This window comes from Trachypithecus francoisi, unplaced genomic scaffold (genome assembly GCF_009764315.1).
Source record: "Trachypithecus francoisi isolate TF-2019V2 unplaced genomic scaffold, Tfra_2.0 Lachesis_group21, whole genome shotgun sequence".
Classification (NCBI taxonomy): domain Eukaryota; kingdom Metazoa; phylum Chordata; class Mammalia; order Primates; family Cercopithecidae; genus Trachypithecus; species Trachypithecus francoisi.
Window position 1 is genome coordinate 23,720,189 of NW_022681467.1, and position 287,031 is coordinate 24,007,219.

Genomic DNA, 287,031 nt, shown 5'->3' on the forward strand with positions numbered 1-287,031 from the left:
AATGCGTCTATATACTGTTTAGATTCATTGTATCTTCAAAATTATCAGTTATTGGCCCACCAGATCTTGCTATCTAAAGGTTAATAAAGAAGCACATTTATGACACCACCAAAATGTGTTTTGGCTGGGCACCATAACTAATGCCTGCAATCCCAATACTTTGGGAGTCTGAGGTGGGCAGATTGTTTGAGCCCAGAAGTTCAAGACCAGCCTAGGCAACATAGTGAGAACCCCCAGCTCTACAAAACGTACAAAAATTAGCTGGGTGTGGTGGTGAGCTCCTATAGTCGCAGCTACTTGGGAGGCTGAGGCAGGAGTACCGCCTAAACCTGGGAATTCAAGACTGCAGTGAGTATGATTGTACCACTGCACTCCAGCCAGAGTGACAGAGCGAGAGCAAGACTCTGTCTTTAAAAAAAAAAAAAAAGTTTTAACATTTTGATATCTGAATATAAATATATATATATATGTATTTTTTCTTGAGATGGAGTCTCGCTCTGTCGCCCAGGCTGAAGTGCAATGGTGGGCACCATCTTGGCTCACTGCAACCTCCGCCTCCTGGTTTCAAGTGATTCTTCTGCCTCAGCCTCCCAAGTAGCTGGGATTACAGACATACACCACCATGCCTGTCTAATTTGTGTATTTTTAGTAGAGAAAGGGGTTTCACCATGTTGACCAGGCTGGTCTCGAACTCCTGACCTCAGGTGATCTGCCCGCCTCGGCCTCCCAAAGTGCTAGGATTACAGGCGTGAGCTGCCGCACCTGGCCCTATAATTGTTTTTTTTTTTTTTGTAATCACATTTCTTTCGTTTTCTACATCAAAATTTTTTTGGCCGGGCGTGGTAGTTGACCAACCTGGCCAACATGGTGAAACCCCATCTCTACTAAAAATACAAAAATACAAAAATACAAAATACAAAAATTAGCCAGGTGTGAGGCAGGCACCTGTAATCCCAGCCATTCAGGAGGCTGAGGCAGGAGAATCACTTGAACCCAGGAGGCAGAAGTTGCAGTGAACCAAGATCATGCCACTGCACTCCAGCTTAGGTGACAGAGCGAGACTCCGTCTCAAAAACAAAAAAAAATTTTTTTTGTATTTTTAATATATCTCAAAAGGAAAATAATTAAAAGAAAAGATGGATTACCCCAGTGGGAGAGGTATCACTAGATATCATGAATAAGGAAGGAAAGGCACTGCTCAACTCTCCCTTTGTGAAAGCACCTGCCACCCAGCTGCTGGGAGTGCGGTCTGCAGGTGGCCCTCAGGGGTAGCTCCTCTAGGGCCTGCTTCAGCTGCAGAGAGCCGCCTGGCCCAGGGTCACACCCTTCCCAGGTGGCCCACATGCAATGACTGGTCCATTTTGGCCCAAATGCAGGATAACTCTGAAGGAGCATTTTGGCTCCAGAGCTCCCTATGGGGTCAGCTGAGGTCTGCATAGCAGTTCTCCCTCTGCCCACTCCTATTTTTGTCCCCTCCCTCCCAAAGGTGTCGGTCCCCAGGGCCTTCTGTAATAAAAACCCTCTTTGTGAAGCCACCTCCATCTGTTCCCTAGGGAATCCAGCCTGAGGCAGAATGGAAGAAATGAGAAGCACTGTGAGAGACCAGCCTCAGTGGTGGGCCAGTCCCCGACCCCTGGGAAAGGAGAATGGGACAGTTCCAGACTCTCCTGCCCTCTTGTGGAGGAAGGTGAAGAGACTGATAAGGCCAAGCAGGTCACAGCCCATCTGACCCTAGTCACTGGCATGAGTCACTGGCATGAGCTGTCTGGCACCCAGGAGCTGGTCAGGCTGACCCGCATTACAAATCAGCAGTCAGTCCTCTCTCACCCAGATTAACTTATTGGCATTCCAGGCCTAGCCATGGTCCAGAGAGGCCTCCCACCTGCTCTGTGGGCACGATGACCTCACTTAAGCTAACACATGTGCATAAATTACCGTAGTATTATGTCCCCCAAATGGACCACATCCCTTCACCTGTTCAACAACTCCTCTTCTGAAGATGCTCTGGGTCCCATTACAAATGCCTGGAAACAGCAGCAACAAAATACAAAATACAAAAATTAGCCAGGTGTGAGGCAGGCACCTGTAATCCCAGCCATTCAGGAGGCTGAGGCAGGAGAATCACTTGAACCCAGGAGGCAGAAGTTGCAGTGAACCAAGATCATGCCACTGCACTCCAGCTTAGGCGACAGAGCGAGACTCCGTCTCAAAAACAAAAAAAAATTTTTTTTGTATTTTTAATATATCTCAAAAGGAAAATAATTAAAAGAAAAGATGGATTACCCCAGTGGGAGAGGTATCACTAGATATCATGAATAAGGAAGGAAAGGCACTGCTCAACTCTCCCTTGTGAAAGCACCTGCCACCCAGCTGCTGGGAGTGCGGTCTGCAGGTGGCCCTCAGGGGTAGCTCCTCTAGGGCCTGCTTCAGCTGCAGAGAGCCGCCTGGCCCAGGGTCACACCCTTCCCAGGGGCCCACATGCAATGACTGGTCCATTTTGGCCCAAATGCAGGATAACTCTGAAGGAGCATTTTGGCTCCAGAGCTCCCTATGGGGTCAGCTGAGGTCTGCATAGCAGTTCTCCCTCTGCCCACTCCTATTTTTGTCCCCTCCCTCCCAAAGGTGTCGGTCCCCAGGGCCTTCTGTAATAAAAACCCTCTTTGTGAAGCCACCTCCATCTGTTCCCTAGGGAATCCAGCCTGAGGCAGAATGGAAGAAATGAGAAGCACTGTGAGAGACCAGCCTCAGTGGTGGGCCAGTCCCCGACCCCTGGGAAAGGAGAATGGGACAGTTCCAGACTCTCCTGCCCTCTTGTGGAGGAAGGTGAAGAGACTGATAAGGCCAAGCAGGTCACAGCCCATCTGACCCTAGTCACTGGCATGAGTCACTGGCATGAGCTGTCTGGCACCCAGGAGCTGGTCAGGCTGACCCGCATTACAAATCAGCAGTCAGTCCTCTCTCACCCAGATTAACTTATTGGCATTCCAGGCCTAGCCATGGTCCAGAGAGGCCTCCCACCTGCTCTGTGGGCACGATGACCTCACTTAAGCTAACACATGTGCATAAATTACCGTAGTATTATGTCCCCCAAATGGACCACATCCCTTCACCTGTTCAACAACTCCTCTTCTGAAGATGCTCTGGGTCCCATTACAAATGCCTGGAAACAGCAGCAACAAAATACAAAAACCTCTGCCCTCATGGGGCTTATATTCTAGTGGAGGAAGAGAAATGTTAAACAATAAACACATTTCAGTTAGTTAGGAAACAAATATAAACAATAAACAGACTTTAGTAACAACACACATATTGCAGTAGATTAGTAAGTGCTACAGAGATAAAAGGGAGGCCTGTTGCAATTTCACCAAGGGTAGTCAGTGTAGACTTCTTTGTGAAGAAGAGAAAAGAAGCCATGCAGATGTCTGAGGGGACATTAGCTTTCTATTGCTGCATAACAAATTACCACAGGCCAGGCACAGTGGCTCATGCCTGTAATCCCAGCACTTTGGGAGGCTGAAGTGGGAGGATCACTTAAGTCCAGGAATTAGAGACCAGCCTGGGCAACATAGGGAGACCCAGACTCTATAAAATGTTTTTTAAAAATTATCTGGGTTTGTTGGCATGCACCTGCAGTCCCAGCTACTTGGGAGGCTGAGACAGGGGGATCACTTGAGCCCAGGAGTTCAAGGCTACAGTGAACTAGGATGGTGCCACTGCACTCCAGCCTGGGCGACGGAGGTTGATTCTGTCTCAGAACAAAAACAAAAAAGCTACCACAAGTTTGGCAGCTTAAAACAACATTTGCTTATTACATTGGGCCAGGCATGGCTTAGCTGGGTCTTCTACTCTGGGGCTGCGATCAGGGTGTCAGCCAGGCTGCATTCCTTTCCGGAGCCCAGGTAATTGTTAGCAGAATTCATTTCCTTGCAGCTGTAAAACTCGTGGTGACCTGCTTCTTCAAGGTCAGGAACAGAGACAGTCTCTGTTTCTTCAGGTCTAAGCATACAGGTAGTCCTTTTCTAAGGGGCACCTGACCTGATTAGGTCAGACCCACCTGGATCAAATTGATAAGGTGTCTTCATTACATCTGCAAAATCCCCTCACCTTTGCCATATAATGTAGTATAGTCATGGTTGTCACTTTTGTCATATTTTTCTAATGTTTAGAAGAAAGTTGGCTGGGCACAGTGGCTCACGCCTGTTTTTGTTTTTGTTTTTGTTTTGAGACTGAGTCACACTCCATTGCCCAGGCTGGAGTGCGGTTGGCTGGGCACGGTGGCTCCCAGCACTTTGGGAGGCCAAGGTGGACCTCAAGGCCATCACTTGAGGTCAGGAGTTCGAGACCAGTGTGGTCAAAAGGGTGAAATTCTGTCTCTACTAAAAAAAAAATACAAAAAAATTTAGCCAGGCGCGGTGGTGGAAGCCTGTAGTCCCATCTACTCGGGAGGTGGAGGAACCCAGGAGGTGGAGGTTGCAGTGAGCCAAGATCACACCACTGCACTTCAGCCTGGGTGACAGAGTGAGACTCTGTCCATCTCAAAACAACAACAACAACAACAACAAAAACAGTTATGAGTTCTACCCACATGAAGCCGGAAAAGATTACACAAGGGTAATCATTGTATAATCCACAGAAAGATACCGGGGGGCAGGGGGAGGAGAATTTCAGGGATCCACTTTAGCATTCTGCCTACAATGCAGGGGTGGAAACAGCAAGTGCCAAGATCCTGAGGCAGGAATGCACCTGGCATGTTCAAAGAGCAAGGAGGCCAGTAGGGCTAGAGCAGAGTAACTGAACTCCTGAGATCAGAAAGGTAACATGTGACTGCACCTCACAGGCTTTTTCTCCAAATGAAATGGGGGAATAAGAGGGAGTTCTGAGCCAGCTCACGATAACTTTGGATATAGTGCTGTGAACAGACTGGGGGAGCCGGGCGCAGTGGCTCACGCCTGTTATCCCCGCACTTTGGGAGGCCGAGGCGGGCGGATCACGAGGTCAGGAGATCAAGAGCATCCTGGCTAACATGGTGAAACTCCGTCTCTACTAAAAATGCAAAAAATCAGCCGGGCATGGTGGTCCGCGCCTGTAGTCCCAGCTACTCGGGAGGCTGAGGCAGGAGAATCGCTTGAACCTGGGAGGCAGAGGTTGTGGTGAGCCAAGATCGTGCCACTGCACTCCAGTCTGGGCGACAGAGCAAGACACCTTCTAAAAAAACCAAAAAACAAACAAACAAACAAAAAGGACAGTGGGGCAACTAGGGAGGAGGCTATGCAACAATCCTCGTGAGTAATGTGAGTGCGATGTGCGCGTCGAGAAGTGACCTGATTCTTGGTGCATTTTAAAGGAGGTACCAACTGCAGTTTGCTGATGGATTGGATGTGAGTGGGAGAGAAAAAGAGGAATCGAAGATGACTTCAATATTTCTGGGCCGGGCTGGGCGCAGTGGCTCATGCCTGTATTCCCAGCTACTCGGGAGGCTGAGACAGGAGAATCACTTGAACCCCGGGGGTGGAGGTTGCAGTGAACTGAGATAGCACCATTGCACTCCAGCCTGGGTGACACAGTGACTCTGTCTCAAAAAAAAAGAAAAAAAAAGATTTCTGGGCCGGGTGTGCTGGCTCATGCCCGTAATCCCAGCACTTTGGGAGGCCAAGGTTGGGGTCAGGAGTATGAGACCAGCCTGGCCAACATGGCGAAACCTTGTCTCCACTAAAAAATACAAAAATTAGCCAGGCGTGATGGCATGTGTCTGTAGTCCCAGCTACTAAGGAGGCTGAGGCAGGAGAATCACTTGAACCGGGGAGGCAGAGGTTGCAGTGAGCCGAGATAGTGCCACTGCACTCCAGCCTGGGCAACAGAGTGAGACTCTGTCTCACAAACAAAAACAAAAACAGAAACAAAACAAGATTTCTGACTTGAGCAATGGGGAGGATGAAGGTGCCATCAGCTAGCATGGGAACCTGAGGGTGGCACTGATTTGAGTTGGGAAGAGCAGGGGCTCAGTGTGGACCTGTCATGTTTGGGATGTCCACTACACATCCAAGAAGAACCTGAGCAGGCATTTGGAGGTGTGTCTGGAGTTCAGGAGAGAGGTCCAGGCTGAAGCAATGGGCAGTACCAATATTTATTTATTTATTTATGTATTGAGACAGAGTTTCGCTCTTGTCGCCCAGGCTGGAGTGCGATGGCACAACCTCGGCTCACTGCAGTCGCCGCCTCCTGGGTTCTAGCGATTCTCCTGCCTCAGCCTCCCCAGTAGCTGGGATTACAAGGCATGCATCACCACGCCCAGCTAATTTTGTATTTATTGTAGAGACAGGGTTTCTCCATGTTGATCAGGCTGGTCTCAAACTCCCGACCTCAGGTGGTCTGCCTACCTTGGCCTCCCAAAGTGCTGGGATTACAGGCATGAGCCACCGCACCCGGCCAGTACCAATATTTAAAGGCCCTACCAGAGTGGCATCACCCTGGGGGAGGACAGATGGAGAAGAGGACTAAGGATCCCACTCTAAGCGAGGTAGGAGGAAACAAGCAAGGGTCTGAGGACAGGGTTTCACGGAGGAGGAAGTGTGCCAGATGCCAAAGGATGTGTAAAGGAGGGACTGAAACTTGAACTTATTTTTTTTTTTATTTTTATTTTTTTGAGACGGAGTCTCGCTCTGCCGCCCAGGCTGGAGTGCAGTGGCCGGATCTCAGCTCACTGCAAGCTCCGCCTCCCGGGTTTACGCCATTCTCCTGCCTCAGCCTCCCGAGTAGCTGGGACTACAGGCGCCCGCCACCTCGCCCGGCTAGTTTTTTGTATTTTTTAGTAGTGACGGGTTTTCACCGTGTTAGCCAGGATGGTCTCGATCTCCTGACCTCGTGATCCGCCCGTCTCGGCCTCCCAAAGTGCTGGGATTACAGGCTTGAGCCACTGCACCCGGCCGAACTTTTTTATTTAAAAAGTTCCAGTGAAGTGCAATTTACAGATCATAATTTGTACCCACTGTAAGTGTACTGTTTGGTGATTTTTGATAAATTCAAACAGTTATCCAGCCACTCCCACAATCCAGTTTTAGAATACTCTATCCCCGTGTAAAGTTCCCCCATGCCCATTTGCCTCACTGCTGGCTCCCAGCCCAGCCCCAGGAAACCACTGCTAGAGATTTGCCTTTTCTAGAAATGTCACCTAAATAGAACAATACAGTACTTGATAATTTATGTCTGGTGTTCTGAGGTTCATCCCAGTTATTTTGTGTATCAGTAGTGAAACTACCAATGTAAAATTATAACTGAGACAGTGAAAGAGATCTGACCTAGCCAATTCCATCTTGTTTCTAACCTCCAAGCTGTCCTTGTTCATTCCTGGGCATAGGCCGAACTTACTTTGGGACGAACTTAGTATATAGTTTATAGTTTAAAACAAAAGCAATAACAGCCCTTTCCCAAACCAAACCTCCTTCTTGCCTGGGGACTAGACTGCCTTGGTAGAGCTAACATATTAGCCACAACATTAGAAATTATGGTTTAGGGGTCATGTAGCTAGAGGCTACAAGATTCTGACCCTCTCCAAATTGCTCCTGGGGATAGCATCACTATTGAAAAACCTAAGATCAGTGCTTCGAGAGATTCTGCAGACCCTGCACTCTTTGGATCAGCCGGCACCACCCAGATCAATAAACTGGCTCATCTGATATTGTGGCCCCCACCCAGGAACTGACTCAATGCAAGAGGACAGCTTCTTCTCCACCCCAGCCAATAAACACTCCTGACTCAATGGCTGTCCCACCACCCAGCACATTATTCTTAAAAACTCTGATTCCTGAATGCTCAGGGAGATTGATTTGAGTAACAATGAAATTTCTGTCTCCTGCCCAGCTGGTTCTGTGTGAATTACTCTTTCTCTATTGCAATTCCCCTGTCCTGATAAATTGGCTGTCTAGGCAGTGGGTAAAGTGAACCTGTTGGGCAGTTACAGTAGTTCATTCCTGTTTATTGTTTTTCTTTTTTTTTCTTTTCACTTTGTTGCCTAGGCTGGAGCGCAATGGTGCAATCTCACTCAGCTCACTGCAACCTTGACCACCCAGGCTCAAGTGATCCTCCCCTTTCAGCCTCCAGAGTAGCTGGAACTACATGTGCGCACCACCACACCTGGCTAATTTTTGTATTTTTTGTAGAGGGTCTCACTTTGTCATCCAGGCTGTAGTGCAGTGTCAGGATCTCAGCTCACTGCAACCTCTGCCTCCGGGGTTCAAGTGATTCTCGTGCCTCAGCCCCCAAAGTAGCTGTGATCACAGGTATGAGCCACCATGCCTGGCTAATTTTTGCATTTTTTGTAGAGATGGGGTTTCATTGTGTTGCCTAGGCTGGTCTTGAACTCCTGAGCTCAAGCAGTCCACTTGCCTTGGCCTCCCAAAGTGCTAGGATTACAGGCATGAGCCACTATGCCTGGCCTCATTGTCATTTTGATTTGCATTTTTCTGATGATTAGTAATGTTGAGCATTTTTTTTTCATATACCTGTTGGCCATTTGTATGTCTTTTTTTTTTCTTATTTTATTTTACTTTTTAGAGACAGAGTCTCACTTTGTTGCCCAGGCTGGAGTACAGTGGTGTGATCATAGCTCACTATAACCTCCAACTCCTAGACTCAAGCATGTCTTCTTTTGAGATATCTATTCAGATCCTTTGCCCATTTTTGTTTTTGTTTTTGTTTTTATTTTTGTTTTTGAGACAGAGTCTCACTCTGTCACCCAGGCTGGAGTGCAATGGCGTGATCTTGGCTCACTGCAACCTCTGCCTCCCAGGTTCAAGCAATTCTCCTGCCTCAGCCTCCCGAGTAGCTGGGATTACAAGCGCACACCACCATGCCCGGCTAATTTTTTGTGTTTTTAGTAGAGACGGGGTTTCACCCTATTGGCCAGACCGGTCTCAAACTCCTGACCTTATGATCTGCCCACCTCGGCCTCCCAAAGTGCTGTGATTACAGGTGTGAGCCACCTCACCCAGCCCTTTGCCCACTTTTTATTGGGATTGTTTATTTTTTTGCTGCTGAGTTGTTTGAATTCCTTGTATATTCTGAATATTAGCCCCTTGTCAGATGAATGGTTTATAAAGAGTTTCTCCCATTCTACAGGTTGTTTCTGTTGATTGCTTCCTTTGCTGTGCGGAAGCTTTTTAGTTTAGTGTATTCCTATTTGTCTATTTTTGTTGTTGTTGTTGACTGTGCTTTTGAGGTCTCAGCCATAAAATCCTTACCTGGACCAATATCCTGAAGTGTTTTCCCCATGCTTTCTTCTAGTAGATTTATAGTTTCAGGTCTTATGTTTGTCTTTAAGCCATTTTGAGTTGAGTTTTGTACACTATGAGAGATAGGGGTCTAGTTTTATTCTTCTACCTATGGATATCCTGTTTTCCCAGCATCATTTATTGAAGAGGATGTTCTTTCCCCAATGTTTGTTCATGATGCCTTTTGTCAAAAATCAGTTGACTGTAAATACATGGATTTATTTCTGGATTCTCCAGTCTATTCTTTTGGTCTGTGTCTATTTTTATACCAGTAACCTGCTGTTTTGATTACTATACCTTTGTAGTAAATTTTGAAGTCAGGTGGCGTGATGCCTCTAAGTTTTGTTCTTTTTGCTCATTATTGCTTTGGCTATTAAGTATCTTTTGTGGTTCCATACAAATTTTAGGATTGTGTTTTCTATTTCTGTGAAGAATGTCGTTGGTATTTTGATAGGGATTGCACCGAATCTGTGGATTGCTTTGAGTACCGTCATTTGAACAATATTAAGTCTTCCAATCCATGAGCATGGGATGCCTTTCTGTTTTTTTGTATCCTTTTCAATTTTTTTTTTATCAGTGTGTTATAGTTTGCATTGTAAAGGCCTTTCACTTAACTATTAGTAATTAAGTTTTGGGGGAGTAAAAAGTTATATGTGAATTTCTAGTGTGCAGGGTTTTGGCATCCGTAACCTCCACATTCTTCAAGGATCAACTGTATTTTGTTGAGGATTTTTGCATCTATGTTTATCAGGTATATTGGCCTGTAGTTTTCTTTTGTTGTGTGTGTCCTAGTCTGGTTTTGGTATCTGGGTAATGCTGGCCTCATAGAATGAGTTAGAAAAAATTTCTCTTCTATTTTTGGGACTAGTTTGAGAAGAATCAGTGTTAGTTCTTTATAAATTTGGTAGAATTCCGCAGTAAAGCCATCTGGTCCTGAGCTTTTCTCTGTTGAGAGACTTTTAGTTATTGATTCAATGTGGTTACTCATTATTGATCTCTGCGGGTTTTCTATGTTTTTTTCCTGGTTCAATCGTAGTAGGTTGTTTGTGTCCAGGAATTCACAGATATCCTCTAGGGTTTCCAGTTTGTCAGTGTATAGTTGTTCATAATAGTCTCTAATGATCCCTTATATTTCTCTGATATCAGTTGTATGTCTCCTTTTTCATTTCTAATTTTATTTGGGTCTTCTCTCTTTTTTTCTTGGTTAGTCCTGGCAGTGGCTTATTGATTTTTTTTTTCTCACACACCAAACACGGGTTTATGGATTTTCTTTTTTTTTTTTGAGACGGAGTCTCACTCTGTCGCCCAAGCTGGAGTGCAGTGGTGCAATCTCGGCTCACTGCAAGCTCCGCCTCCCGGGTTCACGCTATTCTCCTGCCTCAGTCTCCCGAGTAGCTGGGACTACAGGCTCCTGCCACCACGCCCGGCTAATTTTTTGTATTTTTGGTAGAGATGGGATTTCACTGTATTAGCCAGGATGGTCTCGATCTCCTGACCTCATGATCCGCCCGTCTCGGCCTCCCAAAGTGCTGGGATTACAGGCGTGAGCCACCGCACCTGGCCAGATTTTGTTTATCTTTTTTAAAAAACAACTTTTTATTTCATTGACCCTTTGTGTCCCTTTTTTAGTCTCTATTCTAATATTTAGTTCTACTCTGATCTTTTATTTCTTTCCTTTGGGTTTGGTTTATTCTTGCTTTTCTAGCTCCGTGAGGAGCATCATGAGGTTGTTTACTTGAAGTCTTCCTACTTTTTTTGATGTAGGCATTTGTTGTTATATAGTAGGGTATAAATGACTGTTCTAATCATTTTGGCTTCCAAATGATTGGAAACTGAAAGCATGCAAGGCCAGTGCGGTGACTCACACCTGTAATCCCAGCACTTTGGGAGGCCGAGGCAGGCGGATCACCTGAGGTCAGGAGTTCAAGACCAGCCTGGCCAACATGGCGAAACCCTGTCTCTACTAAAAATACAAAAATTAGCTGGATGCAGTGGTAGGTGCCTGTAATCCTGGGAGGCAGAGTTTGCAGTAAGCCAAGATCGCACCATTGCACTCCAGCCTGGGCAACAAGAACGAAACTCTGTCTCAAAAAATAAATAAATAAATAAAAGCATGCAGGAGTATCAGTCACTTAAAAAAACAGTCACTTTTTTCCCCAATTGTATGGAATTGCATGGAATATTTTTTTCCATCCATTCACTTTTCGGTCTATGTCTTTACAGGTGAAGTGAATTTCTGATAAGCAGAATACAGTTGAGTCTTTTTTTTTGGACAGGGTGGTGGTGACAGCAATCTATTTGGGCTGGTCCCCAGGCCCCTGGGTGGCGTGCTGGTACTGGCAGCAGCAGGCTGGGTGGGCCAGCGCCTGGGCCTCTGGGAGATGCACACAGGAAGCAGTGGTAGGCAGGGTGGACCTGTTCTTGGGCTTCTGGACAGTGTGCATGTGTGGCATGCACACCAGTGGCAGTGAAGGGAATAGATCAACCCCTAGGTCTCTGGACGGTGCACATGGATGGCAGCAGTAGGTGGGGTGAGTCTGCCCTCAGGTCCCTGGAAGGCATGCATGAGTGCTGACAGAGCAGGTCAACCCCCAGACCCCTGGATGACATGCATGGGTACCAGCATTGACATCAGTAGGTAGGGTGGGACCCTTAGGCCCCTGGATGGTGCACATGGGTGGTGAGTGTGGTGGGCTGGGCAGATTGAATCTCACGCCCCTGGATGATGTGCACAGGTGCTAGAAGCAATCGTGGTGGTGAGGGGCAGGGCAGGCCTGTTTTCAGCCCCCCAGATGGTGTGCATGGGCACTGGCAGTGGCAGGCAGGATGGATTGATCCCCAGGCCCCAGAAGGCATGCTCGGGCACCAGTGGCAATGGTGGTGGGCAGGGCGAGCCTGTCCTCAGATGTCCTCTGCACCTGCAACCAGTGTGTGGGCTGTCTCCACACAGTCAGTGGAGTGGGAGAGAATGGTAGCCCCAACAAAGAAAAATAATTCATGAACAGTATTTTTTCAGTTCTTTTTTTCCCCAGCTTTATTGAGGTATAATTGACAAATAAAAAATAGAGCATATTTAGCTGGGCACGGTGGCCCACACCTGTAATCCCAGCACTTTGGGAGGCCAAGGTGGGCAGATCACTTGAGGTCAGGAGTTCAAGACTAGTCTGGCCAACATGGTGAAACCGTGTCTCCACTAAAAATACAAAAATTAGCTGCATGTGGTGGTGGGCACCTATAATCCCAGCTACTCGGGAGGCTGAGGTAGGAGAATTGCTTGAACCTAGGAGATGGAGGTTGCAGTGAGCCGAGATCATGTCACATATCACTGCACTCTAACCTAGGTGACAAGAGCAACACTCTGTCTCAAAAAAAAAAAAAAAAAAAAAGGAAATATATATTTTCTCACACTTATAATCCTAACACTTTGGGAGGCTGAGGTGGGAGGATCACCTGAGGTCTGAGGTCAGGTGTTTGAGAGCAGCCTGACCAACATGGAGAAACTCCATTTCTACTAAAAATACAAAAATTAGCCGGGTGTGGTGGCGCACACCTGTAGTCCCAGCTACTCACGAGGCTGAGGCAGGAGAATTGCTTGAGCCTGGGAAGGAGGCAGAGGTTACAGTGAGCCGAGATCACCCCACTGCACTCCAGCCTGGGTGACAGAATGAGACTCCATCTCAACATATAAAAGGAAAACAAACAAAAAACAAACCCAGGGGCTTCTGATGCTAGTATCCACTGAAGCTTACCACAGGTCCACATGGCATTCTGATTAACTGTGGACATCTTAAGTACCAGTTCTACTGGGTCTACTGAATCATAAGGCCCAAAGTACAGAGTTGCCTGCCTTGCAACTGGATCTCTTAAGCTGTCCTCTCTTGCCCTAGATGCCCCTCAAAGCTGGCAGCACTTCTAGTCTTGATGAGCAGAACATTCAAATGTGGCCAATGTTGACTCCAAAATTCAGAGGTTCACTATGCAACATGTCTCCTTTTTAGAGATAAAGAGTGCAAGGTACAGCAACTTGTCCATCTTTTTTTTTGGTGAAAAGACAATCTGCCAGGCTTAGTGGCTCATGCCTATAATCCCAGCACTTTGGGAGGCCAAGGTGGGCAGATCATTTGAGCCCAGGTGTTTAAGACCTGCCTGGGCAATATGGTGAAACCCTGTCTCTACAAAAAAATATAAAATTAGCCAGGAGTGGTGGCATGCACCTGTGGTCCCAGCTACTTAAGAGGCTGAGGTGGGAGGATTGCTTGAGCCTGGGAGGTCTTGGCTGCAGTGAGCTGAGATTGTACCACTGTACTCCAGCCTGGGTGACAGAGCAAGACTCAGTCTCAAAAAAAAAAAAAAAAAGAAAAGACAAACTGTTCTGGTATTACTATAAGAACAACACACGTCGGCTGGGCGCGGTGGCTCAAGCCTGTAATCCCAGCACTTTGGGAGGCCGAGACGGGCGGATCACGAGGTCAGGAGATTGAGACCATCCTGGCTAACACGGTGAAACCCCGTCTCTACTAAAAAAATACAAAAAACTAGCTGGGCGAGGTGGCGGGCGCCTGTAGTCCCAGCTACTCGGGAGGCTGAGGCAGGAGAATGGCGTGAACCCGGGAGGCGGAGCTTGCAGTGAGCTGAGATCCGGCCACTGCACTCCAGCCTGGGCGACAGAGTGAGACTCCGTCTCAAAAAAAAAAAAAAAGAACAACACACGTATTTACATAAGACCAGGCATTCATATGATGCCCTTTCTACCTTCGTGGCCAAGAAATTTATGCAGTCACACTTCACCGTGTCATCTTCTCCTTGGGAAATATTTCTCCTTCACTTTTCTTGAGTAAAATTTCCATAATGTGTACAAATCTTTTTTTTTTTTTTTTTTTTTTTTTAACCCCCGAGACAGAGTCTTGCTCATTGCCCAGGCTAGAGTGCAGTGGCGTGATCTTGGCTCACTGCAACCTGCACCTCCTGGGTTCAAACAATTCTCCTGCCTCAGCCTCTCAAGTAGCTGGGATTACAGGCACACACCACCACACCCAGCTTTTTATTTTTATTTTTTTTGAGAAGAAGTCTCACTCTGTCACCAGGCTGGAGTGCAGTGGCTCAATCTTGGCTTACTGCAACCTCTGCCTCCAGGGTTCAAGCGATTCTCCTGCCTCAATCCAGAGTAACTGGGATTACAAGTGCGCGCCACCATGCCCGGCTAATTTTTGTATTTTTTGAGATGGGGTTTCACCACATTGGCCAGAATGGTCTCCTCAATCTCTTGACCTCCGGATCCGCCCGCCTCGGCCTCCCAAAGTGCTGGGATTACAGGCATGAGCCACCACACCTGGTCTTTTTTGGGTACTTTTAGTAGAGTCGGGGGTTTCACCATGTTGGCCAGGCTGGTCTGGAACCCCTGATCTCATGATCTGCCAGCCTCAGCCTCCCAAAGTGCTGGGATTACAGGCGTGAGCCATCGCCTGGCCAAAGTGTACAAATCTTCAGCTTGATAGATTTTTACCCATTTGCATGTGTGGTGTAAAACACCACAGTGAGCAAGACACAGATCTTCCTCTAGCATCCCAGAAGGCTCCTTCCTGCTCTCTCCTAGTCAATGTCCTATCAGAGCTAGACTCTAGTGTGTATTACAATAGCTTAGTGTCACCTGTTTTTGAACTTCATATAGATGTATAACCACAGAGTATGTACTCTTTTCATGTATGGCATTTTTTGGCTCTGCATAATCCCATTGAGATTAATCCATGTTGTTGCATACAGCAGTGGTTCATTTCTTTTTCATTGCTGAGTAGTATTTGATTATTAGGATATACCATAATGTGGCCGGGCGCGGTGGCTCACGCCTGTAATCCCAGCACTTTGGGAGGCCAAGGCGGGTGGATCACGAGGTCAAGAGATCGAGACCATCCTGGCTAACAAGGTGAAACCCCGTCTCTACTAAAAACACAAAAAAATTAGCCGGGCGTGTTGGCAGGCACCTGTAGTCCCAGCTACTCAGGAGGCTGAGGCAGGAGAATGGCGTGAACCCAGGAGGCAGAGCTTGCAGTGAGCCGAGATTGCACCACTGCACTCCAGCCTGTGCAACAGAGTGAGACTCCATCTCAAAAAAAAAAAAAAAAAGATACCATAATGTGTTTATCCACCATTCCGCTGATGGACTTTCAGGTTGTTTCTAGGTGTTGTGTTTTGTTTTGTTTGAGAGAAAGTCTCACTCTGTCACCCAAGATGGAGTGCAGTGGTGCAATCTCAGCTCACTGCAACCTCCACTTCCCAGGTTCTAGCAGTTCTCCTACCTCAGCCACCCCAGTAACTGGGATTACAGGTGTGTGCCACCATACTTGGATAATTTTTTTTTGTTTTCTTTTTTTTTTTTGAGACAGAGTTTTGCTCTCGTTGCCCAGGCTGGAGTGCAGTGGTGCAATCTTAGCTCACTGCAACTGCCACCTCCTGGGTTCCAGCAATTCTCCTGCTTCAGCCTCCTGAGTAGCTGGGATTACAGGCACCCGCCACCACGCCCAGCTAATTTTTGTATTTTTAGTAGAGATGGGGTTTCTTCATGTTGGCCAGGCTAGTCTTGAACTCCTGACCTCAGGTGATCTGCCTGCCTCAGCCTCCCAAAGTGCTAAGATTACATGCGTGAGCCACAGACCGTGCGTGGCCAATTTTTTTTGTATTTTTAGTAGAGACGGGGTTTTGCAATGTTGGCCAAGCTGGTCTCGAACTTCTAAGCTCTAGCATTCCGCCTGCCTTGGCCTCTCAAAGTGCTGGGATTATAGGTGTGATCCACCACAATGGGCCATGAAGATAGTCTATTTGAAAATACACAATGAGAAGAGTAAAAGGAATGAAAAAGAATGACGATCACCTACAAGACGTAGAAAACTACCTCAATAGACCAAATCTAAGAATTACTGGTGTTCAAGAGGGAGTTGAGCAAGGGCAAGGGGTAGAAGAAAGCTTATTCAAAGAAGTAATAACAGGCTGGTATGGTAGCTCATGCCAGTAGTTCCAATGCTTTGGGAGGCCGAGGCAGGAGGGTTGCTTGAGGCCAGGAGTTCAAGACCAGCCTGGGCAACATAGTGAGACCTTGTCTCTACAAAAAATAAGATAAAAAAATTAGCCAGGCATTACAGGTGGTGCACACCTGTAATCCCAACTACTTGGGGGCTGAGGCAGGGAGGATCACTTGAGTTCAAGAGTTTACAGCTACAGTGAGCTGTTATTGTGCTACTGCACGACAGCGTGGGCAACAGAGTGAGACTTTGTCTCCAAAAAATTAATAATAATAACAGAAAACTTTCCCAAACTTGAGAAAGATACAAATATCCAATTACAAGAAGACCAAAGAACAGATTTGACCCTCTCCTCTCCCCAAAAAACACTTGAAAGTATAAAACTACAAGCATGCCGGCTCATGTCTGTAATCTCAACACTTTGGGAGGCCACAGTGGGAGGATCATTTGAACCTAGGAGTTTGAGACCAGCCTGGGCAACAGAGCAAGACCCGACCCCTATTTCTAAAAAAACAAAATAGAAAGTAGAGTGGTAGCTGCCAAGAGCTGGGGAGGGGCAGGGGAAACGGAGAGTTTTTGTTTGATTTCTTGGGTAGATATTAGCACTATGCTTATGTTGAAAATGACTTTGTTCTGAAGAAATATATGCTTAAGTATTTAGAGACGAAGTGTCTTGATGTCTGCAACTTACCTTTTTTTTTTTTCTTTTTTGAGATGGAGTCTCACTCTGTTGCCCAGGCTGGAGTGTAAAGGCACGATCTTGGCTCACCACAACCTCCACCTCCTGGGTTCAAGCGATTCTCCTGCCTCAGCCTCCCAAGTGGCTGGGATTACAGGTGCGTGCCACCACACCCAGCTAATTTTTTTGTATTTTTAGTAGAGACATGGTTTCGCCATGTTGGCAAGGCTGGTCTCGAACTCCTGAACTCAGGTGATCTGCCTGCCTCGGCCTCCCAAAGTGCTGGGATTACAGGCATGAGCCATTGCACCTGGCCTGTTTAGTTTATTTCTTAAATAATGTAGTCGGGCTGGGTGTGGTGGCTCACGCCTGTAATCCTAGCGCTTTGGGAAGCCTAGGCGGGTGGATCACCTGAGGTCGGGAGTTTGAGACCAGCCTGACCAACATGGAGAAAACCCATCTCTACTAAAAATACAAAATTAGCCAGGCATGGTGGTGCATGCCTGTAATCCCAGCTACTAGGGAGGCTGAGGCAGGAGAATCGCTTGAACCCAGGAGGCAGAGGTTGGGGTGAGCCGAGATCGAGCCATTGCACTCCAGCCTGGGCAACAACAGTAAGTCTCTGTCTCAAAAAAAAAAAGTCAAATTTACCAATCTTATCCTTTCCGTTTTTGAGGGCCCTGTCACTATCTTGATGCGTCTGCCCTCTGCTGGAGATAAGGGGAGCTGCAGGGCAGGTCTTGAACTCCTCCAGCAATTCATTCCCCCTGTGTGACTGTATTATTTGGCAGTTAATTCTTCTCAGTCTATGATATGAGTTTAAGACTATTCTCTGGTTTCCCTAAAATAATCGTAATAATAATAACAACATGTGACTGGGCGCGGTGGCTCACGCCTGTAATCCCAGCACTTTGGGAGGCCAAGATGGGCAGATCACCTGAGGTTGGGAGTTCGAGATCAGCCTGACCAACATGGTGAAACCCCATTTCTACTAAAAATACAAAAATATTAGCCAGCACATGCCTGTAATCTCAGCTATTTGGGAGGCTGAGGCAGGAGAATCGCTTGAACCCGGGAGGCGGAGGTTGTGGTGAGCTGAGATTGCGCCATTGCACTCCAGCCTGGGCAGCAAGAGAGAAACTCCATCTCAAAATAAGTAAATAAATAAGTAAAATAATAATAATAACATGTAACATCTATTGAGCACAAACGGTGTTGCAGGCAGTGAGCTTAGCATTACATCAGTTTCTCATTTAATTGCCACAATACCCTTATAGTAGATACTAGTATTGTTTATCCCTATTTTACTTTTGAGGAAACTGAGGCACAGAAGGACTAAGAAATATTCTCAAAGATATGAAGTAGTAAGAGGGAGAAGCTAGGATTCAAATTCAAACCCAAGCAGGTTGCACCAGGCTTGTTACTATAAATCTATTTTTTTGATTTATTTCTATGGATTTCTGGGTAGAAGTAGTAAATGGGGCAACCATTTAAATACTCTCCCATCTCTCTTGGGGATTTTTTAATAAGGTCTTATTTTGTTTCTATTATAAACTCACAAAAGGGCCCAGAGAGCCCAGAAGTGTGACTCCGTCAGCTGAAGTCGCCAAAGCAGCTTTTCCCCTCAACAGTAGTTAATATATTTGCAAAGATCATCCAAAAACAAACACACACTTAAATATCACCAGGTCAGGAAGTAACTGAAATACGGAACATTTGTTAACTCTTTTTTTCTTTTCCTCTTTTTTTTTGAAGATAGGGTCTCGCTCTGTTGCCTAGGCTGGAGTCCAGTGGTGTGATCATGGCTCACTGCAGTCTCAACCTACCAGGCACAAGCCAACCTCCCACCTCAGCCTACCAAGTAGCTAGGACCACAGGTTTACACCACCATGCCCAGCTAATTTTTATTTTTATCTTTTTAAAATAGAGATGGGTTTCCCTGTGTTTCTCAGACTGGTCTCAAACTCCTGGGCTCAAGTGATCCTCCCACCTCAGCCTCCCAAAGTGTTGGGATTACAGGTGTGAGCCACTGCACGTGGCCTAACATTTTTTTTTCTAAGGGTTAAATGTCACAATAGTAACGTATTCAGAGGGAAAAAACCCAATGTCTCACACAAGAAAATGACAGTCCTGATAAACAATGCTAAAAGGGATGTAGAATACCTGTTTATAAACTGCTGTTTTCTTTCTTTCTTTCTTTCTTTCTTTCTTTCTTTCTTTCTCTCTCTCTCTCTCTCTTCTTTCTTCTTTCTTTCTTTCTTTCCTTTCCTTCCTTCCTTCCTTCTTTCTTTCTTTCCTTTCCTTCCTTCCTTCCTTCCTTCTTTCTTTCTTTCTTTCTTCTTTCTTTCTTCTCTTTCTTTCTTTCTTTTTCTTCTTTCTTTCTTCTTTCTTTCTTTCTTTCTTTCTTTCTTTCTTTCTTTCTTTCTTTCTTCTTCTTCTTTCTTTCTTTCTTTCTTTCTTTCTTTCTTTCTTTCTTTCTTTCTTTCTTTCTTTCTTCTTTCTTTCTTTCTTTCTTTCTTTCTTTCTTTCTTTCTTTCTTTCTTCTTTCTTCTTTCTTTCTTTCTTTCTTTTTCTTTCTTCTTTCTTTCTTTCTTTCGTTCTTTCTTTCTTTCTTTCTTTCTCTTCTTTCTTTCTTTCTTCTTTCTTCTTCTTCTTCCTTCCTTCCTTTCTTCTTTCTTTTTTCTTTCTTTCTTCTTTCTTCTTTCTTCTTCTTCTTTCTTTCTTCTTTCTTTCTTTCTTTCCTTTCTTTCTTCTTTCTTTCTTTCTTTCTTTCTTTCTTTCTTTCTTCTCTTTCTTTCTTTCTTTCTCTTCTTTCTTTCTTTCTGTCTTTCTCTGTTGCCCAGGCTGAAGTGCACCTCCACCTCCCAGGTTCAAGCGATTCTTCTGCCTCAGCCTCCGAAGTAACTGGGATTACAGGCACCCGCCATCACACCTGGCTAATTCTTGTATTTTTGTTGAGATGGGTTTCACCATGTTGGCCAGGCTGATCTTGAACTCCTGATCTCAGGTGCTCCACCCACCTCAGCCTCCCTAAGTGCTGGGATTACAGACATGAGACACCGTGCCTGGCCTGGGGAAAGATTTTTAAGGCCAGAGGAAGGGCAAATTCACTTTTCCCGCTTCTGGGGCATTTCTGGCAGCTGCAGTGGTCACCTGCGTTCCTGCAGTTCCAATAGCAGCAGCAGCAGGGGTGCCAGCAACAGTGCCTGTGAGCACTGACTCTGGTAGTGCCAGAAGGCTGTGTAGTAGGCATGGTTGATGTTTGTTTCTGTTTCAGATTTCCCAGCCACACAACCTCACTCCCAGACCATTTCTCTCCCTCAGCAGCCAGCATTAAAAAAAAAAAGAAAAGAAAAAAATGTGAACTGTAACACAACTTCCCAGAGAACTTAAACCTCACACCTGTGTTTTTACTCTCAGTGAGGGTAAATGCATTTGGAGAGGATTACTGTGACCCACAGAGCAGTACTGCGTAAGACTGGGGCTTATGCAGCTCTTTTTTTTTTTTTTTTTTGGTGACAGTCTCATACTGTCGCCTGGGCTGGAGTGCAGTGGTGCGATCTCGGCTCACTGCAATCTCCGCCTCCTGGGTTCAAGTGATTCTCCTGCCTCAGCCTCCCAGCTGGGATTACAGGTGCCTGCCACCACACCCAGCTAATTTTTTGTATTTTTAGTAGAGATGCAGTTTCACCATGTTGGCCAGGCTGGTCTCGACCTCCTGACGTGATTCACCCGCCTCAGCCTCCCAAAGTGTTGGGATTACAGGTGTGAGCCACCGTGTCAGGCCACAGCTCTGACCTTTTAATGTCACTTTCCTGGGCCCTTTTTGTGGCACTATGGTGGGATTCTTCAAGTTCTTGACTTTGGGGTCCTGTAAACTGAACCATGATGCTGGCTCTGGCAGTATTACTTTTATAAAAACTCATTATACATCACATAAATTGTTTATGCACTTACCTGAGCTAAGGAAATATTCACTAAAGCACATGACAGGGGAAATGACAGCATCATGGCTAGGCCTGCCTGTTTCGGGTTTTTGGGACTGCAATATTACTTTTGGCTTCCTATTTGGGAAGGAAAAATAATTCCAAACTTAACCCTTTCTGCCAAAGTTGCTCTTATTTCAGGAGTCAACTGACCTTCCTAGTTGTCCATTTCAACTGTACTTGTCAGAACTGGGGAAATAACCACAGGGTAAGTGCAGGAGGTAACATTTCCCAAAGATCTCAGGGAATACTGGATAACTGTGACTGTTCCATATGGAAAATTTGGAGTATGCTGGGAAAATATGAGGAATGACTTTAGGTGTAATGATGTCTAGGGTGGTCTCCTTGATGGAACAGGTTAATTGGGCAAATGCATTCTTCTCTTGTCCTACCCACCTGGACCACTATAAGCAGCTTGCCTTCACCTGGTAGCAGCACACCTTCACGATTCAGGCTGAGAGATGAACGACTGTACAGTTTTGCATAACCAGATCCTCAAGACCTACCTATACCATCCATCCCCAGGACAGCATGGGGGGCCACTCATTGACATCATGCTTATTCTAGACAACTGGAAGGGGCAAAAATCCCAAGTTTCGTGATAAAACATCTATACTTGATTGGGTCCTTCAGGAAAAACTTGCCACTCACAAATTGCTGGTCCATCCTGCCTATCCCACAAAGCCTGGTGGGCCTCCTCCCATCTTGGTGAAAGCACTTACTTTTGGGTGTTCTGCTCCAAATGCATTTACCAGGTAGACCCCAAATCTACCACCCACAAGTGGAGTCTTGAACAAGATATTCTCTGGGTGGTCCAGGCTGCAGCATGATTCTGGCAACTCTGCCCCTTGAAACCCTGCAGAGTTCATTGTCTGTAGCAGATCCAAGCCCTACTAGGAACTTGAGGCAAGGATCTGAAGAGACTCTGGTGTTTTGAGCAAGGCCATGTCCATCAGGTTAACCATCCAGGGTTCTGTGGAGATCAGGCATTCTACCCTGGGGCATCACATGACTCTGCAACCTGGACTGGATGGGATCTGAGAGGCTACCGGTGCACCAGGCTGCACTCTGTATTCCATTAGAAGCAGGTGCAGTGGCACTGGGTTTGAGTTAACCCTGAAGGTACCAAAAAGCTGCCTAGTGGTGCCTACACCAGCAAGGTGGCTGTGGGTAGAGAATAAAAACGTGACACTTGGTTTCCAGGTGGTTCTGCATGACATAACGGCATCAGCAGTGAATGCTGAGTTCCAGCCCCATGCTGGACAGCAGTGGAATTAGCCCAAAGACAGAGCTTCGAGGTCAGCGTGTCCTCTGTCTGAACAGATGGCTTATGTGTGGATCCCGGTACAGAGGCCTTGGAAAGAATGAAACTGGGAGATGGAGACAAGGAGGTCCAGAGAGGGAGTATGTTACATAAAACCGGACTTCCTAACATGGGCCTATGTGCCACATCACCAAAGGCTTCTTCCAGTGCAGGGGGCCAGATGGTCCATGACGAAGCCGGAGGCCATGGAAGACATCATCAAACCATGTGTGCCCATCAGGTTTCACTCCAGATGCCTCGCACCTAAAAGCAGGGATGCCACTGTGCTCTGGCTAAAGTTGTTGCCAGGGGAGAAGAGCTACTACCGGCCTGAGGAGGGAGGCCAAGCTTCTCAGGAGTGCAGTGCTCTGAGGAGGGCTGGGTGCCAGGCACCACCTCTGCTTGCACCTTATTACCTGCTTTCTCACCTGCAATAAGAGTTGCCCATATACCCTAAAAGGTTTTCATTTCTTGGGGGTCCCTAGGCCTTCCCTGCAAGGTGGGAGTCATGGAGAGAAGCTGGAGTTCATGTGCATAGCAGCAAATGGAAGCTGCTCTGGTTGAGAAACATTCCTCCAGCTCATCCCAGACACTGCTTGAGGGCCTGCATCTGAACCGGGACTACAGATCTATATACTCTCTTCATCATCACAGGCAGTCCTGGTACCCACAGAGTTTGGTTCAAGTGCTTGCTAAGCCACACTAACCTTATAAAATCTTGGTCAACCAGGTCTCCCCTGCCAGCAGCAATCTGCTGGGTGGCCCAAGTGCGCTGGCAATGCCAGGGCAAATGTAGTCACTGAGGCCATGGGTGGAGAGATCCATTCCTAATGGTCTCCCTGCTTTTAAGTCACACACCTGCCAATCCTAGCCTGGAATATTTAACTCTTCATGGCTTCATCACCTGTAAGGGAAAATACAACCTCTTTGTGGAACCCAGAAGAAATGCGGTCTCCTGTTTGCCTTCTGGGTCTTGGATACACCAGACTCTGGCCAGCAAAGCCCAGTATAGAGCAGAGACAGGCCCCTGGCCAATGGTTAGCTTGTGGCTCAGGTCCTGGGTGACATCTGCTCCAGGCTAGAGCCCTAAAGCTCCAGATGAGAGATCACTACACTTTTCCTGTGAAAAGTGAAATATTTTAGGCTTTGCGATTCATATGGTCTTTGTTGCAACTACTTGTCTTTGCCACTGTAGGAAAAAGAAGTCAATGAATGGGTATGGCTGTGTTCCAACAAAACTTTATTTACAAAAACAGGAAGCAGGCACGTTTGGCCCTCAGACTGTAATTTGCCCATCACTACTCTTGATGATACTCGGATGACCTGGCAGGCTGAGGGGGCTGTGGCCCTGTCTGACCCTCTGTGAGATGGAAACCACTCTAGGGTCTCCTGGTGTGCTGAGGCTGTACACAGGGGCAGAACAGGGCACTGTGTTTGGAAGTTTCTGACCAAGTGTTGACAGCAGAGGGCAAAACATGAAGGCTGTGCTGGATAAGGCTGAACCGTCCTCATAAGCAGCACCAACTGCTTTATTCCAGGTCAGGGCCAACTCTTCCACCACAATACCAACATGGTCCCTCGGCGGGCACTGTCTTTACTGGGCCCCTAGGAGTCCCTGCGTTGTGACCTGACCACCAGCCCCTCTCTGGTGATGGCCCAGTTGTAGCTCTTCGGAGAGTCCAATGCTGCTTCCACCCGTGCCTCCAGGTTCTCTCGGGTGATGAAATTTTTCACCTCTTCCTATCGGGAGAGAAAAGCCCAGCTGAACAGGAGCCCCGGGCACATGCCAGCCAGCCAGCCCACCCAGCCTGCTGGCCTCTCACCCCACTGAGAAAGCAGCTCCCACTCCCTGGGGAAGCATGCCTGGAGCCCAGGTTCTCTTTGAGAGCCCCTCTGGCCTCCCAGTGGAGTGATATCAGGTTGCTTTGCCACATTGCTCTTTTCTCAGACACTTCAGCCATAGCCCAGAGTGCCAGCTATGAAAATCTCACGTCCTGGTAGGTGAAATCTGTCCCTCAGTGGTCCCCTCTGAATCACTCTAACTCGTCCTTCCCCCTATTACTTTATTTATTTGAGACGTAGTCTCACTGTCGCCCAGGATGGAATGCAGTGGCTCCATCTCGGCTCACTGCAACCGCCGCCTCCTGGGTTCAAGCGATTCTCCTGCCTCAGCCTCCCGAGTAGCTGGGATTACAGGCGCACACCACGACGCCCGGCTAATTTTTCTATTTTTAGGAGAGACGGGGCTTCACTATGTTGGCCAGGCTGGACTCGAACTCTTGAACTCAAGTGATACGCTCGCTTAGGCCTCCCATAGTACTGAGATTACAGGTGTGAAGCACCGCTCCTAGCCACCCTTATATTACTTTAAATCAAGCCTCATCCATTCTCACTGCATTACTCCTAAGTGGTCTCCCTGCTTTTAAGTCACACACTTGCTAATCCCAGCCTGAAATATTTAACCCTTCATGGCTTCATCACCTGTTATGCAAAATACAACCTCTTTGTGGAACGCAGGGTCCCTCCCACAGACCTGCTAGGCACCTGAACACTGTCCAATTACTCTGCTCACCTCTGGGTCTTTGCGCCTGACTGGCACTCTCTCTCTTCTCCCAAAGCCTGACCTGCCAACTCTAAGTCTCTGCACACAGCCAGCGCCGGCGTCGCAGTACCCAGAATTCCCAGTCCCCCGCAAGCCGCGAACCGACTGGAGTCCCACCCTCCGGAGGCGTTGCCCACCTGCAGCTGCAGCACTTCCCGTTCCTTGCGCTGCACCCAGGCCTGCACCTCTTCGGCCTTGCGGGCCTGCTCCGACGCCTGCCGCTGCTCCTGCTCCCGTTCCTCCTGCCGCAGCCTCGCTATCCTGTGAGGGTCAAGGGGCCGAGGCTGAGCGAGGCCCGGGCTTCTCCCAGGCCGGCCAGGCCGCCCGGTCCCGCCTCCCGCCCCACGCACCGCAGGTCGTGCAGCCGCCGGTTCTCCTCCTGGTTCCAGGCCATCAGCTCGCGGTGCTCGGTGGCGTACTTCAGGGCCTTGCGCTCCGCCACAACCCCGGCTCGGGCCTCGTACGCCTTCCTCCGCACCTCGGACACGAACTCCATCCTGCGTGCAGAGGCGGCAGGAATCGGCACCCTCTTCGCCCGCCCCCACCGTCCCCAGCGCGCGCGGACGGCCACCTCCCCCCGGCCGCATACCTGAGGGCGCGCACGGTCTGGCGGTAGTGCTGGTAACGCTCCATCAGCACGAAGAACTCCGCAGGGTCCACTGGGGGCGGCATGTTCACGCGCCCGATCTTGGATTTGGCCGGCGGGTCGTAGCGGGTCTTGCGGCCGCGCGCTGGCAGCACCAGCGGGGCCCGGGGCCCGCACGGGGTCCCCGCGCCCAGGCGGCTCAGCGCGCGTAGCATGGCCGCGTCTCCTCACTGCGGCCGCGCTGCCGGGGCTCCACCGTGCCCCGGAAGCGGCGCCGGGGCACCTTGGGACCTGTAGTCCTCGGGCTGTCCCTCACACCTCGCCCGGCCTTGTGGCCTCTGGAACCCAAGCGGCGACCCTGCGGACGTCCGCACCCAGCCCCCAGGCTCTGGCCCAGCCCTCCAGCCAGGGTCCTGGGCCATCCCTTCGTTCCTGCCGCCCGCGGGGCGGGACTCGCCTCCCTCCAGCCCCCACGCAGGGAAAGGTCTCAGCGGGGAAGAGAGGGAGGGGACGAAGGACAGAATTCGAGGCAACAACTTCGGAGAACCTCACAGTTTATTGGAGGACGGCGGGGCGGGGCTCTCGGGCTGCGTTCTGCGGAGGGAGAGGTGGCGGTCAGGCCTCAAGACACTAGTCTCGTGACCGCCGAGCTGCCACCTTCCCGGTCCTCTCCCCTCTCGTCCCCCCGTCCCCACCTGGCCTACCAGAGCTGGACGCGGCCCCGCCTCCCCTAGAAGCCTGAGGATCCAGCGGGTGTGGGGATCTCCAGCTCCCTTGGGCATGCCCTCTCTGTCTACCCTAAACAAGCCTGACGCATAGAAACCTGAGCCCGTACACATAAATCAGGCGGTAAGACTTGGCCTCATAGGAACTTACCACTTTCTTCTTTAGTTATCTTGCTCTCCTGATGCACTTTAAATATGTTTGATTTGCAAAATAGTCATCATTTCCCCACGCCTGCCTTCTGCTATGTCTTGGGGAGCTCTGCAGTCCCTGAGATGTTCCTGGTGCACATGTCAGTGACCACCTGGTCGTCTTAGCCCTGTTGTCTGTTTGTGTGAGGCTGCATCCCTCACCTCTTTCCACTGGCCCAGGGTCTGTCCATTTCAAGACAGTCATTGGCTCAATTATCTCCTACTCTACTAGTGACTTCAGTCTTTAACCTAAGTGTTTTATAAATTGTCTAGAATCCTCCTGGGAAATAGGGAAGGATAGCAGACAGCACCCTGCTGTGTGCAGTAGCGGCACTGAGAAATGATTGGTGGTGCTGTGGCAGGGGGCATTCTCAGTGGTGTTTCATTCTCCCCACCCTCCCAGCATCCAACCCTAAGCCACAATGGCCACGGATGACCAGTGGCTGGTCTTGATGCTGGGGACCTTTCATCCCACTCACCAGTAGTGTCTGTGCCAGATGTCGCTTCCTGCGAAGGGACCACCACGCCATGGTCCTGCCCTCCCAGGGCATGCTGTCTTCCAGGCGAGCCAGGGCATCACTTGGGAGGCCATAGGTAGCCTGGGCTGGGCTGCCTGCTGCAGTGCCCAGGGCCCTTCCTTAGAAGGGAACTGATGCTGTCCTCCCTACCCCGACCTCAGGCTCCAGGTGGGTGGGGGAGCCCCCGGCCATCACTTTCTTCCAATCAGGCTGGGAGACACCCACCTGGGGGCCTAAGGGCATTCTGGGGATCCTGGGCTGAGCTGAGGGCTCGCTTTCCTCCAGGGTACCAGCCATGGGACCAGTGCTGAGCCTCTGAGGGTCCAGGGTGAGCAGTCAGCAGCAGCAGGAGCAGGAGGAGGCCTTGCCTGGAACTGGCCATGGCTGCTCTAATGGACAGGGTACAGCATTCAAGGAGCCTTACCTCACCCCCACATCCCACCCCCCTTCCTAGAGGGCCACCTTGGAAAACTGGCATCCCGGGGCAGCTTTGGTATCTCCTTACGCCCTTCCCTCTCTGCCACGGCTCTTCATCCCAAGCACACAGGGGTCCAGATCCTGGGGGATCCTGGCCCAGCAGGGGACGATGCTCCAGGGGACCAGCCTTCTCCCTGAGCCCGGGGCACAGAGGCTACCTGCTTTGCCAACTCTGAGGGCCCTCCCACTTGTCCAAGCCCATCCATCCTTCCTTCAAGGAGTTTCCAGAAGTGGAAGAAAGTTGGAGGGGAACAGAGATCTGAATTCAGGCCAATGGATGGGAGGATAGATGGATGGTCAGGGGAGTTCTCAATATAGGGGCGTCTGGAGCACCAGTGCTAGGGAACCAGAGTGGCAGGCCTTCTGCCCTTTTCTCTGTGGCCTGCTCTATCTCTTTCATAGTAGTTGTGGATGTGGAATGGATGTGTGGTGTTGATGGGGGCAAAAGCTTCTACCCCTTATCCCTCCCATGCCAGGGACAGCAAGCACAATAGATGGTAGAGCTGTTGCGGAGAAGAGAGGAAAAGGGGACTTTTCTGGCATGGTTCAGGGGTGGAGGTGCTTGGGAATGGGGAAGAGGAGCAGCACACCATGGACCCAGGAAAAAGCTCGATCCAGGTGTCCCAGCCCTTAGGGAAGGCTCCCCACTCACCGAGGAAGAGCTGTGGATGAGATGGCTCCTTCAGGCGGCTGCAGGACCTTAGCCTGATGGCCCCAGGATTTATAGACCAGGCAGCTCCACCCCCAGACTCCAGTGACGTCTTGAGAGGGGAGGGGGAGAAGCTTACTACCCATCCCCCTTTCCAGAGCATCCACTCCACGAGCATTCACCAGGCAGCTGCTCCCCTGAGGCCACCAACAGATGCTCTCTCCCCACCACCTTCCCAGGAGCCTCCAGGCCTGGGACTCCTGCTTCTGGCTGGCCCATGTCCTGGTCTCACCTTCTTACTTCCCAGGCTGCATCTTCAAGCTCCTCATCTTGAGACCTAGAAAGCCCTCACAGCCCTCCTTGATGCCAAAAGAGAATTGCCTCCTGGGCAGGAGAAATGAGGTTCCCCAACTCTCAGCTCAGGGCTTTCCCTGGTGGACAGTGGAGGCCCAAGAGTAGGGAGCCTGGCAGGCTGTTCAGAGGTACAGGGGAGGCTGTGACCACTGTCCCAGAGGGCTTGTTTGCTCACTATAGAGTGGGTTGGGTGGGACAATCCACATCCACATACCTGGGAACCAGGGCTGGGTCACTACAGATGGCTGGGTTTGGGTGGGGCAGTACCTACCCAGGAGTGGCTTCTCTCCTGGCGAAGAAGCGGGCCCATGAGATGGGGCCCAGCTGTTGGGCCAGTGCAGTCTCCCAGGGCCATCAGCAGCCGGTAGAATAATTTTGTTCCTCAAGGCTCTAACCCCTCCCCAGTCATGGATTTAGACACAACTAGCCTGGCTGCTGGAAGTGGGCTCTTGCCTCCCAGTCTGCGTCAGCAGCTCAGCTTTCCCTGGCCAGCCATCAGCCTCCGGGGGTCAGAGGCCTATTTACAGGGTTAATAGCCAATCTCCGCGCTTGGGCTGAACAGCATATGGGAGGGCCAGGGTCAGGCTTGGCATTGTGGTGGACAGAGTCATTAAGAGAGCTGGTGCGTCAAATCCTGTGACAAAGATGGGGAAGGGGAGGCATAATGGGCATCAGTCAGCCCTAGACACCTGGACTTCAGCAGCCAAGGCAGGATGGGCACACCTGTGAATTTCCAGACTGACTTATTAGCAGGGACCTGAAACGAATGTGTGGCCCGTATGTTCAGTTAAATTATTTTGGCTTAAATACACAGACTTTGTTAACCGGGTGATTTTTAGGAAAACATTTGCTTTGTGGTTTAGTGAAAATGAATCTAAGTTCAGTGTACTAGTTTAGTTCTGCTTGGGGTTTACAGAACGTTTTATTCAAAGCTGGTGTTCATTTAAAAGGGGGATGGGTGCCTTTATTTATTCTGTAATTTGATTGTTTTTTCCTGAAAAATCTAAACGAGAGCTAAGCTTCCTGGGGAAAGCTCTGCTTTCCTTTTTTTTCTGGCAACATACTTAGCTTTTTAGAAATGTTTGATGTCCTTTCTAGACTAGAACTCTAGAACTCTTGTATCCCTCTCATTAGAACACAGAAAGCCATCTGTTCACCATGGGGCTCCAGTCCTCAGGATATGAAATCACTGCAGCCCGGAGCTGCGCGTACTCAGGTGGGAAAGCAGAGGTTCAGAGGTGAATAAACACTCAGGTGCTGCAGGAGCACAGAGGGGCACAAACTGAGCAGGCGACCTGGGTGAAGGAGAGACAAGTGAGCTGGAGTCATGGACGCAGGGAGTGGCAGCGGAGGGGTGCAGCGTAAGAAACAAAATGGAAAAGGGCCAGCAGGAACTGCTGCAGATCCATGGGGCCAGAGAATGTGGGAGGGTTAGAGGAAAGGAGGGTGGGCCCCTGGGTGTGGGCAGTGGGAGGCAGGCATCTCTGAAACCCTGACATGCGACCAGGATGTGGGGGACTTGGGATTGGAGGAGAGCTGAGGGTCCACAGAGACAGACCCAGAATCCTGACCTCTGAGAGAAGAGACAGTGGAGGAGCAGCTAAAGGGTGAGGATAAGAGGCAGAGGACAGCCAGTGACACAAAGGGGAAGAGACCATGGATCCCTGGAGTTTAGCACCAAGGTGACCTTGGTGAGCAGGGATGAAAAAGAAACGTATGGGAATGAAATGAGGAAGAGGGAAGAGACAGAGTACGGGCTTTTTCACGCAGTCTCTCATAAACAGGGAAGAACTTAGGCCTGGGGTGGGAGACATGCTGTTTATGTAATTAATTAACTATTTTTATTTTTATTTTTTTTGAGATGGAGTCTCGCTGTCACCCAGGTTGGAGTGCAGTGGTGTGATCTCGGCTCATTGCAGTTTCTGCCTCTCAGGTTCCAGCGATTCTCTTGCCTCAGCCTCCCTGGTAGCTGGCATGTGCCACCACACCTGGCTAATTTTTGTATTTTTAGTAGAGATGGTTTCACCATGTTGACCAGGCTGATCCTGAACTCCAGACCTCAGGTGATCTGTCCACCTTGGCCTCCCAAAGTGCTAGGATTATAGGCATTAGCCATTGTGCCCAGCCTATTTTTTTGAGGGTCTCTTTGACCCAGGCTGAAGTGCAGTGGCATAATCACGGCTCACTGTAGCCTCCACCTCATGGGCTCAGGTGATCCTTCTACCTCAGCCTCCCAAGTAGCTGGGACTACAGGTGTGTGCCACCATGCCCGGCTGATTTGTTATTTTTTTGTAGAGACAGGGTCTTGTCATGTTGCCCAGGTTGGTCTCGAATCCTGGGCTCAAGTGATCCACCTGCCTTGGTCTCCCAAAGTGTGGGATTATAGGTGTGAGCCACTGCACCTGGCCTGTTCTTTATTTTTAATGAAAGAGACTTGAGTATTTGGGACAGGGGAACAATGAAGGAAACTGCAACCCAGGAGGGACCTGCCCAAATGAAGTGAGGTCTGAGTGTGGCAGGATGTAGAGCTTTGGGTGTGTGGTGGGTGCAGGCTGTTACTCTTCCCCTATGGAGAAACACTCCTACCCTAGGCCCCTTGGGTCACAACTGACTGGCTGTGGGAAGGGCACCGGATGAAGCGGTCACCCCTGCCCTTTCCACATGACTGTGCTGTGTGAGCCTCAGCACATTTTCCTTTAGGCCTACACTAGTTTCTGTTGGGTTCACCTCTCTTGTCAACATGCAAGCCCCAAGTAGAAAGCAAAAGAGGAGTGAAGAGGGAGGCATGAAGGGATGAGGGACACATCTACAGCCTGAGCAAGACAGGGAGCAAACAGCTGAGGTCATTCCTACCTGGAGACACCGGTTTTGCACCCAGGTGATGCCTATCCACTGGCCAAATCAGCATGGACTTCAGCAGAAAACCACTCAGGCCACGGTGGCACACCCTGCTGAAGGCCAGCCTTGACAATAAGAGGCAGCCTGCTGGGAGGCACAAAAGTGCCTGTGAATGGCCTCACCTGCACCTTCACTGAGTGGCTTGCTGACCCAGTGCCTGCCCTCCTGCATCGACTTGGACTTGGCCACACAGAGCACTGAAGGGTAGCCTGCAAGGAGCCAGGGGCTGCTCCCCAAACTTGGCACCCCTCACCAGAAATTCCTCAGATTCTGTCTTTGCCTAATTTATCCATACTTCTCTTGAGACTACTGAGTTTTAAGTTTACTGCCTCTTGGGAGTTCCTTAGTTCCTACAGAACTGAATGTCTCTAATGACTCACACTCACCTCCTGTAAACTTCCAGAGGGGTCTGTTGCAGCCCTTGCCTCCTGGGTCCCTTCTGCATATCTCCTTCCTTCCCACAAATCATCCTGGATATGTGGAGCACAGACAGGCTTCCCTCCTGGAGCCACTACATGTTAACTGCTTTATCTGGACTCTGAGGCCCTCTGTAATGTGGCTCCACTTCGCCTTTCCTCCTTTTCACTCATCTAAATTTCCAGCATCCCATGAGTCTGGTTCAAGTCCCACCTCCTCCAAGAAGCTCAGTAGTGCTGACCCCTAAGCATGCCTCCATGGACCAGGCTGGGGTGCCACCTCTCCAGAAGCCTCTGCGGAGCCTAGGCCTGTGCTGGCTCTTCAAGAAAGGCCCTGCCTGACAGCCACAGCCACCAGTTCGCTCTCCTGCTTCTGTAGTAAGCTGCTCATGAGGCTGGGAGGCAGTGGACAGACCCATTCTCCCAACACAACAAAAGATCACACTTCCCCAGCACCCCCTGTAGTTAGGCATAGCTATGACCAGGTGAAAACCTTGTGAAGCCAATGAGTGGAATATGGGGTGGGGTATGAGTGGACATGAAAAGTGCAGATTTGGCTTCCTGTCCTTAGAAATGAAGCTGCTGGCTCTCCATGCTCTTTCCTCAGGGTGGAATACGGACATGGCAGTGACCCAGCTTCAACCGTGAGGATAAGAACAATATCCTAAGGATACTGGGTCTCTGGACAGGGCAGACTGTTATAGGAGACATCAATGAACATCCAGCTTCTTTAAGAAAAAAGTTCAACACTTTTCTCTAACATGTCACTCAAAACCAAGTTGGGATCTAAGATTCCCACCATCCTGACTTCTAGATCCGAGAAACATTCACATTCCCAGAAATAAGGACCCGTATGAAAGAAAATGGAAGCAATTCAACACAATACATGTGGATATAAAGACTTATCCTGGACAGGGTGACACAATCCAGACAGCTTTGTAGCAAAGCACCACAGACTGGAGAGGTCAGACTGGCCTCAGCCCAAAGCTGAGTCAGCTCCACTCTCCCCTGTCCCCCTGTCCTTAAGGAGACTCAGTGAGGACCTGGCCACCTTCCATAGGGAGGGAGGCTGGCCAGGACCACTAAACCAAAGATGTGCTGGCAATGAAAGGAGGGTCCTGGAGATCACCTAAGAACTGGAGAGGCTGTGTTTGGTGGATAGGAGGAGTTGGGGGACTGTGGCCTCTCTCAGATTGCTCAAGAGAACAGCAACAGCAGGGCCATGAACAGCCGAGGAAAGCCCCAGCCTGTATGGCTGCCCTACCCCCAGACAAAGGGAGAGACATTTCCTCAGGGAGTCAAAGCTTTTATTACCTGATAGTCCCTAGTGTGGTGCCAGAGATACCGCTCTGGTCCTATTACTCCCATGATATAGGTGGTGGGGACGGGGGAGGGGACCAGGGAGAGAGGGGAGGGATATTTACAGTGCATGGTGGTATGGGGACAACCACTTTCCTCTAGAGCTCTGAGTACTTTGTGCTTTTTTTCTTAGTTGGTGCTGAGCTACCTGGAATGGATTTTGTTTTTATCTTCTTTAGGGAAAGATGTATTAACCAAAGCACAATCCAGCCCAATTTCCCGGCTGAGGATTTCACGGTATCAGTCCAAACATCACACTATTTAATTCCCCAATAAAACATTGGAAAAAGGACTATCAGTGCTAACACATTTACATATAAAATTTCCACCTAATAGGTAATAGAAGCCTATGTACCAATTTCTAAAACAGTTATAAGATATATACACAATTTGGGGTATATTAACAAAACAGAATATTACAAAATATTAAAGGCAATCCTCCTGGTCCACGGACGCTTGTTGCCGCTTACTTGAAGTTGGCATAATCTGAGAATGCATCAATATATTCCTGCACCACCTTGTAGCAGAACTCATACTGTTCCTGGAGAGTGAAAGATAGGGAAAAAGCCAGGGTTACTGAAGAACACACAGTACCTGTAATTCCTAACAGACTCATTTTTTTTTTTTTTCGAAGATGGAAAATCAAGAGGAACTGAATGTTTTTGAACTTTCACCTGAGCTCTGATCTGCCTGCCAGAGTTCTGACAGCATTCCCCTTCTGGGCTGAATGCAGCAGACCTTCTACAAGCAGAGCTGACCAGAGCTGACCCAGGCCCTACAGAGGTCAGACATGCATGTGCTGGGCTGGGAGACGGTGCAGCTGTGCATGGCCCACACTTACCATGGCTGCCAGGCTAGCATGCACCCTGGCTCTCAGAACCTTGTCTCCCAAACCTACTAACATTCACTTTTCTTTACTCCTCAAACATTTCTAGCTCCATGGGATTCAGGAAAACCTCTGTGGATGTGTGGCTTGTTAAAAGCCAGACCTCTTAACAGGGAGCCCAAGCCCAAAGGCAGGTACTCCTCCTGGATCTTCCTTACCCACAGAGAAGTGCAGATGAGCCCTGTGGGGCACCCAGACACCTCCTTCTAACCTGGCCCATCCTCTGGCAACAGGGGCTATGTTCCCATTGCTGCCATCCTGCCTCCCAACGTGCTTCCTGTGTATTTGGGGCACCTTGGGAGGGGAAGGGCAGGTCTGTGTTTAGACAGTCTTCTGACTCCTGGGTGGGCCCCTCTGAAGAGCCTCCTCCCTGAGCTGGCCTTGACAGAGAAGGGCTGCAGGTGGTGTGGTGGCAGGGACAAATATGTGGGCAGCATACCAGTGTCTGGACCATGTGTGGCCTCTGTAGCCGTAGGCTCTTGACAGTCTGGAAGACATCCAAAATCCCCTCTGCTTTCACACGCTCCAGGACGGTGCTCAGGGCACAGAAGGTCCCCGTCCTTCCTGCTCCAGCACTGCAACAGAGCAGACACATTTACCACACCTGCCATGGCCCTCTGTGCAAGGGGGTGAGTGACAGTGGTAAGTGGTAGACAAAGAGGTGGGGGCAGGCAGCCGGTGCTCGCCTTTGCCCTGTGGGCCTCCACCCAGCCTGGACGGGTTCTGGGTCGGGAGGCAGTGTACCCTGTGCCCTTCCTGCATGGCCCCATGTATTGTGGAGGGACTCACCTGTTGGACCGTGGGGGATGACCTTCACTCATACCCCACCAGCACGGAGCCATTGCTGTCCACCTGCACATGCTGGCCTGAGTTGTCCTGACCTGCCGTTCGCTCAGGTTAGAACTAGCTCTAGTCCTGTCTTTCCCTTTCCCTGACAAACCCCACTCCCTACACTGGTGTGTACCTGCTGATTCCTTTCCATGTCTCTCACTTTCTTCCTAAATCCCAGGAATCCAGACTCTGACCTTGACGCTATCCCCCTATTCAATGTCATCAGTTGATTACTCACCAGACACTGAGTGCCTACTCTGAGGCAGGGACTGTGGGGTTTAGCAATGTCCCTAGACAAGATGTGTGTTAAGAGAAGGGAAAAGAGGAGTGGGAGTTCTAGGCAGGGTACTCAGAGAAGGCTTGGACAAAGCCCTGTGGCTGCCTGGGAAACTGGCATCTCAGGCCCACGGCAGGTGTGTGCCCAGGGTGCTGAAGGCCATGAAGTTCATGAAAGAAGAAAGGAGAGTGGTGGGGGTGGGGTCAGAGCCAGCCCGTGGTACACACTATCCTATGCCGGCCCTGGCCAGGGAGCCCTCAGAACATGTTGGGCCTTGTAAGCTGTTGTTAGGATTCTAAGTAAAGGAGTGCATTTTTTCTAAAATGCAATCTCCAGCAACTTGCCCCAAACAAAATTCAACTTTTCCCCTCAAACAAGCCTCTTTACTGTCTTTCTTCTGCTGGTCACACCAATCCAGGCTCAAACCTGGGAGACACCCTTGACTCTTCTTCTTTCACCCTCTGTTCTTAGTCTTGTTCATTTTTCCTCAATGTACAGACAGGGCAAGCCATACCTACAGTCCACTGTTTTTAAAATAATTGCCCTGTTCTTTTTTCCTGTGTTTCTTTTTTTTTTTTTTTTTTTTTGAGACGGAGTCTCGCTCTGTTGCCCAGGCTGGAGTGCAGTGGCCGGATCTCAGCTCACTGCAAGCTCCGCCTCCCGGGTTTACGCCATTCTCTTGCCTCAGCCTCCCGAGTAGCTGGGACTACAGGCGCCCGCCACCTCACCCGGCTAGTTTTTTTTGTATTTTTTAGTAAAGACGGGGTTTCACTGTGTTAGCCAGGATGGTCTCGATCTCCTGACCTCGTGATCTGCCCGTCTCGGCCTCCCAAAGTGCTGGGATTATAGGCTTGAGCCACCGCGCCCGGCCTTCCTGTGCTTCTTAAGGAGGCCAGGCCCTTACCTCACATAGCACAACTGGGGTCTCCACTGCCAGTCTCCCTTGCTGCTCTCCTGCCCACTATCCGAACATTAGTCCTCTAGCACTTATTGTGCCAAGTTCAAGCTCCAAGGTCCTCTCTTAGCATCCAATCCTGTCTTGGCATCAATCTCGACTACCATGTGCTCACCCATATCTTGCTCTTGTGTGGCTTTCTTCAGTCTGACCCATGGTCACCAGCTTCCCCTGTTTGCCCCTCCTTGCTTTCTCTCTCCCCCTGAGGGCAAGGGTGAGCCATACCTGCAGTGCACGGTGATGGGGTGGTTCCCTGACTGCTGCTGCTGCTTCTGCACGGCAGCGATGATGCTGATCATGCCCTTTCCGTCACTGGGGATGCCTACTTCAGGCCAGCCGTGGAAGTGGAACTGCCGGATCTGCCGGCTCTTATTCTCCTTTGGAAGAAAGGGGATCAGGGAGGCAGGGGTAACCCCGCTTTTCCTGGGGGGCAGAGTCTACCCACCACCCATCTTACCCTGGTGTTGGTGACCAGGAGGTCTCGGACGGTGTAGCTCTCACATTCCTCCTCCTTCTTCAGTTCCACTGTAATATCTCCATAGGACACCAGTCCATCGGATGGCCAGTACTGGGCACACTTCTCCTGGAGGGACAAGTTGGAGAGGTGAGGGGCTCAGAGTACCACATGTATAGAAGCAGCACTGCCCACGAGCAGCCTGACCCCTCTCAGTACAGCCACCTCTTACGCTGACACACTTCGTCCCCAAGGTATTGAAAACTTGCAGGATCATTATATCACATCATTCCAATTATCTTCCGATCCTCACCAGAGACTCAACAGACACTGACAGGGTCTGCAAAGAACTCTGACTACAGGCTCACAGGGTATGCAATACTTGGTGGCTGGAGGGAGAGAAGGAGTGAAAATCTTTGTTCCAATTCCTTTCTTTTTCTCCCATGGGGTGTTTTCATAGTTAACGCTGCTTACATCTGCCAGACTGCTAATTCAGAAAATCAGAACCAATTCACATTCCCAGACAGCCACGGGCTTCACCACCGCCCAGGCCACAGTATCCTTTCTCCCTTTTACCTTTATCTCTTTGATCTGCAAGGTACCTTCAAGTTGCTAGCACTCGCCTTTCTGTCCTTGCTAGTGAGCAGGAGGTGGTCTACTGTCTGTCTTTGCTTGCACCTGGCTCACTTCCCTCTATAGCTCCTTGTGGGAGTGGCTGCATCTCTTTTCATTTCTGTATTCCCCACACCTTGCACAATGCCTGGCACATGGTAGGCTCTCAGTATCTGGTAAATGAATTTGTTCAATGTCTGCAGAACAAGCCAAGGCATAAATACATAAAATAAACATCACAGTTATGCTGCCCATCTTTTTTTTTTTTTTTTTTTTTGAGGCGGAGTCTCGCTCTGTCGCCCGCTGGAGTGCAGTGGCCGATCTCAGCTCCTGCAGCTCCGCCTCCTGGGTTCCGCCATTCTCCTGCCTCAGCCTCCCAAGTAGCTGGGACTACAGGCGCCCGCCACCTCGCCCGGCTAGTTTTTGTATTTTGTAGAGACGGGGTTTCAACGTATTAGCCAATGGTCTCGATCTCCTGACCTCGTGATCATCGGCTCCCAAAGTGCTGGGATTACAGCTTGAGCCACCGCGCCCGGCCATGCTGCCCATTTCTTTAGAGAATTTTGGGGTAAGATCTGAGATTCTTCACTACTGGCAATTGAAAATTCTCAACCATACATATAATGTCATTGAAAGATATGGAAAAAAATTAAGTAGAAAAAGAAGTTGTGAATAGTCTCACAGTCCAAATAAAATCATGATTATTAAAGTGGTGAATCAAGGACATGCCCTGGACTAGTGCTCTTCTACCCATGCTCTCTAGGAGCCCTGGGGATGCCTCAGGGATCGGTGCTCTGGGCCGCTCTTCAACCAGAACAGCCAAAAAAAAAATCTCATTAAGGCTCACTTCATCAGGCATTATAATTAGTTTTTATGGCACTGGTGGGTGGAATGGTTTTTGCTACCATAGTGCCTTCTCAACAATGATTTACACAATGTCTCAGCTGGGATGAAGACTTGGCCTTTAAAACCATCAGAACCATGAGGTCCCGATGGGTGTGAGAGTCACAGAGTATGTGTGCTGGAGGAATTAAGCGTGATCTCTATCTCTAAGACAGAAATACATATCAAGTCTAGGGACTAGGTATCAACACTAAAAGTCTCTAATTTTTTTTTCTTTTTTGAGAGTCTTGCTCTGTTGCCCAGGCTGGAGTGCAGTGGCATGATCTTGGCTTACTGCAACCTCCGCCTCCCAGTTTCAAGTGATTCTCCCACCCCAGACTCCCCAGTAGCTGGGACTACGGGTGTGCGCCACCATGCCTAGCTAATTTTTGTATTTTTAGTAGAGACAGGGTTTCGCCATGTTGGCCAGGCTGGTCTCAAACTCTTGACCTCAGGTGATCCACCTGCCTCAGCCTCCCAAAGTGGGAGGATTACAGGTGTGAGCCACCATATCTGACCAAAAGTCTCTAAATTTTGTATACATGGGTAGATTTTCTCTCAAGATCTCTGGAAGACCAAAGAGGATTTTTTTTTTTTTGAGACAGAGTTTCGCTCTTGTTGCCCAAGCTGGAGTGCAATGGCGCGATCTTGGCTCACTGCAACCTCCGCCTCCCAGGTTCAAGCGATTCTCCTGCCTCAGCCTCCCAAGTAGCTGGGATGAGAGGGATGTGCCACCATGCCCGCTAATTTTGTATTTTTAGTAGAGGTGGGGTTTCTCCATGTTGGTCAGGCTGGTCTTGAACTTCTGACCTCACGTGATCCACCCGCCTTGGCCTCCCAAAATGCTGGGATTACAGGCATGAGCTGCTGCACCTGGCCTCAAAGAGGATTTTTAAGACAAGGAGTGACAATGATTTATATTTTCAAAAGGACCAGCAGCTGCCATCTGAAGAACTAAAGGTGGGTTAGAATGAGAGCAGGAGGACCAGTTGCCAGGCCACTGCAGACGAGGCTGTGCATATGAGTCATCCCCAGAGTCCCACGGGCAAGCAGTGAGAGACGAGGGCTTGTTTGGATGACAGCAGTTATGCTGGAGAAAAGTGGGGAGGCTCTGCCTGTATCAGGACTCAGTGGCAGACTGGATGTGAGGGGTGAGGAGAGGGGAGTAAGGAAGGTAACTCTCGGATTTTAGACATGAGCAACTGGGCAGAAGGTGGCTATTTATTTAGAAGGCTAAGAGTGGGGTGGACTAGTGTCGGGGGAAGGAGGAAATCAGGAGCCCACATTGGGAAGGGGGACAGGTGACTGGGCTGGAGACGTAGATTCAGGATCCCTGGCATACGGGTTGTACTTAAAGCCACAGGACTGGCTGAGATCCTGAAGGGCTAGTGCCTGAATCTAGTACACTCCAATGTTTTAGAGGAGGAAGTCACAAATAAATAACAAAGGAACTGCCAGGTTAGTGAGTGGGGTGATGCTGTGGAAGTAAGTGTTCTGAGGAGGAGAAGGGAGGCACTGACTCTATCAAATGCTGCTGTAAGGACAAAAAAAAAAAAAATCAGAAAAGAGAAATGACCTGTGGATTTGGCAAGAGGTCAGTCACTGGTGATCTTGACTAAAGCAGTCCCAGGGGGGCCAAGCCTGAAAGGAACAGAGCGAAGAAAGAACTTGGGGGGAGAAAGCCAACTCTTTTTTTTTTTTTGGAGATGGAGTCTCACTCTGTCACCAGGCTGGAGTGCAGTGGCGCGATCTTGGCTCACTGCAACCTCCAACTCCCTGGTTAAAGCGATTCTCCTGCCTCAGCTCCCAAGTAGCTGGGATGAGAGGGATGCGCCACCATGCCCGCTAATTTTGTATTTTTAGTAGAGGTGGGGTTTCTCCATGTTGGTCAGGCTGGTCTTGAACTTCTGACCTCACGTGATCCACCCGCCTTGGCCTCCCAAAATGCTGGGATTACAGGCATGAGCTGCTGCACCTGGCCTCAAAGAGGATTTTTAAGACAAGGAGTGACAATGATTTATATTTTCAAAAGGACCAGCAGCTGCCATCTGAAGAACTAAAGGTGGGTTAGAATGAGAGCAGGAGGACCAGTTGCCAGGCCACTGCAGACGAGGCTGTGCATATGAGTCATCCCCAGAGTCCCACGGGCAAGCAGTGAGAGACGAGGGCTTGTTTGGATGACAGCAGTTATGCTGGAGAAAAGTGGGGAGGCTCTGCCTGTATCAGGACTCAGTGGCAGACTGGATGTGAGGGGTGAGGAGAGGGGAGTAAGGAAGGTAACTCTCGGATTTTAGACATGAGCAACTGGGCAGAAGGTGGCTATTTATTTAGAAGGCTGAGTGGGGTGGACTAGTGTCGGGGGAAGGAGGAAATCAGGAGCCCACATTGGGAAGGGGGACAGGTGACTGGGCTGGAGACGTAGATTCAGGATCCCTGGCATACGGGTTGTACTTAAAGCCACAGGACTGGCTGAGATCCTGAAGGCTAGTGCCTGAATCTAGTACACTCCAATGTTTTAGAGGAGGAAGTCACAAATAAATAACAAAGGAACTGCCAGGTTAGTGAGTGGGGTGATGCTGTGGAAGTAAGTGTTCTGAGGAGGAGAAGGGAGGCACTGACTCTATCAAATGCTGCTGTAAGGACAAAAAAAAAAAAAAATCAGAAAAGAGAAATGACCTGTGGATTTGGCAAGAGGTCAGTCACTGGTGATCTTGACTAAAGCAGTCCCAGGGGGGCCAAGCCTGAAAGGAACAGAGCGAAGAAAGAACTTGGGGGGAGAAAGCCAACTCTTTTTTTTTTTTGGAGATGGAGTCTCACTCTGTCACCAGGCTGGAGTGCAGTGGCGCGATCTTGGCTCACTGCAACCTCCAACTCCCTGGTTAAAGCGATTCTCCTGCCTCAGCCTCCCGAGTAGCTAGGATCACAGGCATGCACCACCACGCCCAGCTAATTTTTGTATTTTTAGTAGAGATGGGGTTTTGCCATGTTGGCCAGCATGGTGTCGATCTTTTGACCTTGTGATCCGCTCACCTTGGCCTCCCAAAGTGCTAGGATTATAGGCTTGAGCCACTGCGCCCGGCCAAAAGCCAACTCTTTAAAGGAGTTTTGCTGGGAAGGGGTGCAGAAAAACAGGATAGTAGCTGGAAGGGAAAGTGGGATCAGCAGATTTTTTTGTTTTTAAAAGACAGGAAATGTAACATGTATAGGCTGATGAAAGTAGTGGTTAGAGAGGGGAACTGCTGATGGAGGTGGGAGAGAAGATGGTTATAGCAGCAACATCCCTGAGCAGGCAGGAGAGAATGGGGCCAAAGGCACAGTGGACAGCTGGACTGAGAGATGCAGAAACCCTTTTCCACTGTAACAAGAGAGAAGAGAGTTGGTACAGATTTGAAGAGGCTGGTTGTTTGGGGGTGGGAGGATGACAGTGTTCTTGTCTGATTTCTTGGAGAAGAATGAGGCCAGGTCACAAGCTAAGGTGTGAGTATGATGGGACAGGCAAGAGCAGATGCTGGAGGTTTCAGGAAGAAAAGGAAGAGCAATAGCATTGCTAGGTGGCACCAATTACCCCTATGAGATTTGTGGTCATGAGTTCAATGTGAGAGCATTTGGCACTGTTTCGTGTTTTTGCCCAGTGATGTTTGCTATATCAGATAGAGGCATATATCTGGGTTTTACTAGAGAGCTTGCCATGAAAGTAAGAAAGCATGAGGGATGCTGGGCGCGGTGGCTCATGCCTGTAATCCCAGCACTTTGGGAGGCCGAGGCGGGCAGATCATGAGGTCAGGAGGTTGACACGATACTAGCTAACATGGTGAAACCTCGTCTTTACTAAAAATACAAAAAATTAGCCGGGCGTGGTGGCGGGCGCCTGTAGTCCCAGCTACTTGGGCGGCTGAGGCAGGAGAATGGCGTGAACCTGGGAGGCGGAGCTTGCAGTGAGCAGAGATCACGCCACTGCACTCCAGCCTGCGCAACAGAGCGAGACTGTCTCAAAAAAAAAAAAAAAAAAAAAAGCATGAGGGAATAAGGAAAGGTAATAATGATAATGACATACCACAAAAACTCAAATCAGAAAACTCAGACGCTCAAAAACAAAACTCAAAACACAAAAACAGCGTAAGAAGGAAGGTGAGGACATGTTCGGGGTGGCTGATGTTGAGAAAGTGGAGGCATTAATGGCTCTAAGGACTTGAGGAAGACAAAAATGACTGGAGTAAAAGAGAATACTGAGGTGGGAGGAAGAAGGGAGTAACTAGGGCGGATGCCTTGTTGAGATTCTAAAGGTAGTGCAGGTACAGGGCAGATCGTGATTTGACCACAGGATGAGGTGGCTGAGGAAGCTGAGAAATAGAAAGACTAAGGATAGATGGATCATCCACATGGTGACTGATGCCTCCAAAACCAGAGTCAGGAACAGGGGCTCAAAAGGAGCAGTAAGCCTGGTGTTAAAGTCATCAGTGGGTAAGGGACAGAAGATAGGGAATGGGTGTTCAAGACCAGTAGAAGAAAAGCTGGGTACTGGAGTTACATCTCAGATTTGTGTATTCAGGTTACGGCCTCTAGATAACAGCATCTTAAAGAAGTGAAACGGAAGCTTTTCTGTCTTTTCTCCTACTTTGTCTTTCCACCAGACAGCATGAAGTCTCTTATGCGATCTAAGGCTGACACTGGTGATGGGGACACACAGCTTTGTGGAGACTAATGCTATCATGTTTCACTATGCTTTAGAGAAGCAGGATGAGGCCTAGGGTTGGGCTAACCTAGCATGGGAGTTCCTGGCACTGCTCTGTCTGCCCAGGCTGATGGTCCAAGCTGCAGCTGCTGAGGGAACCTAAGGCTTACCAGGCATCCTGGTGAACCCTTTTGGGTAAAACAGAGCAGAAGGTGGCCAGGGGCAATGGCTCATGCCTGTAATCCTAGCACTCTAGGAGGCTACGGCGGGCGGATCACTTGGGGTCAGGAGTTTGAGACCAGCATGGCCAACATGATGAAACCCTGTCTCTACTAAAAATATGAAAATTAGCTGGGCATGGTAGTGCATGCCTGTAATCCCAGCTACTCGGGAGGCTGAGGTGGGAGAATCGCTTGAATCCTGGAGGCGGAGGTTGCAGTGAGCTGAGACTGTGCCACTGCACTCCAGTCTGGCGGACAGAGTGAGATTCCATCTCAAAAGAAAAAAAAAAGCAGAAGGAGATAATTTAAAATTTTTAATTCCTTTGGGATTTTAATTTATATAGGTATAGAATTTACATTTTGGGATCGGATTTTTTTTCTCTGGGAACTTAACACTGTGAGGATGGTAGTGTCACTGTATAAATGTAGGCACCTTTCATTGCATCATTTAGGCTTACTACGTTAATGATCTCTGGAACCTGCACTTAACAACATGAATGGAACAGAAAGTGAGCTTGGGGTCCAGTGAGGCCTTGTAAAGAACATCACTAATATCCTGTTCTGATCCACTCAGAAGCTTCTGAGGGCAAGCACCATTGTCTGCTTCACTGGCCCTAAGAAGATAGAGCCTAAGGTACAGTGGAAGGTAGAGGGAGAGGCCTCACTCAGTGGGTAGGAGAATTTGTGTGTGCATGACTCTTCTCCCCACTGCCACACACATGAAATGCTTCCTGCCCCCCTGCCCTTTATTCTTACTAGGTCCTTTTCAAGGATGGAAGAGCCTGCATCTGATGGGACAAAGGTGGAGATGTTCACTGGGCCACATTTTATCACAGGGCAGTGGGCTGAGATGGTCCTTGTGTTCGCGGTTCCAGTTGTTTGGCCTGCTCTTTGGTCCTGCCCATCACAGATCTGGAGGGCAGGGGTGCAGGAGGAACCACATGTAGGGCCCCGGTCTGATCTGCAGGTTCCAACACGGTTGATCAGGGAGGGCTGGGAATAGGCACCTAGCTCCTGAGAACATGGTGGCTCATTTCCTAAATGGCCTTTGTTACTCAGGTGTGTGCTTCCTTGGGTGCAAAGCCAAGCACCTTAACCAAACCTCCCACCTCATCAGTATTGTTATTAATGATGATGAAGATGCTGGGCGCGGTGGCTCACGCCTATAGTACCAGCACTTTGGGAGGCCGAGTCAGGCAGATCACCTGCAGTCAGGAGTTTGAGACCAGCCTGGCCAACATGGTGAAACCCCATGCCTACAAAAATACAAAAATTAGCTGGGCATGAATGGTGGGTATCTTTGATCCCAGCTACTAGGGAGGCTGTGGCAGGAGAATTGCTAGAACCTGGGAGGCAGAGGCTGCAATAAGCCCATATTGTGCCATTGCACTCCAGCCTGGGTGACACAGTGAGACTCCGTCTCAAAAAAAAAAAGATGATAGAGACCTACAAAGTATGTCTGTTGATTAGGTACATCATACAAGTCTAAGAAGAATAGCTAATGAGTTAAATGGCTGATTAAAATTCAAAAAAATGCCGGGCACTATGGCTCAAACCTGTAATCCTAACACTTTGGGTCAATAGGTGGGTGGATCAATTGAGCCCAGGAGTTCAAGACCAGCCTGGGCAACATGGTGAAACCCTGTCTCTACAAAAAAACACAAAAACTAGCTGGGTGTGGTGGCACGTGCCTTTAGTCCTAGCTACTTGGAGGGCTACGTGGGAGGATCACTTGAACCTGGGAGGTTGAGGCTGCAGTGAGTCGAGATCGTGCCACTGCACTCCAGCCTGGGTGACAAAGTGAGACCCTGTCTCAAAAACAAACAAACAAACAAACAAACAAAACAACCTGATGTAATGAAACATCAGGGTGAGCAAATATTGTAAAGCCTTGTACCAAAGTTAACGTAAGTACAGATGGGGAACAAGTAGTGACTTGGGACAACTAATGTAAAACATACTTTGTATTTTAAATGTTTGACTATAAATTCAATGAGTCATGAGTGGGTGCCATATTTAATTCCTCCTCACTTCACCCTCTCTGGGATAGCACCCTCTCACTACCCGAGTCCAGGCCACCAGCATTACTGCAACAGCTTCCGCATTTCTAAAGCGTCCTCCTCACTGCTGCCAGAGGGATTTTTTAAAAATCACAAACTGGATGTTGTCAAGGGCTCTTCAACTCCTTTGTGAAGATCAAACTCTTCACTGTGGCTTAAAGGAATTTTCTCACCAGGCCTTGCTAGCTTCTCTCCAGGCCCATTCTCTGGATTCTGATCCCTGCTAAGTGACACTCCAGACATAATGAATCACTCATTTGCTGCAATGTGCAACTTCAACAGAAATAATTTTTAAAAGAATAAGCATTATCAAAACACAGACTGGGTTCCCCTGTAATGTGGGGGGTGAGGGAGATATCCCTGGATTGAATGTGCTTAGTAGAGGCTGTATGATTCTGACTCAGGAACAATATTAGGAGGTTTCCTATACTGAGAGGAAGTTGACCTAGGGGACTGCTAGGGTCCCTTTTTAGTATGAGTTTCCATACAACTCTGCTTTTTAATTGACCTGAGGGCTTTTTTCTTTAAAAGATTTCCTTATTATTGAATATTAGACTGTTAGTTCCTTGTTTGCACAATTTCTTAAATTCTACTGCTTTATTTTATGTAGTCAGCAATGAGGAAATCCCTTCTTAGGGACACTCATACTGGGTCTACCTCAGAACCTTGATCTAGCTGCCCTGCCTGGGGCACTGGGAAGGAGAGGGTGCCCTGCCTGGGGCACTGTGCAAAGGCTAGGCTAGGGGGACTGTATTCAGGAGAAAGTGAAAGGGTGTGAGCTGTCTGGGAATAACATGGAGGCTCAGATCACACTGCTTTTCTAGTCTTGGGAGAAGCTAATGACTGCTTAGACACCAACTGGCTGGGCAAGCCTGGAAATGCATATGTATTTATATACCTTTTAAGTATGTACTTATACTATGCAAATGTACTCTTTGGACCGTATAAGTCAAAGACAAGGTCCAAACACCTTCTTGCCTTCCCAGCCTCCCCATTTACACACACACCTTTTCATGCTGTCTCTCACCGCCCAGGACCTTGAAGCTCACCTGGCCTCTCTCCTCCAGTTCTGTTAGCATCACGATAGAGCAGGATTTCCACTCCCAGATCATTCGCCAGAAGTCCTCAATTGTGTGGAGAAGAGGGCCCTGGCTGGCAATATAGGAGTCCTTCTGCCGGTAGCCCTGCACAGGCCAGGTTAATTGCAAGGGTGAGATGGTTTAATCAGAGAGGGACTAGTGGAGAAGACAGGCCACTAGAAGGGATGGGGACTGCTTGGAGGCAAACTCAGCCCATAAAGAGCTCCCCTGTGGCCAAGGACTAAATCCTATCTGACAAGCTGGTTGCTTTCTGTAAGAGACAGGGAAGTGGAAACAGGGATTAGAGCTAGGATGAAGAGGACAGGAATGGGAAAGATCAGAGGGCAGCCAGGTTCCTCTTGGCTGTGGTCTGCACTGTGAACTTTTTCTTCCAGGTATTATACTGCTGCATGCCATCTGTTTTTCCCCACCTTCTGCTCTACGGAGCTGGACAGACCTAATGTACAGGGTGAGTGGGTGGGTGAGTATCAGTTCACTATTTGTTGACTGATTCAAACATGATCCTCCCCAGCAGGTATGGGAGGGAGGCACTGCAAATCCTGGCTGAATCTCCATGGGGTGTTGGGGGCTTAGGGGTCACACCCACCACTTACATCAATAAAGGATGCGTTCACATAGTCTGTATTCTCTTCGCCCCGCTTAACTGGAATGATCACTCTGTTGAATTCATCTGTAAGAAGGACAGCGGCTCACAGCTAGCCAATATCATTTGTCTTCTCCCTCTCCTTGCATTGCTCCCACCTCAGGCCCTGGGCAGACAGAATCCCAGCTGGGCAAGGACATGTCTGTTCCTAGCTCATTAGGGAGAAAGCCTTTGGCTTTTACATTCTTTTATTTCCAGCAGCCACTAAGGTGCAACAAGAGGCAACGCCATGTTGTTAACTGGATGCAACAAGAGGCAACGCCATGGTTTTTGTCTACAAGCCAATCATTAACTAGTACCTGAGAAGTGGAAGGGGTGGAGGGAATTGAGGGATGGGGCAATAAGGCTCTGGAGTGGAGGGAGGGCTCTTACATGGAATGATCTGTAAAACACGGTTCTTCTTCATGTTGGCTGGAAGGTTTCCAGTCCGCATCTTGTCATTCTGGATTTTGATTGATGTTAACTTCTGAATTGGGAAGGGGAGGGGAAACATTACTAATCCCAGTAACTGAACTTGACAAGATTATACCTCTCACTTGGTCTGCACCTTCAAGCCACTCTGGCTCCATACTGCTCTTCTCACCAGGGCCCTGACCTCTGTTCCCATATGTTCTTGTTGGAACCCTGAAGCCAAGAGCCTGTTTGGGAAATGCTACCTTCCAGGCTCCTGTGGACTCTCTTGATCCTGGCCTGCAATTTTGTGATCCTGGAGCAAGGGATCCCAGCATCGTAGGAGGGAGTGTGTCCACTCTGCAGTTCCACCCCCAGAGGCTGCCTTAGGCTCTTCAAAAAAACTTATTCAGAATCGCATCCTCCCTTCCCCTGATTCTGAGGCTCCTTCTTGACATTTGCTATTCAAAGTGTAGCCCATACACCAGCAGCGTTGGCTCCATCTTATTAGAAATGCAGAATCTCAAGCTGGGCATGGTGGCTCATGCCTGTCATCCCAGCACTTTGGGAGGCCAAGGTGGGCGATCAACTGAGGTTAGGAGTTTGAGACTCGCATAACCAACATGGTGAAACCCTGTCTCTACTAAAAATTAGCCAGGGGTAGTGGCACGTGCCTGTAGACCCAGCTACTCATGAGGCTGAGACAGAAGAATCCCTTGAACCCGGAGGCAGAGGTTGCAGTGAACTGAGATCGCTCCATTGCACACCCCAGCCCCAGCCCAGGTGACAAGAGTGAAACTCCATCTCAAAAAAAAAAAAAAAAAAAGAGAAAGAAATGCAGAATCTCAAGCTCTAACTCATACCTGCTGAATCAGAACCTACATCTTTTTTTTTTTTTTGAGACAGAGTCTTGCTCTGTCACCCAGGCTGGAATGCAGTGGTGCAATCAGCTTACTGCAATCTCTGCCTCCTGAGTTCAAGTGATTCTCCTGCCTCAGCCTTCCAAGTAGCTGGGATTACAGGCATGTGCCACCATGCCCGGCTAATTTTTGTACTTTTAGAAGTGATGGGGTTTCACCATGTTAGCCAGGCTGGTCTTGAACTCCTGACCTCAGGTGATCTGCCTGACTCGGCCTCCCAAAGTGCTGGGATTACAGGCATGAGCCACCACGCCTGGCAGAAGAACCCACATCTTGACAGGATCCCAAGGAAATCTGTGCACGTGCTATATTTGAGAAGAACTTCTCTAAGGAAAGTGGTCCTCCCCACCCCAACCCAGAATCTCCTGCTTCTGAGAGAGCACTTTTTTTTTTGAGATGGAGTCTCGCTCTGTTGCCCAGGCTGGAGTGCAGTGGCACAATTTTGGCTCACTGCAACCTCTGCCTTCCAGGTTCAAGCGATTATCTCGCCTCAGCCTCCCAAGTAGCTGGGACTATAGGCATGTGCCATCATGCCCGGCTCCTTTTTGTATTTTTAGTAGAGATGGGGTTTCACCATATTGGCCACGGTGGTCTCGAACTCCTGACCTCGTGATCCATCTGTCTTAGCCTCCCAAAGTGCTGGGATTACAGGGGTGAGCCACTGTGCCCGGCCTGGGAGAGCACTTTTACTGATGACAGTGTGACATATGCCTTAGGTGTGTTGGGAACCATTGTCTAGTGGCATATAGGAGCTATCAGTGATCTAAGGTCCAGAGGCCAAATGTGGTCTGCTGCTTGCAAATAAAGTTTTATAAAACAGCTACACTCATTATGTTTACCTATTGGTTATGGCTGCCTTTGTGTTACAAAGACAGCACTAACTAGCTGGACAGAAACCACGTGGCCTGCAAAGCCAAAATATTTATTATCTGGCCCTTACAGAAAAAACTGCTCTTGCTGTATATCATAATCACCTCGGAGGATTGGGGGCCTTAAAATACTGTTGCCTGCTTCTCCCTTCTCAAACACAAATGAAGTGATTCCAACGTGCAGGATGAGCTGAGAATTACTAGATTATGAGGAAAGGACCACCTCCTTAACCACTGGCATGCCTCACAAGGGGATTCACTGTTGGCAAATGCACAGTCAGACATCCCATGTTCCACAGATTACAAGGATCTTTCAATCTGAAGGAGGTTATCCAGCTCCAATTCACCTTAAATTCCTCCTCTAATCCATTGTTGCTGGTTCCTGGGATTTTGTTGTAAATTTTCTGCAGGTGGGTTTCTAGAGAGGTCACTTCCAGTTCTGTATCTCCATAGAGATAATGCTCCAGAAGGGCTTGGTATATGAAGACATACTGCATCTGAAACACGAATGACACACAAGTTCTTGCTTACATACAACATAGTTCTCATGCCAGATCACCCGCTCCCACCCCTACTTCACTCCAGTCCATTTCTCCTTTGATCCTAGCAGGAATAAAATGACTTCCTCTTATTATCCCAATTTAGTGAAGTGGGACTTGAAATGCAGGAGTCCCTGTGGGTCTGCTTAACTTGGGAAGAAGGGTCCAGGTCTACCTTGGGGGTGGTGGACCCCTGGAGAGAAGGACAAACTCAATTCCTCCTCATTCTGAGAGTGCAGATTTAATAGTCTGAAGGGGCTGTCAGAAACTGGAGACACCCAAAGTCTCCGATAGTCTGGTCCCTGCCTCCCTCCTGGTGCTATGTCCCAACTGCAGAGGCAGTCTCACTGCTACTCCCAGATGTGGCTGAGCTTCATCACGTCTCTGGGCACTGGCTCTTTCAGCTGTCTGTTCCCTAATCCTTTAAGTCCAGTAACCTGTCATCTGCCTTCCTGACTCTCCCAGGCATGAAACCACAACCTCCTCTGTGCTCAGTTTCTTTGAATACATAATTTATAAGAGCCCTTCATCACTTCAAGGGGCCCAGCCCCTCCACACCTGTGGGTGTTTCTTGTCAGGTGGGACAAGAGATTGAGAAAAGAAATAAGACACAGAGATAAAGTGTAGAGAAAGAACAGTGGGCCAGGGGACCCGCGCTGGCACTGGTCTCCGAGTTCCCTCAGTATTTAGTGATCACTACCTCTACCATCTCAGTGAAGAGGATGTGGCAGGACTATAGGGTAATGGTGGGCAGAGGGTCAGCAGAAAAACATGTGAGCAAAGGACTCTGTGTCATAAATAAGTTTAAGGAAAGGTGTTGTGCCTCAATGTGCACGTAGGCCAGATTTATGTCTGACTTTACACAAACATCTCAGTGCAGTAAAGAGCAGTATTGCCGCCAGCATGTCTCACTTCCAGCCATAAGGCGGTTTTCTCCTATCCCAGTAAATAGAATGTATGATCGGGTTTTACACCAAGACATTCCATTCCCACGGAGGAGCAGGAGACAGATGCCTTCCTCTTATCTCAACTGCAAAGAGGCCTTCCTCTTTCACTAATCCTCCTCAGCACAGACCCTTTATGGGTGTCGGGCTGGGGGACGTTCAGGTCTTTCCCTTCCCATGGGGCCATATCTCAGGCTGTCTCAGTGGGAAGAAACCTTGGACAATACCCAGGCTTTCTTGGGCAGAGGTCCCTGCGGCCTTCCATAGTGCATCAAGACTGGGTACTCGAGACTGGAGAATGGCGATGACTTTTACCAAGCATACTGCCTGCAAACACATTTTTAACAAAGCACATCCTGCACCGCCCTAAATCCATTAAACCTTGAGTCAATATAGCATGTGTTTCTGTGAGCACAGGGTTGGGGCTAGGGTTACAGATTAACAGCATTTCAAGGCAGAAGAATTTTTCTTAGTACAGAATAAAATGGAGTATCTTATGTCTTCCTTTTTCTACACAGACACAGTAACAGTCTGATCTATCTTTCCCCCACAATCACACTGTATTGTAATCATTTATAATAACCTGTGAGTCTGAGTGAATCCTCAATGTGGGCAGATGTTTTAGTCCTGGAACCCCCCACCCTCACCTGACCCACAGATCACTCACATCCGTTTGCACCATCTGGCAGCGCTGTGCCCGGATCCGGCTCACAAAGCCATACACGTCCACCTTCCGTTCTGTATGCATCATGTCCAGCATGGCATCAATGACGACAAAGGTACCTGTACGCCCTACACCTGCACTGTAGCCAGAAAGCAGGGGGTTATAGGGATGGCTGCTCTGCCTTGTGGGAGCAGATAAGGGAGGGGCAACACAGGCGGGGGCTCTTCCTTCAGGGTCTAAATCCTAATTCTGAATGGGGTAGAGCTGGGACTCTCCAGGAGCCAACAACTCCAGTATGTCCTGAATCCTGACCTCCAGCTATTAGGACGAAGCATTTTGATACGTAGAAGGGTCCGAAGGCTGCAAATATACATGGCCAGCACTTGACCTAGCCTTTTGGCTTCATAGCAGGGTCTCCCAACTCCTAATCTTGGAGGACTGCCCTACCCTCCTTCCTCAAGTCATATTCTCCACCCTGCACTAGAACTTGGAGTCTCTGGCTGTTGCGCTGGTGCCCCAGTAGTAGGTCATCTACTCCGTGTCAGCCTCCTTAGCCAGGGCCCTTGTGCTATTCCCCTGCTCTGGCCATGGGGGCAAAATGTAGGGGTGGGGGGACAAGGGTCAGGCCACACTGACCTGCAGTGGACCACGATGGCCCCTGCATACTGAGGGTTACAGGCCTTCACCTTCTTGAGGAACTTGAGCATGCCGATCGGGGTAAAAGGCACCCCAAAGTCTGGCCAGCTGGTAAAGTGGAACTGAGTGATGAGGCGCTGTGGCTTTCTGTTGGTCATGTCGCCCACCTGTGAAGTGAGGAGATCCTGTGTGTTGGCTCTGATACCCAAGGGTGGGCAGTACCAGGGGAGGGAAGGTGACAGCTGTGGTTGTCAGTGACAATGGAAAAGTGAGTGTACCCAGGGGAGTTAGTTAACCACGGACACAAGATCCCACAACTAGTCAGTGGCAGGGTCAGAACTAAAATGCAGTGCTCCCAGCTAAGCCCTCTTTTTGCAGTACCACACTGCCCCTTGGCTGAAGGTGACCTTTGCTCAGGTCTCCAGGGTCGCCTGGAGGGCCGGGGCAGGCCCATCACATCCTTGACATCAGGAGTCTTTGGAGTAGGAAAGGAGGAGAAAGGTGAGTCAAGCACCTAGGAGACTGCACTGCCTCCTCGTACTCCCTTTGCAGTGCTTGGTCATATTTAAATGATCAGACTTCATCTCAACAGGTAATTTTTCATCAGTCGTGAAAATACTGCTCCTTTAGCTTTGACAGAGAAGTTCCCCTGAGCCCAGATCTCTGGTTTCAGAATTCACATACTGCATACTCAGCAACTCCTGACCACCCTGAGTAAGGGGGGATGACCCAGCCTGTTCCCTCTGTCTTAGTGGTCAGCAGATCCAACATAAGAACTGAGAAAGGACAGAGGAGACAGTACCTGCTGGATGCAGAACTTCCGTACTGTGTAGTCTACCAGGACAGTCACATCCTCTACAGACACCCGAATATTCCCATAGGTCCAGCAGCCTTGGTCTGGCCAGTACTGGGCGCACTTGCACTGGGAAGAAAAAGACATGCATTCCCTGACCTTAGAACTCCTGCCCATGGCAGATGTAAAGGGCCTGGAAGGAAGAGCCCACAAAGCCCAGATTAAAGTCCCCCAGAGGGCCCTTTGACCTCTTCTCTACCTCAGTCAGCTGCAAACTTACTTATTCAGATATGCCCTTTTCTCAAGTTCCTTAGCCGCCATCTATTGAGCACAGTTTCCTAATTTACACACAGCCCTAGTCCCATACTTCTCAATGTTTCCCACCCACACTCCCTTGGTTCAGGGCGAATCTGAAGCCATTTTACCTACAAGATCTGCACTTCCACAACATTTCAGGTCATGTTCTAGGAGAAAGTCTGTTTGAACCCCTCGAACCAGCAGCCTGCTATGAGGGAGCCACAAGGGTGGACTGATGCAGACTGCAAACCTGCCATGAGAGGCCTAGAGCGTTTACTGTTGCCTGGGCTTTGGATAGCTTCCAAGAGCCAGAGGTTTGGTTGGAAGAAACTAACCTAAAGCCCAGCCCTAGCAATGTCTTCCCACGCTACTGTGGAGCTGTTGATCATAACACCCGATACCCTAAGATCAAGGTGACTCAAGGGCCATCCTTGAGAAAGACTGTAACGAATAGGTATTCCTCTCTGGGGCTCGACGCCAGGACCCAGGATTGGCTCTGGTTGTGGCCCAGTGACAGAGCTGGTTAGGCCAGGCATGCACTTGGTAGCCACAAAAGGAAAAGGACCAGTTAGGAGGCTGCTTCCAGGATCAGGCCAAGGCCTCAAATTCCCTTTGGCTTGCAGGGTCTCAGTTCATAAAGCTTCCTCTGCTGATCCAGGATAAACCAAGGGCCTCAGCAGGTGGGGCAGAAAACCAGGGAAATAAGGGACTAGAGAAGCCAGGGGAAAAAAGCCCCTCTGTGGGCCGGGCACGGCGGCTCACGCCTATAATCTCAGCACTTTGGGAGGCTGAGATGAGTGGATCATGAGGTCAGGAGATCGAGACCATCTTGCCTAACACGGTGAAACCTCATCTCTACTAAAAAAATACAAAAAACTAGTTGGGCGTGGTGGCGGACGCCTGTAGTCCCAGGTACTTGGGAGGCTGAGGCAGGAGAATGGTGTGAACCCAGGAGGTGGAGCTTGCAGTGAGCCGAGATGGCACCACCGCCCTTCAGCCTAGGCGACAGAGCGAGACTCCGTCTCAAAAAAAAAAAAGCCCTTCTGTGGCTTTTCCTTAGCTGATGGCCCAAGTCAGTCTCTTTCAGGCTGTTTTGGAATTAGGGTGACTTGTTTGACTACCAAATACAGGGAATGTGCTCTAGGCACACACCTGAGGTTCATCTGAGGCTTCTAGGCCACAGCAAAGTCTGGTAGACTTCAGCCTGTGTCTTTCTGGATGAACCACTGGTACAGCACAGCACCCACAAAGGGTAGACAGCCACGCTTAAACTCAGAGCTTATATGCAGAGTGATCCCTCCACTGTTCACACCCAATTTCTCCACTTACCTCCTTTCTCTCCTTCAGGTTGGTAACCATAACGATGGTGGCTGTGTTTTGTTCCCAGATCATCCTCCAGAAATCATTCACCGTTTCTTCTTTTGGTCCTAAAGTAGCCAAGAGCAAAAATGAAGAGAACATACACCAAGAAGAAAGATGCTGGGAGGCTGGGAACATCCATTCCTGACTTTTGGAAGCTTGTGCCCAAATGTCTCCAGCTAAATATCCAACTCATGTATCCATCCACCCCATTACTAATTGAGTATTTTCCATGTTTCTACCATGTATGTGCCAGACATTTCACTAAGATGGGGGTAGGGGGAAGGCTGTCTAAATATAAACAGAACACGAATGATGTCTCCCAAGGATATTACAGTTGGGAATTAGAAATAATGACTGCTGACAGAATACCTACATTATGGACCTCACAGTGAGCTAAGTGCTTCATATGGCATTTACTCCTTCCTATTATGCTCTGAGGTGGGTGTCATCAGCCCCAGAAAGGTTGGATGACTTGTTCAGGCTAGAATTCAAAATTTACCTCCCATATAACCTTTTTCAGAAAGTCACCAGAAAATTCTAAACAAAAATGAGGAAACAAACAGAGGAAAATAAATGAGATCCAACACAGCAGAGAAGCTAACGGAATTCCCAGGGTACTGGTCTCAGAATGATAACTCTACCAGAGGATAGAGAGCAACCAATCCACAGTGCAACTGAAGAAAGAAGATTCTAGAAGGATCCCAAGATAAAAAAATTAAACCTCATGTATCTAAAGGTACTGAGAGAAGATATATATACCTGGTAAAGAGTTTGGGAGGCCGGGCGCGGTGGCTCAAGCCTGTAATCCCAGCACTTTGGGAGGCCGAGACGGGCGGATCACGAGGTCAGGAGATCGAGACCATCCTGGCTAACATGGTGAAACCCCGTCTCTACTAAAAAAATACAAAAAAAAATAGCCGGGCGAGGTGGTGGGCGCCTGTAGTCCCAGCTACTCGGGAGGCTGAGGCAGGAGAATGGCGTAAACCCGGGAGGCGGAGCTTGCAGTGAGCTGAGATCCGGCCACTGCACTCCAGCCCGGGTGACAGAGCGAGACTCCGTCTCAAAAAAAAAAAAAAAAAAAAAGAGTTTGGGAGGAAAATCAGTGGTAGTTATATAAAAAATACAATGACTTTAAAAAAAGGGGGAAAAGACCTATACAAAAATAACATAATACTGTTTTGGCTATGAATATTTGTAAACTCATAATAATAATAAATATCACCTTAACCCCAAATTGTGATTTGACTCTTCTGGGAGAATGGGAGGATATGTGGGTACACGTCTGTCTGACTAAGGGGGAGGTGCTCTGTAAGGGGATCAGATGATGTCATCTACCATAAGAAGCCAACAGATAAAAATGGTTGCCCCAGGGGCATTAGACTAAAAAAGTGAAAAGGGAGGAGAACTTTGTTTTTATAAATCTTGTAGTCCCTAATCACTCTTTCTCTTGAGACAAAGTCTCGCTCTGTCACCCAGGCTGCAGTGCAGTAATGCAATCTCAGCTCACTGCAACCTCCGGCTCCCGGGTTCAAGTGATTCTTGTGCCTCAGCCTCCCAAGTAGCTGGGATCACAGGTGTGTGTCACAACGCCTGGCTAATTTTTAGTAGAGATGGGGTTTCACTATGTTGCCCACGCTGATCTTGAACTCCTGGGTGCAAACGATCCTCCTATCTTGGCCTCCCAAAGTGTTAGGATTACAGGCATGAGCCACCTTGCCTGGCCTCAGTTACTTTTTAATGCTGCAAACATCCACATATTTTTGCTAGGGTTCCAAGAGTGAAGACACTTGTTAGAACAGCAGGCCTGGAGATGTGTGTAGAACACGTAAGGGACATGGTGCTAGGTCCCTGCTCTGAGGGTTCCTAGACCATCTATCTGTGAATAATGGTGAAGCTTAGGCCCATGAGCTGGGGGAGAACCAGCCTGGACCCTGTGAGGTGGTTGATCCTCTCTGGAAACTGATTTCTAATTCGAACTCTGAGCAGCCTGGCTGGAACCTAAGGTTAACTAGCACCAAGGACAGAGGGCCTCATTAGACTGTGTTTTGTGTATACGGCCTTTTCCAGTCTTTTAAATACACATATACAAAAAGACTTATTTTAATGGATTCCAGGATACTAAGTCATCAAGATGAAGGCTGTTAGTTGTAAACATGTATGACAGATTATAATTATTTCAGGTGGTAAAAATTACAGAAAAGCTACAGTATTCTGGTTAATCCATTCAGCAGTTGGGAGTAAAAACCCAAACCCATTATGAGATCATGGTTAAATCTAAGAGTAAAAAGTTGTCATTACTTTACCTTGTGCAGCAATGAATTTGTTCTTTTCTTGGTAGCCCTGGGGTGCGGGGAAGGAAAGAAAAAGAAAGAGAAAACCAAAAATGAATAGAAATGAAATTCTCCAGTCTGACTCCAACCAGTTAACAAAACCTGAAAAGGTTCAGGTACTTAACAAGGATAGCCAAGTCTAGATATTCCCAAGGGATTAGCTTTGGAGCTAGGAATTAGAGATTACAAGACTCAAATAGTCTAGGTAGTCTTCTCAAATCGAATTATAACATGTGGCAGCACTGCTTAACTAATTCAGAGTAATGAGAATGAGGCAAAGCCATTGATCTTATGTTATGTTCAAGGCAAAGATGAAATGTGGCTCTCTGGCTCCTGAGATGTCTCTAGATTCTGAAAGCTGAATCTCAGTGGGCTGTAGGTGGTAGCTACATTCCTACCAGTAAAAAGAAACATGTCTAAAGATCCTATATATTCTAGGCTGGGCGTGGTGGCTCATGCCTGTAATCCCAACACTTTGGGAGGCTGAGGTGGCAGATCACCTGAGGTTGGGAGTTTGAGACCAGCATGACCAACATGGAGAAACCCCATCTCTACTAAAAATACAAAATTAGCAGGGTATGATGGTGCATGCCTGTAATCTCAGCTACTCAGGAAGCTGAGGCAGGAGAATTGCTTGAACCCTGGATGCAGAGGTTGCAGTGAGATCGCACCATTGCACTCCAGCCTGGGCAACAAGAGTGAAATTCCGTCTCAAAAAAAAAAAATCCTATATATTCTTAGACATCTAAAAATGAGTAAGGAAACTGGTTTCTCCTAAGGCTCTAGGCTGGAAGCCCACCTGCCAACTGTGCCACTGTCTCTTTTTCATCTCCTCCTGTGACCAGTGTTAGGTTAGCTGACCTATGTGTTTCCCAAACTACAAACCCCACTTTCCTCTGCCTTTCACCACTACTCCATGGTGCCTAGTTCCCTTCAAGATCCATGTGTGTGGTCTTAGTTCTCTATGCAAAAAGTTAAGTGGTTGCCAGGGGGGTGAGAATGGAGATTAATTGTATTTAGACACTGAAGTTCTTTTTGGGGTGAGCAATGTGCTCTAAAACTAAGGGGACAACAGCTGGAGTACAAGGTTCTTCTTTTGAGGGGATGACAATGTTCTGAAATTGACTGGTGATGGGCTGCATTTATCTGTGAATATACTAAAAAAACACTGAATTGTAAACTCTGGGTGAAATATATGGTATGTGAATTACATCTCAATAAAGTTGTTAGAAAATGTTCTAAAACATTTATGGTGATGGCTGCATAACTTGGTAAACTTACCAAAAATCACTGAATTCTCACTTAAAATGGATGAATTTTATGTTTTATATATTATACCTCAATAAAGTTAGGGGGAAAAAAGGGTTTGATAAGTGTTAACTAGCAGCCCACAAAAAGGATGCAACAACGGCCTCTGAATTTGCTTCAGCAAAGGATGCTGTCCTACACACTAAGCCCAAAGAAAATTTGTTCCTCTTTCCCACTGGATCTCTATCTGTACATAACACTGTTGGCTGCCAAACCCTTCCTGAGCCATGCTTTACTCTTTGCCTTCTCAGATGCTCTCTTCTCTTAGTCTCCTTCCATCTCACCCATGGGCACCTGTTCAATGTGCCTGGCAGGGGCTATGGGTGCAAGGGCTCTTTTCTTGCCCCACTCCTTTCTTTAATGACTTCCAAGGCCACAGCTCTAGAGTATTTCCTCTGAGCTCCATTTCAATATGACCAACTGTATGCTGGATACATCTACATGGATATATCACCCTCCAGTCTCTCATATATAAATCAACCACCAATTCTTGCTAAATTCTACCTCCACGTAGTTTTCACTTCATTGCCACTTCCTCATCAATCCTCATCATTTGTGACCTGCTATTGCAATCGCCCCCAATCGGCCTCTCCTAAATCCATGTTGTACATGATAGCCCCAGTGATCAATATGTAAATGTGGCTACACTACTCCTTGCCTTGAACACTTTTCAATGGTACCCCATGGCCTAGATAAATTCATCAAAACCCCTCAGCTGTACTGAAAACTGGCAGACACTATAAGGTGGTTCACTTAGCACCCACTCCTGCTCCCTTCTAGCCTGACTATCTTACAGCTAAATTTCCCAGACTCCCTAGCAACTCCTAGTCCACGAGATCTAGCTTCTTCCTAGCAGATGCTCCCACACAGACTTTGGGTAGAAATGAGCAACATGAGATAATGACTGTGCTAGAAATCTGGTCTTTGGGCAAGCATAGTAGTAGAAGGATTCAGTTCTTCTGCAGCACTGTGCAGAGGTTTCACTAAGACAGTCACATGTTGCATACATCTATAGCTGCTCTGCTCTTTGCTAAGCAGCATCTAAGCTTGGCTCACTGGCCCTTCCACAGGTTTTGTAAGACACCTAGTATCTTATAATAAACCCCTTTCTGCTTAAAAGAGTGGACGAAAGGTACACTCTGTAGTCTGCAAGTAAGAACCCCAATGGACACACTTGACATCCACTACCTTTCAAGATCAAGTCTCATCTCCCACCACTTCCCATCTTATACCTTATAACCTAAGACTGCTATTTCTAGTCTCTGTGACTTTGCTCATGTTTCTCCTTTGCTTTGAAGTTTCTGCCCAACTTTCTTCTCCTGAACTCTGACTCACTCTTCTTCAATAATGAGCTCTACTGGGTTACCAGGTTGGGCTGAATGTTTTTTCTCTGAACTCCACAGAACCTGGCAATACCTCCTTTGCACACGTAGCACATTACAGGAAACGACCTAACTACCTGTATAGTATATGAGGGATTACATCTTACCTGTGTAACCTTTAAGCCTACCCACAGTGCTTGGCACACAGCAGGTGCTCAAAAAATGTTGACTGAGTTTAATAAACTGTGAAATCCAAATCTGTAATCCCTGCTCCCCACTTATGGTTAACGACAGGTTTTTCCCTGCTTTTGTTCCCTCACTGAGTTCATAAGGTCCCCCATTTAGCTCTCTTCATCTAAACTCTGTCTACTAATAACTAATAACTGTCTAATAACCATCAACGCATTATGGGATGCCCTAGTGTAAGCTCTAACTAAACATGGTCAAGGGATAAGCCTATTTCTTTCTACTGTGCCATTACCATGAAGAGATCCCCATCTCAGCTGCTTAACAGCCTTAACATACAATTAACTTTTGTCAGTTTTCACCTTCAATGTGGGAAGGGACCAAACTGGTTACGGTGGCAGATGCTGCTGGTTACTAACTCAAAGCCATTCCTCCCTTTATTCTTTGCCATTAGAGCCACAATTTTGTTTGAACATTAACCTTTCACTGGCTTGAAAGGTGCCCATTCCCCAGGCTCAGAGGGGTAAATAATGATCATTCTCAAGGTCCTAGCCAGTGATTAGAGAGGGATGTGAACATATGATCCAATCCTGGCCTGCTGGTCCTGAGGATAGGGTGGTGGGGAGGATTCTGTGAAAAGCCTTCCTCCCTAACAGATAGAAAATCATAGGCAGATATGTTCCTCTTCTGTGCTGGAGGCTGTGTTTATAAATAATGCTTGGGACTACTGCAGCCATCTTGTGACCACAAGACTGTTGACAGGGCTAAGGATAACTGAGTAGAAAGATGGAAGCACCTGGGTTTGTAAGGAAGTCACTGACCCATGGAATCAGCCAACTCAAGAACTTGTCTGCATTTGCTTTCATATTATGAGACAAATATATGTTCCCAGCTGGGCACGGTGGCTCACACCTGTAATCCCAGCACTTTGGGAGGCAGAGGCAGGTGGATCACTTGAGGCCCGGAGTTCAAGACCAGCCTGGCCAACATAGCGAAACACTGTCTCTACTAAAAACACAAAAAATTAGCTGGGCATGGTGGCACATGTCTGTAATCCCGGCTACTCGGGAGGCTAAGGCATGAGAATCACTTGAGCCCAGGAGGCAGAGGTCGTAGTAAGCCAAGATCGCACCACTGCAATCCAGACTTGGTGTTGGGGTGAGACTGTCTCCAAAAAAAAAAAAAAAAAATGTTCCCATCTAGACAACTTTTAGTTGAGTATTCTCTTACCTGCAGCTGGACACACTAACTGATTTTGCGCTACTCTTCTGCGTAACATTAAAGTCCACCTATTCTACCTAATCTCTTCATCATGATCTTTGAAGTAAGTTCTAGGAATTCCTGCTGATTAATAGCCTTTCTCCATTTTCCTTATTGACTGCAGCAATTATTTGTCTAGTCAGGGTCCCTTTCCTTAAAACCACAAACATGTAAATATTAACGTTAAACATACATACAGTAACTTCAGCAAATTCACTCCAGTGAGAATGCCTGGACTGCCCCATTTTTGAAGTCCATCTAATAGCCTATTTTTTGGATACAACCTCCTGTTCTTTCATCTTTCTCCCTTTCTTATGCTGTTCTTTCGCTTTCTCAAGATCTCCAGTTCCTCAATCCTACCAGCTTTTCCTAGAATATTAGTTTATTCCTAACAACTTCCTGATGCTTTTCTTTTCTACTGAAACTGAAACCCTTGGCTGACTACTTGAACCAGCAACTGACCTTCCCTTTTGTCTGAGTACCACATGTTCTCTGTATTTACCACCAATCCCAGGGTGCAGATGAAGAAAAAAAAAAAGAAAAAACAAATCATACAACTCAGCACCCCCCAACCCCCATCAATGACATCCCACTGTAGGTAGGCAGGCCCTCAGTGCAGCTAGACATGCCCTTCGCTTTCTCTCTTCAGTATCCTTTTCTCATGGACCTTAGAAGCTGTTCCAAACTTTCGCTGCTCTCATGTCACAGTCCCATCCCATTTGTTCAGTAGACAACCATGAAAACACAGGTGAGTTGCCTCAACTTGCTTTATCCACACCTACGAGTCATCTCTATCCATTCTGTCCTCTCCTTTAACACTCTCAGAGGAAGAACACTCTTAGAGCCACAATTTTGTTTGAACATTAACCTTTCACTGGCTTGAAAGGTGCCCATTCCTCAGGCTCAGACGGGTAAATCATGATCATTCTCAAGAAACAGCCCTTCTTATGTTCACACTAATCTCTCCATCAGTGTTCTTTTTTTTCTTGTGGTAAAATACAACATAAAATTTACGATTTTAGCCATTTTGACTCTTTTTTTTTTTTTTTTTTTTTTGAGAAAGAGTCTCGCCCTGTCGCCCAGGCTGGAGTGCAGTGGCGCCATCTGGGCTCACTGCAACCTCCGCATTCCGGGTTAAAGCAATTCTCTGCCTCCGCCTCCCTAGTAGCTGGGATTACAGGTGCCTGCCACCATGCCCGACTAATTTTTGTATATAAGTATTTTTTTTAGTAGAGACAGGGTTTCAACATCTTGGCCAGGTTGACCTCAAACTTCTGACCTCAAGTGATCCACCTGCCTTGGCCTCCCAAAGTGCTGGGATTACAGGTGTGAGCCACCATGCCTGGCCAATTTTAGCCATTTTAAGTGTACAGTTCTGTAGCATTAAGTATATTCACACTGTCGTGCAACCATCACCATCATCTATCTACAGAACTTTTTCATCTTCCCCAGCTGAAACTCTGTACCCACTCCTCATTCCTCCCTCCCCCAGCAACCACTATTCTACTTTCTGTCCCTATGAATTTGACTACTCTACATATGTATATATAGTCTATATTCTATATGTACAATCATACAATATTTGTCCTTTTGTGACTGGCTTATTTCACTTAGCATGATGTCTTCCAGGTTCATCCATGTAGTAGTATGTATTAGAATTTCCTTCCTTTTAAAGGCTGAATAACATTCCACTGTATGCATGTACCACATTTAATTTATTCACTCATCCGTCAGTGGACACTTGGAGTGCTTCCACCTTCTGGCTTTTATGACTAATGCTGCTATAAACATGCAAACGGAAATTTTATCCAGTCTTCTCACGCATCTTGCATCAAGAGTCAGATTTGCTTTTGCCAGCTTTCCCTCTCTCTTTTTTCTGTTCAAATTCACTCTCTCTACAGGATCCTTCCCCAAAACCTATAAAACCTATTCTTATCTCTTTATGTGTTTTTTCAGGCTACTGGCAAAGACAAAACCAACCAAACAAAAACCTCAAATATCTCACACAGAATGTTCTATAAACACTCTCTAAATCATCTTTAAAAACCTCCTCTTAGTATCAACTCTTCCCTCAGGCCTTGGTTCATATATGACTGACCAGATAGTCATATATATATACACACACATATATAATATATAACATAGCTGGTGTCATGTCAGGTATTCTTGTCCTATTCTCCCTTATTTTTACTGTTGAGGGCAAGGCCTGCTTTTATTTGTAATTAGAATCAGCTCAATAAAGGATTCACAGACTCTTACCATAAAATACATATTTAGATACAGATTTCTACATGGGAAACCTTAGGGAATGACAAGAGGGTAAATTTAAGAAAATGATCAAAACTATTTGACTGACCATAAAAAAAAATTCAGTCACTTAAAAGAACCAGATTTGTCACGGAAAACATGAAATGACAAATATTTCTTCTAACACACAGCTGTGGAGGAGCCAAGAGATGGTGGCAATGGTCAGGCAGGGAAGTGAGGGGGAAAGCACCCACTCCTTACGTTGATGAATGAAGCATTGATGTAATCAGAATCTGGAACCCCTTCGACTGGTGTCAGGTGGACTCTAGAGTGGTCATCTAGGAAACAAACCACAATATTTCAGTAAAATCAAAATTTATTTTTCACAGAACCTGATGCAACCAGGACAGCTGAGACATCTGTGCCTATGTGCACTGACTCACACTTGTATAAAGATGCCACTCCAACAATATAACACTGCAAAAAACTGGGAATACCTTAACTACCATTAGGGGACTAGTTAAATAAACTAAGATACATCTACAATGTGGAATACTAGTAGCTGAGAAAAAGGAAAGTTTCTTGACAGATGAACTGACAATATATACTGTTAAAAGAGAAATGTGTACAGTATACCAATCATATTAAAAAATACGTATTATATACACACATACCCACACCCACACACATACACACATCCCCCTCCTCCCACATATGCACATAAATAAGAAGACAAAGCCGAGTACAGTGGGTCACGCCCATAATTCCAGCATGTCGGGAGGCAGAGGCAGGTGGATCACTTGAGGTCAGGAGTTCCAGACCAGCCTGGCCAACATGATGAAACTCCGTCTCTACTAAAAATACAAAATTAGCTGGGTGTGGTGTCTGGCATGTGCCTGTAGGTAGTCCCAGCTACTTGGGAGGCTGAGGCAGGAAAATGGCTTGAACCCAAGAGGTGGAGCCTGCAGTGAGCTGAGATCGTGCCACTGCACTCCAGCCTGGGTGACAGAGTGAGAAAGAAAAAAGAAAAAGACAAAACTATCTGTAAATGCATAGTGTAGTGGTCCTAATTTTTTGGTTCCATACTTGACTTATAAAAATGTGAGCAGGCATCTCTAATATATGCTCATTTATTGTCAAATTATGCACATATGCTAATGTATTATGTACCCTGAAATATAAAATTTTTAGGGTCTGGGTGTCATGGCTCATGCATGTAATCCCAATTCTTTGGGAGGTCAAAAGTGGGAGGACTGCTTGACGCCAAGAGTGTGAGACCAGGCTGGGCAACACAGCAAGACCCCGTGTCTAAAAAAAAAAATTAGCCAGGCATGGTGGCATGCACCTGCAGTTCTAGTTACTCAGCAGGCTGTGGCTGGGGGATTACTTGAGCCCAGAAATTCGAGGATACGTATCTACGATCACATCACTGAACCCCAGCTTGGGTGGCCCTGTCTCTAAAAAAATAAATGAAATAAAAAATTTAAAAGGATGAATTTTTAAAAAGCAAATATACTGGCTGGGCTCACTGGCTCATGCTTGTAATCCCAACACTTTGGGAGACTGAAGCAGGAGGACTGTTTGAGGCCAGGAGTTTCAGACCAGCCAAGGCAACACAGCAAGACCATCTCTATAAAAAGTAAAAAAATAAAACATTCACAGGTTCTGAGGATTAGGAAATTTTTTTTTTGAAAAGCAAATATAAAAATCAAGTGAGGTTCAAACATCTTCCCCTCATATCTCATTAAATTATGCATATCTCATTCTGGATACCAAAGGCCTAGAAAAATGTCTGTTGTCTTATGGATCAACTGATTAGCAATGGCTAACTCTGGGAAAGGTTTATACAAAGAACTCTGCATTAGAATTTCTTTCAACGAATACCACAAAAAACCATCTCTACCACCACCATTACTCGCTGCTTCCTGTCTGATCCTAGTGAAGCTGGCTCTCCAGAACCTCCTAGAAACTTGAGGCCTGACACAAAAATCCTCCTGGATCATCCTAACTGACTCTGAGTATGCAGGATCCATAAAGGCTCTTTCAGACCAAAGTCTTCAACCTACTCTATTTATTTCAATTAATTAATTTACTTATTATTACTTATTTTATTTATTTTACTTTATTTTTTTGAGACAGGGTCTTGCCCTGTCACCCAGGCTAGAATGTAGTGACACAATCTTGAGTCACTGTAACCTCCACCTCCCTGGGCTCAAGCGATCCTCCTACCTTAGCCTCCTGAGTAGCTGGAATGACAGACACATGACACTATACCTGGCTAAATTTTTAAGGTTTTTGTAGAGATGAGGTCTCACTATATTGCCCAGGCTAGTTTCAAACTCCTGGGCTCAAGTGATTCTCCCACCTTGGCCTTCCAAAGTTCTGGGATTACAGGTATGAGCGACTGAGTCCTGCCATGAATCCACTCTTGTTATCCACCCTGCTGTGCCCAACTGGAAGATTCTTTCCATCTTCAGAAAATCCCTCTAGAGATGTAATTTCAGGTTACATCCCAAGAAACACTAAAGGCACTCACAAGGCAAGATGTTTACATATCGATTTTTTTCCTTGTTTTCCTCCTTGGAAGCAGCCTCACAGGTGGCCTGGATAGGACATGCAGGGAGAGCCTGAAAGGTTAAGATAAATTAGAGGAATTATTAGCAGGGATAAACATCAAACATGCAAACTGCTGCACCAAACCCTGACCCAGCAGCACATTCTACCTTTTTCCTGGGGGGAAAAACACGGGCCCAGGTTATGCAGCCTAACATAGAGAATGCACCTCTCCCCCTAAACAGCCATAAGCTCCTTAGAGTTCAATAACACAAGAATCCTCGGGGGGGCAGAATGCCCTTTCTGTTATGTAATATAGCATGCTCTTTACATGATTACTACGTGGTTAGGAGCCTGTCATTATGATGTTAGGCCAAAATGGCCTACCCTTGTAAATAGGAATGGGGACATAACTGAAGGAATGGGCCATTTATCCTCATGCTAATTACCACCACGCAAAGATGATATGCATCTCAGAGTGGACCATACAGGAGGGTTCTGGATGGCCAGCTGATTTAATATCTTTCTAGGGATCTAAGGGGGCATGGTACCCCAGCCTCTAGCATCATGTGGCAAGGAAGCAAGGACTGGTGGGTGAGTGGGAGGGCATTCATATGGATGCAGCAGTTAAGAAGCAGAAGATTTGGGTGAGGTGACATTTAAATTTGCAGCAGTTTTGGAGCAAATGTAAATTAGTTAGTGCAGGGAGGTTATCACAATGATTTGACATGAGATAGTCTGGGTTTGTATGAACTTGAGCACATCTGTTTTCTAGGTCCAGTTTCCTCATCTGTAAAATTGGGGCCGGGTGAAGTGGCTCACGCCTGTAATCCCAGCACTTTGGGAGGCTGAGGAGGGTGGATCTGAGGTCAGGAGTTCAAGACCAGCCTGGTTAACAAGGAGAAACCCTGTCTCTACTAAAAAGACAACAATTAGCCGGGCATGGTGGTGCACACCTGTAACCCCAGCTACTCAGGAGGCTGAGGCAGGAAATCGCTTGAATCCGGGAGGCAGAGGTTGCAGTGAGGCGAGATCACACCATTGCACTCCAGTCTAGGTGACAGAGCGAGACTCCGTCTCAAAAATAAATAATAAACAAACACATAAAATTGGAACAACAATATCTGCCGCACAAGGAGATAATCTCACGTGTGGCAAAGAATACGTATTCAAATAAATGAGCTTTATGAGAGTGAGGAGCTAAATTTTATTATTTGATCTGTTCTCCTCTTGTATGTTTCATATATTCAAAATTAAGGATGAAAAAAGGAGCTGGGTGTGGTAGCTCACACCTGTAATCCCAGCACTTTGGGAGGTAGAGGTGGGAGGACTACTTGAGGCCAGAAGTTTGAGATCAGCCTGGGCAACACAGCAAGACCTCGTCTCTACATTAAAAAAAAAAAATTAGCCAGGTATGGTGGTGCATGCCTGTAGTCCCAACTACTCAGGAGGCTGTAGTCCCAACTACTGGGAGGACACTTCAGCCCAGGAGTTCAAGGCCACGATCACACCACTGCACTCCAGCCTGAGTGACACATACAGTGAGACTCTGACACTATAAAAACAAGTAAGAAAGCAAAAAGGGAGGTAGTTTAAAATTCCAACCCTAATTCTGAGCAAGTGACTTGGAAATACATTTTATGAGCCTTAAGAAAACTTTTTGAAAATACTTTTTGACCCAGCAACTTCATTTCTGAGGACATACCCTAAGGAAATAAAAATCTTTATGTCCTTATTATTTACTTCATCATTATTTAGAATGACCCAAAACTGAGAACAACCGTAGTATTCAGCAGTGGAGGAACAATTCATGCATTACTTTTCATTCATTCTTTCAACAGATATATATTTTGTACCTACCAGGCACTGGGCTACGTACAGAGCAAAGAGTGGGGAATCAAATATAAGTGCAGTTCTCACCCTCAAGGACAATATAAACTTGTGGGTGAAAAGCAGACATTAAACAAATAAAACAAATACATATATAATTATATACCAGCATGAATGCAATCAAAGAATAGAATGCTACTAGAGATGAAGTATCAGAAAGCGCCAAATTTGGATTACAGGTAGGTCTCTCTGAGGAAGGATGAGTGTAGAAAATAGTATTCCAGGCACAGAGAACAGCATCTGTGGTAACCCAGAGGTGGGAGAAGGCTTGGTTGTGTGAGGAACTGAAAATCAGTGCAGGTGTCACGCACAAGGTGAGGCTGGTGGGGATGGCAGGAGGAAGTAGGAAGAGATGAGCCTGGCAGTCAGATCATCCATTTCCAGGTAGGTCCTTAATAGGGAGTTCAAATTTTATGCTAAGTGCATGAGGAAATCATTGAAGGTTTTTAAAGTGTGATCCATTTTCCATGTTAAAGAATTACTTGTTATTACATGCAAAAATGGACTACAGAGAAGAACTGAAGCATGGAAAAATGATGATACATGGAAATGGATGCATTTGAGACATATTCTGGAATTAGAATTACTACATTTGGGCCAGGCGTGGTGGCTCACGCCTGTAATCCCAGCACTTTGGGAGGCCGAGGTGGGTGGATCACCTGAGGTCTGGTATTCGAGAGCAGCCAATCAACATGGTGAAACCCCATCTCTACTAAAAATACAAAAAATTAGCCGGGTGTGGTGGCACATGCCTGTAACACCAGCTACTTGGGAGGCTGAGGTAGGAGAATCGTTTCAATCTGGGAGGCGGAGGTTGCAGTGAGCCAAGACTGCGCCATTGCACTCCAGCCTGGGCAGAAAGAGCAAAACACCATCTCAAAAAAAAAAAAAAATTACTACATTTGGAGATGGAATGAAGGCAAAGTGGATTGGGAACAGCAAGAGGCAGAAATGAATAATGAAGGTTTCTATCTTTGATAATAATAATAATAATAATAAAAAGATTGAATAAAGGAAATGCCAGCCCAAAGGGAACCAATTTTTGTCAGATAGAAGCAAGAGTTTTTTTGTTTTTATTTTTGGAGACATGGTCTCACTCTGTCGCCCAGGCTGGAGTGCAGTGGCACCATCATAGCTCACTGCAGCCTTGAACTCTCGGGCTGGAAGTATCCTACTGCCTCAGCCTCCTGAGTAACTGGGACTACAGGCATAGCACCACCATGCTTGGCTAATATTTTAATTTTTTTTTTTGTGGAGGCGGATCTTGCTATGTTGACCAGGCTGGGAAGCAAGAGCTTTAAGAAAGGAGCACATATATTTACTGGAAACCAGCATAACAGTGATAGGATAAATTAAAGTGAAAGACCCAAAGATAGGAAAATTAGGATCTCATAATCCATCTGCCCTCATCTACTCAAGAGATTTCCTTTCAGAATTAAAACCCGGGAGGTTCTGCATGTTAGTTTACTAACAGAGGCAATTACCTCTGAACCTATGCTGTGAATACATAAAAGGAAGAAAAGAGTTTCCTGGGCTGGACTCTTACGCATACAGTAGAGACCATTATTTTAGATCAGAATTTCCCAATCACCCACAGTTTGCATTCTCTTTCTTCACATAGATTTCCACAGGTTTCCACCCAAGTACAGGGCAGGATGAGATGTCAGTTTTTTAAGCCCTGATGGCTAATCCAGAGGAACTATTTTTCCTGCACATCTCTTCTCTAAATGTAGAACAGAAGTAGGGACAGCAAGACTCTTGAAAACAGTCTTCAATACAAAAATGTCAGGAGTAACAAAGACTACATCTCACAGCCCTATCAGCATCCCTAGCTCCTCCAGTCATGATAAAGAAAAACTAGGTCTCCAGGTGGACTAAGGCTCCTAAAAAGAGTCAGGACGAAACAGGAGCTATTGTTTAACAAGAGAGAAGAAAGGGCTTGCCCTGGAGAACACAGCGCTAGATGCAAAGGTTCGGAATGAAGAGCCTACGTCAGAGATGAAAACAAGGTGAATCCTACTCCTTTTGGTTTCTACTCTGAAACACTTAGCTCACAGAGTTAGGAAGGAGCAGCTAGAGCAGAAGCCTATAAAATGTTAAACTCTCTAGAAACACTAGGTGGCATCGAAGACCGTTTCATCTCTTGCTCAAGCCTTAATTGGAACCAAGGCTAAGTACTCACTCATTAGCCTTTTTTAAAAGACATGTCAGTTAAAAAAAAATTTTTTTTTTCAAATTTGTTTTTTATTTTTTAAAAAGTACCCATCACATAATTTAACTTAGAAGTACTCTTTGGGCTCCTCTTCTTATATCCTCTTCCTTCCCCTCTCACTGGTAAACCTGAACTTTTATATTTATCATTACATCGCTTTATTTGTATCTCATATTTTTTGCATCCAAAACAATATATTATTATTGCTAGTTTTTGAGGAAAATGGAATCATGATTAAGTGGTGGTTGCTTTTTTTTTTTTTTTTTTGGCTCAACATTACGTTCCTAAGATTCATCCTGGATGTTTGCTTTACTTCAGCTACTTTGTAGTGCTCCATTTGAGATCGTGTCAAAATTTACTTATCCATTCTACTACTGATGAATATTTGGGTTGTTTACAGTTAATGGTCCTGCTTTGAGACAAATTTTTATATCTTTTTTGTGCATATGTGCAAGAATTTCAGGTATAGGTATCTTTAATCTTACCAGACAAAGCCAAATTGTTTTTCAAAGTAGTTGTATTTATACTCCCACCAGCAATGTACATGTTCCAGTTCTGTATCCTTATCAACATTTGCTACTGTCACACTTTGTATTAAATGTAGTTCTGATTTACATTTCTCTGATTATTAATGAGATTCATCATCTTTCCACTGCATACTGGTCAAAACAGTTTCCTCTTCCGTGAAGTACCTAGTCAAGTGTTTTCCCCGTTGTCCTACTGGATTATTATTATTTTCCAAATGGGGTCTTTTCTGTCACCAAGGCTGGAGTGCAGTGGTGTGATCTTGGCTCACTGCAGCCTCTGCCTCCTTGTGTTCAAGCAATTCTCCTTCCTCAGCCTCCCCAGTAGCTGTGATTACAGGTGCCGGCCACCACACCTGGCTAATTTTTTTTGTATTTTTTGTAGAGATGGGGTTTCACCATGTTGGCCAGGCTGGTCTCGAACTCCTGACCTTGTGATCCACCTACCTCAGCCTTCCAAAGTGCTGGGATTACAGGCATGAACCACTGCTCCCAGCCTACTTATTTTCTTAACAATTTGTAGGAGTTCTTTATATATTCTGGACACTTTTCCTTTATCAGTTACCTGTGTTATCTTTTACCAAGGTTGTGGCCTTCCCTTTCATTTTCTTTATGGTATCTATCTATGAACAGAGGTTTTGCATTTTCATGTAAATTCATCAATCTTCCCTTTTATACACTTTAAGTCTTAAAAAATGCTTTCCTATTATGAGATCAGAAGTATATTTTACTACATTATGATCTCTACATTTTATCATTTTTGTCCTTTAAATTTCAGTATTTATAGCAACTGGAATTGGTTTTTGTGTTTGGTATGTGACAAGCATTCAATTTCATTTATTCCCACAGGGTTACCAATGGTCCCAGACACTACTTATTGTGAAGACCATCTTTTCCCCACCCAAGCTGCAAGAGCATTTTTGTCATAAATAGGTTTCCACTTACACATGGATCTGCTTCTGGGCTCTTTATTTCATTCCATTGGTCGATCTGTCTATCCCAGTGCCAATACAGAACTGTCTTAATTACTAAAATTTTATAATCTCTTTATATCTGGTAAGGCAGGTCTCCTCACCTTGTTCTTCTTCTTCAGGAATGTCTTGGCTATTCTTGAATCTTTTCTCCTCCATATAAATTTTAGAATCAGCTTGTCAAGTTCCACAAAAAACCTGTTGGGATTTTTATTGGAATTGCATTGAATCTATATATATTGGGGGAGAATTGATATCTTTACAAAATTTAGCTTCCTAATCCATTGATCCTATCTCTTCACTAATTTAAGCTATTTTCCTTTAATGTCTTCAAACATTTTAATAATTTTCTCTAAATTGTTAAACTCATTCCTGGGTACTTTACATTTGGATGCTATTGTAATTGGCACCTTTTAAAAGGTACTATCAGGTTTTTTGTTTGTGGCCTATGTATAGAAATGCATTAAATTTTTATGCTGCTTCTGTATCTAGCAACCTTGCAAAAATAACTTATTTATTCTATAATATGATGAATCTCTGGGTTTTTCTGAAGACAATATTTGGTCTGTGAAAAATTTATATTTTGTCCCTTCCTTTGCAATCCTTATACCTTTCTTTTCTTGCCTAGATCTCCAGTACAGGTCTGAATCTCATTCACTTTTAAGTTTGAATCTCCTTTTAATACTCTCACCCAACAGTCACCAGTGCCTGAACACTGCAGTGACGGGAAATTTACTACCTTCCAAGGTAGGTCTTGGAACAGTTCTGTTTAAAACGACCCAATACCCAGATACACAATTTCTTCTGCATTTCCCTTATAGTAAGCAATGTAAAACCCAGATGTCAGCAGGCATCTTCTTTGCCCCTTGCAAAGCCCAAACTCCCAACTCTCTGGACAGTGGAATTCCAAAGCCCTTGTCACAGTTCCTGCTAATTCCTACAGGACTTTGGCTCTGATTCACTTATTTTGGGACAACTCACCAATGTAGAAGCGATTTCACCCATCTTAACTCAGATGCCACACTCAGTCCCATCACTAGATGACACACACATGCCTTCTTCATCTGGCAGTCTAAGAGATGTGGGGTCCTGAGGAAGGTCACATCTCACATTGCACAGATTCTGACTATTTCACTGGCTTCACCTCTTTCCCTCTTTTCTTTCTCTCCTATCCCATATCCCATTCCTCTCAGGAGCTAAGCCTTTTTTTTTTTTTTCTTTTGAGACAGAGTCTCCCTCTGGTAGCCAGGAGGCTGGAGTGCAGTGCTGTGATCACTGTAGCTCACTGTAGCTCCCGTAGATCTAGAGTGAGCACTATAGCTCACACTGTAGCCTCCAAATGCTGGGCTCCAAGTGTTGGGCTCAAATGATTCTCCCACCTCAGCCCCCTGAGTGGCTAGAACTACAGGCATGTGCCATCACACCTCGCTAATTAAAAAAATTTTTTTTGTAGAGATAAGGTCTTGCTATATTGCCTAGGCTGGTCTTAAACTCCTAGCCTCAATCAATCTTCCCGCATCGGCTTCCCAAAGTGCTAGGAGATTACAAGCATGAACAACTGCACCCACCCAGGAGTTAACCCAATTTTATCTTTTTGTTTCTTTTTAAACCTTGATAATGCCTTAAGGATCTCAATTTTCCCTGAAAATGGGGGCTTCTGAGTGGTTTTTCAAAGTATTTCTTTTAAATAAATTCAAATATTCCTAGAAAGACAAATGCTGGTGAATAAAAAAGCTCCAGCTTGTAATTAGGATGAAAGCCAAAGCCTAGAACTTCTAAGCAGGTGGGCATTCACAGAAATGCTACAGTCTCCTTTCAGCCTGTCACATATCTGAAAACAGTTGTCATGTCCTATGTGTGTTGTTCCTTTAGTTATTCACCCCCATGGTCGAGTTTCTCTCCAGAATAACATCCCATTTGGTGATATCCCTTTTTACAGCGACCTGACCACAAGACCCCTGACACAGTTCAAACTAGGCATAGCAACTTCTTTATTCTAGATGTTATATATCCATTGAAGCAAACTAAGTCCATTATATTTCCCATATTAAAAAAAAATCTGCTTTAAAAATATTATAAAAAGAATATGCTTGTTTTAAGTCAAATAATTTAGTAGAAAACAAAGTTCCCTATTATGTCTCTCCTCTCTTCCAGTCTCCTTGTAGGCAGCCACTGTTGACAATTTGTAGTCTTTCAGACTTAAAAAAAAAAAAAAAGCATTAACATACCCAAACATACACAGATATACATATTTTTGAAAACAAAAACGAAATTATCCCACATATGTTTTCTCACATAACAATACGACTTAGAGATCTATGTGAACACATTTATTTTAATGATAGTACAGAATATCATAATGAGTATAAGAAATCATCTGGCCATTCTATTTGACAGATACTTGCTTTATCTTCTTTGCTATCATAAATAATGCTGTCATAAACATCCTTGTACAAATATATATTTGTACAATAAGGGTTTTTAAGAATCTCAGAAGCTTGGTCAGACAACTCAAACATTAAGATACTGATTGGTACTGCCAAAATCATCCCTCCAATGCAATAACAATTTAAACTCCCCCACCTGTGTGTTAGTCTCTGCAGCCCCATACTTTTGTTCACAATTGATATAAATCTTTTTAAATTTTCAAATCTGATAGGTCCAAAATAATGGTTGGCTTTAATCTGTATTTCCCTGATTACCAGATATAGTAGATCTTCTTTTCATATCTTTATAGACCATTTGTATTTCTTCTGTAAATTGCCAATTTCTTGACTGGATTGTTTACCTTTTACTTACAGGTTTGTATATTCTGCAGCATTCTTTGTCTACCTATGGCAAACAAATTCTCCCAGTTGGCCACTTTTTTATGGTATCATTTGTCACAAAGATGTTTCAAATTTTAATATATTTACTATCTTTCAAACTTTTCCATTCTGGCATCTAAATCTTACTGTAAGTAGCTTAGAAAGGCCTTCCCCATCTGATGGTTATTAAAAATATTATTCTATGACAGTAGACACAAATTGGTTTGTTTGCCCTATGTGCTATTTCTCCTCTTCCCTCCCAGGGCTGACTGATCCAAGCACAGTCATACCTGACTCATACTGGGCCAATCAGATTCTCTCCCAGGATTCTGAAAACTAGGAAGAAGCAGGGGCTTTCCTAGAAGGACCCTAAAGCCACCAAGGTAGGGTCGGGCTCTACCTGAGGCTTGGTACTCCAACTTATCTTCTGATTCTGCCAGCTCTGCCAGTGTCTTCCCAAATCAATAGTTCTGTTTGTTTTTTGCTTAATTTAGTTGAGTTGACTTCTCTTGCTTTTAACTAGGGAGCTTAACTGATTTAGCAATTACTATCAGAGTGGGTTGTAGTTGAGAGACTGCTGGGGGAAATGTGGGTGATGTTACTGGGTTCAGATGGAAGGAAAGAAACTGTCAACCAATTGCCAGGATGGGAAAGAGCAAGCTGCTCATAGTTCATAGCTGCACAACTACTATTTTAGTTATTGCCTGCAATTACCTGTGATGTGTTCAAGCTGGTGGTAAAGGAGTAGGGGTGTCCCAATTAAAAGGAGAGAGGAAATGTTGAAACCAAGGAGTAGGATTACTTTTGACAATATCAGAGAACAAAACAAGAAACATCCCAGCTCCAATATCAAATGCTCACCTCGAAATGAAAACCCAAGACTCAAGGCCTTTACATTACTATGTATGTATTTTGCTAAATGAAATGTTAAGATTTCCAAATTGTGCTAGTAGCTGAATTTTAATGCCACAGAATTCACATCTTTCCTGGGTTGCTCATGAGAAAGATAAGGCTTTAAGTGAGACAACAGAAATGATGATAAAAGAGAGGACCCGAAGAAAGGTAATTTCGAAAAATCTCTATTATGCTCTCTACTGCATCTTGCTGTCATGATGAAAACTGCCCCACAACCCAGCCTGCATTGCTCACACATTACCAGAATGCAACCATAACATGACCTGAGGGTAAAATATATAAATAAGCAGAAAAGTAAAATGCTGGCCAGGCACAGTAGCTCATGCCTGTAATCCCAGCACTCTGGGAGACCAAGGCGGGATGATTGCTTGAGATCAGGAGTTTAAGACCAGCCTGGGCAATACAGCAAGACTCCCGACTCTACAGGAGAGAAAAAAAAATAAAGAGCTAACAAATTCCCAGAAGAAACTATAGGAATTTCACTGAGCTGGATCATTAAAAATGATAGGAACAACTGTTGATACAGATTTTGGAGATGTTATAACAAAGAAGGGAGAGTATGACTTTTGGTTAAAGACAAATCTTTTTCTTTTCTTTTTTGAGATGGAGTCTCGTTCTGTCCCCCAGGTTGGAGAGCAATGGTGCAATCTTGGCTCACTGCAATCTCCGCCTCCCGGGTTCACGCCATTCTCCTGCCTCAGCCTCCCGAGTAGCTGGGATTACTGGCACTCGCCACCACGCCTGGCTAATTTTTGCATTTTTAGTAGAGACGTGGTTTCAGCATGTTGGTCAGGATGGTCTCAAACTCCTGACCTCAAGTGATCTGCCTGCCTCGGCCTTCCAAAGTTCTGGGATTACAGGCATGAACCACTGTGCCCGGCCTGGATAAAACCAAATTTCTGATTATGGTATGGTCAAAAGAACTTCTGCAGGTAGTGTAACAGCTCAGGTAACTGGCCATGGTTTTAATGTTGAGCTAGGCTGGCCAGTGGAAACCTGGACTGAACACTAGATTTAGTGAGGTGATAATGAAAAGCCAGAAAATCCTTGGCACAAAGTAGAGGAGACCAGAGTGGCATATGGACTCTAAAGGCTCAGCTTTCTACTGACACCTTCAGTATGCACTTGATGGGATCCATAACACATGCCTTGCTGAGGCTGTACACTGGTGAAGAAAGCACTGGAATCTTTCAGAAGTACTTTCCTGGCTGTCCTCAGCAGAGTGAGATGCTAGTGGAAGGGACTGCTTCTAAATGGGATTCTTGATCTAAGTGGGCTAGAAAGACTGTTGGAGACCATGATCAGATGTTTACGGCTGTGAATAATTCATTGTGAAGCTCCCGGTAATGGAAATGGAAAGTAACTTTCCAGGTCAGTTTAGGCAGACTACTAGACAACCATGCTAGAGAGAGGGCCCCTTCATCCAACTTGTAGGCCTGGGTCATTTCAGACCCAGAACTCTTCAGTAACAGGGAGGACAGGCATCTGTAAAGAGGAACCCTGCCACAGTGCATTAACACACATATATTATAAACCTCCCTCCTCATCTTTTCCTAATAATCTGCAGATATTTGCCATGGTAACTGTACTAGGCAAGGGGAAATGCATCTTTTGGGGTCTGCTAGGTTCTGGCCTTGAGGTAACTAATTCCTAGGAACTCAGAACAGTGCTAAGATATGCTGATTAGAAGGGAGCCTTTGCAGGCCAGGTGATGGAAGGAGTTTTGGCCCGAGGTGGCTTCACATTAGGACCTATTATCTACCTAATCTATCTTATCTATCTGTCTGTCTGTCAGGGCCTCCAAAAGGGAGGGAAAGAAACTAGTTGCTCCTGGCTCTGTGAAGTTGGCTAGATCTCCCTCTCTGCCACCTTGATTTTCAATAACATTGGCCATTAGGTGATGCCCAAAGACACATAGATTCCCTAGCCCACTGGATAAGAACTATCACAGAAAGAGCAAATGGAAGCTCCCAGAGCAGTGATCTCTTTACCAAAAGGCAAAGTCTCCATGTGAACCACAGGATCTTAAGTGCTACAGAAGACTTTGCAGATTTGCAGTTACTTTTCCAGACATACTCTACTTCCTGCAGATTAACCTATAACTCCTGGTACCTATACTACTGCTAGGGGTAAGTGTATGTTCTTTTTAAGTTGTGTGGACTACTTGAAGCAGTTTTTCTTGCTCATGGCAAGAAAGCCTCAGTGATAAATCATCTTGACCTTTCTGTGTTGTGATCTGGTTCACTGAGATTTTGTCTGTTTCACAGGACATTACCTTGACAACTATGCTAATGACTTCAATGTGAGACACGGAAGAGTGGGAAGTTATGTATCTTAGATGTACATGTTAGACATAAAAATACAGTGGCCTGCCACCTCAGCCGAATTTTCTGAAGGTAAAAGGCCTGCAGCACGTCAGGGTACCTCCTCCAACATAAAGGACAACTTGCTGCCCCTTGCCCCATCACCCCTCTCCTGCTAACGAAGAGAAGCAATGCTTGCTGGGCCATTTTGAGTTTAGTTTTGGAGACAGCAAATACGTTATGCTTGCATCCAACTCTGATCTCTCAATTTAATCCATCTAATCCATCTAATCAATCTACCTACCTACCTACCTACCTAGAGACAAGGTCTCACTCTGTCACACAGGCTGCAGTGCAGTAGTGCAATCACAGCTCACTGCAGCCTCAAACTCCTAGGCTCAAGCAATACTCCCACCTCAGCCTCCCAAGTAGCTGGAACTATGGGTGCACACCACCATGCCCAGCTAATTTTTTGAAGAGGCAGGCTTTCGCCATGTTGCCCAGGCTGGTCTTGAGCTCCTGGACTCAAAGTGACCTGCCTGCCTCATCTCCCAAAGTGCTAGGATTAAAGGCATGAGCCACTGTGCCCAGCCTCTGACCAATTTATTGAGTGATCTGAAAAGAGACGGTACTCCTGCTGATCCAGGCCACAGAGAAATAAGCTCTGGTAGATTGTATGGAGTTCTAAAGTGTTTGTAGTAAGGTAAACAGAAAAATCGTAATGAAAAACCCTAAAATATGGAAATAAGACCATGATCCTATTGGCAAGACCATGCTCCTAGCCTAGTACTGGACTCTAAGGTAGAAACTGTAAGCCTGATCACAGATACAGGTATCCAAATGACTTCAACTCCCCATCATAAACTAGGTTTTTTTTTTTTTTTTTTTTTGAGGCGGAGTTTTGCTCTTGTCATCCAGGCTAGAGTGCAATGGCGTGGTCTTGGCTCACTGCAACCTCTGTCTCCCGGGTTCAAGTGATTCTCCTGCCCCAGCCCCCCAAGTAGCTGCGATTACAGGCATTTGCCACTACGCCTGGCTAATTTTTGTATTTTTAGTAGAGACAGGGGTTTCACCATGTTGGCCAGGCTGGTCTTGAACTTCTGACCTCAGCCTCCCAAAGTGCAGGGATTACAGGCGTGAGCCACCGGGCCAGTCTCGTAAACTAGGTATTATGTGATCCAATCAGCCATAGATTTGAACATGCCCAGCAGAATCCCATTATCAGCTGGAAGTGATTGCTATAAAATGCCTACCACACAACCCACTGCTGCAATAGATACTTCTGACTTCCTATTGATATCAACAGTTAACTGAAGAAGAAAAAGTCTGGCCTGGTATATAAATTGCTTGGTGAGACATGCTGGCCCATGCTGGAAGTAGACTGCTATGGGGTATATTACTTAAGTGATGGCTTTCAATGTGTATAAAAAGGAAATCCTCCTAATGAAGAGAACTTCAAGCAAATTATCACACTACTTATTTCACTGGAGGTCAGGATCTAAACCAATCGCTGGGTAGTAGATAACAAGAACAAGAAAGGAAATATTTATGTTCCATGTGAATGCTCACCAGATGGCACTCATTGCTAGAAACCCAGGTGATGATGGTCAGTCCTTTCCCTCACTACCCTAGTGCTGGCCCAGTGAGCTCCTGAACACGGTTGCCATGGTAGCACAGCAAATGGCTCTCACCACAATATCTATCTGAATTTACCTATCATGCCTCCAGGAATACCATCACCATCCAGGGATTTACTGAAATATCTTATCATGGGGTCTCAGGGAATATTACCTCCAAACAAATAATTTGTTTCATGCTTACGTAAATTTAATGTTATGGAAAAAGAAAAGAACTAATTTGACAGAAAAAAGTATAGTAATGGGATCACATACCTCATCACCCAGAAGCAGTTGGTATTATAGATTACAAAACAGTATAATGCCTAGCACAGATCCAGCTATGGTACTGAGGCTGGAGGGCTGTCTTGTGAGATGTGGTAAATTTTTTTTTTTTTTGAGACGGAGTTTCACTCGTCACCCAGACTGGTGTGCAATGGTGCTCACTGCAACCTCTGCCTCCCGAGTTCAAGCAATTCTCCTGCCTCAGCCTTCCAAGCAGCTGGGACTACAGGTGTGTGCCACCACACCTGGCTAATTTTTGTATTTTAAGTAGAGATGGGATTGCGCCATGTTAGCCAGGCTGGTCTTGAACTCCTGGCTTCAGATGATCTGCCTGCCTTGGCCTCCCAAAGTGCTGGGATTACAGGTATGAGCTACTGTGCCCGGCAGGATGTGATAAATTTTATCAATCAACAATGAACATTAAATGGTGCTATTTTTCCAATAGCCCCCCAAAAAGGTCCAAGCTATTCTGTTAACTCTTGCTTGGTAAATGGTCTCCCACTTCAACTCTTGCCTCTCCCTTTTATCTATTCTCTATATTGTAGTCAGTGATTTTCTCAAAATGCAAATCTGACATCACCCACCACTCCCCTTAAGCCCTTCCGTTGTGGAGCAGATATGAATGGTGACTCATTGACCCAATAACCATTCCTCCTTTACTAGACCTCCTATTCTGTGAGGTTATCTATCCATATCCCACATGAATATCTAAAAAAATATTTTTTTTTGAGATAGGGTCTGGCTCTGTTGTCCAGGCTGGGGTGCAGTAGAGTGAATCTGACTCACTGCAACCTCCACCCCTGGGCTCAAGAGATACTCCCACCTCATCTCCCATGTAGCTAAGACTGCAGGAGTGTACCATTATGCTCAGTTAATTTTTGTTATTTTTGTTGTTGTCGTTGTTGTAGAGACAGGGTTTCACCGTGTTGCCCAGGCTGGTTTTGAACTCCTGTGCTCAAGGCAATCTGCCTGCCTCTGTCTCTCAAAGTGTTGGGATTATAGTTGTGAGCCAGCGTGCCTGGCCTTGACCCAGGAATAATCTGGACTAGTCTCAGCCAGCCACAGTAATCTTATTTTCTCCCTTGCTCACGATAGGTTTACGAAGGAGCATGTGACAAGAGAAGTCTCCAGAAGCTTTTGGGAAAATTTTTCCCACTGATAAAAAAAGAGTCAGCCTATAAGGCAAAGCTGATACATGGCTTAGTGGAAAGGTATGAAGGAAACTGACGGTTTAGCAATGCCTCAGCTGATGTATTTACCAACTCTGGAACTGCTCCTCTGTGTCCTTAAATCCATCTCCCACTTCCTAGTCATGACCACTTTAGGTCAATCTATTAGCACTTCTGATATTAACACCTGTAACCCCTAACTGTATTCCCTGCAACTATTCTGGTCTGCCCATGGGCTATTCTCCTTACAGAAGCCAGAGTCATATATATATATATATATTTTTTTTTTTTTTTTTTTTTTTGAGACAAAGTCTCACTCTATCGCCCAGGCTGGAGTATAGTGGCACGATCTCAGCTCACTGCAAACTTCGCCTCCCGGGTTCACGCCATTCTCCTGCCTCAGCCTCCCGAGTAGCTGGGACTACAGGCACCCGCCACCACGCCCGGTTAATTTTTTGTATTTTTAGTAGAGATGGGGTTTCAACGTGTTAGCCAGGACGGTCTCAATCTCCTGACCTTGTGATCCACCCGCCTTGGCCTCCCAAAGTGCTAAGGATTACAGATGTGAGCCACCGTGCCTGGCTGAGTCATTTTTTCAAGATGTAAATCTAGCTGCTCTATGGCTTGCCACTTCTCTCATGACAATCTGCAAGGTCTGTGGTCTGGAGTTTCACCTCTAATCCTCCTTTGAAGCTCGGCTCTTCAGCTGCACACAGTCCTGTTGTGTTCTGGATGTGCCCTCCCTCAGCACACTCACTCCTGACAATTTGCTCCTGCTATTTCCAGTGCCCAGAAGGCTCCCTACTGCCTTTTCCCCACACCCCTTGCCTATGATTAGGTATCAGTTAAAATATCATTTATTCGAGGAAGCTCTTCTTTTGTTTTTTTGAGACGGAGTCTTGCCGTGTCTCCAGGCCAGAGTGCAGTGGTGCAACCTTGGCTCACTGCAACTTCCGTCTCCCGGGTCCAAGCAATTCTCCTGCCTCAGCCTCCTGAGTAGCTGGGACTACAGGTGCATGCCACCACGCCCAGCTAATTTTTGTATTTTTAGTAGAGACAGGGTTTCACCAAGTTGGCCAGGATGGTCTCGATCTCTTGACCTTGTGATCCGCCCACCTCGGCCTCCCAAAGTGCTGGGACTACAGGCGTTGAGTCACCGTGCCGGCCAGAAGCTCTTCTGATCTGGGATCAGAACTGGTAGGCTAGGATCGCCAACTGGTAGTTTACAAACGTATTCTGCTTCCTTGTGGGAATTATAAAAAAATACTAATCTAAATATTCAAGATGAGAACTGTGCTCTGTAGTCTCCCATGGTTCTCATTTCCCACACTGATCTATCCTACTGTCTACTTTAAACACTGACACCCCTGCTCTAGACTCAAAAAGGCAACCTCTTAATATGGATGCCTACAAATATGCACCAGTCCTTCACATGCTACTGCTGTTTGAACTTACAGTTATTTTTGTTCTTGTTTGTGGGGTTTCCCTCCTGGACAGTGAGTTAATTGAGAGTAGGGACTGGACCTGTTTCTGCTCCTCATCATATCACTGGCAACTAGAATACTACCTGACACATATTAGATGCTTGCTACGTATTTATTAAACAAAAGAAGTAAGAGATGTGATGAGGAATGAATGGATGGGTAGATTAGGAGGTGAGGCAAATCTTACTTCATTTCCAATCGATGATCACACAGGGAGTCAGATAAACTTGGTAAAACATTTCTCACCTCTTAAACATTAAAAGCCCATTTTTTACTTCATGACTCAAAAGGTCTGAAAGGTCTGACCTTAGGTCTGTCTTCTTCCCTGCTGATACACCAGTCTCAACAAAATACTCACGTTGAATTCCTCCCTGAAGAGCTTATTGTCGTCTGCCATTCTCCGGTTAATTTCCTCTTCCAGCTTGTCCACGGGCAGGGGTGGGTACTTCCTGTTGGTGCTTGGGGATCTGGCCAGAAGTGGTACACTCTGGGGCTCTGCAGTACACAAGGGAGAAGGTCAGTCAGGTGCCCTGAAGACCTAGCCCCTTTTCTGCAGGCTAAACTGGGGGTTCTACCTCATGGACCAGGCCTGTAAAAAGTAGGACTTTCTCTTCAAAAATCTTTTTTTTTCCTCTTTTTATTGTCTTGTTCTTTTAAAAGGATGGAGAAACTCCTAATTTCTTGATTTCCTTCCTTGTGAAGGTTCCCCATGACATTAAGGAATGCCTTACCCACATCCTCAGTGCGGCCGTTGGATAAGCGGAAAGAATTGGAATGGCTCCCAGCTTGCTTGTATTTCTTAAATCTAATGAGAAAATGATTACAGTGAAGAACGAAGCACAGAGGCAGGAGAGGCAAATCACAGCTCTGTATTCCTGCTCATCAATTCGGCCTTTCTAAATCTCCTTTAAAAATAATCGGGCTTTTTTAGAGACAGTTAATGCACACTCTGAGGCAGCAGCATGCTGGGGCGACCAAGTACCTCGGGATACTCCTGTTTACCCTCAGCACACTGGGACCCAACCAGGGAACCCCAACAGTATATTCAGGCTCATGTGGCTCACTGGAGAGCACAGCCACACCAGGTGGAGAGAGAGTGAGTGGATAGAATACAGTTGGGGGAGACAGACAATATGTATCAAACAAAAATATTGGTATTTCCTCAGTGTAGCCTGGGAGACCCAGGGAGAAGCCCAGAGCTTTGGACTGGGTGGACACAGTTCTGGCCACAAGTCTCCTGCAGAATGATGGAGACATATGACAAATTATAGGGGCACATGATTCCCCTCTCTTTATCCCTGCAGAAGAACAGAGGGAGCACAGAATAGGATAGGCCAAAGATAAGGAAGGGCTAAACCCAATTAGTCAGGGCAGTAGCTTTAGCAGGAAGAGAATAAATGCACCACCCTCTTCTCTCCCTTGGATTCCCCTTCCTTGTTTCTGCTTGAGTGGTAATGTCTAGAGGATCCTGAAAGAAGGTTAGAAAGAGGGATCCTGTAACTTACAACTCACATGGCTCAGCTCAGCATGCCAGGGCCAGGGGTCCCAGAAGGGTTTGGGGACAAACCCCCAACTAGAAATAAAGTAGGCTTTTGTTGAGCATATAATCTTACTGGGGCCCTTTTAGGGGCTGCTTCAACAGGGCTAGACCTAAAGATCCTGTAACATCTGTCCCTAATAACAAACTGTGGTTTCTTACTTCAACCTCCAAACTACCATTCTGGGTTTTAGCTTGCACTGGAGTTGGGGGACTGGGCTTGGACAGATGGAAGAAAGAGGAAGGGTTTAGGACTTAAGGAAGACTACGTAGAGCTTTTAAATCATTTCTAAGTAGAACTTCAATTTTAGCACTATCATGTGCCATTCCCCCTCTAACCTATTCATTGTGTATATCCTACTGTCTACTGGACTGTGTGGGTTCACTGGGACACTGGGGTATTGAAACAGAGTCTAAGAGAACGTGAAGTGTTAGTAGGCTCACCTTAACATGTACAAAACTATGATAATAAACACGATCACTAGCAGAGAGGACAGGGCCACCATCACCGCAATAATTGGTGTCTCATCTGAAATCAAGAGAACAGAACAAGTCAATACTGTGTGGTACAATGGAGGGCTTAAGTCAGCCATTCAAGGGAACACCCTGAAGAGGAAGAGCTCATTCAGTCCTTCTGCAGATGCCAGGATATGGAAACAGAGAAGAAAGTATGAGTGTGCACCTCCCACTGTCATGCCAGGGCTATTGAGGTGAGGCGGGGAGAGAGCATGGGGCCCAGGATGACATGCTCACCCCATCTCTGACTATCATACATTTATTTACTCTGTCTCCCTGCATTAGAATAAAAGCTCTTTAAAGGCAGACAGTTTGTTTTACTCACTGCTATATCCTTTGAGCCTAAAACAGTACTTAGCACGTAAAAAGTATTGGAATATTTGGAGGCATGAACACATCCAATTCTGATGGCAAGCTAGGTATGCAGGGCCAACACTGTACACTCTCTCAGCCTCAGTGGGCTCCATCTAGAGGAAGATGGGAGAGGAAGGGAAAAAGACGGTATTCCTATCATAAACCCAAATGGTTTCCTGGCACAGAGAATATTGTTCCTAATTAAAACAAGGAGACAGGTAGGGCACAATGGCTCACGCCTGTAATCCTAGCATTTTAGGAGGACAAAAGAGGTGGACTGCTTGAGCCAAGGTATTTGACACCAGCCTGGACAACAGGGTAAAACTCTATCTCTACTAAAAATTAAAAAAATAGCCGGTGTGGTGATGTGTGCCTATAGTCCCAGCTACTTAGGAGGCTGAGGTAGGAGGATCACTTGAGCCCAGGAGATGGAGGTTACAGTGAGCTGGGACTGTGACACTGCACTCCAGCCTGGGCAACAGAGCAAGACTGTGTCTCAAAACAAACAAATAAACAAGGACAGTTGGGTGTGGCAGCTCATGCCTATCCCAGCACTTTGGGAGGCTGAGGTGGAAGGACTGCTTGAGGCCAGGAATTCAAGACCAGCCAAATAAAAATAAAACAAAACAAGGAGACATTATTAGATCCTGAGCCACCATGTAACAAAACTGCTGGGTGCTTTTTTTTCCCCCTCTTTCCACACCCTGCTCCCTTAGTCACCTTTTGCCAGGACCCCAACCATGGCAACATCTGGCTTGAAGACATGGCAATCCCACCTCATTTCACAGGGTCTGGCTCCCTTTCACCCAATACCTAGCCTTGTTTCTCATGCAGCTGGCCAGGCACTGACCCATCCGCCTCCACTCTCACCCCCCACCTCACTCCATGAACTACACCATCAGAGTGGCTTGGTAACTATCTTCACCATCTTCCTACCTGCTAAAATGGAAGACAAGTCCCTCCCATCCTGTCACGTATGCTCTGGATTACATCCACTGCTGTCACCTCAAAGACTTGTCTTCTTGACCTCATTACCCTCCCCCAGCCACCACCAGCCTCGCGTCTCTCTTCTCACCTGACTTTCCACACAGTTGTCTAATTCGTCTTGTCTAACTCCTTACCTCCAGGTTCTCCTTAATCTATTTGCTCTGACTCCCACCCTCAGTGCTCTGTTTAAACTGCTCAGCCAGAATACCAACAAATGTCATATTGCCAAATCCAGCAGGAACATTCCCATCCTCATCTGATTCAACCTTTTAGCAGCATTCATTCAAATATTTGTGGACCAGCAATTGCATGCCATTGTTTGAGACACTAGGAGCAGACAAGTGTCCAAGCAGACAAGTGACAGAAAGCTTACATTCTGTGGGGAGGAAGGAGGACACTGTTTATAAACAAGTCAATACTTAATTTTAGACAGAGACAAGTGCTATGAGGAATAAAAAGCAGGGTGGGGAGAGAGAAAGTGACAGGTTGGGGAGCAGTGATGAGTGGTCTGGGAAGGTCTCTCTGAGGAAGTAATATACGAGCAGAGCTCTAAATAACGTGAAGTGAACCATGCAAAGATCTGGATGAAGAGCTTTCTAGACACAGGGAACAGCAAGCATAGTAGCTCTTAGGAGTTTGGCAGGTTCAAGAAACAGCACAAAGGCCAGTTCAATATAAGATGACAGAGAGGTGGGCAAAAGCCAGCAGACTTAGGACTTGGGAGTCCATTGTAATGATCGTGGATTTAATTCTGAGTGTGATGAGAAACACTATGCCATCGGAGGGCTTTGAACAGAGGAGATATATAACTGGATTTACATTCTCTTAAGAGCTAAACTGACCCATAAGCAACAGCCATGAGGTGAGAGGTTAATCTAAGAATGCAGTGTCATAGAAGCCAAGAGCAGAGATTTTCAAGGAGGGAGCAATCAATTCAATCAAATATTGCCTACAGACTTAAGAAGGATGAGACAGAGAAGTGAAACCAGATTTGACAAGACGGTGGCTACTGGTGACCTTTCCAAGAGTGTTTTCAGTTGAATATGGGTGAGAAAGCCTAAATGGAGTGAAATAAAGATAGAAAAAGGACAAAGTGAGACACCGGGTCCTTTCCGGGGGACTTTTAACATTAAGGGATACAGTGGAAAGGAGTGACAGATGGAGGGAGATGTGAGGTGGACAGATGGGTTTTTTTTTGTTTGTTTTAAGAGAGACGGAAGACATTACATGACGCTTCTTTGTTAATGGTAAGTTTCAAACATACTGTGGTATGTGGCTCTCGTCTTAAAATGAGCGTTTGGACTGGCTGATCACTCCTTCCTCTCTGACGCACTTTCCTCTCTTAGCTTTCCACAATGAAGCACTCCTCTGATTTTCCTTCTATCCCATCTGCTCCATCTCAGTTTCCCTCACTATCTGTTCCTCTTCCAACACCAGATCTCTAAATGTGGGAATTCCTCAGGGCTCTGTCCTTGGCACTTTTCTCTATATCTAGTTAATCTGATCAGAGAGATGACTGTAAATACAAATGCCATGCTAGCAATTCCCACAGTTGCTTTGCTTGGTCAGACCTCTTTTCTGAGTTCCAGATTCTCAACTGCCTATTTTCCACCTCCACTTCAAATTTCATAGGCAACACAGGCTTTCTGTGTTTAAAACCTTTCCCTCACCATTCAGTAGCTAGTACTCTAATCCACCTTGTTGCTCAAGAAAGAAATGTGGAAACCCCCTTGATCTCTTCCTCACACTTATCTTCTATATCTACCACAGCTGCAAGTAATATATTTTAGAGATATATCTAAAACTTCAAATCTGCCTTTTTTTTTTTTTTCATTTTTTTTTTTTTTTTATTGCCACCAGTGTAGTCCCAACCTCCATCCTCTCTCACCTGGATCACAGTAAGCCTCTGCCCCTGCCAATCCATTCTCCACAAAGCAGAGGGATCTCTAGGAAAGCAACTTAGGGTGTATACCAATCTTAGGTAAAACCCTCCAACAGTTTCTCATGCCTTAGAATGAAATCTAGTCTCTTTATCCTGGACTCTAACAACCCCCTTGATCTAGCCCCTACTTGCCCTACCTCTTGCACGCTTTCCTTACTCACTCAATTTCAGCCACTGGTTGTCCTTCCACGCTTTCTTTCATTCATTCATCCTCAGGCCTTTGAACATGTTATTCCTTCTGCTTTACACAGCCTCCCTCTGTTCTTTGCCTGGCTATCTCCTATTTGTCTGGTTCTCTGTGTGTCACTTTTCCCACACAGGTCTTCTCTGACTTCCTAATACTAAATTAGGATCGTAAGTTTCAGTTTCCTTATTTCTGAAATAAGTTATTCTGCATATTAAATTAGATCATTCATGTAAAGTTGTTGGCACAGTAAGTAGCACACAATACGTACTTAATTTTAGCTGTTATGGCCGGGCACGGTGGCTCATGCCTGCAATCCCAGCACTTTGGGGGGCTGAGGTGGGCAGATCATTAGGTCAAGAGTTCGAGACCAGCTTGGCCAACATGGTGGAACTCCATCTCTATTAAAAACACACAAAAAAGCTGGGCGCGGTGGCTCAAGCCTGTAATCCCAGCACTTTGGGAGGCCAAGACGGGCAGATCACGAGGTCAGGAGATCGAGACCATCTTGGCTAACATGGTGAAACCCCGTCTCTACTAAAAAATACAAAAAACTAGCTGGGCGAGGTGGCGGGCGCCTGTAGTCCCAGCTACTCGGGAGGCTGAGGCAGGAGAATGGCGTAAACCCGGAGGTGGAGCTTGCAGTGAGCTGAGATCCGGCCACTGACTCCAGTCTGGGCGACAGACCGAGACTCCGTCTCAAAAAAAAAAAAAAAAATTACAAAAAAAATTAGCCAGGCGTGGTGGCACGTGCCTGTAATCTCAGCTACTTAGGAGGCTGAGGCAGGAGAATTGCTTGAACCTGGGGGCGGAGGTTGTAGTAAGTCGAGATTGCACCACTGCACTCCACCCTGGGCGACAGAGCAAGACTTGGTCTCAAAAAAAAAAAAAATGCTGTTATTTCTTATACTATTTTTGTAAGGCAAGGACCTTATTATTTTCCTTGATAATACCTCTCACACTTTATAATTACATATTGACTGTTGATTAATCAATATCCCTCCTTTATTGCATAAATTCCACAAGAGCAAGAATTACATGTCTGCTTCATTCTCACTGTACACCTAAAGCCTAGCACAGGGTCTCACACATAACAGGCACAAAACAAACAATGAATTACATTGAGCCAAAGAACAAAAAAAATAGTAATTTATCACTAAATATGTCTTTGTTAAATTCTAACTACAGGAGGCAGTATATCAGGTATTATAATAAAGTAATTAGGCACATTCCAGCACTTTGGGAAGCTGAGGCAGGCGGATCACAAGGTCAGGAGTTCAAGACCAGCCTAGCCAATATGGTGAAACCCCATCTCTACTAAAAATACAAAATTAGCCGGGTGTAGTGGCACACACCTGTAGTCCCAGCTACTCAGGAGGCTGAGGCAGGAGAATCGCTTGTACCTGGGAGGCGGAGCTTGCAGTGAGCCGAGATCGTGCCACTGCACTCCAGCCTGGGTGAAGGAGCGAGACTCCGTCTCAAAAAAAAAAAAAAGAAAGAAACTAACTAATTAGGCACATTTGGCTTAAGACACTGGACTAAATCTATACATTTACTTCTTCATCTTCCCCTAAAGCACACTGACATGGTAGAAGAAATATAAAAATACTAATGAATCAACAGCATATCTGAAAGGCAGCAAAAGGTGGCATATGTAGATCAGAAACTTTGAGATATTTCTGGAAGACAAAAGAGATGAGACTCAACTGCCCAAGAGATCAAACAGAGCCAAAGAGCTTCCAGCTGAAAACTAAGTCCTAGTTCTACCAGTTTGGGCCTGGAAACACCTCAAGCTCAGAGGGAACTGGGACTGGGGTTGAAAGTGGACCTTGAGGTACCAGGATGGTACTTAAGCAAAGGCCTGCCAACCCAGCACCAGTACACCCACAGCCCAAATGATAAGTGGGGCTTCCCATCTAGACTCAGCTGGAAAAATAGTGCTCTACACAGAGTAGAGAGTTTGTCACAGAGACTGGTAAGGGCTTCTTTTTTTACAAAATAAATGCTGCATATGTATCTTCTCAATGTCACACTAATGACATTTTGGGCTAGATAATTCTCTGTTATGTGTGTCTGTCGTGTGCACTGTAGGACATTTAACAATATCCCTGGCCTCTAATTATTAGATGTCAGTAGCAAATTCCCAATTTTGATGACCAAAAGTATCTCCAAGCATTGCTAAATGCCTTTGTGGGGGAAATCGCCCCCAGTAAGGAACCACTGGTCTATACCCACCCCATTCTAACTGAATTCTTTTAAAGCAAATCTGAGACCTATCATTTCAAATGTTAATTACTTAGGTATGTATCACTAAGAGATAAAGATTCTTAACATAAACATAATACTATTATCCAATTTAAAAAGTAACACTAATTCCTTAGTATCATCTAATATTATTCAGTTACTGCTTGAATTTCCCTGAGTGTCTGATAAATGCTTTTTTTTTGGTTTGGTTAGAATTGGCACCACAGCAGGTCTATACTGTATGTGATTGTTAAGTATATTGGGTCCACAGAAAGTTTCCTGGGGACTGAAGACAGAAAAAAACCATAGTAGTGCCCAAGCTAACTCTAGGCAACCACAAGAGAGGAAAGGAAAAAGAAAACGGCAGCTCACCTAGAGGGTAACTGCACCCTGTCCCGATTTTCCTGAGCCATCACTGAACCCTCCCTGGTTTAGGATATATGTCCCTGTTTGTCTTCTGAAGGGATGAAGGGACACCTATTGTGAGCACAGTCTAGGCCACTCAATGGTCCAGGGCATAGCTCAAACAGAGCAATGGTAACCCTGGGAAATGGAGGTGACAACAGAAGAATAAACCTTTAAAAATACACTGCAATTTGTGCAACAGGATGCCATATTGATTAAAAAAATTTTTTTTCTTAAACTTTTTGTAGAGATGGGGGGGGGGTCTTGTTGTTGCCCAGGCTGGTCTTGAACTCTTGGTCTCAAGTGATCCTCTTGTCTTGGCCTCCCAAAATGCTACAAGTACAGGTGTGAGCCACTGCTACATTGCCTTTTTTTTTTTTTTTCTTGAGACAGAGTCTCACTCCGTCACCCAGGCTGAAGTGCAGTGGCGTGATCTCGGTTCACTGCAACGGCCTCCCGGTTCAAGCGATCCTTCCACCTTAGCCTCCCTAGTAGGTGGGACTGCAGGCGCATGCCACCATGCCTGGCTAAGTTTTGTATTTTCAGTAGAGACAGGGTTTCACTATGTTGGCCAGCCTGGTCTTGAACTCCTGACTTCAGGTGATCAGCCTGCCTCAGCCTCCCAAAATGCTGGGATTATAGGTTTGAGCCACTGTGCCCAGCCTACACTGATATTTTGTAAAGGCCACTATTTAAAAAGGAGTAATCTGAGTAGTAAGAAAGAGTTCTTAAAAACTGGCTGGACGCGGTGGCTCACCCTGTAATCCCAGCACTTTGGGAGGCCGAGGTGGGCAGATCAACTGAGGTCAGGAGTTTGAGACCAGCCCGACCAACATGGAGAAAACCCATCTATACTAAAAATACAAAATTAGTCAGGCGTGGTGGCGCATGCTTGTAATCCCAGCAACTTGGGCGACGAAGGCAGGAGAATCGCTTGAACCCAGGAGGCGGAGGTTGTGGTGAGCCGAGATCGCGCCATTGCACACCAGCTTGGGCAACAAGAGCGAAACTCGTCTCAAAACAAAACAAAAACGGCCGGGCGCGGTGGCTCAAGCCTGTAATCCCAGCACTTTGGGAGGCCGAGATGGGCAGATCACGAGGTCAGGAGATCGAGACCATCCTGACTAACACGGTGAAACCCTGGCTCTACTAAAAAAATACAAAAAACTAGCCAGGCGTGGTGACGGGCGCCTGTAGTCCTAGCTAGTCGGGAGGCTGAGGCAGGAGAATGGCGTGAACCCGGGAGGCAGAGCTTGCAGTGAGCTGAGATCCGGCCACTGCACTCCAGCCTGGGTAACAGAGCGAGACTCCGTCTCAAAAAACAAAACAAAAACAAAAACAAACAAACAAAAAAATGCCAACATGATTAGGAAGAAAAAAATCTAGATAGAAAGGCTGAACAGGGCCAGGCATGGTGGCTCATGCCTGTAAACCCAACACTTAGGGAGGCCAAGGTGGGAGGATTGCTTGAGGCCAGAGTTTGAGACCAGCCTGGGCAACTTAGCAAGACTCTGGTAGAGTCTGTCTCTACCAAACAAACAAACACCTGATTAGCTGGGCATGGTGGCGTATGCCTATATAGTCCCAGCTACTTGGGAGGCTGAAGCTGGAGGATTGCTGGAGTCCCAGAGGTCAAGGCTGCAATGAGCTGTGATCAGGCCACTGCAGTTCAGCCTGGGCAACAGAGCACGAGTCTGCCCCAGCCCTGCCTCTAAAAAAAGAAAGGCTAAATAGGAGAACTGATATAACTGAAAACCAAATTAGTTGTATGAAAGAGCAACTGTCCTGGAAGCTCCCAGAACACAGAGCAATCAGACATGAAAAATATGACAGCACAGAAAAGAAAGGAGCTGGATAGGTCCAGGAGATCCAATACCTATGCAACAGGGGAGTCCAAAGAAGAAACCAGTAAGAAGGGAGAGAAATAATACAAGAAAGTTCCTGAGTTATCAGGCCAAAATAAATAATCTAGTTTGTGGAGTAATATTGACAAAAAAATCCTTACATCTAGATGTATTCTCAAAACATTCTTAAATTCTGGGTTGAAATCAACCAGCGAACCACAGGCCAGCCTTAGAAAACCATTTCCAGGGCATGGGGTTTCAGGGTGCGACAGACCTGAAGTTCAAATTCCTACTACCCTAACTTACTAGTAGTGTGATAATCTCTTAGAATGATGTATGAAATGGCAGAATAGCACCCTCCACCTTTTAGAGGTAATGGGAGATTTAAAACAGGTAACATTTGCAAAGTGTCTGACATGAAGGGAAGAGATTGGCTTTGGCATCCACAAGTTCACACACTAGTAGAGAACCTCAGTCCAGCTTCCTACGCTCAGGCAGTTCTTTGTCTAGAACAGGGGTTGACAAACTATAGCCCAAATTTAGCCCGCTGCCTGTTTTTGTAAATAAAATGCTATTGGAACATGGCCATGTTCATTCATTTACATACCATCTATGGCTGTTTTTACATTACAAAAGCAGGGCTGAGTAGATGAGACAGAGACAGTATGGTTACAAACCGAAATTGTTTCAACCCCAACTTCATTCTAGCAAAGTTTTACTTTCTAGATTCAGGCCAGGGAACAAGCATAAAATGATAAAACACTAAAATGGTGTTCTGGGACAACAGATATCTACTTGCTATCACTTCTTTCCAAGAAAACAAAGGGCCATATTAATTGAAGGGCTCACAAGTAAACAGGTGAGTGACTTAACGACTTCAGACACATGCTGGTCAACTACGAACTCGTCAGTGAAGGAATAGCCATAGTCCTATAACCCCAGTTCCTATGGCCCATTTACCTATTGCCACACTTTTTGGTACAAAGTATTTATCAGCTCTCAAAGGCAAGGTTGTAATGTTGTTTTAAATGTTTCCTATTGCTCTAAAAACAGCAATATTCATTGGATTGCCTCTAGAATCTAACAACTGGGCTGAGCCCAATCACTGTTGTTTTGAGCTAAATTATTCAGAAACCTAAATTTCTCTTGTCCATCTACCTCTCCTAAGTCCTCTGGAATATCTTTCTAAAACCAGCATCTGACTATGTGACTTCCTTACTCACCATCATCTTCAGGAGATGCTCCAACTCCTGAACTCAGTGGACCACCACACCCATTCTGTTGAGGCCACCTCCGACCACTCCCCACACCTCACACATGTCAACTGTGCACAGATGCTCAAACATATGACTTTGCTCTTTCATGTCTCTTTGCTTGTGCTCTGTCTAGTGTGTCTTCATTTTCCCCATTTGCTATTTTAATTTAAATTTCCCAAAGCTCATCTCTGTGCCTCCTTTCCACTCCCTAGATATAATGAGTCTTCTGAGTTCCCTCAGCACTTTGTGTGATATATCCAATGGCATGTAACTGAGTAGCTTTCGGTTCCTGATGTTCATGTATTTCCTCCCTGAGACAGGGAAGCATACGCATATATATATATATTTTTTTTTAATATATTTTTTTTTCTGGAATCCTTGATGCCTAAAAGGCACTGAATGTAAAAGGTACTTAGAGAAAGCCATCATAAACTCATAATAATAATGGCACTATGATAATCCCCACCCTTTTTTTTTTTCTTTTGAGACAGAGTCTCACTCTGTTGCCCAGGCTAGAGTACAGTCACGCAATCTTGGCTCACTGCAACCTCCATTTCCTGGGCTCAGGTGATCCTCCCACCTCAGCGTCCCAAGTGGCTGGGATTACAGGTACATACCACCATGCCTGGCTAATTTTTGTATTTTCAGTAGAGACAAGGTTTCCTCATATTGCTCAGGCTGGTCTGGAATTCCTGGGCTCAAACAATCCACCTGCCTCAGCCTCCCAAACTGCCCTAACACTCTTTTTTTTTTTTTTGAGGCGGAGTCTCGCTCTGTCGCCCGGACTGGAGTGCAGTGGCCAGATCTCAGCTCACTGCAAGCTCCGCCTCCCGGGTTCACGCCATTCTCCTGCCTCAGCCTCCCGAGTAGCTGGGACTACAGGTGCCCGCCACCTCGCCCGGCTAGTTTTTGTATTTTTAGTACAGACGGGGTTTCACCGTGTTAGCCAGGATGGTCTCGATCTCCTGACCTCGTGATCCGCCCATCTCGGCCTCCCAAAGTGCTGGGATTACAGGCTTGAGCCACCGCGCCCGGCCCCTAACACTCTTAAAACAAGAATGTCAACTCTTTCTAGACTTAAGTAGTAGCTCGAGGACTACTTGTTTACAAATATTAAGATGCTGAATTTTTTTTTTTTTTTTGAGACAGAGTCTTGCTCTGTCACCCAGGCTGGAGTGCAGTGGCGCAATCTTGGCTCACTGCAACCTCCGCCTCCCAGGTTCAAGCAATTCTCCTGCCTCAGCCTCCCAGGTAGCTGGGATTACAGGCACACACCACCATGCCCGGCTAATTTTTGTATTTTTAGTAGAGACGGAGTTTCACCATATTGGTCAGGCTGGTCTTTAACTCCTGACCTTGTGATCCACCCACCCGCCTCGGCCTCCCAAAGTGCTGGGATTACAGGCGTGAGCCACTGCACCTGGCTGGAATACATTTTAAAAATAATATGCATGAGAAAACAACCAGTTTCCTGGACTTCAGAAGAGGAAGAAAAGTTGCCCTTCCTCTCATTTCTTTTTGTTTTGACAATTAAAACATCAGACCCTACTGTTCAAAAGCACCCCAAAGACCAGTGCATAAAAACATGTAGCCCCTAATTAATCTGCATAAGACATAACTGCTTATCAAACCCATTGTAACACAAATATTTCCAAACAGCTGGCTTATTTATCAAAAAGCATTTGGCTTAAAATTAGAATGTGATATCCAAATTTATAGCAATACTTCTAAAGATCTGTTCTGGTAAAATTATCATTAGATTTTGGGACTTTAGAGACTGCTGAGAATACCGATGCATTTTCAGTTACCTGATTGGAATTATACAAAATTATTTTTTGACTTAAGAAAGGAGATTTATTACATTAATAGTCTTTACATATGTCACAATTAGCAACAATCTAGGTAACTAACGTAATTTTATTTTTTTAATCACAACATGGAAACTACTTAATTAGGTAGGTAAAGTAGGTATGATATCTGGGGCAAGAAAAGGCTGAATATTATGAAAATATATACTAAATAGAGGAAGGAGTCAACAGATCTTATGTTTCATCTTGAAGCCTACCACTTTGACTTCTGACTTTATTGTAAGGCTGGTTAAAAGAGCAGTTTTAGGGAGCATATAAATATCTACCACAAAAAAACCTATTTAAGTCTACATTTGATAGAATCTGGCAAGTGAATCTGAAGAGCAAAGACACTGTATTAATCCAATATTTAGTTCTCAAGTTTAGGAAAGTGAGATCTGGAAAAGTGAGGGAAATCTATACACAGTATGGTAACACTTCACTACGTATAAATAGTGAAGTGTTATACAATGGCAGATGGACATCACATAAAGGATCAGAGTACCCACTTTTCTGACTCAAATGCTCCCTACTTAGTGGGACTTCATACGCCTCCCAGTGTTCCATTACTTAATTACACAGGGAAAATTGTGTATGGTTAAATAATGGAATCAGACAAAAACTCGTCTGATTTGATAAAATAGAAAATTATGATAAAAATACTGCTTCAAACAGTAACATTTTAAAAATTCAAATGTAATAATCACTTCTTAGAATGTTACATGATCTCTTTCTCTTTCGCTCATGCTCTTTGATAGCAGCCTTACTGTCATTCTAGGCAAAATGTGCCACACTTCTGCAGACAAACACCTACTCTCTAGTGACCAGGGACTCAGTAGTCCAGCTTAAATCACAGATACAACATCTCAGGCCACAGAGACTTTACATTAAAGGGCTGAAAATCCTTAAAATCCATATAAAGCCACAAAGGGTTGACATTTTATAGACCGGGGAAAAACAACACAAAGAATGTTTAAAGGGAACTGTGGCCTAGAAATCAGAAGTAACTCATGGTATAGAAATTATGACCTAGTATCACCAAAAAGTAATGTTAACAAGGTGACATGACAAAGTAAGATATATTTTGTTACTTGTTAAAACATATCATAGCTGTTAGAATCCATAGTCTATATTAAAAAGCATACTGAATACAGTACTTGTTTCCATTTCTCTTCTCTAGAGATTAACACGGAAATAACTTAAGGGAAAGTAAACAAACAACACAGCCACAGATGCACACGGTTACTACAGACTATGAGCAGAGGAAATAGATGAATACTGTACACTGTGTAAAAGCAACAACAGATACAAGGTGAGCAGCTCACCTCTTCTGTCCTTCGAGTCAGAATTACCTGTGTAATAAGTAAAAAATAGAAACATTCATTCAGGTTAAAGAAACACATTACAATTCAATTTAGAGTACAACAAAACAAGTTCCAGGATTAGGAATGCTTTTCTCCATAAGGCATCCTCCAACAACTGGGAAACAAGACTGCCTAGATTCACTAAACTTCAGACAGTGGTCTGGCCTTCTCCCTGGGTACATAAATAGTGCAGCATCAATATTCATAAAAAGTACAAGAATGCAAAGAGAACACATGTTATTAGAGGACTTTATGTCTTTTTCTATATTAAAATTCAAGAGGGCAAAATTAAGTAAGGATATAAAAGACCAAAATGATAAGTAATAAAATCTAACTGGTATATACCAAACTCTACACACTAACAGAGAAAACCTTCTTTTCAAAGGCTAGTGAAATATCCACAGCCCTTATAAACTCCATCAATAGAAACAGTACAATATTCTTTTGTCCCAATGCAATAAAATTAGAAATTGACAAAGTAAGAAAACACTTGAAAATAAAAATCAAAACCAAAATGAGGCCTGGTGTGGTGGATCACCTGAGGTCAGGAGTTAGAGACCAGCCTGGCCAACATGGTGAAACCCCGTCTCTACTAAAAATACAAAACAAATTAGCTGGGCGTGGTGGCGGGTGCCTATAATCCCAGCTACTTGGGAGGCTGAGGCACGAGAATCACTTGAACCCAGGAGGGGGAGATTGCAGTGAGCTGAGATCATGCCACTGCACTCCAGCCTAGATGACAGAGCAAGACTCTATTTCAAAGAAAAAAAAAAAAATCAAAACCAAAATGGGTCAGGCACAGTGGCTCACGTCTTTAATCCCAGCAGTTTGGGAGGCTGAGGCATGAGAATTGCTTAAACCTGGGAGGTAGAGGTTGCAGTGACCCGAGATTGCACCACTGCACTACAGAATGGGTGACACAGTGAGACTCCATCTCAAAAATCAAACAGATGGCTGGGTGCGGAGGCTCACACCTGTAATCCCAGCTCTCCTGCCAGAGACTATATTTGAGACTCCTTTGTGCTAGATGTAGTAATGTGATGAATTCTAGCCAACGGGATGTGAGCTAAAGCAATGTAACTTCCAGGTCACATCTTTTGGAAAAGAAATGCCCTCTATTCCCTTTGTTCTTCCTTCGCAGTGGTTGGAACAAGAATCCAATGGTGAGAACTATCGCTAACCAAACAGATAAGGGCAATACTGTTAGGATGGCAGTTCCACAAGAGGAAAGGAATTTGGTCCCTACTGAAACGAAGGCCCTGCCCACCTCTGGAATGTAACTAGGGAGAGAAAGACACTTGGGTCTTATTTAAGTCACTGAATTTTGGTATCTTTGTCAGAGCAACTTATAACACATCCTAAAACAACTACCTATAGAAATACCTATGGGATGTGGCTAAAGCTGTGCTTGTGCAAAATTAACAGGAAAGAATGAAATTAAATAAAGCACATTCAATTCAAGAAGATAGAAAAAGCACGAAATAAATCTAAAGAAGGTAGAAAGAAAGTAAAAATCAATGAAATAGAAAACTTAAAAATAAAAGGACTATAAATGCACAATAGCAAGTTCTTCGGAAGAAAAAAGGTAACAAACCTATGAAATAAATGGTTATTCAGCCTAAACAAAAAAAAAGGAGACATAAAATAAACAAAATTTAAAAATGAATAGCTCTGTAGGCTATTATAATAAATAACCACAAGGGAGAACTTTTCCTCATTCAAATATATTTGAAAACATGAATGAAATGGCCAGATGTAGTGGCTCACACCTGTAATCCTAGCATTTTGAGAGACTAAGACAGGAGGATCACGTGAGCCCAGGAGTTCGAGACCAGCCTGGGCAACATGGCAAAACCCCATCTCTACAAAAAAATACCAAAAATTAGCTGGGCATGGTGGAACACGCCTGTAATCCCAGCTACTCGGGAGGCTGAGGTGAAAGGATCACCTGAGCCCAGGAGGTGGAGGCCGCAATGAGCCGAGATCATGCCACTGCACTCCAGCACTGGGCAACAGTGAGACCCTGTCTTAAAAAAAAAAAAAAAAAAGTATTTTTTAGTGTAAACTTAAATCCTTTCCATGTAGCAAAGCAAAACACTAAAAATTAAAACCTATCAAAAAGAATACACACACAAAGGAAAAATATAGACCAATCGCATTTGGAGATAATTTGTGAATATTTAGACAGAAAATTCTAAATGAAAGAAAAGGAAAACAGAAATAATATCAAACAGACTGCAACAGCTTGTTACAGGAATGATACAATATGGTTGGGCAGCCTTGGCTCACGCCTATAATCCCAGTGCTTTGAGAGGCTGAGGCTGAGGACTGTTTGAGGCCAGGAGTTTATGACCAGTCGGGGCATCACAGTGAGTCCCTGTCTCTGAGAAAATTTAAAAACTAGCTGGACGTGGTGACATGTGCCTATAGTCCTTAGCTACTCAGAAGTCTGAGGTGGGGTCTGCTTAAGTCTGGGAGTTCAAGGTTACAGTGAGCCATGATCGTGCCACTGTACTCCAGCCTGGATGACTCAAAGGAAAAGACTTAAAGCAAAGCAAAGGTCAACAGGAAAGAAAAATTAAGAAGATTAAATAATTAATTCAGAGCAAGACTCTGTCTCTAAAAAATAAATAAATAAAAACCGGCCAGGTGTGGAGGCTCACGCCTATAATCCCAGCACTTTGGGAGGCCGAGGCAGGTGGATTACGGGGTCAGGAGTTCGAGACCAGGTTGGCCAACACAGTGAAACCTCGTCTCTATTAACATACAAAAAATTAGCCAGGCGTGGTGGTGTAAGCCTGTAGTCCCAGCTACTCAGGAGGCTGAGGCAAGGGAATCACTTGAAACCGCAAGGTGGAGGTTGCAGTGAGCTGAGATTGCACCACTGCACTCCAGCCTGGTGACAGACTCCATCTCAAAACCAACCAACCAACCAACCAACCAAGGAACAGAATCCGCTACAGAAACAGACCAAAAGAGAAAAACATCATTCAGATCTTGCTCATTGATCCTGAACAGGCAACTGGCAAAATTTAACATCCATTCCTGACATAAATGCTCATTAAATCCTGAACACAATAAAATATGTTTATCTCAACTCAAGAGTCAGTACCATGCATAATGAAGAACCACTGAAAGTGTCCTCCTTAGTGTCAGATACAAGAGAATGCTGTCTGCATTTACCAGCTGCTTAACTTTGTTCTGGAGGTATTCATCAATGCAATTAAACAGAAGAAAAAGAAAGTTCTACAAATTTGGAAGATATATGCAGATGAGATGACCTGAAGCCCTAATAATTAATGAAGAAAATTACTTCCAACACTAACAGGGTTTAAGGTGGCCAGCACAAAATGTCTCTACAAAAATCAGTAGCCTTCGTATCCCCAACAGCAGCCAGTCAGAAGATATGATGGAAGAAAATGCTCCATTTATAATAACAAAAACAGAAGATTTAAAAAAAAAACACAGACTTCAGAAAATGGAATATATTGCATTCTTGGATAGTTAGACTCAACATCTTTAAGATGCCATTTTCTCTGTTAATCTACATATTTAACATGATCAATACAAACTTTTTTTCCTGCTGGACAAGTTGATTCTAATGTTTATAGTAACAATTGCTAACAAAATTCTGAAAAATAAAATTAACAAGGAATGACTCATTCTACCAGATATTAAATACTTTACAAAGTTACAATTATTGAGACAGCGGGGCTTTGCACATGGACAGGGGAAAAGATTAATAGAAAATAAGATGAATGTTCCCAAATACTCAAATAAATATGAAGAGGTAAATAAATATCTGAATTCAATATATAAAATGGGTGGCATTTCAAATCAATGAGGAAAAATAAATTATTAAGGGGTATTGGGACAAGTTAGATATTTGGGGAAAAACAGATCCATAGCTCACACTCTGCATCAGAATAAATTCGAGATAGACCTAAGTGCGTGTACACACACACATACACACACACACACGTGCGCGCGTGAAACCACAGAAGTCCAGAAGAAAATTATTTTTATAATCTTGGAGTAAGGAAAACCTTCCTAAATATGACCCAACTCCTAGAAAACTTAAAATAAACTGAGAAATATTTAAATTAAAAAAATTAAAAATAGCTAACAGTATCTTCTGCAATGCAGAAAATCTAGATGACCACCTAGGGAACAATATTTGCAGTTTTACCATAGACAAAGGACTCATTTCCCAAATGTACAAAGAACATCTACAAACGAGTCAGGAAAATCTTGACACCCTAACAAAAATGGGTAAAGAATATCAACAAAGAATGCTCAGAAAAATATATTTAAATGATCTTTTAAATTACACAAAGTTGCTCAATCTCAGAAAAATGCAAATTAAAGTTATATTGAGATGTTATTTTTCACCTGTCAGATTGGCAGAGATCCAGAAGTTTAATAATTCACCACACTGAAGAGAATTTAGAAAAACAGGCACTTCGACATACTGTTAATAGGAATAGACTTCCTAGCAGAGGGAATTGTGGCTTTATCCATACATTTATAAATGCACACTTAAAATAATTTATTCTACTAATATTCTTATATGTGTCTGAAATGACAAACTGTATTGTTTATAAGAATACTCTGAAAACAATCTTAATGTCCATTTATAGGGGAAACTGGATAAATATATTAAGGTATATCCTTCAATACAGCAGCTCTTTACCAAAACAAAGAACAAGTATGACAGGCTACCTGAAAAAGCAATATGCAGAAATCAACTCAGCATATTTATTACTTATATTATAAATGGAAAAAATGAATATATATGCCTTTTTTTTAAAGGATTTTATTATTGATTTATTTTCAAAAGGTATTCTAGGCTGGGCGCAGCAGCTCACACCTGTAATACCAGCACTTTGGGAGGCTGAGGCGGGCGGATCATAAGGTCAGGAGTTCGAGACCAGCGTGGCCAACATGGTGAAACACTGTCTCTAATAAAAATACAAAAAATAGCTGGGTGTGGTGGTGGGCATCTGTAATCCCAGCTACCCAGGAGGCTGAGGCAGGAGAATCGTTTGAACCCAGGAGGCAGAGTTTGCAGTGTGCCGAGATTGCGCCATTGCACTCCAGCCTGGGTGACACGGTGAGACTGTCTCAAAAAAATAAAAAAAATGTAAAAAAAGGTATTCTACTTTTTTACTTGTCACTGATTTTTTTTTTTTTTTTTGAGATAAGAGTCTCCAGTCTCACTCTGTTCCCCAGGCTGTAGTGCAGGGACTTGACACTACAACCTCCACCTCGCAGGTTAAAGCAATTCTCATGTCAGCCTCCCAAATAGCTGGGATTACAAGTATGTGCCAATAAGTTTGACTAATTTTTTTTATTTTTAGTAGGTAGAGGGTTTTGCCATATTGGCTAGGCTGGTCTTGAGCTCCTGGCCTCAAGTGATCCATCCACCTTGGACTCCTAAAGTGCTGGGATTACAGGAGTGAGCCACCCGGCCTACTTATTTTTGAGATGAGGTCTTCCTCTGTTACCCAGACTGGAGTACAGTGGTGCAATCACAGCTCACTGCAGCCTCAACTGCCAGGACTCAAGTAATCCTCCTGCCTCAGCCCTAAGTAGCTGGGACCACAGGCATGAGTCATTAGGCCCTGCTAATTTCTTTTTTTTTTTTTTGAGGCGGAGTCTCGCTCTGTCTCCCGGACTGGAGTGCAGTGGCCGGATCTCAGCTCACTGCAAGCTCCGCCTCCCGGGTTTACGCCATTCTCCTGCCTCAGCCTCCCGAGTAGCTGGGACTACAGGCGCCCGCCACCTCGCCCAGCTAGTTTTTGTATTTTTAGTAGAGACGGGGTTTCACCGTGTTAGCCAGGATAGTCTCGATCTCCTGACCTCGTGATCCACCCGTCTCGGCCTCCCAAAGTGCTGGGATTACAGGCTTGAGCCACCGCGCCCGGCCGGCCCTGCTAATTTCTAAATCATTTGTAGAGATGAGGTTTTGCTATGATGCTTAGCCTGGTCTCAAACTCCTGGGCTCAAGTGATCCTCCTGCCTCAGCCTCCCAACATGCTGGAATTACAGGTGTAAGCCACTGTGCCTATCTGGCCTTTATTTTTAAAAGGAGAAAAAGACTCAAAGCAAAGATCAACAGGAAGGAAAAATTTTAAAGATTAAAGAATTAGGCTGGGCGCGGTGGCTCACGCCTGTAATCCCACCGCTTTGGGAGGCCGAGGCGGGCGGATCACAAGGTCAGGAGATCGAGACCACAGTGAAACCCCATCTCTACTAAAAATACAAAAAATCAGCCGGGCGCGGTGGCGGGCGCCTGTAGTCCCAGCTACTCAGGAGGCTGAGGCAGGAGAATGGCGTGATCCCAGGAAGTGGAGCCTGCAGTGAACCGAGACCGCGCCACTGCACTCCAACTGGGGGACAGAGCGAGACTCCGTCTCAAAAAAAAAAAAAAAAAGAATTAATTCAGGATACATCCAATATCCAAATAATAAGAATTTGAGAAAAGAAAAAAAAGGAAGAGGGGGAGAAGGTTTCAAAGAAATGGGAGAAAATTTTCAGAAATGCAAGATCAAGGCTCCAAAGGGCCTATTAAGTATCTATAATAACGAAAAAGACCCACACCAAGATACATCTCTGTGAAATTTCAGGATACCAATGATAAAGAGAAGATCCTAGAAAGCATACAAATAATTAGGAATTAAGATAGCAGTAAAATCCTCCAAACCTAGTAAGCAGGTGTCAGGGCAATACTTTAAAAATTCTGGGGGAAAAATAGTCCTCAAATTCTATGCACAGCCCTAAAGATATTTTTAGACACGTAAGGTCTCATGCAATTTGCCTCCCATGGACCCCTTTTCTCAAGAATCTACCGAATGATGAGAGGAGACAAGAAAGAAGACAATATGGAAGTCAGGAAGCAGCAGCAAGAGGAATTCCCAGAATGACAGAGAAGGGAAATCCCAGGCTGATATATCTGTGCAGTAGCCCTAGAGATCAACAAGCCTAGACTGGAATAAGACAATGGAGGGCTCAGGAGGAATTTCTAGAGGTAAAAAAGAAATAGATTATCTAATAAATCTCACTTTGTAAGAAAGCTGTTTTGAGAGGCTCTGGAGAGCATGGTAAGAATTGAGTAGCAACAACTTGTTGAGACATGGTCTCACTTTGTCACCCAGGCTGGAGTGCGGTGATATGAACACAGCTCACTGAAACCTCAACCTCCTGGGCTTAAGCAATCCTCCCACCTCAGCCTCCTGAGTAGCTGGGACTACAAGCACATGTACCCATGCCCAGCTAATTTTTGTATTTTTTGTAGAGATGGAGTTTCACGATGTTCCCCAGGCTGGTCTCAAACTCTTCAGCTCAAGTGATCTGTCCACCTGGGCCTCCCAAAGTACTGGGATTACAGGTGTTAGCCAGTGTGCCTGGCCTGACTAAACAGAAAACTAAATAAACAAAAAATAAGGCAATTATTAAATCCAGAAAAAAAAACTGTACAAGAAAGAAAAACAATCCATTTATATTTATAGCTCAGCAATGAATATTTCATAATTACAATATACATCAAATACTGATTTAATAAAAAACTGTAACTGTTACAGGAGGACTGGTAAAATCGTGGTGATAAGTGGGATATGGGGTTTAAGACCATGAAATTCCCATGTGCAATAATGGTTTGTTGTGTTTTACTCATCTTGAATGAATGCCACTAGAGAAATGTAGTCTCAGTCTCCTATGACATGAAATGTGCTAAATGTACAATAACTAGACTCTTAGCTGTGGCACAATTTGGACCTAAGTCAGTTTACGGAAAACTAAGTTCCCTACAAGCAGAGTGGAAAGACTGTAAAAGTGAGAAATAGTCCTAACTTGTCAGCCTTGAGATCTAAAGCAAATCACTTAACCTCTATATATAGTCTGAAATTAAGCATCTCTTAAAAGGAGATGATTATCCATGGTCATGTCACAGAACTGTTAAATGAAAGACAGTACAGAATAGAACATGGGCTGTCCAGTCAGTCAGGCCTGTGTTAGTCTCTACCTTTTCCATTCACTCATTCAGTTTGTACAAGTTATTCTGCTTTTCTCCCTAAGCAATGGCCACAACCCAACATTTTATGTTGTTACTAAAATTTCAAAAAATTGTATGTAACATTAAAAGAATAAACATGGAACTGGATCATCCATTAAAACAAAACAAAACAGGCCGGGCGCAGTGGCTCAAGCCTGTAATCCCAGCACTTTGGGAGGCCGAGATGGGCGGATCACGAGGTCAGAAGTTCGAGACCATCTTGGCTAACACGGTGAAACCTCGTCTCTACTAAAAAATACAAAAAGCTAGCCGGGCGAGGTGGCTGGCGCCTGTAGTCCCAGCTAGTCGGGAGGCTGAGGCAGGAGAATGGCGTAAACCCGGGAGGCGGAGCTTGCAGTGAGCTGAGATCCGGCCACTGCACTCCAGTCCGGGCGACAGAGCGAGACTCCGTCTCAAAAAACAAAACAAAACAAACAAAACAAAACAAAACTAGTGGTGGCCCGCTAAAGTGATTTCATGAATTGTGTCATGACCTGTACATTGAAAAACATTCCACAAACTACAGTTTCATCATTGTAAAATACTTTTACCTATAAAGCATAAAACAGAACTTACCTCACAGGATTATTCTAGAAAACTCTTAGTACAATGCCTAGCACACAGTAATAACTATGACAAAACTATATTAACTTTAAAGCACAAAGCAAGTGTCAGACATTACTTGTCTGCAGTCCCCTATTTCATCAAGAATAGTGGGATGCCATCTGCATTAAAGGTACCTTCACATATTTTACTGGGAACTATCAAAGCAATAATCACAACAATACTAACAGCTCACACTTAAAAATAGTGCTTAACCTGTGCAGGCATCTTTGTAAGTGCTTTACCCATATTAACTTGTTTAATCCTAATATCTCCTCTATGAGGTAAGAACTATTACTATCACTCATTCTTGTTTCATAGACAAACTGAGGTAGAGAGATCAAGTAAGCCAGCTATGCCATAAACATGACTGGTTTATGGAAGAGCTGGGATTCAAACTCAGTGTGGTACTAAAGACTGCCCTCTTAACTGCAAATGCTGTTTGTCTTTATGGTAGAAAATATGGGGAAAAGCTGGCAAGTGAAGGGTCTGAGTTATAAGGCATAGTAAAAGATATCATCTGTAGCAATAAATGAGAATCAACTGAGCAAGCAGTTCCTGAATGTTCCCCATGAGCGAGACGTGATTCTGCTTAGGGGCACTCACCATCTAACTGGGAAAAAATTAGAGCCAAAGGGCTGGGGAACACAGACGAGGAAAGAGTGATTTTTGCTAGAAAAGGGATAACAGTTACATTTACTCCTCACAGAAGCCCTTTGAGGGTCTCTCTAATCCTCTTTTACAGACAAGGTACCTAAGGTTCAAAGAGGTCAGAAACTTGTCTTACCTGTCCTGGTCTCAGACCCACGTCTCTGATTTTATCCTTGGGACTATTGCTTCAACCTGAGGCCCTGAACAACTGGCACTGCAATGTAACCATTTCCCAGAGCCTCTCTAATGACACCCCTGGCCACTGGCCTCCCACGCCATACCTAATTGTCATGGACATCAATATCCATTCTCCTTTCCATCGTCTCCATGGATCCCTCCCTTTTCAAACCTAATCTTATTACTCATTCTCTGTGTCTTTTCATCTTCAGTCTCTTGCATCGTCAGTGAGCTCCTCTCTTTCTCTTTTTAAGCCTTCTTCTCTACCTTTAAACACATTTAAGTCCTCTCAATCTAACCAGGATCCCACCTAGCAGAATGATATTCTCCAGAATCTTTCTTCTTTCCTCTTCACTCATGCTAACCAGATATGCCTAAAAATTCCAAATATAGGTTTCATTACTTCACTTGAGCAATTTTACTTACTTGAAGAAATTTTAAGGCTAGGAAACACAAACAAAGAGCAAAAGAATAAAGAGAATCATCTCTAGTACCTGAAGGAGGGAAAGCTTCTGGAGTGGTTGCTGCGGTGCTGGAATTCCCCTCCCAGGGTTCTGTTCTGGCATCCGTGAACTGGTTATCTGGAAGCCACGTTTCATTTGGTGAAATTGTAGTGCCTATAGAATTGGTGCTTGCTGTTCTTGTGGTCCCATTGTCAGAGTCTGAAGAATTGACAGTGGTTAAATAGGTGGGTCCCAGAGTTATATTTGGGCTGAATGTTGGTGCCACAGAAAGAGAAGTTAGTGAAGAAGTTGGATTTGAAGTTTTGGCCTCTTCTTTAACTGGTTCTGCCGTTGATGAGTTAATTAATCTTGTAATTCCTACAGAAGGTGCAACTACAAACACCAAAAAACAAGCAAATATCACATGAAGAATGTGAGGCTAAAAGGTTGTGAGACACAAAGCAGCAAGCCTTAATAAACTCTCAAACATATGGAGACCAAGCAAAGACCAACCCCCCAATACCCACCCACCCGCTATGTTTTTATTTAATGCTGGACCTTTCCTACCTCCTCCAAAGGACTACGGTTTAAGGGAGAAAGACATAAGATTCTTCACTCAGTTTCTCAGAAACCATATACAGAGTTGTAAATGTCAACAGTTTATTTTACTTTTCAGGAAATAACACATAATCTCTTTGATTTATTTAAAGCAGTTATATGTATGAAAAACAATGCTGAGCATTCAATACAATTCCAAGATTTCTGAAGACATCTATTTTACCATCACTTTGAATAAAATTTTTATATTTCTTTCTTCAAATACTATCTTGGTTTTCAAATTTGGCTCATTAAATGTGAAAGCAAAATTTCATTTCAAATAGCAGCCTTATCAAATTACAATTTACCTGTGGTAGCATTGTTGGCACTGACACATATCAGACCACTGCCAAGCAGAACAAGAGTGAACCAGGAATCCATGCTTATCTGGAAAACAGGGAGCCATGTTAGATGAGGTCCTCATGACTATGTCTGAGCTGGTCACCAGAAGAGTATTCTGGATTTCCAAGCTATTAAAATGTGTGACTAAACCAATGATCTTTTGGGATCCTGATATGCATGCTTCCTCAGATATCCAATAACTAACTGAGTCTTTATAAAGACTGACTATCCCTTATCTAAAACGGTTGAGGACTAGCAGTGTTTCAGATTTTTTTTTTTTTTAAAGAGATAGGGTCAGGCTCTGTTGCCCAAGATGGAGACAGTGGTATGATCATAGTTCAGTGCAGCCTCTACCTCCTGGACTCAAGTGATTCTTCTGCCTTAGCCTCCTGAGTAGCTAAGACTACAGGCATGTATCACCATGCCTGGCTAATTTTTAAAATTTTCTGTAGAGACAGAGTCTCACTATGTTGCCTAGGCTGCTCTCAAACTCTTGGGTTCAATTGATCCTCCTGCCTCAACCTCCCAAAGTGCTATGATTACAGGTGTGAGCCCCCACACCCAGTCCCTAATCCAAATTTTGAATCCAAAATGTCCCAGTGAGCATTTCTTTTGAGCATCATGTCTGTGCTCAAAAAGTTTCAAATTTTGGAGCATTTCATATTTTGGGATTAGAGATATCCAAACCGTAAAAATAAAAATAAGTCTTAATAGGACTCCTTTTTTATTTTTTTTGAGACAGAGTCTCGCACTGTTGCCTGAGCTGGAGTGCAATGGTGTGATCTTGGCTCACCGCAACCTCCGCCACCTGGGTTCAAGCGATTTCTCCTGCCTCAGCCTCCCAAGTAGCTGAGATTACAGGCATGTGCCACCATGACCGGTGAATTTGTTTGTATTTTTAGTAGAGATGGGGTTTCTCCATGTTGGTCAGGATGGCCTCACACTCCCGACCTCAGGTGACCTGCACACCTCAGCCTCCCAAAGTGCTGGGATTACAGGTGTGAGCCATCGCGTCTGGCCCAAAAAACTTTTTAAAAAAAGTCACCTGTGCTAGACTGCAGCTTTGTGGGTGAGAGCTAGGGAGCTGTCCCTTTTAAAGATCCCAAGTTGATTGCTAGGTGCAGCTTTACAGTTTTCAGAGTGAGAAGTATGGAGAAGGTAGGCTGACTGCACTGATGTACTGCTGCCCTTCAAGGAACACATTACATAGCTGTTCTCAATCTTTATGCCACCTCAAGCCACGTAAGATAGTAGCACGTTCCCACCAGTAATAGCGGTTTGTTCATCCATTCAGATTTTTATGCCCTATACTGAGCTAATGCTAGAGAAATAACTGGGGAGCAATACACTCACAAGCCCCATCTTCACAGGACTCACAGTCTAAAGTGTTCAACATGGTAGTGACTCTCCAAGGGAAATAGGACATACATCCTTAGGGGACACATGAAAATCTTAGGGGTACAGAGGAAGAGAGGGAGATGTAGGTGGTTCATATACACCCCAGGAGTCTGCCCCTGGTGCCAGCAGCGGTGCCTAGCAGGGAGATGGATTTAACAGTTGCCTTCAGGTGCACCCACATGAGATTTTGACCATTTCCCCATTCTTCCTAGGCTGTGATCATTAAACCAGTGATATACTGTTAGATTTTCATAAAACTTACATTTTTATAACTCTGTGGAAGATCTGGATAGTGAATTAACATTGATCTCTGGCAGAACCCAGCTCAATTACTACCTGAGCCTATTCCAAAATTGGAAACTCAAACAATTTCCTTCACAAGGGTCAAAAAACAAGTGGAAGGCTGACTCTTATACATGTATACATGTCTATTCTTGATAAATCAATAGAAAATGGTTTTGGGAAAAATAACTACATATTTGAGGGGAGGGAATTAGACCACCATCTCATTCCATACACCAAAATAAATTCCACATAGGTTTAGAAACTAAATGTTTGAAAAACACATTTTAAAAGAAAATAAATGAATATGTGAACTCAGGATGAGGAAAAAGTTTCTAAGTATAAAAGGCAATGTAAGAAATCATAAAGGTAGAAGTAGAATATCTCACAGCAGAAAAAATAAAAGCTTCTAAACATAAAGAAGCCCATCACAAACAATGTTTATGGATAGGAAGTCTCAATATTGTCAAGATGTCAGTTTTTCCCAAATAAGTCTATGGATTCAATGCAATATCAATCATAATCTCAGCAAGTTATTTCGTGAATATAAAAAGGCTGATTCTAAAGTTTACATGGAGAGACATTAAGATTATGAAGGGGCAACTCAATATTAAAGAAGAGTCAAAGATTAATGCTATTGGACTTCAAGACTTACTTTAAAGTTATAGTAATTAAGACAGTGTGGTATTAGCAAAAGACAAGACAAATAGATCAATGGAACAGAACAAAGATCATAAACAGACCCACATAAATATAGTCAACTGACAAAGGAGCAAAGACAATAAAATGGAGCAAGACAGTCTTTTCAACAAATGACACGAACTGGACAGCTACATACAGAAAAATTAATCCATATCAGACCTTATATCTTTCACAAAAATTAACTAAAAATGAATCACAGACCTAAATATCAATCATAAGACTATAAAATGCCAAGAAGATAACAGGAGAAAATATAGATGACTTTGGGTATGGTGAGAACTTTTTAGATATAACATCAAAGGCATGATCCATGAGAACATAACTGAGAGTCTGGACTTTATTAAAATATAAAATGTCTACTCTGTGAAAGACAATGCCAAGAGAATGAGAGGACAAGCCACAGACTAGGAGAAAATGTTTGCAAAAGATACATCTGACAAAGGACAGAGAATTCTTAAACTCAACAAGAAAACTAACAACTAGATTAAAAATAGGCAAAAGACCTGAACAGACATCTCACCGAAGAAGATATACAGTACGGCAAATAAGCATCTGAAAAGACACAGAACATCAAGACATTAGGGAATTGCAAATTAAAACAGGATACCACTACACATCTATTAAAATGGATTTTGGTTTTAAAATCCAAAACATTTGAGAATACTACATGTTTGTAAGAATATGGAGCAGTAGGAACTCTCATTCACTGCTTGTGGGAATGTAAAATGGTACATCCACTTTGGAAGGCAGTTTGGTAGTTCTCAAAAAAATAAATATGCTCTTAACATATGATCCAGCAATTGTGCTCCTTGGTATTTACCCAAATGAGATGAAAACTTATGCCATTAAAAAAAACCTGCACATGGACGTTTATAGCAATTTATTTATAATTGCCACAACTGGGAGCAATCAAGATATCCTTCAGTAGGTGAATGGATAAATAAGTGATGGCACATCCAGACAATGAAATATTACTCACTGCTAAAAAGAAATAAGCTAAAAACATGAAAATACATAGAAGAAACTCAAACACATATTACTAAGCAAAAGAAACCAATGTGAAAAACCATGGAGACAGTAAAAGATCACTGGTTAAAAAAAAACAAGGAAAAAAAAAGTCCAGGTGTGGTGACATATGCCTGTAATCCCAAAACCTTGAGAGGCCAAGGCAGGCAAATTGCTTGAGCTCAGGAGTTCAAGACCAGCCTGGGCAACATAGCAGGACCACGTTTCTATAAAAAATACAAAAATTAGCTGGGCATGGTGGTGTGTGCGTGTAGTCTCAGTTACTTAGGAGGTTGAAGTGGGAGGATCACTTGAGCCTGGGAGGTTGAGGCTGCAGTGAGGAGTGATTGCATCACTGCACTCAGGCTTGGGTGACAGAGCAAGACCTTGTTTTTTGTTTTTTGTAAAAAGGGCTGGGCACAGTGGGTGGCTCATGCCTGTAATCCCAGCACTTTGGGAGGCTGACGCAGGCAGATCACGAGGTCAGGAGATCAAGACCATCCTGGCTAACATGGTGAAACCCTGTCTCCACTAAAAAATACAAAAAATTATCTGGGCGTGGTGGCGGGCACCTGTAATCCCAGCTACTCGGGAGGCTGAGGCAGGAGAATGGCATGAATCCAGGAGGTGGAGCTTGCAGTGAGCCGAGATCGCGCCACTGCACTCTGGCCTGGGGGACAGAGCAACACTCCGTCTCAAAAAAAAAAAAAAAATCAGTGGTTGTGGGGCTACGAAAAGGAGAGAGGAGTAAGTAGGTGGAGCAGAGGATTGTCAGGGCAGTCAAACTCTTCTGTATGATAGTACAATGGTAGACACATGTCATTATACATTTATCCAGATCTACAGAACGCACAACACCAAAGCTTGAGTGATAATGAGGAGTCAATATTGGTCCATCAGTTGCAACAAAGGTACCACAGTGGTGCAGGATGTGGATAATGAGGAGGCTGTGCAGGTGTTGGGGGCAGGAGTATTTAGGAACTCTATTTTCTTTTTTTTTGTTTTGAGATGGAGTCTCGCTCTGTCGCCCAGGCTGGAGTACAGTGGTGTAATCTCCAGTGAGTGAGTGGTGCTCACAGAAGAGACCAATCATATGAAATATCCAGTGCTGGCAAGAGTCATATGAAAAGGACTCAAATACTGGTGGGAATAACAATTAGCCTATAATAAAAATTCCTTTCCAGAAAGGTAATACAAGAACAAGGGAAAAGAACAAAAGTAGAGATGGGGTTTCACCATGTAGGCCAGGCTGGTCTTGAACTCCTGACCTCAAGTGATCCACCTGCTTTGGCCTCCCAAAGTGCTGGGATTACAGGTGAGAGCCACTGCACCCGGCCTAACAGTCCATGTTTTTGAAAGTTTTTTGCCTTGTGCTTTCCTTTCACTGAAGACACTGTAAGTGTCTCAGTTTTCTTCCTGTGCCCTAGGCTTGCTATTCTCCTGGATGACTTCAATATCCTCATGGATGACAACCAAAATCCACATCTAGGCTAGCCTCTCAGTTCCTTGACTTCCTTAACTCCAAAGACCCTATCTCTCTACTATACTTGGGCCACTCATGACAATGGCTGTACTCCAGATTCTGTCATTATCCAGAAAAGCCCCCATACTGAATAAATCTTGCCTTCCCACTCTCCAAACCACACTTTCTATCCTTGTAGTTCTGCCTGTTATGCCTACTACACCTGCTCTCTGACCTCACCCAGGCCTTCAGTCTCTTGAACCCCTTTCTAATTCTTTTCAATATCTCTCTGCTCTATCTTTATTTCCTTCTCTAGCAAATCAAGAAAACCTGGTGTCAGTTCAATCATTCTTTTGTCCTAACTTCCCTCGCGACGCTGTTCTTTTACACCAACATAGAAATAAAAATCCCAAACTGTCAGCCCTATACTTGGACTGCCAAATGCTGCTTTAAAAAAAAAAAAAAAATCAAACAACTCATAAGGGTTGTATCACTACAAATCACTATTTCTGCTTCAGTGGAACCCTAAGCACTTCCTGCAGTCTTTCTGTCTTTCCTTAGCTCTCTCCAATTCTCCATAGCGATTACTTCAAATCTCCTTTCCCCTCTAACCATCTCCTCCCACACATTTGGCTGTTGGCCTTGCCTACACTTCCAAGAAAATAAAAGCCATTGGACTGGACACCCTTAACTCACCAGTCACTATATCCAGAAATTTTCCCCTTCCCTGAAATTCCACCCAAGAATCTCAGTCCTTTAGGAACCCTGCATTTTTTTCTACCACCATCTCTAGCTTTAACCCTCCCTTTCATACCAGTTTTTAACACAATTAAGTTTTCAAGGAAGATGAAAAACTTCTTTGCATCTACATCAATCCTCCAGCTATCATGTCTCTACTCTGCTTCATAGCCAAATCTCTAGAAAGGGTTGTCTCCATAGAAATCTGGCTTCTTTTTCCACAATTCCACTAAAACAGCTGCTTCCACATTAAAGAATGACCTTTTTAAACATATTTGCAACTCATTCACAAAGACCAATTTCCCTAATACATAAAGGGTTTACAGATTAAGAAAAAAAGGACCAACAGTCTAAAAGAAAAATGGGTAAACGATATGAAACATAACTCACACACAAAAAAACCATACAGTTCTCTTAAATGTATGAAAAGATGCCCAGCCTCACTGATGATCAGAGAAAGCAATGCTGGGAGATACCATTTTTTATCTATCACACTAGCAAACATAAAAAACTTTGACAATGCTGCACTGGCAAGTGTTTGGGTAAACAGGTACTCTCATATAATCTATAAATATTCATCAGAATTACAAATGCACAACCCCTCTGACACAATTCCACTTCTGGAAATTTATTCCACAGATATATATCCATACTTTCAAAGTGACCCATGTACAAGGTTATTCAATGTAGCACTGTTTTCAAGAGAAGAAAACTGGAAATACCCTTAATGTCTATCAATGGGGGAGAGAGATGTGATTAAATAAACTATGGCTGATTTATTTATTTAGTTTTATTTACTGAGATAGGGTCTTGCTCTCTCACTCTGGCTGGCGTGCAGTGGGACAATCATTGAACTTGGAAGGATAAAGAGTAATTGGCCAAGACAAGGGTGAGACATAGTCTTTCAAACTGAGATGACTTGGGAGCTTAAAAAAGCCTGTCTGGTCATGGGAACAACAAAGACCTAGGTAAGGGCATCATGTGGGGCTTCAACAAATATCTGCTAAACGAATGTAAAAATGGAAGACATGAAAGACCAGGGTGGGTGAGGATAGGGTGGTGCGGGGAAATGCACACAATGAGGCCGGAAGAGGCAGCGATCAGATCATGAAGGGGCCTGGACATCACAATGAAAGTTTTAAATTACCACAGAACACACTGGAGAACTACCAAAGGTTTCATCACAGCGAGGTTAAATGGAACAATTTAGATTTTAGAAACAATGATTGATGGCAGAGTGAAGGATCAACTAGTGGGGTCTGAAGTAAGGAGGGTCACTGACTGAAGCTTTCAGAAGTAATCTAGACAACAAACCAGATGGATCTCACAGCAGGGCAGGAATATCTAAAGGAGACTGAGAAGAGAATTTGTAGGGGTAGAATCGAAGGCTAATGAGATGTTGGAGGTAAGCAAGGCCCAGATGTCTAACTTCAGTGACCTTCAATGCTATAAGCTGGAGGATGACCAGTTTTGGGGAATGTGGTGGGGAAAGTGATGAGGTTAATTTGAACATTGAGAATGTGTGTTATTAGAGTACATGTTGTACCTGTTGGGGGTGGTGGGAAAAAGGACAGAATGGCAGACAGGCAATGACAGAGTAGCTGCCCTGGAAGTCAGGCAGAAAGCCAAAAAAGGGAAGAAGACAGCTCTAAGAGTGAAAAAAGCAGCAATGAGCTAGCCAGGCAGCAGATATCTGAGAAACAAGTAGGCAGGAGTAGGTGGGTGCTGATGAGTAGAAAACTTGGTACATACCACCAGGGGAGGGTGGAGTAGGAACAGCACTCTGAAGAGCTGCCAGTGACAGAAATCAGCTTGAAAAACTGGCAAGCTTCTGAAGAAGTCCTAGAACACCAGATACCAACTTTCATTATAGGTCTTCTCTGGAGAAAGGCAATGTGATAGAGAAGTCCAAAACAAAGAGAAGAGACCTTCCCCAACATTAGTGAAACTAAGGCACTGGAGAGCAGCTCACTTCCATAGACGACATTACATAGAGAATGAAACTAGACTAGTAAGGCTGTGAAATAGATTCTAAAGTTCTACAGCTTCTAAGTTCCACCTAAAACAAGATTCAGTTGGGGACCTTGAAAGACATGAGTCTGGAGGTAAGAAACTCAGTCAGATTACTATAACAAACATACACACACAAAATAGAATTTGGTATAGGTTTATATTGCAGATTAACACAAAGAACAATAGGAAAGTTTATTTGTTCTGCTTAAAGCACAACTTGGAACAAACTACTTGATACATGAAACCAAAGTATAGTATAGGTTATCTGCATAAAGTAAAAAATAAAAACAAACCGGTGACAATTTTGAAAAAGAACAATAAAATGGGAGAAATCTATCTACTCAGTATTAAGGCTTACTATATAGCTACCATATTTAAGACAGTATTAGCAGAGGAACAGACACATAGATCAATGGAGCAAAATTTAGAACCAAACAGACTCACATAAATATGCCCAAATAAAAGTTGCAAAAGCAATTCAATGGACAGCCTTTTCATCAAATGGTACTCAGAAAACGGTATATCTACGTGTGAAACAATAACACTGGACCCTTCCCTTATACCACATGCAAAAATTAACTAAAAATGGGTTGAATATCTAAATTTAAGTCTTAAAACTATAAAACTCAGAAGGAAACAGAGGGCAAAGTTTCACAACATTGGATTTGGCAACAATTTCTTGGATATAACACCAAAAGCACAAGCAACAAAACAAAACACAGATTAAGTAGGACCTCATCAATATTAAACATTTCTGTGAATACTATAATAGAATGAAAAAGCAATCCATGGATGGAAAAAAATGTGTGCCAATCACATATCTGATAAGGAACCGAAATTCAGAATATATAAAGAGCTCCTACAACTCAACAACAAAAACAACCTAATTACTACAATGGGCAAAGGGGCCAGGTGTGGAGGTTCATACCTGTAATCCTAGCACTTTGGGAGGCTGAGGTGAGAGGATGACTTGAGCTTAGAATTTCAAGACCAGCCTGGCCAACACAGTAAGACCTCATCTCTACAAAACACATTTAAAAGTTAGCTAGGGGCCAGGTGTGGTGGCACACGCCTGTAATCCCAGCACTTTGGGAGGCCGAGGTGGGTGGATCACCTGAGGTCAGGAGTTCAAGCCCAGTCTGGCCAACATGGTGAAACCCCATCTCTACTAAAAATATAAAAAATTAGCCAGGCGAGGTGGCGGGCACCTGTAATCCCAGCTACTTGGGAGGCCAAGGGAGGAGAATCACTTGAACCCAGGAAAAGGAGGTTGCAGTTGTAGAGAGCCAAGATCATGCCATTGCACTCCAGCCTGGGCAACAAGAGCAAAACTCTGTCTCAAAACAAACAAAAAGTTAGCCGGGTATGGTGGCATGTGCCTGTAGATCTAGCTACATGGAAGGCTGAGGCAGGAGGACTGCTTGGGTCCAGGAGTTTCAGGTTCCAGTGAGCTACGACTGGTGTCACTTACACCTTGGGTGACAGAGAAAGACCCTGTCTCTTAAAAAAAATAAATAAATAAAACCCGGCCGGGCATGGTGGCTCATCCCTGTAATCCCAACACTTTGGGAGGCTGAGGCAGATGGAGTGTGAGGTCAGGAATTCAAGACCAGCCTGGTCAATATAGTGAAACTCCATTTCTACTAAAAATACAAAAACTAGCTGGGTGTGGTGGCGGGCGCCTGTAGTCCTAGCTACTTGGGAGGCTGAGGCAGGAGAATTGCTTGAACGCAGGAGGCAGAGGTTGCAGTGAGCCAAGACTGCGCCACTACACTCCAGCCTGGGTGACACAGCAAGATTCTGTCTCAAAAAAAAAGAAACACCAAAAAACCTTTTTCATACCCATCAAGATGGCTATTGTTTAAAAAAAAAAAAAAAAAAAGTCAGGCACAGTGGCTCACGCCTATCATCCCAGCCCTAACTAACACGGTGAAACCCCGCCTCTACTAAAAATGCAAAAAATTAGCCAGGCGTGGTGATGCGCGCCTGTAGTCCCAGCTACTCAGGAGGCTGGGGCAGGAGAATCGCTTGAACCCGGGAGGCAGAGGTTGCAGTGAGCCGAGATCACGCCACTACACTTCAGCCTGGGTGACAGAGTGAGACTCTGCCTCAAAATAAATAAATAAATAAATAAATAAATAAAACCCCCTGCCCCCCCCCCCCCCAAAAAAAAACCAGAAAACAACAAGGGTTGGCGAGAATGTTAACAAATTGGAACCCTGAACATTGCTGGTTGGAATGTAAATGGTACCACTACTGTAGAAATCAGTATGGCAATTCCTCAAAAAACTAAATGTATTAACACATGACCCAGCAATTATACTTTTGGGAACATACCCAAAAGAATCGAAAGCAGGAACTCGAATAGATATTTATACACCAACATTCATAGCAGCATTATTCACAATAGTCAAAAGGAGGAAGCAACTTAAGTGTCCATCAACAGATGAATGGATAAATAAAATGTGGCATATACATACGATGGAATGTTAGCCTTAAAAAGGAAGGAAATTCTGACACATGCTACCACATGAAACTTGAAGACATTATACTAATAAGCCAGTCACAAAATTAAAATATTGTATGATTCCACTTATATGAAGTACTTAGAGCAGTCAAACTCATAGAGAAGGAAAACAGAATGATGGTTGCCAGGGGCTGGGTTAAGGAGGAATGAGAAGTTAGTGTTTAAATGTGTACAGAATTTCAGTTAGGGAGGATGAAAAAGTTCTAGAGATGGATGGCAGTGATGGTTGCACAACAATGTGACTATGCTTAATACCACAAAACTGTATACTTAAAAAGAGTTAAAATGTTAAATTTCGTATTATGTGTATATTTAACTACAATTTTTTTTTTTTAAAGATAGGAGAACAAAAAGGCAAATCACAGGCTGGAAGAAAATTTTGCAAAAATTATATCTGACAAAGGATTGGTATCCAGATATATAAAGAACTCTCAAAGCTCAACAGTAAGAAAATAAGTATCCCAACAAAATAATGGGCAAAATATTTGAACAGATATTTTTATCAAATAAGATATATGGAAGGGAAATAAGCACATGAAAGATGCTGCAAACTATTAATCATTAGGGAAATAAAAAGTAAAACATAAAATATCAGCATATGCCCACTAAAGTGACCAAAATTAAAACAACAGCTACACCAAGTGCTGTCAAGGATATGGAGCAATCAGTACCCTCAGACATTTTTGGTGCAAATATAAAATGGTACAATCACTTTGGAATATCATTTGACAGTTTTTCTTTTTTTTGAGATGGAGTCTCACTCTGTCACCAGGCTGGAGTGCAGTGGCATGATCTTGGCTCACCACAACCTCCACTTCCCGGGTTCAAGCGATTCCCTGCCTCAGTCTCCCAAGTAGCTGTAATTACAGGCACGCGTGCCACCATGCCCAGCTAATTTTTGTACTTTTAGTAGAGACAGCATTTCACTATGATGGCCAGGAAGGTCTCGATCTCTTGACCCCGTGATCCGCCTGCCTCGGCCTCCCAAAGTGCTGGGATTACAGGCGTGAACCACTGCGCCTGGCCTTAAAACGTAGATTTCATTGTTATTCAAGTATGATGAGGCCAACAGATCAGGAGGTGATTGCCACTGACAAGATAGTTACTCGCAGTTCCGAAGAGGAAGGCGCACACCATGCCATGCAAGGGCCACATGAGGAAGCACTAGGGTCAGTCAGGAGGCCAACAGAATGGGATGAAAACATGGGCAAGAGCCTTTACGTGGTTTCAGTGGAAGGAATGGACAAGGCAGGGTAAGCATGTTTAGGGCTGGCTAGTTTGAATAATTTCAGTGAGTTTTACAGCATAGGGATGTCCTTAGTTTCCTGGTATCTGATCTTGAAATGAACAGGTCAGGTGGATAATAGAGAGGTGTTAAAGTCCTATGAGAGCCACATAAAGGAGGCAGCTAGCGTATGAGTGAGTTATTCACTGTCTCTAGGAATTGGCTAGCCCTGACAAAGGATCAGAAACACACAGTTGCCGGGAGCGGTGGCTCACGACTGTAATCCCAACACTTTGGGAGGCTGAGGTGGGTGGATCACAAGGTCAGGAGATCGAGACCATCTTGGCTAACATGGTGAAACCCCGTCTCTACCAAAAATACAAAAATTAGCTGGGCGTGGTGGCAGGTGTGCCTAGAGTCCCAGCTACTCAGGAGGCAGAGGCAGGAGAATGGTGTGAACCCAGGAGGCGAAGCTTGCAGTAAGCCAAGATCACCCCACTGTGCTTTACCCCGGGCGACAGAGGAAGGCTCAATCTCAAAGAAAACAAACAAACAAACAAACAAACAAACACATGGTTATTACTATACTATGTGATTTCACTTGTATAAAACTCTAGAAAATACAATCTAATCTATAGTGGCAGAAAACAGACCAATGGTTGCTTGGGGATGAAGGAGTGGGCAGGGGCAAGAGGCAGTGATTATAAAAGGCACAAGAAAACTTTGGGGAGAGATTGTATGTTCACACTCTTGTTGTGGTGATACTTTCCTGCTCTATACATGGGACAAAACGTAATAAATTTTACACTTTAAATGTGTACAGGTTATTGTTACGTCAATTATAAAGTTGTTTAAGAATTATAGGAATAATCAATGAAAAGAAATACAATGAAAATAATTTCATTTTTATTGTATAATAAAAATGAAACGAAGCCAAAAATAGTTATTTGATAAATTAACAAACAGGTAAAAAGAGAAGACACAAGTTAATTTTTTTTTTTTTTTTTGAGACAGTTTCGCTCTGTCACCCAGGCTGGAGTGCAGTGGTGCGATCTCGGCTCACTGCAACCTCTGCCTCATGGGTTCACGCCATTCTCCTGTCTCAGCCTTCCGAGTAGCTGGGACTACAGGTGCCTGCCACTACGCTCAGCTTATTTTTTTTTTGTATTTTTAGTAGAGACGGGGTTTTACCGTGTTAGCCAGGATGGTCTTGATCTCCTGACCTTGTGATCCTCCCTCTTTGACCTCCCAAAGTGCTGGGATTACAGGCGTGAGACATGACGCCCAGCCCACAAGCTAACATTATAAATCAAAAGTGGAAATAATTACAGAAGTAGCAGATAAAAACCTGAGATTAGCTACAACTATAGGCAAATAAAACTAAGAGAAATGAACGCATCTCTAGAAAAATAAAAAACTAGCCCAGGAAGAACAAAAGACCTGAATATTCTTACAATTAAAGAGGTTGACCACAAGTTCAAATTTGTCCCCCATAAAAAACACTGGACTCAGATGGTATTATAGGTGAGAAAACAAGAGTGACTAGTTCCCAGCTCATTCTAAGGAGAGAGCAAAACCAGGCACCAAAACTGGACAAAAACATTACAAGAAAGAATATCACAAGCTCATTTTTACACAATATAATATATTCAAAAATAATACCAAAGTATCAACAAATTGAATCTAGCATATAAAAAAGATAAATCATGATCCAGTTGAGTTTATCCAAGATATACAAGGATATTTTAACATAAAATCTATAAATATAATTCACCCATATTAAAAAAGAAAATTCATACAACCATTTCAATTGATGTAGAAAATACACTAGATAAAAACACATGAATTCAAGATTTTAAAAAATCCTCTTAAATAGAAATAGAAGAAACCTTCCTTAATCTGATAAAACAGTTACTATTTAAAAAAACAACACTATGCAATTATCTTCAACAGAGAGAAACTTAAAGCATTCTTCTGAAAATCAGAAATAAAGTAATCTACTATCACTTCTTTTCAATATTGTAAGAAAAGTCTTTGCCTTCACAACAGGAAATGAAATTTGGCCACGTACAGTGGTTCAGCCACTGTAATGGCACTTTAGGAGGCTGAGACGGGAGGATTGCTTGAGCCCAGGAGTTCAAGACCAGTCTGGACAACATAGCAAAATCTTGTCTCTACAAAAAATTTTAAAAAAGAAAAAGAAATTAAAATTATAAGAATTAGAAAGGAGACTAATACTTGCAGAAAATCTGACTGTTTACATAGAAAACCTACGAGAATTTAGGCTGGGCATGGTGACAAAGTGAGAAAACATCTTAAAAAAAAAGAAAAGAAAATCTACAAGATTTTATATGAGGTTAAGTTATTGGAAATAACAGGGTAACTTTGTCAAGGTGACTAGATACAGAATTTTTATACCCTAGCAAAAACAGCCACTGATTTGCACTCAAGAAAGGGTCTGTCAAGTTAGGCAAGAACTAATCTGTGTAAATGCCGATAAGGAATCAGATGGGAAGGAAGGGAAGGCACATAAGAAAGGCAAAAGTTGGAGAAATTGTAGGAAAGTGAGGGAACTGAAATCTGACATCTTAAAGATTTCCCCATGAGGTACGCAGCAACATCAAAGGCTAAGAGAGGAGGGGGAGATAGTGGGACATGGTTTTTTAAAGTATTAAGACTAATACTGGTGCTACAGAGAATGGCGGGAAGTGCTGACACCAGGCAGCCCAGCAGCCCTGAGGGCCCCGGTGAGATAACATCCATTTTTCCAGGATTCTTTTCTGAAAAAATGCTCTAAGCACTAATGGTATGGCAAACATAAAGAATTAAGGTTTTCGTAGATGAATGTAATGAAGCTATAAGCAATGAGGGAAAAGAATGGATGAACTGCTGAACCACAGAGTTTAGCATTGACAGGAAAGGAAGGCAGATACTAGAGACATTAGAGAAAATAAAAAACTTAAGTGGCTAAATCCCCAAAAGTTGAGAATATTTACAGTGGGAATAACATAGTAGGTAAACTGGAAGGCCCCAAGAAGCTAATTTCACCAGAATTTTTTGGACCCCTATTGTAGTTGATGGACTATAGTCCTTGAAAAATCAACACATATGACTAATTTTACATACAGTTCCCTTGACATGTATGGATCTCAGTAAAATGCAAATCCTTTACCATGCACCCCCACCCCAGATTATGCCATAAGCAGCTTGCTAAGTAGCCCTTCAGAATTCCATGTTTCCTTTTCTCCTCCATTTCTGTAGAAAAAACTTAAAAAACTATTTCAGTACTTACTAGCTTCTTTTAAAAAGTTAATTATGCTCTTTGAACATGTGTCCTAGAAAAAAAGAAATAAAAAACATTTAATTAGGAGTATCTAGGTTATGTGAAGCATTCATCAACCTCCTATTGACAGACATTATCGATAGGCAAATTTTATATATAAGTAACTTTAACATGAACACTTCTTAAACTTTGGCCTAGTAATTTCACAAAAATTAGGCTGCAAGTCACCCTGTTTATCAGATACTGGCAGACACTAACTTCTGCAGCTATGATGCTAATCAATACTGAAATCTCTTATCTTTTCAGGAGGATTGTTCATGTATTCAGTGTTTGCAAAGGGTTCCTGCTGAGCTAAACACAGTCCAGTGTGCACTCTACGAAAGAGTCCATGAGACAAGCATGGGGGAGGGTAGGAAGTTTAATACTTTCACAATGCCTGTGGAGAGGCTGGCAGTGATGAAAGCCTAGAAAACTCATGAAAGGACCTTTTATGACCAGGGTGAATGTAGAGCACAAAAGCAAAGTCAGATGACCCACTTAAAGCTTTGCCTTTACTGATGAGATTTCATTCTCATTCCAGATTAGTCTCTCTCTAGAAAAAGCAAACCTTATATAAGAGTTGGAAAATTAAGATACAGGAAGTATGATTCTACTAAGTTCCAGTTTTTCCTTCTCAGATATCAGCCTAAGACCTAAGGTCTGTGGCCAAAGACAGAAAATAAAAGGCTCTGAGAAATATACCATTTACTTGGTGTAACAATCTCTGTTGGGCTTTGAGGAAATTTAAGCTCTACAATCCACAGATCTGACCAGAAGTTTAGGGTAGTAATATTATGAGAGGAAATCATTTCTTAATCTGTTTCTGGAACTTATATAAAGCAAATAAATGGTAAACCTGATTTGTAAGGTAATAACAGACCAAGTTCCTTCAGAGCAGAGAACCACTTATTTGCTCATTCATTCAACTAAGTTCCTTGTCTTGTGCCAGGCTGGAGAGAGAAAGCAGCTCTTGTCCTCAAGGAGCTCACATCTCAGGCATCTTCTCACCCTCCTTTCTCATGTTAACCAAAACATTTCAGGTTCATCAATGAAACTCTTCATCCAGGAGGCAGATAAAATGGCTTCTCTTCATTTTGATTCATTTGCTCTTTCATTTATTTTATTTTATTTTATTATTATTATCTTTTTTTTTTTTTTTTTGAGGAGTCTCGCTCTGCTGCCCAGACTGGAGTACAGTGGTGTGATCTCGGCTCACTGCAACCTCTGCCTCCCAGGTTCAAGCGATTCTCCTGCCTCAGCCTCCCAAGTAGCTGGGATTACAGGCATGTGCCACCACGCCCGGCTAATTTTTGTAATTTTAGTAGAGACAGGCTTTCACCATGTTGGTCAGGCTGGTCTCAAACTCCTGACCTTGTGATCTGCCTGCCTCAGCCTCCCAAAGTGCTGGGATTACACGCGTGAGCCACTGCGCCTGGCCTACTCTTTTAAACAGAGAAATAAGATGGAATATTCTTATCCGATCTTTTCTTTTATAATTAAAAAAGGAATACGAAGAAACCTGATATAGTCTCTCTTCTCATGTATTCTCTTTCTTACCTCCCATCCCAATTCCATGTTTGCTCTCTTTTTCCTCCCTCCTTGTTTCGTTTTGAATGAAGAATTAGGTTAACTAACTAGTCCAAAACTACAAAGCTAGACCTGGAGCCTAGATTCACTGGTAGTCAAATCACTAATTTTTCTGAAGGTAAATGGGAGAAAAATGGGGGTTGGGGGGAAGCTCATTAACAATTCTAAATCAATCTCAACTCCCTACTACACAACTTCCCCTCCCTCCTCCCACATACGTTTTTGGTTGTCATCTAGTCTTCACACTGGTAACTGCTTCTGCCTGGCAGTTTCTGTTCTAAGCCCTCTTAGTTTTCAGCTTAAACAAAACCTGGCCGGGCGCGGTGGCTCACGCCTGTAATCCCAGCACTTTGGGAGGCCGAGGCGGGCGGATCACAAGGTCAGGAGATCGAGACCATGGTGAAACCCCGTCTCTACTAAAAATACAAAAAAAAAAAAATTAGCCGGGTGCGGTTGCGGGCGCCTGTAGTCCCAGCTACTCAGGAGGCTGAGGCAGGAGAATGGCGTGAACCCGGGAGGCGGAGCTTGCAGTGAGCCGAGATCCGGCCACAGCACTCCAGCCTGGGCGGCAGAGCGAGACTCCGCCTCAAAAAAAAAAAAAAAAAAAAACAAAACCTGTCCCTGCTAATTATGGTAGACCCATTCTTATCCTCTGTCTACTCCAAACATTCACAACAATAGCAGCCTACTCATTGCTTAAATAGAACTTAATATATAATTTATTAATATATATATATATATAATAATATATAATTTATTAATATATAATATAGAATTTATTTATATAATTAAATTATATAATTATATATATTATATAATTAAATTATATAATTATATATAATATATAATTTATTAATATATAATATATAATTTTTAATTTTTATATATATATAAAAATATATAAAAATATATATATATATATTTTTTGAGATGGAGTCTCACTCTGTCACCCAGGCTGGATTACAGTGGCACAATCTCAGCTCACTGCAACCTCTATCTCCCGGGCTCGAGTGATTATCATGCCTCAGCCTCCCAAGTAGCTGGGATTACAGGCACACGCCACCATGTCTGGCTAATTTTTGTATTTTCAGAAGAGACAGGGTTTCACCATGTTGGCCAGACTGGCCTCAAACTCCTGACCTCAAGTGACCCACCTGCCTTGGCTTCACAAAGTGCTGGGATTACAAGTGTGAGCCACTGCACCTGGCCTGATATATATACATAAACACACACACACATATATATGTGTGTGTGTATATGTGTATATGTATATGATATACTTACCTGTCAATTATAATCAAGCTCCGTGCTCCATACAGACCAGAGAGGTCTGCTCTGCTCACAAGACCTACCCAACATCTAGCAAAGTACTCCACACATAATAGGTATATTAGGTAGTGAACTGAAGTTGACCACCCCGTAGGGACTACAGCCCTGCTTAAAACAAATCAGTCCCTGAAACTGAATTAAAATGATTGAAGACTCCTAGGCAAAGTTAGAAACAAACATAAATCCTCTCCTGAAAAATATATCATAAGTCTCAGGTTATTTCTACACATAATTTTAAAACTACAGTGTCTAGTCCATAAAAAGGCAACATGAGAATCAGTAAAAAACAGACAATAAGAACAGTCCTGTAGCATTAAGAATTTTAGTCAAGAATGGTGGCCGGGCGCGGTGGCTCAAGCCTGTAATCCCAGCACTTTGGGAGGCCGAGACGGGCGGATCACGAGGTCAGGAGATCGAGACCATCCTGGCTAACATGGTGAAACCCCGTCTCTACTAAAAAATCAAAAAACTAGCCGGGCGACATGGCGGGCGCCTGTGGTCCCAGCTGCTTGGAGGCTGAGGCAGGAGAATGGCGTAAACCAGGAGGCGGAGCTTGCAGTGAGCTGAGACCCGGCCACTGCACTCCAGCCTGGGCGGCAGAGCGAGACTCCGTCTCAAAAAAAAAAAAAAAAAAGAATGGTATAAAATGTAATAGCAGATCTGAAAAAAGATCTTAATGGATAAATTTAAGAACAGATAAAATATAGCTGAAGAGAGAATTAGTGGGCTGGAAAATAGGTCAAAAGGAAGTATCTAGAATGAAGCAGAGAGAAGCAAAAAGATTTATAAAAAAATACCAAAGAGAAGGTAAGAGGTATAAAGGATACAATGAAATGATCTAACCTACATGTAATTCCAGTTTCAGAAAAGCGGAAAGGGAGAAATGGAACAGAAGAAATATTTGAAGAACAGACAAAGGCTGAAAAGTCTCCAAAACTGAGGAAAAACATCAAACCACAGATCCAAGAAGCCCTAAAACCTCCCAAGCAGATAAACACAAAGAAAATCTGTGTCTAGATACACAATAGTGAAATTTCTGAAAACCAAATAATTATTTAAAAACAATTTTTTTAAGCACTCAAAAGGAAAAAAGACACTGTGGTAGATTGTTTGCAAAGATAGCTACATAAAATCCCATCCTTGTACACATGCCTTTTACAGTGAGACACTGCCACTCCTATCAACAGGTGAAGTTTATTTCTCCACTCCTTTAATTTGAGCTGGCCCTGTGACTTGCTTAAATCAATAAAATGCAGAAGTAATGGTGTGTCTTCCAAGTTGATACCTCAAGAGAACTTGCAGCTGTCATTTGGCTCTATGGGAACACTGCTGTCATAATGTGAGAAGCTTTGGCTCACTTCCTTACATTAAGAGAGAGGCCCAACTAACAAGTGACACCAACTGCCAGACATGTGCTTGAGACAATCTCAGTCCCAGATGAACCATTAGATGATTACAGTTGCATGAATGACTCCAATCAAGACCAGCAGAGGGGCCGGGTGTGGCGGCTCATGCCTGTAATCCCACCACTTTGGGAGGCTGAGGCAGGTGGGTCATTTGAGGTTAGGAGTTTGAGACCAGCCTGGCCAACATGGTGAAACTCCATCTCTACTAAAAATAAAAAAATTAGCCAGGCAGTAGTGGTGTGCATCTGTAATCGCAGCTACTCAGTAGGTTGAGACAGAAGAATTGCTTGAGCCTGGGAGGCAGAGGTTACAGTGACCGGAGATCGTGCCACTGCACTCCAGCCTGGGTGGCAGAGTGAGACACTTTGTCAAAAGAAAAAAAAGAACCAGTAGAGGAACCAAACAGCTACCCAGCACTGACTGATATTCACAGAACCGTGAGCCAATTTTAGATGGCTGTTGCTTTAAAATATGAAATTTGGGGATGTTTTGCTAGGCATCAATAGAAAACGGATACAAAAATATTTTCGTCAAAGAAAACAATTAGATTAACAGCTGATCATAATACTTAAGTATTACCTTTTTCTTAAACTTGAGAATTTAAGTTGCAGGATATCAAGAAGGGTAAACATCAACAAAATAATTTGCTTCCTCTTCTAGAGAAAGGAATAGTGTGTTTTCATCTACATGCAAGATAGTTCTTTCATGCTAAGCAGAAGTATGACTTTGTTATTGTCTTTATTTGGAGATTAATAATGGCTTAAGGAGATGCCTATGGGTGCCAAGCTGACAAAGGGTAGACTTGTGATTGTTAATTTCATTGGGCCACATCACAGTGTCCACATATCTGGTTAAAGGTTATTCTGGATATTTCTGTGAGGGGTTTTTTTGGATGAGATTTACATTTAAATCAATGGACCTGGAGTGCGGCAAGGTTGCCCTCCATAATGTAGGTGGGCTTCATCCATACAACTGAAGGTCTGAACAGCACAAAAGGCTGACCTCCCCCACGCAAGAGGGAATTCTCCAGCAGACTACCCCTGAACTTGAACTGCAGTTCCTTCCTGGATCTCCAGTCTGCTGGGCTCCCTGACTGAATCAATTCCTTAAAATAAATCTATATAATATGTACGCAATATATGACTAATATTTAATATAATAAGCATATATTCAATACAATTTCAGTACTACCCCCTTATCTGGGGCGAGGGGGGAATATGTTCTGAGACTCCCAGTAGATGCCTGAAACCAAAGATGGTACTGAACCCTACATAAACTATATTTCGTTCCTATACAAACATACCTATGGTAAAATTTAATTTAGAAATAAGGCACAGTAAGAGATTAACAGCAACAACTTATAATAAAATAGAACAACTGTAACAATATGCCACCACTACTCTTGCACTTTGGGCCATTATTAAGTAAAATAAGCATTACTTGGAACACAAGTGCTACAGTTAATCTTATAACCCAGATGCCTAAGTGACTAACGGGTGGATAGTGACTAAAGCATGGATAAATCAGACAAAGGGATGATTCACGTCCTGGGCTGGATGGAGCAGGATAGGTGCAAGGTTTCATCATGCTACTTAGAATAGTACACGAAACTTATGAATTGTTTATCACTGAATTTTCCGTTTAATATTTTCAGACTGTAGTTAGCCATGGGTAATTGAAACTGCGAATAAGAATGAAACTACAGATAAGAATATGTATATATATAATATAAAATATATTTTAAATAATATAAAATATATTTTAATATAACATATATAAAGTATTATATAAATATAAAAGCATATATATATATATATATAAATAAAATAAGCCAGGTGTGGTGGCACATGCCTGCAGTCTCAGTGACTTGGAAGGCTGAGACAGGAGTATTGCTTAAGCCCAAGTGTTCGAGGCTGTAACAGGCTATGATCACACCACTATATTCCAGTGTGAATGATAAGGCAAGACCCTGTCTTGAAAAAATAAATAAAAATTAAAAAAAAAAAAAATGAAATAAAACACACCTATAACCTATTGAATCTGTTTCTTGAAGAACCCTAACTAATATAGACAGAAGCCAGAAGACAAACAAATGAATATTTTCAAAGGGCAAAAAAAAATTTGCCACCAAAAATATTATATTAAAACATTAAAATATTTATATATATTATAAAATTATATTTTAAGAACCTAAAGGTAAAAAAAAAAAAAAAATTCACTTGGTTGCCCAGGCTGGAGTACAGTGGCACAATCTCGGCTCACTGCAACCTCTCTCTCCTGGGTTCAAGCAATTCTCCTGCCTCAGCCTCCTGGGTAGCTGGGATTACAGGTGCCCACCACCATGCCTGGCTAATTTCTGTGTATTTAGTAGAGACCCATGTTTTGCTATGCTGGCCAGGCTGGTCTTGAACTCCTGACCTCAAGTGACCCACCGGCCTCCACCTCCAAAAGTGCTGGGATTACAGGTGTGAGCCACCACGTTTGGCCCCTAAAGCAAAATTTAAAAACCTTCAGACCAAGAAAACTCAAGACAATTCATTAGCAGCAAAACAATACTAAGAAGTTATTAAAGTATGTTCTTCAAGCAGAAAGTAAATAATCTCAATAAGGTTAAAAAAGCAGTGACGAAAAATGGAAATGGTAATATGTAGATAGATCTAAATGAATGGTGATCATATAAAACAATAATAATGTCTTATGGGTTTTAAAACACGTATGATTAGATTACACTATATATGGAACGGATGAGAGAAGTTAAAAGTGTTCCAAGATCTTTGTATTGTCTAAGAACAAATATACTAATATATCAATTACAGTAATGTGATACATGTAGGCTATGTGTTGTAATCTGTAGGGTAACCACTAAAAGAACAGGGTCTATAACTTGGCAAGAGAGGAAAAAGCTAGGATAGTAAAGAAGTCTAGCAATACAAAAAGCAAGAAAAAAGAGAAAAAGGAACATGCTGGCATATTATTATAATTGTTGTATTTTATTATTAGTTATTGTTAATTTTTTACTGTGCCTAATTTATAAATTAAACTTTATCACAGCTATGTATGTATAGGGAAATATATATCTGTGGTTTCAGCCATCCACTGGGAGTCTTGGAACATAGTGCCTCCCCCAGATAAGAAGGTACTACTGTAATTATATTATATGTCATATTAAGTATATATTAATTCTAGGTAGTAGCCACATTATATATTATATTAAATATATATCATATAGACTTATTTTAAGGAATTGACTCATAAGAGAGGAGGCTGGCAGGCTGGAGATTCAGGGAGAAGTTGCAATTCAAGTGCAAAGGCAGACTGCCAGAGAATTCCCTCTTGCTTGGGGGAGGTAAGCCTTTTGTTCTATTCAAATCTTTGAGGAAAATAGAAAGCAAAGAATATATTAACTATATTAAACAAACTAAATGCTCCAATTAAAATACAAAAATTATAAAACCTAATAATAAAAACCCTCATTTATATGCTGTTGAAGAGACATTTTTAAGCTTAAGGATATAGAAAAGTTGAAAATAAAAGAATGGAATAAAATAAGCCATGAAAATACCAGTGTAACACTGAGGTCAAAATCTGACAAAACACACAAAAAAGAAAATAACTTTAACTGTAAAATCTTAAAATCCTAACAAAGAAAAAGCAGCGTATGTTATCATTATACCATAACCTGATCAATTAAGGCTTATTTCAAAAATTTAACCATGGTCCACTATTGGGAAACATATTAATAAAAATCCTCACAAAAAATAATTCAAAATATAAAAAGCCATATGATAAGCCTGATGAATGCTGGTTTACAGAACTGGTTTTCTTTAAAAAGGCAATCATTGGGGAAATAACCCACTTACTCAGTATTTACTATGGGCTAGGCCCTGTTCCTTCTACTAGAAATAGTGAACGAATTCTAACAGAATCCCTATCTTCATGAAGCTTACAGTCTAGTAGCAGAAAACTGACATTAAACAAATCACCTCATAGACAAATACAAGAAGTGACAGAAAAGAGAATTATAGGACTCTAAGAGCCTACAGAAGAAGAAAATTTGAACTAGTCAGGGAGCTCAGCCAAGGCCTCCCTAAGGCACTGAGACTCCTGAGCTGACAAGTAGAAGAGGAACAGGAATCAGGGAGGCATTAAGAAGGGCAGGGAACTCCATGCTAGTCAGTAACCTCAGAAAGGGTAGGAGCAGGGTCTGAAAGAAGCCAGTGTCTGAAGCATAAAGAGCAAAGGGGAGCAGGTGCCAGGAAGCTGGAGATGTATACAGGGTAGGGCCACACAAGGGTGATTTTTCTTTGTCCTATAAGCATTAAGAAGCCTTTGAACAACAGAAGCATGACAGTGATCTACCTGCCCTGCATTTTGGAATGAACACTTCATTTAGCTGGGTGTAGAGAACATAGCACTGGATGTGGAGAGTCCAGTTTGATGTTACCGGTAGAGCTGCAAAAGTGTTACAAGTAAGGAGATATTCAGGAGGTAAACTGCACAGGGCATGATAATAGATTTGCTCTTGGGGTGACAGGGAGTGGTGAATGCTATTCCTCTTTGGTTTCTGATTTACCTAACAGATGCCATCCGGTAAGTCAGATAACAGAGAAAAAGAGGCAAGGCCCAGTGGCTCATGCCTGTAATCCCAGCACTTTGGGAGGCCAAGGAGGGAGGATCACCTGAGGTCAGGAGTTTGAGACCAGCCTGGCCAACATGGTGAAACCCCATCTCTACTAAAAATACAAAAATTAGCCTGGTGTGGTGGTGGGCACCTGTAATCCCAGCTACTAGGGAGGCCGAGGCAGGAGAACTGCTTGAATCCAGGAGGCAGAGGTTGCAGTGAGCCGAGGTCGCGCCACTGCACTCCAGCTTGGGTGACAGAGAGAGACTGTCTCAAAAAACAACAACAACAACAACAAAAACCCAAAGAAAAGAACCAATTTTGTGAGAGAGATATCTGACAAATACCTAGAAACCTGAAACAAAATAATTTTTCACCTGAGAAAATTACGTTTTTGTTTTTTGTTTTTTTTGAGATGGAGTCTTGCTCTGTCGCCCAGGCTACAGTGCAGTGGCACGATCTGGGCTCACTGCAAGCTCTGCCTCCCGGGTTCACGCCATTCTCCTGCCTCAGCCTCCCGAGCGGCTGGGACTACAGGCGCCCGCCACCTCGCCCAGTTAGTTTTTTCTATTTTTTTTAGTAGAGTCGGGGTTTCACCGTGTTAGCCAGGATGGTCTCGATCTCCTGACCTTGTGATCCGCCCGTCTCGGCCTCCCAAAGTGCTGGGATTACAAGGCTTGAGCCACCGCGCCCGGCTGAAAATTATGTATCTTGAAATATCAGTATCACTAAAGCAGAACAAGAAAGGGATGCTGGTTATCACCTCTAGGATTTACAAATCATCTGGAAAAAGGGCTGGCAATTAAGTCTCTGCTTCAACTACTCAACTCTGCTGTCATACCATGAAGGCAGACGTAGACCATATATAAACAAATGAACATGGCATATTCTAATAAAACGTTGAAATTTGAATTTCATATAACTTCTTTTTTTTTCTCTATTTCTCTCTCTGAGACAGGAGGATCCCATGAGCCTGGGAGGTCGAGGCTGAAGTGAGCTGTGTTTACACCAATGCAATCCAGCATGGGTGACAAAGTGAAACCTGTCTCCAAAAAAAAGGAAAACCTATTCTGAGCTTGTCTGCCATACCAAAATGAGAAGTGAGCTGGATATGGGAAACAGATTATAGTTTGCCAATCCCTGTTCCAAAAGTAGATAATGGGATAAGAAAACAGCCAGGTATGGGAGTATACGCCTGTAGTTCCAGTTACTTGGAAGGCTGAGGGAGGAGGATTGCCTGAGCACAGGAGTTCAAGTCCAGCCTAGGCGATACAGTGAGACCTGGTCTCTTTTTTAAAAAAAAAAGAAAACAAGATATAATTATTGGGGGAAAACCTCCTGTTATTTGTATTTGAAAGACTACGTACACAGGTTAAAACAAACTACTGGAACTAAATATAAAGTTCATAATTAAAAATTGCAGCAGGGATTTACAGTTCAGGAAAAATGGAGTAAGCATATTCTGCCCTATTCCTCCCACGGATTTCTTTTTTTTGGGGGGAACGGAGTTTCACTCTTGTTGCCCAGGCTGGAGTGCAATGGCACGATCTCAGCTCACTATAACCTCCACCTCCTGGGTTCAAACGATTCTCCTCTCAGTCTCCCGAGTAGCTGGGATTACAGGTGCCCCCAACCAGGCCTGGCTAATTTTTTTGTATTTTTAGTAGAGATGGGGTTTCACCGTGTTGGTCAGGCTGATCTCGAACTCCTCATCTTAGGTGATCCGCTCGCCTTGGCCTCCCAAAGTGCTGGGATTACAGGCGTGAGCCACCGCGCCCGGCCCTTCCCACTGATTATGATCAAACATTCTAGATGAAATTCATGATACAAGTGACAGAAAAATTCTGAAAAGTAGAAAAAAGAAGGTAGATTGGCTAGGGACCAGGGGACATGAGGACTAACCCAACAGGAAGCTCCCTATTTTTTTGTTTGGTTTGGTTTAACTTGTAATATGTCATAGTCCAAGCTCTAAAGCCACAATCTGAAAGAACCAGTAGGCACAGACAAGAAAGTGCCAAGAAAAGCTTACCCTCTCTAGGTAAAGGACTGGGAAAGGGGCAGCTCAGCAGACAAAAACATTTTGACCATGCCTATCCTACTCCAGGCAAACTAAAAAAAGGGGGGGGGGTACCCCTCCTTTTCCTCACCAGACACTGTGGCCCAGAAATTGTGAACAGCATTCTGCCTTCCAATGCAACTCTGCCTTAATGAGGTGGCACGTCTTTTCCCTCTTGTCCATGTTACAGTTGCACAGAATGTGGGTGAAGTCATCTTTCTCTACCCTGGAATAACCAGATGGAGTCCTAATCCCAGCAAAACTACAGAATTGGGAAAGGACTATAGTGAGGAGAGAGCTAGAGAAATGAATTCTCTAAATCTGTGTATGAAATCCTAAACGTGCCTCTGAGCAACCCATGTGTAAAAATGACCAGAAACAACACAGCAAAAGGCATAAGAACTGAACACTGCTCTGGAATAACACCTAAATTTCAGACTGGCCTCTCAGTAGCACAGACCAGAACAGTAAAACAAGACTGAAAACTTAACCACAGCCAAAAAAAGTGGGCCAGGGTATGTGTTCTAAACCTAAAAAGGTTGACTGTCTGTTAAATATAAAAATTTAAATAGGAACCAGAATCTCATAGCACAATATTCCAAGTGCCAGGATGCAATCCAAAACTATTCATTATACCAGGAACATGAAAATCTCAACTTGAATGAAAAAAGGCAATCAACAGATGACAATACCAAGATAATATAGATTTTGGAATTATTTGAAAAGAATTTAAAACAGTGCTCATGAAACTGCTCAAACAAGGCATTATAAACACTCAGCATATAGAAGACATAAGGAGTACCAAACGGAATTTTTAAAAATAAAATTTCTGAAATTAAAAAGACCCACTGGATGGGCTCAACAGCAAAAGAGAAATGATAGAGGAAACAATTAGTAAACTTAAATGAATGGAAATCATCCAGTCTGTACAAGAGAGAAAGTAGATTGAAAAGTAATTAACACAGTTTCAAAGTCCTGTGGGATAATAACAAAGATCTAACATTCATGCTATCAGGGTCCCAAGAGTAAGAGAATGAACAGATAAATGAAAAAAAAAAATTGAAGAAATAATGGCTAAAAGTCATCTACGGGTGCAGTGGCTCACGCTTGTAATCCCAGCACTTTGGGAGGCCGAGGCAGGGGGATCATCTGAGGTCAAGAGCTCAAGATCAGCTTGGCCAACATGGTGAAACCCTGTCTCTACTAAAAATATAAAAAATGAGTTGGGTGTGGCAGTGGGCACCTGTAATCCCAGCTACTTGGGGGAGGCTGAGGCAGGAGAATTTCTTGAATCCAGGAGGCGGAGGTTGTGGTGAACCGAGATCGAGCCACTGCACCCCAGCCTGGGTGACACAGCAAGACTCTGTCACAAAAAAAGAAAAACACAAAAACATCCATCTATCTATCTAGCTATCTATCTGTCTGTCTGTCTGTCTATCCATCCATCCATCCATCCATCCATCCATCCATCCATCCATCTGTTTTAGAGGTGGGGTCTCACTATGTTGTCCAGGCTGGTCTCAAACTCCTAGGCTCATGAAATCCTCTTACCTTGGCCTCTCAAAGTGCTGGGATTATGGGCATGAGCCATCACACTCGGCCTCAAATTTAGATATAAATTTACAGAATCAAACTTCTAAAAACTAAAGAAAAGTCCTGAAATCAACTAGAGAGAAACAACATATCACTTACAGAAGAATAACAATTTGAAAGACCACAGATTTTTCATCAGGAACCATGGAAACCACAAGGATGGATAAAATATTTTTCAAATGCTGAAAGAAAATAACTATCAAGCCCAAATTCTATAGAAAGTGAAAATATCCTTCAGAAAAAAGAAAATGAAATAAAAATACTGGCAGATGAACAAAACTAAAAATGTGTCAGCAACAGATCAGCTTTGAAAAGAATGGCTAAAGAAACTCTGTCAGAAAGGAGGTAAATGATAGAAGAAAACCTCAAATAGAAGTAAAGAAAAAGCAATGGAAAGGGTGAGTGTGTGTGTCTATATATGCATATATCCATATATGTGTTATGCATACATGTATGTTTATTCATATACATATACACATACTTACACTAAGCAATTCTTCTCTTGAGTTTTAAAAATTATGTTTGATGGTTCAAAGTAAAAATGACAGCAGTGCCTGGTGTGGTTCTCCTTGTATGTAGAGGTAATATTTAAGACAACCGTGCCATAAAGAAGGTACGTGTGCCAGGCACAATGGCTCACACCTGTAATCCCAGCAATTTGGGAGGCTGAGGCCAGCAGATCATGAGGTCAGGAGATCGAGACCATCCTGGTCAACATGGTGAAACCCCATCTCTACTAAAAATACAAAAATTAGCTGGGTGTGGTGGCATGCACCTGTAATCCCACCCACTCAGAGGGGCTGAGGCAGGTGAATGGCTTGAACCCGGGAGGTGGAGACTGCAGTGAGCCAAGATCACATCACTGCACTCCAACCTGGTGACAGAGCGAGACTCCACCTCAAAAAAAAAAAAGAAAAAAGAAAGGTAGAAGGAACTAAAAGGTGGTAAAGTTTCTACATTCTACTTAAGGTGGTAAAAAGTTGATATTAATAGACTGTAATAAGTTATCTACATATATACTCCTAGAGCTATCACACAAAAAACTTCATAAAGAGATATCCTCGAAATACTAAAAAATGTTCAAGGAACCCACTGTAAAACAGGAAAGGGAAAACAGAACAACAAAAATAATGAAACAAAAATGGCAAATTTAAATCCAAAGTATCAAAAATTACATTAAATATAAATGGTTTATACATACCAACTAAAAGAAATGAGTAGAACTGATTCTTTTAAAAAAGAACCCAACTAGACCAGGTGTAATGGTTTATGCTTATAATCCCAGCACTTTGAGAGGCCAAGGTAGGTGGATCACTTCAGCCCAGGAGTTTGAGACCAGCCTAGGCAACATGGAAAAACCCTGTCTCTACCAAAAAAACCCCAAACAAAACAAAAATTAGCCAGGCGTGATGGCATGCATCTGTAATCCCAGCTACTCTGGAGGCTGAGGTGGAGGACTGATTGAGTCTAGGAGGTTGAGGCTGCAGTGAGCCATGATTGCACCACAGCACTCCAGCTTGGGCGACAAAAGTGAGACCCTGTCTCAAAAAAAAAAAGACCTAGGCCAGGCATGGTGGCTCATGTCTATAGTACCAACATTTTGGGAGGCCCGGGCAGGCATACTGCTTGAGCCCAGGAGTTCAAGACCAGCCTGGGCAACACAGCGAGACCCTGTCTCTATTTAAAAAAAAAAAAAAAAAAAAGACCCAACTATATGCTATCTATAAGAAACTTACTTCAAATATAGTTATGTGTCACACAGTAAGGACACATTCTGAGAAATGCACCATTATACAATAAGGTGACAAGGTAAATAAGTATAGCCATTATGGAAAACATGTATGGAGATTCCTCAAAAAATTAAAAATAAGGCTGGATGCAGTGGCTCATGGCTGTAATCTCAGCACTTTGGGAGGCCAAGACAGGCAGACTGCTTGAAGCCAGGAGTTTGAGACCTGCCTGGTCAATATCATGAGACCCTGTCTCTACAAACAATATATATATATATTTTTTTGAGATGAATTTTCACTCTTGTCGCCCAGGCTGGAGTGCAATGACAAGATCTTGGCTCACTGCAACCTCTGCCTCCCGGGTTCAAGTGATTCTCCTGCCTCAGCTTCCCAAGTAGCTGGGATCGTAAGCATGTGCAGCCACGCCTGGCTAATTATTTTGTATTTTTAGTAGAGATGGGGTTTCACCACGGCGGTCAGGCTAGCATCGAACTCCTGACTTCAGGTGATCCATCCGTCTCGGTCTCCCAAATTGCTAGGATTACAGGCATGAGCCATGACACCTGGCCTCTACAAACAATTGTAAAAAATTAGCTGAGTATAGTGGCACGTGCCTGTAGTAGGGAAGCTGAGGTAAAGCACTTGAGCCTACAGGGAGCTATGATTGCACTACTGTGCTACAGCCTTGGTGATAGAGCGAGACCCTGTCTCTAAATAAACAAAATTAAAAAACAAAAAATTTTAAATAGAACTACTATATGATTCAGTAATTTCCCCTATTGGATATATATCTAAAGGATATAACTAACATGGGTATGTTGAAGAGATATCTGTACTACTATGTTCATTGCAGCATTATTCACAATAGCTAAGACATAATATCAACCTGTTTTCATTCACTGATGGACGAATGGAGAAAGAAAATGTGGCGTACATACACAATGGAACACTATTCAGCTTTAAAAAAAGAGTAAATTCTGTCGTTTGTGATAACATGGATAAACCTGGAGGACATTATGTTAAACGAAATAAGCTAGACACAGAAAGACAAATATCACATGATCTCACTTACATGTGGAGTGTAAAAAGTTGAACTCATAGAAATAGAGAGTAAAATGGTGGTTATCAGAGGTTGATGGGTAGGGGAATTGGGGAAATACTAGACAAAGGACACAAAATTCAGTTAGGAGGAATAAGTTCAAGAGATCTATTGCTCATCATGGTGACTACAGTTAATAACTATATTGTATGTATTTTAAAAAGGGATATTAATTATGTCATTTTTATTGAACAAAGTAGCATTACAGAAAAGGTGATTTCAGAGGCTGGGCACAGTGGCTCACGACTGTAATCCCAGCACTTTGGGAGGCCGAGGCAAGCGGATCACCTGAGGTCAGGAGTTTGAGATCAGCCTGACCAACATAACAAAACACCGTCTCTACTAAAAATACAAAAATTAGCTGGGCGTGATGGTGGGTGCCTGAAATCCCAACAACTCAGGAGGCTGAGGCAGGAGAATTGCTTGAACCCGGGAAAGGAAGGTTGTAGTGAGCCGAGATTGTGCCACTGGGTTGCAGCCTGGGCAAAAAAGCGAGACTCCGACTCAAAAAAAAAAAAAAAAAAAAAAGGTGATTTCAAAGCACGTAGCTCTTTCATTACAGCCTTAAGGGACGACATCTGATCAGTAAAAACAGGCTGCTGTGTTCCAGTTTTCTCTGATATTTGGCATTATCCTGAATACATATGCTCTGATTTGGAAAGAATCAGTCTGTAAAGATTTAATAGATTTGAGATTTGCATATTTAAAATGTATTTCTTGTGACTAAAATGAAATGAAACCTTTTAATTTTTTTTTTGAGATGGAGTCTTGCTTAGCTGCCCAGGCTGGTGTGCAATGGCGCGATCTCAGCTCACTGCAACCACCGTCTCCTGGGTTCAAGCGATTCTCCCGTCTCAGCCTCCCGAGTAGCTAGGTTTACAGGCACCCGCCATCATGACTGGCTCATTTTTGTATTTTAGTAGAGATGGGGTTTCACCATGTTGGCCAGGCTGGTCTTGAACTCCTAACCTGAGGTGATCCTCCCACCTCGGCCTCCCAAAGTGTTATGATTACAGGCATGAGCCACCGTGCCCAGCCTATTTATTTATTTATTTATTTATTTATTTAGAGACAGGGTCTCACTCTGTCACCCATGCTGGAGTGCAGCGGAGCAATCTTGGCTCACTGCAGCCTCTGCCTCCTGGGATCAAGCAATCTTCCCACCTCAGCCTCCCCAGTAACTGGGACTATAGGCTGGAGTGTAGTGGTGTGATCTCAGCTCACTGCAATCTCTGCCTCCTGGGTTTAAGCGATTCTCCTGCTTCAACCTTCCAAGTAGCTGGGGCTACAGGCGCCTGCCACCATGCCCAGCTAATTTTTGTATTTTTAGTAGATGAGGGGTTTCAGCATGTTGGCCAGGCTGGTCTGAAACTCCTGACCTCAAGTAACCCACCCACCTCGGCCTCCCAAAGTGTTGGGATTATAGGCGTGAGCCACTGCATCCAGCCTCTATAACACTCTTGAAATGACAAAATTACAGTGATGGAGAATAGATCAGTGGGTGCCAAAGTTTAGGGTTGGGGAGAGGTCTAACTGTTTTAAAGGAATAGCATGAGGGATTTTTCCTTGTGGTGATGGAACAGTTATATATCCTGATTGTGGTTATGGTTACACAAATTTACACATCTGCTAAGACTTTACAGTAATATACACATACATACATATTTAAATGTAAAAACTGGTAAAAATCCAAACAAGGTCCAATATTAGCTAACAGCATTATACCAATATCAACTTCCTGGTTTTGAAAATGTATTATGGTTATATAAAAGGCTATAACAGACCGGGCACAGTGGCTCATGCCTGTAATCCCAGCACTTTGGGAGGCCAAGGCAGGCAGATCATGAGGTCAGGAGATTGAGACTATCCTGGCCAACATGGTGAAACCCCGTCTCTACTAAAAATACAAAAATTAGCCGGGCGTGGTGCTGGGTGCCTGTAATCCCAGCTACTTAGGAGGTTGAGGCAGGAGAATTGCTTGAATCCTGCAGGCAGAGGTTGCAGTGAGCCGAGATTATGTTACCGCACTGCGGCCTGGATGACAGAAAGACTTTGTCTCGGCCAGGCACGGTGGCTCAAGCCTGTAATCCCAGCACTTTGGGAGGCCGAGACGGGTGGATCACAAGGTCAGGAGATCGAGACCATCCTGGCTAACACGGTGAAACTCTGTCTCTACTAAAAAATACAAAAAACTAGCCAGGCGAGGTGGCGGGCGCCTGTAGTCCCAGCTACTCGGGAGCCTGAGGCAGGAGAATGGCGTAAACCCGGGAGGCAGAGCTTGCAGTGAGCTGAGATCCGGCCACTGACTCCAGCCTGGGCGACAGAGCGAGACTCCATCTCAAAAAAAAAAAAAAAAAAAAGAGAAAGACTTCGTCTCGGGGGTGGGAAAACAAAAAGTAAAAGGTTATAACTCAGCCAGGCACAGTGGCTCACACCTGTAATCCCAGCACTTTGGGAGGCCAAGGCAGGCAGATCATGAGGTCAGGAGATTGAGACTGTCCTGGCCAACATGGTGAAACCCTGTCTCTACCAAAAATACAAAAATTAGCTGGGTGTGGTGGCACGTGCCTGTAATTCCAGCTACTCGGGAAGCTGAGAGAGGAGAATCGTTTGAATCAGGGAGTCGGAGGTTGCAGTGTGCTGAGATTGCGCCACTGCACTCCAGCCTGGTGATAGAGTGAGACTCCATCTCAAAAAAAACAAAAAAACGTTATAACTGAAAGCCCTTGGGTGAAGTGTACATGGGAACCTGTACTACTGCAGCTTTTTGAGTCTTAAATTATTAAAAAATAAAATGATTTTTTAAAAAGTTCACATATACAAATAGGTGAGTGTAGTCTAGGCATTATTTAAAACAAATAATGAGCAAGTATTTGCACTATGAGATTATATTAATACAATAATATGTGGCAATGGTACAGTTACAGATTTATAAACAAGGAAGTCTGTATACATAAGTATTGGGAATATGATAAAAAAAATACCCGGTGGCTCATGCCTTGTAATCCTAGTACTCTGGGAGGCCAAGGTGGGCAGGTCGCTTGAGCCCAGGAGTTCGAGACCAGGCTCAGCAACATGGTGAAATATCATTTCTACAAAAAAATGCAAAAATTAGTTGGGTGTAGTGGCACGTCTGTAGTCCCAGCTACTTGAGAGGCTGAGGTGGGACAATCACCTGAGCCTGTGGAGGTAGAGGCTGCAGTGAACCATGACTGTGCCACTGCACTCCAGCCTGGACAAAATCATTTATGAATCCGTAGAAAATTTTAATAGATTATTTAGTAAACAGTACTAGAAACTGCTGAACTATTCAGCAAAAAGTAAATTAGCTCTCTATTTCATGCAATATTCCAAAAGTGAATTCCAAATGATTTAAAGTTTTACGTATATAAATAACAATAAATAATACAATAGAATGTAAATAAGTACCAATAAACTATAAAACAATTTGAAGAAAATGTGAAAATATTTGTTTGTTCTCAGGGTCAGGCAGCCTTCCTAAATATTAAAAAGAAATATTTAATAGTTTCTAATACATAAGACATTTAAACTCTTGTGTGTCAACAAAACATCATAAACCAAAAATAAAATAAGAAACCTGAAAGAAAATGTTTAAATTAAAAAAACTAGAAAAGGCCGGCCGTGGTGGCTGTGTCTATAATCCCAGCACTTTGGGAGGCTGAGGTAGGCGAATCACTTGAGGTCAGGAGTTTTGAGACCACCCTAGCCAACAGGGTGAAACCCCATCTCTACTAAAATTACAAATATTAGCTGGGCATGGTGGCGTGCGCCTGTAATCCCAGCTACTCGGGAGGCTGAGACACAAGAATCACTGGACCCCAGGAGGCAGAGGTTGCAGTGAGTAGAGATGGCGCCACTGCATTCCAGCCTGGGTGACAGAGTGATGCTGTGTCTCGAAAAAACAAACAAACAAAACCAACCAATCAACCAACCAATCAACAAAAAACCCCGAAAAAAGAAACTAGAAAAAACATTTGCAAAATGTTACAGGCAAAAGGTTAAATAACCTTATTAAATAAGGTATTTACAAATTAGTAAGTATAAACACAGCCATGGAAGGATGGATAAAAGCTATGAATAGGCAATTCATAAAAAGTAAAATAATAATGATAAACAAATGAAAAACTTCATCTTTGCTAACAAGGAAAAGCAAATTAAAGCAATGTGGTACTTTTCTTACCTCTCAAATAGGCATATATTTATAAAAGCGACAAAATTTAAATGTTCATAAGCTACAGGGAAAAGAACCTCAAAGTGTACTGCTATAATTGTGATCTCTCTGACATTTATCTAATCTACTGATTTGGGACTTAGTCTATAATGCCATGTGCCATTTGCTAAACTTGCTTTTTACATATATGATCTATCTCCCCAATAAAACCAGAAACCTCAGGATAGTAGTTTTCACTTTTTTGTTTTTCCAACATTAAAATAAAAACCAACATGTAGTAGGCATCCAATATTGTTTTTAATGATGTTAGTGAAAATTATAAAACCTCTGAATCAGAGAAGAGTGAATAAAGGTACACCCCCAGCCTACAACTCCCTAATCTACAGAAAGTGCCATCCTGATTCCTGGATTATCCTTACCATCTGGTTCCACCATTCCTATCTCAGGCTGCCAACTACTGCTTAGGAGTATCACACTCCTCAGTGCTGTGCAGAAAACATCCTTCCTTTGTCAGTTTCCTGTGTCAGTTCCTAGCACAGTAGCCCAAGCTCCCTCTGAGCAGATGGCTGACAAGAGGACATGACCTCTCCTCTATAGAGCCTCTATTCTCTCTTTTTAGACTAGAGGAAGAGATTCCCTCATCCTTTTTAAGGCTACTGCCCATGTTCTTGATCCCATTTGAGATCTTTCCCCTAAAATTATGTATTTCCTTCTGGTACTTTCCATTTTTCCATCTCTAGCCATCATATCCCTTTGTTTACAAATAGACACGGATGTTCTAAACAGATTTTTAGAGCTTTAACTCTATGAGCTTCTCTTTTCCTCATTACTACTAAACCTGTTAAGATGTACTTGGCTTTCACTTCCTTACTTTCCACCTCTCCTTTATGACTTCATTATGATCTTAATTCCTTCATTCTCCCTTAACAACCTCATTGTGTTCTTAATTCCTTCGTTCTCAAATCTACAAATAACCTCCTGATTAAATCTAATTCCTGCCCTCAGTTTTCATTCTCCTTGACTTGCATTTGACATGTTACGGTTAACTTATTTCTCAAAAGCTTCTCTGTTTCCTGGTTCTCTTGACACAATGACTACTCAATTTTAGCTTTTCTTCTTCTACCATTCACACATCAAAATTTTATTTGGGTCCTTTTAAGGACCAGGCATTGGATTAAATGTTAGGGGATGCAAGGAAGAAAAAGACAAAGTTCTTATTCTCAAGTTGATGTGTTCATTTTCCAGGTCGGTCAGTCAGTCAGTCATTCAACAAACTTCCATTGAAAAGCCAGGCACTGTGTTAGATGATGGCCTTTAAAAAGTTATGGCCGGCCGGGCGCGGTGGCTCAAGCCTGTAATCCCAGCACTTTGGGAGGCCGAGGCGGGCGGATCACGAGGTCAGGAGATCAAGACCATCCTGGCTAACATGGTGAAACCCCGTCTCTACTAAAAAAAATACAAAAAACTAGCCGGGCGAGGTGGCGGGCGCCTGTAGTCCCAGCTACTCGGGAGGCTGAGGCAGGAGAATGGCCTGAACCCGGGAGGCGGAGCTTGCCGTGAGCTGAGATCCGGCCACTGCACTCCAGCCGGGCCACAGAGCGAGACTCCGTCTCAAAAAAAAAAAAAAAAAAAGTTATGGCCATTAGCCGCACATGGTGCATGCCTGTAGTCCCAGCAACTCAGGAGGCCTGAGGTAGGAGGTTCATTTGAGGCTGCAGTGAGCGATGATTACGCCTTGGCACTCCTGCCTGGGTAACAGAGTGAGACCCAGTCTCTACACACACACACACACACACACACACACACACACACACACACACAAGCCAAGACCCATCCCTGCCTTCACTGAGTTCATGGCAAAGGAATTAAGTAAGCAATGTCGTATTTGTTCCAGGTGTCATGACAGAGCAGTCAAATGCATTTGTTTCAGGGGCTAGGGAAGAGTGTCTACAGTATTGGCTTCCTGATCCTCTGTTCTTCTCTCCATATCCTTTCTCCTACACAAAGGCTCATCCATACTCAGGATGGGTTTTGATTATCACCTCCATTATCTCACTTCTGAACATACTTCACCATTTTCCAAGTACCTGCTGACTGTCTATCACCTTACACTGTAAACCAAATTAATTACCTTCCCTTTAAACCTAATTTATTCTCTAAACATCCTTATTTCTGTTAAGGATTCCACCACTGTCTCAGACTCTCCAGCGCCAGTTTACATACTACTTTTCCGAAATGTCTCTTTTCCCAGGTTCTCTCTGATCTTTCTACTTGCATAACCACCAATCCATTTCATGCCTCTATCACCTCACACCCAGTGTTATATCCAAGCTAGGCTAAATCATCTGACTCACAGGGAAAGAGAGGGAGCTTTTAAAAAACAGTCTTGGTTCTCCAGTCTGAAGATTTGGGTTTGGGATATCTTGAGTGGGAGCCCCAGAATCCTGGTTTTCCATAACACTGATCCAGTCTAGGCCTTCTACTGACTCCCAGTGCAGCTAACATCTCTCCAACCCCATTCCCCAGCAGTCTTCCTAAAGTGTTAGATTCATCCTGCTCAAAGTGTTCAATGGTTTCCCACTGAATAAACAATAGATTTGAAAATATCTGGATACATAGGAAATGCTTCATAGTTTGGCCCCTGTTATGGGTTGAACTATGTCTCCCCCAAAAAGATATGAAGTCCTAACCTCCAGTACCACAGGATGTGACCTTATTTGGAAATAGGGTGGTTAAAGATGTAATTAGTTAAATAAAGATGAGGTCATTCTGGAATACTGTGGGCCCCTAATCCAATATGACTGGTGTCCTTATAAGAAGACAATCATGTGAAAACAGACACAGGGAAAATGCCATTTGAAGACAGAGGATTTGAGTGATCATTTACAATCCAAATAACACATAGGGCTCTTGAAAGCTAAGGAGAGATGCATGGAACAGATTCACCCCCCCAAGAAGGAACCAACACTGCCAACACCTTGACTTTGGGCCTCCAGAACTGTCAGACAATGTATTTCTGCTGTCTTTAGCCACCAGGTTTATGGTACTTTGTTAGGGCAGCACCAGGAAACCAATACGGGTCCCCAAACTACATTTGCAACCTCACCTTTCACTGTTGAACTCACTCTCTGTTAAAGTCAAACTGGTGTAAAATTCTTACACTATTGAGCTTTTCTTTCATAAGCACTCTACTTCTGGAAGCCTTTTTTCACCTACCACAAAATCATACCATATGTTAGTGGCCAGTTCGTATTTTACTTTGTCTCGATGCTTCCCATCCATCCTGCTCTTCTCAATAATGGCACTACATGCACAATACAACTAAATGCACAATAATTTACCAAATGCTGCAACGCACCAAGCCTTCTTAAATGTCTATATTCACTTGGTAGGGCTGCCATAAAAGTATTACAGACTCGGTGGGTTCAACAACAGAAATTTATTTTCTCACAGCTCTACAGGCCAGAAGTCCAAGATGAAAGTGTCAGCAAGTCTGGTTTCCTATGAGATCTCTCTCCTTGGCTTGCAGATGGCCACCATCTTACTATATCCTCACCTGGTCGTTCCTCTGTGTATTTGTTTTTGATGTCTGTGTGTACAAATTTTCTTTTCTTATAAGAACATCAGTCACATCAAATTAGAGCCCACCCTAAAGACCTCTTTTAATCAACTACTTAAATTTTTTTTTCCTTTCTTTGAGACAGGGTCTTGTTCTGTTACTCAGGCTAGAGGGCAGTGGTGCAAACATGGCTTACCACAGCCTCGAGCTCCTGGGCTCAAGCAATCCTCCCACTTCAGGCTCTGGAATAGCTGGAACCACAGGCATGTACTACCATGCCTGGGTAATTTGTACATTTTTTGTAGAGATGGTATCTCCCCATGTTTCCCAGGCTGGTCTCGAACGCCTGAGCTCAAGCAATCATCCTGCCTCGGCCACCCAAAGTGCTAAGATTACAAACATGAGCTACCATGCCTGGTCTTTAAAGACCATCTCCAAGAACAGCTTTATGGTCATTTTCTAAAATATCAGTATATAAAATCCTACCACACTCTCATTAATGACCACACAGTGTTCAAAAGAAGGGACTGGATATATATATAAAGCAAATAAAAAGGAATGTGTGAACACATGACGGGGGCTAAATAAAACTGAAGAAATACAAAGAACAAGAGTATTACAGGGCCAATGCTGTGGTCAACTATTAATGTTCATATAGGAAAAGAAAGTGGGGAGAAGACTAGTTTAAGAAATAGTAAAAGAAAAAACAGCAGGCCAGGTGTGGTGGCTCATACCTATAATTCCAGCACTTTGGAAGGCTGAGTGACGCAGGTGGACCACTTGAGCCTAGGAGTTCAATACCAACCTGGCAACATGGCAAAACCCCGTCTCTACTAAAAAATACAAAAATTAGCCAAGCATGGTGGCATACTCCTGTAGTCCCCAGAGGAAGGAGGATCACTTGAGCTCAGGAGTTTGAGACCAGCCAGGGCAACATAGTGAGACCCAGTCACTACTAAAAATTTAAAAAATTAGCTGGGTGTAGTAGCACATGCCTATAGTTTCAGCTACTTGGGAAGCTGAGGAGGGAGGATTGCTTGAGCCTGGGAGCTCGAGGCTGTGGTGAGTTGTGATGGCACCACTCAACTCCAGTCTGGACCACAGGGTGAGACCCTGTCCCAAAAAAAAAAAAAAAAAGAAAAGAAAAAGAAAAAGAAAAAAAGATTAGGAGATAAAGTTATGACAACCTCAAGGAAAACAACCAAAAGCAAAGAGTTTTTAAAAAGGACAGAATAGATAAAAACATTACATGAACGACCCAGGAAGTTCAGTATCAGAAAGCTGCTGACAGAAAGAACCAAAAAATGGAGAGCTATGAGTCTGCAGATCTAATAACGGGCCCACCAAGTACACCGCTATGGAATTTCAGACTATATAGAACATAAAAGCTTCCAGAAAAGAAGAAAAATTAATTTCCTATATGAAACTTCCTATTTCTCATGAACAAAAAGGGATGTCAGAAGCCATGAAGCAATGACTTCAAAATTTTGGGAAAAATAATAGGCAACCTAGAATTTTATAGTCAACCAAACCATCATTCGAACATGAGGGTCTTAAAAACAAGACACCAGAGGCTAGACACAGTGGCTCACGCCTGTAATCCCAGCATTTTGGGAGGCCGAGGTGGGCTGATCACAAGGTCAGGAGACCGAGACCAGCCTGGCTGAACACAGTGAAACTCCATCTCTACTAAAAACACAAAAAAATCAGCCGGGCATGGTGACGGGTGCCTATAGTCCCAGCTGCTCAGGAGGCTGAGGCAGGAGAATGGCGTGAACCCAGGAGGCAAAGCTTGCAGTGAGCCGAGATCGAGCCACGCACTCCAGCCTGGGGAACAGAGCGAGACTCCATCTCCAAAACAAACAAACAAATAAACAAACAAACAGATACCAGAAAGTCAAAATTTATCTGCCATGTACCTCTTCTCTCAGTAAGTGACTTGCGAATGAACTCTAGTAAGATAGATAGATATACTGATCGATTGATTGATTGACTGAGATGGAGTTAGATAGATATACTGATTGATTGATTGATTGACTGAGATGGAGTCTCACTCTGTTGCCTAAGCTGAAGTGCAATGGTGTGATCTCGGCTCTGCAACCTCCACCACCTGGGTTCAAGAAAGTCCCCTGCCTCAGTCTCCCAACTAGCTGGGATTACAGGCGCCCACCACTACGCCTGGCTAATTTTTGTATTTTTAGTAGAGACAGGGTTTTACCGTTCTGGCCAGGCTGATCTCGAACTCCGGGCCTCAAGTGATCCACCCGCTTCAGCCTCCCAAAGTGCTGGGTTTACAGGCATGAGCCATCGTGCCCCCTAGCCTCTAGTAAGATTTAAAAAACAAATAAAAAGAAAGATTGATATCCAAGATCAGTGGACCCGACCTCCCCGCATCCCCCTCAAAGAAAAACCAGTAAGGAAAATACCAGTATGACTGTGTGGATAGCCTAAAAAACAGTTAGTGTAAACTGGTCTTGGAGTGGAGTGTATGACTAGCCTAAATTTGGGCCACAGTGTATGGTCTAAACTAGCCTTGACAGGCTAGAGTGTATGACTGAGATCTTGGGGAAAAGTGAAACTATAATAACAGGCAAATAGACAAGAAAATTAGAAATTCCAGGGACAAAATTTTATGAGAAAGTTACAGTTCAAATATAAAATATAAAGACATGATTGGAAGCAACTGATAGTTTCAGAAACAGAATTCACTTTTTCTTCATTTTCTCGTTTGAATAGCCCAGGGTCTATGACATTGAACCTATAGAGAAAGAAATAAAAACCCAGAAAATGCTGCTTGGCCTGACAGTGAACAATATTTACTCCGCTATAAAAATGCAAATACTAAGAGAGCACGGTGGCTCACGACTGCAATCCCAGCACTTTGGGAGGCCGAGGCAGGTGGATCACCAGGTCAGCAGATCGAGACCATCCTGGCCAACATGGTGAAACCCTGTCTCTACTAAAAATACAAAAATTAGCCAGGCATGGCGGCATATGCCTGTAATCCCAGCACTTTGGGAGGCCAAGGCGGGCGGATCACTTGAGGCCAGAAGTTCAAGACCAGCTTGGCTAACAAGGTGAAACCCTGTCTCTACTAAAAATACAAAAATTAGCCAGGCATGGTGGCAGATGCCTGTAATCCCAGCTACCTGGGAGGCTGAGGCAGGAAAATCACTTGAGCCTGGGAGGCAGAGGCTGCAGTGAGCCAAGATCACGCCACTGTGCTCTAGCCTGAGTGACAGAGCAAGACTCTGTCTCAAAAAAATAAAAATTAAAAAAAAGAAAAAAGAAAAAAGAAAAGGAAAAAGGAAAGGAAGAAGGAAAGAGTGCTGAAAATTAACCTAAAAAAGGAGGTTCAAGAGTACTTCCGAAAGTTAGAAATATAATCACTTTATGAGTTTAATTGGTTTTTTTGTTTTGTTTTTTTTTGAGACAGAGACTTGCTCTGTCACCCAGGTTGAACTGTGGCCCCCAAAAAATGTTAAAATCATAACCCCCTACTCAGTTCCTGTGAATGTGAACTTATTTAGAAAGAGGATCTTTGCAGATGATCAAGTTGAGATGAGCTCATTAGGATGGTCCCTAGTCCAATGACTGGTACACTTATTTTGAAAAAGGAAATTTGGACACAAGAGACAGATATGCACAGAGGGAAAACAATCTGAAGATACAGAGAGAATGCCATCTACAAGGTAAGGGATGCCTGAGGCTGCCAGAAGCTAGAAGAAAATCACAGAACAGATTCTCCCTCACAGCCCTCAGGACTTCCCTAGCCTCCAAAACTCTGAGACAATAAATTTCTATTGTTTAAGCCACCCAGTTTGTGGAGTTTTGTTATAGAAGTCTGAGGAAACTAATAAACAGCAGCAGAACAGGAAATAATACAAATATTAAATAGCGGAATAGTGTAAGGTAAATTCCCATTTTTCACACTGGAGAGGCAAAAATTTATGTTGTCTTTTTTATTAATAAAAGAATTAAGAAGAAATAGCATATACATATAATTTAGAATTATGGAGGTCACCAAAAAGCAGAATGTAAAGAAACTGAAGCCTTTGTGCATTGCTGGTGGGAATATAAAATGATGTAGTACTGTGAGAAACAGCATCGTGATTCCTCAAAAAATTAAACATGGAGCTACCATATGATCCAGTAATTTTACTTCTAAGAATATACTCAAAAGAATTAAAAGCAGGGACTGGAACAGATGTTTGAACATCCATGTGTTTTGTTTTGTTTTTCAATGGAGACAGTCTCACTCTGTCACCCAGGCTGGAGGGCAGTGGCACCATCTGGGCTCACTGCAACCTCCACTTCCTAGGTTCAAGCGATTCTCCTGCCTCAGCCTCCCAGGTAGCTGGGAATTACAGGAAAGCGCCACCATAACTGGCTAATTTTTGTATTTTTGGTAGAGATGGGATTTCGCCATGTTGTCCAAGCTGGTCTTGAACTCCTGACCTCAGGTGATCCGCCTGCCTCGGCCTCCCAGTGCTGGGATTACAGGCGTGAGCCACCGCACCCAGCCTACACCCATGTTCATAGATAGCACCATTAGTCACAACAGCCAAAAGGTGGAAGCAGCCCCATCAATGAATGAATGGATACACATAATGTGGTATAAACATACAACAGAATATTATTCAACTATAAAATGGAAATTCTAATACATGCTACAACATGGATGACTTGAAAACAAGGTCATCCTATGTGAAATAAACAGGATACCTTTGTGAAATAAACCAGACGCCAAATGACAAATATGATTCCACTTACACGAGGTAACTATTATAGTCAAATTCATAGAGACAGAAGGTAGAATGGTTGCCAGCAGCTAGGGGAAGAGGAAATGGGGAGTTAGTGTTTAATGGATATGGAGTTTCAGTTGCAGGAGATGAAAAAGTTCTGGAGATGGATGGTGGTGATGGCTGCACAACAGGAATGTACTTAATGCCAATGAATTGTATACTTTAAAAGTAGTTAAAATGATAAATTTAATGTTATATATATTTTACCACGAGAAAAGTATGTATATGAACACATTAAGATGTAAAACCTTTTCAGGCCAGGCGCGGTGGCTCACGCCTATAATCCCAGCACTTTGGGAGGCAGAGGCAGGCGGATCATGAGGTCAGGCAATTGAGACCATCCCAGCCAACATGGTGAAACCCTGTCTCTACTAAAAATACAAAAATTAGCTGGGCGTGGTAGCATACGCCTGTAATCCCAGCTACGTGGGAAGCTGAGGCAAGAGAATCACTTGAACTCAGGAAGCGGAGGTTGCAGTGAGCCAAGATCACGCCACTGCACTCCAGCCTGGTGACATAGCAAGACTCCGTCTCAAAAAACAAAACAAAACAAAACAAAACACCTTTTCAGTGCTGCAGAGGCTCTCTCATACCTCTTTCCAGTCACAACCTCCCACCTCCTGTCAGAGGAAGGGATCTGACCTTTATCATTGTAGTTTAGTTTTTCTCCGGAATTCTGCTATATCTACTTTTTCTTGTCCATCTGGTTTCTTTCACCCAACCTTTTATCTACGAGATTCACCCATGTTGTTGTGTGTACTGGTAGTTTCTTTCTATTACTGAATAAAATTCCATTTTATCAATAGTGTATATCAATCTTTTTTTTTGAGACACAGTCTCGCCCTGTTGCCCAGACTGGATGGAGTACAGGGGCGTGATCTCACCTCACTGCAACGTCTGCCTCCTAGGTTCAAGCCATTCTCCTGTCTCAGCCTCCTGAGTGGCTGGGATTACAGGCGTGCACCATCACACTCAGCTAATTTTTGTAATTTTGGTAGAGATGGGGTTTCACCATGTTGGCCAGGCTGGTCTCGAACTCCTGACCTCAACTGATCTGCCCACCTTATCCTCCCAAAGTGCTTAGATTACAGGTGTAAGCCACCACGCCCAGCCATATATCACAATTTATTTAACTATTCTCCTGTTTTTGGACACCTGATTAGGTTCCATTTTTTCTGGCTACAATACATAGAGCTGCAGTGAATATCTGTATGTGTACTTTTGTGTAGACATATATTTTTCATTTCTCAAAGGTGAACACCTAGAATTGAAATTCCTGGGTTATTAGATAGGTGCATGTTTCACAGATATTGCCAAACAGTTTTCTAAAACTGTAGAGTTGGTTTACATTCCCATTTAAAAACCTTGGAGATCATCTGTGCTCTACTCAAGAAGCTTTAATTCAACAAAGGCAGGCTGGCAGGGCATTGACTTTGGTTTTTTGTTTTTTGTTTTTTTTTGAGACAGAGTTTCATTCTTTGGTGCCCAGAATGGAATGCAGTGTGCGATCTCAGTTCACTGCAACCTTTGTCTCCTGGGTTCAAGGAATCCTCCTGCCTCAGCCTCCCGAGTAGCTGGGATTACAGGCACATGACACCACACTTGGCTATTTTTGTATTTTTGGAAGAGATGGGGTTTCACCATGTCGGCCAGGCTGGTCTTGAACTCCTGACCTCAAGTGATCTGCCCACCTCGGCCTCTCAAAGTGCTGGGATTACAGGCGTGAGCCACATTGCCCAGCCTTTTTTTAAAAAAAAGCTCTTTAAGTGATTCTGATTCACAATCAGGTTAAGAAGTATCTTAAAGGATAATTACAATGTTTGTAATCATAATAAAATAAGCTACTCTTACAGCTTAGAAACAAAATGAAGCAGGAAAGAATATGATGTTAGCTTTATTTAAGGATACTACTTGACTGGCAAAAGCCTACTCACAGTTCTGGTTTTCTCTTACCTTAGTTATTTGAACTGCATCATCCATTACCACTCACTGGAATTCCATAAATATCTTTTTTTTTTTTTTTTTGGTTGTGTCACCTGCAACCAAAGGAAAAATACCTTTAGAAATATACAACATCCCTGAGCAGATTGTTTTAGCTTAGGAATGCAAGACCAGCCTAGGCAACATGCAAAATCCCATCTCCACAAAAAGCAGACAGGCAGGGTGGCACATGCCTATAATCCCAGCTACTTGGGAGGCTGAGGTGGGAGGATTGCTTGAGCCCAAGAGGTGGAGTCTGCAGTGAGCTGAGATTGTGCCACTGCACTCCAGCCTGGAAACAGAGTGAGACCCAGTCTCAAAAGAAAATAGCCAGGCACGGTGGCTCACGCCTGTAATCCCAGCACTTTGGGAAGCCAAGGTGGGTGAATCACTTGACGTCAGGAGTTTGAGATCAGCCTGGCCAACATGCTAAAACCCTGTATCTACTAAAAATACAAAAATTAGCCGGACATAGTGGCACGCATCTGTAATCTCAGCTGTTCGGGAGGCTGAGGCAAGAGAATCGTTTGAACCCGGGAGGTGGTGGCTGCAATGAGCCCAGATTGCGCCACTGCACTCCAGTTCAGGCGATAAAGTGAGACTCCATCTCAAAAAGAAAAATAAGGCCAGGTGCAGTGACTCACGCCTGCAATCCCAGCACTCTGGGAGGCAGAGGCAGGCGGATCACCTGAGAAGTCAGGAGTTCGAGACCAGCCTGGCCAACAGGGTGAAACCCCGTCTCTATTAAAAATACAAAAATTAGCCAGGCACGGTGGTGGGTGCCTGTAATCCCAGTTACTTGGGAGGCTGAGGCAGGAGAATCGCTTGAACCCAGGAGGGGGAGGTTGCAGCGAGCTGAGATTGTGCCAGTATACTCCAGCCTGGGCAACAGAGTGAGACTCCATCTCAATGAATCAATCAATCAATCAATAAAACAGTCCTATTTAAACACTACAGATTGTTTTGGAGAGTGGAGTATATTCTAACAAGATGTTTCACAGAGATCCTTAAAATTCCAGGAGTCACAGAACAAAGCTCCATCTTAAATAGTTCAGATTTCTGAATAGCTCATAGGTCTTTCAAGTAAGGGTAATATGGAACACTCCTCTCTGTTCCACAACTTGGACTATGCCACCACAGGGTTGTTTATACACCATTAGGCCCTTCCTAGGGAACATATGGCAGTGTCTAAAGATACTTTTGACTGTCACAATTAATAGCAGGGAGGCTGTGCTACTGGCATCTAGGGGACAGAGGCCTAGGATGCTGCTAAGCATCTTACAAATCACAGGACAGCCCCCTATAACAATGCATCTGGTCCTATATGTCAACCATGCCAAGGCTGAAAACCTCTACATTGATCAAAGACCTACCTTTAGTCAATGACTGTGTGAAGTGGTAGTACAAGAGCCTAGTCATTTCTACCCCTTGTGGTATTCCTCTATCAGACAACCTGGGTGGGCAGAGACTTTGTCAGGTGTGCACTGCAGTCTGATGGCTCTCCATACCCAAACATGTTCCCTTCCCCTTTTCTTCACAGGCATTACTCCTCTAATAAGCCCTTTGCCCTCCAATCCCATCTGTGTCTGCTTCCTGTAGAATCCAGCTGGCACATAAATTAACATTCACATTCACACTGAATGGAGTGTACATTCACACTGATGGAGAAACAAGAACCACTGGGGAGGAGGGGGGAAGTCCCAATAAATAAGCCAAAATGTTAAAAATTCTAGACTTCTGTACTATCCAAGTATTCCATAACAACCATCTATTATTTATACATAATAAAGAAAATATTAAAGTAAGACTTTATACTAGATTTTGCTCCTGAAGACATGTTCTAATGGCAGGCTAAATTGCTATACTTTGTATATACAGTGTACCCAAATTCAAGGAAGGGCGAACAACTGTTGGTGTTCTTCACAAAAAAAAAAAAAAAAAAGCATATTCCCAGGTACTAAGGAAATAAAAGATCAGACAATGGGCTTCACAGACATTTCATAAGCTCAGCTTCCTCATTTGTTAAATCAAAGTTATACTATTAATAGTTTAAAAACTTTTAGAGGAGACTACAGAGCCCATTCAGTTTGCCCTCCTGCTTTCAGAGATGAGACCAATGTCCCAGACAGAATGACAATAACTGGGCAAGCAAAGCACAGTTGTTGGCTTTGCTTCTCAATGTCTGGGTCCATTTTTCTTTCCAGGTACAATGTAATGCACCTAAATGAAGAAAGCACATTAAGCAAACAGTTCCAAAAAGGTTACAATATTAAGATTATTCCAAGAACTATTCAAAATCTAGCCCTTCACTCCATCATGAAAACTGAATGGTGGCATCTGATACTGACATTCCAGGTTTACTTTCTGAGTACTCAACTCCCTCAGCACATTAATAGGCTCAAGGCTTTAACATCTTTAAAAAACCTCTCTAGAACAAACTACATTCCCAATGCCTCCCCATCCCAGCCATTATTTTCCCCCGCTTTCCTCCTTGTCAATATTCTCAATAGTTCATACTCTACCACCTCAAACCAGGGGCCTTTGACATAACACCCTCACCTGGCCTCTATAGAAACTGCTCTTGATTCATCAGTCAACGATGATCTCAAATTATAGTATCTGACCACCCTAAAATTCCCATCATCGCTCCCTCAGAATTTCTTTTCCTCAGCAGAAGTACCTAGAACTATCCCTTAAATGTTGGTTTTCCCGGTGTTCCATCTTCCAATCTTCTCACTCTGTACCAGTGGCTGCACATCAGAATTGCTGGAGGAGCTTTCAAAAAATCCTGGTGCCCAAGTACAGCTCAGGTGCATCATAATCTTGGGAAAGAGGGGGTTGGGGCTGAGTTCCTGGAAATGTCTGTCTGGATGTTTGGTTTTAAGCACTCCAGGTGATTCCAATGTGCAGGCAGTGCTAAAAAGCACTCCTCCATCCAGTCTTCTTGAACTCCTCCTTTCTTCCCACATCCATTTCCAGCCTCAGGCTCTTTCCAAACTCCAAACCTATAAATTCCCTTGCCTTCTAAACCTGCATATTCACAAGCACCTCTGATTCAAATAATCAACATTCACAGAAATGTTATCTTCTCCCATATCTCTTCTTCCTTAATTGCTTATTTCAATGGATAAAAATTACCACCTACTCATTGAGTTAGCAAACTTTTTCTGTAAAAAGCCACACAGTAAATGTTTGGCTCTGTAGGCCAAACAGCCTTTGTCACAATTACTCATCTCTGCTGTTGTGGCAAAAAAGCAGTCATAGATACGTAGTTTCAGCATAGCTATATTCTAATAAAACTTTATGAACATTTAAATGTTAATTTTATATAATTTCCATGTTACAAAATAGTATTCTTCTTTTGGGTTTTTTTTTTTTTTGAGACAGAGTCTCACTCTGTAGCCCAGGCTGGAGTGCAGTGGCACAATCTCGGCTCACTGCAAGCTATGCCTCCCAGGTTCACGCCATTCTCCTGCCTCAGCCTCCCGAGGAGCTGGGACTACAGGCACCCATCACCATGCCCGGCTAATTTTTTGTATTTTTTAGTAGAGATGGGGTTTCACCGTGTTAGCCAAGATGATCTCGATCTCCTGACCTCATGATCCGCCCGTCTCGGCCTCCCAAAGTGCTGGGATTACAGGTGTTTGCCACCGTGCCCAGCTCTTTTTTTGATTTTTTTTCCAACCACTCAAAGATGTAAGAAACATTCGTAGTTGGTGGGCTATGCAAAAACTGGCACTGGGTTGTAGTTTGCCAACCCAGATCTACCCCCTTGCCAAGCTAGAAATCCTAGTTGTCCCAATTACTTTATTTTCCTTAGCCATAGAGTCAATCCTTAACTCTGTTGCAAACGACTTTAACTGTTTATGGCCTCCCCCAACTAACAGTAAGATCCTTGAGGGTGAGTGGAGGTTGCAGTGAACTATGATTTTGCTACTGCACTCCAGCCTAGGTGGCAGGGCGAGATCCTGTCTCTAAAAGATAAAAATAAAAAGATCCTTGAGGGTAAGGACTGTGTCTTAATAATATCCACACAGCCTAGCAGAGTGTCTAGAACACTGTAGGCAATCTTCCTTTAAAGTCTTTCCCCTAGTTCAAAACACACAGAAATTCCACCACCATGAAAGGCCATTATATATCCTATTAATTTGAATCTTTCTTTATTCTAAGGCATCAGTTTCTTTTTAGTTTAACTTATTACTGAACTTGATAATAAAGTTTCAAGGGAGGAAAAAAACTCAGCAAATTTTAAAATGCATTAAATAAAGGCTCAGGCAGACATGACCCATATTTCTTATTAAGCACAAGTAATAAAGATCATTGCTATTCAATTACTTAATAACTGCTTAATTTCTGTTTTCTGGGTACTTTTTCTGCTTGGAAATTTGAGACAATCAACTTAGTCAAATCTTGGAAGATGTCAGTACAATGGCTGATTACCAATTATAGATAATCAACACATCAAAAAGCAGCAGCTCAACAAGGATCAGAATAAAAATAGGTATTATATAGTAAATATGTGTCAGACACTGTATCGAACTGTACAATGTATATTATTCAAGGTTACCTTCAAAACAGCACAGGAAATAGACACTTCATTTTGAAGATACTACCAATGAAGAAACTATGGCACAGAGTAGTTATTAATAAATAACTTGTCTACAAACAACTGGTACATGGCAAGACTGAGAGTCAAACCCAGGTGTATATGATTTCAAAATCTGCTCTTACCCACTAGCTAAACAAAGCCTATAATTCATGTATGTCAACAACCACATGAGGAAAAGAGCTTTATCCAAAAGGAACTGAATGAAAAGTTTTAAAGCCCTGTTTGAAATATACCATAGCTGTCATATACTCCTATGGATGGTGCAATGTACACAGCCAGTGAGGCTTTCCAATCATGGTCTAACTAAATGAATAAAACAAACGGGAAGAGCCAATTTGTGGATATGGCAGACCCTCCTACCCCAAAGACGGGAAATAAAATCTTTTTCACAAATCAAACAGAGTCCACAAATCAAACAACAGTACCATCCCCAACTGTTAACAGAGCCATTCATAGGAAGTCCCATGCTTACTACGGCAACTACTGATCTTGCTACTCACCACGTTTCTACTTTTTTGCTTCCTCAGGAAGCAGACAGGAAAATCACTCTACCTGATCTATTTTGTAAAGAGGAGCTATCATTTAAAAATAGAGTTTTATAAGTGAATATGTAGCCAGGCACAGTGGCATGTGCCTATAGTCCCCAGCTACTCCAGAGGCTAAGGCAGGATCACTTGAGCCCAAGAGCCTGGGCACCCTGTCTCGTTTTTAAAAAAAGAAGAAAAAGAGAATACGTACAAAGTAATTAATACTTTGCCTGACACTCAATATTTCTCTATACTAAACTCCATCTTTAAAAAACACTGTCTTTTTTTTTTTTTTTTTTTTGAGACGGAGTCTCGCCCTATCGCCCAGGCTGGAGTGCAGTGGTATGATCTCGGCTCATTGCAACCTCTGCCACCCGGGTTCAAGTGATTCTCCTGCTTCAGCCTCCAGAGTAGCTGGGATTACAGGCGCCTGCCACTCTGCCCAGCTAATTTTTGTATTTTTAGTAGAGATGGGATTTCACAATCTTAGCCAGGCTTGTCTTGAACTCCTGACCTCGAGATCCACTTGCCTCAGCCTCCCAAAGTGCTGGGATTACAGAGCCACTAAGCCCTGAAGTCTTACTTTTTTTTTTTTTTGTTTTTGAGATAGGTCTCACTATGTTGCCCAGGTTGGTCTCTAACTCCCAGCCTCAAGCAATTCTCCCACTTCAGCCTACCGAGTAGTTGGGATTACAGGCATGTGCCACTACACCCAGCTCTATCTTTTTCTAATCTAGTAATACAGCAAACTAGAAAATTATTAAAACTCTCCAGCTACCAAAATCTAGAAATGTTGGATAAATGTAAACATCCTTTGAAAAGCTTAGCTAAATTCTCAAGGGAGCAGGAAAAACTACCAGTGGCAAGAAAGCAAAAAGTGAACCAAAGCTAAAGCTGACCTCTGTATTGGGCCCAGGAGCATTTGTTAAGACTTTTGAATAACAAGGGAGGAAAGAAGACAGGAAATAGGAGAAGGGTAGGAAGGGCTCTGGAGAAAAAGTCTCTCATGAAATTGTGGCTCTCTAAGGTCCAAGGTCTCAATGAAAATAGATCAGAGAAAATCTACCTTCAAGAATAAGGAGACCCCAAATAAATGGAAAGACATCCTATGTCTTTTTTTTTTTTTTCTCCAGAAATAAAAAAGCTTTCATGTCTGTAATCCCAGCACTTTGGGAGGCCGAGGCTGGCGGATCACTTGGGGGTCAGGAGTTTGAGACCAGCCTGGCCAACATGGTGAAACCCCATCTCTACTAAAAATACAAAATGTAGTTGGGCGTGATGGTGTGTGCCTGTAATCCCAGCTACTCGGGAGGCTGAAGCAGGAGAACTGCTTGAACCTGGGAGATGCAGGTGGCAGTGAGCCAAGATTGTGCCACTGCACTCCAGCCTGGGAAACAGAGCAAGACTTCGTCTCAAAAAAAAGAAAAAAAGAAGAAATTAAAAAGCTGACTCTAAAATGTATATGGAATGGCAAGGGACTCCGAATGGCCAAAACGATCCTGAAAAGGAAAAACAAAGTTGGAGAACTCATATTTCCTGATTTCAAAACTTACTGCAAAGCATCGGTAACCAAAGCTGTGTGGTAATGGTATAATAAGTGATACACAGATCAATGGAATAGTTTTAAATGAGTCGAGAAATAAATCCACACATCTATAGTCAACTGATTTTTATTATTTTATTTTTTAGAGACAGTGTCTCATTCTGTCACCCAGGCTGGAGTGCAGTGGCACAATCAGAGCTCACTGTAGCCTTCACCTCCTGAGCTCAAGTGATCCTCCTGCCTCACTCTCCCCAGAGGCATACACCACCATGGCCAGCTGGTGATGAAATACTGGCTTCAAGCAATCTTGCCATCTGGGCCTTCCAAAGCTCTTGGATTATAAGCATGAGCCACTATGCCCTATTGTCAACTACTTTTTGGGAAAAGTGCTAAGACAACATTCAATGGGGAAAGAACAGGCTCTTCAACAAATGGCACTGGGACAACTGGATATCCACATGCAAAAGAATGAACCCTTACCTCATACCACATATAAAAATTAACTTGGGACTGAAAGTGATGGCTCACGCCTGTAATCCCAGCACTTTGGGAGGCCAAGGTGGGCATGGATTACTTGAGTCCAGGAGTTCAAGACAAGCCTAGGTAATAACAGTGAAACCCCATATCTAGAAAAAATACAAAAATTAGCCAGATGTGGTGGCACAAGCCTGTGATCCCAGCTACTTGGGAGGCTGAGGTGGGAGGACAGCTTGAGCCCAGGAGGTCAAGGTTGCAGTGAGCCAAGACTGTGCCACTACACTCCAGCCTGCACCACAGCGCAAGACCCTGTCGCAAAAAACAAAACAAAAAAAAAAATCAAAGTGGATTAAAAACTTAAAAAGCTACAACTATAAAATTATTATTATTCTTTTTTTTTGGGAAACCAGAGTTTCACTCTGTGGCTTAGGCTGGAGTGCAGTGATGCAATCTCGGCTCACTGCAATCTCTGCCTCCATGGTTCAAGTAATCCTCCTACCTCAACTTCCCGAGTAGCTGAACAGGCACACACCATAGGCTAATTTTTTGTATTTGAGTAGGGATGGGCACCATCTTGCCCAAGCTGATCTTGAAATCCTGGGCTCAGGCAATCCGTCTGTCTCAGCCTCTCAAAGTGCTAGGATTACAGGCACGAGACAACGCGCTTGTTCTAAAACTATAAAATTATTAGAAGAAAACATAGGTAAATCTTCATAACACTGAATTTGAAAACGGATTCTTAGATATTGCACTAAAAATCATAAGCAACAAAAAAACTGACAAATTGGAATTCATCAAAATTTTGAAAGACAACCTATGGGATGCAAGAAACTATGTGTTAATCAGATATCACATATCTGATAAGTGTCTAGTTATCAGAACAAAGAACTCTTACAATTCAATAACAAAAAAGACACCTCCCATACAAAACAACAAAAAAGACACCTCCCATACAAATATATGTATACACATATTTACATTATGTAATATATGTTATATATTATATATTATATATATTTAGTGAAATATAAAAATTATATGAAATTCGAACTTCTGCATCCATAAAGAATGTAGCTGCACTCATTCATTTCCTACTGTCTGTGGCTGGCTTCAGACAACCTTTTGTGGTTTTCATTTGTTTTGTTTGGTTTTTTTTTGAGATGGAGTCTCACTTTCATCCAGGCTGGAGTAGAGTGGCATGATCTCGGCTCACTGCAACCTCTGCCTCCCGGGTTCAAGTGATTCTCCTGCCTCAGCCTCCCGAGTAGCTGGGATTATAAGTGTGCGCCACCACGACAGCTAATTTTTGTATTTTTAGTAGAGATGCTGTTTCACCATGTTGGCCAGGCTGGTCTCAAACTCCTGACCTCAGCCTCAGCCTCCCAAAGTGCTGGGATTTACAGGCATAAGCCACTACACTAGGCCTGTTTTGTTTTCTGAAACAGGATTTCACTCCATCACTCAGGCTAGAGTACAGTGGTGCAATCACAGCTAACTGCAACTTCGACCTCCTAGACTCAAGGGATCTTCCCTATCTTTTGAAGGTTACATTAAATAATGTACATTATACAGTCTGACACAGTGCCTGATACAAAACTACTTAATAAATGGTACTTATATATTATTATTCTGATCCTTGTTGAACTGCTTTTTTGATGTGTTCTGGTTATCCATAATTGGGAATCAGCCACTGTACTGGCTGGCAGAGTGGAGTGGCTTATATAGCTTTCCACTGCTGCTCAGTATAGCACAAATCACAGTGACAAAGTTATAACTCAACAGCATGTTTGGTGCCACACATGTATATTGTCACACTGTGACATTTTATATTTTTATTAATGCATAACTGTTAGTTATCAGTAACTAAAAGTAGTTATTATTTTGACATGTTATTAGTACATAACTATCATTAGTTATTAGTGCATAACTATCATGTCAAAAACAAATGCACTTTGAATGTCATGTTTTTTATTTAATTTTTTTTTTTTGAGACGGAGTCTCGCTCTGTCGTCCAGGCTGGAGTGCAGTGGCGCAATCTCGGCTCACTGCAAGCTCCGCCTCCTGGGTTCACGCCATTCTCTTGCCTCAGCCTCCCGAGTAGCTGGGACTACAGGCGCCTGCCACCTCGCCCGGCTAGTTTTTTGTATTTTTTTAGTAGAGACGGGGTTTCACTGTGTTAGCCAGGATGGTCTCGATCTCCTGACCTCGTGATCTGTCCGTCTCGGCCTCCCAAAGTGCTGGGATTACAGGCTTGAGCCACCGCACCCGGCCTAATTTTATATTTTTTAAAAACTAGAGATGGACTTTCACTATGTGGCCAAGGCTGGTCTTAAACTCCTGGGTTCAAGCAATCCTCCCACCCTGGCCTCCAAAAGTGCTGGGATTACAAGTGTGAGCCACCACACCCAGCCTGAATGTCATGCTTTTAAGGCACAGTGGAGGGTATGCATTGTTTTATTAAGACAGGATAGGAAAACGTTTTATTATGCAATGATTCTAGTCATCCCTTGTTATCTGTGGACCAACTGTGTATACTAAAATCTACGCATACTCAAGTCCCACAGTGGCCCAGAGGACACAAAAATTTCACTGTTCTGTATCTGGGGGTTTCCTCAAATAACATATTTTTGGTCCATGTTTGGTTGCAGATGTATAAACTGCTGATTGTATTTATTGAAAAAAAATCCTCATATAATTGGACCTGTGCAGTTTGAAACCGTGTTGTTCAAGGAGTCAACTGTCTATCTGTGCTAAAAGAATTCAAAATACATCAATGTTACCAAACTAAGGACTGGTCACAGTATTTCTGATTCACAGGAAAGCAGTGGTCAGAAAAATTTGAAAATTTAAAGTAGAATATTTCATCACAGCAAGGAGGGAAGGTAAGGAATAGAAAGTAAGTTTCTAAAGGGGGAAGTTTCTAAGTAGCTCATTTGTTAGCAAAGCAAGAAAAGTAATATTCTAGTGATAAGTTAATTAAATCATGAAGAAGCTGAAGAAAAGTATCCAGAGAAAATAAACTTGTTTAAGAATATTAATTAGCCTTTCTCTAGGCTTTCTCCAGATGGCTAACAAAAAAAATTTTTTAAATTTAATATAAGATAATTAGGGCCGGGCGCGGTGGCTCAAGTCTGTAATCCCAGCACTTTGGGAGGCCGAGACGGGCAGATCACGAGGTCAGGAGATCGAGACCATCCTGGCTAACACGGTGAAACCCTGTCTCTACTAAAAAACACACAAAAAACTAGCCGGGTGAGGTGGCGGGCCCCTGTAGTCCCAGCTACTCGGGAGGCTGAGGCAAGAGAATGGCGTAAACCCGGGAGGCGGAGCTTGCAGTGAGCTGGGATCCGGCTACTGCACTCCAGCCTGGGCGACAGAGCGAGGCTCTGTCTCAAAAAAAAAAAAAAAAAAAAGATAATTAAAAAAAAAAAGAGTATTAGCCTTTTGACAAAACCATTTGCTCTAACAGTTGAAAATATTAGGAGCAAGATCAATAATCTGTTTTTTTTTAAAAAAAAACAAGGCAATTGAGGTTAAGTAGATTTCCATCTCTTTTGATGAGTTTGATAGATGTTACAATACTGTTCAGATGTTTATTCAAGGAGTCAGTGCCAAGTTTAAAACAACTGAAGAATGAGCTTCTATTAATAGTCTGTGTTGAACAACTACAAACAAGAAGTTGAAAAAGTATTAATTCCATATAACCTGAAGTGGAATCTCAGATATGTTATCATTGATAATGGTAAAAATATGTGTGAAGCAGAAAAAGGTTTAGTTGGGTAATTTACAAAACTTGTGAAGATGTAAGTTGGTTATTCATGTCTTTTATCAACAGGTATTCTATGAAAAATATCTGAATTTATCATGAATTATTAAACCAACCATGTTAATGATAAATTTCATTCACTGTCATGGGCTTAACCATTGTCAGAAACAGAAGCTGAATAACCTGACTTGCCCAGGCACACAGCAGTTTGATGGCTGAGCTGTACTAAAGTTTTATCATGCTGTTTTTTTTTTTTTTTTTTCCTTTTCAGCTTGGAGCTGAGATTGAAATTTTTCACAACAATAAGACTGCTTTCAGATACTATGATCAAACAATAAATGGCTTTGAGAATTAGCTTTTGCTGTAGATTTTATAATAGTAAATTCAACTTAAAATTACAGGACAGAACAGTACTTATATATGAAACTTAAACTGCTGTTTAGACAACCAACTTTTGAATCATAAGCAACATTGAGCTGCTTTATACACTTTACATGCTATCAAAAGTTAAAACAAGAAGTGAGATCTCCATTCCCAAACAAATTTGCAGTGGATACAGTTTCTTAGCTCAAACTACATTTCCAGAATAATTTTTAGGACCTTAATGTACAAGGAAATTTCTATATTTCAAAATCTATTTAACCACAATTGTGGAGCTTCTGTCTAACCTTCGATTGGAAGTAATTAAGCAGCAACGAATAATATACTAAAAGGTAAATGTTATAAGAAAAATCTAATTCTGTAAATGCTTCCTGAGTTATTAATTAAAATCATACGCTTATGGGCTGGTATCAATTAGACATGTATGTGTGAAGACGTGTCAAAGATGAAATATATAAAATCTCATTACAGATCTGCATTGATGAATACTTGCAATCAATTTTGATGATTATTGAATAGGAAGCACTAACTCTGAACCCCAATTAAGCAAAATGTTATCACTCCAAAAATAATTCCATTCTTCTCATTAGTATACCTGTATTTCAAAAAATTGTGTTTATTATTTTGAATTTAATCAATAAGAAATTTCTCAAAATTTGTTCTTCTCTTGTTATATCAGAACCTACAAATCCCTTGATTCTACTTCAGCCTGCAAAATCTAAAATATTTACTATCTGGCCCTTTATAGAAGGATCAGATAATTACTTATTTGCAGGAAGGTTTTCTTCAGCCTAAGCATATAAAAGCTTGTCCTCTACCTCCTTCTGGGATCGGTAAAAATTTACCTAACACAAATAGGACTCAGGGCTTACTGGTTACATGAAAAAGTACAGTATATTAGGTAATTTTAAAAATGTAACTGAAATATTTGATTTTTACTTAAAACAAATACATGTCACCTGCCAATATTCTGGTAAAAAACCAAGGTCTCTTCTTTAAGTACATTTCTACTGTTTCAAATGTTCTCTCTTGCATATTCATTACTGATATATCATATCCATAATCCACACTTGTGATTTCAAATTTCAGTTTCTTTAAATGGAACAAGAATCTAGGCAACTGTAAGACAACTTAGTATATAGAACGTTTAAGAATTTTATGAGGCCAGGTGCCATAGCTCACACCTGTAATTCCAGCACTTTGGGAGGCCGAGGTGGGTGGATCACCTGAGGTCGGGAGTTTGAGACCAGCCTGACCAACATGGAGACACTCTGTCTCTACTAAAAATACAAAAAATTAGCCAGGCGAGGTGGCGCATGCCTGTAATCCCAGCTATTCGGTAGGGTGAGGCAGGAGAATCACTTGAACCCAGGAGGCGGAGGTTGTGGTGAGCTGAGACCACGCCATTGCACTCCAACCTGGGCAACAAGAGCAAAAAAAATAAAAATAAAAAAAGAATTTTATGAGTTCCGCCCCCAATCTTTCAAAATACTCATGCCCACAATTAATAAGACAGTAATTTGGTGGAAAGGGGGATTTATATTTATCTAATTTGTTCAAGATATACAACTAAATTTTCCTAAAAACAACTACTTTTTGCAGTCATATTTCATTAGTTTATATAATGTTTAATTAAATTATGAAATTAGAGTAATAAACGTAACTGGCATAAGCAGATTTGGAACAAACATACTGACCCCTGGAGTGTAAAATTCAACCAGTGAGAGCTGAAAGTAAGATGTGCTAGGGCCGGGCGCGGTGGCTCAAGCCTGTAATCCCAGCACTTTGGGAGGCCGAGACGGGCGGATCACGAGGTCAGGAGATCGAGACCATCCTGGCAAATACGGTGAAACCCTGTCTCTACTAAAAAATACAAAAAACTAGCCGGGCGACGAGGCGGGCGCCTGTAGTCCCAGCTACTTGGGAGGCTGAGACAGGAGAATGGCGTGAACCCGGGAGGCGGAGCTTGCAGTGAGCTGAGAGCTGGCCACTGCACTCCAGCCTGGGCGGCAGAGCAAGACTCCGTCTCAAAAAAAAAAAAGATGTGCTAGAGAGCAGCCAACTAACCATGAGTGTTCAACTTTTCTTAGGAAACATTCAGTATACTCTAGAGGAAGAAAAGAGTGTGGTAATTTCTGTACTTTGATTATATATACTCTATATCAGTAGTCCCCAACCTTTTTGGCACCCAGGGACCAGTTTTGTGAAAGACAATTTTTCCATGAAATGGAGGGGTGGAGGATATGGTTTCAGATTTTGGGATGAAGCTGTAACACCTCAGATCATCAGGCATTAGATTCTCACAAAGAGCGTACAACCTAGATCCCTGGAGTGCACAGTTCTCAATAGGGTTTGTGCTCCTATGAAAATCGAACGCTGCTGCTGATCCGACAGGAGGCGGAGCTCAGGTGTAATATTCTCTGGCCTAATGTTCACACCCTGCTGTGTAACCCAGTTCCTAACAGGATGGTCTGTGGCCTGGAGGTTGGGGATCTCTGCTCTTTATAATTTGGTGATTATTTGAATATAGTCTAAATTAGAAACCTGTACATATTTTTCCCCAAACAGCCCACTGTTTCAGGATCATTCTTAGTAATTGATCATTTTCTCCCTGATTTTTAAATGCCACTTTCAACATATTCCTTTTTTCTTTCTTTTTTTCATTTCATTCCTTCCTACACACTGACACTTTCACATTCTAAATTCCTATACATATTCAGGTCTGTTTCTGGACTTTCTATTTTTCTCTAATTACTTTTCTTTTCTTTCTTTCTTTTTTTTTTTTGGAGACAGAGTCTGGCTCTCTAGCCAGGCTAGAATGCTGTGGTGTGATCTCGGCTCACTGCAACTCTGCCTCCTGGGTTCAAGTGATTCTCCCACCTCAGCTTCCTGAGTAGCTGGGACCACAGGCGTACGCCACCACACCCGGCTAAGTTTTTGATTTTAGTAGAGACCGGGTTTCACCATGTTGGCTAGGATGGTCTCGATCTCCTGACCTCGTGATCCACTCACCTCAGCCTCCCAAAGTGCTGCGATTACAGGCGTGAGCCACCGTGCCTGGCATTGCTTGTCTATTCTAACACAGATGCCAAACTGCCTTAAATAACTTTCTGATATAATTTACTATCTGGAGGGTCAAGTGTCACATACCCTTCCCCCTTCTACTACCCACCAATTATTATATTTAAAATTTTTTCAAAATTTTCTAAACAATTCAATGTACTCTTCTAAATGAGCTCTACATGCAATTTGTCAAGTTCTCAAAAAGGTTCACCCCGCTGGGTTTACAAATCAGTTTGTATTAAATCTGTAAAATAATTTTGGAAGCAATGATAACTGTGCAATATCTTGGTAATATTTTATATCCTTTTTTTTTTTTTTTTTTTTTTGAGAGGGAGTCTTGCTCTGTCGCCCAGGCTGGAGTGCAGTGGCGCAATATCAGCTCACCTCCCAGGTTCACACCATTCTCCTGCCTCAGCCTTCCGAGTAGCTGGGACTACAGCCGCCTGCCACCAGGCCTGGCTAATTTTTTGTATTTTTAGTAGAGATGGGGTTTCACTGTGTTAGCCAGGCTGATTTTGATCTCCTGACCTCATGATCCACCTGCCTTGGCCTCCCAAAGTGCTGGGATTACAGGGTGAGGCACCGCGCCCAGCCAATATTTTGTATCTTCAAAAAAATCCTTCAGTAAAGCTTCGTAGTTTTCTTCAAATTAGTCTTGCCTATTTCTCATTAATTTGTACTCTATTTCTGTATCATTTAAAAATTTTTAAAATTCTGCTAGTGTAGCACTTAACATGAATTTAATTTTATAAGAATACATAGACTGGGCACCATGGCTCACATCTGTAATCCCAGCACTTTATAAGGCCAAAGCAGGAGTTCAAGACCAGCCGGGGTATCATAGCAAGACCCTATCTCCAAAAAAAAAAAAATTTAAAAATTAGCTGGGCACGGTGGTCTGTGGTCCTAGCTACTCAAGAGAGGCTGGGGCGGGAGGACTGCTGGAGTCCAGGAGGTTGAAGTTGCAGCGAGGCATGATTGCATCACTGCCCACCAGCCTGGGTGGGTAAAGATTCAGTCTCAAAAAAAAAAAAGTTATGGAAACCCACCAAGCAAATCCTTAAAAGGGATAGAAAAACAGATGGCTTATTCATCTGGAGTAGGGAGGAGCTTCCTAAATCTGCCATCTCTTATAAACCTAAAACAAACATGCCTTCCTTCCTTTAAAAGTGTTTCACAAATAAGTTCTGTACAAACTTTCTCTGAATTTATTTTTCAGCCTTTACAATCCCATCAATAATTCTTTTTTTTTTTTTAAGTTGGGGTCTCACTGTATTACCCAAGCTAGAGTGTAGTGGCATTATCATGGCTCACTGCAGCCTCAAATTCCTGGGCTCAAGCGATCCTCCTGCTTCACCCTCCTGAGTAGTGACGGCTACAGACATGTAACCACCATGCCCAACTAATTCGTGTATTTTTTTTGCGGAGTCAGAGTCCTGCTATGTTGCCTAGGCTGGTCTTGAACTCCTAGCCTTAAGCAATCCCCCGCCTTAGTCTCCCAAAGCACTAGGATTACAGGCATCAGCCACTACGCCCAGCCAATAATTATATTTCTCATATATAAATGGAATAGCCAACATTTGCTAAGTGTTCCCTATAAGCTAGGCACATTACACAACTTTGCTCACTTATTCCACATCACAACCCCATGAAGTGGACATTATTTTACAGGTTGAGTATCCCTTATCCAAAATGCTTGGAACCAGAAGTGGTTTGGATTTCAGGTTTTTTAAGATTTTGGAATATTTGTACTACACTTACTTACCAATTGAGCATCCTTAACCCGAAAATCCAAAATCCAAATGCTCCATGGAATAAGCATTTCCTTTGACCAGTCATGCAGGCATTCAAAAAGTTTCAGATTTTGGAGCATTTCAAATTTCAGATTAGGAACACTCAAACTGCACTATCTCCCATTTTGCAGATGAAGAAACTGAGGCACAGAGAGGTTAAGTAACTGGCACAAGGTGACATACCCAAAAAGTAGCAGAGATGGGATTTGAACCCAGGCAGCCCAGCTTCAAAATCCACAAAATATTATGAAGTCATATTTTCATTTCATTAGTGGGTTGGCTTTAATGGGCCAGTTGAAAACCTTCATTGTGCTCATTATAAAGCTCAGCACATCTACAATTCAACATTTTGAACTCTTAAAAACAAAAAATAAAACCCTCAAATTAGAATTAGTAAAATCCTAAAATTAAAATCTAAACTTCAATATTCTAAAAACGAAACCAATTGTTCTATATTTTATAGGTCCTTCTGTTTAGACACAAACCTTGGGTTAAATCACTGCAGTTTTGTTTAGTAACCTGTTAATACTTAACTGAATCATTTAAATCTATTCAAAAATGTTCCCAAGCCTCCTCTAGGATGACCTGGAATCATTTGGCATCAATCTTCCCAATATCTATTATTAAAGAATCTCATGCTTTTAAAAGAAAGAATCAGACCAGTGCTGGCAGCTGCCAAGAATAAGTTTACTGCCGGGTTTCCATGACTGCATCAATCTGGGACTAGCATAAGTGAGAAGACATATCCTTGGAAACCAACTCTTTGCTCCCCTCAATTAAGAAAGGGAGTAGGACAAAAAGAAAGAAAGCAAGCTTCTGGATAATTTGATTTGTGTTGAATGTGCCCGTTGCACATGATAACCATGGGTGAAAGTTGTGCAATCAAAATTGTGGTAAAGTTACGAGGTGCTTAGTGTTTACCGAGAATATCTTATGATCTGTATAAAACATTTTGGTTTCAATCTTCAAAAAAAATCATAATTGGACAGGCAAGGCGGCTCACACCTGTAATCCCTGCACTTTGGGAGGCCGAGGAAGGTGGATCACCTGAGGTCAGGAGTTTGAGACCAGCTTGACTAACATGGTGAAACTCCATCTCTACTAGCCGGTGTGGTAGTGCCCACCTGTAGTCCCAGATTCTCAGGAGGCTGAGGCAAGAGAATCACTTGAACCTGGGAGGCAGAGGTTGCAGTGAGCTGAGACTGCACCACTGCACCCTAGCGTGGGTGACAGAGTGAGACTCTGTATCAAAAAAAAAAAAAAAATCACAATAAAAGCTGTACCAACAAGAACTTTATGAATAAAATACCTAAATGGGAACAATATTTACTGCTACTTAGTATCTTTACTGTTCAATTGCATGCTAACACCTGAATTCTCCACATACACCCTGTATGCTCTAGAAGTACTCTTTTAGGTATTGTGTATTGTAAAATTTCAAAACAGAAGATTTTTCCAAATTAGGGAGCAGAGTCAATATAGTTACAATAATACATATACTTTATAACATAACAGGTTCATTCATCTCAACTACATTTCTAAGTCAAGAACTTACAATAAGAGCAAATGAGTTTTAACAACATATATTAAATACAGACTCCCTTTCTTAGATTAGGAGTCATACTACCCCTCCTTCCCTGGAGCTATAAATATACTTCCTGCCATCAATAGCAATAGCTGAAGCAACCTCTCTGTTCAAAGGAACTAAAAATACATTATTGTACATATCCTCCCTTCAGCTACCCACCCACCATTACAAGAGGAACTGACGGAAATGTAAAAGCTGTGTAAAGTTCAGCTGAGAGCAGTGTAGACTGTAATTTTCCTCAAGAAAAAAAAAAAGGCCGGGAGCACTGGCTCATGTCTGTAATCCCAGTAATTTGGGAGGCCGAAGCAGGTGGATCACAAGGTCAGGAGTTCGAGGCCAGCCTGGCCAAGATGGTGAAACCCCGTCTCTACTAAAAATACGAAAATTAGCCGGGCACGGTGTCACGCGCCTGTAATCCCAGCTACTCCGGAGGCTGAGGCAGGAGAATCACTTGAACCGGGAGGCAGAGGTTGCAGTGAGCCGAGATTGCGCCACTGCACTCTAGCCTGGGTGACAGAGCAAGACTCCATCTCAAAACAAAACAAAACCAAAAAACAAAATTAGGCTAGTTCCAACTGAATGATGTCAAGGGAGGTAACAATGAACTATTTCAGTCAGGGTAAATTTTTTATATTTTGGAGAAGCTGTTATTAATTTTTATTTTTCTCACTCAGTCTGGTCTCAGACTCCTGGGCTCAAGTGATCTTACTGCCTCAGTCTCCCAGAGAGGAGGAGCTTTTTTTTTTTTTTGAGATAGAGTTTCACTCTTGTTGCTCAGGCTGGAGTGCAATGACATGATCTCAGGTCACTGCAACTTCCACCTTCTGAGTTCAAGCAATTCTCCTGCTTCAGCCTCCAAAGTAACTGGGATTACAGGTACCTGCCACCACGCCCAGCTAATTTTTTGTATTTTTAGTAGAGATGGGGTTTCACCATGTTGGTCAGGCTGGTCTCAAACTCCTGACCTCAGGTGATCCACTCGCCTTGGCCTCCCAATGTGCTGGGATTACAGGCATGAGTCACCGCGCCCAGCTAAGAAGCTTTTCTTGATCACAAGTTATATTTTTTATTTCATTAACTGTTATTTGAGGACTGGTATTATCTAACTGAATCACAGTAATGGAAATTTATGAGTATCAAAACCATGCAAACTGAGTACTACCTATATGTAACAATGGCTCATGGAACTTGAAGGAGTGATCAGCCAGCTCATTCAGTGGGGCTGGGGGCAAGAAAATGGCCTACATAGTCAGGAGATTGTCACCAACAGGAATATGAGTAAAAAGGACAATGAGAGAACCGAGCATAGTGGCATGTGACTGTGGTCCCAGATACTCAGGAGTCCAAGGCAAGAAGATGGCTTGAGGCCAGGAGTTTGAGGCAACAGTGAGCTATAATCGTGTCACTGCGCTACTGCCTGGGTGACAGGGCAAGACCCCATCTAAAGAATGAATGAATGAATGAATGAATGAAAAAAAAAGGAGAGGCAGATTTTTTGTTTTGTTTTGGTTTTTTTGAGATGGAGTCTCACTCTGTCACCCAGGCTAGACTGCAGTGGTGCTATCTCAGCTCACTGCAGCCCCCACCTTCCAGGTTCAAAGGACTCTCCTGCCTCAGCCTCCCAAGTAGCTGAGATCACAGGTGCCCACCACTACAACACCTGGTTAATTTTTATACTTTTAGTAGAGATGGGTTTCATCATGTTGGCCAGGCTGGTCTTGAGCAACTGACCTTAAGTGATCTACCTGCCCTGGCCTCCCAAAGTGCTGGGATTACAGGCAAGAGCCACTGCGCCCGGCCTCAGATTTTTCAAGTCAGAAAAGGGAAACACTAGAAGAAACCCCATTGTGGGCCCGCGGTGGCTCAAGCCTGTAATCCCAGCACTTGGGAGGCCGAGACGGGCGGATCACGAGGTCAGGAGATCGAGACATCCTGGCTAATACGGTGAACCCTGTCTCTACTTTAAAATACAAAAAACTAGCCGGGCGACGAGGCGGGCGCCTGTAGTCCCAGATACTCGGAGGCTGAGGCAATGGGTCCCGGGAGGCGGAAAAGTGAGCTGAGATCCGGCCACTGCACTCCAGCAAGACCGTCCAAAAAAAAAAAAAAAAAAAAAAAACCATTGTGTTGGATTGGAATTAAGAGCACTGGAATGAAATCATGTCTTTAAATATTTATAGGGAGATATAGATGTATATATGTATGTATAGACATGCATACATATCTATATAATCACTCTTGATATTCTGTAATTGATGATTTAGCATCTTGAAAGGATGGGCCAAATTAACGACCAAAGAGGCCGGGCGCGGTGGCTCAAGCCTGTAATCCCAGCACTTTGGGAGGCCGAGACGGGCGGATCACGAGGTCAGGAGATCGAGACCATCCTGGCTAACACGGTGAAACCCCGTCTCTACTAAAAATATAAAAAACTAGCCGGGCGAGGTGGCGGGCGCCTGTAGTCCCAGCTACTCCGGAGGCTGAGGCAGGAGAATGGTGTAAACCCGGGAGGCGGAGCTTGCAGTGAGCTGAGATTGGCCACTGCACTCCAGCCTGGGAGACAGAGCCAGACTCCGTCTCAAAAAAAAAAAAAAAAACAAATTAACGACCAAAGTTGTTTACATTCATACCATCCCTGTTTTTGAGGCTGCACAGAAATCGTATAACAAACCCTCCAACTACAAATCTCAACATTTGGGTTTCTCTTTCTGCTCAATAGGGGATGTCCCACCTAACAACTTTCTAGCACTTTAACAACAAAAAAAATCTCACCCATCCTTTCCTCTGGTTCCTTCTGCCTCCCCATCATTCTTTGATCATTTTTTTTCTTACTTTTTGGAACAGTAAAATTTTCTGTGGGCTGGGCGTGGTGGCTCATGCCTGTAACCTCAGCACTTTAGGAGGCCAAGGTGGGCGGATCACCTGAGGTCAGGAGTTCAAGACCAGCCAGACCAACATGGTAAAACCCTGTCTCTACTAAAAATAGAAAAATTAGCCAGGTGTGGTGGCACACACCTGTAATCCCAGTTACTCAGGAGGCTGAGGCAGGAGGATCGCTTGAACCCAGGAGGTGGAGGTTGCAGCGAGCAAAGACTACGCCACTGAACTCCAGCCTGGGCAACAAGAGCAAAACTCCATCTCGAAAAAAAAAAAAAAGAATGATGAGGACATGGAAAAAGGACACAGGAGCTAGCTTGAAAGGGTTCCCATAGGCCAATTTGGGACAATTTGAACATCAAAAAATAAATGAAAAAGGAACAAAATAGGAATCAATGAGGCTGTGCTCGTATGTTTAAAATATTTTTAAAAAACAAAAACAAAAAACACAGAGAAAGCTTTTCCTTAGAGTGAAATGGCAAGTGATTGGCCGGGCACAGTGACTCAAGCCTGTGATCCCAGCACTTTGGGAGGCCGAGGGAGGCAGATCAGCTGAGGTCAGGAGTTCAAGATCAGCCTAGCCAACATGGTGAAACCCCGACTCAACTAAAAATACAAAAATTAGCAGGGCATGATGGCAGGTGCCTATAATCCCAGCTGCTTGGGAGGGTGAGGTGGGAGAATCACTTGAACCTGGAAGGCAAGAGGTTGTAGTGAGACAAGATCGTGCCATTGCCCTCCAGCCTAGGCGACAAAGCAAGCCTCCATCTCAAAAAAAAAAAAAAAAAAAAGAAAGAAATGCCAAGTGATGAATTCAGAAGAAATAATGAAATTTTTAAAATGTACCATCTAGCAGCCACTATAATAACTGATTCAGGCACAAATCACCAATGGATGCTAAAACTAGTAAGCAAAAATTTGATGAGAAATAAGCTATTTATATAGTCTCAAAGTATCACCCCACAAAATGCATTATTACTTACTAACCAGTAAGTATGAAATATTTCTAAACTAATTTTACAAAAACTTGTCAGCCAACATCTTAACCAAGTGGTAAAATTAAGCATAACCAGTAATTGGACGAATTGACACGAACCTCCTGATACGATGAAGTGAGAAGAACACAGTATCGTGTCTTTGGTATTCCTGTCAAAAATGCATAACCTAAATCTATTCATAAGGAAACATCAGACTAACTCAAATTGTGGGACTTGCAACAAAATAACTGTCTACTCTTAAAAAATGTCAAGATCACTGAAAATAAGGAAAGACTGAGGAACCATTCCAAATTAAAAGATATTGAAGAGACACGACAACTAAATGCAAGGCATAATCCTGAATGGTCCCTGAATCAGAAATAAATGAAGGGGAAAGGGAAGAAGTTTTTCTGCTTTTGTTTTCTTGAGGGAATTTTGTTGGTTTCTGTTGTTTTATTTTTGCTACAAAAGACATAATAGGAAGATCAGTGAAATTTGAGTAGGGTCTGTGAATTAGACGGCAGTATTATATCAATGTTTATTTCCTGATTTTAATAAATGTGCTGTAGATACATAGGAGAATATCCTTGTTTTCAGGAAACACACCCTGATTTAGGGGTAATAAAGCATTGTGTCTGCAATTTATTTCTCAAACAATTCAGAAAAATTACATAGATAGATAGGTAACATGATAAAGAGGAGACGCACTTGTAAAACATTAACAACCGTGGATCTGGGTAATCCAGGCCAAATGGCAAATAAATACCAACAATTTCCAAAGGATTGAAAGTGTATATAGGCCATATTCTTTATGTGTGTGTGTGTTTGTTTTTTTTTTTTGTTTTTGAGATGGAGTCTCCCTCTCTCACACAGGCTGGATTGCAGTGGCGCTATCTCGGCTCACTGCAACCTCCACCTCCCGGGTTCAAGCGATTCTCCTGCCTCAGCCTCCCTAGTAGTTGGTATTACAGGTACCCACCACCATGCCCAGCTAAATTTTTTTTTTGTATTTTTAGTAGAGACAGGGTTTCACCATGTTGGCCAGGCTGGTCTTGAACTCCTGACCTCAAGTGATCCTCCTGCCTCGGCCTCCCAAAGTGCTGGGATTATAGGCGTGAGCCACCGTGCCCAGCCTATAGGTCATATTCTTTAACCACAATGCATAATCTATAAATCCATTACAAAAAGATAACTAGAAAAAAACCTATTTGAAAATAAAAGAGACACTTATAAATAAATATGGATCAAAGAAAAAAACAGAATGAAAATCAGAAAATAGTCTGATCTGTTATTGAAAAAACAACTGAACCAAAATATCAGTAATTTGACTCCATCGACATATAACATAAAAAAGACATTGTACATCATGATCAAGTTGTGCTAAACATTAAAAATTGGTTAATAAGCCGGGTGCGGTAGCTCACACCTGTAATCCCAGCACTTTGGAAGGCCAAGGCAGGTGGATTACTTGAGGCAGAAATTCGAGAACAGCCTGGCCAAGATGGGCAAACCCTGTCTCTACTAAAACTTCAAAAATTAGCCAGACTAATTACAGGTGTTCGGTGGTACACACCTGTAATCCCAGCTACTTGGAAGGCTGAGGCATGAGAACTGCTTGAATCCAGAAGGCAAAGGTTGCAGTGAGCCAAGATCGTGCCATTGCACTCCAGCCTGGGTGACAGAGCAAGACTCTGTCTCAAAAAATAAATAAATAAATAAAATACAGTTACCAATACTACAGTTGTCATGACAATCTTAAAATGAGGAAAATCAATCCCTGGTCTAGAAGAGTTCAGGAGCCTTCAGCCATTACGTGATATTTCAGCTGGGTCTAAAAGTATACGTAGCAGGCTGGGCATGGTGGCTCACACCTGTAATCCCAGCACTTATGCACTTTGGGAGGCTGAGGTGGGTGGATCACCTGAGGTCAGGAGTTCAAGACCAGCCTGGCCAACATGGTGAAGCCCTGTCTCTACCAAAAACACAAAAATTAGCTGGGTGTGGTGGCACATGCCTGTAGTCCCAACTACTCAGTAGGCTGAGGCATGAGAATCACTTAAACCTGGAAGGCAGAGCCTGCAGTGAGCGAGACTGCACACTGCCTTTCAGCCTGGTGACAGATCGAAACTCTGTCTAAAAAAAAAAAAAAAGTAATAGTATAGTTATTTAGGCTTTTGTTTAATGAATTCAGTTTCAAAGAGAAAGACAAACTAAATATATATATATTTTTGGAGACAGAGTCTTGCTCTACGGCCCAGGCTGGAGTGCAGTGGCGTGATCTCGGCTCACTGCAAGCTCTGCCTCCTGGGTTCACGCCATTCTCCTGCCTCAGCCTCCCGAGTAGCTGGGACTACAGGCACCTGTCACCACGCCTGGCTAATTTATTTATATTTTTCATAGAGATGGGGTTTCACCGTGTCAACCAGGATGGCCTCGATCTCCTGACCTCATGATCCGCCCACTTTGGCCTCCCAAAGTGCTAGGATTATCGGCGTGAGACACCATACCCCGCCCTCAAACTAAATCTTATACATACAATCTTTGACAGTCCTTTCACAGTTAAAGTGAATACCACAAACTGGTGGCACAGTGTGCTAACAAAAAAAAAAAAAAAGGCCGGCATAGTGGCTCATGCCTATAATCCTAGCAGCTTGGGAGGTCAAGGCTGGAAGATCACCTGAGCCCAGGAGTTCAAGACCAGCTCAAGCAACAAAGCAAGGCTCCATCTCTAAAAAAAAAACACAAAAAAATTGAAGTTGAACTCATTTAGACAGGCCTTGGAACCTCCAGTATGGCATAGGACCCAACAGATTTACTTCTCTCATTCACACTGACTACATAGCCTCAAAAAACATATTTGAGTTTTCCAAGAACCCTTGACTCACTTAATGCCAAAAATAAGCAGGATTATAGGGAGGAGAAAAGTAGGAAGAGGCATTTTCAAAACCTGCTGAGTTCTGAGGGCATTATAGAGGCTGAAAGTTTCTGGTTTTAATGTATTTTCCAGTTTTACAATCAGAAAAGAAAATCCACAAAACTGGAAGACAAACACCAAACCAAACATTTCTGTATCAATAAAAAAAAAAAAAAAAAAAAAAGAATGATGAGGACATGGAAAAAGGACACAGGAGCTAGCTTGAAAGGGCTCATATAAAATTATTACCTCATATAAAATTATTCTGCTGTTTGATTATGTAACTGTTATGTCCTATGGCAACCTACTAGTGAAATATAGGAATACCAAAAATAATTAACTACTTTTCGCCATGTCATTATCTCCACCATATTTTTAAAAAACTTTCTTGAAAAAGATGCTAGTGTTATTTTAATTACTCACATGAGGCTACTTCAAATTCTTAATTTTAGTTCTAGTAGAATACTTACATATTTAATATATATATGTTATAAATATTAATTATATAGTATACTGTATGTGTGTATATATATATATCAAAATCTTTTGTAGGCAATGTATCTGCAAGAAATAAGACACATCTAGAACAGACACAAGTAATCTTCAAAAGCTGTGTGTACCATGCTTTTACATACTCTGCTCATTGGGTTAGAAGGTCATGTGCCAAGAACGAAATGGTTCCGGGCTGTCCTTCAAAAGGCAGAGTGAAAGATTTCCCAAGTAACATGAAGATTTTCATGAGTCATGGATAAGCAAAACAATAAACAACCACCTGACAACAAAAATAGATCCATATACCATTTTGGGGATGAAAACATAGCTAAGGATTAAATGTGATTAAATACATGATTTATGATATACCATATAAATATACATGATGTATCATATAGATACATAATACATTAAGTACAGCTAAGATTAAATATTTCTAATCTAAACTGTCATCTAAATGTAAGAAATCTCCAGCTCTCTTAAATGTCCAGTTGATGTGCATAACTCCATCTGCCAGCCATGTTATCTGGCTGCCCTGAGGCACACACGGTATTCTTGCTGGAGTCATGTAGCTGATTATACTCAGGTCATGTCATCTCATTTTTTTTTTTTTTTTTTGAGACGGAGTCTGGCTCTGTCACCCAGGCTGGAGTGCAGTGGCCAGATCTCAGCTCACTGCAAGCTCCGCCTCCCGGGTTTACACCATTCTCCTGCCTCAGCCTCCGGAGTAGCTAGGACTACAGGCGCCCGCCACCTCGCCCGGCTAGTTTTTTGTATTTTTAGTAGAGACGGGGTTTCACCGTGTTAGCCAGGATGGTCTCGATCTCCTGACCTCGTGATCCGCCCGTCTCGGCCTCCCAAAGTGCTGGGATTACAGGCTTGAGCCACTGCGCCCGGCATGTCATCTCATTTAAAGGGAACACCAGTTCACTCTACAAAGCTATCAATTTATAATCCATAAGTGTAAGATCTTTAGTACGGTTCTATTAGAGTAAATCTCTCATTCCTACTACAAACCAGGTACTGTATTAGCAGCTGGAGATTTAAAACTGCAAAACAAGCAAGTCCCATAAATCCCTGCCTCAAAGAGCACCCAGTTTAATTGAGAAACAAACTAATAAAACTTTGGCATTCAAAGAAATGTTCACGAAAACCAAACTTTTCAAGTACCATTGGATACCATTATGATTTATTATATAGAATACCATTGAGACAGAATTGACAATGAGATTCCTTCAAATCTTGATGATTGTATAAAAACAGAATTAACGCTGGCTTCCTTCCGAATACCATTTTTCACACAGAAAGTCTTAATTCCTTCATGAGAGCTATGGCCTACCTAAAGCAGAAAATAAAGACAGAATTAGACGCCAAGTGAGGCTTGGCTCACCGAACAGCTAAACCAAACTTAGTCCCGCTGCCACTAAACTCAACCGCATAAATACAGATGCTCCTTGCCCTACAGTGGGGCTATATATATTCCAATATACTCACCATAAATTGAAAATATCGTATAAGTAGGAAATGCATTTAATACACTTTACCTACCGAATGCCACAGTTAGCCTAGCCTACCTTAAATGTGTTCAGAACACTTACATTAGTGTACAGTTGCGCAGAACCACCTGGCAACACAGTACACCGTGGAGTATAGTCATTTACCCTCCTGATCATGTAGCTGACTGGGAGGTGCAGGTCACTGCTTCTGCCCAGCACCGTGAGAAATTGTCACACTGCATATCACCAGCCCGAGAAAAGATCAAATTTCAAAATTGGAAGTACAATTTCTACTGAATACATATATCACACCAGCTTTCCCACCATCATAGTATAAAAATCATAAATTAAACCATCATAAATCAGGGACCATCTATAATGTGAATCCACACTTCAGTAAATTACACACAGTTGGCCCTCTCTCTCTCTTTTTTTTTTTTTTTTGAGACAGAGTCTCATTCTGTCACCCAGGCTGGAGTGCAGTGGCAGGATCTTGGCTCACTGCAACCTTCACCTCCTGGGTTCAAGCAACTGCCCTGCCTCAGCCTCCTGAGTAGCTAGGATTACAGGCACCTGCCACCATGCCCGGTTAATTTTTGTACTTTTAGTAAAGACAGGGTTTCACCACATTGGCCAGGCTGGTCTCAAGCTCCTGACCTCAGGCAATCCGCCCACCCCAGCCTCCCAAAGTGCTGGGATTATGGGCATGAGCCACCGCACCTGGCCCAGTTGACCCTCTCTACCTGTGGGTTGCACATCCACAGATAAAAATAAATAAATAAATAAAACCATAAAATAAGAAATACAATTTTTAAAAATAGAGTATAACAGCTATTTACATAGTATTTGCATTGTTTTAGCCATATAGGTAATCTAGAGATTATTTAGGGCCTCTAAAGTACACAGGAGGATATGCATAGGTTATATGCAAAAGCGCCATTTTATATAAGGCACCTGAGTATCCCTGGATTTTGATCTCCATGGGGATCCTGGAATCAATCACCTGAAGATACTAAGAGATAACTGTATTACTATACCTTTTGGATTATCAGGATCCTTCAGAGACTATAAATGCTTAATCTACACATGCCAATGTGTGAATTACCATATAAGTGTATGAATTATCATACAATAAGTGACTTGACAGATATAAACACAGAATCTATACTGGGTCAGACCTGGGGTAGTCAGTAAGGAAATGCTGGCTGGAGGAGCTGATCTCTATCTGATAAATCATAATGTTAAGTAAGAAGGAGGGAGGTGGGCAGTCCATCCAAAGACAGAGAACAAGAAAGAGCACAGCACCATCAAAGGGCAGTGGGCTCAGGGAAAAGATAAGGCTACCAACGTTAAGAGGAGTTGGATCATGAGAGCTTGCTCTGTTAAGGAGTCTGGATTTTATTCATAGAATCTTAAGTTGGGGAGTGCTATGATAGATCAGGAAGTTAAAGAGATCACTCTTGGCAGCCATGTAATCAATGACTTGGAATAAGAAACTAATAATGAATAGACAACAAGGGAACCTGCTTCTAGGTGAGAAGCAGCCTAAACTAAAGGACAGGAGAAATGGTGGAAAATAGGCAAATTTGAGAAATATTGCAGATGTAAAACAGGTAAGAACAGATCAGCAACCAGATGAACAACATCCAAGTTTCCAGTTTGGGTCACTGTGTTGTGCCATTCATCAAGATAGAGATTATAAAAATAACACACTGAAAAGGAAGATGAGTCAGTTCTGAGACTGTTGTAGGTACCTGGGAGATAGCCCAATGGAGACCAGTAGGCTGTTGGCTGTCATCCAGATGGGTTCTGAGGACAAAGTTTCTCCTAATTAGCAAGGAAGCTGAAATCATGGACATGTGCTTCCAGGAAGAATGTGTAGAATCAACACAAGAGGGCCAGAGATGGAATCTTTGGTAACTCAAACAAGGAGTGGTCAAAGAAAAGGGGCCTAGGGAATTGAGGAGTGGCCACAAAGATAGAAAGAAGAAAACTAGGAGAATGTGTCACACAACTCAGGGAAAGATAGTTCAGGGAATAAAGACTGTACAGTTGATCACATATCCTCAGTTTTTTTTCTCTCTTCCCTCTCCCATCCTTTTCACACTCTCCCCTGTTAAAATCAGAAAGGTAAAAAGTTATTCTGTGATAATTCAAATAATGCTACACTGTGTCCCAAATCAACTACTAGGGAGGGAAGACAAAGAATCAAGATCATTATATTTTCTAACATTTATTAAAAATGTACTATGCGGGCATGGTGGCTCAAGCCTGTAATCCCAGCACTTTGGGAAGCCGAGACGGGCGGATCACGAGGTCACGAGATCGAGACCATCCTGGCTAACACGGTGAAACCCCATCTCTACTAAAAATACAAAAAGCTAGCCGGGCGAGGTGGCGGGCGTCTGTAGTCCCAGCTACTCCGGAGACTGAGGCAGGAGAATGGCGTAAACCCGGGAGGCGGAGCTTGCAGTGAGCTGAGATCAGGCCACTGCACTCCAACCTGGGAGACAGAGCCAGACTCCGTCTCAAAAAAAAAAAAAAAAAAAAAAGTACTATGTGCTAAGAACTGTGCTAAGCGTTTACTACGCACTATCTAATGCTTAAAACAAACAAATACATAGAGTACTATTGCTGAACCCATTTACTAGGTGACAAAACTGAGTCTCAAAAGAGCTAAGTATTTTGCCCAAGTTCACAAAAAGCATGGCAGGCATGGAATATGAACCCTAGTCTATCCAACACCCAAAAGTAAAATAATTGTAGGGCCTGACAAGGAATATATAAAAGAAACACAAACTCCAATTTGACCAGGAAAAAAAATTGATTGAAGGGTTATTTTTGAAGAAAAGGCCAGGCATGGTGGCTCATGCCTATAATCCCAGCACTTTGGGAGGCTGAGGTGGGAGGACTGTTTGAGGCCAGGAATTTGAGATCATCCTAGGCTCATAATGACGCCTCATCTCTACAAAAAAAAATCAAAAAAATTAGCTGGGCATGATGGCGTGCATCTGTGGTTCCAGCTACTTACTTAGGAGGCTGAGGCGGGAGGACTGTTTGAGCCCAGGAGGTCAAGGCTGCAGTGAGCCGTGACTGCACCACTGCACACCAGCATGGGCAACCTACCAAGACCCTGTCTCAAAAAAAGGTATAGAGGGTTGCAAAACAAACTCTGAACAAGGAGTCCCCCTTTGATGCCACATTCAGGACTCTTAACATAAGAAAGGGCACAGCATCTCAAATAGAATTATCCTGGAAACACAGAGCCCTTAGTTCCCTTTCCCAGTCTTGAACCTCTGACCAATAATAACTGTATCATGATTCTGTATTTTTAATCTGAGAACCTTGGCTTTCTGAGATGATAAAACTGTCCTCCTTAATTGGGTAAGTGGCATCACAACCCCAGAAAGAAAAGACATGAGCAATAAAATGAGGTATGGTACTAACTAGTACTTTTGCATTAAGTTTAGGATATGTGTTTTTAAAATGTTGGTAATTCAGATTCAGCTAATGAAAAGCTTTCGAAGTCTTAACAGAAACCCGCTTTACTACATTTACCAGTTTAATTTCTTAGTATCACAGATTGCCCAAGAGCTTAAGAAGATTCTGTTTAAGGTGGTAACTCTGACCTCTCAAGGACTGACTGTGCCTGACAGACAGTGTAAATGTATATTAAACATCTAAGAAAATTTAATTCACTAAGTAAGGGGCCTGGAGCAATTAAATCTGTTAAACTTATATTAACTTAATTGACAAGCAGGTGAAAATTACTGTTCTTATTTCTATACAAAATGCCTATGCTTACAAGTACAATAACAAGACTAAAAGAAAACTAGGTTTTAAATTTACCACTTTAATTCATATTAATTTAAAGCCCAAGTAATTTTAAAATAGTCCTTCTGTACACAAAAGCCCCTTTTCCACATCAAAAAACATACACATATAACTGAGCTGCTCTATTAACCACTACTTGCTCTACAAAAGCCCACTTCAAAGTAGAACCTTTGAAAACTTACCAAGTACAACTGGGTAAGTATGGATGATTTAAGTAATCTCTCCCACTAATGTTGGGGAAACTGAATTGAGCTCCACTTAAGACCCAACCCAAAGGTAAGAACATCTCATCTCAATCTACTATAACATTCACCCCTTTTGATAAACATAAAACTCTCCTATCTTCCCTTATGGTTACCTGAAATACCAAACTTAAGTAACTTATATTTTACAGGCATGTAGTATTTCAGGATGGTTTCACAAGTATTGCTCATGGTACTTGTGGATACCTATGGAAAGGGAAAGCTGGAAAGCAGGGGGATAGAGAACTATCTTTTACTATATATATTTTTAGAACTATTAACATGGACACATATTATTCAAATATATACATAATTTTAAACTAAGCAAAATTTTGAGACAAACACTAACAAACAAATCAGAGCCTTTTTTTTTTTTTAATGCTTCTTCTTTTTGAGACAGGGGTCTCACTCTGTTGCCCAGGCTGGAATGCAGTGGTATGTTCACTGCAGCCTTGACCTCCTGGGCTTAAGCAATCCTCCCTCCTCAGCCTCCCAAGTAGCCAGGACTACAGGAGCATGCCATTACACCCGGTTACCTTTTATTTTTCTGTAGAGGCAGGGTTTCACTATGTTGCCCAGGCTGGTCTCAAACTCCTGGGCTCAAGTGATCCTCCCATGCTGGCCTCCGAAAGTGCGAGGATTACAGGCATGAGCCACCATGCCTAGCCTGAAAATGCATTTTCAAACTTAACGTCTTCCCCACCATGTCAGTCATATGGAGAATCACTGACTTAGGGGTTCACAACTGCTGCTGATGGCACTACTGCTCACTGGGCATGAAATACAGGAAGAAAAGGGGTTTTCTTTGTCTTCCACCAGCTGGTAGCAAGAACCTAGCCCAGGTATAGTCTCCCTGAGCTTCTTCCATTTCTCATTTGTGTCTGAGAGCTTTGAAGGACCATTCTAGCTACCACCCAAAACTGGGGAGAGAGAAATGCTGGCTGGAAACCACTGTGAAATCTGTCCCTGTTAACAAAGTGGGCAGGTGCAAGAGGTAAGAGGCATTGGAAGGCAGTGGTCTCACAGACAGCGTGAGCAGAGGCACTGAGTCAGGGACATTCACATCACTGGGGACACGGGGACCAGGGGAGCAGAAGTATCCCCGTAAAAGCTTGGGCCTCCAGTTCCTTTTAGACAGTGAAAGTCCTGGAACTATCCCACACTGCTCTGGTAATAGTGCTGCCAACATATCAATGGAAGACATTCTATTTATTAATGGTAGTATCAATGCATTTACAATATTATAATAAGCCACTTGTCAACCAATGTTTGAAAACAAACCTTTTGACTGCACATCCACCAATAAATAAGTGACAAACCTTTTGACTGGACATCCACCAATAGATAAGAGTGTACATCCCCAACATATGTTCATTTATAAACAGAACACAGGTACTAATATCTATAAATACTACAAAACATTTCAAATGAAAAAAATTATGATCACAATAATGGTACTCCCATCAACTAAAATAGTAATATAAAACCCATCTTAAAAATATTTGGTGTGATCCGTATGATTAAATATTTCTCATGTTTGAAAAATCTCATTTTAATATTTTATGACAGAGCAATTTAAAAGTCTGATTCCAAGTCAATCCTTGTTTTTTTTTTTTTTTTTTTTGAGACAGAGTCTTGCTCTGTCGCCCAGGCTGGAGTGCAGTGGCGCGATCTCAGCTCACTGCGAGGTCCACCTCCCAGGTTCACGCCATTCTCCTGACTCAGCCTCCCGAGTAGCTGGGACTACAGGCATCCACCACCACACCTGGCTAATTATTTATATATTTTTTTAGTAGAGACGGGGTTTCACCGTGTTAGCCAGGATCTCCTGACCTCGTCATCTGCCCGCCTCAGCCTCCCAAAGTGCTGGGATTACAGGCATGAGCCACTGCGCCCAGCCCAATGCTTGGTTTTAATGGCTATCATAGCCAAAAAGAAACATGAATCCAAAGGAAGCAGCACTATGGCTGTGTTTACTAAATTGTGATAATCATTTTCCCACCCCATTATACAAATATTTCCTTTTAAATATGGCGAGCAAATATCCATCTTCTGTGATATAATTACTCTTGAAAATTAATAAAAGATACTACTTTTGTTTATTTTTCTTTTTTTTCTTTTCTTTTTTTTTTTTTTTCTGAGACAGTTTCACTCTGGTTACTCAGGCTGGAGTGCAATGGTGTGATCTCGGCTCACGGCAACCTCCACTTCCCGGATTAAAGCGACTCTCCTGCCTCAGCCTCCCGAGTAGCTGGGATTACAGGTATGCACCACCATGCCCAGCTAATTTTGTATTATTTTTTTTTTTTTTTTAGTAGAGATAGGGTTTCTCCATGTTGGTCAGGCTGGTCTCAAACTCCCAACCTCAGGTGATCCGCTCATCTTAGCCTCCCAAAGTGCTGGGACTACAGGTGAGAGCCCTGTGCCCAGTCACATTTTTCTTTCTAACAAATGGACTTGGAATCCACTAAAACTCTTCCCTTACAGTAGTTTCTCTTTTAATTTTTTACTATGGGAATTCTCAAACATATACAACAGTAGAGAAAATACTATAATAAACCCTTATATACCTACTATCCAGCTTCAATAATTATCAATGTATGGCAATTCTTGTCTCATCTGTAAATTCTCCAAACATTTTGGAATTACTTTAAAGTAAATTCCAGATATCAACATCATTTCATCCAAAATACTTCAGTACTTATCTGTAAGAGAAAGGAGTCTTTCTTTTTAATGTAACCATACTACTATAATAACACTTTAAAAAAATTAAAATTGTTTAAAATCATCTTATATACAAGTGGTTTTCAAATTTAAACTACTCCCAATGGGCTCATAAATAACTTTTTACAGTTGATTTGCATGAAACAGGATCTAAACAAGGTATATACTTATGTTCAATTAATATGTTTCAAGTCTTTTTTATTTTTTCCAAGAGGGAGTCTTGCTCTGTCGCCCACGCTTGAGTGTGTTGGCACGCTCTCGGCTCACTGCAACCTCTGCCTCCCGGGTTCAAGCAATTCTCCTGCCTCAGCCTCTCAAGTAGCTGGGATTATAGGTGCGCACCACCACAACCAGCTAATTTTTGTATTTTTAGTAAATACGGCATTTTACCACGTTGACCAGGCTGTTCTCGAACTCCTGACCTCATGATCCGCCCACCTTGGCCTCCCAAAGTGCTGGGATTACAGGTGTGGGCCACCACACCCAGCCTCAAGTCTTTTTTAATCTGTAGCAGTTCCTCCATTTTTTTTTCTTGCCATCCATTTGAAGTAAATGGGTTCCTTTGTCCTATAATATTTTTCACATTCTAAATTTGCCAATTACATCCTATAAACTGGTAATCAGATCTACACTAATCAGAAGAAGGTTTGACTCAGTTTGTTGGGGCAAGCAAGACTATTTCATGAATGATATGTTCTTCCTATTGTATCACATAGAAAGAATATAAGATTTGGTTGTCCCAATTTTAGAGATGTTATAGTTCCCTAATGGTTTTAACAGCCACTGGTGATCAGTGCCTAGATTCTTTATTTCATTAGATCATCTGGAAATGTTTTTAGCAACACATTTGGAAATTTTTATTAGGTTACAAAATCGTTTCTAAGTTTTTCATGTGTAAAATTACGAGAATTTTTATAGATGCAACAAAATCACAGTGAGATCATGAGTCATTAAGGAAATGCAAATTAAAACCGTAATGCAATACCACTTTACACCCACTAGGATGGCTACAATTAAAAAAACAAACAATAACAAGTGTTGACAAGGATAGGGAGAAACTGATACACTCATACATTGCTGCTGGGATTGTAAAAAGGTGCAGGCATTCTGCTTAGTGGTTTCTCAACAAGTTAAACATAGAGTTACCATTTGACTCAGCAGTTCCACTCCTAGATCTACCCAAAAGGATATGTCCACACAAAAACCTGAACATACAACCCACAGATGGGAAAAAATATTTACAAATCGTATATCTGATATGGGACTTATATCTAGAAATATATAAGCAACTCAATAATAAAAAGAGCAATAACTGAATTTTAAAATGAGCCAAGTATCTGAATAGACATTTCCCCAAAGAACATACACAAACAGCCAACAGCACATGAAAAGATGCACATCATGAAAAAAAAAAAAAAAAGATGCACATCATGAATCATCATGGAAATGCAAATAAAAACCACAATGAGATATAACTTCACACCCACTAAGATGGCTATAATCAAAAAGAGAATAACAAATTTGGCAAATATGGGAGAAACTGGAACCCCTGAGCAATGCTGGGAGAAACTGGACCCCTTTTGCATTGCTGCTAGAACCCTTGTGAGTTGCTACTGGGAATGGGTTGTCACTTTAGAAAACAGTTTGACAGCCCCTCAAAGTTGGTCACCGTTTAACCCAGCAATTCTACTCCTGGGTATATATATACCTAAGACAAATTAAAACCTATGACCACACAAAAATTTACACCTGAATATTAATAGCAGCATTGTTCATAAAGCTAAAAAGTAGAAACAAATAAATGTCCATCAACTGATGAACCAGTTAGTCAAATGTCGTATATCCATATAATGGAATATTATTCAGCCATAAGAAGGAATGAAGACTGATACATGGTACAACATGAATGAACTCCAAAAACACTATGCTAAGTAAAAGAAGCCAGCTACAAAAGGTCACATATTGCGTGACTTCATTTATACGAAATGTCCAGAACAGGCAAATCCAAAGAAACAGGAAGATTAGTAGTTGCCAGGGACTGGAGGGAGGGCAGAATGAGAAGTGAGGCTAATGGGCGCAGGGTCTCTTTTTGGGGTGATGAAATGTTCTTAAACTAGACAGTGGCAAAAGCTGCACAACTCTATGCATATACTAAAAACCACAGAACTACACATTTTAAAAGGGAGAATTTTATATGTAAGTTATAGCTCAATAATGATTATATGGAAAAAAAATTACAGTGAAGAAAATGCTCTCCCACTGTACATTTCTTTCTAAGGAAAGTAGCTCCTTTCTCATTCACTATTTAAATAATACTTTTACTTGAAGAGACTAAAGATATTAATTTTTCAAATGATATTTGCTAGATTCAGGTTGAGTACTCCTTATCTGAAATGCTTGGGACCAGAAGTATTTCAGATTTCAGGTATTTTTCAGATTTTGTAATATTTGCATTATTCCTATTGGTTGAACATCCCTGATCCAAAAATTCAAAATCTGAAATGCTCCAATGAGCATTTCCTTTGTGTGTCATGTCAGCACTCAAAAAGTTTTGGATTTGAGGCCAGGCATGGTAGCTCACACCTATAATCTCGGCACTTTGGGAGGCTGAGGTGGGAGGATCGGTTGAGCCCAGGAGTTTGAGACCAGCCAGGGAAACACGGCAAAACCCCGTCTCTACAAAAAATACAAAAATTAGCTGGGCATGGTGGTGCATGCCTGTAGTCCCAGTTACTCAGGAGGCTGAGGTGGGAGGATCACCCAAGCCCAGGAGGTCAAGGCTGCAGTGAGCCATGATCATGCCACTGCACTCCAGCCTGGGCTACATACAGAGTGAGAACCTGTCTCAAAAACAAAAACAAACAACAAAAAAAAAGTGCTGGATTTGGGAGCCTTTTGGATTTCGTATTAGGATTACTCAACCTGTAGCCACTTATCATAACAAAAAGTTGGCATTTTTTTTAAAAAGAAAAATGCAAAACTCATCAACAACTCTATCACAAGATAATTAACAAATAAGTGGACTCAAGAGCCTGCCCATAGAGAGGTAATGAATGAATTTCACGACTTTCATTCTTTTATTCAGTCAAAGCAGCCCTGTTCCATTAATTTACATTCAGTCTATTATTCCATATAGTAATGTTCTTATGAAGGCAATCATTTACTAACTATTAAGAATATGTCACCGGGCACGGTGGCTCACGCCTGTAATCCCAGCACTTTGGGAGGCTGAGGCGGGCGGATCACAAGGTCAGGAGATTGAGACCATCCTGGCTAACACGGTGAAACCCCGTCCCTACTAAAAATACAAAAAATTAGCCCGGCATAGTGGTGGGTGCCTGTAGTCCCAGCTACTTGGGAGGCTGAGGCAGGAGAATGGCATGAACCCAGGAGGCGGAGCTTACAGTGAGCCGAGATTGTGCCACTGCACTCCAGCCTGAGTGACAGAGAGAGACTCTGCCTCAAAAAAAAAAAAAAGAATATGTCTTCTCCAGTACAACTTTCCTCCAGTAGCTCACTAAAGAAGTGGTCTGGCCAGGCATGGTGGCTCACGCCTGTAATCCCAGCACTCTGGGAGGCCGAGGCAGGCGGATCACAAGGTCAGGAGATCAAGACCACCCTGGATAACACAGTGAAACCCCGTCTCTATTAAAAATACAAAAAACTTAGCTGGGCGTGGTGGCGGGTGCTGCTAGTCCCAGCTACTTGGGAGGCTGAGGCAGGAGAATGGCATGAACCCATGAGATGGAGTTTGCAGTGAGCCGAGATCATGCCACCATGCTCCAGCCTGGGCAACGGAGCGACACTCCTCTCAAAAAAAATAAAAATAAAAATAAAAAGTGGTCCTTATTCTTGGATGTAACTACTAAAAGATAATCCGAGTCAAGAGATTGAGACCATCCTGGCTAACACGGTGAAACCCCATCTCTACTAAAAGTACAAAAAAATTAGCTGGGCGTGGTGGCGGGTGCCTGTAGACTACTTAGGAGGCTGAGGCAGGAGAATGGTGTGAACCCAGGAGGTGGAGTTTTCAGTGAGCTGAGATTGAGCCACTGCACTCCGGCTTGGGTGACAGAGCGAGACTCTGTCTCAAAAAAAAAAAGAAAAAAGAAAATCTAGACCTGGCACGGTTGGCACGGTGGCTCATGCCTGTAATCTCAGCACTTCGGGAAGTCTTTTGGCACGTGGATCACTTGAGCCAGGAGTTCGAGGCCAGCCTGGGCAACACAGTGAGACCTCACCTCTCCTAAAAATAAAAAATAAAAAAATACATATGGTGGTGCATGCCTGTGCTCCCAGCTACTTGGAAGGCTGAGGTAGGATGACCACTTGAGGACTGGGAGGTCAAGGCTGCAGTGAACCATGATGGTGCCACTGCACTCCAGCCTGGGTGACAGAATAAAACCGTCTCAAAAAAAAAAAGAAAAGAAATAAAGAAAAGAGAATCTAGCAATACCGAGACATGCTAGAAGCTTCTGTACTTTCACAACCATATACTAAACTTCTCACATTACAAAATTTGTCCTAATATTGTTTGTTCACATATTCAGCAATGTTTTCTATACATCTTCCAATGGCATTTTGATTTCCTGACAGAATTATTTTCCATGTAGTACATCAGTCTGCTTTTTGTTTAAGTGGGCCTTTTGGGGGTGGGGCAAGAAGCATCTGCCAAGGGTATGTGGTTTTTTGTCTTTTTCTTCCCCCTGAAACAGTCTCGCTCTGTCTCCCAGGCTAAAGTGCAGTGACGCAATCTCAGCTCACTGCAACCTCTGCCTCCTGGGTTCAAGCGATTCTCCTGCCTCAGCCTCCCGAGTAGCTGGGACTACAGGCGCGCGCGCCCACCATGCCCGGCTAATTTCTGTATTTTTGGTAGAGACGGGGTTTTGTCATGTTGGCCAGGCTGGTCTCAAACTCCTGACCTCAGGTGATCCGTCCACCTCAGCCTCCCAAAGTGCTAGAATTCCAAGCATGAGCCACTGTACCCAGCCCCATTTTGTCTTGTATAAGAACAATAAACTTAAAAACTGGTCAGGCATGGTGGTTCACATGTGTAGTCCCAGAGCTTTGGAAGGCCAAGATGGGAAGATTGTTTGAGCCCAGGGGTTCAATGCTGCAGTGAGCTATCATTGTGCCACTGTACTCCAGCCTGGGCAACAGAGTGAGACCCCGTCTCTTAAAAACAAGAAATCCTCAAAATATAAATTTTGATCATTGAAGTTAGCAAAATTTTGTAAAGCATCTGATGGAATATCCTTTATCTTTAAGCATCACTGCAAAAAAAAAAAAAAGTAGAGGTTCCCTTTATGTTGCCAAGTTTTGGTTTTCAAATGTCTTCATACTGGTGACAGATCCTTATATTTTATTATTTAGTATCTCAAAGTTTTACATACTTTTTTTGTTTTTTTTTGGAGACGAAGTCACGCTCTGTCGCCCAGGCTTGAGTGCAGTGGCAAGATCTCGGCTCACTGCAAACTCCACCTCCCGGGCTCAGATGATTCTCCTGCCTCAGCCTCCCGAGTAGCTGAGGTTACAGGCATGCACTACCACACCCAGCTAATGTTTGCATTTTTAGTAGAGACGGAGTTTCACCATGTTGGCCAGGTTGGTCTTGAACTCCTGACCTCAGGTGATCCACCCGCCTCAGTCTCCCAAAGTGTTGGGATTACAGGAATGAGCCACTGTGCTTGGCCCATCCACCCATCCTTTTTTTTATTTTTTTGAGACAGAGTCTCACTCTGCCTCCAGGCTGGAATGCAGTGGCACAATCCCAGCTCACTGCAACCCCAGCTCACTGCAACCTCCATCTCCCAGGTTCAAGTGATTCTGCCGCCTAAGCCTCCAGCGTAGCTGAGATTATTCAGAGGCACATGCTACCACACCAGGCTAATTCTTGTATTTTTAGTAGAGATAGGGTTTCACTATGTTGGCCAGGATGGTCTTGATCTCTTGACCTTGTGATCCACCCGCCTTGGCCTCCCAAAGTGCTGGGATTACAGATGTGAGCCACTGCACCTGGCCCTCCTTTTTTTTTTTAAAAAAACAGTCTCCCTCTGTCCCCCAGGTTGGAGTACAGTGGTACAATCACGGCTCACTGCAGCCTTTAACTCCTGGTTCAAGCAATCTGCTGCCTCAGTCTCCTAACTGGGACTACAGGCATGTGACACCACACGGCTAATTTTTTATTTTTAGTAGAGATGAGGTCTCGCTATGCTGCCCAGGTTTGTCTTGAGCTCCTAGACTCCTGCGCCTCAGGCTCCCAAAACAGTGGGATTATGGGTGTGAGCCACTGTGCAGCTGGGTTCTATATATGATTAAAAGGAATCTTAAAGCAAGATTCCTATTAATGATAGAGTCCATGTTTCTCATAAATTTCCTGATACTTTCCAATTTAGTAAGAGCTGACTTATTTGAATAGCTCACCAAGAATTCACCACAGGAATTGGACTAGTATCAGCTCTGACATCTTGTTTGCTTGTGCTTGTATTATTAGTATTTTATTCAATCACTGGTTTCTTTGCATGTCCATTTTGTAAAGGCTAGTTCAATGAAAACTGGTTAATATAAACTATTAACAACATGTTGCAATACACGGAGAACAAATGTATAAATATGTCTCTGCTCACTGCAGAATTCAGTCTCTTCCTTCAGGACACCCAAAGTTCTAGAGTTAACACATTAACTGTTTGCCTATAGACCCAAGAAGATACCAGTGACAATTCCTAAATTAAACATTTTATCTTATCTTTTAGATAAAAACAATAAAATGTTCTAAATTTTCTTCCAGTTCCCCTGGATCATCTTATCTACCTCACTTTGAAAATTACTGCTCTGGACTACAGCCACAGTGAACTTTTTAACAACTACAAATCAGATCAGTTCACTCTTCTGCTTAAAAATCCTTCAAAGATTTAGCTCTGCCTTCAGGATAAAGTCCAAAATCCTTGCATGCCATACAGGACCCTCAACTCTGCCCCCTGACATTCTCTTGTCTCAACCCTGTCTTTAGTCTCTAGTTCTCAATCCTGGCTACACATTAGAATCACCTGGGGAGTTAAAATATATATACAGGTATGCATCACTTAACAATGGGGATACATTCTGAGGATGAATCATGATGTGATTTCATAATTCTGCAAACATCATAAAAGTTACTTACACAAAATGAGATGGTACAGCTTGCTACATATCTAGGCTATATTGTATAACCTACTGCCCCTAGGCTACAAACCTGTACAGCATGTTACTGTACTGAATACTGTAAGTAACACAATAAGTATCTGTGTATTTAAATATCTAAAAACAGAAAAGGTATAGTAAATTATGGATTATAATCTTATGGGACCACTGTTGTATATGCATCTCTCCTTGATGGAAACATTGTTATACTGTGCATGACTGTATACACATTCTCAGGCCCCACTTGAGACCAATTAAATCAAAATGCCTGTGGGTGGGACATTTGCAACCCTGATTTTTCTAAGTTCCCCAGGTGAATCTAAAGTGCAGCCTAGGCAGAGAATTACTCTGTCACTGCAAGCCACCTGCCCCTTCCTGTTCACCATGGTCAGCCAGTTTTAGGTGCTCACCAAGCTCTCAATTAGGCCTTGCTATGTCAAGTGCGATCCACCCACCAGCAGCATCTGCCTCACCCAGGAGCTGGTTAGTAACACAGAATCCCAAGTCCCACCCCAGACCTACTGATTCAGGACTTGGCATTTTAACAAGACTCCCAGATGGTTCATGAGCACATTCAATTTAGCGAAGCGCTGCCCTGAGCTACCAAATCCCTTCTCAGCTCAGGGCCTTTACAAATGTTTAACTGCAAATGTTGTTTAGCTGCTGAACTTCTCTGGCACTCCCAAAACACCCTATTCTTCCCCTTTCATCACATCTATAATTACCATAGGTGATTAATGTCTGTCTACTACACTAACCCAAAAGTGTCATGAGGACAAACATCACATCCATGTTACTCTGGGGTGTCCCCAGCTTCCAGCACAATGCCTTGTATTTTCAACTGAAAGCATCTAGTCTTACATTTTATACTGCTATGATCCTATTCTAAACTTCCACAATATTTCAGTCTTATCAACCAAATCTTTCTTCAACCACGAGTTGGCTTTAGTTACATAAATCTTGGAGATAATCTATATCACAGCACCGTACTTCTTTCAAAAAATCTAAATTAGCTACTGGTCTCTTCTTCCAAAGCAATGTAAATTAAACCTAATTCAAGGTATCATTACATTTCTTTGTAATAGCACTAGATGGGCAGTCAAGAAATGGCCCCATAAATTGCTGACAGTGTTGGAAACTAGTTCAACCTTTCCAGATTGCAATTAGGCACTGAAACTGTATCCTCTGACTTGGTGAGCCCAGGCTGGGCTAAGAGTACAAGGAAATAATCCAAAAGAAGTATTTGAATAAGAGGTATAAAAGTACCATTTATAATAGTAAAAAGGTAGAAAAAATAAAAGAATAAAAAGGATTGCACCAACTACAGCTGTTGGCTGAGAATGGTGGCTCACACCTATAATCCCAGCACTTTGGGAGGCCAAGGTGAGTGGATCACTTGAGTTCAGGAGTTCAAGACCAGCCTGGGCAACATGAGAATGTCTCAACAAAAAATAAAAAAATTAGCTGGTTGTGGTGGCACAGACCTGTGCAGTCCCAGCTATTTGGGTGGCTGAGATGGGAAGATCATTTAGCCCAGGAGATCAAGGTTGCAGTGAGCTGTGATCATGACACTACACTCTAGCCTAGGTGGCAGAGTGAGACCTTGTCTCAAAAACAAACAAACAAACAAATAAAAAAAACTACAATTGTCAATGAATGGAATACTATACTGTGATTTTTTTTTTTTTTTTGAGATGGAGTCTCACTCTGTCACCAGGCTGGAATGCAGTGGCAAGATCCTGGCTCACTGCAACCTCCGTCTCCTGGGTTCAAGTGATCCTCATGCCTTAGCCTCCTGAGTAGCTGGGATTACAGGCACATGCCACCACACCCAGCTAATTTTTGTATTTTCAGTAGAGATGGGGTTTCACCATGTTGGCCAGGATGGTCTTGATTTCTTGACCTCGTGATCTGCCCTCCTGGGCCTCCCAAAGTGCTGGGATTTACAGGCGTGAGCCACCACACCCAGTCTGTGATTTTAAATGAATAAATACTTAAATGAGTAAATATAAAATATTTTATGCTATTCAAGAATTCAAAAATCATAAAATCATATTCTGTATGTACTGACTGCTACTATAAAAATTATGTCTTGTACACTGACACAAATGGATGTGAATTTAGAGTAAAATAAATATAGTTTTACATTTAATGGATTCTCTTTTCTATAGAGAATACATTAAAATAAATTTTAATGTTGGGCTATTTTTGGGCTTGCTGTTCAGTTTTATTAAGTTAGTGTTATATTATTGCTATTTTTGTTGTACTCAGACTCACTAAAAAACCATTTCTTCACCGGGCATGGTGGCTCACGCCTATAATCTCAGCACTTTGGGAGGCCAAGGCAGGCGGATCACCTGAGGTCAGGAGTTCAAGACCAGCCTCACCAAGATGGAGAAAACCCGTCTTTACTAAAAATACAAAATTATCCAGGCGTGGTGGCACATGCCTGTAATCCCAGCTACTCAGGAGGCTCAGGAGAATCGCTTGAACCCGTGAGGCAGAGGTTGCGTGAGCCAAGACAGCGACATTGCACTCCAGCCTGGCCAACAAGAACAAAACTCCATCTCAAAAAACAAACAAACAAACAAAAAACATTTCTTCAGCTTTGGCATTTGGAAACATTTATTAGTTATTGCACTGGAAAGTAAAATGACAAGATTCTATATTTGGCCAGTTTCCCTCTCATAACTCAAACTTCACCTGCATCTCATTTTTTTCCATGTGAAAACAGAGAAAAACAATGCAATAATGTTTACAAGCTGACACTGAGCACCTCCAATGAAAGGTGCTGGCAAATACAAACATGCAGGGTGCAAAAATACAAAGCAAAAAACCCACCACCACCCACACTGATCATCTTGCACACGTTACTTTTATCCTTCTGAGCCTCAACATCTCCCTCTGTAGATTCGAATAAACTGGCTAGAATGCATAGGGTAGGGGGAGGATTTGTGAAGGAAAAGTAGGCATATAAGAGCTGAAAAAGCATCGTAGTTGATCCTCCTGAATTCTCTGAAGATCGTCTACCTAGCCACACATTTTGGGGGAGAGGATAAATTGGTACAACCACCTGAAAACAGGTGACAGTTTGGCTCCATGTCTGCAAATCAAAAATGCAGACATATCCCTTGACCCAGTAATTCCACTTGTAAAAGCATATTGTTCAGATAACTTTGCAAATGAGCACATAACACAGTATGTACAAAGACATTCATTGTATTGCTGTAATATAAGAACCTGGAAACAAATATTTAACCCAAAGATGTTACAGTACAGCCATACAATTAAACAAGTAAAATAATGTCAACAGAAAGAACAAGTAACTCTCTCTATATATTGATAATAGAATGATTTCCTAAATATGTTAAGAAAAAAACCCAGTAAGGTGTGAGTGGTACGTCCCATGGTGGGAGGAGTATGGACAAGCAGGCACATATTTATAAAGGAACAGTGTCTATGGAAGGCCATATAAACTGAACACTTCAGCCATCTCTGGGAAGGAGGTTAGGGAGACAGGAGACTTGGGGCCAGGGTAGGAGGGACATTCTTCTCTATATACTCTTTTGTACTGCTAGAACTTTTGAATTTTTCTCTCATCTGCATTAATTATATTTTCCCAAAATGGAGCAGGATTCTCTCTACACCTTCCTCTGGATCTAAGAGGCTATGATTCTACCTCTGTCAGACCTGACCAATGCCTCCTATATTGCAGGAACATCTGCATTTGGTCCTATAATGCCCCTAAATGATCTTTCCAAAACTCTTTCAGCCCACGTCCCTGGCCTCCTTTAAATCCTCTAGTAGCTCTCCAGCTACCTGATCCAACTATGATTAACCTCTTCCCTCCTCCCCAAGGACAGTGGATTCCTTCCACCACCAAGTCTGCTTGTGCTGCTCCCTCTTGCCTATGTGTGCAGTCCACCATGGAAAAACTCCTATGCATCGTTCATGATCTGAAGAACCCCCTGTCCCAGGAAAGCTTTCCCAAATCACCCAGGCAGGGGATGCTCCCTGCACAGCCTGGCAGAGGCTCTGAAAATACATTGCCAAAATTCAAATCTTGACTATTCCCTCATTTGCCCACTGTTTGGCCTCAGTTTCCAACCCTGTAGAGTAGGAACAAGCCCTTTTATGACTTGAAAAGACTTGAGGGAATTCATGGAAAACACTTATTACATAGCTTGTCACAAAGCAAATAAAATATAGCTATTATTATTACAATCTTATAGCACCTGTGATGTATTTATATCCAACTGTCCTACATTAGACTCTGAGCTCCACAAAGGTAAGGACTGACTTCTTCACTATTGTATCCCAAGCAATTCACCTGACAAAGGGAAGGCACATGAATGTACTTAAGCCAGAGGATTGGTTTTTCTGGTTCTGTATTTCACCCAGATGTTAAGCGGCTAAACAGAGAACAGCCCCCGGGATCCCACCATGCCTTACAATGCACGTTATCAGCCAGGCCGCTTTGAGCAGGTAGAGGTGAAAAGAGACTGAAGGGCTTTTAGTCTTTAAGACACAGGTTTTTGGAGGCCAATGGGATATGGGACCTACCAGTTCCCACCCGCTGACTGCTTATAGGGCCTGGGTGGGATGGACATGCAGAAGTGTGGAATCAGAAATACTAAAAGTCCTGGGCATGTACTCGAAGCAGGCCTTCAAAACACGAAAAAACCTCTTGGGAAGTGGATACCAGGAAATAAACAGAGCCTAGGCATAAGAGAAGAGATTGGAAAGAATCTACAAGACAACTTGGAGGAAGAATTCTCCCAGCATGGAAGACAGAAAGATGGGCAAGACACAGCTCCTGCCTGCAAGAAGCTTCTCAAATGAGAAGAACTTTAAAAGAAAAAGTGGAGCTTAGCAGGTAAAGGTGGGGAAGAAAGAGGATCACATAAAACAAAAACATCCCAACATGTGATGGAGCAGTCAAACAGCTCTGAATAACAGCCAGCAAGGGGGATGAGGGGAAGGAGAATTGAAGGATTAGATTAAGCTAAAAGGAGTAAACTGAGGCAAGATTTTCAAGGGCTTTGTATGACCTGATAAGGCATTTTAGGCTTCATTCATCCCATGGGAAAAAGAAAAGCGAGGGAGTTTTTAAGTAAACAAGTGACAGCATCAGATCTGTGTTTCTGAAAGGAGTGGCCAGGCAGGAAGATGTTCGCCCTTTCCTAGTCAGTCCTCCTCTCTCCCACCATCTTCTGTTTCTCGGGCTGCCTGCACAGCTAGCAGGTGGCAAACGAAGCCGTCTCCGGGGTGATGTGACTGGTTCTAGAGCCAGAATCCCTCTCCTGGGCAAAAGCTTCTGATGGTGTTCACCCTGCAGAGGGTGGATCTGCACATTCTTCCTTTCCTGTCTTACAAATATCATTAGTGATCTCAAAAATAAAAACAAAACCCTCAAGACAGGACTCAGCTCTGCTATTTTTTTTTTTTTTTTAAATCTTCAGGAGATATAATCAGGAACTAATTTTTTCGAAATTTTTTTTTATTTACCGAAAGTAAAAATGGAGGGGACCTGCGTTCTCAATTGGCCTATTCTGAATTCTGGGCAGCTCTCAGCCCTTATTTCCCTTCTTAAATGGCCTCAACAGATGGGAGGGGGCGGCAAGGAGAGGGGCCTGGGAGACGGGCCGGGGGACCGAGGGAGGCGGACTTGAAGGGAAAGAAAAGTTGGTCACTGCAAAAGCAAATTTTCTCATGCCAGGAGTTTTCCTCTTTCCTCCCATTAAATGGACTTGAGCAAATTCTGTTCTCGCCATTCTAAGTTTCTTCTCTGAGAATGAACTCTGGCAGTGCCCTGGCCTGGTCCCAGGAGAACGCACGCAAAGTTCCTGGGCAGTCGAGAGGGGTCGGTGCCCGGGCCAGCATGTTTCCGGGGATCCCCTCCCCACGACGGACCCGCAAGGATGCACAATCAAATTGCAGGCGCCCGCAGGCTTCCACCCGGAAAAGAGAGCTGAGGGCTGAGGGCTGAGGGCTGAGGGCTGAGGGCTCCGGGCTCGGGCCCGGGACCCCTCCCACCGTCCCCGGGAGCCGCCCCGCCTTCCGGAGCCCACCCGGGCGCAGCGGCCGCGAACACTCACAGAGTCTGGCGTTGGGCGGGACCGCTGGGGACGAGAAGAGCGGCTCCGCCTCGGCTCCGCGGCGGCGTTTCGGGCCGCCACTCGCCCTCAGGGCCGCCGCCCGGCCCGCGGCTCCGAGCCCCGCGGCGGCGGCGGCGGCCTCGCCTCCATGGCGAGGGGAAGCGGCTGAGGGGAGACTAGGCGGGCGGCGGTGATGGCGGCAGCAGCCAGGGTCCGAGCGCGATCGCGCGCGCGCGCCTCTGTCAGCACCGCACTCGCTGCAGCCTCGCTCCCGACCTGGCCTTGGCTGTAAGACGCGTGTTCATTGGCTGTTCAGAGACAGGCGCTGGTTGGCCGACAGCGAACGGGCGTCTCCGGCCCGCCCGGGCCCCGCCCTTGTGCACCGCTGGACTCTCACTCGCTGGCTGGGGCCCCGAACCCGGTTCCACGGTCTCCAGATAGCTCGGGAGGGGTTCGCCCCGGGGCCGCCCAATCCTTCGGGAAGCTGGACCCCGGAAGGACTGGCCGCGGGTGCACCAGTGCCTTCCGCCACTCTACAGTCACAGGCCCCAGGACTTGGGCCTTCTTCCCAGTTTACAGATAAGGAAACCGAGGCCAGGGACAAACTACACCAATGTCTAGCCACCAGGGCGGCATGGAACTCGAGAGCCATCTTCCTAATCCTCTCCAAACGTGATACTGTGGGTCTTTTTTTCCCTCCCCTAATTGCTGCAGGTATTTAAAGAACGACGGATCTCACTGGGGAGGGAGAGGAACCTGTCAAGTCCCTAGAACGGGTCTGGCTCCGTGGGTATCATCTTACATCAAGTCAGCCCACGCCGTCCCCACCCGAGCTCCAGGGTAACCTCCCCGGCTTTCCAGATGCGCATGCTAGGGCCCTGCTCGCCACCGAGCTGAGTAGAAGCACAACACGTGGTGTTCTGCGATGGGGGTGCCTTTTGCGATAGGCCTGGCGGGGCAGAGGAAGCGCAAAACTCGGAGAGGAGCCAGAGTGCGCCCTCCCCAGGCCGGGGTTGGGGCGCGTACCCCTTTCCCGGTGCTCCCGGCACAGCGTCTGGCGCGTAGCACCCCCGAAGCCAGGACTTGAGCGTCTGCGGCTGAAGGCCGATTACGCAGTCGTGATAGGTGGTAGCAAATGCGACATTTCGCCGGGTTTCCCCAGTAGGGGCCCCTGGGCGCGCAGGGCGAGCGGCTGGGCGTCTGCAGGCAATAGACAGATTTGCACAGCAGCGCGCAAACCGAGCTTGCGGGTAGGGAACGCTTCATCCCCGACCGAGGGTCTGCGGTTCCCGGGGTAGGTGGCGGTGTCTCTCTGCTCCACACCGGGCAGCCCCTGAGGCCCCCTAACGCAACCCAGGCCGGTTTAGGACTCTGTGCCCCACTCCTCCGTATTGTGGAATGTTAGTCCATGCTAATCAGAGCCATGGTCTGGGAATATGGGTGGGGCGGGCCTCAGGCCATCCCCTCCCCAGCAGGGAAGTCTCTCCTTGAGTGGGAGCTGTGACTCTCTTTCTCCCTATCAGCAGGACCAGCCTAGAGGTGTGGGTGAAATGGCCGAACCCAAGACACCTCTGACCAATAGACACTCCAGCCCAAAGGCCCAGAGTCCACACGCCTCGTCTCCTAACAGTCAGACCCCAGTGAGGGTGGATCCTTTCCCACACCCAGCATTCACATTTCTCTGGAAGTCCAAACTCAATCTATCCCCCGACACCGAATGGAAAAGTGAAAAGCTGGAAGTCAAAGTGTGAAAACCCCTAACACGTAATGACTGCAAGCGCAGGAGGTACCCCAGTAGCTAGGATGGCAGCCCTATGCTCTAGAACCAAATTCTACCGGCTTACTTTTGTCTTATATCTAATTTACACTATTATTTCTTAATATTTTTTTGTTGATTAGTTTTTTACTTGTAGTTTATTTGTGTTACCCTGGAAGGGGTTGACATGCTACTTATATTTTTAATATAATTGAAATAGTGATTGCAGTAAGTGTTCATCTTTGAGACTATCTGAAGGACCCCATTTGGATATGACCACACTTGGGAAAATTGTTGTTGGGCGTGGTAGTCAGAGAGCCCGGGTCTCCAGCCCCACCATGTGCTGGGTGACCTGAGCCTCCCTCTGCAACTCTTCCTGGAACTTCCCAGGGCTGTATTGAGAATTAGGCATGTTCAGCTTGGCAAGTAATCCATTCTCAGGAAATGAAAGTCCTTTCTCCCCGTGAGACAGATGCACTATGGTCAAAGCATTTGTGGTGTGTGTACAGGGGTGACAGAACTAGACCCTGGAGACCCTCTGGGAAGGAGGGTTCAGTTCAGCAACCACACAGATGCTGTTTCCATTGGAAGAAGACAGAGCCCCCTCCTCAGCTGCCTGCCTGTAGAGACCTGCCCAGCCCTCCATCCTACTTGGCTCCCAGAGTGTCCTGAGCTCCCTCACCCATAATCACCACAGAGTAAAGGGTTATCCTGGGAGAGAAGAGAACTGAGGAAGGGAGGGGAAGCAGTTTCCTGTGCCCAAGCCTACCCAAATGGGGAACTGCAGAGCCCTCCTCCTCCTAGTCCTGCATTAGTCCCAGTCCACAGGAGCACATACCTACAGGTAGGCATTTCTCAGCCATCCCACAGGTACCCCAACAGTCACAGGGTTTACGAGCAAAGGAGAGGACCAGGAGAGCTGGAGGATAGGGGGAAAGGACTCCTGTTTCTTTAGGCAAGTCACTTCCCCTCTCGGGGCCTCCTTTCCCCTTCTAGTAAATGGAACAATGAGTCATTCTCGCAACAAATACTTATTGAGTGCAGACCATGTGCTGGACACAGCAGGGAATAAGACAGAAGAGGACAGAAGAGGCCTCTGCTCTCAGGAGCTTACATTCTGGATAGGCACACAGACAAACAAATGAACAGGAAAATTTCCTAAATGCTGAAATGAAAATAAAGCAAGGCAATAAGATAGGTGAAGTAAATGAGAGCCAAGTCCCTTTGCAGGCCACTATTCAACCCTAAGAGCCTTTTACTCAAACTTTGTATCTAAAAGAGACAGGACATACAGCCCCTTACCCTGAGAAGGTGAGTTGTAGGAGCCTTTGCCCTGATTCTTTCTTTGTTTTTTTTTTTAAGACGAAGTTTCCCTCTTGTTGCCCAGGCTGGAGAGAAATGGCGCCATCTCAGCTCACTGCAACCTCCGCCTCCTGGGTTCAAGCAATCAAGCAATTCTCCCGCCTTGGCCTTCTGAGTAGCTGGAATTACAGGGCCCGCCACCACCCCCAGCTAATTTTTTTGTATTTTTACTAGAGACAGGGTTTCACCGTGTGGGCCAGGCTGGTCTCAAACTCCTGACCCCAGGTGATCCACCCACCTAAGCCTCCCAAAGTGCTGGAATTATAGGGATGAGCCACTATGCCCGGCCTTTGCCCTGATTCTCCCTGCACTGGCTACCAGTGATATAAGGAGAAGAAATGTTTCCAGATTCTTTGCTTCCAGTTACACAGTCCTAGTCCCAATCCTAGCCCCACACATTGGACAAAACTTGGCCCTGCCCACCCCTGTAGGCATAGGCCTGCTGTGCAATCTGCTCAGGGCAGAAGGCATCTCACACTAATTTCAACTGAGCAAGTAAGGATTTGAAAAAAGAAAATCCGGCCGGGCGCGGTGGCTCAAGCCTGTAATCCCAGCACTTTGGGAGGCCGAGACGGGCGGATCACGAGGTCAGGAGATCGAGACCATCCTGCCTAGCACGGTGAAACCCCGTCTCTACTAAAAAAATACAAAAAACTAGCCGGGCGATGTGGCGGGCGCCTGTAGTCCCAGCCACCCGGGAGGCTGAGGCAGGAGAACGGTGTAAACCCGGGAGGCGGAGCTTGCAGTGAGCTGAGATCCGGCCACTGCACTCCAGCCTGGGCGGCAGAGCGAGACTCTGTCTCAAAAAAAAAAAAAAAAAAAAAAAAAAGAAGAAGAAAAAAAAAGAAAAAAGAAAATCCCAGTTCTGGTTTTTAAATGTCACAATTTATAGACTTATATATCTGTCAAAACTCAGAAAATTGTATTTAACATCTGTGGATGGCATTGTATGTAGATTGTGCCTGAAAAGAAAAAAAAAATTGCAAACTGAAAATGAACTCGTTATTGAAATGCATTCTGAAGTATTTAGGGGGAGGTGTACTAATGCTGCAACTTACTTTGAAATATATGAAAAATACGATGGATTGACATACAGGAATGGATAGATGAACAGATGAACAGATGTGTGATATAGTAAGATGCTAATAGTAGAATCTATGTGGTAGTTATACAAATGTTCACTGTAAAATTATTTCTACCTGGCTGTATGTTTGAAAGTTTTTATAATAAACTGTGGAGGTGGGGGGCATATCAGTGACTAACTTTACAAAAAAGTATACAAAACTGCCTTTAACTTTTAAGCAACTCTCCCCATAGACAAGTCCAATGCTTCTCTACATGCACACACACCTTTTATAAAGTTGAAATCACTGTTTATATACATTTTTCATCGTTAAAAGTTATTTCTTACATATATCTAAAACTTCATGTGTATAGTGTTTAATGTTTACATAGTCTATGAGTAAATATACTGTATGTTACTTTGGGGATGTGGGTTTTATATTGTGTACATTCTAAAAGCACTGGCCAAGCCTCCCTTTCCAGAGAGGAAAACTGTTGTTTGGTAGCAATCCTTTTTCACTGAGAACTTGAAAAGCTGGGAAAACATTTTTTAAAGGCATCAAAGAGCTACCAGGGCAGTGAAGAATTGTGGGGCCAAGACTGGAGACAAAAAAAAAAAACAACAAAAACCCAGAATGATGAGCCCAGTATTGGGGATTATTTCCTTTCCTCTTGTTTGCTGATTCCAAAATGGAAAGCTGATGAGCTGTGCCAGATTGTGATTCCAAAAACTAGTCACAGTATTTCCAGAACCTTGCTACTCTCTTATCAGGAGGAAGAGTCCAGGCCAGGTTCAGAGGCTCATGCTATAATCCTAGCACTTTGAGAGGCTGAAGAGGGAGGACTGCTTGAGCTCAGGAGTTTAAAACTAGCCTGGGCATCATAAGGAGATCCCCCAGACCCCATCTCTACCACCCGCCCCCCCCGCAAAAAAAAAAAAAAAAAAGAGGTGGAGTCTATTTCCCCTTGAAATTGGTGGGGTGGGCCTATATAACTGCTGTGAAAAACACTCTAGCAGATGTGACACGGTGTAACTTCCAAACCTAGGTTAGAAAGGCAGTCCAGATTCTATCTGGCTCCCTCTTGAGATACTTGCCCTTGGGACCCAGCCACTATGTTGCAGGTGTTCTGGCAGACCACCCCAGCTAAGGTCCCAGTTAAGGCCCAGCGTCACTCACCAGGCGTGTGAGTTAGCGAGCTTTCACATGATTTCAGCCCCTAGCTGTCAACCTTTTAGTCTTCCAGTTGATGCCTCAGACACTATGAAACAGACACAAACCATCCCTGTTATAACCTGTCCAGATTCTTGACCCACATAATAAATGGTGAACATGATAGTTATTTAATATTTGACTTATTATCTCCTTGAAGGACTTTCACAAACTTTCATTTACAAGTCAGCTTGGAAAAGGAAAAAAAGAAATACCTTCTCAGGCCCTGAGTCTCTCTCTCTCTTTCTAAAAGCATGTTCGGCCCTGGGGGTGTTAAAGAGGGATAGGCCTGAAGCTCCAGTGAGGCCTGCGCTCCCTCTGGCTGTGGTTTCCTCCTTGTAGATAAAGTGGGGGCAACAAAGGAAAAGGCAATGCCCTCAGTGTTGGGTGGGGCCCTGGGCATGAAGCCAAGGTGCACTGGAGTCCAGATGGAAGGCTAGATAGGGAGAGCAGAGGACCCCGTGGGTGTTCCTACAGATTGTGGGTCTAAGTGTTCTTTTTTTGGCAGAATTGAAATCTTCCATCCTCCTTTTCTATTTGGCCCAGAGACAACTTGGAATTGCTCACCATAGTTCAGTGGGCAAGAGTTCCAAAGGCCACCACCCCCTGACCCCTATGGCCCGCAGGCCACACACCTCTCATTAGTCCTCCAATTGCCACTGCAGTGCAAATTGGGGCCTTGCCTCAGGCTCCCTTCTCACAGAGGGCCCGATTCCAGTTGCAGCTTGCACTTGGCCGTGGGTTTCAAATCTCTGTTTTGCCACATATTTGCTATTATCAAGCTCCCTCATCCTCAATCTCCTTTCTGTAAAGTGGGGTGATGTTACCTCACAGGGCTGTCATGAGGAATAAATGAAGTACAAATGGTAAAAGTGTTTAGCATGGTTCTTGTGTGTTTACACGCACACACACAGAATGCTTTACAGTGTGTTCTTAGTGAACTGGTGCTTAAGTTTTGTGCCTTCTCTCCCTATAATCCTCCTAGGGGCTGGGAGCTAGTGAAAGCTTTCCTTGTTAACTGTGGAGAGGACAGATTTCTTCCAAGTATGGCTGGAGAAGCCCCCACCTCCAGTCCCAATACAATGGAACACATGGAGTTTTGCTGTGGTGCCTGGAGGATCCTGTCTTGAGCTTGTCTTTGCTTAGGCTGGACTGTGTAAGACAAGCACTCTAAAGTGTTCCAACTTTATTTAAAACCAGAGAGCCCTGCTACCATGCCCCACCTCCTCAGCATTGCTCTAGGGGAGGAGCTGGATGAACTATGGCCCTTCTGCCAAGCCCAGATGCTAGGGGAGGAACCCCTTGCTCAAGATGTACAGGATGGACTCCTCACTTCTTCTGGGCTTGTGCCCTGGCCCGTTGAATCTTGTCAGCTGTGGCCCCATCTGTGGCTCCCGTGCAGTGGGACAATACGAGGCTCAGCTCAGCCTCATTCCGGTGTTCGATGGCCACATCTGCAGCCTGAGCCACATCGCTGTGGTTTGAGCAAGAGAGGAGGTGGTGTCAGGGCTGCTCAAGGGCACAAACCCTGCCTCTCACCAGCCCACAGCTCAGCCACCCAGCACCCACATGCCCTCAGTTGACGCACCCAACAAGAAGCAAAGCCTTGACCTTCTGCTCGGGACCCACACGGGAAGCATACTTCTTGGCTTCATATTTGTTGTGTTGTTTCATGCAGATCTCCACAAAAGGCTTAGGAGGAGAGGAAGCAGGTGGAGGGAGAAGGTAACGCACAGCCCTCCTGTCCTCTCTCTTATGAGCAGAGGCCCAATGGATACATCGTCCATATATATTTTATATGTATACGCCCATCAGTACACATAATCTCCCAGCCCCCACGCACAGACAGTTGTGATCTCAACATTCTTTGGGCAGAAACCACCTAAACCAAAGCTCTGTCAGAGCCTTGAGACAATTATTTCCACAATTCTGCTCTGCCACCCACCGTTACCCCTTGCAACGGGCGTTCCTGCCACCAGCCCTCACATTTCCTGTGTTCTCCTGTGATTAACATTTTCAAACCTCCCCTCTACACCTCTGAACTACCCACCACAGAAAACAGCCCTCGGTATCTCCACTGCCTCCCATATGCACCCTCCCTGTCCCCCTCCACCCTCCTCAAACAGGACTTTCCCTCCAGCACATGGCGCCCCCTGTGGCCCTCCCTGGGGAAAGCAGCTCATTCTCCCTCCCTGTAACATCTGCAGGCAAACTTGGACCCATCCTCCTATACACCCAACACAGTGGATGGTGCCTGCCCACGAATGTGTATACAGGAAGCACTCGCTAACTATGTGGGCAGCTGAACAGGAGCATGAATGGGCCATCCTACCTGTCTCCCTGCCTAGCTCTCTCCCCCGAAGACTACCCTCACTGGAAGTGGGCTGGAGAGAGGACCCTGCCTCACCAGGTAGCCAATGGGTGATTTCTTGCTCTTGGAAAACTTCTCTAGCTCTTCCCAGTCCTCCAAATCTGCCAGGGCAGTCAGCTTCAGCCACCAGAGCCTGCAGGAAAGCTGGGCTTGGAGGTGTTGCAGGAGAGGCAGGTGGTCTTGGGACCCACATGTAGCCTGGGCCCTCACCTACCTCTTGTCAGGGATGCGGAAGTCACGTGCCAGCTGCTCTGCACGCTTGTTGTGACCACCAAGAATGAGGGTGGTAACCGTGTCATGTAGAGACAGGTCTAGGAACTGGCCCCCCAGCTCGTCTTCTAGGCGCCGCTGCAGCCGTAGGAGTCGCATTTGATCCTCTGTAGCCTGGGGACCCAGATAATGAGGCATGATGGGGATGAGGGACCAGGAGGGAAGACCAGGAGAGGAGAAGGCTCTTAGAACAAGATGGGCCAAACCTTGGCTGCAAACTCATTCTTGGCCTTGTAGAAGGCATCGGCGGCTGTTTGCAGAGCTGCTACTCGCCCCTCAATACGCTACAAAGACAAGAAAGAAGGCCTGAACTCACAGCATGCAACCCTCCTCACCCAGGCTACAGTCTTCTTCCCAATCCCTGCGCCCAGGGTCGCCAGGGTCAGCCTTCCCTGCTAGGTGCACCACTCTGATGTCGTAGAGGGATGGCTAGCTCCTCCGACACTAACCCCCATCCTGGCCTCACGTCAGACTCTCCCTCACAGTGAGGACCAGATGCGGTGTGCACCCAACACAAAGGCCTAGATTCCTGAAGGAACCAGACCAACAGCCCCAGCCCACAGGCCCCACACGCCCCATGGACCTCAGACCTCTTCTGCAGCATAGCTGGCTCGGATGTGGAAGCTGCCCAATTCCTGGTGATTGTCATCCTGATTGTAAAGGTCCTTCAGCGTCTCTAGCTCCTGATGCTTACAGAACTGGGGCCACAGGCAGGCAATCAGTCAGCAAGGCCAACTCAAGTGCTCAGAAGGCTCCACCACAACCCTGCCCACTACACACACCTGTCGGTACAAACTCAGGGCCATGGGCTGATTTCGAAGGGTCATGAAAAAATCTCCTCGGTTCAGCTCATTCTTCAGGTGCAGCAACACCGTGAACACTGCAGAAGAATAAGGTGGGGTGGGAACTCCAGCCAGGCTCCCACTCAGCCCAGGGACCCCCCAGCCTTGCCCTCACCCAGATCAGTGTCCCCGCTCTCAATGGCCTTGCTTAGTGCCAGTTTGCTCCTCTTCATCTTTAGGAGAAGGGGTACCTGCTCCCCTGAGCGTGGCTCATACTCCAGCAGCTGTGAGATGAGAAGGAAGGCACAAAGAGAAAGAGCTGGCGTGGGGGCCCTGAACAACCACATCAGAGTGTCTGTGGAGGGCTGGGCACCCACACCTTGATGGCCAGCTCTGTGCGGCCACAGCCATAGGCTCGTGCAGCAATGTCGGAGTAAGAGACACCAGGCGTGTCCCCCAGCTTCTGGTTAATGGCTCGAGCCACATCCTCATCTGAGACATCCTTCTGTTGAACCTGCAAGGGATGCAGGGTGTCACAAACATCTGGATGCTATTCCTCACTCTCCACTCCTGCAAGCCCTTAGGACCCAGCCCTTCAGTTCCCTTCCTCCCTTTCTCCCTCCCTCCCTTCCTTCCTTCTTTCTTTCTCTCTCTCTGTATCTCTCTTTCTCTTTCTTTTTTGAGACAGAGTCTTGCTCTGTCACCCAGGCTGGAGTGCAGCAGTGCAATCTCAGCTCACTGCAACTTCCACCTCCCAGGTGAAAGTGATTCTCCTGCCTCAGCCTCCCAGGTAGTTGGGATTTCAGGCATGCGCCACGACGTCTGGCTAATTTTTATATTTTTAGTAGAGATTTTGTAATTTTTGTATTTTTAGTTTCACCATTTTGGCCAGACTCTTCTTGAACGCCTGACCTCAGGTGATTTGCCTGCCTTGGCCTCCCAAAGTGTTGGGATTACAGGCATGAGCCACTGCGCCTGGCCCAGTTCTACACTTTCTATTTCCTCCACCTCACCAGGGCCTGGAATCCCCTAAATGCCCTTGGACCACATCCCACAGCCTTGCCTTGTAGCAGGCCCAGTGGGCCAGGATCCTGCTGACGCCCTGTACTTCAGGAAGGCGCAAGTACTCGCATATCTGGATGGCCAGGGGGTAAAGCCTCCGCAACACAAGCCTGGTAGACCCGGTAGGTAAAGGATACAAGGAATGAGGTGGAGGAGAAAGAGGGAGCAGAGTGGCCTCAGCCTGCACGTCAGGCCTCCCACATCCTAGAGAGATAGGTCAGGAGCAGTAAACATAAGACCCCACCCAAGACTATAATGTCCACCCCCCTGACAGCTCCCTCACTGCACCCTTGGGCTTACCCTACCTGTCCAGCAGCACCTGGATGGTGAGTTGCTTGTATCTTTATTTTCCTCGGTTAAGGATCCAGCTGGAGAATAAGCCCTGCTTGCCAAGTACCTGCAGACTGCATCTCCAGCCCCTTCCCCTGCCACCCCTGGCTGTAGGTACCCTTCTGGCATGCACAGGGATACTGGCTATAGGTGAGTGGGATCCCAATGTGATAGTCCCGAACAGCATTGAGCACACGCAGGTCCTGACACATGTGCACAAAGCTGTTGGGTGGAAATCTGTCCAGGAAACACTTTCCGAAGGAAGCAGCCTGAGAAGAGCCAGAGGGCAATAGGAGAGAGCTTCCCTGCTACCCATCCCACCCCCTCCCAGCCCCACCCTCTCCAGCCCGGCCATCCAGGCCAACCCTGAGCAGACTCTTCTGCATGTCTGGCTGGTGCTCATGTCCTGCAGCCTCAATGCACTGCTGCACAGCCTGGGTCAGCTGGCCCAGCTCCTGGATCTCCCGCAGGTACTCGTCCGCCTTCTGGCTCTCTTTCTGGTGGGGAGGAGTCCAGAGCCAGAGCATCATGACAGAGAAAACTCCCACATCTGGCCACTAACCATTCTGGGTTGTGGTTCAAATAAACTGGTTTGGAGGGGCTGCACAGGCTGGAGCCCCAACTCCCTCAGCCCACTCAATCCACCTGAGGTGCCCACAGACATCATCCCGTATCAGCCTGCAACTGCCTTTGGGGGTCCTTGAGAACTCCTCCCAATAGTAACCCAGACTGGGTGGGGATAAGTGGGGATGTCCTGCCCGTCCCTATCACACCACATGGAGGACACAGTGTCTCTTCAATCTACCTGAGCCAGCCCTCCCCAGCCCAGACCAGGGTCCTGCCTGGACCCCTCTCTTGACAGGTGGCACCTGGCTATGCTCACACATGCCCACGCAGGGGCAGGGGCAGGAGGAACCATCCTGGGACTGGGAGAGAAGCCCAGGGCTTTACCTCATACTCCTTCTGAGCCTCCAGGAGCAGCGCCCCGGGGGCCATTGAGGCAATTTTGAAGATCTCCTCGCTGGCCGCTGGGGAAAGGAGTTGGTGAGTGAGGGAGAAAGGCAGGGAAACCCTCAGCTCTGCCTCAACATCCTATTCCTGCTCTGCGGCACTGGCCCAGGGCAGCTGGGGTGCCGATGAGTCCCCGCCTTGGGTTACGTGGTGCCCTTGTGAAGGCCTCACCTGGAACCTCATGCAGGAACTCGTGGGTGCTGCGGGAGAAGATGCGGACCCCATCAAGCTCAGGCACCAGGTAGGAGTCCTCGTCCAGCACAAACCTGAGCTTGGTTAAGGCTCCTAAGATCACCTACAGATGGGACGGGGCAGGTGAACCCTTCCCTCCCCACCCTCCGCACACAGGCAGCCCTCCAAGGATACTGGATGCTCTCAGATGCATCGCCCACCACCATCAGCCGCCTCTCCCAGGCCACCACCACGGCCCTCTCCTTGCTACGAGGACGGCTGCACCTGTGAACAGCATACATACACCGGCTAGACACCGTCCCACAGCCATGTCTCCCACATGGCTGCTCACAACCCTTTGTCTTGGGACAGCCTGTATACACTTGCATCCCTGACTGTACACCGACTTCTCCACTTCCCTCTTATCCCTGCGCCCTCAGCTCAAGGCAGCTGTGGCCCACAGAGGACAATGGTTTCCTTCAACTGTGCACTGGCAGAGAAGGTAAGATCCAAGCTCCACTAGGCTTGGCCAGTAGACATGACCAATCAAGGAACTGATTGTCCCAGGAAGCAAGCTATGTCTCACCCGCACCCCCAGCAATAACATCCCCATCCTCACCAGACCATCTGCTTTGGAGGTGCCCGGATGTTGCAGTTGAACTCACATAGCTTCTCCTGAAATGGTGTGGGCAATGTCATGGCCCTGTCCCAGTAGTCACCATTTTAGTCGAAAAGCCCACCCACATCTCCAAAAGATCTTGTACCCTGGACAAGGCACAGTACCCCTGTGTTGCCCCAGGATCACACCTTGAGTGATGCCGTTCCCATCCAGATGTAGCCTGTGTCTGTGAAGAGTGCCAGGTGGCGGTAGGTGAAGGAGACAGCCATCTGTAGGAAGCTGCTTACTCCTGGGGCCAGGCCAGGGGGCGTCTGAAGCAGAACCAGGGTAGGGGTGGGACAGATATATACTGACTTTTCAGAGCCTTCCTATTGCCTAACCCAGCCCCTCCACTTCATTCCCACTCAGGGCCCTAACCACTGCGGAGCAGGCTGCATGGTCCAAAAGATAAAGATCGGGCCCCACAGCCAGAAGAATGTGTGCCACTCGGTCCTGGCACAGCGCAGTCCAGCAGGAGGGTGCACTTTGCAGACCTATGTCCAGGGAAAAGGATAGTGTTAGGATGACCAAGGCCCACAGTTTCTGCTTCTATGGGTCTTCAGCCACAGCTTCTGCTTTTATGGGTCTCACAGGCTAGAGGCACATCTGTGGGTACTGCTTGGCTATCTCAGCAGTGTCAGGGCTTACCTGGCACCTCTGGCATCCGGCGGAGTTTGAGGTCACCCACATTGGCACTGAGGGTGAAGCGGTGGGCCCCTGTGAGGATGGCCACTCCAGAACCAAACTCAGTGTGAAAGATCCGGGCATCCAGAACCCGGTTCTGGAGCACTTCCTGAGGAGAGGGGCCATGGGTTAAGGGAGCCACAGGGTCATAAACTCTACCCCGCTTCCCCAGCCCTCTGTGACCCCTACATTGCCCATGCTGAAGTGTCTCCGGAAGTCACCATGAAGCCCGTAAACCAGTACAGCACCATCTTCCTGCACACAGAGCAGCTCCTCCTCAGCTGACCAGCCCAGGGACACCACGGGTCCACTCTTCCACTGCAGGGGAGAGAGGTTCCTGAGGCTGTCCTCAGATGAGGAAACCCTGTCCAGCCCCAAGCCCCAGGGACCGTCAGAAGTGCTCACCAGCAGGCTGGCCAGGGGCATGCCGGAAGCAGAGTATATATCGAGCACTGGCCTCACACTGGCAGCTTTCTCCTTCCGCCAGGGGTTCCTCAGCAGTGCTACAGTTTGAGAAGAGACCTTCTGTCCTAGCTCCCCAGGCCCACCCCATGTGAAGTAGGCCTCACATCCTGGCTCCCTAGGCCCACCCCATGTGAAGCAGGCCTATAAAAACCAGAAGTAAAAGCATCTCAGCAGGGTGAGTAGGGGTGGCAACAAGAACAACCTGACAGCAAGGACCCAGGAGTCAATGACCTTGAGTTCATTCCAGGGTCCCAGAGCAGATGTCAGTGGAGGGGCAACATACCAATGGGGCCCCCATAGGGTGCAGCAGCCACCAGGCAATCTCTGAGTTCCTCCTTCAGGTCCCAGTCCATGCTGTACAGCTCATATTTCCTGCCCACACAGAGATGAGCAGAAATTAGCCTCATTACCCTGCATCCGGATGGAATGAACCCCAGAGGAATTCCTAAAGCCTCCATTTGTCTTCCACAAGGCCATAGAGGAAGTCTCCACCCCCTACCCCCAGAGGCAGGGAGGAGGGTGATGACCAGAAAGTTGGGTGAACTGACCACATGCATGCCTACGGACAGCAGGCGAGGGAGCAGAGGGTGTTGGCAGGGAAGGATGTGGTTCTTGGGGCAAGTGTCCAAGGATGGCAGGAGCTCTTGAGCCAGGCAGGCTGTGTGGCCAACATCCAAGGCACAAACTGAGATAGAACTAAGGTGAAGTGGCTGGCTCAGGCCAGCTTTAGCAGGAAATGAGACTCTCAGAAAGGGTCTCTCAGAGAAGAAAGCCTTTCTTCTATTTCTAGTTATTTTTTGAGAGAGGGTCTTGCTGTGTTGCTCAGGCTGAGGTGCAGTGTCACAATCACGGCTCTTTGCAGCTTCGACCTCCCAGGCTCAAGTGATCCTCCCATCTCAGCCTCCTGGGTAGCTGGAACTCCAAGGTGCACTACCACACCTGGCTAATTTTTGTATTTTTTGTAGAGATGGATTCTCCCTATGTTGCCCAAGCTGGTCTCAAACTCCTGGGCTCAAGGAATCCTCCTACCCTGGCCTCCAAAGTGCTGGTATTACGGACGTGAGATGCAGTGCCTGGCCTATTTCTGGTTCTTAATGAATCAGGGTGTGGGCTTTATACCCAGGGGTTCAGCTCTATGCTTATTGATGATGAACTTAGTTTTAGAGGTACTGAGTTAGCAGTGCCTGAAAGAAATCCAAGAGGAGCTTTTCAGTGAGATGGTGCTGGGAGGAGTCCTGGATTGGGGATATTAATCTGCCAATGCTTGGCTTATGGGAGGCAACCAAATCACAAATCACAACGAGGCATGAGACGACTGCCATGTGAAATGCTCATGGATCACCAAGTGTGTTCTGTACGGGAAGTCAGAGTAGGGAGCTTGAGGCACGTCATCATACCTCAAGAGCAGGGGACAAGGGGTAGCAAAAGGGACAAAGAAGGAGTGGGCACTATTCCAGGGTGCCAAGAGAAGACAGTGTTTAAGAAGGGCATTGCAGCCAGCATCATTTCAGGGACCTTCTCATTAATGATCAGGAATATGCCCACCATTACCTACTATTTGACATCCTTGTTGTGGTTCTAGGCAACATAATTTAAGAAAAAATAAAGAGATGTTTGTATTTTGACGAACGAGCAGAGTTGTTTCTGTTTGCAAATAATGTGATTATCTACTTAGAAAATCCAAAGTAAGGGGTGCGGTGGCTAATGCCTGTAATCTGAGCACTTTAGGGGGCCAAAGCGGGCAGATTGCTTGAGCTCAGCGGACTGAGACCAGCCTGGGCAACAAGGAGAAACCCTGTCTTTACAAAAAATACAAAAATTAGCTGCATGTCATGGTGCATGCCTGTAGTTACAAGTAGCATGCCAGCTACTTGGGGGGCTGAGGCAGGAGGATCGCTTGAACACAGGAGGTTGAGGCTGCAGTGAGCCAAGATAGCATCACTGCGCTCCAGCCTGGGTGACAAAGTGAGACCCTATCTCAAAAAAGAAAAAAAAAACAAACCCAAAGCAGTCTAGGGAGCAATGAATACGAGACTCTCACAGAGGGCGTAGGGTGATCAACAAAAATCAATATATTTTCTATACCCAGAAATTTTCATACCATAACAAGAATCGATTGGAAATACAAACTTTTCGAGGTGAGGTGGGCAGATCACTTGAGGTCAGGAGTATGAGACCAGCCTAACCAACACGGTCAAACGCTGTCTTTACTAAAAATACAGAAATTAGCTAGGCATGGTGGCGGGCACCTGTAACCCCAGCTACTCGGGAGGCTGAGGCAGGAGAATTGCTTGAGCCCAGGAGGCAGAGGTTGCAGCGAGCCAGGATCATGCCACTGCACTCCAGCCTGGGCAGCAAGAGTGAAACTCCATCTCAACAAATAAATAAACAAATAAATAAAATAAAAATAAAAATGCAAAAATTAGCTGGGCATGGTCATGGGTACCTCTGATCCCAGCTACTCAGAAGGCTAAGGCAGGAGAATCACTTGAACCCAGGAGGCAGAGATTGCAGTGAGCCAAGATTGCACCACTGCACGCCAGCTGCCTGTAGTCCCAGCTACTCAGGAGGTTGAGGCAGGAGAATGGCGTGAACCCGGGAGGGGGAGCTTGCAGTGAGCCGAGACTGCGCCACTGCACTCTAGTCTGGGCGACAGAGCAAGACTCCGTCTCAAAAAAAAAAAAAAAAGAAAGAAATACAACTTTTAAAAGATCCTAATAGTTATGGCAATAAAACTATAAGATATCAAATAATAAATCTAATGAAAAATTTTACAAAATCAAGTATTTTCCAAGGATATAAAAGACATGCAGCAATATCCAAAATAATCTATAAATGTACAGGAATTCCAATAAACACCTTCTGCCAATTATCTGGCCAGTGGAGGGGTAATGCACAAACTGATTCTGAAGTTCATATAGGGCAGTGGCTCACGCCTATAATCTCAGCACTTTCGGAGGCCGAGGTGGGAAGATCACCTGAGGTCAGGAGTTTGAGACTAGCGTGGCCAACATGGTAAAATCCTCTCTCTACTAAAAATACAAAATTAGCCAGGCATGGTGGTGCATGCCTGTAATCCCAGCTAGTCAGGAGGCTGAGGCATGAGAATCGCTTGAACCTGGGAGGCGGGGGTTGCAGTGAGCCAAGATTGTGCCACTGCACTCCAACTTGGGCGACTGAGGGAGACTCCGTCTCAAAAAAAGAAAAAAGAAAAAAAAAGTTCATATGGGGCAAAATGGTCATCTGAAAAAGGAAATACCACAAAATATTTAAGAACATTTTGAAAATATGAGAACAGATGTATACCAGATATCACACACTATATAAAATTAATTAAAACTATTATTTTGGCACAAGAATGTGCAAATAGATAAATGGAAGAGGATGGAGTCTAGGAAAATATCTCAGAATTGAGCAAATAATAAAGATGGCATTTCAAATTGGTGCAAATTGATACCTGAAATGAGACAATGGGCCATATAGGAAGAACCACAATAAATGCTATTTCATTATTTTACTTCTGTGTTAATATATAGATAAATGCTCAAGAGACTTCCATACTAAACCAGAGACAGTGATTACCTTCGGGGAGGGTGGTAGATGGGGTAGACACCTGCAGAGCTGTCCATTTTTATACTACAAGCATACATCATTTTGTTTTATTGCACTTTGCTTTATTGCACTTTGCAGTTACTGCATTTTTACAAATTGAAGGTTTGTGGCAACACTGAGTCAAGCAAATCTATCAGCGTCATTTTTCCAACAGCATGTGCTCACTTCACGCCTCTGTGCCACAATTTGGTAATTCTCGCAATATTCTGAACTTTTTCATTATTATTATATCTGATAAGGTGATCTGCAATCAGTGATGTTACTACTATAATTGTTTTGGGGTGCCACAAACAACGCCCATACATGATGGTGAGCTTAATGGATAAATGTTGTACGTGTTCTAACTGCTCCACCAATGAGTTGTTCCCCATCGTCTCTCTCTCTCTCCAGGCCTTCCTATTCTCTGAGACACACAGTGTGGAAATTAGGCTAATTAAAAACCCTCTCACTGTTCAAGTGAAAGAAGAGTGGCAAATCTCTCACTTTAAATCAAAAGCTAGAAATGACTAACCTTAGTGAGGAAGGCATGTGGAAAGCCAAGACAGGCCAAAAGCCAGACCTCGTGTGCCAGTTAGCCAAGTTGTGAATGTAAAGCAAAAGTTCTTGAAGGAAATTAAAAGTGCTACTCCAGTGAACACAGGAATGATAAAGAAAGTAAAGTAGCCTTATTACTGGTAAGGAGAAAGTTTTGGTGAACTATGTATAAGATCACAACATTCCCTTAAGTCAAAGCCTAATCCAGAGCAAACTCTTAAATTCTATAAAGGCTGACTCTTAAATTCTATAAAGGCTGAGAGAGGTGAGGAAGCTGCAGAAGTTTGAAACTAGCAGAGGTTTGTTCATGAGGTTTAAGGGAAGAAACCATCTCTATAATATAAAAAAAGCACAAGGTAAAGCAGCAAGTGCTGACATAGAAGCTGTAGCAAGTTATCCAGAAGATCTAGTAAAGATCATTGACAAAGGTGGCTGGCTAAACAACAGATTTTCAGTGTAGATAAAACAGTGTTATATTGGAAGAAGATGCCATCTAGATCTTTCATAGCTAGAAAGAAGTCAACACCTGGCTTCAAAGCATATGAGGACAGGGCTGACTCTCTTGTTGGGGCCTAATGTAGCTAATGACTTTAAGTTGAGACCAATGCTCATTTTACCATTCTGGAAATCCTAGAACCCTTAAGGATTATGCTAAATCTACTCTACCTGTTCTCTAGAAATGGGATAACAAATCCTAGATGACAGCACATTGTTTACAGCATGGTTTACTAAACGTTTTAAGCCCACTGTTGAGACCCACTGCTCAAAAAAAAAGATTCCTTTAAAAACATTACTGCTCATTGGCCAGGCATGGTGGCTCACGCCTGTAATCCCAGCACTTTGGGAGGCCAAGGCAGGCAGATCACAAGGTCAGGAGTTGAGACCAACCTGGCCAATATGGTGAAACCCCGTCTCTACTAAAAATACAAAAATTAGCCGGGCATGGTGGCAAGCACCTGTGGTCTCAGCTGCTCGGGAGGCTGAGGCAGAGGAGTTGCTTGAACCCAGGAGGTGGAGGTTGCGGTGAGCTGAGACAGAGCAAGAGTCCGACTCAAAAAAAAAAAAAAAAAAAAATACTGCTCATTGACAACATATCTGGTCCCCCAAAAACTCTGATGGAGATGTATGAGGAGATTCATGTTGTCTTTATGCCTTCTAACACGACATCCATTGTGCAGCTCATGGATCAAGGGAAGAGTGATTTCAATGTTCTTTTCCTTTTTTTTTTTTTTTTTTGAGATGGAGTCTCACTCTGTTGCCCAGGCTGGAGTGCAGTGGCGCAATCTCAGCTCAAGACAACCTCCACCTCCCAGGTTCAAGCAATTATCCTGCCTCAGCCTCCTGAGTAGCTGGAACTACAGGCATGCGCCACCATGCCTGGCTAATTTGTCTATTTTTTTAGCAGAGACAGGGTTTCACCATGTTGGCCAGGCGGGTCTCAAACTCCTGACCTCAAGTGATTCACCCACCTCGGCCTCCCAAAGTGTTGGGATTACAGATGTGAGCCACCACGCCCGGCCTCAATTTTCAAGTCTTATATAAGAAATACATTTTTTTTCTTTCTCTCTCTCATTTTTTTTTTTTTTTTTTAAAGAAAGACATTGTCTTGCTCTGTTGCCCATGATGGAGTGCAGTGATGTGATCATGGCTCACTGTAGCCTTGAAGCCTCAAACTTCTGGGCTCAAGTGATCCTCCAGCCTCAGCCTCCTGAGGAGCTGGGACTACTGGCACATGCTAGTGCACCTGGCTAAAAAATTGTGTGTGTGTGTGTGTGTGTGTGTGTAGAGACGGGGACTCACTCTGTTGACAGGCTGGTCTTGAAATCCTGGCCTCAAGTGATTCTTATACTTTGGCCTCCCAAAGTGCTGGCATTACAGGTGTGCACCACTGTGCTCAGCCTAAAAACACATTTTATAAGGCTATAGCTGCCATAGCTAGTAATTCCTCTGATGGATCTGGACAAAGTAAATTGAAAGCCTGGAAAGGTTTTCAGTGGTGCAATCTCGGCTGGAAAGGAGTCACCATTCTAGATGCCATTAAGAACACTTATGATTCATGGCTGGGCATGGTGGCTCATGCCTGTAATTCCAGCATTTTGGGAGGCTGAGGCAGGCAGATCGCCTGAGGTCAGGAGTTCAAGACCAGCCTGGTCAACATGGTGAAATCCTGTCTCTACTAAAAATATATAAATTAGCCAGGTGTGGTGGCGGGTACCTGTAATCCCAGCTACTCAGGAGAATCACTTGAACCCAGGAGGTGGTGAGCCGAGATCATGCTACTGCACTCCAGCCTGGGTGACAGAATGAGACTTCGTCTAAAAAAAAAAAAAAACCAACACTTATGATTCATGAGAGGAGGTCAAAATATCAACATTAACAGGAGTTTGGAATAAGTTGATTCCAATCCTCATGGATGACTTTGAGGGGTTCAAGGCTTCAGTAGAAGAAGTCTCTGCAGATGTGGTGGAAATAGCAAGAGAATCAGAATTAGAAGTGGAGCCTGAAGATGTGACTGAAATGCTTCAATCTTAGCACTTGAACAAAAAAGGATTTGCGGCCGGGCGCGGTGGCTCAAGCCTGTAATCCCAGCACTTTGGGAGGCCGAGACGGGCGGATCACGAGGTCAGGAGATCGAGACCATCCTGGCTAACACGGTGAAACCACGTCTCTACTAAAAAAATACAAAAAACTAGCCGGGCAAGGTGGCGGGCGCCTGTAGTCCCAGCTACTCGGGAGGCTGAGGCAGGAGAATGGCGTAAACCCGGGAGGCGGAACTTGCAGTGAGCTGAGATCTGGCCACTGCACTCCAGTCCGGGCGACAGAACGAGACTCCGTCTCAAAAAAAAAAAAAAAAGGATTTGCTTCTTATGGATGAGCAAAGGAAGTTTTTTGTTGTTGTTGTTGTTGTTTGTTTGTTTTGAGACAGTCTTGCTCTGTCACCCAGGCTGGAGTGCAGTGGCATGATCTCAGCTCACTGCAACCTCTGTCTCCCAGGTTCAAGCAATTCTCCTGCCTAGGCCTCCTGTAGCTGGGATGACAGGCACCCACCACCACACCCAGCTAATTTTTGTATTTTTAGTAGAGACAGGGTTTCACCATTTTGGCCAGGCTGGTTTTGAACTCCTGGCCTCAAGTGCTCTGCCCACCTTGGCCTCCCAAAGTGCTGGGACTATAGGTATGAGCCACCATGCCCAGCTGAAAGTGGTTTCTCGAGATGGTATCTACCACTGAGAACATTGTTGAAACGACAACAAAGGATTCAGAGTATTACACATACTTAGTTAATAAAGCAGTGGCGTGGTTTGAAAGGATTAACTCCAATTTTGAAAGTTCTACTGTGGATAAAATGCTACCAGACAGCATTGCATGCTACTAAGAAACCTTTCATGCCCACTGATGTGGCAACTTCATTGTTGTTTTAAGAAATTATGATAGCCACCCTAACCTTCAGCAACCACAACTCAGATTAGTTAGTGGCTGTCACCATTGAGGCAAGACCCTCTACCAGCAAAAATACTACATGTTGCTTAAGACTCTGATTATCACTAGCATATTTTAGCAATAAAGTGTTTTTAAGTTACGTACATTTGTTTAGATATAACGCTATTGCACACCTAATATACTACAGCATACTGTAAACATAAAACTTCATATGGACTGGGAAACCAAAAAAATTCATGTGACGTGTTTTGCAATATTCATTTTATTGTTGTGGTCTGGAACTGAACCTGTAATATCTCCAAAGTATGTCTGTACATACTCTGGCATTATTCGAATTTACAACCCATATGCATTTCTTTTGACATTCTATAACTATAATCATTGGGTGAAAAAACATCTGATAGGAAAACAGATACTCATACAAATCTAGCATGCCAGTTATCAACGCATTCTCAGCTCCAAATTCACCCTGTAACACATCTTCTGTGGTAATGGTCAGCATTCCTTTAAGCATTTCTCCTATTTTATAGTGAGCATGTTAAGCTTTCTCAGCAGAGGGCGCTGGAAGGACACTGCACTAGGAAGGGTCCCTCCTGTGCTTCCAGTGGTGGCCATCAGCCGGCAGTCAGGGTGTGAGAACATCTAGTACTGCTCTGCCCCAGCCATGCATTCGCAAAGCATGGTCCCTCAGCAACAACGCAGCCCTTTCCGGATCACCTTCTCAAGCTCTCTCGACAGACGCTGCATTCCAGGCTTCCTGCCCACACCAGGTCCCCACTTTCTCTCTATACAGAGATGTCTGGCCACTGGTTGCATCCTGCCTGTACACTAGTGTTTCGACCAACGTCCTCTGCACACCTGTACGCCCAGCCACTGGCTGTGGCTTGCCATATACATATATATACACACACACACACACACACACACACACATATATATATATATTTTTTTTTTTTTTGAGACGGAGTCTCGCTCTGTCGCCCAGGCTAGAGTGCAGTGGCCGGATCTCAGCTCACTGCAAGCTCCGCCTCCCGGATTTACGCCATTCTCCTGCCTCAGCCTCCCGAGTAGCTGGGACTACAGGCGCCCGCCACCTTGCCCGGCTAGTTTTTTGTATTTTTTAGTAGAGACAGGGTTTCACTGTGTTAGCCAGGATGGTCTCGATCTCCTGACCTCGTGATCCGCCCGTCTCGGCCTCCCAAAGTGCTGGGATTACAGGCTAGAGCCACCGCGCCCGGCTATTTTTTTTTTTTTAGACGGATTCTCGCTCTGTCGCCCAGGCTGGAGTGCAGTGGCGCAATTTCGGCTCCCGCAAGCTCCGCCTCCCGGGTTGACGCCATTCTCCTGCCTCAGCCTCCTGAGTAGCTGGGACTACAGGCACCTGCCACCACGCCCGGCTAATTTTTAGTAGAGACAGGGTTTCACCGTGTTAGCCAGGATGGTCTTGATTTCCTGACCTTGTGATCTGCCCACCTCAGCTTCCCAAAGGGCTGGAATTATAGGTGTGAGTCACCAAGCCTGGCCTGTTTTGTTTTGTTTTGTGAGATGGAGTTTCGCTCTTGTCCCCCAGGCTGAAGTGCAATGGTGCAATACCAGCTCACTGCAACCTCTGCCTCCTGGGTTCAAGCGATTCTCCTGCCTCAGCCTCCCAAGTAGCTGGGATTACAGGCATGCGCCACCATGCCCAGCTAATTTTGTAGTTTTAGTAGAGATGTGGTTTCACCACTTTGGACAGGCTGGTCTCAAACTGATATTTTTAGTAGAGACGGGGTTTCTCCACGTTGGTCAGGCTGATCTCGAACCTCCAACCTCAGGTGATCCACCCACCTCTGCCTTCCAAAGTACTGGGATTACAGGCACGAGCCACCGCGCCTGGCCTGGTTTGCCATATTGATACTGTGTGTTGCAGGCCTCCTGCCTGCACCAGCACTCCCATTCACACTGTACACCCAACACTCCAGGCTAAGAGTTGCAGCTTGCCTACGTCTTCATATCCCTTGTGGTCCCAGAGGGTTGCTTCTTGCTTGTCTGATATTATAGACCAGCTCTAACCTGGGCAAACCAACTTCTCTGCCATCCAGTGTGCTGCAACTGTATTTTTCCAGTGAGGTCTGAACCCTAGCCGGAAGACAGGCTCCCTCTTCCAAGTTTGTCATTCCTTGGGTACTCTTCCTTGGCCCTAGGCTATCATAAAATTTTCTTATATCTCATACTCTTTTTCTTTCTTTTTTTTTGAGACAGTTTTACTCTATCCCCTGGCTACAGAGCAGTGGTGTGATCAGTTCACTGTAGCCATGACCTCCCAGGGCTCAGGTGACTCTGCCACCTCAGCCTCCTGAGTAGCTGGGACTACAGGTGTGCACCACCATGCCCAGCTAATTTTTTTTTTTTTTTTTTTTTGTAGAGATGGAGTTTCACCATGTTGCCCAGGCTGGTCTCAAACTCCTGGACTTGTGTGATCTGCCCACCACGGCCTCCCAAAGTATTGGGATTACAGGCATGAGCCACCGTGTACAGCCATATCATATACTCCTTTATCACAGTTAAATAATTTATTTTTCTTTTCTTTGGAGATGGCGTCTTGCTCTGTCGCCAGGCTGGAGTGCAATGGCACAATCTCGGCTCACTGAAACCTCTGCCTCCCAGGTTCAAGCGATTGTCCTGCCTCAGCCTCCCAAGTAGCTGGGACTACAGGTGTGCACCACCACACCCAGATAATTTTCATATTTTTAGTAGAGATGGGGTCTCACCATGTTGGCTAGGATGGTCTCAATTTCTCGACCTCATGATCTCCTTGCCTCAGCCTCCCAAAGTGCTGGGATTACAGGCATGAGCCACTGCACCCAGCCTTTTTGTTTTGTTTTTTTGAGACAGAGTTTTGCTCTTGTTGCCCAGGCTGGAGTGCAGTGGTGCGATCGGGGATCACTGCAACCTCTGCCTCCGAGGTTCAAGGAATTTTCCTGCCTCATCCTCCCAAGTAGCTGGGATTACAGGCGCCCGCCACACCTGGCTAATTTTTTGTATTTTTAGTAGAGATGGGGTTTCACCATGTTGGCCAGGCTGGTCTCAAACTCCTGACCTCAGCTGACCCGCCAGCATTGGTATCCCAAGGTGTTGGGATTACAGGAGTGAGCCACCACACCAGGCCAATAATTCTTTATATTAAACTTCCCACATTAAGTCTTCTGACTGGACCCAGACTGGTACAGATGTGGTATAGCGGGAATAGTCCCAGAAGATAGACCCCTTAAAGATGGGATTTGGGAACTGGCTTGGTGTTGAGCTCTTTGTCAATGGAAAACTGATGCTATAACCCATTGTATGCACCTGCATCACAATTCATCAAGCCTGCAGTTTACTGTGGTGAAACAGTAACTGAAACATGTGCTGTGGGAGTGACTTCTATATTTGCCAGTGTGGCAGTAATGGTGACTTTATAGATGGTGGCATAGGATGGATTATTTTGAGTGCACTTGAACATTTACAAAGAGAGTGATCTGAGGTCTGTTAACATTCAGCTTGAGTCATGTTCTGAGAGGCAGAAGGCTTCTCTAACAGTCCCCCCAAAAAAATCTTATTTCAGCCGGGTACAGTAGCTCACATCTGTAATCCCAGCATTTTGGGAGGCAGAGGCAGGCAGATCACCTGAAGTCAGAAGTTCAAGACCAGCCTGACCAACATGGCGAAACCCTGTCTCTACTAAAAATACAAAACTAGCTAGGCGTGGTGGCGGGTGCCTGTAATCCCAGCTACTCAGGAGGCTGACACAAGAGAATGCTTGAACCCAGGAGGTGGAGGTCGCAGTGAGCCAAAATTGTGCCACTGCACTCTAGCCTGGGCAACAAGAGCAAAACTCTGTCTCAAAAAAAAAAAAAAAGAATCTTATTTCTTGTATCTACGTAGCTGCTATTGCTGAAAATCAAACACAAATTTGTGAGTTGTTGAATTACAACAGTTGAATTCACCCCAACACACCATTTCTCATGTGAAAATTAGGGTACTGATAGGAAACAATGAGATCCTGAAACTTGGAAGAGGGATATCTGGTTAGATCCACATGAAACTGACAATTTTGGACTCCCAGGTCATTCTGAGCTTCCCTTACCAGAGGGAAGCCTTCCTGTCTACAAGGAGACTAGCTTTTCCCTGAAAGCCCTGCTAACCTAACTTGGGGTAGCTGTCTTAGAAGCCTCCCAATCCAAGTAACACTGCCAATAGCAAAGACGATACATGACCCCAATATGGCACCATCCCTGGAGGAACCAGCCTACAAGTTGATTATATTGGGTCTCTTCTATTTCAGAGAGGGCAACGACTTACCCCCACTGGAACAGATACATATTCTGAATGTGGATTTGCCTTTCCTGCCTGTAATGTGTTTTCCAGCACCCACCATCTGTGGATTTACAGAATGCTCTATCCAGCATTGTGGCATTCTGCAAAGCACTGCAGCTAATCAAGGACCTCATTTCATAGCAACGAAAGGTAGCAGTGGGCTCACAGCCATGGGATCAATTGGCCTTACCCTATACCCCATCACTCACAAGTGGCTGACCTAAATTTACTGACAACTTGGTTATAGCACCAATTGCAAGACAATGTCCTTAAAGGGGTGGGGTTCTTTCTTATAGGATGCAGCCTATGCTTTTAATCAGAGATGATTACATGGTGTTATCTCCTCCATTTGGGGCCCACATTCAAGAGGTGGAAGTGGGAGTGACTCCGCTCACTATTACACCTGATAACAACCTTACAAAAATGTTGCTTCGGACAGTCATGGCTCACACTTGTAATCCCAGCACTTTGAGAGGTTGAGGTGGGTGGATCACCTGAGCCCAAGAGGTTGAGGCTGCAGTGGACCAAGACTGCACCACTGAACTCCAGCCTGAGTGACAGAGTGAGACTGTCTCTAAAAAATTAAAATACTGGCCGGCGCGGTGGCTCAAGCCTGTAATCCCGCACTTTGGGAGGCGAGGGGCGGGATCACGAGGTCAGGAGATCGAGACCATCCTGGCGAACACTGTGAAACCCCGTCTCTACTAAAAACTACAAAACTAGCCGGCGAGGTGGCGGGCGTCTGTAGTCCCAGCTACTCGGAGGCTGAGGCAGGAGAATGGCGTGAACCCGGAGGCGGAGCTTGCAGTGAGCTGAGATCCGCCACTGCACTCCAGCCTGGGCGACAGAGCAAGACTCCGTCTCAAAAAAAAAAAAAAAAAAAAAAAAAAAAAAATAAAATAAAAAATAAAAAATAAATAAAAGTAGAGCCCTTGTGGTGAGTGAATGCAGGCTGACTCCATGTAATAGGGCTGTGGGACCCCAGTTGGGGTTGGTGCCTGTGGATGTGTAGCAGTCCCAATCTGCCTACTATGTGAACCTCATGGCAGTGCTCATCAGCCTGGGTACATGTACAGAGGTGGTGAGAGGCTGGTGCACTGGAAGGTGGTTCTGCACCATACAGGTGTAATCAAAGGACAAAGGATCAAGGTTGTTAGGAAAAGGGCAAGAAAAAAACTGAAGCAACTGACTGTGGCTACACTCTAAGGGGGGCAGAGAGGGAAACATCTACAGAAGGGGGTTCTGCATGTAGACAGCAAGAGAACAGAGGGCTCCATGAATGAGGATCCTGAGGAGGTCGAAGGATGGGTATATCATGGGGAGGTATTAGAGTATGGGTGCAGACAGGAGCTTATGGTAAGAGAGGGGGTGGGGCCAGGCACATAGGCTCACACCTGTAAATCCCAGCACTTTGGGAGGCCAAGACAGGCGGATCACAGAGTCAGGAGAAAGAGACCATCCTTGTCAACATGGTGAAACCCCATCTCTACTAAAAATACAAAAAACTGGGTGTGGTGGCGCATGCCTATAATCCTAGCTACTCAGGAGGCTGAGGCAGGAGATTTGCTTGAACCCAGGAGGCGGAGGTTGCAGTGAGCCGAGATCACGCCACTGCACTCCAGCCTGGCGACAGAGCAAGAGTCCGTCTCAAAAAAAAAAAAAAAAGAGAAAAAAAAGAGGGGGCGGTTTGAATTTAGCATTTCAGAGGTAGAGCAGTTCTAGATAAGCACAAGGGTCGGGTGGGATCCAGGGAAGGGGTAGGTGAGATGGATAAAATCACTTGAGTAGAGGTCATAGAACCATGAAGCCAGGTGGTCACTTAAGTCACCCTGGAAGGTGGCAGGAGCTGGGATGCCTAGGAGGCTGTGGGCTAAAACAATAATCAGGGAGTAATGCAGTTGGTCAAGGACGTCAGCAGCGACACAGACCAGGTGGGAAGGAGGCACAATGGAGCCCCTAAAGGGGTACAAAAGTAAAGGTCAGGGAGTGAAGAGCAATAATGTATGGACCATCTCCTGAAGCCTTACAGGCAAAGTGGGCTTCTAGAGGACAGTGAGGTGACTCAAACTGTGCCTGGAGGGTAGCACAGGGTATGGATGGGCAGAGTGAAGGGCAGCTTCTCAGAAAAGCCTAAGGGTAAGGACTCTGTGAGGAGAGGCCACACCCTTAGTGGGGAAGGCCAGCCCCATCTTTCTCTTCCACTCCTGGGTCCCAGAAGTGGAAATCTCAGCAGTAGTAAATGGACCTTGGAATAGAATACCAGGAAATCGTTAAATCTAATGATTTAGTTAGGTACTGGTAGCCTCAATTCCAGTCCCCTGCTGGAAATAGTGAGGGAATTCCTGTGGCAGGGAGGCTGAACTGCTGGAGAAGCATGGTCTACTGGGGTGTGAGAAGACCCTTGAGTGAAAATAGATGATCTCCAGCCTGTCCAAGCTAAGATATCAGACCATTAAAGAGGAAGATGCATGTTAGGTATAATCTGGTTGCCTTGGGGTATAATCCAGTAATTCCCAAATCTCAGGCCCTAAAGAGAGTTCACTGTCACTCCTGCAATCCCTTGTTTCCAGCCTGTCTCAAGAACATATACTACTAAAGAACTCCTAGGAATTGTTGCTGGGAATGTAAAATGGTACATCAGCTGCTATGGAAAAAAATAAACACAGAATTATCATATGATCCAGCAATTCCACTTCTGGATATATACCCTAAATAATTAAAAGCAGAGTACAGAGGCCGGGCACAGTGGCTTATGCCTATAATCCCAGCACTTTGGGAGGCCGAGGCAGGCAGATCACCTGAGGTCAGGAGTTCAAAACCAGTCTGGTCAACATAGTGAAACTCCATTTCTATTAAAAATACAAAAATTAGCCAGGCGCAGTGGTGGGCACCTGTAATCCCAGCTACTCAGGAGTCTGAGGCAGGAGAATCACTTGAACCTGGGAGGCAGACGTTGCAGTGAGCCAAGATCACGCACTGCACTCCAGCCTGGGCGACAGAGCAAGACTCCATTTAAAAAAAAAAAAAAAAAGTGGAGTACAGAAAATATTTAAGAGATATTTGTAGACCCACATTCATAGCAGATTATTCACAAGTAGCCAAGGGCTACCAGCAACCCAAGTGTCCATGGAAAGATGAAATGGATAAGCAAAATGTGGTATATGCATACAATGGAATGTTATTCCGCCTCAAAAAGAAAGAAAATTCTGACACATGCTATAACATGGATAAACCTTGAAAATATTATGCTAAGTAAAATAAACCAGTCACAGGAAGATAAGTTCTGTATGACTCCACTTACATAAGGAGTCTAGAGTAGTCAAATTCTGAGACAGAAAATAGAATGGTGGTTGCCATGGGCTGGAGGGAGGAAGACTTGGGAGGTTGTTTGAGGGTATAGAATTTCAGTTTTGCAAGATGAAAATGTTCTGGAGACTGGTTGCACAACAACGTGAATAAATTTAACACTACTAAAGGGTACACTCAAAAACGGTTAAGATAGTAAATTTTATATCATGTATATTTAACCACATTCTTTTTAAATGTTCATTTTTTTTCAGCCTCCCAAGTAGCTGGGATTACATGTGCGTGCCACTACACACTGCTGATTTTTTTTGAAAAAAAGTTTGTGTTTATCTATCCAAAAAAAAAATGAAACAAAAATGTAACTACTTAAATAGTTGCCCTCCCTTTTAAAAATAATTTCAGGAGTATATAATGTATCTTAAGTCTCCTTTCTTTTACCATAAGATGCTTCTTAGTACCTGAAACTCAATGTATTTAGAACCAGCTCACCTTCTTCCCTGCCAAACTCACTCCTCCTTTCTCATGATTTTATTTAAGCCCTAAATTCAAGTCATCCTTGATTCCTTGCTCTCCTTCCTCCCCATCAAGTGCAATCATTACGAATTCCTTCCACTTTACCTCTTAAATCTCTCAGATCGGCCCCTTCTCTCCACCTCCAACATCACCACCCCTAGTACTGGCCATCCTCAACTTCTTCCTGGTCTGTTCCATCAGGCTCCTAACCATCTCCCTTGTTTCCATTTTGCTTGTTCCTTCCATCTTTTCCCCACTATTGCCTACAAAAGGAACTTAAAACACACACACACACACACACACATCTCTTGCAAATCCAATTACATCAATCTTGTGTTAAGATCCTTTAATTGAGGCTTCCCATCATTCTTCATATAATGGTGGTCTACATGTCCCTGCAGGGTGTGACCCCTACATGATGGGCATCAACTTCATCCATGTCCTGTTCTTGTTGCCTACAGCACTCCAGCCACACTCGCTCTCTTTAGGTCACTGTGTATGCCTCAGTCATTCCTGCCTCAAGACTTTTGTGTATATGCTCTTCTCCACCTCCATCCCACTTCCTGCACCTAAATCTACTCATCCCCTGGATAGGGTATTATTACTTCTTTTAGAGTATCTCCTCTACCTTTGACTCCCCGAGTCTGTGGCATGTTCTCTTAGGTTACTTGCTCCTATACTTCTCTTTATAGTGATTATGATCAAACAAATACTGAGTGATTATCAACTGTCTCGCCTGCTGGCTGTAAGCTCTATGAGGGCAGGCAGAACCCTTCCACATCTGTTTTATTTTACTGGCTCAGCCTGACAAAGGGATGGGACAAATTAATTAATTAGATTAGCCCAAGTTGCATTTTTAGGATTAAAAAAATGGCTTGACTTCTGGAGTCCCATAAGAACTGGTCACCGTTTATCCTCCATGCCTTCCCAAATTGAGTGAGTTCTCCAGAATATTACTTCCAATGCACAAGAATCCTGTCAGGCAGATAGGACTTGAAATGTAATGTCTGCCACCTGTTTATCATTCATTCACTGACTCAGACATGTATCGAGTCCTACCTATGCATAAAGCCATGCACACTGATGAACAAAACTAAGTGCTTGCTCTTAAAGCATTTCCACTCTGGTGGAAGAGGTGAAACATGCCCTTATATTTTTCTGTTAACCTCCCCACCCCCAAAACCGTATTTTTTAACAGGGGTCTAGAACCTGTTCGGGTTCAAAGCCTGACTCCACTACTCAATAGCTGTGTAACCTGGTCACTAGTTGTATAATCTGGCCTCTCTGTGCCTCGGCTTCCTCATCAGTAAGACGGTATCTACCTCATGGGATTGTAAGGCTTAAGTAAGTTAAAACACATAAATTACTTAGCATAATGTTCAGTACATAAGAAAGGCTCAATAGCTGTTAGCAACTTAAAACATAAATATCCTCCCCAGCAAGCCTTAGACCCCTATTCCTTTCTGGCAGTACAGCACAGGTAAGAGTAGCTTAATCATTCAGGTTGTGTTTGTGGCATGCACCCAACACATACATTCTTTTAAAACCTTATTAAAATGTCAACAAAGCAAAGACTACATCTGATAAATAAGAGCTCTGTGGTAATGAGGTCACTGTCTGCAGTACTCTTTGATTTAATAAGCCTGGGTAGGCAACAGGTATCTTCAAAATAATACAAGTAAAGTTGATATTTTAAAAGTGAATGTCGTATCAACTAGCTGGTGTGTAAATACTAAATGATATGGCTACCTTTGTCAGCTGATTTCCCTTCTCCACAGAAACAAGTTGAAATAATTTCCTACTGATTTTATGGATTTTTAACAGTTTTTGCAATTTTTTCATATTGCACAGGCATATTTCTTTTTTTCTTTTTCCCCTGAGATGGAGTCTTGCTCTGTTGCCCAGGCAAGATTACAGTGGTGCGATCTTGGCTCACTGCAACCTCCACCTCCCAGGTTCAAGCAATTCTCCTGCCTCAGCTTCCCGAGTAGCTGGGACTACACGTGCATGCCACCACGCCCGGTAAATTTTTGTACTTCTAGTAGAGACGGGGTTTCATCATGTTGGCCAGGCTGATCTCGAACTCCTGACCTCGTGATCCGCCTGCCTCGGTCTCTCAAAGTGCTGGGATTACAGGTGTGAGCCACTGCGCTCGGCCAATTGCACAGGCATATTTATAAGAGAGAATTACAAATAAACAACAAATGCAACAGGTCTCTAAAAACTGCCACAGGGCACTTGTCTATCTAGGAAGTATATCACATTAGGTACCAAAAATTTTAAAGTTTTAATATGCCAATGAGAATGGTATATAGTTTCATTAGCACAAACAAATGTCTTCTATGTAAGACTGCCATGGATGTCTTTGTGATCTTTACTTGCAATCAATACATATATACATATGTATATTTTTTGAGACAGAGTCTCGCTCTGTTGCCTGGACTGGAATTCAATGGTGCGATCTCAGCTCCCTGCAACCTCCGCCTCCCGGGTTCAAGCGATTCTCCTGCCTCAGCCTCCCAAGTACCTGGGATTACAAGCACCTGCCATCATGCCTGGCTAATTTTTGTAGAGATGGGGTTTCACCATGTTGGTTAGGCTGGTCTCAAACTCCTGATGTCTGGTGATTCACCCACCTCGGACTCCCAAAGTGCTGGGATTACAGGCATGAGCCACTGTGCCCGGCCTAAAATAATATTTTTAGTTTTTCAGAAGGAGTATGCTATGTTGCCCAGGCTGGAGTGCAGTGGCTATTCACAGGTGCTATCACTGGTCCCTACACCCTCAAACTTTTGGGCTCCAGTGATTCTCCTGCCTCAGCCTCTCCAGTAGCTGGGACTATAGGCACATGACACAAAGCTCGGCCCAATAAAATTTTTTTTAAAAACTTTAATGGGCAATTATTACATAGCAAGCACTGTTCTAAATATGCACTGGTCATAAAGAGAGGCAAGAAACATGCTTTTGGCCCAGCTCAGTGGCTCACGCCTATAATCCCAGTACTCTGGGAGGCCGAGGTGGATAGATTGCTTAAGGTCAGAAGTTCAAAACCAGCCTGGCCACCATGGTGAAATCCCAGCTCTACCAAAAAATACAAAAATTAGCCAGGTGTGGTGGCGGGAGCCTGTAGTCTCAGCCACTCGGGAGGCTGAGGTAGGAGAATCGCTTGAACCCGGGAGGCGGAGGTTGCAGTGAGTCGAGTGCCACTGCACTCCAGCCTGGGCGACAGAGCAAGACTGTTTGAAATATATATATATTTTCAGCCCTGAAGGAGCCTGGTTTAGCAGAAGAAACCTATACAAATGTCGCCTAAACATACAAATAGGCCATACCTAACAGACCCTAGCACTAAGCCCAGTGAGGCCCACAGGATTCTATTGTGGGAGAATTAGACACAGTTCCAAAAAGAACCCTTGAACTAAGTCCTGAAGGATGCGCAAAATTCTTCAGTGAGATAAAGAGAGAAATGGCAGTGTCCACAAAAACTGCAGACTGGTTGGGGCCTTGTAATTCTGCGCAGCTGGAACGCAAGGTTTGGGTAGGAGAGTGGTAGATGAGGGTGGAGAGACCAACAGGGGCGGCCTTATAGATAGATGTTCCACGAGAAGTTCGCAGTTCTTCCTAATTAGGGAAGCTATGGGAAAATCCTAATCTGGGTAGCGATGTAACGAGTTTACACTTTAGAAAGATCCGTGGTTTAGGACTCTACAACTCCCATGGGAGGGCTGCCCTAAGCCAGGGGTTCTCACTTCCGCTGTTCCGGGATTCACGGACTACTCGCCCCTTTTTCCCAGTCTTGGTCAGCACTGTTACCCCGCCCGCCGTGCGATCCCGCCCCCCTCGGAGCGCCCCTGTGGTCTGACTTCAGCAGCACTTTCCGGCAGGAGACTGGGCACTCGCTGTCACCCGCGAGCTGCCTCCCTCAACGAGATCTGAGCATCTTTCCAGAGGCTACCAGACCTGGGCTTCGGGGTGACCACTGTGCTTGACTCAGTGTCCTTTTCTGGAGCAGGGGAAGGCCCGGCTCCCTGCCCAAAGGCGGCTGTGCGCTAAGTGGCATACGCTCGAGGACAGCCGGCGCGGGCGGACCCCAGCGCCAGTAGTGACGGGGGCGAGCGCCGCCGGGAGACTCCAGCCCGCGGGCGAGCGGGGTAAGCCAGGCCGTGGGCGGGAGGACGGGGCAGCTCACCGGTAAAAAGCAGAGTCCCCGAGTGGGTTCCAGTTCGCCGTGTAGCAGTCCATAGCTGGTGCAAACGGCAGCTGGGACGAGCCGAAGGGACACCCACCTAGAGCGGGCTCCAGGCCGGCACTTCCGCTTCCGCCCGTCCGGGTCACGTGGCGAGGCCGCCGCCGCGGCCATCACCACTGTGGGCAGCCTCACTTGGCCGCCGCCGCCGCGACCCCCGCCCGTAACTGGGCTTCGCGCCCGCCAAGTGGGCCCAGCCCTGGCTCCTGCACCCTGTGGCGGCCATCTCCATCGCCTTGCTTTCCCTTCAGGCACTGGGGGTCGCTCAGGGCGGGACATGGGTGAACGGAAGTGGAAGCTGTGAGCGTCGCAGCCCGAGGCGCTGAGGCCTGAGGCGCCGTCGGGGCCACCGCGACGCTCGCATGGAGAGCGCTGGGTGCTGGGCTGCGCACCGACGGCTAACCCGGACCCACGGTCTCTGCGGGGCGGGAGCTTTGCAGAACCGACTGGCCGACCGGGGAGCGGGAACATGAGGCTTGGCCAGGAGCCCGCTGCGGGCCAGGCGCGCGGTGCGCAGGCCTACCCGGGTCGCGGGTGAACACCGCGGAGCCCCGGGACTTGGTAATTGGCGCGAGCGGGCGCGCGCATGCGCGGGACGGCGGCGGGCACGTGGCGAGGCTCAGGGCGGCGCCGCGCGGGAAGCTCTGCAGTGCCCTGGAGGCCTGCTGGCTGGACGACCCGCTGCCTCTGGTACCAAGTGTGACCAAGGCTGGCGCCACCATGGCTCTGCCGCTGTCACCTCCTCCCTTTAGCATTGAGCAGCCCCAGAGGGGCTAGCCCTGAGGCCGACCTGCCCTGAGTCCCCACCATCGTGTGGCTTAGTGGCCTCTCCCTGCAGCCTGTCGTTGTTGGTGGCGGCATGGTCTTCTGTCTGTCGAGCGAGGAACCGCGCCGCCCGCTACGAAGCGACATGGTCCACTTCCAGGCCTCGGAAGTCCAGCAGCTGCTACACAACAAGTTCGTGGTCATCTTGGGGGACTCCAGTGAGTGCCTCTTCTAGGGTGACGCTTCCAGTCCCACACCTTGCAGCCTGTTCAGTGTGTCTGGACCATTTGTCTCCATCTCACATCTCCTGTCTGTCCTCTGATCTGTTCTCCTCCAGTAGGTTTTCTCTTTTTATGTCCCACACATCTTCCACAGGTATTCTGAAAGGTGTAATAACCTGTGCACTTTTTAGCCCATCCTTGCTCAGCATTTCTTGCCCTGACAGCCCCCCATACTTTCCGTCATTAAAGCGTTGCATTGTGTAGTGTGTCTCCCGGGTGACTTGGCCGACTTAATTTCTGCCAGGTGATCTTGGGTCACTGTATACTGCTGGCCGGGAGGCACAGCGAACAGAGGCAATGCCAGGACTTTTTAACCTCATCTTTTCTCCTGCGTCTAAGTCAACACTCCACGGAGCTGGTGTTGGGCAGCTCAGCCCTGGGAAAATGGGATCCTGGACTTGGAAGGAGCTGGGGCAGGCTGAGGTCTGCCTCAGCCTTGGGATCTCTGTTTCCTCCCAGTTCAGCGGGCTGTGTACAAGGACCTGGTGCTCTTGCTCCAGAAAGACTCACTGCTCACAGCTGCCCAGCTGAAAGCCAAGGTGAGGGAAGCTTGGTGGCCATGTCAGTGGTGGGTGGGCACAGACCCTGGCCTGGCAGGGTTCTCCTCCCTGGCATGGGTCTGACCAGTAGGGTGGGGGGGTGGGTAGGGGGAGCTGAGCTTTGAACAGGACCAGCTGGTGGCTGGGGGCCAGCTGGGCGAGCTACACAACGGGACACAGTACCGTGAGGTCCGCCAGTTCTGCTCGGGCTCTGGCCACCACCTTGTGCGCTTCTACTTCCTCACTCGTGTTTACTCCGAGTACCTTGAGGATGTTCTGGAAGAGCTGACATATGGCCCTGCTCCGGACCTGGTGATCATCAACTCCTGCCTCTGGGATCTCTCCAGGTTGGGGCAAGGGAAAGGGAAATACCAGTTGGGGATGAAAGTATGGCTCAGAGGCAGTCTACCCCTGTGCTCTTGCCCACCCTGTGTGTTACCCAACAGATATGGTCGCTGCTCAATGGAGAGCTACCGCAAGAACCTGGAGCGGGTGTTTGTGCGCATGGACCAAGTATTGCCAGACTCCTGCCTGCTGGTGTGGAACATGGCGATGCCCCTCGGGGAGCGTATCACTGGGGGTTTCCTCCTGCCAGAGGCAAGTGACTGAGGCCCATCAGGATGAGATGGGACAGCAGGCTGGTAGATAGGACACTCTGCTTTCCGACCCTGCTTCATTCTGTGGCTCTTAGAGGGTGCACTTTCTCACTCAGCTCCAGCCCCTGGCAGGCTCCCTGCGGCGGGATGTGGTTGAAGGGAACTTCTACAGTGCTACGCTGGCTGGGGACCACTGCTTTGATGTCCTAGATCTCCACTTTCATTTCCGGCATGCGGTACAGCACCGCCATCGGGATGGTGTCCACTGGGACCAGCATGCACACCGCCACCTCTCACACCTGCTTCTGACCCACGTGGCTGACGCCTGGGGCGTGGAGCTGCCCAAGCGTGACTATCCCCCTGGTGAGCCCTACCATAAGTGGGGGGGTAGTGATGCACCAGGGCCCTCAGAGGACAGGGCTCAGAGCCAGACTAGGACAGAGCCACTCAAGGGAAGTAGAGGTCCCTTAAAGGACCCTTGTGTCTTTTGCATGCACCTTCCTCAACCCCTGAGGAGGGTTAGATCACCGGAACAATATTCTTGTCCAAGTTCCAGTTTTCTGCAGTCTGGCTGTGTAGTCCTTTCTGTGTGTTTGAAGGAGCTTATACAAGTATTGACCACATAAGGCAGCATGTTGCAAGAGTCCTACCCAACAGATTAACAGGAAAGAAATGGGGCATGGGTGTGAGGAGTGGAAAGACAGGAAGGGCCATCCAGGCAGTGTGACAGAAACAAGGAAGCCCACAGTTTGGGGGGTGGGGGTGCAGTCAGCTGGCAGGGTGTGGAACAGGTGTGTTGCATCGGGAAGGCCAGCCTTATGGACTTGGGCTCAATGGGCAGTGTTCCATAGGTTTCTTAGTTCGGCCTGAGAGTCCCAGTGTGACTGGTGCAGCTTGGTGTAGCTCTCCTCTGTCCCCATCTCTGGGTCATTGGTGGAGGCTTCTGAGGGCCCCACTCCTCCTTGTTTTGAGGCATTGCTCCCCATCACATCTCAACTGTAACACTCTGCTGCAGAACCTCGGTTTCCGTGTCAACGTCCCAGTCCCTGCATGCACACAAAGGGGGCACCATGGCTGATTGTCTCCATGGCTGCTTCTCCTCTGCATCATGTCCTTAAAGGGCAAGTTTCCTGCTGCCCTTGTTGACAGCTCACCCCTTTCAGCCCCAGTGTCTAGCACAATTTCCCTGTACACAGGGAATGGGAGGCACGAGTCATGTTAGAAGGCCGATTGTAGCAGCACAAGAGGATGTGGGGGCACAGAGAATCCAGGAATATCGTAGAACAGACCTGTTGCACTTGGTAGCCAGGAGTTGGAGCATCAGGGAAGTGAATTCAGATTTTAGTTAAACATCCCAATTTTCTTGTTTAGATGTAATAATTAAACCCCAGCAAATGACGGGATGCTCTGAAGGTTGTAAGGCTAGTTTTGATGGCATAGGCCTTTGAAATCCAATTTGGAGCTATAGAAGTTAGGGCCATGAAAAGAGAGAGTTGATTTGGGGTGGGAGGATGAGTCAGTAAGTTTGGTCACAGCAGATTTATTTGAGGTATGTTGGAAATACAGAGTAGGTTTGCAGTCATTGGTACCCAGCAGAGAGATTAAAACTGAGGGCACAATGGGAACTGTGAGGGAGACAGAACGATGCTCATACTTTGGATTGGCAGGAAAGAGGGGCTGTGGCGGAAACAAAAGGAGATGAGGGCAGGGGCACTTTTAGGAAGGACTGAGGCTACTGGCGATGTCACATGACTGTTGAGAAGAAGGGAATGTGTTAGCAAGTGGTTACATTTAGTAGGAAAAGTGTTGAGAGCATGAGTTTGGATTAAAAGAGGGAGTGAGCAATTGAGGAGGAAATGGAAATTGGGCAAAACATTCATTCTGGAACTTCAGATGGTAAAGGGAAGTTGTTGGTGAAGGGAATAACAGGATCTTTATGTTTGGCTTATTTACTGGTCTATGGGGAGGAGGTGGGAGAGGAAAAAGTTAGATACAGGACCTGGGCAAACAAAGAAGGCTCTGGAGGAAAGTGTGAGGTCAGAACAAAGGTAGGTCTGAGAGGTAAGAGAAAAGGAACACACCTTGGGCTCGGCCTGAAATGAGAGAGAATGAGGAAAACTGGGTAGAGGGCAAGGGTGCTCCAGCCTGGTGGCTCTGCTTTCCAAGAGGAAGGAATAGAGCGTTAGAAGTGTGGATGGCCAGAGTTCAGGGCAGCCTGGCTCCCAAGCCTACCTAAAACAACCATCCCATTCCTAGACCCGTGGATTGAGGACTGGGCAGAGATGAATCATCCATTCCAGGGAAGCCATAGGCAGACCCCAGCCTTCGGGGAGCACCTGGCCTTGCTCCCACCCCCACCCTCTCCTTTGCCCCCTCCCATGCCTCTTCCCTACCCACTTCCTCAGCCCTCGCCACCTCCCCTCTTCCCACCCCTGCCCCAGGATACCCCTTTTTTCCCAGGCCAGCCCTTCCCACCCCATGAATTCTTCAACTATAATCCAGTGGAAGACTTCTCGATGCCACCCCACTTAGGTAGGTGCCTCTGCAGCTCCCCTACCCTCTTGTACCTCCCCCTACCCAGCCTCCTATGCCTAGGTGAGCTGAGAGGAGTTGGGTAGCTCCTTGTGCCTCCAATACTGGGTTTGGTCACAGCAGTCCCTGAGTCTGAAACATCATCTGTAGGCTCATTAATCAGCTCACTGGTTGTCACCATTCCACCGTCTGAAGGTAGGGGAAGGGCTATCCCTTTTTTGTAGATAGGGAAACACAGAAGCTCACCTGGAGGACAAGAGTTGCTTGAAGGCAGAGCTGCACTCACTCTGGCCAGAAGCCAGCTCTTATAATGACTGGTTCTTTTGTAGGATGTGGCCCTGGAGTGAACTTTGTGCCTGGCCCCCTGCCACCTCCAATCCCTGGCCCTAATCCCCATGGTCAGCACTGGGGCCCAGTGGTCCATCGGGGGATGCCACGCTATGTTCCTAACAGCCCCTACCATGTGCGGAGAATGGGAGGGCCCTGCAGGCAGCGGCTCAGACACTCAGAGAGACTGATTCACACATACAAACTGGACAGACGGCCTCCTGCCCCTTCGGGGACATGGCCTGGGTAGACTGGATCTTGGGCTGGGACTGGATGTGCCAATGGCCCTGCAGGGCCTGCCTGGCACCTCAGGTACTGGGCTAGGGTGTCTGCTATGCCTGGTATTGTTCTTGTCCATTGCTGTCACCAATAAAGGCATGGAAGAACAGAGTGACAAATTCCTGTGTGAAGTGGATATCCCAAACCATGATCTTAAGAGTGGGAGAGGTTGCATCTGGGCTTTGTCCGACATGGGGCCTTTGACCCCACACTATTTAGAAATCATTGAATGTGCCTTCCTGTCTCACTGATTTTTGCCCTCACCAGAACATGTGTATTTAACAGAGATCCTGGACGGGTCCCCTATTGTCAGCACCTCTTTGAGATTGAGGAAAAATCAAGGGCTGAATGGAAATTGTCAATATTTTGTATGGAATTTTGGATCTGGCTAGTTCTTACCTGTACCTCCCAGTCTCATGCATTCACGTGTATATTCGTTATTCATCTACCCCTAAAGATATGAAGACGCATAACCTTATCTTGCATGATTCTTGGCACATATGGACACACAGTAAGTGGTTAAACCAGAATTAAACCAGAAACTCCCAAACTCAAGTGGGAGACGTATTCGAAACTTCTTTTTTTTTTTTTTTTTTTTTGAGATGGAGTCTCACTCAGGCTGGAGTTTAGTGGGGTGATCTCAGCTCACTGCAACCTCTGCCTCCTGGGTTCAAGCGATTCTCCTGCCTCAGCCTCCCAAGTAGCTGTGACTACAGGTGCACACCACTATGCCCAGCTAGTTTTTGTATTTTTAGTAGAGGGGATTTCACCATGTTGGCCAGGATGAGCCCCAACTCTTGACCTCGTGATCCGCCCACCTCAGCCTCCCAAAGTGCTGGGATTACAGGTGTGAGCCACCGCGCCTGGCCTCTATTTAAAACTTCTAACTTGGTTGATGAGATATGCAGTGGAAGGAAAGAGAACACAGACCATCCTCTTTGGTTCTGGTGGTGAGACAGAAAAGGAGCTGAGGGAGACAAAATCCAAGGTGGGTGCTGGGGTGGGGTGGTGGTAGAGAGGCTGTTCTAAGTTCCATGCAGAAGTTAAAACCAGGGAGGTACAGGATTTCAGCTTTAACAGGTAGTCTTGATCCTAGGTTCATGACCCCACAGGGAACGTCAGTAGTAGAGTGTGAGCTAAAATGTGGGGTGGTGTGAGGGATGGAGCATGGCAGTGGACTGATAAGTGATGTGAGGGCAGAAATAATAAGGTAACATGAAGACCCCATAAATAATTTTGAAGTAGAATGGATAGAAGAGAAGGATGTGGCCGGGCGTGGTGGCTCACGCCTATAATCCCAGCACTTTGTTAGGCCGAGACGGGCGGGTCACGAGGTCAGATCCAGACCATCCTGGCTGACATGGTGAAACCTGATCTCTACTAAAACAAAATCTGCGGGGCACGGTGGCTCAAGCCTGTAATCCCAGCACTTTGGGAGGCTGAGATGGGCGGATCACAAGGTCAGGAGATCGAGACCATCCTGGCTAACACGATGAAACCCTGTCTCTACTAAAAATACAAAAAACTAGCCGGGCGAGGTGGCGGGCGCCTGTAGTCCCAGCTACTCCGGAGGCTGAGGCAGGAGAATGGTGTGAACCCGGGAGGCGGAGCTTGCAGTGAGCTGAGATCTGGCCACTGCACTCCAGCCTGGGCGACAGAGCAAGACTCCGTCTCAAAAAAAAAAACAAAAAAACAAAAAAAAAAAACACAAAATCTAGCCGGACGTGGTGGCGGGCGCCTGTAGTCCCAGCTACTCTGGAGGCTGAGGCAGGAGAATGGCCGTGAACCCGGGAGGCGGAGCTTTTATTGAGCCGAGATCGTGCCGCCACACTCCAGCCTGGGTGACAAGTGAAACTCCGTCTCAAAAAAAGAAAAAAAAAGAAGGATGCAGAATTCTTACATTAACTTTCCATACTTATTAATGAAATTTTACCTTGTTGAAAGGACATAACATCTCACACAAAAGGAGATAGAAATAGCAGACCAGAAAAGTGTTGATCCTTGCTAGCCATCTACTAGACTAAATGCAAATGAAGGGAAGCTAATGAATCAACACACTGGCGCTGGAAACTCCGCAGACAATGTGACTTAATAAAACCCTTTAGAGGAACCAAATGAGACAGTGTACAAAAGCATCGGCACAGTTCCTGAAACTGTTAAATTCAGCTTTCTCTGGTATAAACAGAAAGGAGAAGGGGCATACCAAAATGAAAGAAAGCTTCTTGTTAGATAAGAGTTTTAATCATTATTTGTAACATTTGATTTTTTAAATTTATTTTTTCACTTTTTTTTTTAATATGAAAACAAGGTCTTGCTATGTTGCCCAGACTGGCCTTGAACTCCTTACCTCAAGCAGTCGTCCCACCTTGGCTTCCCAAAGTGCTGGGACAACAGATGTGAGCCACTGTGCTCAGCCCCCAAATTGATTTTTTTCTTCAACAAAAACCCATCCTTGGACCAGCCCTCTTCAGCTGTATCCAATTTGCCCAATCCCTTGTCACTCTGCCCTTCCTTCTCAAAATCCTTTTCTCTCTTCAGACACCTTTGTACCTCTGATTCTGGGGCTTCCTGGTATTGCTGGAGAAAACTACACCTGGACTGATTTTCAGGAAAAAGTAATTTGAGTGACACAGCCTCAGTGAGATCTCTGTTGTTTCCCGTCCTATTCTCCAGGAATCCTGTCACCTTCCCTACTGAGCCTAGCCAAGGCTTTTTCACTTGCTTCAAACCCTATCCCAGATCTGGAGCTTTCACGCTAAGAAACCTGGAGACTCATCAAATGTGCTCAATATCCCCTTCATTCTACTGCCATACATACATATAAATACACAGAGAGAGAGAGAGAGCGCAAGGTATCTGTTGTCCAGGCTGGAATGCAGTGGTGCCATCACAGCTCACTGCAACTTCTGCCTCCCAGGCTCAAGTGATCCTCCCACCTTAGCCTCCCAAATAGTTGGGACTACAGGGACACACCACCATGCCCAGCTTATTGATTGAATGATTGATTGATTGGTAGAGATGGGGTTTCATCATGTTGCCCAGGCTGGTCACAAACTCCTGGGCTTAAGTGATGTGCCTGCCTCAGCCTCCCGAAGTGCTAGGATTATAGGTGTGAGCCACCATGCTTGGCCTTACCTCCATATTTTTAATTTCCACCCCATTTTGCTAATGTGGCTGGCATGACCCACGGTGCCATGTCCCAACACCTTTGTCCTTAAAACTTTCTTACATTCGGCCGGGCGCGGTGGCTCAAGCCTGTAATCCCAGCACTTTGGGAGGCCAAGACGGGCGGATCACGAGGTCAGGAGATCGAGACCATCCTGGCTAACATGGTGAAACTCCATCGCTACTAAAAATACAAAAAAAAGAAAACTAGCCGGGCGAGGTGGCGGGCGCCTGTAGTCCCAGCTACTCGGGATCCTGAGGCAGGCGAATGGCGGGAACCCGGGAGGCGGAGCTTGCAGTGAGCTGAGATCTGGCCACTGCACTCCAGCCTGGGCGACACAGCGAGACTCCGTCTCAAAAAAAAAAAAAAAAAAAACTTTCTTACATTCCTTTAACATTTGTGGAAATAGCTTAATCTCTTTAAACTTGAAATTTATCGTAAGAATAGAATAAAGAGGCCAGGTGCAGTAGCTCACGCCTGTAATCCCAGTACTTTGGGAGGCAGAGGCGGGCAGATCACAAAGTCAGGAGTTCGAGACTATCCTGGCTAATACGTGAAACCCCATCTCTATTAAAAATACAAAAAATTAGCTGGGTGTGGTGGTGGGCACCTGCAGTCCCAGCTATTCGGGAGGCTAAGGCAGGAGAATGGCATGAACCCGGGAGACGGAGCTTACAGTGAACTGAGATCGCGCCACTGCACTCCAGCCTGGGTGACAAGAGTGAGACTCCGTCTCAAAAGGAAAAAAAAAATAGAATAAAGGAGGTAAATGTTGCTCAGTTTGTTGTCATATAAGCATATGGTACAGAACACTTAAAAATTTGACTCCTCTATTGTAGATTTTATTCAGTCACGACTGGGAAGCAAGAAACTTACAAATAGCCTTATATGAGTTATTACTTAACATTTAAATCATTTCCCTCTTTTTCCTTTTTTTTTTTGAGATGTGAAAATAATGGAAATCTTAATTTGCCCCGGTATGTAGGCCCACTATTTGCTAGTTAAGCAAGAGAGAACTCAAACTTCATTGTCTCAAATAGCATTCATATTTGACCATTGACAGATCATTTAATAAGACAATCTTACATTGACTTCCTCTCATTCATGGAATTGATTTTAAAGAATGGACTCTGCATCCATTCATTTGCCATACCAAGATATTCCTGAAAGGAGTAAAAGATGCATGAGCACTTCAGTTGTGATGTCAGCACTTATTTTCCAGGAAAAAAAAAAAAAAATTCTCTTTAAGAAAAGTAAAACTTCAGCCAGGCGCTGTGGCTCATGCCTGTAATCTCAACCCTTTGGGAGGCTGAGGCGGGCAAATCACATGAGGTCAGGAGTTCGAGACCAGCCTGACCAACATGGTGAAACCTTGTCTCTACTAAAAATACAAAAATTAGCCAGGCGTGATGGAGAATACTTGTAATCCCAAGCTACTTGGGAGGCTGAGGTAGAAGAATCTCTTCAGCCAGGAAACAGAGGTTGCCATGAGCCAATATCATGCCACTACAAGAGCCTGGGCAACAAGAGCGAAAGTCCATCTCAAAAAAAAAAAAAAAAAAAAAAAGCCAGGTGTGGTGGTGCATGCCTGTAATCCCAGCTACTTGGGAGGCTGAGGTAGGAGAATCACATAAGCCCAGGAGGCAGAGGTTGCAGTGTGAGCTGAGACCACGCCACTGTACTGCACTCCAGCCTGGGCAACAAGAGCGAAACTCCGTCTCAAAAAAAAAAAAAAAAACTAAGAACAACAAAAAAAATTAGCTAGGCATGGTGGTGCATGCCTGTAATCCTAGCTACTTGAGAGGCTGAAGCAGGAGAACTGCTTGAACCTGGGAGGTAGAGGTTGCAGTGAGCTGAGATTGCACCACTGTATCCCAGCCTGGGCAACAGAGCAAGACTCCATCTCAAAAAAAAAAAAAAAAGAAAGAAAAGTAAAACTTGGCCAGGTACAGTGGCTTATACCTGTAATCCCAGAACTTTGGAAGCCTGAGGCAGGTAGATCACTTGAGATCAGGAGTTTGAGACCAGCCTGGCCAACATGAAACCCTGTCTCTACTACAAATACAAAAATTAGCCAGGCGTCATGGCACATGCCTGTAATCCCAGCTACTTGGGAGGCTGAGGCAGGAGAATCGCTTGAGCCCAGGTGATGGAGGCTGCAATGAGCCGAGAGCACGCCCCTGCACTCCAGTCTGGGCGACAAGGGCGAAACCCCATCTTAATAATAATAATAATAATAATATAAACAGAAGTTTCCCAGCAAAAGTAGATAACTTGCCTTCTGTTGCATTACCCAGTTTCCTGCCTAGGTTGTGTGTTCAGTACAGTATTGAAGTATATCTAAACAGGTACATCAGTGAAAGATAAGCTCTGATTGCAAGGAAATGAGCCTATTGTTTAAAAACAAAAAAACAAAAAAAACCCTGCTTAGGCCAGGCACGATGGCTTATACCTGTAATCCCAGCACTTTGGGAGGCTAAGGCAGGCGGATCCCGGGATCAGGAGATTGAGACCATCCTGGGTAACACGGTGAAACCCCATCTCTACTAAAAATACAAAAAATTAGCCAGGCGTGGTGGCAGGCACCTGTAGTCCCAGCTACTCGGGAGGCTGAGGCAGAAGAATGGCGTGAACCCGGGAGGCGGAGCTTGCAGTGAACCAAGATGGCACCACTGCACTCCAGCCTAGGTGACAAAGCAAGATTCCTCTCAAAAATACAAAACAAAACCTGCTCGGGCAGGTGTGGTGGCTGATGCCTGTAAACTCAGCGCTTTGGAAGGCTGAGGTGGGAGGATCACTTGAAGGCAGAAGTTCAAGACCAGTCTGGGCAACAAAGTGACACCCTCTCCCACCTTCGACTCTACAAAAAATAAAAAATAAATTATCTGGGTGTAGTGGTGGATACCTGTAGTCCCAGCTACATGGGAGGCTGAGACAGGAGGATCACTTGGGCCCAGAAGTTTGAGGCTGTGGTGACCCATGATTCCACCACTGCACTCCAGCCTGGGTGACAAAATGAGACCCTGTCTCTAAAAAACAAAACAAAAACCTTCTTTACTGAAGTGGGATTGACATGCAATAGACTTCACATACAAGTTGATATATATGTATACACATCTATGAAATCATCACAATTAAGATAATGAAATTTATTCTTCTACCTCTTTATAATTCCTCCGTCATTCCTCCCCATAGCTTCCTCACATCCCCCTGCTCCTGTCCCCAAGCTATCATGGGTACTTATTGCTTTCTGTTACTATAGATCAGGTTGTATTTTCTAGAATTTTATATGGATGGAATCTTTCAATAGGTACTTTTTTCTTTCTTTCTTATTATTATTTTTAAAATTTTACTTTAAGTTCCAGGATACAATTGCAGAACATACAGGCTTGTTATATAGGTATCTGTATGCCATGGTGGTTTGCTGTACCTGTCAACCGGTCATCTAGGTTTTGAGCCCTGCATGCATTAGCTATTTGTCCTAATGCTGTCCTTCCCCTCACCACCCACCCGCTAGTGGCCCTGGTGTGTGTTGTTCCCCTCCCTCCCTGTGTCTATGTGTTCTCATTGTTCAACTCCTACTTATGGGTACTCTTTTTTATCAGCTGGCATCTTTCACTCATCCTAATGAATGGGATTATTGGAACAACTGGAAATTCATCCATGTTGTATCAACAATTTATTCCTTTTTATAGCTGAATAGTATTCAGTTGTATGGATATATCAACATTTATCCATTCACCTATTGATGGACATTTGAGTTATTTTCAGCTTTTGACTATTATAAGTAAAGCTGCCATGAACATTTATATACAAGTCTTTGTATGGACATATGTTTTCATTTTTACCTAAGAACGAAGTGGCTATATGGTAGGTGTATATTTAACATTTTAAGAAACTGCCAAACAATTTTTCAAAGTGGTACTACAGGCCGGGCGCGGTGGCTCAAGCCTGTAATCCCAGCACTTTGGGAGGCCGAGACGGGCGGATCACGAGGTCAGGAGATTGAGACCATCCTGGCTAACATGGTGAAACCCCGTCTCTACTAAAAATACAAAAAAAAAAAAACTAGCCGGGCGAGGTGGCGGGCGCCTGTAGTCCCAGCTACTCGGGAGGCTGAGGCAGGAGAATGGCGTAAACCCGGGAGGCGGAGCTTGCAGTGAGCTGAGATCTGGCCACTGCACTCCAGTCCGGGCGACAGAGCGAGACTCCGCCTCAAAAAAAAAAAAAAAAAAAAGTGGTTCTACAATTTTACATTCCCACCAACAATGTATGAGAGTTGCAATTCCTCCACATCCTTGCTGGCACTTGGTATGATCAGTCTTTTTAATATTAGCCGTTCCAATAGATGGGTAGTGGTATCTCCATTATGGTTTTAGTTCACATTTTTCTAATGACCAGTGATGTTGAACATCTTTTCATGTGCTTATTTTTCATCTATATATCTTCTTCTGTTAAGTATTTTTTCACATTTTTCTCTCTCTTTCCCTCTATCCCCCTTTTTACATATTGGACTTTGAGAGTTCTTTATTCTGGATACAAGTATTTTGTCAGATATGATCTGAAAATACTTTCTTCCAGTCTGTGGCTTGGCTTCTTTTTTTCTTAACAATGTCTTTTCAAGAACAGAAGTTTTTAATTTTGATAAAGTACAGTTAATCAAATTTTTCTTTTGGATTTTGGATTGTGCTTTTGGTGTCATATCTGAGAAATCTTTGCCTAATCCAAGGTTACAACTATTTGTTTTCTGTGTTTTCTCTTCGAAAGTTTATAGTTTTTGGTTTTACATTTAGGTCTATGATCAAATTTGAGTTTATTTTTGTTTATGTTTTGAGTTTTATTTTGTTTATGGTGTGAGGTATAAATTGAAATTCATTTTTATATGAATATACAATGGTTCAGCACCATTGGTTGAAGACTATTACCTTTGCACTTGCATTGAGACTCACTTGTTCATATATGTGTGGATCTAATTCTGGACTCTACTCTGTTCCACTGGTCTGTTTGTCTGTCTTTATACCAATACCACACTCTTTTGACTGTAGCTTTATGAAATCTTGACATTGGGAAGTGTTAGTCCTTCAACTTGGTCCTTTTTTTTTTTTTTTTTTTGAGACAGAATTTTGCTCTTATCTCCCAGGCTGGAGTGCAATGGTGCGATCTCGACTAACTGCAATCTCCGCCTCCTGGGTTCAAGCGATTTTCCTGCCTCAGCCTCCAGAGTAGCTGTGATTACAGGCACACGCCAGTACACCTGGCTAATTTTTGTATTTTTAGTAGAGATGGGGTTTCACCATGTTGGCCAGGCTGATCTTGAACTCCTGACCTCCTCCAAGGTGATGTGCCCGCTTCAGCCTCCCAAAGTGCTAGGATTACAGGCTTGAGCCACCATGCTGGGCCTCAACTTTGTTCTTTATCAAAGTTATTTTGGCTCTTCTAGGTCCTTTACATTTCCATATGAGTTTTAAAATCAGCTTGTTAATTCCTATAAAAATGCTGCTGGGGTTTTGATTGTGATTGTATTGAATATATGGATAAATTGGGGAAAATTGACATCATAACAATATGTCTGACCCATATCTGACCCCATGCACAAAGTATATCTCTTCACTTATTTAGGTCTTTAATTTTTCTCAGCAGTATTTTGTAGTTTTCAGTATACAGGTCTTTCACATCTTTTGTCAGATTTACCCCTAAGTGCTTCATATTTTTCTATTCTTAGAAGTAGTCATTTTAAAATTTTTTCTATTCTGATTGTTCATTCCAAGTACAGAAAATACAATTGATTTTTGTATATTGACCTTGCATCACAACCATGACTGTGTACATGTGTTAACTACTTTGTCAAATTCACTTCGTTCTAGTAACTTTTTTATAGATTTCTTTGGATTTTCTACGTAGATGATTCTTTTGTCTACCAATAAAGACAGTTTTACTTACTGCTTTCCAATCTGTGTGCCTTTTATTTATATTTCTTGTGTTATTGCAGTGGCTGGGACATTTAGTACAATCATTGAATAGAAGTAGTGAGAGTGGACATTCTTGTTTCTGATCTTAGGTGGAAAGTATTCAGTTTTTCCACCATGAAGTAGCTGATACTACTACCAAGATACTAGCTACAAGTTTTTCATGGATGCCTTCTATCAAGTTGAGAATATTTCCTTTTATTCCTAGTTTGCTGAGAGCTTTTGTCAGGAATAGATGTTGTATTTTGTCAAATGCCTTTTCTGCATTTATTGAAATGATCATATGGGCTCTTTTTTTTTTTTTTTTTTTGATAATTTGGTGAATTACATTAGTTGTTTTTTGGATGTTAAACCAAACTTGCATTCCTGGTTTTTAAAAGGAAAGAGGTTGTGCAGTTTGAAGATGATATAGTATTTCCTCTTCCTCTAAGAAATCACCCGAGCAAAAGTGAAAATGAGAAACAGAAATGCAAATATCATATCTGATGAGACCTTGGAGAGCAGAAACTCCAAACAAATTAGGTGGACAGGTTGCAAAAAAAGCAGTGGAAATTGATATAAATTGATATAACAACTTTGGAGATGATTGGGCAACATTTACTAAAGTTGAACATTTGCATACTTTATGACCCAGCAATTCTGGTGCAAAAGAAATAAGTGACTCTGTCCACTGAAAGACTTAAAAATATTCGTAGATGTTTTATTGATAGCCAAAATCTTGAAACAACCCAAATGTTCATCAATAAGAGAACGGATAAATTATTGTATTTTCATACAACAGGATAGTCCACACTAATAAAAAAAGAACAAATTGGCCAACCGCCATGGCTCACACCTGTAACACAAGCATTTTAGGAAGCCGAGGCAGGTGGATTGCTTGAGTACAGGGGGTTTGAGACCAGCCTTGGCAACGTGGCAAAACCCCGTCTCTACACTAACAACAAGAAAAAAGCACAAAAAAATTAGCCAGGCATGGTGATGGGTGCCTGTAGTCCCAGCTACTTGGGAGACTGAGGCTGGAGAATCGCTTGAATTCAGGAGGCAGAGGTTGCAGTGAGCTGAGATCATGCCACTGCACTCCAGCCTGGGCAACAGAGAGAGACTCCATCTCAAACAAAACAAAACCATAAAAGCAGTTTAATAAAAGAAACAAAAATGTAATTCACTGAAGAAACAGAATACAGTAGAATAGTTCTCATAATATATATAGAAAAAGCAATTTTATAATTCAACATCCATTCTTGACCAAAATTGTTAGTAAACTAGGTCTTGAAAGAAATTTCTTTAACTGAATAAAAGTTAACTACCAGAAATCTACAACAATCTACATAATTCTTAATGGTGGAAACTTAGAAGCAAGCAGTTCGTTTTAAATCAGTATCAAGTCAAAGATATCTGTGAACAGCAGTTCTATTTGCCATTGTCTGGGAATCCCAGCTTGCACAGTAAGATGAGGAGCACACAGGAAGAGGCCCTAACCTGATAACATCTGTCCTTTAGATTGATGTGGTCTCTCAGTTTAGAGAGGTTCATAACTTTCATACATGTTACAAATATTTCGCAAGGATACAATGTCACATATTAATTTTTAAAACTGGTATTTTTGGGGTAAGACATTTGAAGACACAACCTGGAAAATATGATAGAACCAACAGATGTTAAATCAAGTTCTTTTAAGATGGAAAATATTGGCCGGGCGCGGTGGCTCAAGCCTGTAATCCCAGCACTTTGGGAGGCCGAGACGGGTGGATCACGAGGTCAGGAGATCGAGACCATCCTGGCTAACACGGTGAAACCCGTCTCTACTAAAAAATACAAAAATCTAGCTGGGCGAGGTGGCGGGCGCCTGTAGTCCCAGCTACTCGGGAGGCTGACGCAGGAGAACGGCGTAAACCCGGGAGGCGGAGCTTGCAGTGAGCTGAGATCTGGCCACTGCGCTCCAGCTCTGGGCGACAGAGCGAGACTCTGTCTCAAAAAAAAAAAAAAAAAAAAAGATGGAAAATATTTTCAAGGTAGGAAACTATCACCGCAGAGTAACCCCAAGTCTTTCAGCAAGCCCCAAAACCTCTGAAATTAACCAGTGTTCACAGTTGTGTTTGCTTTCAAAAACGGAGGCTGGAAGCCAGTAACCACAAACAAGCCACAAGATGAGAAGGGAGCTCAGCAGTGCTACCCTGACCTCAATCCTCGCCTCATTACCATATTGTAATCTCTCCGGCGGGGCGGGGGGGAGTGGGTGAGGGGATGGGGGGTGGAGGTGCACTTTGCCGAGGCACATAAAGTGCTGGGGTGAAGGAGAGACTGCACACACTCCAGTTCTCCCTGGAAAGCCCCATCTTTCCAGGAATCCCCTCCCCCAGTCTCTGCCTACTACCCTAAGACATCTTACAAATCCCCCTTCGCCCTACCCCTTCCCGCAAGAAGGTGCTTTGATCTCAGGCTCCTTCTACATTCCTTGATCAGTGATAAAGTTTCTGCTCTGCTTAACCGAACCTGGTCTCATTCTATTGGCATGAACGGCACCAAGCAGGGAAAAAAACCCACTGGGATCCAAAACCCCCTTGAGGGTCGGTAACAGAATCAGCACAAAGGATGCAAGTATGAGTTCCAGAATACAGATGAAAATGCTCAGCAGAAAAACAAACAAACAAACAAACAAAAAAAAAAAACTTGTCCAAAAGTGGCTGCATCCAGACCCTGTCGGATCCTCACAAATGACAGCTCTTTACCTCAGGGCATTTGATAATATCAGGCTCAGGTTGTGCCAGGAGTCGGAGTCCCAGCTCAGTTGGCTATATCGGGCTGTTCCTTCTCCAGGGTTCTCAGGAACTCTGCCGTCGATGCCTCGGGGTCTCTGGTGAGGGGGAGAGGCGGCAGGCCGGCGATTTGGGGCAAGGGGTGAGAGTCAACGGAGCTGCCACTGTGATGACAGTGGCCCTGAGATCCCTCTCCTTCCCCTCCCGCCCCGCCCTAAGTGCCGGTGTCTTAGCCTGTGGGACATCCCTTCCCCCGCTCCCTCCTCCCACCCCCGCCAAGCCCGCCCCTTCGTTGCCAGAGCCAGAGGGCTCTCCTTGCGCGCCGTCGGTCCCCAGTCTGTTCGGCGAGTCCGGGGACTTCGATGCTTCAGGGCCGCCAGCACATTCCCGGTGTGGATGCCCACGACCTCCCAACGGGGCCGAGCTTGGGATTTCCCTCCCAGCCTCAGACCCTGGTCTGTCCCTCTCTGCCTAAAGGTCATCGACGCCCTCCCGCTGTCGCCCTCGCCCCTGTCCGCGGGCTTGAGCCTGGGGGAGAGCAGTGCCCTCGGCGCTCCGCAACCCGCGGCCGGCCTCCGGTGTCCTCACAGGGTCCCCACCGCAGGGGATCCCCCACCACGCCTTCCCCTGCCTCGGAGTAGCTGCTGTCTGACCAGGCGCTCCTGTCGCCTCAATGCATCCCGCCCGACGTGGCCCCTTCCCTCCCGAAGCGTCTGTGACCACGGCCTCAATGACCTTGTCCCTGCCCCCGGGCGTTGGTCTAGCGCGCGCTGCACAGGCGTCCTCCCCCTCCCTGAGGACCCCGTCTCCTCCTTCCTTCCCTGGGGCCGGCTGCCCCTCCCCCCACCCCCAGCCTCACTCAGCCTCTCCCAGCCTCCCGCTTTCTCTGCACTCACGAGTCTGAAGGAGAGCACCCCCCTTGCTGTCTCCCGCAGCTGGCCCTTGGAGGTTCCTGGATGTCGCACGGCTTCCTCCTTTCCAGGACCCCTCTCCTTCCCTGAGTGGCCACTGACGCTCCATCTCTTGAAGAGTTACCCCTCAGCAGCTTGCGCCCCCTGACACCGCCTTCCCTGTTCCTAGGGGCGGAGGGAAGCCCTATTGCCCATCCCCCACCCCCAGTATTCCCCAGCACGTGTGTGCACCGCTGTAGATCCCTTCTCTCCTTAGACGCAAGGCCCCTCTCGCTGACACCGCCTCCGCTCCGGTTCCTTATGCTCTCCTTGACCTTATTTTTCCGGCCAGGCCGAAGTTGTTGCTGGATCCCAGGCTCACAGTCCAATCCCATGAGAGCGGCCTACCGGGTGCGGTGGGGGAGGGCAAAGACATCCACGCAGCAGCCCAGGTCACAAACAGGCGGATAGGAAGGCTCGCCCTTCTTGGTCCAAACCGAATGACTTAGAACTCCATCATTTCACCATGCCCATTCTCCCCAGACTTGCATTTGTAAGCCTTTTAACGCTAAATGGACGACTTTTTCTACTTTTAAAGGAATTTCAGAAATTATGTTGATGGTATCACGTTTCGCCTCTGCAAGCTCTCTAGCTTTATTGCCTGTTACCTCTATACCCTACTCCCACTTGCCTGCCCTTAGAGTTGTCCATTCTTCTGTTTATCTTCCGTTTTTATGTGTTCTTGCCAAAAAGTGTCTTGTTTTGCTGACTTACCTTTTACATTTGTGTAAAAGGAATTGTATTCTCATTCCATTTATTTTTCAATGCTAAGATTTTAAGATTAGTTCATGTACCTTCTGCCCCTTCTAACTGTTGCCCCTTGGGCCCATCTGCGTTGTTTTACCCTTCCCTTTAACTACCCTGCTCCCACTAGTAACAGTGCAATAGGCATTCTCATAGTACCCCCTTATGCTTTGCTTCTCAAACAGGGTGCAATGTATCACTTGGGAATCTTGTTAAAATGCAGGCTTTTGGCCAGGCACCGTGGCTCATGCCTGTAATCCCAGCACTTTGGGAGGCTGAGGCAGGTGGATCACCTGAGACCAGGGATTCAAGACCAGTCTGGCACCAACATGGTGAAACCCCGTCTCTACTAAAAATACAAAAATTAGTTGGACTTGGTGGCAGGCGCCTGTAATCCCAGCTACTTGGGAGGCTGACGCAGGAGAATCACTTGAACCTGGGAGGTAGAGTGCAGTGATCCAAGATTGCACCACTGCACTCCAGCCTGGACAACAGAGCAAGACTCTGTCTCAAAAAAAAAAAAAAAATGCAGGCTCTGATTCAGCCGGTCTGGAGCAGGGCCTGAGACTACAGTTCTAACCAGCTTCCAGGTGATGCCTATGTTGCTGATTCTGGGACTACATTTTGAGGAGCAAGGCCCTTATGGACCGCTGTGAAAATTCATTCTGGGGTTCTGGGTCCTAGGGTATATGCTGATCTAATATGATGAGTATTGCCCATCTGCTCTCCAGTCTGGCTGCACCTCCTTACCCCATACCAGCTGGGCAGAAGGGTAAAAGGTGTATATTCTGTGAGGAAAGGAAGAAGGTCTTCTCCTTGCTGCTGCCCACATCCCATCCACCAGTGCATCTGGTCAGGGCCCAAAACTCCTCTCCCCCTTCATTGGAATGGACTCAAGGCTCCAGAGCCACGTCACTGGCTACCAATGCATGGCCAAGTCAATGATGGATCTAGGCCAGGCAACCTGGTCTCTGCCCTCACCACACGGGATCCTGAATCCTCAGCCCGCCAGACATCTAGATTGGTTTGACTCATAACCTCCCTAGGCCTGGGCTTTAGCTCTGATAGGAGCCCTTGAGAAGCCATGGGGTCTTCAGTTAGTCAGGTTGTTTGTGTTTCCTTTGCCCCCTTCACCTTCTCGAGTAGCCTGGTAGGACTCAGATGGCCTGGCCTTGCCACTGGCAAATGGCTATCCTGGGCCTGACTTCTCATCTCTAAAATGGGATGGTCACAGCATAGCTATAATTTGTGGTGCTAGGAGCGGTCCCAGGTCCTTCACTCATATGCCAGAGCCCTAAGACAGGAGTTCTTGCCTTAGTTTTATCCATGAGGAAAGTGAAGTTGAGGAAGGTTTAGCAATTTCCACTAAGGGCATGGAGCTAGTAAGTGAGAGTGCTAGTATTCAAGTCCAGCCTCAGTTCATACACCAAAACCCATCTAATCATGAGACTATGTCAGCCCCATGTCCTACCTTGCTCTCGCTACCAGGCCATAATGCAAGGAGAAATACAAAGAAACAGAAAGGAAGGACTGGAGCTCGGGTTTTGGCACTGATGCTGAAGGCATCTAATCAGTGGCATGGAGGGTTGCAAAACTCTAAGGCAAAAATGAACTAGGATTCTAGGGGCTAACCCCAAGGCCCTGAGTATTTATGGGGCAAGAGAAGGGGACCTTGGGTCTGGGGTTTCAAGAGCTAGGATTTTAGGGTTATATATAAAGCAGGGATCAGAACTGGGCAGGAGCTGGGGATGGCCAGGGATTGGGTGGTGGTCAGGTGTGGATAAAGTTGTCTATCATGTACCTTACTTGGTAATAACTCAATGTTTTGTTGGAGGGGCCAGCAAGTGAACGAATGGCCAGCATTCAGGGCATCAAAGGATTGCTCTTTCCAAAGCCCTTCTGGTGCCTGAGCGGCTTGCTGGGTCAGTTTTGGAAACCCTGGGGCTGTGCTTTCCCCACTTACACAGCTGTGCAAGCATCTCCTGGCACTCAGCCCCAGGCCCAAGCATTTCATAATCAAAATAGTTCAGCATCTGTGCATTTTGAGATTTCATGGCACATGACCTTTTATATCTTGTCCACACTTAACCAACCTCTTGTTTACCATTTTAGGGCCAAAATTCTATCCAGGACAGCGAGTTGATCTGAAAGCCCAGAGAAGCTTCCTGTTCCTTCAACAGTCTTTGGGGTCAAAAGATCTTTTGAGCCTACTGAATGTTCTTAGAGCTAAAAACAACATCTTACAGGTTTTTGATTTTTACAAAATGCTTCACAAATAGATACTGTCTTTGACTCACAACAACCCCATGACAGAAGTGGCCCACCTAATATTGAGACTCAAATGAATTAATTGGCCAAGGCCACACATTGTGTAAGTGGGTGAAATGAGACTTCTTGATCATTTTTCCATAACGGACCTTGGGATTCTTAGAGAGTGAGTAGGTATTGTCTGACCCCAGTTGGCCCGTTTCTCAGACTTGGGGATGCGGACTGAGGCAGGAAGTAGGAAGTCTAGGGAGGAGGATGCCTGGGCTGCAAGGTTTGGAGAACGAGGGAGTTGAGGTCTCCTGGGGCTTCTGGCCAGCCTTCTCCCTGATAGATTTTTGTCACTGGGACCCTCTCTAGAGTCTGTGGTTCTCCTGGAAATGGAAAGGGGATTGCTGGGAGGAATGGCAAGGCCAGGGGTGCCCAGGTAGAAGTTCTCAGTGAGTCTGAAGCTGAGACAGCTGAGTGGCTGTGAGAAAAAGATGCTGTCAGTTGCCAAGAGGGCCCCACAGGTATCATCACATCCATATGGGCGCTGTCAGTGGCTTGGTCAAGCTCTGCCCCTGGCTAAGCAATTTCCGCCAATGGCTAAGCCATCTGTCCTGCCCCCTCTTCTCAAAGGCCCTGGCCCCTCACACCAGGAACCTGCAGCATTGACTTGAGGAAGGAGTCCGGGGTCAGGCCAGTCTACCTGTTCGGGACTGGGGGTCTGGGGCCTGCCAAGGCAGGGGGCCCTTATCCCATTGCCCTCCCTCTCCCCACAGGGTCTCAGGCCCTAGGCCAGGGCTCAACAGACACAGGCAGTGGGATGGGGTTGCCCTTCTATTGATCCAAATCCTGAGTGTAGCCTGGGTGAGTCATGGAGGTTAGGAGGCCCACGAGGCTTAGCAGTGTGGAGAAGAGCAGCAGGAAGGAGGCCGTGAAGAGGAGGGCAGGCAGGGCACTGAGCACCAGCAGCAGGAGAGCCGGTAACAGGTGGCGCCATACGGCGGCCACGACGGGCCACAAGGAGCTCAGCAGGTAGGATCCTGTGATGAAGAGTGCATGGCACAGCATCAGTGCCAGCAGCAGGTAGAGTATCCCCTCCAGACCCCACAGCAGGCGCTGCAGCAGTTGCCGCCAGTTCGAGGTGCTCCACCACTGGATCCAGCTCGGGGGCATGTGGCTCACCCACCAGCGCACCCAGCCGTGCCTTGTGACCCAGGCTGACCAGGGCACTGCCTGCTGTGGCCCCTCGCCAGCCCCGATGGTATCTGTCTCCACTCGCAGCTGCTGCATCACGGCTGGTGCACCTGGGGAGAGGGCCAGGGTCTTGGAGATGCTTGGGACCTCGGGGCAGGGGGCAGAGAGGGGGTATAGGGGTCAGGAGGGCACCAGTGTGGGTGGGGTGGGGCAACAGAGTTGGGGTCCGGGACTTACCTCTGGGCAGTTACCTAAGTCATGTTGCTTCCTGCAGCACCCAGGACGGCCTGGCAGGCAAATCCAAGTCCCCACTCTCATCTACCCCCACCCTTCCCAGAGGAGCTCCTTTGTGACCCGGGCTGGGGTGGGGTCCAGCCAAGAGAGGAGTCACTGCAGGGTGTGAGGCCCACCCGAGTCCCTCTGCACAGACCCTCCAGGCTGGCAGGGGACCCTCAGAGCCCCGCAGATGTAGTTTCTCATGCTTTCTCATGGGAAGCCCTCCCAGGATCCTTGTCCCTTCCCTGCTTTCCCTGCTGGCTGATACCCACCCCTTTCCACCCTGCTCTCTTGCAAGTCTTTCTGTCTGGACCTTCATTCTCTAGAGCCACAGAGGAGGCCAGAGTGACTGCCCCCAACCCACAGGCTCTGAGATGGCTGCCACATTCTTCTCCAGGCTCCCTGGCTTGTATCCTGCCTTCTCTTGTGGCCCCAAGACTCAGACCCAGGTATTTGATACCTACATTATGGGACTGGAGGTCCTGTGAGGTTCAGGCTGGGAAAAAAGGGGTATTGTCCCCCCTGCCCAGCCAGGAAGGAGAAAAGGGGGCCTGAGGAAGCAGGGTGGCCATTGTATATTTGAAGGACACTGAGTTGTGGGGAGGGGCTCTCAGGCCCAAGGATGGAGGCAGAAAGCCAGGCCAAGCAGGGTCAAGGGCATGCCGCAGGCTCTCAGGAGCGGGCCCAGCCCCATGAGCAGCAGCAGCAGCGCGTCCTGGAGGCTAAGTTGTCCTGAGACTCTCCCCATTTGCAGGAGTAGAGCCTCCTGCTGTCCTGGACCCTCACCGGCCCCCTGACTCTGGCCCCTGGTGAGAAGTTTGTGCTATGGCAGAGTGCGACCTGTGGGCCTGTGGAGAGAGAGGGTAGCGGCTGGGCTTAGGGAAGTTGTCCACTGGCCTGCCTGCCTACAATGCCCACCTGCCAGGCTGTTGCCTGCTTACCTATGGAGTAGGTCGAAGGCGAGGAAGCTGACCAGAAGCAGCAGCAGGGCTGGGCCAGTTGTGGAAAAGACTGCCCGGATTGTCAGCCCTAGTGCCCCCAGCCCTAGGACACTGTCCAGGAGCTGGGCCCATTTAGGGCCCCAGGAGGACACACGTGGATGCACTGGAGTACCTGACCCCTCCCCAGCACCCAGGTCCCTAGGAGGAACTGGGATCGGATCCTCAAGGGCTTCGGGTCTGGGTAAGCAGAGCCGGGTCATGGAGGGAGGTGGAGGTGACAGGAAGAACTAGTGCTGAAAAAGATTACAGGAATGGGAGTTGGGGAAGGGGTAGGGCCCTGGCAGATACAAGGGTAAGCTCAGAGTGGGGAATTAGGCTCCTGCAGAGTCTCCCCCACCCCCACACCCACCCACCAAACCCTCCTCACCTCCTCCCACTTTGGTCAGCATTCTGGGACTGGGCACCTGGGGCATTGTGACTTGTTGCCAGGTGGGGCCATGGGGTAGGGAGGGGGCTGCTCCTGCTGCTGCTCTAGCCTCATAAGCAGCTGGCGGCCTAGGTGGGGCTTAGCTGGGAAGTCAGGGATTTCTGAGAACTAAGACTCATCCTCTTGCCTTTGCTAATTCTCTGCCCTAGGGCCCTCCCTTGGGGATCTGAGTTGTCAGGAAGGCATTCTAACTCCATTACTATTTGGGCATCTGTCCAAGGGAGCGAGGTCTGCTTTCTTCTTCCTGTGAGTTTGCAGAGCTGCATGTCCAGGGGCAAGTCATTCAATATCTCTGTCCCCAGCTATCTTCCCTGTGGGTCCTTCTGGGGGATTTTTCAGGCCTGCAGTTCCAGATTGCAGAGATGGGCTCTGCCAGGAGACTGCCTGAGGCGTCTGGGGCTGGGCTGTCACATAACCTGCTAAATGGGGGTGGGAGAGGAGGGGGCTATTCAGGTGCTCTAAGCATTACAGTTTATAGGAGGTATTATGCATACTGGGGTTCCAGTAATGAGGTAGAGGATATGAATTTAAGAGGACTATGACCTAGTAACCCCCATATTAGAGGTTAAGGTTACACTCTGAGAATGGAGTTATATGAACTTATAACTGAGAAGGGAGTTAGATGAATGGAAAATGAATATATAATGAAGGGGTTAGTCACCTGGATTATCAGTATATCATATTACACTGATAATCTGTAAATGGGTGGTAGCCATAGGGGTCCAGTGCATCTCAGTTTAGTGACTTGAGAGGCAAGAGTGGAAATGTGTCATAATTAAAAGAACTTAATCTTTGCCTGCATATCATACTTTGAAGGAAAACTGGTAGGGGTGGCAAAAGGGGAGACAGTGGCTATACAGCCCCTAGGAGAGGAGGAGACAGAACAAGAATCAGGCTGCATATCCACCTCCAGCAGGCCTTGCCCAGAGACCAGTGTCACCAGCCCTAGCGACCATGCACTGATTGCCCTTGCTCTGGCTGTTCTTGCTTATCCAGCGCTGGACTTTAGGAGTAGATTTGTCCATAATGGGATAGGGTATAACAGAAGATCCCAGAATTTTTTTTTTTTGCATTAAGTTCCAATTGTGTTTGTAAAGGAGCATTAAGGTCTAAGATTGCCAATTCCCTGAGCCTGATCAACCCTGGATACATCCACACAATTGCATTCCTGGACATACAGACCTGGGGAGCATGTCCTGACGAGTCCACCAAGATGAGGCTACTCCATATTGCAGGGCATGGGGGGATTGGAGAGACTAAAGCTCCTTAAAGATTTACTATGCACCAGGTGCTCTCCATGCATGTATAGGAGGGTTCTGTCTGTGATTTTCTCAGAGTTTATTTTTTATTCAACAATCATTTATTTAGGTGCTTCTTATGGGCAAGGCACTGTGCCAGATGGTGAGTGTATTAGGCCATTCTTGCGTTGCTATGAAGAAATACCTGAGACTGGGTACTTTATAAGAAAAGAGGCTTAATTGGCTTGCAGTTTTGCAGGCTGTACAGGAAGCAGGGTACCAGCATCTGCTTCTGGGGAGGCTTCAGGAAACTTCCAATCATGGCAGAAGGCAAAGGGTGAGTAGTAGCAAGGGAGAGAGTGGTGGTTGGGGGAGTTGCCACACACTTAAACAACCAGATCTTGAGAGAAGTCACTCACTATTTTGAGGACAGCACCAAGCCATGAGGTATCCACCCCCGTGACCCAAACACCTCCCATCAGGCCCCACCTCCAACATTGGGATTTGAGATTTCAACATGAGATTTGGACGAATATTCAGACTATATCAATGGGTCATAATTTCTAAAAATAGAATCTGAGATGGGGATACTTGTACACATGGTTTATTGAGGGAGTGCTCTCAGGAGGAAATCTTTTTTTTTTTTTTTGAGACAGAGTTTCGCTCTTGTCACCCAGGCTGGAGTGCAATGGCACCATCTCAGCTGACTGTAACCTCCGCCTCCCGGGTTTAAGCGATTCTCCTGCTTCGGCCTCCCAAATAACTGGGATTACAGGCACCCGCCACCACACCCAGCTAATTTTTATATTTTTAGTAGAGACAGGGTTTCACCATGTCGGCCAGGCTGATCTCAAACTCCTGACCTCAGATGATCCACCTGCCTTGGCCTCCCAAAGTGCTGGGATTACAGGTATGAGCCACCCTGCCTGACCAGAAGGGGAAGATTTTTAAAAATGAAGAGACTCTTCAGAATTGAAGGGCATGATTCTCTAGACCATAAGTTTCCACCAATTCACAGCCCAATAAGTGAAAAAGGACTAGCTAACACCAAAGCATATAATGAAATTCACATTAGCAGGGATAAAAAGACACTCCTAAGAGCTTCCATCATATAAAAAATCACATACATTGGATCTGAAGCAAGAATGGTATCACACTTCTAAACACCAATACTGGTAGCTAGAAGACAATGAATGCCCTCAAAATGATTTCCAATACAGAAATGTATATGTCTAAATGATTATTAATTCGGAAGGTAGAAATAATGACATTTCAATTATACAAGTTCTCAAAAATTTGACCTTGCATATACCCTTTCTTAGAAAGCTACTAGAGGATGTGCTTCAGCAAAACAAGGAATTAAACTAAGAAAGAGAGCAATATGACATTCAATAAATGAGATTAAACACAGAAAAGGGATGATGAAAAAAGCCTGGGATGTCAAATATACCCCCGGGTAAAGAAAGTAACCAACCTAGCCTGAAACCAGAAGATGTGCTCCAGGAGCGAAGTCTCCAGAGGAAAATGAAATCAACTGATTATTAGCTATGTTTGGATATATTGAGTAAATGTTCAGTTATACTGGAAGCTTTGGGATTGAATTAATGATTGGTGCCTAGAAAACTAAGCAAATGATAAAAACAAAGTAATTACTAACTCCAGGTAGCACAAAAAGTTAAACATAATATTTACATAGTCATAACAAAAGCACTGAATATTGATTCCAAATGGTGATTTAGCTTTACGAAGACGGAATGAGGGAGTGTATGTTTGTGTATCTGGATGTGCGTATTGAGGGAAGGGTGGTAGAAAAACTCTTTTTCATAGTAGAAATCCACAGATAACTACATATAGAAAAATCAAGAAATGCACAGTGGCTCACATCTGTAATCCCAGAACTTTGGGAGGCTGAGGCAGACAGATCACTTAAGGCCAGAGATCAAGACCAGCCTGGCCAATGTGGTGAAACTCCATCTCTACTAAAAATACAAAAATTAACTGGGTATGGTGGCAGGCACCTGTAATCCCAGTTACTTGAGTGGCCGAAGCACAAGGGTCACTTGAGCCTGGGAGGCAGAGGTTGTAGTGAGCTGAGATCTTACCACTGCACTCCAGCCTGGACAACAGAACAAGAAATTGTCTTTAAAAAAAAAAAAAGAAGAAGAAGAAAAGAAAAGAAAAAAGAAAAAAAGGAAATAGCAAGAAATCTAAGCATAGAGATAAATATAGGAGAAATAACAAAAAGAACTAAAAGTGCTTGGCTTGGGAAAGGCATAGAGCAGAGTCTTCCATTACAAGCCTAAATGTGATTTACCTTTAAAACTATATTGTAGCCTGGACGTCTATGGAAAACTGTATGAAGATTTCTCAGATAACTAAACATAGATCTACATTCAATTCAGCAGTCTCACTACTGGATATCTACCAAAAAGAAAATAAGTTATTATATCAAAATGACACCTGAATACACAGTTTATTGCAGCACAGTTCACACTTACAAAGACATGGAACCTATCTAAGTGCCCATCAACTGATGAGTGAATAGAGGGAATGTGGTGTGTGTGTGTGTGGAATACTACTCAGCCATAAAAAAGAGTGAAATAATGTCTTTTGGATGGAACTAGAGGTCATTATTCTAAGTGAAGTAACTAAGGAATGGAAAGCCAAATACCACATGTTTTCACTTATAAATGGAAGCTAAGCTGTGGGTTTGCAAAGGCATACAGAATGGTATAATAGACATTGAAGACTCAGAAGGAGGAGGGTAAGTGGGGGTTGACAGATAAAAAACTACACGTTGCATACAGTGTACACTACTCGGGTGATGGGTGCTCTAAAATTTCAGACTTCACCATTGTACAATTCTCCCTTGTAACCAAAAACCGCTTGTACCCCTAAAGCAATTGAAATAAAAATAAAAACTATGTTGTAGCCTGGATGACACAGCGAAATCTTGTCTCTGGAAAAAAAAAAATATGGCTGGGAGCAGTGACTCACACCTGTAATCCCAGCACTTTGGGACGCCCAAGGCGGGCAAATCAGGAAGTCAGGAGATTGAGACCATTCTGGCTAACGCAGTGAAACCTCGTCTCTACTAAAAATTTCATGTGCCTCAGCCACTCAAGTAGCTGATGAAATTTTAACACAGTGAAACCCAGTCTCTACTAAAAAATTAGCCGGGTGTGGTGGCACGCGCCTGTAATCCCAGCTACTTGGGAGGCTGAGGAAGGAGAATCGCTTGAACCCAGGAGGCAGAGGTTGCAGTGAGCCTAGATCACACCACAGCACTCCAGCCTGGCAACACAGTGAGACTTCGTCTCAAAAAAAAAAAAAAGGTGGAAATTAGCTGAGCGTGGTGATACGGCCCAGATACTTGGGAGGCTGAGGTGGGAGGATCGCTTCAACCCAGGAATTCAAGGCTGCAGTGAGCTGTGATCACACCACTGCACTCCAGCTTAGGCTGTGGGAAAGAGAGTTTCTGGGGTGCCAGCTGAGTTAGTCTTGCCTATGTAAGACACCCATGGGAAGTCATGGGCGGCCTCTGAGGAGAAACGTCTCCCTATTGCCTTCATGTCTTTATGCCCTAGAGCGTAACCACTCAGCGGCATTCCACAGGTTGCTCAGGCAGATAACACTCCCTTGAAGCAGTGGAGTATACTCAAACATCTTGGCTCCTCCTGAAACCCACTCCCACCTATTTAAGTCCTGATAAGTTAAAGTGTTGTTTTTTTTTTTTTTTTCTGAGACGGAGTCTTTCTCTGTGGCCCAGGCTGGAGTGCAGTGGCAGGATCTCGGCTCACTGCAAGCTCCGCCTCCCGGGTTCACGCCATTCTCTTGCCTCAGCTTCCCGAGTAGCTGGGACTACAGGCGCCCGCCACCATGCCTGGCTAATTTTTTGTATTTTTAGTAGAGACGGGGTTTCACCGTGTTAGGATGGTCTCGATCTCCTGACTTCGTGATCCGTCCGCCTTGGCCTCCCAAAGTGCTGGGATTACAGGCGTGAGCCACTGCACCCGGCCAGTTAAAGATCTGAAGTAGTTTAGACACTCGCCTTTGCTCAAGGAAATTCATAGAAACCGCCACTGCTATACATCTTATCAAATGACTCTCGAGTTCTCCTTCACTGATTAATCCTTTTCCTCATCGCTTCCTCCTCCTCCCATCTGCCCTAAGAACAAAGAGCTTGTAAACCAATAAATTGGGCGGAGCCTGAGAGTTCTGGGCCCTGAGCAAGCCTCCGATGCTCCGGTCCCTCCGGTCCATGGACCCGCCTTTTAAACGCTTATTCTGCCTCTTTCTAACTCCTTTGTCTCCGCCGGACTCGGGGTAACCGCTAGGTGGTATGGGACTGTTTTCCCCAACATAGGCAATAGAGCAGAACAGTGTCTCTAAAAAAACAAAACCAAAACTATATTTTGTAGCATTTTGATAAAAATGACTTAGTTACAAAGAACAAATCAACAGTCATGCTGTGGAGATCAGGAATATTCCTTCCCAGGATAAATGAAACGTTATGTGGATATACTCTTGTGGCTTAAGATAAAATTACCAGTGACAGCATCAAATACCAGGGATAAAACTCAGAATGTTGTGAATCTCCTGCATTTCATGTGGAGGTGCTCTAAACTACCACGTAGTGCTTCTCAGCCTTTAACACGCATATGTATCTCCTGGGATTGAATCCTCTGGAGGTCTTGTTAAAATGCACATTCTGAGGCCAAGGTGGGAGGATCACAAGGTCAGGAGTTCGAGACCAGCCTGGCCAATATGGTGAAACCCCGTCTCTACTAAAAATACAAAAATTAGTCGGGTGTGGTGGCAGACGCCTACAGTCCTAGCTACTCAGGAGACTGAGGCAGTAGAATTGCTTGAACCCAGGAGGTGGCAGTTGCAGTGAACCAAGATCGGGCCACTGCACTCTAGCCTGGGAGACAGAGCGAGACTCTGTCTCAAAACAAACAAACAAACAAAATGCAGATTCTGATTCAACAGGTCTGGGGCAGAGGTGCTTCTGTTTTGTTTTGTTTTGTTTTGTTTTGTTTTGTTTTGAGACAGAGTCTAGCTCTTTCACCCAGGTTGGAGTGCAGTGGAGCCATCCCAGCTCACTGCAACCTCCACTTCTTGGGTTCAAGCGATTCTCCTGCCTCAGCCTCCCAAGTAGCTGGGATTACAGGCATGCACCACCACGCCCAGCTAAGTTTTGTATTTGTAGCAGAGACAGGGTTTCACCGTGTTGGCCAGGCTGGTCTCGAACTCCTGACCTCAGGTGATCTGCTCAGCCTCGGCCTCCCAAAGTGTTTGGATTACAGGCATGAGCCACCGCACCCGGCCTGTTCTGCATTTCTAACAAGTTCCCAGGGGATGCCACTGCTGCTGGTCTTCTGGTCTTTAACCACACTTTCTGAAGCAAGGCTCTCAAAGACCTTGATGTACGTAGGAGAGAAAGCTGGGGAGGACAGTTATTAGGGGAGAATGGGTGCGTGGGGAGATGCTACCCTGTGCATCCTGGTCCCATGTGAGGCTCCACCAATGCTCACCTACATCACAGGGAGTGAGTTCTCCTTTAGCATCCAGGCACAGGAGATTAGAGGCACAGGCAGGCAGTAGATTCTACTACTTCATTAGTTGTACTGCTGGACACACAGTTTCCTTTCTTTTCCTTGATACTGTTTTATTCCATCTAAGAATGTAGGAGTATTAGGGCTGTGTTATGCTGTTTTCCCCACCTTTAATTCATCTGATTAATCTAGGAGCCCCCTAGGGCCCCATATTATCTCACTTTATCATCACAGCAACCCTGGGAGAAGGATACGGTTCCCATTTTACAGATGAGGAAACTAAGTCTCAGGGAAGTGAAACTACTGCCCAAGGATAGCCAAACAAAATACACGTCAGAAGTGGGACGTGAAATGAAGCCTGTGTGTCACCAGAGTCACCTATCCTCTCCCCCTCCAACCACCTAACCACACCAGGGAGCTGGCAGGAGATTCCTAGTCCACCCCTTATATTAAAATCTCTTTTAGGCAGGTGCCACTATCCAGTCCTTTTCAGTAGCACCTAGTGAGACCACAAAAGATCTACCTGGCTCCTGGTAGATGAGATCTGGCTATACAGGTACCTGGGTTCAAACCTACCCCTCCGTCCCAGGAGCTATCACCTCCAGATCCTGATGCTTGTACCTTTGCAGTCCCAGGTAGCCAGTGGCAAGGGCCAGGGGTGGCAGCAGGGCTGGGAGTGGAGAAGAGTGTGAGAAGGTGCTGCGGGGCTCAGGAGACACAGCAGGGAACCAAGGGGTCCTAAGGGTTGCAATAGGGCAGAGGGGCAGGGAGTGCAGAGTGGTGGGAAGGGGAATGGGGGGTGGGTGCAGGAGACATAAGGGGTGGAACATCCTAGCCACACATGGTGGCTCACGCCTGTAATCCCAGCACTTTGGGAGGCCGAGACGGGCGGATCATGAGGTCAGGAAATCGTGACCATCCTGGCTAACACGGTGAAACTCTGTCTCTACTAAAAATACAAAAAATTAGCCGGGCATGGTGGCGGGTGCCTGCAGTTCCAGCTACTCGGGAGGCTGAGGCAAGAGAATGGAGTGAACCCAGGAGGTGGAACTTGCAGTGAGCTGAGATCCCACCACTGCACCCCAGCCTGGGAGACAGAGAGAGACTCCGTCTCAAAAAAAAAAAAAAAAAAGAAAAAAGGTCTGCATCCTGCAGACCTGGCCCCTAAAAGATTGGTGAGAGGGTGCCACCGCTCCACCCTAGTCACTTTGGGAACTGGTCTTTCAGTTCATGGCCTGCCATGTCCTCTCCTGCAAAACCTGGCACTGTTAGGGAGGTCCTTTCAGCCTTGCTTTGTCCCCTCTAACCTTGAATATGTTATACACACACTTTATGAGAGCTGACTAGGGACCAGGTGGCTGTTCTAGGCTCTGAGGTGCAGCTGTGGACATTTGGGTACAAAGTTCTTCTGGCGGGGTACTTACCTCCTGCTGGGGGCGGGGAAACCTGAACAGCCAACCCATAAGTGTAGCAAGATCATCTCAGTATTGAGTGCCTTTAAGATAATAATTTAAACGGGTGGGAGGATAGAGTGTGTAAAGTGAAAGAGTTTGTTTTAGTCAGGGTAGTCAGGGAAAGCCTTTGGGAGCAGGTGATGTTGAAAGGAAATCTGACTGAGAAGACAAACTTCATGCACAAGTGAAAAGGCCAGGAGGCTAGGTGGGCTGGTGCGTGAGAGGAGCAGCTAGAATGCCAGAGTGACTGGAGGGATGGGAGCCAGGGAATAGGGAGGCAGATGGAATGGGAAAGATGTGGGCAGGAAGAACTTGGTCATGAAGACCTTGCAGGTGAACCCATTGGGGACTTAAGCCTGGAGGAACTTGACACAATTTGCCTACTGTGTGGGGAAGGGCTTGGAGGGGGTGGGGGCTTCAGGAGGCTGAGATGTTCTGTTTCTTGTGCCCCCTCCTTCTTTCCTGAGAAACATGGATGGGTGTGGGGACCAGAGACCTGGAGGTGGCCAGATTGGTCTTTGGCGGAAGGCTTAGCAGCCCACGGGACCTGTTCTGACTGCGGCCTCCCACCTTCGGGAAGCATCCGCACTGCCTATCTGCCCCAGGGAGTCCCAGCTGTGCAGCGCTTCCCTGGAATGTCTCTCTGTCCTCCCATCCAGTGCCTGAGATGCGGCAGCGCTGTCGAGGCAGGGCGCCCCGAAGCGGGACCCGGTTGTTCGTGGGCCCTGTGGGGTCACTCCCTTTCGGGAGTCCTCTAGCTCTTCACCCTGTGTGAGTGGGGCAGCCCAGATGCCTTGAGGAGCTCTAGGACCGGTGCCTATGAGGTAGTCCCTGCCGGTGGTGGGCCCCAGTCCCAGACTGCGGTGCGCTATTTCTTTCTGGGGTTCGTGTGAGCGTGGGCCGCCAGAATGGTGCCGACAAGCTGATTTTGGGTGATTCTTACCATGTATACAGATAGTGGCCCCGCAAAAACATTTGGGCAGGGCCCCGCTTACGCCAGATGATTGCCGGCCACTTCTGGGCATCGCTTCTCACTTCTCGTGGGGATGGGAGCATCTCCCTGGAGGGCCCTTTGCAAAGGCCAAGCGCTGGCCAAAGGCACACCACTGGACGCATTTCCTTCCTTCTGGGGAGATGACCAGGAATGGAGGATCCAAAGGGGGTCTTGGAGGGAGGACGGAAAGGGCATCTCCGGATCTGGGCAGCCCCAGGGCTGCCGGCTCCCCGAGGAGAATGCGGGTTGGGGGCGAGGAGCTGGAGGGGAGGTCAGGGCGCGCATGAAGCCTTGGCTTCTCCACCCCAGCCCCAGCCCGCGGGCTATCGCTCCCGCTTCTCTCTCCGGGTTATGTAACCCCGGGACGGGACGTGGCAGCCGGGTGAGTGAGCGAAGGAGTAGGGGAGGGAAAGGAAAGGAGAGGAGGGGCGGGGCCGGGGTTGGTGATGGTGGTGGGAAGCGCCCTCACGCCGCCTCTTTTTGGGCCCCTTGGGTTGTCTTTCAGGAGGATTCCGGGACCAGCCCTCTCCCCAGGTGCCGGGTCGCTCCCCAGCCCCGCCTGCCGCCTCATTTTCCCTTCACTCTCTTCCCTCTTCTGTCCCACCCGCCCTGCCAGGGGGCCTCTGGCTCTGAATAGCTTTTCCTCTCGGGTTGTAGTTTCCTTCCCAAAGTTCTCAGCTTTGCTACCTCGCCCAAGTCAATAGCCTCTCTGAGCCTCAGTTTACCAGTTTGTAAAATGAAGTTTGATTGAGAGGCCACGTGTAAAACTCCTGAGGTAGCCCATGGTACAAAGTAGATGCCTGCTGCAGGCTGAGGGCCTCAAGGGGCTAAGTGAAATGGTGTGTGCCAGGCGGGGTGTCAGAGCCCCCGCAGCTGCAGCTAGGAGTGGTTGGCTCCCGGGTGGTAAAAGAATTTACCAATAGCAATATAGGTTTGAAAAGTTTTATTAGATGGAAAGAACTCCACAGCAGAGCACAGCAGGGCGCTTCAGCAAGAGAGGCCTGAATTCACTTGCAGGGAACTGAAGGGTAATTTTGACCACATTAGTTATGTAAGTCATAGTAAATGATATTCTGAGTTCCTCAGATAAGGGGCTTTGCCTCCTAATGGTCTGCTTGATGACCACCAGGTGATCCTAGCTCTCCTCATTTTCCCCCGATAAATATTTTGGGCAAATCTTTGACCCTTTGTATTTCTCCATGCTCATGTCTACTTGTCTGTTAGGATCCCAAGAAAGGGAAAATGGCACAGTGAAGAGGGGTGTCCAGTCTGTCTGGCTACTTCCTGCTGAAAAGGGGCGTTGAAAGGATTAGTTGCATTTTTCCCTTTCCTGCTTTCTGTCATGAAGGGAATGCAGGGTCATGAAAAACTTGTTCGTGGAGGGAAGGCCAGATTCCAGCAAGAAGACCCATGAAAATGGAAGTTGCTGTTGCAGGCTGGTATTGGGATTGCATAGTCATCTGTAGGTGGAATCATTATAAACTGGAAGATATAAGCATTAAAAGGCAGGAATTACAGGCATGCACCTCTGTGCCCACAAATTTTTGTGTTTTTAGCAGAGACCGGGTCTCACCATGTTGGCCAGGCTGGTCTCCAACTCCTGACCTCAGGTGATCAGCCTGCCTCACCTTGGTCTCCCAAAGTACTAGGATTACAGGTGTGAGCCACCACGTCTGGCCCCAGGGTTTCAATTTGTGTATTTATGCATGGCCTCCACCAGTCTAGCTTGGAAAAGGGCAGGGCTTTCAGGTAGTTCCATACATACAAAATTATTATTTCTTTTTATTTTATTTTATTTGAGACAGAATTTCGCTCTTGTTGCCCAGGCTGGAGTGCAGTGACGCAATCTCAACTCACCGCAACTTCCACCTCCCATGTTCAAATGATTCTCCTGCCTCGGCCTCCAGAGTAACTGGGATTACAAGCATGCACCATCACGCCTGGCTAATTTTGTATTTTTAGTAGAGGTAGGGTTTCTTCATATTGGCTAGGCTGGTCTCAAACTTCTGACCTGAGGTGACCCACCCACCTCAGCCTCCCAAAGTGCTGGGATTACAGGTGTGAGCCACCATGCCCAGCTATTGTTTCTTATAATTTAGAAAACTTAACAGGTTTTATTACATTTTTTTTTCATTCCTTTCAACGGAGAAGTTACCATAGGATCCTGTCTGCCCCACCTCTATTTGGGCTAGCATTGGCGGCCTGATATTGCCAATAGGTTCTGTGTTGGGGATAGCTTCTTCCCAGCTCTATTAGGACTGGGAGCATGAGTTTCATCTGCCCATGCTAAAGACCACATGTGAAATTTTTTTTTTTTTTTTTTTGTGGGGGGGAACATCAGGTAGTTAATACCACAAATATATCTTGCCAGGTTAAATCAAAGGTGACAGTTAAAGTCCGAAATTCTTGAATGAACTTAGAGGGATCCTGACTAAATGAACCAACTTGGATTGAATTTGCAAAAGATCAGACATGATCAGAAAAGGGACACGAACTCGGCTTGTTCCCAAATCTTCATTAGCCATCTCAGCGAGAGGCAAACTATTTTGGGGATTTCTCTGAGGACTCTGTGCTGGTAGCATGTGTGACTCCCCTGAGAGTATGTGAAGGGGAGAAAGTATTTGGGTATGTGGGTGGGAGATTAACTAGGGAATGGAGCAGATGGAGAGGGTGTAGGTGAAGAGTGAGCAGGTTGAGGAGGGTATAATAGGCAAAAGGAAGGATCATCTAAGACATCAGAATCGGGGAGGGAGGAAGTTCCTTGGAAGCATACATGACAATTTTTATGTAATTTTGGGTTTGGGTTTGGGGATAAAGCAAAAAAGACCTGAACATATGGGACTTCTGAATCTTTTCCAAGGTTCTGGCAAAAAATCAGTTAAGTTGTAAAATAACATTGCAATCCAAAGTTTCATTAATTGGCCAAATTGATTGATTAGGGAGCTTGTATTGAACCCAAGCAATATTACAAACAAAGTATTTGCTTTTTAAAATCTTATTTATTTTTTATTTTTATTTTTTGAGACAGAATCTTGCTTTGTTGCCCAGACTGGAGTGCAGTGGCGCCATCTTGGCTCACTGCAACCTCCACCTCCTGGTTCAAGTGATTCTCCTGATTCAGCCTCCGGAGTAGCTGGAATTACAGGCACTCATCACCACACCCAGCTAACTTTTGTATTTTTTTTTTTAGACGTTGTTTCGCTTTTTCGCCCAAACTGGAGTAAAGTGGCACCATCTTGGCCCACTGCAACCTCCGTCCCCAGATTCAAGCGATTCTCCTGCCTCAGCCTCCCATGTAACTGAGATTATAAGTGCCCGCCACCACGGCCGGCTAATTTTTTTTCTTTTTTTTGTATTTTTAGTAGAGACAGGGTTTTGCCATGTTGGCCAGGCTGATCTCAAACTCCTGACCTCAGGTGATCCACTTGCCTTGGCCTCCCAATTTGCTAGGATTACAGGTGTGAGTCACTGTGCCCAGCCAATTTTTGTATTTTTAGTAGAGTCGGGGTTTTGCCATGTTGGTCAGGCTGGTCTTGAACTCCAGACCTCAGGTGATCTGCCTGCCTTGGCCTCCCAAAGTGCTGGGGTTACAGGCATAAGCCATTGTGCTCAGCCTTATATGCTTATTTTTAAGAGTTTGTGGGTCAAAATGAGACCAATGGGACTATTTTTTTTTTTTTTTTAGACGGAGTCTCGCTCTGTCACCCAGGCTGGAGTGCAGTGGCCGGATCTCAGCTCACTGCAAGCTCCGCCTCCCGGGTTTAGGCCATTCTCCTGCCTCAGTCTCCCGAGTAGCTGGGACTACAGGCGCCTGCCACCTCGCCTGGCTAGTTTTTTGTATTTTTAGTAGAGACGGGGTTTCACCGTGTTAGCCAGGATGGTCTCGATCTCCAATGGCACTATTTTTAAGGAGGCGATCCAAGGACGAGTTGGATGGAACTGAATTAATTGAACCTATGTTGGGTTTAGACAAGGAACTACAAGATCCCTGAGGCATCCCTGTGTAGAATTGAGATCAACCGCTTCCAGGACAAGGCTTATGGAGTGTTAAAATGAAGGGCAATAGCTCTTTTGTCTTGGCCTTGGGGTAACACTGGGGGATGGCCCTTGGCCAGAAACTGTCAATCGCCAAGCTGAGAACTCAAGCTGATTCACTGGCAGTCCGAAAACAGAAAAGAGCCCTAGCCAGTCCCTCACCCTTAAGGGCAAGGACAGCGAGATATCCCTTCTCTAGGGCTTCAGGATCCCACCAAAGAGCTGCGTCCACAGGGACGGTCAGTTCCCCAAAGAGTAAAGAATCAGACCGTGGAAGGAAGCAGAGAGAAAAAGGAGGAGGGAAATCCCAGTGAAGTCCCCGTGTGGGCCACTAAGATGCCAGGCGAGGTGTCAGAGCTCCGGAACCGGGGAGTGATTGGCTCCCGGGTGGTAAAATAACTTATCAACAACAGTATAGGTCTGAAAAGGAAAGTTTTATTAAATGGAAAGGACGCTGCAGCAGAGTGCAGTGGGCGCTTCAGCAAGAGAGGACTGAGCTCCCTGTGGGGAACTGTAGGGTAATTTGGACCACATTAGTCACCTAGGTCATGGTAAATGGTTACATTTGTCGATATTTTGGTGCCTTGATGTCAGCAAACGTTGCACAATGGGTCTTAACGTGCATGCATTACGGAAATGTACAGAAATTCTAGTTACTTATAAATTCTTGGGAAGGAAGCTTGGTACCAGATGTGGCTTTAGACAATAGGGAAGTGTCATGCTGAATTCCTCAGATAAGGGGCTTTGCCTCCTATTAGTCGGCTTGATGGCCACCAGGTGATGTTTGGTTTCTTCAGTGTGGCTTTGTAGACTGTAAAGGCGCAGCGCGCCAGTGAGGCTGGTTAGCCCCAGACGGCCGAAAGGAAGGGCAGAGTCGGCGGTCCCGAGACCTGGGGCGGCCCCTCGGAGGTCAGCCTCGCTCGCTCCTCCCGTCCCTCTCCTCCTCTCGGAGGTCCGAGGCGGGCAGCGGGCTGTGGGCGGGCAGGAGGCTGCGGAGGGGCGGGGGGCAGGAAGGGGCGGGGGGCTCGGAGCACTCGGCAGGAAGAGACCGACCCACCACCCGCCGCGGCCCGCGCGCCCCTTCCACTGAATCCCAGCCATGTGGGGGCTCCTGCTCACCCTGGCCGCCTTCGCGCCGGCCGTCGGCCCGGCTCTGGGGGCGCCCAGGAACTCGGTGCTGGACCTCGCGCAGCCCGCGACCACCAAAGTCCCAGGCTCGATCCCGGCCCCGAACAGCAGCCTGGCACAGCTGCCCGCGGAGACGGCTAACGGTGAGTTCCCCGACCGCGGGTCCGCTCCCCCGCAGCCGACTGCCCGGTCCCCCTGCCCCGTGGAGCGACCCTTCCCTAACACACGCGGGCACACGCACACTCACACCCCCACACACGTACACTCACACTCATCCCACACGCATACTCGCACCCACACGCGCACTCACACTCACATGCACATTCACACACGCACACACGAACGCGCGCGCGCGCACACACACACTCACACTAAGAGTGCACACACACACTCACACTCACAGTGCACACACACATACACACACTCACACTCCCTCAACTCTCTGCTGGGAGCAATGGCTGCTGACTCGGCAGCCCCGTTCCCTGCCAGACCTAGTCAGCAGTACCAGGACAGGCGCCAGTGGGATGCTGCCTCTTCCAAGCCCCAAACCTTCCCTTTTCACCAAAGACGAAACAGGCCAGAACCGGCAGGAGGGGAGACAGAGGGGTGAAAGCTCTCAAGGTGCAGAGCAAGATTGTGTAGGAGAGAGTTTGAAGGCGAGGGCTGGAGAGAAAGAACAAAAGGAAAGAAGGGAGAGCCCCTCGCTGAGGCTGCTGGGAGGATGGGGCAGAGCGGGAGAGGAAGGCAGCCTGACTTCCCAGCTTTCCAGATGTGGAATAGGAGTGGAGAAGCGCAAGCGGATGGCACTCAGGGGCTTCTAGAGGAGGCAAGTGGAAGTGGGCCTTGAAGGGTGATGTCAGGAGAGTCTGGAGAGTGAGAGAGAGAGAGAGAGACCGAGAAGGAAGCGGCGGGCCAAGGCACAGGGGCACCAGATGCAGAAATGGGCAGCCTGTTCTGGAGGCAGCTGTGGAGCTTCGATGGGTACCCCCAACGCCTGCCCTGTGCAGAGCCTTGTGCTGAAGGGCAGGCGGGCAGGCCGGCAGGTGGGCAGGCAGGCAGGTGGGCAGGCGGGCAGGCCCAGCCCTGAAAACCTCAGCACCCAGGCAGACATGGATTCCAGGACAGGCCATCTGAACCCAGAGGGCAGACACAACAGTGGAAGTGGCACAGGGGTTTTGGGGCATGATGCTGAGTCTGGAGCTGAGAAAGCCTCCTTGGAAAGGCATCTGGGCTGAGATGCAAACGAAGAATGGGAATTAGGTGAAAAAAATCAGAGGCGAGGGGTAGCATTACAGGGGAGGGGATAGCTAGTGCAGAGACCTGGAGGTAAAGTGCCAGACTCAGCTCTTTGGAGCAACCAAACAGTTTCTAGAGGCTGAGTGCAGCTGTCCATTGGATTAGAGGTTCAGAGAGGCTGGCCAAGCATGTAGTCACATCAGGGAGGAGAAGGAGGAGCCAAGGAAGTGACTGGAGAGGCAGGTTGGGGTCAGATTGCAGGCCTTTGATGTCATGTGAAGGCTGTTAGATCCTGGCAGTGTGGCATGCTGTGGGCTCGCATGTCTTCTTGGGCTGGCAGATCTTTCCATCTGGGGTTTCACCAGTCTTCCTTTCCCCATGCTGTGCGTCTCGGACCCCAAGGGACCTCAGAACAGCATGTCCGGATTCGAATAATCAAGAAGAAAAAGATCATTATGAAGAAGCGGAAGAAGCTAACTCGCCCCACCCCCCTGGTGACTGCCAGGCCCCTTGTGACCCCCACTCCAGCAGGGGCCCTCAACCCCGCTGAGAAACAAGAAACAGGTACTTCCTCTCCAGGGGCCCAGCCCAGACTTGCAGCCCCTAGGGCACTTTACCAACACAGCTCTTGGTCTCATGGGCACTGGCATGCCCCTTGCTTGCCTAGCACAGGAGCAAGCTTAGGCTCAGCTTCCCACCTGCCCTGGCTACCCTCCCTCTGGTCCTGTCTCACTGCTCTATCCCTGCCCCAGGCTGTCCTCCTTTGGGTCTGGAGTCCCTGCGAGTTTCAGATAGCCGGCTTGAGGCATCCAGCAGCCAATCCTTTGGTCTTGGACCACACCGAGGACGGCTCAACATTCAGGTCAGTAATCCTGACTCAGAGCCATGGTCTCAGGGTAGGGAAGGCAGCCCCTGGGAGCGTCTCTCCTGCCTCCTGTCTGTCCTGGCCTGCCCCACTCTGTCCACCTGAGCCTGACCACCATGTCCTGTGTCTGCAGTCAGGCCTGGAGGATGGTGATCTATATGATGGAGCCTGGTGTGCTGAGGAGCAGGACGCTGATCCGTGGTTTCAGGTGGACGCTGGGCACCCCACCCGCTTCTCGGGTGTTATCACACAGGGCAGGAACTCTGTCTGGAGGTGAGGCAGACTAACCCTAGGTCAGGAGGTCACAGAAGGACTCGGGTGGGAGTCCTGGAGGCACTGATGATCTCTCTCCACCTCTCCTGCCAGGTATGACTGGGTCACATCATACAAGGTCCAGTTTAGCAACGACAGTCGGACCTGGTGGGGAAGTAGGAACCACAGCAGTGGGATGGATGCGGTGAGTGGCCCCACTGTGACTGGGCCCTCCATACTGGGAGTTGGGCACCCAGTCCAGGCTAGGCTGAGGCTCCTCTGAGGACAAGGAATAGATGCCTGCTTGGGCTTCCAGGGGGGTGGGGCTTGTTGTCAGGAGGGTGGCACACAGCAGGCACCATTGGGAGCCAGCTGCTTTAGGACATGCCCACATCCTCCCAGATAATGCCACCACAGGGTGGATGCTACTTCATGGTACAGCCTCCTCCTGGCATGCCCCTTCTGGCGCAGGGCCACTCGTCCACATCACTTCTTGCCTCCTTGTGGTTCTGACTTCCGTGTCTCATGGAACCTCTTTTTACCCCAGGCTACAATGTGGAGTCCTGGCCAGCTCTAGGATTGGTTTCCCCTGAGTCACGTGGCCAAACTGGTCTAATGAACTGTGTCCAACCCAGAGAGCAGGGCTGCCTAGGGCTGCCCATTGGCAGGGGCTGTGGGCCAGGGTCTGTGTTTGATCCACAGTACAAGTCTCTAGCTGAGCCCACTAAGGTGGGGAGACAGTGAGCTTGAAGGCCTGAGCTCCTTCCCTGGGTCCTGGGTCAGGCTTCTGGGGTTTGAGCAGCCACAACAGAGAACTTGGCTGCCCCCAGGTATTTCCTGCCAATTCAGACCCAGAAACTCCAGTGCTGAACCTCCTGCCGGAGCCCCAGGTGGCCCGCTTCATTCGCCTGCTGCCCCAGACCTGGCTCCAGGGAGGCACACCTTGCCTCCGGGCAGAGATCCTGGCCTGCCCAGTCTCAGGTAGGCAGTCAGGCCAGGGCTGGTTGGGCAGGGCCTGGATGCAGGGTGCATCTTCACTGTGGACACACCCTTTACCATAAACTCAACCTCCACCAGACCCCAATGACCTATTCCTTGAGGCCCCTGCACCGGGATCCTCTGACCCTCTAGACTTTCGGCATCACAATTACAAGGCCATGAGGAAGGTCAGATATAACCCCTATGACCTGGGAAGGAGGACCCACCCATCTCATGTCCCCTTCCCACCAGGGCGTAACCTGCTGTCACTGTGCTTGTTTGCCCCCGCCACCTCCTGATGTCTCAACCTTCTCTCCTGTGGACCCCTAAGCTCTGTCCCACTTTCCCTTATTTTGGTGCCTCCCCTGTCCTGCCCCTTCCTCCTGGCTCTGCTGCCGCTCCCCTACTGTGCCATGATGGGATACCCCCTCTGTGCCATCGCTGACTTTTTAAGTCTTTCCATGGCACACGTGATCTGCCCCGGGCGTACCCCTCCCATGCCTCATGCCATGCTACACTGTGCCCGCCAGCTGATGAAGCAGGTCCACGAGCAATGCCCCAACATCACCCGCGTCTACAGCATCGGGAAGAGCTGCCAGGGCCTGAAGCTGTATGTGATGGAAATGTCGGACCAGCCTGGGGAGCATGAGCTGGGTACTGGCAAGGGGAGTGGGGAGAGGTAGGCACAGGGCAGGGTCCCGGGCATGAGCCCACTGCAAGCCCCCATGTGTCCCCAGGGGAGCCTGAGGTACGCTACGTGGCCGGCATGCATGGGAATGAGGCCCTGGGGCGGGAGCTGCTTCTGCTCCTGATGCAGTTCCTGTGCCACGAGTTCCTGCGAGGGAACCCACGGGTGACCCGGCTGCTCACCGAGATGCGCATTCACCTGATGCCCTCCATGAACCCTGATGGCTATGAGATCGCCTACCACCGGGTAGGCCACCCAGCATGAGGGTCACTCTGTCCTTCTGCCCTGGTGCCTGGACCTGCTCGGCTTGAACAAGCCCCTTCCCTGGCAGGGCTCAGAGCTGGTGGGCTGGGCCGAGGGCCGCTGGAACAACCAGAGCATCGACCTTAACCATAATTTTGCTGACCTCAACACACCACTGTGGGAAGCACAGGATGATGGGAAGGTGCCCCACATCGTCCCAAACCATCACCTGCCATTGCCTACTTACTACACCCTGCCCAATGCCACCGTGAGTATTCTGAAGGCAGCAGTGGAGGGCTGTGGGGGGCGGGCCTTGTCCCTGTCTCCTGCCCCTCCTGACCTGCCCCATCCAGGTGGCTCCTGAAACACGGGCAGTAATCAAGTGGATGAAGCGGATCCCCTTTGTGCTAAGTGCCAACCTCCACGGCGGGGAGCTCGTGGTGTCCTACCCATTCGACATGACTCGCACCCCGTGGGCTGCCCGCGAACTCACACCCACACCAGATGATGCTGTGTTTCGCTGGCTCAGCACTGTCTATGCTGGCAGTAATCTGGCCATGCAGGACACCAGCCGCCGACCCTGCCACAGCCAGGACTTCTCCGTGCACGGCAACATCATCAACGGGGCTGACTGGCACACAGTCCCCGGGAGTATGTGCCTGAGGGTGGAGTTAGCCCTGGCCCCGTAGCCCCTGCCCTGATAAGACAGCCTGCAGTTGCGTACAGTGCTGGCATCAGTTCCCACCCTGAAGTGTCCCTCAGAGAAGGGAGGGTAGCGGGAAGATGGGACTGCATCCTGCCTGCGTAGGCACCAGTGTCTGTGGTACCCTTAGGCATGAATGACTTCAGCTACCTACACACCAACTGCTTTGAGGTCACTGTGGAGCTGTCCTGTGACAAGTTCCCTCATGAGAATGAACTGCCCCAGGAGTGGGAGAACAACAAAGACGCCCTCCTCACCTACCTGGAGCAGGTCGGATCTGCATCCCAGTCCCCAGCCTGCCTGAATCACTTCTGCTGTCCATGTAGCCTACAGCTCCTACCAGGGGTTCTTTTTTTTTTTTTTTTTTTTTTGAGATGGAGTCTTGCTCTGTCGCCCAGGCTGGAGTGCAGTGGCGCGATCTCGGCTCACTGCAAGCTCCGCCTCCTGGGTTCACGCCATTCTCCTGCCTCGGCCTCCTGAGTAGCTGGGACTACAGGCGCCCGTCACCGCACCCGGCTAATTTTTTGTATTTTTAGTAGAGACAGGGTTTCACTGTGGTCTCGATCTCCTGACCTTGTGATCCGCCCGCCTCGGCCTCCCAAAGTGCTGGGATTACAGGCGTGAGCCACCGCGCCCGGCCCAGGGGTTCTTCTAAGGTCCAGCTGAGCATTCACACTCATAAGATGCCATGGGCCATGCTTGCTATCAGATTGTCTCGGAAGCACACGGGACAGGAAGTGCAGCTGGCTGGCAGCGTGGCACCGTGTTAGAGCCGGTGGGAGGAGCCTCCATTGCAGTCTAGGTGGTGGTCCATGGCGCTGCCCCAGAGCTGTCCTCAGAAGAGACTCATGTGAGGCAGGTGCAGGAGCTGTCCTGGCATAGAAGCTTCATGTTCCATGGAGCTCATAACCCTTGTAATGGCTCCATAAGCAGAGCTTCCAAAGCTTCTACCAAAGACAAGCCTAATAACCTGGGAAAGCCCAAGGATAGATAAGCCTTCCTACAAGGTATTTATCGTTTTCTTAGTCCAGATGTGATTTATCAATCAAGATTTCTTTTTTTTTCCCAGAAGTAGTGTCACCTAGGCACATAGTAGACCTACCACTTTGATCAGGTTTGCAGGGCAACAGAGCCAGCAAGTTAACTAAATGTCACGTTCTCCTGCAGAAGGAGAAGGGCTCTGATAACCTGTTCCCACACAGGTGCGCATGGGCATTGCAGGAGTGGTGCGGGACAAGGACACGGAGCTTGGGATTGCTGATGCTGTCATTGCCGTGGATGGGATTAACCATGATGTGACCACGGGTGTGTTTAACTGGGAGGGCAAGGGAAGGGGCTGGAGGGCTGGAGGCCCAGGAAGCAGCAGAGGATCATTGATTGGGTCCTGATCATGTCCTTCACTCTCCTCAGCGTGGGGCGGGGATTATTGGCGTCTGCTGACCCCAGGGGACTACATGGTGACTGCCAGTGCCGAGGGCTACCATTCAGTGACACGGAACTGTCGGGTCACCTTTGAAGAGGGCCCCTTCCCCTGCAATTTCGTGCTCACCAAGACTCCCAAACAGAGACTGCGCGAGCTGCTGGCAGCTGGGGCCAAGGTGCCCCCGGACCTTCGCAGGCGCCTGGAGCGGCTAAGGGGACTGAAGGATTGATACCTGCGGTTTAAGAGCCCTAGGGCAGGCTGGACCTGTCAAGATGGGAAGGGGAAGAGTAGAGAGGGAGGGACAAAGTGAGGAAAAGGTGCTCATTAAAGCTACCGGGCACCTTAGCTCATCTTCGTGTTGTCTCTATGCCCCAGGTCCTCCCCCTGGGATGGGCCTCAGTTCCTATTCTGCACACTTGCACACTCTCATCCGTTGGCTTCTGAAAACATTGTGTGAAAAGAGGATCCCACCTGGGCTCTTCTTGAACCAAGGGCCTGGCAGAGCAACTCATTTCTGCTGATCAGCTTCTGCTACAGGTATCATTATGGTGCTGCCAGGCATTCTGTAAGCACCTGCTCATTGCCAGGTGTGCAAGGAATCAGGATCAGCAGTGCCTGCACTCAAACTCCTAGGGCTCCTAGTCAAGGGAAAGGACAGTTCAGTATATTATGAGGCATGCTAGGGTGGAGGCTAGGTGCCGTGGGAGCGCAGGGGAGCTGCACACGTGAAATACAGCACTGCAGATCAACAGGACTCGGCAGTCAAGGATGCAGTAGAGGTAGTAGCTCTAGAATTCAGGCGGGAGTTGGGCAGGGTGTGGAGTATGGATAGGGATGGCTCCAAGGAGGAGGGTCGGCCAAAGGTGAGTCAGCTGAGAACACTTGAATTTGCTTCAGCTATTCTCAGACTATTCATAGCTGATAGGCTTTGATGAGTTTCTATCAGACTGAAGGGGAAATTGTGTATCAGTCTGTCTTGCCAGGTAAACGACCCATTCTAGGCATTTAATGTGGAGGGAAATTTAATGCTGGAAACTGAATAGGAAGGTGTTGGAAGAGCTGAATGAGGCCAGGTGTGGTGGCTTACGCCTATAATCCCAGCACTTTGGGAGACTGAGGTGGGAGGATTGCTTGAGCCCAGGAGTTTGAGACCAGCCTGGATAACATAGCAAGACCCCATCTCTACAAAAATAAAAAACAAGAAACATAGTCAGGTGTAGTGGCGCATGGCTGAGGGAGGCTGAGGTGGGAGAATCACTGGAGCCCGGGAGGTGGAGGCTGCAGAGGCAGCAGTGAGCCATGATGGTGCCACTGTACTCCAACCTGGGTGGCAATAACAAAATGAACAAAAAAGAGCTGGCTGAAAAAAAGGAAGGGAATTTTACCCAGAAATCAGGATAGCACCCTTGGTCTGGTGTTTATAACCTGTATTTGCTGATGGTGCTGGAGCTTGTAATCACTTGTGACTACTTGCAACCACAAGCAATCACCTGCCATGGCTAGAGCCAGAAACAGGATAATTTCTCATTTCCTCCCACTTTCTAGTCCCTGACCTATGAAGTCCCCTGACAAAATCTAACAGTAACTCAGCTGGTAAGGAAGCCTACAAAATGTAGTCTCCCAACCCCTTTGTCATTCAGAGTAGAGCTTCCAGGGACAGGAATGGGGCAAATACTAATAGGCAAAATCTGGCATAAAGACATCATGCAGCCTTCTGCCATGTAAGTTCTGCCTACTACTTGGCTCTCGCACTGCTTCTTGAGATGTCTCTGTCTCTCCCACACATAGTGAGTATCCATTAATCACCATGAAGGATCTAGTGCCAAATTTCCCTGCACCTTTTTTCCTTACCTCCACTTATATAGTGTCCTTTTTCAAAAACAGATTTTTAATTCATTGAAGTTTATCATATATCATGAAAAATGCATATAAGTTCACAGCCAAATAAATGTACACAGACAGAGCACACTCAGGCACCCATAACCCAGGTTTAAAAATCCCCAATACTACCAGTACTCCAAAATTCTCCCCATGTGTACCCTTCCAGTCAATACCCCCATCTGTCAAGGGTAACCACTATCGTCACATCTAACATCATAGTTTAACTTTGCCTGCTTTTTTGTCTAGGATTTCTTGTTATTGTACTCTTGAGTTTATTCTACAGTTGCTTGGATTCTATTTTGGTTTCACTGGATATGACTTCTTAGGTGTAGATGATAGAATCCACTCTAAATAGCACTCTAAATAAGCAGAAAGGGATTGATTAAAGGGTCTTAGGAAGATCACACACTCTCCAGGAAGGTCGGAAACCAGACTTGGATGCTCCATAACCAGAAACGTTATAGTCAATGTCAACAAAGGCAATAGGGAATCCCCAACCATGTATGTCATGGGAATATTCCTAGAGAAATAATCACTTTCACCATTGCTTTATATTTGGCAACTAAGATACTGGGGACTAGATGCCAGAACATTTAATATTTGTACCAAAGAAACCATACAGCTCCATGACCGTGACTGCCAGAAAATCTGATCTCCCTGAATGTGGTTGCCATCTCCTTTTGCCCATTCTTAGCTCCAAGTCTAGGGCCAGTGCATCTGTTTGACAAGACCTAGGTTACACGAGGAATGCCAGATAGAAAAGAAGCTGGGATATTTAGGTTTGAGCTTTCCAGCTTCTACATTATAGGAAGTCAAGCCAAAGAAAGGTTAAAATGAAGATGTTAAATGGGCCAGTCTCTCTCTTTCTTTCTCTCTCTCTCTCTTTCTTTCTCTTGCTTTCTTTCCTTCCTTCCTTCCTTCTCTCTCTTTTTTTTTTTTTTTTTTTTTTTTTTTTGAGACGGAGTCTCACTCTGTCGCCCAGGCTGGAGTGCAGTGGCGCAATCTCGGCTCACTGCAAGCTCCGCCTCCCAGGTTTTACGCCATTCTCCTGCCTCAGCCTCCCGAGTAGCTGGGACTACAGGCGCCCGCCACCTCGCCCAGCTAGTTTTTTGTATTATTTAGTAGAGACGGGGTTTCACCGTGTTAGCCAGGATGGTCTCGATCTCCTGACCTCGTGATCCGCCCATCTCGGCCTCCCAAAGTGCTGGGATTACAGGCTTGAGCCACCGCGCCCGGCCCCTTCTCTCTCTTTCTTTCCCTCCCTCCCTCCTTCCCTCCCTTCCTTCCTTCCTGCCTTCCTGCCTTTCTTTTTTCTTTCTTTCTTTCTTTCTTTCTTTCTTTCTTTCTTTCTTTCTTTCTTTCTTTCTTTCCTTCCTTCCTTCCTTCCTTCCTTCTTCCTCTTTCTTCCTTTCCTTTCCTCTCCTCTCCTTTCTTTTCTTTTCTTTCTTTTTTCTCTCTCTCTCTCTCTTTCTTTCTCTTCTTTTTTCTTTTTCCGAGAGAGTCTAGCTCTGTCACGACCTAGGCTGGAGCGCAGTGGCATGATCTCAGTTCACTGCAACCTCCACCTCCCGGGTTCAGGCAATTCTCCTGTCTCAGCCTCCAGAGTAGCTGGGATTACAGGCATGTGCCACCACGCCCAGCTACTTTTTGTATTTTTAGTGGATACAGGGTTTCACCATGTTGGCCAGGCTGAACCCCTGACCTCAGGTGATCTTGCCTGCATTGGCTTCCCAAAGTGCTGGGATTACAGGCATGAGCCACCGTGTCTGGCTGGTCAGCCTATGTCATCTGAAATATTGTAGAATACCCATGAGTAGGATCACAATATTGGACAACTTCAGGGAATACTGTTTGTAAAATGAACAGAAAATTTTATATTGGTCAGTCTGTTACATGTGACACATAATTTTTAAAATGAACCAAGAATTTTACATCAGTCAACTTGTTACTCAGTTGTCATACAAATAATTTTTAAGTACAATAAACATCACATCAAAAATCAAGGACATGAGGCAGCAGTAACAAATAGGAGATCTAGACCTACAAAAATTTAATAAATTTGATTCACCAGTTACAGATTATAAAATAACTATGTTCACATTGTGTAAAATAAAAGTCATACAAGATGCCTCCTCAGATTAGAGGGAAAAAAAGCATTAAAATGAGCTATTTGGGTCAGGCGCTGTGGCTTGTGCCTGTAATCTCAGCACTTTGGGAGGTTGAGGCAGGCAGATCACCTGAGGTCAGGAGTTCGAGACCATCCTGGCTAACATGGTGAAACCCTGTCTCTACTAAAAATACAAAAATTAACCAGGTGTGGTGGCAGGTGCCTGTAATCCAAGCTACTCATGAAGCTGAGGCAGAATTGCTTGAACCCTGGAGGTGGAGTTTGCAGTCAGCCTGGGTGACAGAGCGAGACTCCCATCTCAAAAAATATGTATCTGTATTTATATCTCTATATCTATATCTATATAACCTAACAATTTCTACAAATAAAATTTAATAACCTAAACTAAAAACTGAATGGGTGTGTATAATAGTGGGTTAGATAGTTAAAGAGAGAATTAATGAACTGGAAGTTAGGTCAGAAGAGAACATCCTTTCTGGGAAATGGACAGAGAGATATAGAGGAAAATGTGGAAAGAGATAAAAGATATTGAAGAGATGGTAAGAGACATGGAAGAAAACTGACAAGTGAAGAGAGGAAGAATGGTGAAAGGTAGCTTTTTTTTTTTTTTTTTGAGACAGGGTCTCACTCTGTCACCCAGAGTGCAGTCATCAAAGCTCACTGCAACCTGGACCTCCTGGACTCAAGCATCCTCCCACCTCACCCTCCTGAGTAGCTGGGTCTGCAGGCATGCACTACCATGCCCAGCTAAGTTTTGTACTTTTTGTAGAGACGGGGGTCTCGCTATGTTGCACAGGCTGGTCTCAAACTCGTGGGTTCAAGTGGTCCTCCTGCTTCAGCCTCTCAAAGTGTTGAGATTACAGGCATTAGCCACCACCAAACTCAAGAGCAATTTTTTATTTTTTATTTTTGAGACAGAGTCTTGCTCTATCACACAGGATGGAGTGCAGTGGTATGATCACTGCCCATTGCATGCAGCCTCAACCTCCTGGACTCAAGTGATCCTTCCACCTCAGCCTCCCAAATAGTTGGGACTGCAGGCATGTACCACCATGCCCAGCTAATTTTTGCATTTTTTGTAGAGACAGTGTTTTGCCATGTTTCCCAGGCTAGTCTTAAAATCCTGAGTTCAAGAGATCCTCCTACCTCGGCCTCCCAAAGTGCTGGCATTACAGGCGTGAGCCACCATGCCCAGTCCAAGAGCAATTTTTGAAGAGACGCTATCAGAATTTTTCAGAACTGATGAAAGACACCAATTCACAGGTACATGAATCTTGACAAACCCCAAGAAGAATAAATAACCCAATATAATAATGGGTAAAAGATGTGAACATGCGTTTCACAAAAGAAACAGTTCAGCATGACTGAAATGGCATGTGAGCTTGCCAAGCGATGTCCAAGCTCTGGATTCTCCTCATTTACAGCTAAGACATTTCTATGGCCAGAAATTTCCATGAGTTGTTGCTAGTTTTCCAGGTGGCCCCGCCCTCTCTTGCCTTCATAAATATGTAGAGTGTCATGAGAAGGGGTCCACTCTCCTGGAACTCTTTCAGCATTGAGTTTAGCCCTGCCTGACCTAAGCAAGCTTCCTTTTGGATAAAGGGAATTTGGGGCATCATATACATTTTTTTCAACTCTTTGCCTGGAAGTTTCCTCCAGTAAACCCTTAACCTGTGTCTGTACCACATGTCGTTAGAGGTATTTGCTCTTGCATTCCATTTGACATGTATGGTATGAGAAGATGGAGAACACTTCAGCATAATCTAGTAACATTAAAGACACATATGCCCAATTCTTAGATATATAATGTATACCATAGAGAAACTCTTGCACATATATAAAAGATACATGTACGTGAATGCTCATAGCAGTTTTGTTTGAAATAGATCCAAATTGGAACAAATCCAAATGTCCACTAAAAATAGAGCCAGGTATGGTGGCTCACACTTTTTTTTTTTTTTTTTTTTTTTAATTTTTTTTTATTTTTATTATACTTTAAGTTCTAGGGTACATGTGCATAACGTTTATATCATGTATAACTCCCCAGTGCAATCCCTCCCTCCTCCCCCCTCCCCATGATAGGCCCCAGTGTGTGATGTTCCCCTTCCCGAGTCCAAGTGATCTCATTGTTCAGTTCCTACCTATGAGTGAGAACATGCGGTGTTTGGTTTTCTCTTCTTGTGATAGTTTGCTAAGAATGATGGTTTCCAGCTGCATCCATGTCCCTACAAAGGACGCAAACTCATCCTTTTTGATGGCTGCATAGTATTCCATGGTGTATATGTGCCACATTTTTCTAATCCAGTCTGTCACAGATGGACATTGGGTTGATTCCAAGTCTTTGCTATTGTGAATAGTGCCGCAATAAACATACGTGTGCATGTGTCTTTGTAGTAGAGTAATTTATAATCCTTTGGGTATATACCCAGTAGTGGGATGGCTGGGTCATATGGTACATCTAGTTCTAGATCCTTGAGGAATCACCATACTGTTTTCCATAATGGTTGAACTAGTTTACAATCCCACCAACAGTGTAAAAGTGTTCCTATTTCTCCACATCCTCTCCAACATCTATTGTTTCCTGACTTCTTAATGATTGCCATTCTAACTGGTGTGAGATGGTATCTCATTGTGGTTTTGATTTGCATTTCTCTGATGGCGAGTGATGACGAGCATTTTTTCATGTGTCTGTTGGCTGTATGGATGTCTTCTTTTGAGAAATGTCTGTTCATATCCTTTCCCCACTTTTTGATGGGGTTGTTTGTTTTTTTCTTGTATATTTGTTGAGTTCTTTGTAGATTCTGGATATTAGCCCTTTGTCAGATGGTAGGTTGCAAAAATTTTCTCCATTCTGTAGGTTGCCTGTTCACTCTGATGGTAGTTTCTTTTGCTGTGCAAAAGCTCTTTAGTTTAATGAGATCCCATTTGTCAATTTTGGCTTTTGCTGCCGTTGCTTTTGGTGTTTTAGACATGAAGTCCTTGCCCATGCCTATGTCCTGAATGGTACTACCTAGATTTTCTTCTAGGGTTTTTATGGTATTAGGTCTAACATTTAAGTCTCTAATCCATCTTGAATTAATTTTCGTATAAGGGGTAAGGAAAGGATCCAGTTTCAGCTTTCTACTTGTGGCTAGCCAATTTTCCCAGCACCATTTATTAAATAGGGAATCCTTTCCCCATTTCTTGTTTTTGTCAGGTTTGTCAAAGATCAGATGGCTGTAGATGTGGTTGGCTCACACTTTTAATCCCAGCACTTCAGGAGGCTGAGGTGGGTGGATTGAGCTCAGGAGTTCAAGATCAGTGTGGGGAACATGGAAAAATGCTATCTCTACAAAAAATACAAATATTAGCCAGGCATGGAGGCACCTACCTGTGGCCCTAGCTATGTGGGAGGAGGAGCTAGGAGGATCACAAGCCCAGCAGGAGGTTGAGGGTGCAGTGAGAAGTGATCACGCCACTGCATTCCAGCCCAGGCAACAGAGTGAGACCCTGTCTCAAAAAAAAAAAAAAAAAAAAAAAAAAGGAGAAAAGAATGAAGAATAAAATATGGTACATTTATGCAATTGAATTATATAAGAATGAAAATAAGTAAATTTGTACACACAACATAGATGACTCTTGCAAAACAATTCTGAGTAAATAAGCAAAATGCAAAAGGAAAAGAATTCTATTTTTTAGTGATGCATGAATGATAAAAAGATAAAGAACAGCTGGGCACAGTGGCTCACATCTGTAATCCCAGCAGTGAGGGAGGCCAAGGCGAGAAGATTGCATGAGCGCAAGAATTCAAGACCAGCCTGCGCAACACAGCGAGACCTGGTCTCTTAAAATCAAAATTCAAAAATTAGTTGGTTGTGGTGGTGGGTGCCTGTGGTTCAAGTTACTTGAAGGGTTGAGGCAGGAGGATCACTTGTACCCAGGAGGTTGAAGCTGTAGTGAGCAGGAATTACACCACTGCATCCCATCCTGGCCAACAGAGTGAGATCCTGTCTCAAAAACAAAGAAACAAATAAACAAACAAAAGTAAATAAATAAAAAAGAGCAAGGACGTGATTATCACAAAATTTAGAATTGTGATTGATTCTATGGGGGAGCAATGAGGCAACATTCAGGGAGAAGAACATAGGGAGCTTCTGGAATGCTCACAACATGTTTTTCCATTACCTGGGTGAGAGTACATGGGTGTTCACTTAAAAATATATGTTCATGCCAGGTGTGGTGGCTCACGCTTATAATACCAGCACTTTGGGATGCTGAAGTGAGCAGATCACCTGAGGTCAGGAGTTCGAGACCAACCAACCTAACCAATGTGGTGAAACCCCATCTCTACTAAAAATACAAAAAAAAAAAAAATAGCTAGGCATGGTGATGGGTGCCTATAATCCCAGCTACTTGGGAGGCTGAGGTAGGAGGTTGAACCCAGGAGGCAGAGGTTGCAGTGAGCTGGGATCATGCCATTGCACTCCAGCCTGGGCATCAAGAACAAAACTCTACCTCACAAAAATAAAATAAAAATGTATGTTCAGCTTTGTGTGAACATGTTATGTATTTTTAAAAATTATCAATTTTCGGCTGGGCATGGTGGCTCACACCTATAATCCCAGCACTTGGGGAGGCCGAGGCAGGCGGATCACAAGGTCAGGAGATTGAAACCATCCTGGCCAACACGGTGAAACCTTGTCTCTACTAAAAATACAAAATTAGCCAGGTGTGGTGGCATGTGCCTGTAGTCCCAGCTACTCGGGAGGCTGAGGCAGAAGAATCGCTTGAACCCAGAAGGTGGAGTTTGCAATGAGCTGTGATCATGCCACTGTACTCCAGCCTGGGAGACAGAGCGAGACTCCGTCTCAAAAAAATAAAGGCCGGGCACGGTGGCTCAAGCCTGTAATCCCAGCACTTTGGGAGGCCGAGACTGGTGGATCACGAGGTCAGGAGATCGAGACCATCCTGGCTAACACGGTGAAACCCCGTCTCTACTAAAAACACACAAAAAACTAGCCGGGCGTGGTGGCGGGCGCCTCTACTCCCAACTACTTGGGAGGCTGAGGCAAGAGAATGGCGTAAACTCGGAAGGTGGAGCTTGCAGTGAGCTGAGATCCGGCCACTGCACTCCAGCCTGGGCGACAGAGCAAGACTCCGTCTCAAAAAAAAAAAAAGAGAGCACAAAGGCGCGAGAAGAAATGGAACTAAATGGGAGAAAATTGAAATTAAGTTATGTTGGTATTAATTGAAATTAAGTTGGCATTAATCCAACCTAGATGTTAAAAGTTAAGATGTTATTGTAATCCCCAGCACAACTAAAAGATATATAATATTGTAATCCCCAGCACAACCAAAACAACTCAAAAAATATATAGGAAAGGAAGAACAGGCGAATTAAAATGATACAGTGGAAAATATTTATTTAACACAGAACGGCAGCAATGGAAGAAGAATTAAAAAAAAAGACAGAAAACAAACAGCAAAATGGCAGATGTAAATCTTACCTCATCAGTTTAAATGTAGGTGGGCTAACCCTCGGCCGGGCATGGTGGCTCATGCCTGCAATCCCAGCACTTTGGGAGGCTGAGGCAGGCGAATCATGAGGTCAAGAGATTGAAACTATCCTGGCCAACATGTTGAAACCCCGTCTCTACTAAAACCACAAAAATTAGCTGGGCGTGGTGGCACACACCTGTAGTCCCAGCTACTCAGGAGTCTGAGGCAAGACAGTTGCTTGAACCCAGGAGGCGGAGGTTGCAGTGAGCCAAGATGGCACTACTGTACTCCATCCAGCCTGGCAACAGAGCGAGACTCTGTCTCAAAAACAAACAAACAAACAACAAACAAACCAGCCCTCTAATTATACAGCAGAGACTGACATAATGGATTAAAAAATATGACTCAACTATTTGTTGGCCAGGCACGGTGACTCATGCCTGTAATCCTAGCACTTTGGGAGGCCAAGGTGGGCGGATCACTTGAGCTCAGGAGTTTGAGACCAGCGTGGGCAACCTGGTGAAACCCTGTCTCTACTAAAGATACAAAAATTAACTGGGGATGGTGGTGCATGCCAGTAGTCCCAGTTACTTGGGGGACTGAGGCAGGAGGATCGCTTGAACCCGGGAGGTCGAGGCTGCAGTGAGCTGAGATTGTACCACTGCACTCAAGACTGGGGGACAAAGTGAGATTCTGTCTGAAAAAGAAAAAGAAAAAATGAAACCTATTTGTTATTTTCAGCAGACATGCTTCAGATTCGAAGACACAAATAGGTTGAAGGTGAGATGGAAAAAAAAACTATGCAAACAGTAACCAAAAGAGAGCTAAAGTGGTTATAGTTTTGCCCTTCCCAGAATGTGATGTAAGTGGAATCATAAAGTATGCAATCTATCGAGTCTAGGTTCTTTGACTTAGCATCATGCATTTCAGAGTCATCCATGTTGTGGCGTGCATCAATCATTTGTCCCTTTTATCTCTGAGCAGTATCCCATCTTGTGGACCTATTTACCCCTTGTGGACCTATTTACACAATGAAGGACATTTAAGTTGTTTTGGCCATTATGAATAATGCTGCCGTGAACATGTACAGGTTTTTGTGTGAATATACTTTTTTTTTTTTTTCTGAGACAGAATCTCGCTGTGTTGCCCAGGCTGGAGTGCAGTGGCCGGATCTCAGCTCACTGCAAGCTCCGCCTCCTGGGTTTACGCCATTCTCCTGCCTCAGCCTCCCGAGCAGCTGGGACTACAGGCGCCCGCCACCTCGCCCGGCTAGTTTTTTGTGTGTTTTTAGTAGAGACGGGGTTTCACTGTGTTAGCCAGGATGGTCTCGATCTCCTGACCTCATGATCCACCCATCTTGGCCTCCCAAAGTGCTGGGATTACAGGCTTGAGCCACCGCGCCCGGCCATACTTTTCATTCTTTAGGATAAATACCTAGAGGTAGGATTGCTGGGTCATGTGATAAGTGTATGTGTAACTATAAGAAACTGTTCCTGAGTGGCTGTATTATTTTGAATTCCCACAAGCAATTATGAGAGTTCTTGTTGCT

General features: G+C 45.3%; 8 protein-coding genes across 28 annotated transcripts; 2 read left to right on the forward strand and 6 right to left on the reverse strand.

Annotated features, from left to right (window-relative positions):
• Positions 1–23,468: 23,468 nt before the first annotated feature.
• MRPS26 (mitochondrial ribosomal protein S26) lies at positions 23,469–25,770 on the reverse strand. Its single transcript, XM_033185856.1, has 4 exons — positions 25,439–25,770; positions 25,200–25,346; positions 24,987–25,110; positions 23,469–23,987 (listed from the first exon to the last, which is right to left on the reverse strand). Exons 1-4 carry the CDS (start codon positions 25,648–25,650, stop codon positions 23,853–23,855), a joined length of 618 nt encoding a protein of 205 aa, XP_033041747.1. The 5' UTR covers positions 25,651–25,770; the 3' UTR covers positions 23,469–23,852.
• A 121-nt stretch (positions 25,771–25,891) lies between these two features.
• On the reverse strand, positions 25,892–30,199 carry LOC117068544 (progonadoliberin-2). 4 transcript variants are annotated; one of them, XM_033185858.1, is made up of 5 exons: positions 28,286–30,199; positions 27,997–28,105; positions 27,093–27,251; positions 26,829–26,986; positions 25,892–26,029 (listed from the first exon to the last, which is right to left on the reverse strand). In XM_033185858.1, exons 3-5 carry the CDS (start codon positions 27,247–27,249, stop codon positions 25,991–25,993), a joined length of 354 nt encoding a protein of 117 aa, XP_033041749.1. In that variant the 5' UTR covers positions 27,250–27,251; positions 27,997–28,105; positions 28,286–30,199; the 3' UTR covers positions 25,892–25,990. The 4 variants fall into 4 exon arrangements, with proteins under 4 accessions (XP_033041749.1, XP_033041748.1, XP_033041751.1 ...); XM_033185857.1 differs by having other exon boundaries at positions 27,093–27,256; positions 28,286–30,198; XM_033185860.1 differs by having other exon boundaries at positions 26,829–26,962; positions 27,093–27,256; positions 28,286–30,197.
• A 2,751-nt stretch (positions 30,200–32,950) lies between these two features.
• On the reverse strand, positions 32,951–198,300 carry PTPRA (protein tyrosine phosphatase receptor type A). Of its 12 annotated transcripts, none has more exons than XM_033185865.1 (24): positions 197,967–198,300; positions 151,360–151,442; positions 121,400–121,442; positions 106,722–106,800; positions 105,868–106,209; positions 95,851–95,877; positions 83,391–83,475; positions 82,141–82,214; positions 81,768–81,904; positions 65,217–65,307; positions 62,942–63,018; positions 56,331–56,367; positions 53,995–54,092; positions 52,378–52,497; positions 51,576–51,742; positions 50,943–51,078; positions 49,140–49,289; positions 46,986–47,079; positions 46,564–46,640; positions 45,878–46,054; positions 36,427–36,552; positions 36,195–36,346; positions 34,346–34,481; positions 32,951–33,561 (listed from the first exon to the last, which is right to left on the reverse strand). In XM_033185865.1, the coding sequence occupies exons 4-24, from the start codon at positions 106,792–106,794 to the stop codon at positions 33,487–33,489; spliced, it is 2,451 nt and encodes an 816-aa protein (XP_033041756.1). In that variant the 5' UTR covers positions 106,795–106,800; positions 121,400–121,442; positions 151,360–151,442; positions 197,967–198,300; the 3' UTR covers positions 32,951–33,486. The 12 variants fall into 12 exon arrangements, with proteins under 12 accessions (XP_033041756.1, XP_033041764.1, XP_033041757.1 ...); XM_033185873.1 differs by lacking the exon at positions 95,851–95,877 and adding an exon at positions 114,095–114,184 and having other exon boundaries at positions 45,920–46,054; XM_033185866.1 differs by lacking the exon at positions 151,360–151,442.
• A 5,172-nt stretch (positions 198,301–203,472) lies between these two features.
• Positions 203,473–231,216, reverse strand: VPS16 (VPS16 core subunit of CORVET and HOPS complexes). Its single transcript, XM_033185861.1, has 24 exons — positions 231,092–231,216; positions 211,445–211,533; positions 211,102–211,199; positions 210,886–211,014; positions 210,661–210,805; positions 210,391–210,506; positions 210,162–210,284; positions 209,974–210,029; positions 209,550–209,639; positions 209,355–209,449; positions 209,124–209,200; positions 208,538–208,669; positions 208,314–208,441; positions 208,148–208,183; positions 207,844–207,952; positions 207,160–207,294; positions 206,956–207,064; positions 206,781–206,878; positions 206,589–206,696; positions 206,205–206,282; positions 205,943–206,112; positions 205,765–205,861; positions 204,946–205,049; positions 203,473–204,831 (listed from the first exon to the last, which is right to left on the reverse strand). The coding sequence occupies exons 1-24, from the start codon at positions 231,142–231,144 to the stop codon at positions 204,687–204,689; spliced, it is 2,520 nt and encodes an 839-aa protein (XP_033041752.1). The 5' UTR covers positions 231,145–231,216; the 3' UTR covers positions 203,473–204,686.
• On the forward strand, positions 230,678–236,581 carry PCED1A (PC-esterase domain containing 1A). Of its 4 annotated transcripts, none has more exons than XM_033185878.1 (8): positions 230,678–231,053; positions 231,987–232,131; positions 232,654–232,733; positions 232,842–233,080; positions 233,180–233,330; positions 233,446–233,692; positions 235,586–235,861; positions 236,191–236,581. In XM_033185878.1, exons 2-8 carry the CDS (start codon positions 232,008–232,010, stop codon positions 236,436–236,438), a joined length of 1,365 nt encoding a protein of 454 aa, XP_033041769.1. In that variant the 5' UTR covers positions 230,678–231,053; positions 231,987–232,007; the 3' UTR covers positions 236,439–236,581. The 4 variants fall into 4 exon arrangements, with proteins under 4 accessions (XP_033041769.1, XP_033041767.1, XP_033041768.1 ...); XM_033185876.1 differs by lacking the exon at positions 230,678–231,053 and adding an exon at positions 231,233–231,709 and having other exon boundaries at positions 236,191–236,578; XM_033185877.1 differs by lacking the exon at positions 230,678–231,053 and adding an exon at positions 231,572–231,709 and having other exon boundaries at positions 231,901–232,131; positions 236,191–236,579.
• A 13,289-nt stretch (positions 236,582–249,870) lies between these two features.
• On the reverse strand, positions 249,871–253,938 carry TMEM239 (transmembrane protein 239). 4 transcript variants are annotated; one of them, XM_033185882.1, is made up of 3 exons: positions 253,748–253,938; positions 253,111–253,606; positions 252,097–252,688 (listed from the first exon to the last, which is right to left on the reverse strand). In XM_033185882.1, exons 1-2 carry the CDS (start codon positions 253,812–253,814, stop codon positions 253,137–253,139), a joined length of 537 nt encoding a protein of 178 aa, XP_033041773.1. In that variant the 5' UTR covers positions 253,815–253,938; the 3' UTR covers positions 252,097–252,688; positions 253,111–253,136. The 4 variants fall into 4 exon arrangements, with proteins under 4 accessions (XP_033041771.1, XP_033041773.1, XP_033041772.1 ...); XM_033185880.1 differs by having other exon boundaries at positions 249,871–253,643; positions 253,734–253,938; XM_033185881.1 differs by having other exon boundaries at positions 252,097–253,606.
• A 107-nt stretch (positions 253,939–254,045) lies between these two features.
• CUNH20orf141 (chromosome unknown C20orf141 homolog) lies at positions 254,046–255,125 on the reverse strand. The gene is given in 2 exon segments (XM_033185885.1): positions 254,046–254,620; positions 254,714–255,125. Coding segments are annotated over 2 exon segments (498 nt in total). The 5' UTR covers positions 254,974–255,125; the 3' UTR covers positions 254,046–254,382.
• Positions 255,126–269,475: 14,350 nt separating this feature from the next.
• CPXM1 (carboxypeptidase X, M14 family member 1) lies at positions 269,476–276,340 on the forward strand. Its single transcript, XM_033185886.1, has 14 exons — positions 269,476–269,750; positions 271,246–271,407; positions 271,596–271,705; positions 271,842–271,981; positions 272,075–272,165; positions 272,791–272,941; positions 273,038–273,126; positions 273,469–273,592; positions 273,676–273,872; positions 273,958–274,137; positions 274,223–274,520; positions 274,703–274,842; positions 275,775–275,877; positions 275,983–276,340. Exons 1-14 carry the CDS (start codon positions 269,579–269,581, stop codon positions 276,222–276,224), a joined length of 2,199 nt encoding a protein of 732 aa, XP_033041777.1. The 5' UTR covers positions 269,476–269,578; the 3' UTR covers positions 276,225–276,340.
• The last annotated feature ends 10,691 nt before the right edge of the window (positions 276,341–287,031 follow it).

Bases quoted from the DNA above. Each gene is read 5' to 3' on its own strand.
- PTPRA (XM_033185862.1), bottom strand. From the start codon at position 151,386: ATGGATGATGCAGTTCAAATAACTAAG. The intron at 56,368-62,941 runs GTAAGGAGTGGG...CCCGCACCCCAG, and splicing joins TCAATGCTTCATTCATCAAC to GGCTACCAAGAAAAGAACAA. The intron at 46,641-46,985 runs GTAAGAGCCCTC...TCCTTCTTACAG, and splicing joins TGTTTTACAGATCATTCCAT to ATGAATTCAACAGAGTGATC.
- LOC117068544 (XM_033185858.1), bottom strand. From the start codon at position 27,249: ATGGCCAGTTCCAGGCAAGGCCTCCTCCTGCTCCTGCTGCTGCTGACT. The intron at 26,987-27,092 runs GTGGGTGTCTCC...TTCCCTTCTAAG, and splicing joins GAATGCCCTTAGGCCCCCAG to GAAGGGCCCTGGGCACTGCA. The intron at 26,030-26,828 runs GTGAGTGGGATG...CTCCCTCCGCAG, and splicing joins ATCTGGCACAGACACTACTG to AACGCAGCCCGAGAGCCCCG.
- PCED1A (XM_033185878.1), top strand. From the start codon at position 232,008: ATGGTCTTCTGTCTGTCGAGCGAGGAACCGCGCCGCCCGCTACGAAGC. The intron at 232,734-232,841 runs GTGAGGGAAGCT...GGGGGTGGGTAG, and splicing joins CTGCCCAGCTGAAAGCCAAG to GGGGAGCTGAGCTTTGAACA. The intron at 233,081-233,179 runs GTTGGGGCAAGG...GTTACCCAACAG, and splicing joins TGCCTCTGGGATCTCTCCAG to ATATGGTCGCTGCTCAATGG.
- CPXM1 (XM_033185886.1), top strand. From the start codon at position 269,579: ATGTGGGGGCTCCTGCTCACCCTGGCCGCCTTCGCGCCGGCCGTCGGC. The intron at 274,521-274,702 runs GTATGTGCCTGA...TGGTACCCTTAG, and splicing joins CTGGCACACAGTCCCCGGGA to GCATGAATGACTTCAGCTAC. The intron at 275,878-275,982 runs GTGTGTTTAACT...CACTCTCCTCAG, and splicing joins TAACCATGATGTGACCACGG to CGTGGGGCGGGGATTATTGG.
- TMEM239 (XM_033185880.1), bottom strand. From the start codon at position 253,814: ATGAGAGTGGGGACTTGGATTTGCCTGCCAGGCCGTCCTGGGTGCTGC. The intron at 253,644-253,733 runs GTAAGTCCCGGA...CCCTGCCCCGAG, and splicing joins ACTTAGGTAACTGCCCAGAG to GTCCCAAGCATCTCCAAGAC.
- MRPS26 (XM_033185856.1), bottom strand. From the start codon at position 25,650: ATGCTACGCGCGCTGAGCCGCCTGGGCGCGGGGACCCCGTGCGGGCCC. The intron at 25,111-25,199 runs GTGCGTGGGGCG...TGACCCTCACAG, and splicing joins CGGCGGCTGCACGACCTGCG to GATAGCGAGGCTGCGGCAGG. The intron at 23,988-24,986 runs GTGGGCAACGCC...CTCTCCCGATAG, and splicing joins GGGAAGTGCTGCAGCTGCAG to GAAGAGGTGAAAAATTTCAT.
- VPS16 (XM_033185861.1), bottom strand. From the start codon at position 231,144: ATGGACTGCTACACGGCGAACTGGAACCCACTCGGGGACTCTGCTTTT. The intron at 211,534-231,091 runs GTGAGCTGCCCC...CTGTGTGGGCAG, and splicing joins GGGGACTCTGCTTTTTACCG to GAAATATGAGCTGTACAGCA. The intron at 206,113-206,204 runs GTTTGGCCCATC...CTGGGTCCCCAG, and splicing joins AGAATGAGTTTGCAGCCAAG to GCTACAGAGGATCAAATGCG.